This window comes from Moschus berezovskii, chromosome 8, assembly GCF_049115385.1.
Source record: "Moschus berezovskii isolate FMDL1 chromosome 8, NW_MosBer_1.0, whole genome shotgun sequence".
Classification (NCBI taxonomy): Eukaryota; Metazoa; Chordata; class Mammalia; order Artiodactyla; family Moschidae; genus Moschus; species Moschus berezovskii.
Window position 1 is genome coordinate 45671341 of NC_142467.1, and position 288358 is coordinate 45959698.

General features: G+C 45.7%; 1 protein-coding gene across 1 annotated transcript; it reads right to left on the reverse strand.

The window, feature by feature from the left end:
- Nucleotides 1-10099: 10099 nt before the first annotated feature.
- Nucleotides 10100-239998, reverse strand: GALNT10 (polypeptide N-acetylgalactosaminyltransferase 10). The gene is made up of 12 exons (XM_055428979.2): nucleotides 239832-239998; nucleotides 135769-135871; nucleotides 132596-132734; nucleotides 107769-107935; nucleotides 54707-54892; nucleotides 49497-49680; nucleotides 43332-43449; nucleotides 28643-28750; nucleotides 22546-22767; nucleotides 19378-19494; nucleotides 14619-14768; nucleotides 10100-14113 (listed from the first exon to the last, which is right to left on the reverse strand). The coding sequence occupies exons 1-12, from the start codon at nucleotides 239988-239990 to the stop codon at nucleotides 13955-13957; spliced, it is 1812 nt and encodes a 603-aa protein (XP_055284954.1). The 5' UTR covers nucleotides 239991-239998; the 3' UTR covers nucleotides 10100-13954.
- Nucleotides 239999-288358: the final 48360 nt, after the last annotated feature.

The window sequence follows — 288358 nt, forward strand, 5'->3', positions numbered from 1 at the left end:
ATAAATCTATAACTCCAGAAAAGAGATAGGAATAAATAGTCATATTGCAGGAATGAATACAGGAGAGAGAGAAGATTCTGTGATCTTGTCCTGCTTTGTGTAGGATTTAAGATTCTTGAAATGGCCCCGAGAGTCTGACTTACAAGTCTAGGTAATTAATTTACAACATTTGCTTAAGTGCTTAGAAATATCTGGCTTTTTATATTTGTAAGTCTACCCTGTTGGGCATTTCAAATATTTGAGAAAATCAGGCATATTAAATTAGTAATTGTAGTTGGAAATGTCTAAGGAAATTTGATTAATTAAGGCTGTAAGTCTGTTCAATGTTTAAGGAGGACTGAATCTACTAAACTTAAGAATTAATAGTAATCACAGAACAAGTGAAAATGATTGTTCTTATCTTTATACAAAAAATTTACTAGATTTATAATAGAATAACAAGGTTCATAAGTTGAACTTAAAGTCTTTAAGAAAAGCTAGGTTTTTGAATGGGCAATAACATTCTTTCCCATACCCAAGCCTACCCCCAGGTATTTAAAATAGCAGATCAGTAACACCACCCTTATGGCAGAAAGTGAAGAGGAACTCAAAGGCCTTTTGATGAAAGTGAAAGAGGAGAGTGAAAAGTTTGGCTTGAAGCTCAACATTCAGAAAACGAAGATCATGGCATCTGGTCCCATCACTTCATGGGAAATAGATGGGGAAACAGTGGAAACAGTGTCAGACTTTATTTTTTGGGGCTCCAAAATCACTGCAGATGCTGATTGCAGCCAGGAAATTAAAAGACGCTTACTCCTTGGAAGGAAAGTTATGACCAACCTAGATAACATATTAAAAAGCAGAGACATTACTTTGCCAACAAAGGTCCGTCTAGTCAAGCCTATGGTTTTTCCCATGGTCATGTATGGATGTGAGTGTTGGACTGTGAAGAAAGCTGATCGCCAAAGAATTGAAGTTTTTGAACTGTGGTGCTGGAGAAGACTCTTGAGAGTCCCTTGGACTGCAAGGAGATCCAACCAGTCCATTCTAAAGGAGATCAATCCTGAGTGTTCATTGGAAGGACTGATGCTAAAGCTGAAACTCCAATACTCTGGCCACCTCTTGCGACGAGTTGACTCACTGGAAAAGAGTCTGATGCTGGGAGGGATTGGGGGTGGGAGGAGACGGGGACGACAGAGAATGAGATGGCTGGATGGCATCACCGACTCGATGGACATGAGTTTGAGTGAACTCTGGGAGCTGGTGATGGATAGGGAGGCCTGGCGTGCTGTGATTAATGGGGTTGCAAAGAGTCAGACATGACTGAGTGACTGAACTGAACTGAACTGAACCCCCAATTTTATAGTTCTAGCTGAGACCTCTCTTCTGAACTCCAGATAACAACATTCAGCTCTTTGCTCGGAAATGCTTTAGAGGCATTGCAGACCACACTGTTCAAGTTAACTTTTTCTGACACCCAAATCCATAAACTCCAACTGGCATCATCCTTGACTCTCCCTCCCTCTCCCTCTACTTCAAGCCAACTCATCATTAAGGCATTTTTCTTCTATTTTCAATAGATATTCAGAATTTCTCCCCTTCGTTTTCTACAGCCAGCAGCTCAGCTCAGCCCAGCCCAGCATGATCTTTTGCCTGGACTGTTTCATTGTCCTGTACCTAAATCACTCATTCTCTAGGGAGCAAACCTAGACCATGCCACACCCTCCTTAAGGCCCCTCACCAGCTTCCCAGTGCATCCTGGGAAGCTGCCATCTCTTTGCCCTGCTCCTCATCCCTCAGCTCTGTTATTCTTCTTTAAGCTCCTCAAATAAGCCAAGCTCCTTCCTACCTTGAGGGCTTTGAATTGGCAGTTCCCTCTGCCTGAAATGCTGTTCCGCCTGCTCCTCTATTTGAAGGCTCCATCCTTCAAATTTTAATTTAAATGTCATCTTTCTAGAGAGTCTATCCTGATTAAGAGCAGTTGGTTTCCCCCTGCCCATCACTACTCTTTATTCAGTGTCTTCTTATAGCATTCATCACATGTAATTAATCTCTTTTATTATATTTGTTGTGTAACTGTCTCTCCTCATACAGTATAAACTCCATGAAGGCAGGAACAATTCCTGGATTATTTGTTGCTGTTGCTTCCCTGCCTGCAACACTAATTCTCCAATTCTGGTGGCTACCAGAGTAGAGAATCAGTCAATATTTTTTCAGTGTTCAACTATACCAAGATATTTATCAAGTGAAAAAAATACAAACAGTATATAGAGTAGAAGTTCCATTTGTATTTGAAGAAAATTTTACACATACATATACACACATATATATGAAGGATACACAAGAAACTAGTAATTGTGGTTGCTTCTGTGGAGATTGCAGGTCAAGGGAGGAAAGGCAGAAAGAAGTTGAAGTTAATAACCATTTTCCCTAGTTGAATATTTTAGCATGTGACTATATTTCTTATATAATAATAGTAGGAAAAATACCTCTTTTGGTACTATTAGTAGGCAATATAGAATACCAAAAAAGTAAGAAGAATCTCAAAGGCCAGTCATCTAAATGGAATTGTGCTCCTGTTCAGTTGTGTCTGACTCTTTGCAACCCTATGGACTATAACCCACCAGGCTCGTCTGTCCATGGGATTTCCCAGGCAAGAGTATGGGAGTGGATTGCCATTTCCATCTCCAAGGGATCTTCCTGACCCAGGGACTGAACTTGAGTCTCCTATGGCTTATGCATTGGCAGGTGGATTCTTTACCACTGAGCCATCACCGAAGCCCCTGAAATGGTATAAATTTAGCCTCATTTTCCTCATTCCACGATCTTCCTGTGACTCTGGCTGTGGTCTGGCACTTGAGTGCAGCTCTTGGTATTGTGGATAACAGCAAGGACTCCTTACTCAGAAGCACTTGGTTTGAATTCCAGGTCTGCCACTTTACTCACTGTAGAACCGTTGACAGCTTAAACTATAAGAGCCTGAGTTTTCTCTATCTGTAAAATGAGATGATGGCTTAGTGGTAAAGAATCTGCCTGGAAAGCAGGAGACATAGGAGACTCAAGTTTGATCCCTGGGTCAGGAAGGTCCCCTGAAGAAGGGAATGGCAACTGACTCCAGTATTCATACCTGAAAAATCCCATGAACAGAGGAGCCTGGTGGGCTACAGTCCATGGGGTTACCAAGAGTTGGACATGACTGAGCAATTAATCTCTCTCTTACAGGACTTTGAAAGTGAAAGTGAAGTCGCTCAGTCGTGTCCGACTCGTTGCGACCCCGTGGACTGTAGCCCACCAGGCTCCTCCATCCACGGGATTTTCCAGGCAAGAACACTGGAGTACAGTGCCATTTCCTTCTCCAGGGGATCTTCCTGACCCAGGGATTGAACCCAGGTCTCCTGCACTGCAGGCAGACGCTTTCCCTTCTGAGCCACCAGGGAAGCTCAGATGTGATCAATGGAAAGCACTTAGCACAATGTCTAGAGCATAGTAAGCGTTCAATAAGCAGCAGTTGTTACTTCATATGTTACATGCTAACACCTCTAAGCTTCCTACTGAGCTCAGGTTTCTGCATGCTGGGGAAGGAGACATCATATGACAAGATGGCAGGGTGGCACTGCTTATCTGCCAACTGTTTGGCTTCTACATGGGTGGTCTCTATATCCGTCTACCCAGCAATAATTGGGAAATTTTGATTATTTTATTGCACCTTAATCTCATAAAATTCTGTGAATGGCAAAATGAAAGTACTAACAGTAGTGATGTGACTATCGCACACCAAGTGAGAGCAACAAATCCACGGAATGAGAGAAAATGTTCAAAAGTCACACATACAAGAGCTTGTAAACAGAATACATAACACAGCTCAAGAAAAAGACAAGCCAATTAAAAAGTGGACAAAGGTTTTGAATAGACATTTCTCCAAAGAGGGTATACAAATGACCAATAAGCACATGAAAAGATGCTCAGCATCGCTAATTGTTAGGGAAAAGTAAATCAAAGCCACACTAAAATATTGCTTCACACCTACTAGAATGGCTGCAGTCAATAAGATGGACCACAGCAAATACTGGTGAGGATCTGAAGAAACGGAAACGTGCATCTGTTGGTATAAATGCAAAACGGTGATGCCACTGTGGAAAACAGTTCAGCAGTTCCTCAAAATGTTAAACACACAATTACCATATGACCTAGCAATTCCACTTTTAGGTATCTACCTGAGAAGCAAATGCATATATCTACATAAAAACCTGTACATGAATGTTCACAGCAGCATTATTCACATGGCCCCAAATGTGGAAACCCAAAAAATCTATCAACTGATGAACAGATAAAGAACATGATATGAACAGATACGAACGTCTGGTCTACCCAGACGTCTATAAAAAGGAATCAAGTACTGATACACGCTACAACATGTATAAACCTTGAAAACATGGTAAGGGAAAGCCAAACACAAATGGTCTCATATTTTATGATTCCATGTACGTGAAATGTCCAGAAAAGGTAAATCCACAGAGACAGTAAGATTTAGTGGTTGCCAGCGGCTCAGGGACTTGGGGGGGGGTTGAGTGTTGGAGGGGAGTGATTGCCAATGGGTACGGGGTTTCTTTCTAGGGGGACAAGTGTTTTGGAACTAGGAAGTGGTAATGGCTTCATAACCTTGTGAATATACTAATAACATTGAGTTCTGTACTCTAAATGGGTGAAAAGCTCAATAAAGCTGTTCTAAAAAGGAAGAAAGGATACCATTAACTATAATTGATAAAGAAATAATTAGATTTGTTGAAAGGGATAAATCTTTGACCTCCACTAAATATTCTTAAGCCTGTTTTTTGATTTGTGAAGGGAAACAATCAAACTGAAGATATATTAGCCAAGACTGAATATATATCATCCAAGGTTGTGTCCAAAAATGCAGGTGTAATTGGCAGTGTTATACCACATTTTATTACCTAGGAACAGATGTGCTCTGTTGACAGAGTACATTTGTTGTTTGACTTTTGACGTTAGTCACATTTTCAGAAGTGAATTTATGTTTGGACTTAGGGGCCTGTGTATACTCTGTCATAAGGAAGGCAAATGTTCCCTTAGCCCTCTCCACTTCTTTCTTCAATGCCAGGTCACCAAGCAAGTTTCTAAGGAATAATTCAACCGAGACTAGGAGACTGCATATAATTATTTGGCTCACTGGAAAATTCTAATGCCCATAAAAAAAAGCCAACTTTTGATTTATCAATCTTCTGTGAGTGTGATCAGAAAAAAGCCCTAAAAAGCAGTTTCATTTTGGCCTTAACTAAATAGACAACTAATGTTGAAATAAATAATGAGTGTTAATAAATCTCACAAAACTAAAATTCCAGAGGGAAGTATTTGGTTCATCATGGCTCAACAATTTCCAAATTCTGAATCAGTTCTGCTAAGAGCTGGGGATAAAATGGTGACCAGTACAGAAAAAGCCCTACCCTCATGAAGTCCAGTGAAGGAGATAGACATCAAACACCCAAACAAAGAAATAAAATAACAAAATAATCCCCATTCGCTAATTTCTTGTTTGCAAATTCTTCTACTCACTAAAATATAAGTTCAAAACTGATATTTGGGGGCATGTTTTAAAGGCTACTTTAATTAATTAGTTAATTAATTTGGCTGTGCCCCAACGCATTTGGGATCTTAGTTCCCTGACCAGGGATCGAACCTGCCCCCCTGCATTGCAAGTATGGAGTCTTAACCACTGGACTGCTAGGGAAAATCCCCTTGTTGGAGTTTTGAGGTCACTTGTGGACATGTTCTTGTGTAGAGTGGTGGAAAATTGGAGTTGCCCAACATGCATGTTCCCAGCTGTGGTCAATTGAGTTCTCACACTGTAAACAAGAGTCCTTCTTGCCATTATTCTGTGCCACACTTTTTACATTTTTGTGCTTTTGTTGGTGATTTTGGTCTTTAGATGTCCTGTAAGCACAGTGCTGAGGTGCTGTCTCATGTTCCTAAGCACAGAAGGCTGGGTTGTGCCTGATGGAGAAAAGATATATGTTAGATAAGTTTCACTGCAGCTTGAGTTATAGTGTTGTTGTTGGCTGTGAGTTCAACATGAATGGATTAATGATCTATATGAAATAAGGTGTCTTTAAACCAGAGAATGAGATGGCTGGATGGCATCACCGACTCTGTGGACATGAGTTTGAGTGAACTCCAGGAGTTGGTGATGGACAGGGAGGCCTGGCGTGCTGTGATTCATAGGGTCGCGGAGAGTCGGACACAACTGAGCGACTGAACTGAACTGAACTGAAACCAAAATGTGCACAAAACAAGGTGTGATAACAGTGGGTGACCAGAGGTTGGAGGAACCTAACCCTGTGCCCCTGGGAGCGATAGTTCTGTGTTCACTCACTTGGCATCCGCAGCAACTTTATTGAACAAAACTACTGTGCATCATGGGAATGGGCTGTTTTGTTAGGATAAGAGAAGAGGAGCTACAGAGGTGCTGAGAAAGAGTGAATGATGTACATGTGTCTATTCTCGATAGAGAGGCCTCTTGAGTGAGGCCTCTGACAGCTGAGCTGAGACCCAAAGGGGGAAAAGAAGCTGCCGAGCAGGTGGAGTGTTCTCCAAGCAGAGGGACCAGTGATGTCTGGAGATGGGAAAGCCTTGGCCTGTGAGGGCACCTGAGCCCTGCTGGGAGGTGATGGAGAAGCAGCCAAGGGGCAGCTCCAAAGGAGCTATGGGACCTGGCTAAGAAGTTTGGGTTTTATTCTAAAGGCCTGTAGTAAACCATGTAAGCTGCAGAATTCAATCAACAAAGATGTACTGAAACATGTACTGTGGGCTTGTACACCTCCCAACAGGGCTCTGGTGCCCACACAGGCCAAGGCTTTTCCATCTCCAGACCCCACTGGTCCCTCTGCTGCAAGCACTTCAGCACTATGCTTGCAGGGCATCTTAAAACCAAAACCACCCACAAAAGCACAAACATGTAAGAAGTGCGGCACACAGTAGGATGGCAAGGACTCTTGTTTACAGTGTGAGAGCTGAATTGACCTCAGCTGGGAACATGCATGTTGGGCGACTCCAATCTTTCACCACTCTACACATGCACGTGTCCACAAGAGACCTCAAAAATTGCAGCAAGGGGACTTTCCCTAGTGGTCGAGTGGTTTAAGACTCCACACTTTCAATGCAGGGGGCGCAGGTTCGATTCCTGGTCAGGGAACTAAGACCCCAGTGGAAGCTGCAACATGTAGACAATGCAGTTGGAGTCAGTTTTTTTCCCTCACCTGCCTGGGTCCTTGTTTGTTTTTATCAAGAGATGTGAGAGGTTGCAGGTGGTCCCTTATTCACCGCTGTCTTTCCTGGGCCAAGGACAGTGCTGGGATTTACAACTCTCGGCACAGATCAGGGGCCACCATAAGCCCACAGAATATGCTTCAGTACATGTTTGCTGGCTGAATTCTGCAGCTGTGTAGAAACCATGGCGAGGACTTTTCTTAGAACCTGGACAAATTTGGCATTTAGGTCTTTGTCTCCCAGGCTGACTGACAGGTCAATGGTGGGGGAGCTGAGCTCCCACCTCCAGCAAAGGCACACCTGCCATCCCCTTCTCCCCATCCCCAGGCAAGAGCTGGCAGGAGATCAGACGCTGCTTCAGTTCCAAGGAGCTCATGAACAAAGGCTGTAAAAGTTGCTAAGAAACCTGCTTTTTCTGAGGGCTCACCGTGTTCCTTTGTTTCTGTGGCGTTCTGTTGTGAGAGTGGGTGTGAAGTGCGCCCAGAGCTGTCACTATGCCAGCCCCAAACCAAGTCAGACTTGAAGGCAAAGAGCTGCAGACTGCCCTGAGCATCATCCGGGAAGCCAGGTATGCTAAGCCGGGAACAAAAGAGGAGGCAGCTGCGTGAGGCCAGAGACTGGCAGAACTGTGGGCAGCTGCAGGAAGCCAGCTCTGGATGCTGACTCCTGGACCCACTCCACCAGAAGCCCAGAAACCTGAGGGTGGGAGACACCAACAGGAAAACCGGGAGGGGACCCCACTTCCTAGGTGAACTTGGAAAATAAATCCCTAACAAGATCTGGCCCATTTCAAAATATGAGATGCAAGATCTAGAGGACTAGAAGGTTCCAGGCTGAACTTTATTTAACTTGCTCCCCTTCTTCTCATGGCTGTAAGGAGAACTTGAGGCCCAGGGAGGAGAAGGGACTTGCTCAGGGACACACAGCATATAACAGACAGGAGAACTCACTCTAGGGTCTGTGGGTTGTGAGTGTAATTTGAAACTATTCATCCATTCGTCCACTTGTCAAGTACTTATTGAACCCTTACTAAGTGCCAGGCCCCAAAGCCTCAACCCCAATCACACAAGGAGAAAAAAAAGGATGTAGACTTTTGAGCAAATTGCCACATTCTCTGAATCTGTTTCCCAGCAAGCATGCAACAACACGAAGGAGCTCCCACTGTGTGTGTGGCTACGTGCTCTACTTACCTTGGATTCTCTGCTCGCGTGTAGGGCTGGGAGGACGAACAGCTGAAATGGATGAGGCACGTGAGGGCCAGCTGCCCTGGATTTATCTGTCACTCTGCACACTCCAGGTCCTAGTACGTGCCCAGAACCTTGAGCAACTCATTCCTGGCTCTAGACTTCAGTTCAAAGGCACAGTTTATGCTCTCTCTGCCCCAAACCTTTAACGGTTCTTGCTGTGTTTGTAATAAAGATCAGACGCTGTGACACAACCCACAGGGCCCCAGAGGGTCTGGTTTGGTTTGCCTTCTCCATGTCTCCTCTCTCCCACTCTACTCCAGCCTCACAGACCTTCATACCTGTCACGATCCTACTACACAGGGTGTTTGGCCAGGTTGCTCCTACACCTGGAGTGTTCTCTCCTTTTGAAAAAAAAAAAAAAGTGACGTGAAAGCGTTAGTCACTCAGTCGGGTCCGACTCTGTGATCCCATGGACTGTAGCCAACTAGGTTTCTCTGTCCGTGAAATTCTCCGGGTGAGAATACTGGAGTCAGTTGCCATCCCCTTCTCCAGGAAATCTTCCTGACCCAGGGATCGAACCTGGTTCTCGTGCATTGCAGGCAGGCGGTTTATTTACAGTCTGAGCTACCATGGAAGCCTCCACTTTATTTCCTAGTAAATTCTTTAAAGACGCCATTAAAACATTTATAATTTATGGGTGTTTATAGAAGATTTTCAAACAAACAAGAAAGGCAAGTTATGAAAGACAGTATCTACTTTCTCGCTTCAGGGCTCAAACCGGCATAGTGGCCCATAATCAGATCCTGGGTCTCGAAAGGAACCTTCGCCAAGCCACGGTCCACAGCGCCCTCTAGTGGGCTCTGAATGACAGCACCAGGGTAGCTTCTGTTCATGATCTCCTGCAGCCCCACGCCAAGACTCAACTATAGCAGAACAGGCAGAGCTGGAAGCACCACGGGAAAACTCCCTTCACTGTGTAAAACTGGGACCTAGCTAGGGGGCAGGATTTGCATAAAATCTCACCTTGTACAGCAGGGCCAGCCAGGGTTCTTTCCAGCACATGGTATTATGTAATCCAACCCTCAAAAGCTTTGATAATCCAACTCTCATAATGCTTTGGTATACAGGGACTTGTGGCTCATGGGTGAGCACAGGAAATGAATGAGCTAAGCTTGTTTCACGTTGTCACTGAAATCCTCCACTCCTGGGTGTAGTCTGTAAGATCCTTTGTGGGCTACCTGGGCTAAGTCTGTGAGCTCACCTCCTTCCCCGCCTCCAAAACAGGAACTCCTTCCTGCCTCAGATCTCTGCACTGGCCGTTCCCTTTGCCCAGAATGCTCCTCCCCAAACTGCTTTTTGGCTCATACGCCCTTCTTGTCATTCAGCTCTCACAGAGGCATTCCCTGACTACCCTGCTTCATGTTGATCCCCACCCTGGTCTCTAAAATACCTTGTTTTAGAACCTGCATGGCCCCATTCACATCTGAAATCTTTATGGTGAGCTGTCTGCGGTCTGCCTTCCTCCTTAGAATGATGGCTGTAGGAAATGTATCCAGGACCCAGCGGAGGCACTGAGTGGGTGGGTGCTCAATGAATACACAGGGAATGAAGGGCTGGAGAAAGGCGCAGACAAGGAATTAGCCAGAGACCACTTTAGAGAAAAGTCTGGAGGTTTACTCAACAACAGTCACAATCACAGTTGTACATGGTAAGTCAGGTCTTCACAAAGGCTCACTTTTCCAGGCAGGAGATGAGAGGCTGGTGGTATCGAGCTTTCTCTATGGAATCCCACATCTGACCTCTCAGATATTCCCTGCGTGTAATCCCTCTGGGATCCTCCTTCAAGTCTGAAACACAGCAGGAACCCAGCCCTGTGGGCCGGCACGGCTGAATCAAAGCCATTTTGGGAGCAAACGTTGAGGACCCTGTCACTTGGAATGTAGGTGCAACTCCCACCCCAGAGGTGACAGTGGGCTTTGGCACAAGATCCAGTTAGACCTAAAGTATTACTTGAATTTTCAAAAACAGCATCAGTTGAAAGCAGAAAAGAATTCCAGGACAGGACCCACTCCTTGCCCTTCTCCCATACTTAGAAATCCTCAGAAAATTTAATCAAATTTGCACTGCCTCCTAAGAATGACAGAAATCACCCAATCTGTGCAAACCAGGGATCTCTGAAGCAAGGTGTCTGGATTTCTCAGTTACTTCTGTAAAGTGCTTTGCCGCTCCTTTGAAACTTCAGAGATTAGAAATATAGAGATGCATACACAAAAATATGGAGCCATCTTCAAGGACATCACCTATTTCTTAAAGAGAAAAAGAAATTCAACAGGTGGTGAATATAATGTGGACTTTGGGAATCCATATTCTGCATCTCCAAAAAGAATCATTCTTTCTCCCCAGGTCCTGAGGTTGCATCCCCCATCAGATCTCTTCTGTTGATGTACTCCCTTCTGACTCTGAGTTATTTCTTCCAAAAATGGAGAACTGATAGCTCCTGGATGGTTTTAAAAGTTGAAAGCTCCAGGTGGAAGCACAAGGTGGAATGGCTTTTCTCACATATGCCCACACACTTAGCATTTCCTCCATGGCCTTGAACTTACTTGGAAGATGCTCTTTGCATTCTGAAATGTTCCTGTAGTCCCCCTTTGGAAAGGCTGCTGGGAGCTACACAGGTGTGATACTTTGTAGCCACACCCTGTTTTGTGACCTCATGCTCAGAAGAAAGGCTTTAGAGAAGGGGTCCACATTCTCACCCATCACCTGGCTGACAGCACTGCCACAGTCTCATGGATCCTTGAGACAGGTGGTTTTCCAAAATGAAGACAAAACAATGAATGGCTACTATGTGTGATTGGTTGGTCTGTTAATGAATGGACTTCTCTCCTTCCTTCCCTGATTACAGGCTATGTCAAGTCTCGGCACCCACAGATGTGGGTTCAGCAATTGCAAATGTCAGAGTGCTCAGAGGATCTGCCCATCCCTTGTTGAGGGTGCAAAACCAGCCTCAAAAGGGAAATCAAAGGATAGAAGAGAGGACACATGAAGGCTACTTGCCGCTGCGCCCGCCTTCCACATGTGTCCTGGTCTTGCCGAGAACACTGTCACCTGCTGGAGTGGGACCTATTGCAAATCTAGTCGCTGGGGGTGGGATGGGGGCTGCAGACGTGGCTTCCAAACAGGCCCCTCTCCCAGGGGTGGCCTGAGACCCTTCTTGGCCATGGATTAAAAAGAGCCATCCAGTTGCCCTTTAAATTCAGGGTGTTACTCTCATTGAATGGAATAACACCTGGCCCTCTGGCCCTTGGGGGGCATTGCTGTTTCAGATCCTGCTCTAGGCCCAACGCCTCCTGCTTGAAATCAGACATTAGGAAACACACACTCATCCAACAGGGATTGCACACATCACCAAAAATGCCCCCCCTCCCCCAACCCTGCCCCTTTACATCTAGCAAGGCACTAGGAAATGATTCAAGTTTAGGGATTGGCTGTACGTTTGCATGTTTTTCTTTTTAAAAGGCACAGTTTTCATTTTAATAACGCTGTATTACTTTCTGATGATGAATCCGACCTCAATTCTCCCAAATTACAACACTCTTGCTTTCCGAGATTCTGGAAGGGGCCTCATCTTTTGACTCCTTCCTAAAGAGGGCCACTGCTAAAAGGTATAGCACTCACTTGGAAAAGACACCAGGGACAAACAAGCAAGCTTTGTCAGCATGGGGTTTCCTCTCCTGCAGACAGGTGGCCAGAGTGGGACCTGTGCTGAGGCAGAAGGTGGAAGTGATGCTTTGCCCACTGCACGCTTCATTGGGGTGGTGGTGGCTGGGAGAGTTCACTTCCCTCCCCAGATAACTGACGAGATCAGCTAGCATCTCAAAGGCAGATCCGTGGCTCTGCTCCCAGATTTATGTCTCAGTTATTTCACTGGTAAATAACACAATCGAGAGGCTCGGCCCTAATTGGAACACCGATTTGAAGGACTTCCTGGGCTAGCTGGAGGGAGCAATGGGCTGTAGATTGCGATTTCCATTTCTGAATCAGTGGGTGGCAGGCTGGTTAGAGAAACACTTCCTATTAGTTTGGGAGCCCTCTGGGAGTCTGACACATAATTAACAAAGCAAAAGGTAAACACAGAGGGCTGTCATAGAACGGACTGCATATCTGTTTGTGGGACACTGGGGTGTTCACTTCAGCCGTGACCACAGTGGGGATGGCACAGCTTCCGGCTTGGGCTGAGGACTGTGTCACACTCAGGTCTCTGGTATGAGCAGATGGATGTGGATTCCCCCACCCGTCCCCCAACACCACCAACCTTGGACTTCACAGATTGTTTCTAGGCTAGGGGCTGCCTTGAAGGTTTTATGGTTGACTGGCTCCTTCAATCACAGCATTCCAGAAATCCATATTGGATGATAGAATACCAGAATCCTATGTGGTACTCTAGTTTGTGACCCAAGTACACAGTTCTTTAAAAATTTTAGAATTCGTTATGAGAATCAGAACCACAATGAGTCGGGGCTAGGCAACCTGCCCACGGTCCACCTCGGCGGCCTCCAGACTTTGTGAGGCCAGCTCATCACACCTCTGCTCTTCTGTTGAGACAGGCAGTTGCCCGAGGGAGGGAGAAGAAGGGAGAGAGAGAGGTGGAAGCACTGATGGGGTAAATTCAAGCAGAATTTCTACTTTGGAGGTCTTCTACTACGCCTGCGCCACAGACTCAAGGCCATCTGAAACCCAGTCCTGAAGAGCTGGTGGCCAGACTGTCCTCGAGCCTGGAGAGCACTGAAATGGGCATCTTGAGCACCCCAAGAGCCAGGGGAGACACCTGGGCTGTCCACGGTGGCAAAGGAGCACCACACTTCTGCCCCAGGCCTGACAGTTGGCCGGCGGTCAGTACTGAACATTCGGAGGGCCCCAGGCACGGCTTCTAACTGCATCTCCTTGGGTCATGACGGAGAACAGATGCCGGGGAGTAACTGCAGTTATCCCAAGCTGGGGCCAAAATGAAAAGGCTGAAACCAATGGCCCCGAGAAAGACTCTTGCCCTTCTGTTGCTTAAAGTTGGCGCCGACAGACACAACTTGCCTCTCTCTCTCGCTAAAGGACCATCATGGATGAGCCAGCTGAAGGTCAGGCAGGCTTGGAGGACTCTGTTTTGGATGACCGAGGGCTACCCTGGCATTCCTCCCATGTACTGCTCAAGGGAACGTGGTGACAGGGTGAAAAGGCTCTCCTGGGTTTCCACGCCACCGCCAGGGGTGCAGCAGGCTCTGCTCTGGAGTGGGGCCCCTTGTGGGGTCTGTTCTCTATGCTTCCACCACTTGGGGCCTGCAGGGCTGGGCAGATACCCAGGCCAACTTCAAGAGCCCCTTCTGCCTTGACCTGGCTGGCCAGCACCTTGTACAGAACAGGGGAGCCCTGGGAGCCCCACCTTCCTCTGGAGAGGGAGGCTGCAGGGAGTGCTAGAGGGGACCCCGCCAGGCTCACTGCGGGAACATGAGGGCTCAGTTGCTATTGAATTTTTCCAAGACTGTGGAGTTGGTGTGTTCAAACAGCCACTGCTGGGTGGGAGAGGAGGGGTCGCAGGTGTTCATGAAGATCCTGTGGTCGCTCTCACTGCAGTCCATGCAACTGCCGCTGACGGGGTGGTACAGGGTCTGGTCCTGTGAAACAGGCAGCTGGTCAGCCGGGCCGTGACGGGGAAATGAGCACAAGCAGCAGCGGGAACAGCAAGGGGACGGGGCTGGGGCTCGCAGGCCTGCCTGGCTCTCCTCCCCACCACACCATAGACACTGCCCATCTCCCCTGAGGCTGGCCTTGCCACGTGCCTGAGCAGAGCTCGCTGGGATGAGGACAAAACTGATGTCTGCCACTTCCGGGCTGGGACCCTAATGAGTGCCTCTCTCCAGTCGAATTTCATCTGCTCTCCAGGTGGTTTGAAAAATAGAAGGACTCAGTTGCCAACATTTAAGATTCTAAAGCTGAATTAAAAAAAATTAAAAATAATAAAAAAAAAGATACTAAAGCTGGATTTCTGATTTCTCTTGAGGACAGGAGAGTCAGGGAGGCTTGTGTAACAGATGCATGAGGGAAGGCGCGTGGAGGCACATTTTTTTCGTTTTTAATCCAGCAGGCTGCCCTGTCCACCCGCTCCACAGCCTGTCTTACCCTGCGGTGCTTCCACAGCTGGTTGCCCTTCATGCCGTGGCAGTCGTAGAGGGTGACGGGGCTGGTGCGGGAGACGGCGTCGAGGCAGAGCTTCTTGGTGTGCTGGGGGTCTCCAGGGCGGATGTCTTCTCTCCAGGTCAAGGTGAACACCTGCGCGCACAGGGACAGCGAAGCAAAGCTGGGGATTCTCTTGTTTTGCACTTACATTAAATTTTAAACACAGGGGTTCAGAAAACTGTATACTGATATAAAAATATTTATCCTCTATCTTTTTTAAACCATGTCTCCAAAATTCAGTGTTTATTTTACACTTACAGCAAGTGACAATTGCTAGATTTTCATTGGTTAAAGCAAAAGGTAGTCTCACCCCAAAAATAAAGCTGCGTTTAAAGGAAAAAATACTTTCAATTACATGTTGAAATGATAATTTTTATATTTACGGTTAAATAAAAAATATTATATATAAAAAGTATATTGATGACACCTGTCGCAACGACCCAGCTTCAATGATTACTAAATCACAGCGAATTTTATTAGAGCTCCTCCTGCACCATATCCCCCATCCCCACATTCTTTTGAAGCAAATCCTGGACATCTTATCATGTCAGGTATCATGACTTCAGTAAGTGCCCTGATAATAATGAAAAGCTACCACAAGGTTTTCAATGTCATCAAATAGCTCAAGTTCATACGTTTTCAGATTGCCTTACACATTTCTTTTCAGAGTCAGTCTGTTTGAATTAGGATCCAAACCAGGTTCACATATTATATAGGCTGATAAACTTTTTTTGTCCCCAGGAGCTTTACTGAATAATTGGCATGCAATAAACTGCACACATTTTAAGTGCACAGCTTGAAACATTTTGACATAGCTTATATGGCATAGCTGTGAAACCACCATCATCATCATTGTCATCAAGGGAGTGAACATATCCATTACCCCAAAAGTACCCTCCTACCCTCTGTGATCTTTTCCTTCTATCCTTCCCCACGCCCCTAGGCAACTCCTTTTTTTTTTTATGAAAGAGGCGCTCACAATTTCTAGAATTTTATATAAAAAGAATCAGACGTATGGATCCTTTTTTTTTTATTTCTTTCACTCAACACAATTCTGTTGAGATTTAATCACGTTACGACAACAGCATTTATCAACAGTTCATTCCTTGTTATTGCCAAGCTATATTCATTCACTGCATGGTACTGGATACACCTGATGTTGAACATGTGGGTTGTTTCTAGTTTTGGTTATTTCAAATAGTTCAGTTCAGTTGCTCAGTCGTGTCTGACTCTTTGCGACCGCATGGACTGCAGCACGCCAGGCCTCCCTGTCCATCACTTACTCCCGGAGTTTACCCAGACTCATGTCTATTGAGTTGGTGATGCCATCCAATCATCTCATCCTCCGTTGTCCCCTTCTCCTCCTGCCTTCAATCTTTCCCAGCATCAGGGTGTTTTCAAATGAGTCAGCTCTTCGCATCAGGAGTTTCAGCTTCAACATCAGTCGTTCCAATGAACACTCAGGACTGATCTCCTTTAGGATGGACTGGTTGGATCTCCTTGCAGTCCAAGGGACTCTCAAGAGTCTTAGAGCTGCTATGAACATGTGGGTTGAGGCCATTGTATGGACATGGACATAATTTCTTCTCTCTTGGATGAACTCGTTGAAGAGGGATGGCTGGATCACAAGATACATCAATGTGTATCTTTCCAAGAAACTGCCCGGCTGTTTTCCAAACTGGTTGTACCAGTGACATTCTCACCAGCAGTGTATGGTTCCAATTCACCTACATCCTTGCCAACCCTTCATATGGTTGGTCTTTCTAATTAAGGTTATAATTTTAATTTCCACTTCTCTAATAACCATGAAGTTAAGCATTTTTGATGTGCCTCTTTGCTGACCAATACGACTTCTTCACTAAAATCTCTACATATCTTTTGCCCATTTATAAATTGCATTGCTTATTTTCTTACTGAGTTTTGAGAAATTTTATACTCTAAACATTTCCCTGGTGGCTCAATTGGTAAAGAATCCTCCTGCAATATGGGAGACCTGGGTTCTAACCCTGGGTTGGGAAGATCTCCTGGAGAAGGGACCGGCTACCCACTCCAGTATTCTGGCCTGGAGAATTCCATGGACCGTATAGTCCATGGGTTCGCAAAGAGTCAGACACGACTTAGCGACTCTCACTCACAAACATTTAAAGTTGTTATCAGATATACGTTCTCTTTAGTCTGTGGCTTGTCTTCCTATTTTCTCAACGGTGTCTTTTAAGAACAGAATTTTCTCATTTCGAAGAAGTCCAATCTATCAATTTTTTTGTTGCATGAATTCTCTTTTGGTGTTGTATCTAAGAAATCATTGCTTGGGGTACCAAGGTCAAACACTTTTGCCTATGGTTTCTTCTAAAGTATTTTGGTTTCAGTTTTATGTTTAAGTCAATGACCCATTTTGAGTTAATTTTTATATGTAGTATAAAAATGTTTTTGCACATGGATATGCACTGTTTGTTGAAAATATTATACTTTTGCACTGAATTTCCCTTGAACATCTTTAAGATGCTGTCCATATATGCATGGATCTATTTTTGGAGTCTCTATTCTCTCTTTATGTCAATATGGCACTGCTTTAATCAGTGACACTAACAATACATGCTGAAATCAGTCCTTTAGTTTTGTACTTCTTTTGAAAATTTTTTTGGCTATTCTAGGTCCCGTCCATTTTTCCATATGAATCCTCTCAGGAGGTTCTCTGTCCAGCCCCAGGAGTTTCCTCACACACATCAGTACTCTGCTGAATATGCAGGGGGGCCCTCTGTAAATCTCAGACATTATCTGTGTCCGGCTCTCTCCAAGTCTCCAGGATTCCATTTTGTGAATTCTAGCCACCTTGACCTCCTGCACTCTCTGCGCTGCCTCCTCAACTCAGGGCGTGTGCCTGGCTCCCCCAGGCTTCTCCTTCCCTGACTTGTGGACTGGGAACTCTCTCAAGGAAGGAAGCCAGGACAACCATCATGCTTGTTGGCTCCCTGTCTTCCAAGGGTCACTGTCTTTCAAGGGTTGACATCGGCTCTCCTGAAAACAGTTGTTGCACATATTTTGTCCATTTCTTTGGATGCTTCCGGTAGAAGGGTAAACCCAGTCCCTTTTATTTCATCTTGGCAGAGGTGGGCACTGCAGTGGTGGTGGTGGTGGGGTTAGCCAGTTACTGCTCCCTGAACGTTGACTTCCCAGGCCTCCTCCAGGTCAGGAGCTGTAGCTTAGACTTGCATTTCTTCCTTTTTGGGCTCACTAGATTTCATCACTCAGAGTGGCTGTGGGCCCCACGGGACACAGATCAAAGTGGGGCAACTGGGCTGCCATGCTCCCCACCTCATGGTGGAAGCCGGCACATCCACACCCCAGACACATTTTGCAGTTAGTCTGAGCGAATCCTCTATCTTCATGTGGACTCTCTACCGCAAGGGGAGCTGTTCTGAAGCTGAGCTGCCTAGGCCTGTTCTATCCAGGCCCTGTATTTCTCGTGGTCTCTTTTGCAGCCCCAGGATCAAGGAGCAACCATACAGGGCTGTGGAGAATTCAGAAGAATTAATTGATGAGCATATGGGCATACTTGCTCAGTTGTGTCCGACTTGTTGCGACTCCATGGACTGTCCCGTCAGGCTCCTCTGCCCATGGAATTCTCCAGGCAAGAATACTGGAGTGGGTTGTCATGCCCTCCTCCAGGGAATCTTCCTGACCCTGAGTGTCTTGCATCTCCAGAACTGGCAGGTAGATTCTTTACCACTAGCGCCACCTGGGAAGCCCTTAAGTCAGTGACAGCCATTATCTAATAAGAATGGTTTTCAAGAAAGGATGGGGGAGGGCATCACACACTCCGGAGGCTGGCACCATGTCTGCCAGGAGGTGGTGCTGTGCATTCTCAGTGTGTACACTGTGCAGCCCTCCTGAGTTCTGTTTTTACAGAGAACCTGCCTTATAGGCTATCATCAGTGTACACTTCCCAGATGCCAGAAAATCCACAGCAGGGAGACTATAAACCTCGTGCCTTCGAACCAAGAGTCAATAGATGCTGTGTGAGCTAACAACGGGTGAACCTGGGAAGGGACCAGGGGAAGCTACGTGCAGCTTCCTGCGAGAGGCAGGTCTTACATGGTGGGCTCGCACTCCTCACTCTTTGGATTATATCCTTTGGGAGATCCCTTGGGGACCAACCCTCTCTCCTGTGTCACACCCTATCTTTCGAGTGAGGATGACCACACCCTAAGCTCCAGGAGGGGCCTGTGACCCAGGTCACTAAGAGGACTGTGTCATACCTCCATCATCGTTGGCTCAGGAAACCCAGTATGTGAGAGCCCCAGTGCTTTTCTGGAACTCTTGGAAGGGACATGCCTTTTCACTGCCTAGAGCTGCTGGTGGTCACCCCTGCCACCACTTGGGAAGACAGTCAGCCTAAGAATGAAGCCGAGAGAGGGAAGCAGAACTGGGGCCCTAGAGAGACCCTGATGACATCATCGAGACTTCAGTGACATGAGCCAGAAACTCTTTCTGTTGACAGCCATTTGGGGCCGAGTGTCTGTTACTTGTAACCAACAGTCCAGACTGATGTGCAGGATTCCTCTTTCCAAAGTGTCCAGTAGGCTCTTGTAACATGTCCTTTGGGCTGACCTGTCACTCGTCATTGCCAGGGCCTCTCCCCGCCAGCCCTGACCACACAAGCACTGCAGGGAACCTGGCGGCCAGTCCGAGGAGCAGCCCCTACCTGCATGTTGTTCCAGGCGGCCTCCCCGCGGCCCCGGATGCAGCTCTCCAGCCTCAGTGGGGAGCCCAGGGCCCCGTGCTTCGTGTCTGCGCACAGCCCTGTGCCCACATTGCGGATCTGGGTGAGAAAGAAGCAAAGAGAGGACCAGTGAGGTGCTTGGAGATATCCAGTGGGGCCCCTGCTGGGGTGGGAGGAGGGAGGCAAGGTAGATGATGTCAGTGGGCTGAGCTCTGAATTCTCCTAATGAAGTCCGTCCTGGACTGGTGGGCAGGACAGAACCTGTTAATAAGGGAACACAGAGAGCAGCTCCACTCAGCCTCGCTTTGAACTGGAGCATGTAGAGTCCTGGGGTGGGGCTGCGGCTGGAGGGGCGGGGGTGTGAACAGGAGGACTCCTGCCTCCTCTCCCAGAGAATTTGACCCAGCAGGTCCAGGGTTCAAATTTTACCCTCATTCCAGGTGATGCAGAGGCTATACCTTGAAGACCACTTTAGAAAAGGTGTAGGGTCTTTGCTCTTGGGCCTTGGGGCAGGTGAATGGGAGGCTCCAAAGAGGAACCGAGTCTCACTAAGGAAGGGGAGGATGCCCTGTGAGTGCAGGGGCCTCAGCATGCGCTGGTCAGCCAGCATGGATGGCAGGCAGGCCACTGTGCTAGGTGCCGGCATCACGTCGTGCAGCTCCAACCTCACAGACACGGCTCCTCATGTGATGGAGAGGTGGAGGGTTGGGTGGGGTACAGAGAAAAGGCCCATTCCAGTGTCCAGCTGCAGGCAGCCTCACCGCCCCGCTGCTGCGAGCTGCACCTGCCACTGTGTCCAGGGGAGGCCGCGTGCCCCTGGGCTGCCTCCAGCAGGGCCCGAGAGAGGCAGGCCTGTCCCCCAGGGAGGTGGACTCCTCTGGCAGGTGATTCACCTGAAGACTGCTCATTAACACAGCCAGACTCCCTCAAAGCCTCACTTGGGCTGGGGCTCTCCCCCCACGCCCCCACTCTCCTCCCTTTCCTCCCCTCTTGCAGAGGGCGGCATGGCCAATCGGGCAGCTCCCCTCGCCTCCCTGCTCACTTCTCTCGGGAGATGCCCCAGTAAGTCTCTTGCTCGCATAACCCCCTCTTGGTGCCTGCTTCCCCAAAGACTTGAACTAACATGGGGGAGAAAGCCAAGGAGGCGGCAAAGAAATGAAGAGCTTCACGAGGGAAATCAAGAGGCACCTCATCAGAAAACTTGCGCTGGGGTCGGGTGGGGCCAGGCAGAGGGCTTAGTGGGGAAAGGCCCCTCTAACTGGCTGAACAAGTGACACCTGGTGTGTCTGCAGCCCTACACACTTCTCTCCAGGGTGTTGTGGTTGACAACGCTCTGATTTTCCTCCGGGGCCATGGCTCCAGGCCCATCCCGTGGCCAGAGCATCCACCCCACGCTTGTTCCCTCTTCCTCCAACGGCCACAGTGATTCGTGCAGATCCAAGAGTAAGACTTCAATCCTGGACCTTTGCCGACTCTACTAGGAAAGAAGTGTTTACTTCCTGCTAGGTTGGCCAAGCTGGGGCTCTCTCAGCCTAAGGTTTCCGGGAGCCATCCTGCTACTTTCGGCATGAGGACAACACACAAGAAAGCACAGTTAAGTAGGAAAAAAAAGACTGGCGTCATTTGAATCCCCTGGATCCAGGTGTTAGCAGCTGAAGCCATAGCTACCCAAGGTTTCCATGAGACTCAATCACCCCCCCTTTCCACCTTAGAGTAGACTTCTGTCACAACAGGAGCCCTATGTATGCTCCCGTCCACAAATCCCCTTATACCCATCTCTGAGTGGGCCTCTCTGCCAGAGACCCAGGAGCCGGAATGCGGTGATGGACTGTCTGCCTCCTCCAGCGGGACCAGTTTCTTGGGTGTGTGAGAAGGGCGGTGGCACAGGATCCCTTACTCAGGGTCTGTGTTTGGTTTAAAGCTCTGCTGTCACTGTCTTAAATGTCCTAATCATTTTATCTTTGGACCTATAAGTGAAATGTCATGGGATAAGAGAGCACGCACACGGGCAGAGGTGACACAGACTCTATGAGCATCTGCTGTTCCCCTCTGCCGAGCTCAAATACAGCATCTCTGAGTCCCTGCAGCACAGAGTCCCTGGGTCCCCCACAGGCATGGGAACTCAGCAACACTCAAAGCAAGTAGGGGCTGAGGGTGTCACAGCTGTGACTAAGTGGGGGTGCTGGCCTGTCCCAGAGGCTACACCCTCCTTTCCAACCAGAACCGGCTTCAGCGTCACAAGACACAGACGGGACTGGGAAACCCTACTGTGTCCTTTCTCTCTTTCCAGCTGCACTGGGTCTTCACTGCAGTGTGCAGGCTTCTCAATGTGGCGGCTTCTCTCGTTGCGGAGCACAGGCTCTAGGGTGCCTGGGCTGCAGTAGTTGGGTCACTAGGTCTTAGGTGCCCTGCAGCATGTGGAACCTTCCCAGACCAGGGATCGAAACCAAGTCCCTGGCATTGGCAGGCAGATTCTTAACCACTGGACCACCGGGGATGTCTGTGTCCTTTCTTGCATTAATTCCCTGGATGACCCAACTACTTCAGCAGCAAATAGCACAGAAGCAAAGGGAAGGAGGGGGCAGCCTAGAGTTCCTTTTCCTTCAGCTCTTTCTCACTCATCAGTAAGATGTTGATAGGGTGTGTACATTATCAAGAAGTGAAATAAATACAGCTGAGTTAGTTCTGTGCTGTGTTTCCACGGCTCTGGTAAGAAATACGTATGCACGGGTGAGGTCTGAAATACGAACTGTGAAATTTCACCAGTTGTGCACAAATTGAAAGTTCTCTTTGCCTTTAAAACTGGCACAGCAGAACATAAAGATGAGTAGTAAAATTCATGCTAATAATTTAAAGTTTTAATTTTTTTCTACTTGTAACATTAAAAGTGAACAAACAAAAACCACCACCCCAAGGCCAAGAAGAGAGACCAGCGAAAGAAAGGAGAAAGTTTTATATGCTATGCCTCCACTGGCACTTTCTAGAAGACGCTAAGCTTTTTTTTTTTAATTTTTATTGAAATATTTACAGTGGGGACATAGGGATTTACAGTGTTGTGTTCCCGGCACTTTTTCCTCTAAACTGTGGACCCTGCACGTGCATTCGGACTCCAGATCTATTTATGTGGCGGGCCCTAGCCTTCACACTCACCTCACCCCAGGCTGCGGCCGGGGGCTCCACGGGTGGGTAGAATTGGGGCAGATCCCAGGCGATCTTGGTCATAAACCACTTGAAACTCTTGCAGTTCAGGGAGCTCCGGAGCTTTTTCTGGGCAGTCACGTCCCCAGCGGACAGGTGGCGGTACTCTGGCCGGCGCTGGTAGATGTGCTCTGCATACTCGTCCATCCACACCTCCGCCACTCGCTTCAGGTTCTGAAGGAGATGGGCAAGTGCAAGGGTCAGGCTCTCCATAGGGGCAAGGAGGGCAGAGGGTGCAAAGGGTCTGTGAGGTTGAGGTCAACCTTTCTTATTTTATGTTGTATCAAGGACCGTAGCCACACTGTGGTTTTAAACCTTCAATATTTCCATTTTTTAAATCAACATTTTAAGGGCTCTATAGCTTCAGTTCAGTTCAGTTCAGTCGCTCAGTCGTGTCCGACTCTCTGCGACCCCATGAATCACAGCACACCAGCCCTCCCTGTCCATCACCAACTCCCGGAGTACACTCAAACTCATGTCCACAGAGTTGGTGATGCCATCCAGCCATCTCATTCTCGGTCGACCCCTTCTCCTCCCGCCCCCAACCTTTCCCAGCATCAGAGTCTTTTCCAGTGAGTCAACTCGTCGCATGAGGTGGCCAAAGTATTGGAGTTTCAGCTTCAGCATCAGTCCCTCCAGTGAACACCCAGGACTGATCTCCTTTAGAATGGCCTGGTTGGATCTCCTTGCAGTACAAGAGACTCTCAAGAGTCTTCTCCAACACCACAGTTCAAAAGCATCAATTCTTCGGTGATCAGCTTTCTTCACAGTCCAACTTTCACATCCATACATGACCACAGGAAAAACCATAGCCTTGACTTACGGTTGAATAAATACACTGCTGCCGGTTTTCTTGACCATCTCCTGCCCCTTCCTTCCTAGAGATTGCCTCCCACTGAATTTGGGGACCACCCCTGCCTTTTATTTCAGATGGCTGAAGGAAAGCCCCGTGACCCAGCCTGGCCAATGGGAATATAGATAGCGGGGACACAGGGATTGGTCAGGGATCTGCATGTGACCTCCGTCAAGCCTATTAGAATCAAGAAGCATTAGTCCTGGAAGAAATTCAGGGTAAGATCCGATGGCTAAGATGCCAGGGAGAGCTGCTGGGCCATTTGAAAACCCCGTTCAAGGTTAGTTCATCCCAGAATGAGGCAGAGCTGAGGGTTAGAGCCAGGAACACATTATTCTTTTAGTTCCAGAATCCAGCCTTGTCTGAAGCCAGAACTAGCACAGAGCTTTCCATTTACATGGGTCAGTAACTTGGCTTTCTGCTTAACCCAATTTGAGTTGGGTTTTTGTCACAGTCAACTAAGAGTTCTGCCCAAGTTGGCTGGTAAAAACGAATTACAATTTGCAACCAGGAGGTAAAATTCCCTCAACAGCTAGAATTTTTAACAATCCTTTGAGGTGTTAAGGTTGCTGCCACTTTTATTAGGAAGCACAAAGATAATAAAAAAAAATGACAACCATGTTACTTGCAAGTCAAAGCAGCAAGAGGTGAGGAAATATCCTGTTTATGAGTAGACTTGGAGAGAAAGGAAAAGTGAATTCTTCTGCGTAACTGTGATGAAAATCTCTCACTCCACCCACAGTGTAGATTCCACTTGCTGACAACCTCTTACTTGCTTGGAAGAGCAAAACATCAGAGTTCAGGGGAAATTCCCCGCTCTTAAGCATCTTCCTCCAACCCCAGGCTGTTGCCAGGATACCGCTCCCCTCCCATTTTATTCTCTAGGCTTTGTCATATCATTTTCCCACTTCTGCAATCCAGATTTCCTTCTGAAGAATAAAAGTGAGTTAGCACATCAGTCGCACACACTTTGGTGTAAGTGACTGCCCTAGAAGCAGAGGGTAAGGCTGCAGTTAGCAAATGTTTTCTGTAAAGGGCCAGACAGTAAACATTTTAAGCATTGCAGACCATGCGGTCTCAGCTTTGATGTTGCTATAAAGCAGCCCTAGACACTGCATAAATGAATGGGTGTGGTTGTGTTCCGATCAAACTTTATGGACACTGAAATTTGATTTTTCATGTGTCACAAAATATTATTATTCTTTTGATTTTTTTTCCCCTAAGCTATTTAAAAATGTAAAAACTATTCTTAGCTCATAGGTCACACAAAAATACTTTGCTGACTGCTGAATAAGGAGAAGGGAAGCCTTGCTATTGAAGCTGAAACTCCTCACTTTTGCTGGCTCTGAGTTTGGGAGTAGGAAACTACAAAATTTCTTGCTGCTGCCTCATTTTTTTTTTGAGTGCTGAAGAGGTTGACAGCAGGTCAGCAATCAATTCAGGAACATTGTTATCCCTGCCAGGCCCCTGCATGACAGAGGCTGGGTTTAATTTAAAACCGTGCCCTGGGAATTCCCTGGCAGTTTGGTGGTTAGGACTCCACGCTGTCACTCCTGAGGCGCATGTTCAATCCTTGGTTGGGGAACTAAGATACCTCAAGCCATGCAGTGCAGTCCCCCCTACCTTCCATTAGAAAAACACCAAAAATAACCACAGTAAAAAGCAACTGTGTTGAGAGGAAGCTGAAGGCCTAACGGGGCCAGCACATGTGAGCTCTCCGTTTCCTGGTCTTCCACTCAGGTCCTCTGGCTCATGGTTAGCTGAAGCCACAGAGATGATGAGGGACCATCATGCTTTCCTCTCCAACCACAGGTAAGGATGGCCAAACTGACCAAGGAAAGGTGCTCAAATTCACCACTGTTCTTTCTAAAGGATCAAATCAAATAGTATTCTAATTTTAGCTGATACTTAAATTACTATTTCAATGAGTATTATATTTTCCAGATGGCTTGGTAAGTCATTTCTCTCAGATCTTGAGCTTTTGTACAGTTACTGGACCACAGTAAGGACCTTGACATTTGTGTCTATTGCTTCTCCCCTTGCTAGAGTCACAAAAAGGACTCGGAGATTTTAGTGGGCTGTGTGTTCCTCTTATCCCTACCCCTGAAAGTAAAAGTGCAAGTTGCTCAGTCGTGTCTGACTCTTTGCGACCCCATGGAGTGTAGTCCATGGAATTCTCCAGGCCAGAATACTGGAGTGGGTAGCTGTTCCCTTCTCGAGGGGATCTTCCCAGCCTAGGGATTGAGCACCTTCCTTTGATCCCTGGGTTGGGAAGATCTCCTGGAGAAGGCAATGGCAACCCACTCCAGTATTCTTGCCTGGGAAATCCCATGGACAGAGGAGCCTGGTGGGCTACAGTCCATGGAGTTGCAGGGTCGGACACAACTTAGTGACTGAACAACAACAACACCTTTCTAGTTCTGGGTTCCAGTCCTACCTGAGGCTCCCCTTGCTTTTCTTATGCTTGGATCACAGAGCTTTGCCCAGAATCTTGGAATAAGTCTCTAAACAAAAGTCAACTTTTATTTCATTGAGCTTGGATGGGTTTCTGTTACTGCCTTCCCAAAGACCCCTTGGCCAGAAGCATAGGTGAGAAGGATCTTAGCAAATTTAGTGAACAAACTGACTGGTTACTGGTTCTTGAGGCAGGCAAGCTGGTGGCCATTTTGTTCTTCCTGAATTGCTGCTCTACTGCTGCCTGGCTCTTCATCCTTCCAAGTCTGTACACCTTTAGTAAGATTTTGGTTTTCCTCTTTATCTGTCTGTCTTGGGGCTTTCAGAATATCTCTTCTCAAATCTATCATATGATGTTCTAGGAAATAATGCTCTAGAAGGATCCAGTTAATAAAACACTGAGAAAACATGTAAATTATGATCTGGAACTAAGCAAAAATAGATACTGTGATAAAAAGTCAGGAGACCTTGATTGAGGCACCTTTGGTCCTGCCAGCCTACATCGGCACCATGCAGATTGCTAACTGGTTTAAAGCCAATAGATTGACTCAGTAGTGACAGGTGAAAAAAGAAGCTGAAATGTTACAACACAGAATTCAGATAAGACATTGAAATCAACTTCCCAGTCTTGTTAACACTGATGCCAGCACATACTGGTAATAACAATAGCAGTCACTATTTAAAGGATAGTCACCGTGCCAGGCACCAGTCAGACCTAAGTGGGTTTGAATTCTGGCTCCAGTTACTTTGTGTCTTTGCATTTCACTGTCCTCATCTCTAAAATGAGGATTAAAAACAAGTGAGAACCAAGCGAGTTAAGTATGTAAGATGCCAACTTTGAACAAGGACTGGCTCACAGGAAGTTTTTGTTCATCCACGGATCAATAAACAGGGAGTGATGGTGTGTCTTTCCCAGGTGAGTTATATTGACATGACAGCTCTGGTCAGGGAAAGAAAGGATAGTTTGGGAGTGGTCCTTCTCAGGGGTCTGAGGTGTCTCCATGGTCCCACAGTCCCCAGGAACTGGAAGAGTCGCAGTCTTGGGCTTACTTAGAGACTCTGGGGTCTTTCTGTCTGGCACCTTCTTCTGGGATTGCCAACAGTATTTCAGAGGAAACGTGATTTCTGCCTCTCCTGCAGAACTAGAACTCGCACCTGCATGGGACCAGGCTGTCCCAAGCAGGGATAGCTGGTGTGGTTGTCGTTGGAATCTTCGACCACTAGAGGGCACTGCTGGCTCTCTTTTCTGTCGACACCGGTCCCTATAGTAGCCCGGCCCAGCATCCCGGAAGACTACTGCCCCTCTGACCATCTTGGTCTTCCTTGTAAGTTTTAGAACAAGGGCTCTTTCGACCTGGGCTGCAATTCTGCACATCGCTGTTTGTCAGGTGACAAGGGAGGGAGAGGCAGTGGCCTGGGCAGGAGGCTGTGTGGACTGAAGCCTAACAGGCTGGCAAGGGGGGGCTCTGTTAGCAGGGATCTTCAGGGTTAGGGTGGGGGTCTCCAAGAGGCAAAGCTATACTGTGACCCTTCCAGATCCCCCAAACCTCCTGGCTCTCTTTACCCTCTGACATCTGCCCCTCCCAACTTTCATTGTTCTTTTGCAGTCATCTTGATTTTTTCAAGACTCTTAATATTTTAAAATTTATTATCATGGCTTAGTGAAATATTAATAATACAAAACAAATAAAAATTTCTGGCTATTTCCATTTGTAGATAATGGCCATGAATTAGAGTGATGATTGATATAAACCGTTTTAAGGCAATAAAACAGTTTAACAGAATTTTTGGCATGAAAATGGAGAGGGGATGAGGAGAGGACATTTACATTTATTAACCACCATTGTGCCCAGACCTTTTAAATACCATCTCGTGAATGTGCATGCTCAGTTGCTTCAGTTGTGTCCGACTCTTTGTGACCTTGCGAACTGCGGCCCATCAGGCTCCTCTGTCCATGGGGATTCGCCAGGCAAGAATACTGGAATGGGTTGCCATGCCCTCCTCCAGGGGATCTTCCCAACCCAGGGATCGAACCCATGTCTCTTATATCTCCTGCATTGGCAGGGGGGTTCTTTACCACTAGCGCCCCCTGAGAAACCCTAAGTACCATCTCAGTCTTTCTCAAACATGCCACTCTACCTCTATTAAATTTTATCTAACATGTTTCTTTAAATCACCCCTAGTCTAACTTGGCACCAACTTTAGCTTTATCCTAAGTCACAAAGTCTGTGAAACCATGAATTTGCTACACTAATCCACATTAATTTAAACACATGGGAATAAAAATGTTCCTATGTCTACCACCTAAAATCACCTCCCTGGTCACACTGGGAAACTGAATTATCTCCTTAATTCTTCTGGCCATGCTAAGAGTTGGAAAAAAATGAGCTTCCTTGAAGCAGAGGAGTAAATAGAGCCTAAGAGCAAATCTCTCAAGGTTACAGAGCTAATAAGTGATTAAGCAGGGCTTTAAGCAAGTTTTTAAATTTTTTCACTTATTTATTTGTTTTGGCTGTGCTGTGTGGCTTGTGAGATCTTAGTTAGCCAACCAAGGCTTTAAGCTATGCCCTTAGCAGTGAAAGCTTGGAGTCTCAACCGCTGGACCGTGAGGGAATTCCTTGGAGGGTGGGTATGGCGCACATCCTCACACCTGGGGACCACTAGGCCTAGGGCATGGGGTGCCTCTGATCTGCTGATGGTCATAGGCCAACCTCTAACCCTCTAGGGAAGCTACCAGCTTACCCGGGCCAGGCTGACTCCAGCAGGCACCTTGTAGGGCACGTACTTCCTGTAGATATGGCCCACCCTGGAGCAGGGAATGTCTTCCATGCGACCTCCACACATCCACACCTGCGGGATGAGAAGTGAGAGATATTTCTGTGCCCTGTTCACAGCCTCCTCAAAGGCCACCGTTCCTTTGTGCATCCCTAGAAAGCATCAGCTTGGATTGTTCACTAAAGCCCCCACTCACAGAACCAGGGATGTAGAAAAATACAGTGGTGACAAGAGCAGCAAAAACAGCTCAGGGCATCGAGTGGTGACTCCAGGCCAGACACTCTGCTGTGAGCTTCACACGCACAGCTTCACGGAAGCCTCATCAGAAAACCCATAACATTAGGTAGTAATGGAGCTCCATTTTACAGATGAAGAAATTGAGGCTCAGAGAAGCCAAGAAACCTCTCTGAGGTCACAGGGTGAGTATGTGGTAGAGCCAGAAATTTAAACCCAGTTTGAGCTGACTCCGAAGAAAGCTGAGCACCGAAGAATTGATGCTTTTGAACTGTGGTGTTGGAGAAGACTTTTGAGAGTCCCTTGGACTGCAAGGAGATCCAACTAGTCCATCCTAAAGGAAATCTTGAGTGTTCATTGGAAGGACTGATGCTGAAGCTGAAACTTCAATACTTTGGCCATCTGATGTGAAGAACTGACTCATTGGAAAAGACCCTGATGCTGGGAAAGACTGGAGGCAGAAGGAGAAGGGGACAACAGAGGACGAGATGGTTGGATGGCATCACTGACTCAATGGACATGAGTTTGAGTAAACTCCAGGAGTTGGTGACGTACAGGGAGGCCTGGCATGCTGCAGTCCATGGGTCGCAAAGAGTCGGACACGACTAAGCAACTGAACTGAACCAAGCTGACTCCAGAGTCTGAGCTCTGGATAAGTGTCAGAATTGTAAGGGGGCATGGAGGGCTCTATGGGAAGGACTGTGATGATCACTTTGCACTTTGTGCTGGTAGGGACTAGGCTGTTTATTTGCTGACTTTGGTATTGGCTGCTGGAGTTCCCTTTTAGGCCTGTAAACCTCTTGCTGGGTCATCCTGAGAAGTCACCTTTCTCCCTGCCCTGATTCCCCTGCAGTCTGGCTCGCTAAGCTGTGCAGCTGGGCACTGCTGCCTGCAGTGTGGGAGCTGGTGCTGCTCCTGAGTCTCCTCCCTTCATAACTGGCATCACAGAGAGATCCCCTGAGAAGGAACTCTGGTCTGATGGCAAAATATGAGAATTCTTAACAAGTACAGTCAACCCTCTTAGAGACCCAGTCTAAACAGACCCCCTTCTGGCGGTCCTGGGTTCAAATCCTGACTCAATCACTATCCAGCTTTGTGACTTGGATGATGGCACCTAACTTCCCTGAGGCTCAGTTTCCTCATCGGTAAAGGATGAAAGGAGGTAGGGATGAGGTATTTTAGGTGAGGAGCTTACTACACGACCTGGCGCCCAGTCACAGCGATGTGAGACACTGAGATGATGTGTTCACACATTTGGCTAATATTTGTGGAGTGCTTGCTACATGTCAAACACTGGGCTGGGCACGTACAGCAGTGAATAAGTTGGCCAAGACCCCTGCTCTCATGGAGGTGGAGTGTGGTGGCCAGCCTTGGAGATGCCCCCCAGTGACCCCTGGGTCCCAGTATTCACACCCATAGGCAGTTCCCTTCCAAAAGAGCCAAATGAGGACTGACCTGTGTAACCAACAAGATGCTACAGAAATGATGACCATGAAGGACACTGTGGCTTCCACCTTGCTCCCTGGGATCACTTGCTTTGGGGCAGCCAGCTGCCACATTGTGAGGACCCTCAAACAGCCCCATAAAGAGGCATAGGTGAGGAGCTGAGGTCTCCTGCTAAGAGTCTTGACTTGCCCACCACGTGAATAAGCCAGGTTAGAAGTGGATCCTCCAGCCCCAGTCAAGCCTTCAGATGACTGCAGCCCTGGTTGACACAACCGCATGACAGACCCAAGCAGAACTATCTCACTTAGCCACTTGCAAATCCTTGACCCTCCAAGACTTTGAGATAATAACTGTCTACTGCTGCTTTGAGATTATTTTTTCCTGTGGCAGTAGATACCTAATACAGGGACTTTCAGATGGTGATGTGCACTCTACAGAAGCCAAACCAAGGTAACTGGAGAGACTCATTGGATAGACAGATGGGATATGCTGCATTACCCCCACCTGTCAGGGAAAGCCTCCCTAGGAAGGAAATAGTCATATCCCATGAGGGGACAGGCACATATGGGATTGCAATTAGTGGAAATGCTGCTTGGAGAAATGCAATTATATTCTGATCTTGGGGGAGAAAAAAAAAATCGAGCAAGTCAATAGAACAGAACATTGGTCTCGAGATAATGGGCTCCTGATGGTAGATTAATGTCAAGGCCAAGCCAAGAAGTTTATTTTCAAAGCAGGAGATATTGATCAGGCGCCAGCATCCTATAACAATAACTCTTCCTTTATACAGAGTGACTGATGTGGAAGCGATGCTTTTGTCTGGCAGATATTGCCTGGGTCGCTGGGCCGCCCCTGCCTTGTGGGGGGTGAAGTGGCATGGAGCAGGTGGGGCACACCTTCCCCTGTTCTATTTTGAATGTCTTCTGGGCAGTTGACTAGGCTGGCATCCAGCTCTCTCGACTCCATATTAAACTTGCATTAGCTAACAAGGCTGTGTCTCTGGCTTTGCCTGGCAAGGAGCCTTCCTTTATGCAGATGGATTTCCAGATCCTTCTCTGTGCTGTGACCTCGGGATTCTTTGGCCCTGACCACACTGGCCATCAGCCTGGAGGTTTCTGAGGGTGACCTTGATCTACTAAGAGGTCTGAGGCAGCCAAAATGCCCTCAGATTCCCAGGATGTCCGGAGCCCAGGAGGAATCCTGGTTTTGGACGATGGCTTCTCGGCCCTGGACTTGACTCACTGACAGCTGAGTCAGAATGCAAACGGCCTTCTGAGAGATGCAGACCTGTTCAGTGAAGGCTGCTGCCAACTGCCGAGTTCCCTGGGAGCACCTGAGTGCTCTGAGCAGCTCTGGGTACATCCAACCCTTCAGAACTCCCTCTGGAGCTTCCCTGGTGGTCCAGTGGTTAAGAATCTGCCTTCCAATGTAAGGGACACTGGTCTGATCTCTGGTCCAGGAAGACCCCATGTGCTGCAGAACAACTTAAGACCGTGCACTCCAGCTACTGAGCCAGCACTCCAGAGCCCAAGAGCCCCGACCACCGAGCCCGTGTGCTGCAAATACTGAAGCCCATGTGCCTGCAGCCCGTTCTCTGCAACAAGAGAAGCCACCTCAATGGCGTGGCTTCAGTTTCAGGTTCTGCCACCAGTCAGTCAGAAAAACGATATCATCTCTTTGAGCTTCACTTTCTCCATTTGGGAAATCAGGCCACAGGATATATGAAAACAAAAAACACGACGGTGTTGGGTGAAAGGGCAGATACTGGATCATTTCCAGGCGACTGCATTTCTCATCCTTTCACAAAGAGAAATGAGTAGCCCCTGCTTGCCATAATCAGAGCACTGAAAGGAAGAGTAGCCCCTGCTTGTCGTAATTAGAGAAAGGCCACACGCAGCAATGAAGACCGCCAAAAATTAAAATAAATAAATCCTAAAAAAACCCCAAACAAACCACACTCTGGCCCCTCAGAACACATCATACGCAGCAGGCACCACCCCCCTGTGGTATTCACTAGTTATCTGGCAGGATCCCGAGACTGCAGGGGACTTTCCAACTAGGGACGTGATAAAAGCTAGAGGCATCAACTTATATCCTGACTTGCTCTGGGCTGGGGAGATGGACTCCAGGTTCAGCTCCTGGCCCAGGGCACCTACCTGTGTACCTTCAGGCCCCCCCACTTCCCTCCCTTTACAGCAGAGGACAGCAGCCACCCAAGACCCACAACAACCTCAGCAAGGGCGTGGTATGAGCAGACACTCTTTTCTAATGCCAGTGCCACAAGTGCAGCCACGTGACCTGGGGGATGAGAGTCACTGCCACCTTGCAAGGCTGCCGAGACAGCCTGAGACAAGCCGTGAAGAGCACTCAGCTTGATGCCTGGCCACAGCAAACCTGATTAGAGTTACTCCTCTTTGTGAGAGGATGAGAAATACCACTGCCTTGAAATGATACACCCAACACCATCGGTTTTATTTTATTTTTTAATATTCTACGGCCCGATTTCCCAAATGGAGAAAGAAAAGCTCAAAGAGATGATGTCGATTTTCTGACTGACTTGGTGGCAGAACCTGAAAACTGACCAGGAGAATGACAGGGCCAGGCGGGTGGGGCATAGTCACTGGGCCTGGCTGCCCAAGGGGTTCTTCTCTCCCCCAGGTAACACAGCGGCAGGAGAAGAGCCCCGCTGGGGGCAGAGGAGAGAGGCGCTGCAGAGTCACCCATATTTGGCCAGAACCCTGTCATATTTGGATGGGGACAAAGATGGGCCACTGAGATGACATCTCACAGCCTTTCTCTGCGGTCAGCCTTCTTGCCTCCCTCCCTCTCCGTGCCCTCCCTAGCCTCTGCTCCTGTGCCTGCTCAGGGAGCCCAACTGCACTGTAAGGAATTTCTGAACACTCTGCCAGCATGTTTCTTGGTGCCGTTTCCTCTGCACCACAGTCTTCTCCCTGGAAGCACCATGCCACTAGACAAGTACAAATCTAATTGTAAAAGCTTGCTCCCATTCATTTTCATTGCTGCTTTGATTTATTTTATTAGCAAACTTCTTTTGTGTGATGACAGGCTTCATTACAGTGTCTATAAAAGACAATTACTTGCTCTTATCTCCTAAACTGAGGAGGAAAGAAACGAGTGGTGATGAGCATCAGAAAGACACAATGGGCCCTGGAGACCACGTGGCAGAGGGGCTGTCCTGCAGAGGGGATCCGCCAGCGAGCGGGGGTGGGAAGAAACCTCTCTCTCAAGGGAATGGCTGCCTGGAAACCAATCGGGAATGGACGGGCATCCCACCTGCCCATGGAAGGGAGAAGCCATCAGCCAGCCATGGCTCTTGCTGTTGGCAGCTTGGCTGAGGACCCCAGTGAAGTCCAAACCCTATTCACTAGTGCTTGGGAGCTGCTGCATTAATACACAATTAAAAGAATAATTGTCACCAATTATTCCACATTATCTGTGAGCTTAGGAAGAACAAAGGGTAGCAGTGATGACCGTGGTTCTGGCTCTTAAGCAAGTTTTGTGAATCTGAAAGCCTCAGTTTCCTCATCTGCAATATGGGGTGAATTACTGTGCCTCCCTCCTAGGGCTGCGATGAGCCTGGAATGAGGTAATTCTGAGGCACACAGGACTCCGAGCAAACCCAATGTTGTCACCTGAGCACATGGCTGCTGGCTCTACTGGTGGGGCACGCCATATATATGCCATGCAACTTCCCTCAGGAAAGAAGGAATGACATTGGATCCATGTCTTCCAGAAGTTCATACTATTTTGGACAAATTAGGTTGTTCTGAACAACAAGATACTCTTTTAGGAAGTCTTACCAGCAGGAAAGGATTTCACTCATGTTAGTTTTAGATGCTTATAATGGTTACCAGGTTCAGTTGGTAAAAGAGGAGGAAAAAAGCCCAACTTATAGTTTTAAAAATCCATTTAAATTTATTTCTAGGTTAATATATTATTTTACTGGAGTGGGTAGCCTTTCCCTTCTCCAGGGGATCTTCCCAACCCAGGGATCGAACCCAGGTCTCCTGCATTGCAGGTGGATTCTTTACCAACTGAGCTATGAGGGAAGCCCAATATTATTTTATACATCAAAAATATACTTTTAAGCATATATGTGTCTAAATTAATAAACTGAATATCTGATTGTTTCAGTGATATCCTGAGGTGTTTATAGTCAACTTGACTGAACTGAACTGAAACTGAACTGGCCAAAAATGGGGGGTGGCCGCCTTACATTGGAGCTTTTTTTTTTCTTAATACATGAATTAAGTTGCAGGATCTGTTAGGTTTGGGCTCACAGTTGATACATAGCCATCTCATAACCAGTGAGGGAGGTACTGCCATGCCTCTCACACATGAGGAAAGCGAGGCTGGCGAGCTCCAGCACCTTCCCCAGCGCTTCGCAGCTTGTAAGTGGCAGAGCCCAGAGTGGAATCCAGGGTGTGGGCCCCCAGAACTAGGCAGGTCTGAGACTGCACCTTTGATCTTTCTCAAGCCTAGTCCTGACCCTATCATGGTCTTCCACAAAGACCCCTCTTGGTACTCATATTGTTTGCAGGACAAAGCGGTCACCCTAGGCTTGCAGTCAAGGCCTCGGCCCCCTGTTCCAGTCACCTCTGACCCTTCCACACACCCTGGGTGCTGTGGGAGTCAGCTGCAGGGCACTCATGTTTCTCTGTTGGGCATGTGTGCTTTTCTTTCCATAAACAATGCAACCCAGTACATTCATTCATTCACACATAGGCTGGTCATTGGTCAGCCTTGCTCTAAAACCCTGCTGGAAAATATGAAACAGAAACTGGCAGCCAAGGATGGACCTAATGATATAGAGCCTCAAAAGTGGGGTGAAGGTCTTGGTACCTGTGAGCCACCCTTCCAACCAACATGGGGTCTTTTCACACCCCAGCCCGAGCCTCCGCTCTGTAAGACCTCACTGACTTATTACAACCATAATTTTCGATCCTGAGTGAGCACCAGAATCACTGGGGGAGCTTGCTAAAACACAGACTGCTGGGCTCCACTCCTTCGATGTCTGACTTGGCAGGTCTGCGTGGAGTCTGGGAATTTACATGTCTAACAAGTTCGTGGTGATGCTGGTGCTGCTGGGCTGGGGACCACACTTTGAGAACGAGCTTATGCTGGATTAGAGACAGCCCTTCTCAGGATGGTGGTAATGCCAGTTCACGCTCTGCCTTTAGACAGCGCTGTGAGTTATTAGTGTCCTTTCAGTGAGGAAATAAAGGTTCAGCCCAAAGGGCAGGTGAGCCGTCCCAGGTCTCACCGGGAGTTCACTTCAGAGTTGGGCCTGAAGCCAAGGTCTCTGGCCTCTGTCTCGCCAGCCTCAAAGCTTCTCCTACTCCTGTCTTCCTGCAACCGCAGCCCATACACGTTGACCACAATGCTGACATTAACAGCTATCATAATTGATTATTTATAACGCGCCAGGAGCTGAGCTAAGCTTTTAACACATTTTGACTACTATCATGCTCACGCCCACCCTATGAAGTAAGGGTCATTCTATTGCCACTTTACAGATGAAGAAATCCAGAGAGGTTAAGTCACTTTCCCAAGGTCACACAGCCACTAGCTGATGGAGCTTGTACCAGAACACAGGTGGTGTGACTCCAAAGCCAATGTACCTTATATCCCTGGGCTGTTCTGCCTCCTTTTTTTAACATGAAGGTTTTGATCCAAACAGTTACCACTCACTGACTGCCTTCTTTTTCTCTGTCTCTAGGCCAAACAAATGTTTTATGCCATTTAGTTTTTATAACCTCTGAAGAAGTTATTATTGCCATTTTTAGCGATAAAAGACTGAAGCAGGAAGAGATGGTTGTGTGCTGGTTAAGGAGTGATGTACCACAGGTGACCCTCGGGCCTCCGAGCCTTTTTCCTGGAGGAATGGTGGGAGGAGCAGGTGCCCACAGACAGAGACATTCATGGAATCTCAAATGGCTGCTCAAAGTCAGGGGCAGAATGCCTCTCTGTTCCCAGCAGACAGCTCTTAGGAAGTCTGGGTACACATGGCCAGGAGGAAAACGCTGCATGCAGCAGAGCAAGTTTCCAGCATCCTCAGCTAATCCAGCGAAGGAAGGAGCCAGCGTTGCGTTGCCGGCAGCGATGCTGCAACTGGTCTGAGTCAATGGTGGCTGAACGGGGCGGTGGAAGGGATGGGAGAGGTGGCGGCAGGCTGGCACTTGCGTGGGGGCCCCAAATGCCCTCCCGGGTGGCAACTTAACCTCCGTGGGGTTGGTTCTGACTTCTGGGGCCCTGCTCTAGGCTGCCCCCTCCCTCCAGGTGGAGTGAGATAAGCGCTGGGCTGAGAGTCAGGACACTTGGAGTTCGGCCCTGGCTCTGCCACCTTCCAGCACTCAGGCATCAGGTCACAGCACCACCACCCTCACCAGTTTCTGCCGTGTGTTCTGCTTTCTTTTCATACACTGTGTCTCACTTAATCCTCCTGATGACGCTGTGAGCTTTATGGAAGCAAGGTCTGGGAGTTTTCTAAATCTGCACAAGGCAGTCTGGGACTGGCTTGGCCTTTGGTAACTGTGTCAGTGTTGGACTAAGCAAACCCCACCCCTGAGGCCTCCCGCCCCTGTTCAGATGTGTGGGTTTCCCTCTGGGATCAAGGCCCTCTCTGGTCCCCTCGTATGGCTCTCTGTCACTCTCTTGTTCAGCTGATCCTGCCCCAAGAGGCCCTCAGAAGGTCTCCATCTCACTCTCCCAGAGCAGGGGGCTGCTGCCTCTGCCTCCTGGAGTGGACCCTGTACTCAGGGGGCTCCATCCTTCCCTAGGGGTTCCTCACTGTGACTCCCTTCTCTGTAGGCCTCACTTGGGGGAAACTCCTCCCTGAACTGGAAAATGGCTCTAACAAAGCACTGGGAGGTACGTATGGAGGGGTGGGCCGAGAGGGTTGAAAAAAATATCAGTTTTTCCTTATTGTTAAATCTTAATTTCTCTCCTGATTCTAGAAGTGATATGTGTGATGATGAACACATTCAGTGCCACAGAAATGCATGGGTAGGAAGGGACAGCCTCACTGCAGCCCTTCCATCCCAGATGTCCCAAGGGGATGGGAAACTGTCGAGGCACCAGGGGTCAGAGGACAGCAGGGCAGAGGCTCGGTCTGAAGTCAGAGGACAAGGCTGAAAACCCTGCTCCAACCACGTGATGTCATGAGTGCTCAGGAAACTTCAGCTGGTGCAATGATACTTTTCTCAGTTTGTTTGTTTGCATTTGTCACATTAAAAAAATATATATATATTTGTTTATTTATGGCTGCACTGGGTCTTCACTGCTGCGTGCACGCTTTCCCTAGTTGTGGCGAGGAGGGGCTCTGCTTCATGATGTTTTGCAGGCTTCTCATTGCAGTGGATTCTGTTACAAAGCACAGGCTCTAGGGGTGAGGGCTTAATCAGGGCTGAGCTGTCCCTCAGCATCTGGGATCTTCCCAGACTGAAGTCGTGTCCCCTGCATTGGCAGGCGGATTCTTTACCACTGAGCCCCCAGGGCCCTGCATGTGTCATATTTTTGATACTAAACATGAGACTATATATATATTATATATATATAAAATCACAAATTTTCACATCTTTTAAAATTTAATTTTGGGTGCATCTAACTTCTTCTATATAATATTTCACTGCTGGGATGTGCTCTAACTTACATATCCCCTAAGGACTCACACTAAACATCATTTTCAGTCTTCCCCTCTGGTAAGTAACACTTCAACAAATAGCTCCTCCCTCAATCTTTGCTCTGTCTCTCTTGGCTAAACTCCTGAGGGTAGAATTTTGGGTCAATGAATGTGCTTGCTTTGAAATGTAACAGATTTTGCCAAATTGCTGTAAAAAGATATGCCCACTTTCATTGCCCCAAAGCCCATGTCTTTCTCACACCAGCTCAGCCACGTTGTCCTGTGGACACTTCTCTTCTCCAGGAGCTCAGAGTTGAAGACATGCTAACCTCAGCCTCCTGAGGACGCTGTGCAGTCCCCTTCTCGCCCATCCCACCACCACCACCTCTAATCCAAACCACTCTCATGCTCGTGTAAGGCCAAGGGCTTTCTCTACAGCATCTTATTTGAGCCTATCTTGGGTAGGAAGGAAAACTCTTATCAGTATCATGTGGGATGGGAGGGCCAGAGAGGTCAAGTGACTGGCCCTGTCTCCTGGTGGACAGGTAGTAGAGATGAGAAGCCAGTGCCCTGCTTTCTCGTCTCACCACCAGTACCCAAAGATGGAGATGTAAGTCTGGGAAGGGCAGGATGAAGAAAGTATATCAGATAGGAATTGATGCCACTAACAGGTATTTAAAATACCTATGATGGCCAGAAACGAGGGTACAGAGATGAACAAGACTCCCTCCCTGCTTCCAGGGAGCTCAGTGTAGTTGGGGAGACAGGTCAATCTTTGGGTCATGTCAGTGGGAGGAATTCGGAGACATGCTGGGAGCGACACTGGGGTGGCCCTTAATCATCACAGGGAGCTCAGGTAAGGCTAAGAGGAGGCCTGAGATAGGCTGAGCCCAGAAGGATGAGTGTGGGTTGGCCAGGCTAAGGAAGGGCGTTTCGGGAAGAACAAACAGGGCACGCCCCTAAAGATGGCAAAGCATGAGAGCCTGGGGCTCGTGAGCATCCCATCTGGCTGGGTAAGGTGGACCTCTGTGGTTTCCCCTATCCCACCTCTATTCTGCACACAGTGCCTAGATTTTCCTTTGGGAAACCAACTCATCCCACCTTCCTGATTCTGGGATGGGCATGTGACCAATTAGATTCAGACAGCAGCTGACCAATCAGAATACTGCTCAGGGATGGGCAAGGAACCAGAATGTCAATGAGACTTGACTTGGGGACTTACTATAGGAATGATGGGAAACAGAAACTCTTCCCACTGGGCTGCTGGGCATTTCCACGAGAGAAAGCTTGCCCAAGAGGGACGCCAACTCAGATAAAAGCAGAGCTGAGGGACTAAGGGAGATGGGTTAGTCTCTGGATCCAGCTGGACCTGGAGGATCTACCCTGGAATTTCAGTTGTGTGGGCCAATCAATTCTGACCTTTTTATGGCTTAAGCCAGATTGACCAGGATATTGGTTATCTGTTACTGAGTCCAGACTAATGCACTGGGGAGTAGGGTGGAGAGAAAGCAAGGAATGGTAAGCAGCTCGTGGAGGTGGGTGCAGGCCAGGCTACAGGATTAAAGAATTATCTGACCATCAGAACTGGGAAGAGTGTAACTGCCAGTCAGAACTCTCACAATGTGACTGTGCCTTTTAGAAACAAAAGGTGTTGACTAAGAGAAAAAAGAAGAAGGAAAGAGTCAATGACTCTTCTAGAAATTTCAGAGCCTTCGGAACATCTTTTCTAGGGTTTTCCCATCAGGATAGATGGCCTGGTCTGAAATTGGAGCCAAATTATTAATCCATCAGCCCTGATGGCATGTATCAGTTTATCCTAATTTCTGAAAATACACTCATACCTTTCAGACCAAGTCTTTCTTCTCTGTCACCCAAGAAGAAAAGGGAGCCCAGCATAATCAGAGGCAATTTGGCCCTTCGTAAATGCCCTGCTCTGGCTGAAACTGAACACCTGGTATTTCAGGCAGACAACTGGGCTCCCCTGTGCCCTCAGCGCTGTGGGCAAGCCTGCCCGGGAGACAATGTGCTGGCAGAGGGGCTGCTGCCAGCTCCACAGCCTGAGAGAGAAAGCCGAGGGAGAAAGGTCTCCCTCCCAGACCTGGGGGACTCCTCATTACACAGTCTCATTTCCTCTCCAGAGTGGAGGAGATAATTGGATCAAATGGAAACAGGAGCCAGCCTCCCTCCCCCTCCCGGATGAGAGACTTCATCACCCATTACTGAGTCTTTTGTAAATAAACTGTGGCGGGGAGAATGCCATTTGTTCTGCCATAATTGCCTGATGAGCATCATCAGATGGGTCTTTGAAAGGCACAGAATGAGATCATTTTGGGCTTAGAAATTCCTTTGTGCTCCTTTCTCTACCATCTCCACTCTCCACGGACTTTCTGAAGGGGGACTTTCTGACCAGGGAGGTTGGTTCAGGCAATGACACACCTGCTCTGAGTAGTCAACCAACAATTATTTATTAAGCGCTTTCTCCCTATCAGGCAATCCTTTTGGTTCTTGGGATATGACAAACAAAGATTATTACACTGTTGAAGTTCATATTCTGAGAACTCAGAACTCTGATGTGTCCATTTGTGGGAACAAACTTCATAAGTTAAGTTTGTTTAACTGGTAAACTGAGGAACTGTGAAGTTAAAACTCTTCTGATGCCTTATGTGTGATTCTATTGTACCTGTAAGGATGTGGCATTTGGAAAACTAAACTGCATGGGCTAGAGAGACTATAAATGACAAACGTGCTGTCACCCACCAAACCTGCACCCATGGCAGACATCACTAATCAATCACCACTCCTTTTCTGAACGTAGCCTCACAATATATATTCACACAGTAAGGGGCAGCCTCTACTGATGGATCAGAGTTGGTTGGGAGAGCAAAACTGTTTTTGACTTAAGACTGTTGACTAATTCAATTCACTGAGATGCTGTAGAGTCACCTAGCAAATTAACCCCAAGAGGGGGTTAACTGCCCCCAGGAGGAGGGAAAAACTGAGAAGGAAATAAGAGATTGCAGAGAAACCTCTCAGGCTAGTTTTCCTCTCAAGTGATCTCACGTCCCTGCAGAGGCCTGTACAACACAGCAGGTCAGAGCGCGGACCCTGCAGTCAGGCAGGCCTGGGTTCATGTCCTGGTTCTGTTAGTACTAACTGTGTGGGACCTTGGTCTGAACTCCACTTGCCTCCCTGTGAAATGGGTACAATAATGATACCACCCTCCTAGGGCTGTTGTAAGGATTAAATAAGACAACACGTGTGAAGGGCTCTGCACAGGGTCCGGCCAGCTCTGACCCAGGCTGCACCTGAGTTGCTGCACACCACAGTGGATGGACGCCTTTTGACATCTGGCATTGCTCTGACTGGCTGGTGCCATCATGACTGCTAAATATTTTTTATGTTATCCCTGGATTTCAATATTAGTGTTATGTAAAGAGCTGGCTCCCTTATGGGAGATAACTTCAGAAATCTGAAGGTAAAATGGAAAAAGACTGTTTTTCAAACCAAAATAATATTTCAGGAGAATTCTAGGTTATTTTCTTGCTCAGTTCAGTTCAGTCGCTCAGTCGTGTCCGAATCTTTGCAACCCCATGGACTGCAGCATGCCAGGCTTTCCTGTCCATCACCAACTCCCACAGCTTAATCAAACTCATGTCCATTGAGTCAGTGATGCCATCCAACCATTTCATCCTCTGTCATCCCGTTCTCTTTCTGCCTTCAATCTTTCCCAGCATCAGAATCTTTTCCAATGAGTCAGTTCTTCGCATCAGGTGGCCAAAGAATTAATGTCCCCCAGTTCTGAACTGCTCACCCAGTGGCAGTGACAATGACAATAATGAAAATAATTTTTCATTATTTAGGATATTTATTGAGAAACACCTAACAAGAATGGTCTTATCTAATCCTCTCAACACAGGGAGAGGATTGTGAAGACTGAAGGTGAAAGTGAAAGTGAAGTCGCTCAGTCGTGTCCGACTCTTTGCGACCCCATGGACTGTAGCCTACCAGGCTCCTCAGTCCATTGAATTTTCCAGGCAAGAGTACTGGAGTGGGTTGCCATTTCCTTCTCCAGGGGATCTTCCCAACTCAGGCATTGAACCTGGGTCTCCTGCACTGCAGGCAGACGCTTTACTGTCTGAGCCACCAGGGATTAGAGGGTCACTACACCCATTTTATGGAAGTAGAAACTGAGGTTCAGATGGATAAGGACTCTTTGTACAAGATCACACAGTTGGTACAAAGCAGCAGAGCTACAATCTGACCTAGGCAATCTAAGCCCAGCACCAAAGCGTTAATTGGTGTGTGTGTGACAATGGTCCTTTGCCTAGGAAGTAGATGCTAGACTCGGCGGACATCAACACTGTGCATTCGCAGGACTCAGCCCAGTAATGCTGCTGGCCATTCCTCATGGGCTGGGGATATATCTTACCAAGGGTTCCAGGGGTGTCAGAAGCAGGCCCTAGCCAACCACAGGGGCGCAAGACAAGATAGTCTTCCCTACAGATGGACAAAGGCTTCATTCTTCACTTGAGATCAATACAAAAATCCAACAAAAAGGGGCAGAAGTTGGCCTCAGAAGTTTGCTTAGCTAACTAGTAACCATTATCTCCTTAACTACCATTATCAGAGATTCTACAGCCCATGGATTGGGTAATAGGATATAGTAAATATTTATTCTCCAACTCTTTAATAATTTCTACCAGTTATTAATTGGTGGCTATGTCCCCAATTAATGCTAACCATTAATTGGGTGCTAACCATTTTCTAGATATTATCTCATTTAATCTTCACAAAAGTTCTGTAAGGTAGGTAGTCTTATTATCCTCTTAGATGAGGAAAGAAAGCTCAGAGAGGTAATCTAACTCGCCCAAAGTCACACTGCTACTGAGTAGTGATGTTGGGATTGGAACCCAGGCTTTACTGATGCCACAACTTGAGCTCTTAGCCCCTGGTTTTTGTATATCAAACTCTAGCAGGGACAGGCACAAAGGGAAAACTTGAGACAGGTGGCCAGAAACCACGAAGGACAAGTTGGCCTCTGTGAGGCTGGGGGATCGTTCTCAGAGCAGAGCTTCCCACCAGCCTATGTGTCCTGTTCGACTGTCTGGCTCTCTCTTCCCCTCTGCTGGTGTGCTGGATGTCTCAATGGGAGACACACCATCTCTTCAGTGGAAGTTAGGCCTGTCCTATTCCAACACTATCATCTAAGAAGGGATGATGCAAACATTGAGCAGATGGGCTGCAGAACCTGAGGCCTCCACAGTCTCCCCAGGCTCAGACACTGCTAGGTAGGCAACCTGCCAGGACTGGGGTTTTTTCCAGGGGCTGGCTTACCTTGAATGAGATCTCGTACTGCTCCCCTCCCCAGATCTCCAAGCCTGGGTCATACCCACCCAGCTCCCAGAACCACTTCCGATCCACGGCGAACAGTCCACCAGCCATCACCGGAGACCTGTGGGAAGAAGAAGGTGGTGTAAAGAGCAGACATCCTGGCGGTGTGTATCGTGCTCTTGGATGCTGCTGTTTCCCCAGCGATGCCGTTTCCCACTGCTCCATCAACATAGCCCTCGTGTCCAGCAGGGAATCCAAAGCCCTTCTGAGTGCAGCCCCTGGCTTTCTTCCTTCTTCATAAATGCTATGTTTTAACCAGTGGACCCCAGATTCCTTCACATGGTTAACACCTAAGAATACTTGTGGAATGGAATCATAGTGTTTTCCCTCTGTGGGCCTTGTAGCTCCATCATATTTCTATATATCTCCATGTCTTTCTCTATCTCCAGTTCTCCCACTGGATAAATGGTCTGGATAAGATGATGCTGTGAAAGTGCTGCACTCAATATGCCAGCAGATTTGGAAAACTCAGCAATGGCCACAGGACTGGAAAAGGTCAATCTTCATTCCAATCCCAAAGAAAGGCAATGCCAAAGAATGCTCAAACTACCACACAATTGCACTCCCACACTAGTAAATCATGCTCAAAATTCTCCAAGCCAGGCTTCAGCAATATGTGAACTGTGAACTTCCAGATGTTCAAGCAGGTTTTAGAAAAGGCAGAGGAACCAGAGATCAAATTGCCAACATCTGCTGGATCATGGAGAGAGCAAGAGAGTTCCAGAAAAACAACTATTTCTGCTTCATTGACTATGCCAAGGCCTTTGACTGTGTGGATCACAATCAACTGTGGAAAATTCTGAAAGAGATGGGAATACCAGACCACCTGACCTGCCTCTTGAGAAACCTGTATGCAGGTCAGGAAGCAACAGTCAGAACTGGTCATGGAACAACAGACTGGTTCCAAATAGGAAAAGGAGTACGTCAAGGTTGTATATTGTCACCCTGCTTATTTAACTTATATGCAGAGTACATCATGAGGAACGCTGGGCTGGAGGAAGCACAAGCTGGAATCAAGATTGCTGGGAGAAATATCAATAACCTCAGATATGCAGATGACACCACCCTTATGGCAAAAAGTGAAGAGGAACTCAAAGGCCTCTTGATGAAAGTGAAAGAGGAGAGTGAAAAGGTTGGCTTGAAGCTCAACATTCAGAAAACTAAGATCATGGCATCTGGTCCCATCACTTCATGGGAAATAGATGGGGAAACAGTGGAAACAGTGTCAGACTTTATTTTTTTGGGCTCCAAAATCACTGCAGATGCTGACTGCAGCCAGGAAATTAAAAGACACTTACTCCTTGGAAGGAAAGTTATGACCAACCTACATAGTATACTAAAAAGCAGAGACATTACTTTGCCAACAAAGGTCTGTCTAGTCAAGGCTATGGTTTTCCCCGTGGTCATGTATGGATGTGAGAGTTGGACTGTGAAGAAAGCTGATTGCTGAAGAATTGATGCTTTTGAACTGTGGTGCTGGAGAAGACTCTTGAGAGTCCCTTGGCCTGCAAGGAGATCCAACCAGTCCATTCTAAAGAAGATCAATCCTGGGTGTTCACTGGAAGGACTGATGCTAAAGCTGAAACTCCAATACTTTGGCCATCTCATGCGACGAGTTGACTCACTGGAAAAGACTCTGATGCTGGGAGGGATTGGGGGTGGGAGGAGACGGGGACGACAGAGAATGAGATGGCTGGATGGCATCACCGACTTGATGGACATGAGTTTGAGTGAACTCCGGGGGGTGGTGATGGATAGGGAGGCCTGGCGTGCTGTGATTCATGGGGTTGCAAAGAGTCGGACAGGACTGAGCAACCGAACTGAACTGAACTGAAGGCTGCCTAGGCTATAGAATGCCTTAGAGAGATGAAAACACACACAGCTTCCTGGGTCTGACCCCAGACCTACACAACAATCTCTGGGGGATGGAGCTTAGGTTCTGTGTTTTTGGATGAGATGACTTGATGATTCTCACTTTCCAAGCCCAGCATAGGCATGGTTTTCTGCAGAGAGTTTACAAAAGAAGCCGCAGTCCTTGTTCTTGCAGTTAAACTGGGATAAGGTTCCTCCACTCATTCATTCACTCGTCAGTTTATTCATTGAGTGCTGGCTGAGGAGCAGATGCTGGAAGAATCCGGAGGTAAATCGGGGTCAGGCTGAATCTGCAGGGGATGTCAGTGTAGCAGGGTGGTACATCCCTCTCAGGATGGGAGGGTGCAGAGGCCAGGTTGGGTGTATCGAGGGCCTCTGGGAGATGCAACCAGCACTGCAGGAAAGGAAGGTGTCTCTGCCTACATATTCTGGGGGTGAGGAGAGAGGCTGGGGCAAGAGTCGAGGAAGAGTGCTCAGAGGGGTGGCATTTGAAGCGGGTATGGACAAAGCGTGAGCTGAGGGAGAGAAGGGAGGAAAAACCATGAGCCCAGGAGCTGAGAAGATCAATCATGGGGTGTGGCCTCCCCCAGTTCCCCTGGGAGGGGCCACCAGCATTTACTGCATGAAAACCTCTCTGAGTGGCTGTGCTCATGTCTGGCTCCAACTTCAAACCCTCAAAAAAAAAAAAAAAGAAAGAAAGAAAACTGGGTTTCCCAGGTGGCGCAGTGGTAAAGAATCTGCCCGCCAATGTAGGAGACATGGGTTCAATCCCTGGGTCAAGAAGATCCCCTGGAGAAGGAAATGGCAACCACCCCAGTTTTCTTGTCTGGGAAATCCGATGGACGGAGGAGCCTGGCAGGCTACAGTCCATGGGCTCACAAAGAGTCAGACATGACTGAGCGACCTGGCACGCACGCACATAAAGAAAAATCACTGCAAGGGCAGCCTCCACAACCCTCCTGGCCTTGGGAACTGCACGCTCAGGGAAGAGGACTGATTAGGAAAGCACTGAAGTGCCCACCCGCTTCACCAGGCTTCCTGCAGTGGATGGGCCTGGACAGCACAGGAGAGGACCCTCAGAAGGGATTCCCTGGATCCCTGACCTAAGGCTTGGATCTGCCCACTGCTGCACTGAACTAATTTATTACTAAAATGAATTTATTCCTCACATTGACCTCATAAGGCCCTGTTATCATTACCCCATTTTATGCACGCAGAAACCAGAGTACTGACAGGTGGCGTGCTCAAGGCCCCGCAGCTACCAAGCAGCACCTCTGGGATCTGAGTTTCCAATCTGTGCTGCAGCCACACCCATGTGGCTACAATACACTGTTTCCTCTTGGGAAGGAACAATCCAGAAGTAGGCGATAAGTGAACAGGACTTGGGATCAGAAAGAAGGAAACCCTCACTCCAACCTCAGCTCTCCCTAACCTGCGGTGGGACCTGGGACAGACAGTGTAACCCCAGAACCCTGTGCTTCCCAGTATGGGGGCCGCACGCAGCTACTGACTCTCAAAGTGTGGCCGTCTGAACTGGGAGGTTCTGGCAGTGTGAGATACACAGTGGAGTTCCCAGACTTAATATGAAAAAAAAAGAACAGAAAAGATCTCATTAATAATTTCAAAGTGTTGGTCACATGTTAAAATGAGAACATTTTAAACATACTGGGTTAAATAAAATGGAGTAGTAAAATGAATTTTATCTGCTTCTCCTTACCTTTTTTAAATGTGGCTTTGAGGACACTGAGAAGCACATATGTGAGTCGCATTGTATTTCTACAGGGCAGTACTGACTTAACCTTTCTGAGCCCATTTCCCCATCTACACAAGGACGTACAGCTACTCTCCCTAGCTCACACTGCTGCTATAGTTTTGAAAGTGTTCAGTCCTGTAGGAAAGTAAGGTGTTATTAGTGTCAGCTTTTTTCTGTTTTATGAAGGTTGTGGGGTTTGGGTTTTTCTGGCTGGAGCCGTAATGCCTGGAGGGGCAGAGTAGTGGTTCTGACTCAGTGCTTCATGGAAAATCAAACCTAAGCCTGCACAAAAATATCAGTTTGGGTGGATGCCAGCAGCAGGGGCCGTGGAAAAGGTAGGATATTAGCTGTGAGGCATTTTGGATGCTCAAGGGCTTCGCCTCCAGAGGGAGGCCTCTTCTCCAGCCTGGTCTGTTTCCTGCCGTGTTCAACAGTAATAATTACAACAGTCCTGAGTGTCCAGTGGGTGCCAGTCACTTCATCAACACTATCTCCAGCTCTCACAAAGCCCTATTACTAGCCCTCTTTTCACAAGGAGAAATTTGAAATTCAGAAATGCTCTATACGCTGCTCAAGGGCATGTAGTTTATAAGTGGATGAGCTGCCACCGAAGCCAGTGTCTTTCAAACATCATGACATGGCACTGTGCCTGTGGCGTGCCCACTTGCTGGGTACCGTAGGGAGGAGGGCAGAAAATGACCAGAACTCAGGCTTTGTCCTAGTGCAATACAGAAGAGAGACTTATGGAAGGAATCGGAGGGTACAAAGGATGGCGTGTCCCTAGGGAAGCATTCTGGGCCAGTGGTGCTCAACTCCGTCCACGTGTCAGCATCACCCAGTAGGATGGCTGGACCCCCACCCAGAGACTCTGGTGTTACTGGGCTCAGGGACCGCCCGGGTGGCGGTGGTTCTCCTTCTTCCTCTTTCTCATCTTCTTCCTCCTCACACTTCCTTCTCCTCCTCCTCCTTTTTATAAATTGGATTTTTTAAAGATTTATTTCATTTTTCCCTTCAATGTTTCCCAGCATCCAGGTGTTCTCTAGAGCAGCCTCTGGGAGCTGGAAAGGGCATGGGAATGGGTCCCTTCCTGGAGCATCTCAGGCAAACGCGGCTGTGATTTAGTCCAGTAGTCAGACTTCTGACCACCAGAACTTGAAGAGAATGAATCTGTGCTGTTTTGATGAACCAGTAAGCTGTGCTAAGTTATTACTGCAGTGAAAATTAGGAAACTGATCAGGAAACTAACCCAGCAGGAAAGGCTGGATTGCGGCTTCACGCCCGGAGATCTTCCCACACCTCTGGCAGGAGAGCTGGAGGGGCTCATGTGACAGCTGGGATGGTGAGCAGACTGACTCCCTCAGTCAGAAAGACCCTTCTGGAGCTTGGGGGACCAGAGCAGGACTGGGCTCTGTTTCAGGCTTAGGCGCTAGCCCACGGTGTGCCCAGGGAAGCCCTTCCCTGCCCTAGGGCCCGAGTCTCCTCTTCTGCAAGGGCTTGGAGCCCATGACCTGTTGGTTCCTCCAGTGCTCACATTCTAGGATGTGATGGGTCCAGTCCCATGCTCCCTGTCTTCCACTGGGGGACTAACTGTTACTTCTCTGATACTTCCAAGAGGCTGACTGATGGATGTCAAAGTTGGCTCCAGAGGCAGCCAGACCTGCACGGCATTAAGCCTTTGCCCCTTCACAGCTGTGGGACCTGGACAGGCTCCTCGTGGAGCCCTGAGGTCCCCACATGGAAAACACGGATGATAATTTTTACTGCACATGGCTGTGGGGTTAAAAGGATCAGTGTGCAGTGTGCTCAGCACTGCACCTGGCACTTAGAAAATGTGCAGTAAATGATGGTGACCTGTGGTGCTGGAGAAGACTCTCGAGAGTCCCTTGGACCAGTCAATCCTAAAGGAAATCAACCCTGAACATTCACTGGAAGGACAGCTGCTGGAGCTGAAACTCTAATATTTTGGCTACCTGATGTGAAGAGTCAATTCACTGGAATAGACTCTGATGCTGGGAAAAATTGAGGGCAGGAAGAGAAGGGGGTGACAGAGGATAAGATGGTTGGATGGCATCACTGACTCACTGAATGAGTTTGAACAAACTCCGGGAGATGGTGAATGACAGGGCAGCCTGGTATGCTGCAGTCCATGGGGTCGCAAAGAGTCAGACAGAGCTTAGCAACTGAGCAACAACAACATGGTGGTACAGTGACAATGACAGTGATGATGACGATTATGAAAACCGGGTGCTGGGCTTGCCGCCCCCACCGCCAGTCTTGGGGTGGGCAAAGAAGAAGTGACCGCTTGGTGGCCCATGAGCCAAAGCTCTGTGACAAGCTGGGAGGGGTTGTGCTTCTGGTTGGGGAGGTCTGCCCCACTCCCTTGCACTGGACTTTTGGGGGAGGTGGCAATCCTGAGTTCTGTGTGCATTAGGAAGGGTTCCTGGGGTTAGCCACTGGGACTGGCCTGGGTAACTCATACTTACTCAAATGGGTCGCTGGGGTCAGCTTTCTGCAGTTCTGGAGGGATGGGGATCCGCTTATAGTACATCTCCCAGTCAAAGGCGCCCCGCATGGCATCCCCCGCCTGTGTCTCGTACCGGAAGTCATCGTGGTCAATCACATCGATCATTGGGCAAACGATGGTCTTGCGGTTTCGAGCGATGCGGTCTGAAGAAGCCAAGAGATGCCTGTTAGGGAGGCTAGATGGGAAAGCAGCCACGTGCATGATCCTGCTATGCAACTTATTTACATTTCTAACATGTTTCCTGGGTGATTTCTCTGAATACTTGAGTTTGAGACTCCATGAGGAAGAAAGAGTGCAAGCTTTACGTTAAGATGGACCAGGGCTCCCAGCCCATCCCGCCATCCACGATGGGTTCTTGGGTCAGCAACATAAATAATATTCCGAGCCTCAGTGTGCTCCTCTGTGAAATGGGGAGAAGAGGCTCTGGTCGCAGGAGTACTGGATATAGTAACGTTTGAAGATATTTAGCACAGGTGCCCCGGAGAAGGCAATGGCAAGCCACTCCAGTACTCTTGCCTAGAAAATCCCATGGATGGAGGAGCCTGGTAGGCTGCAGTCCTTGGGGTCGCTACGAGTCAGACATGACCGAGTGACTTCACTTTCACTTTTCACTTTCACACACTGGAGAAGGAAATGGCAACCCACTCCAGTGTTCTTGCCTGGAGAATCCCAGGGACGGGGGAGCCTGGTGGGCTGCCGTCTATGGGGTCACACAGAGTCGGACACGACTGAAGTGACTTAGCAGCAGCAGCAGCAGCAGCACAGGTGCCCATCATGCTCAGCACTGTTATGGAAAGAGATTAATTTCTTTCTGGGAAGGACCCTGTTCTGGCCCTGCCAGGCTCCCCATTCTGATTCCTAACTTGACTTGTGGCCCAGCATCCAGGCACCCCAGCACTTACCCCTCATGGTAGACTGCCTGTCCCTGAAGCTCCCCAACACCTCCTGGCCGTCATCAGAGAACAAATGATCCTTGCAAGAGAGGCCAGTTCACCTCTCCCAACAGTCAGAACTACTGATGAGTGAGAGAACTATCCCATGAGCACCTCAGGGCAAGCAGGGCCTGGTGGACCTCGGCCAAGCAGGAATTCTGCCTGTAAGGTGATCCAAGGTGGCAAACTCAAAACGGCTCTATGTCCCTTTCAAGCCAGAAAGACACAGACTCTATAAAATTCACTGTCTGCCCTTCAGCGTGCCTTCTGCTAAGAAGCCCTGACTACAGCCAGTGACTGGGGCAGACGATCTGCTGAGGGGCAAGTGGGCTGTGCTGGGGTACCTTGCTGCTTAGGCCAGGGATCAAGTTCAAGGCTTGGAATGGGGAGTTTGGTAGGGCCAGGGTAGGCTGGTAGCTGCCTAGGGCCCAGGCTTCATTCATTCAGTTATACATTAGATTTTTCTTCCAGGAGAGAAAGCGGAAGTTTTGTCTTTTTCTCAACTGTAATACACAATCCATAGGTGGGTCATGAAATTGTATGTGTGCGTATTTGTAATGAAGAAAAAAGAACACTGAATCACTGAATATCAGGGTGCATTCTAGGTGATGGGGGAAAGCACTGTTTTGGAAATATTTCAGTCATACTGCATCAGTGTGTGCATCTGTGCAATGGACTGACACATCCCTAGTGTATTTCTAACTGTGGCACACGGTCATAAAAGTTTGAAAAATGGTGCTTTTAACACTGTGTCCCCATGAACAGATCTGGAACGAACAGTGTCAGAAGCACGCAGGGTGTGTTTAAGTGTTCTCCCCCAACCCCCCAGGGCTGGCCTGCCCCAGGCCCGCTGAATCAGGATCAGGGTTGGAGCTTGGATCTGCCCTGTGGAAGGCTCCCTAGGAATTTTTAAGGAAACTGAAGAATCTTCCTGGGGAAAGATCTAGAGAAGGGCCCTTTCTCCCTAACAGGGCTTCCCTGATAGCTCAGTTGGTAAAGAATCCACCTGCAATGCAGGAGACCCTGGTTCAATTCCTGGGTCTGGAAGAACCGCTGGAGAAGGGAAAGGCTACCCACTCTAGTATTCTTGTGCTTCCCTTGTGGCTCAGCTGGTTAGGAATCTGCCTACAATGAAGGAGACCTGGGTTCAATCCCTGGGTTGGGAAGATCCCCTGGAGAAGGGAAAGGCTAACCCCCTCTAGTATTCTGGCCGGCAGAATTCCATGGACTGCACAGCCCATGGGGTCACAAAGAGTTGGACATGACTGAGTGACTTTCACTTCCCTTCCTAATTCTTCATGGCTGTGCAAGGGACCTCCCTTCCAGGGAGGGTGTGGGTTGAGGACACAAGGCTCTGCTGGATGCCGGCTCATTGCGGGAGGTGTGAGGTCAAGGCGGCAGCATTCCATGGTGCCGTCTTCACCTGGAGATACGGTGCCCAGGTTCAAACCCTGGTTTTGCCACCTATGAACAGCATAACCTTGGGAAAGGTTATTTACTGCCTCTGAACCCTGGTTTCCTGGCCAACAGAATGGAGGAAGATAGCACCTACCACGTGGGGTCTCTGTGAAGACCAAGCAGGATGACGGGCAAGAGGCTTAGCCTAGCAGGTGAACCCCTCTCTGCTGACATCCTCTGTGCCCAGGAGTGCTGGGAGCAGCTCAGAAGCAGGAGCCTCATTCTTTCTGCCCTTCAGTTTTCTTATTTGCTCTATGTGGATAATAATGTCTGGCCTGTCTCCTTTACCATATAACTGTTACCTTCAAACATAGCTGTGGCCTAAAAAGATAAGGGACTTGCAGAGGCATGATGCTGCTGATGATGCTGATGATAGAAATGAAGAAAATGATGATCAAGAGTGGCTTTCCTTTGGGGAAGGGAGGGCTAAATCCTCCTCAGGCTCAGAAATGCCTACTCTCCAAAGAAGGCAGAGTGAACTGTGCATGTTTATGGCTTCAGACACAAAAGCCAAGGTGGGTTGTATCAGCTGTTCATATTAGCAGGGACAGACTTTTACAGCTACACCACTGGTTCACATTTCTATTGGAAAAAGGAAAAAAAAGAGGAAGAATATTTCTTCCATGTATGCCTGTAGATTATGAAAATTACCCTCATATATTTCCATAGAAACAGAGTTAAGGCTATTTGGACCACAAGCTCAGCATCGTGCCTACCACTTCATTCTCTTTATGAGTCACTGAATGACCCACCAAATGGGATGTTCCTTCAGGACTATAAATTAGGGTATTTAGAATGAGGCTTTTTTTTTCTTTTTTGTTCTCTTTCAGTCATGAGAGGCAGATCGAGACCTCTGGGTTTAATGAAATAAAGAGTTTACCAGAAAAATCTGTGTTATGTCTTAACCCAGTGGGATCCTGGACCCTTGGGGCCAGAAGCATATAATCTCATACTAAAGTTTCATGTTGATCTGTGTTAGGAAACAAATATGCTGGGTTATCCCATTAATCTGTGGAGGATTTGCTTTCTGTCCTCACTTCTGAATGGGGGCCTAACTACTGCTCCCTGAAGTATAGTCCCTGGACCAGCAGCACTGGCATCACCCAGGGGTTGTCAGGAATTCAGCTTCTCAGGCCCCACCCCAACCTCCCGAACCAACAACTCTGGAGCCGGGCCCAGCACTCTGTGTTTTACCAAATCCTCTAGGTGATTCTGATACATGCTCAAGCTTGCCCTAATCTTGAGTCCTCTTTGCTCTCTATGCTTTCTCTTACAGTGGGCATATCCCTCCATTTCTTTTTCTTTTCCCTTTTTAAATTGGAAGATAATTACTTTTCAATACAGTGTTGGTTTCTGCCATACATCAACATGAATCAGCCATAGTTATACATGTGTCCCCTCCTCCTTGAGCCTCCCTTCCATCTCCCACCTCATTCCTCCTGTTTAGGCTGTCACAGAGCACTGGGTTGAGCTCCCTGTGTCATAGAGTAAATTCCCACTGGCTGTCTCTTTCACCCATGGTAGGTATATGTTTCAATGCTACTCTCTCAATTCGTCCCACTCTTTCCTTCCCCTGCTGTGTCCACAAGTCTGTTCTCTATGTCTGCATCTCCTTTTCTGCCCTGTAAATTAATTTTATTTATTTATTTGGCTGCACCTGGTTTTAGTTGCTGCATGCAGGACTTGGCATGCAGGATCTTTTAATTTCAGCATGTGGGATCTAGTTCCCTGACTTGGACAGGGATCGAACCTGGGTCCATTGCATTGGGAGTGTACAGGCCTTAGCCACTGGACCACCAGGGAAGTGGTGGTCCATACTCATCTATTTTTGAGGCTTTCACTTTTCTCTCTGAACTGACAGATCTTCCTCAATCTGCCTCTATCCCTTTCCTCACGTGGCCACCAGCTCCACTAGGGGATTTCCTCTTCAGCATCTACCTGTTGGCAGCAGCTCACTGCCTTCCTCAAAGCTCAGTACCTCTGGGTTCAGACCTGGTTCTTCAACCAGCCATGAGGCACCTCACTGCCTGGCAGCCTGGCTTCAGGTCTCCCTCCGGTCCAGGTTGTGTGGACTCCTGGATCACGCTGCCCTCTGTCTGGAGCCCTTCCCTGACAGTTAGAAACTCCCCGAGAAGCAAATGAACTTAGGCAGACAGTGTGGAATCCTGAAAGAGAATACACTTTGGAGTCAGAGAGATGGGGACTTTGACACTTATTGCCCAAGGGACCTAGCGAGTCACTCAATATGTCAGAACTTCAATCTCTTCAACTATAAAAAGGGGACACTTTCGACCTAGCATGGTTTTGTGAGGACTGGAGATAAAGCTTACAGCTTTCTTGGCACACAGTAGCAACGCAGTGAACAACCACTGTTCTGAGTTGATTTGATGATGCCCCTTACATCATCAAATCAAGATGCCTACTGCTAAGATTTAGCTCTTAGCAGTAGGCAGTCTTGGCTTGCTTTCTAATAACACCTGAAGTAACCTGGGAGAAGCAGTCATATTACTAACACTAATGTGCTTTATGATTCTGGGCAAGTCATTTCCCCTCTCAAAGTCCCAGCTTCCTCCTCTGTAAAATGAAGGGGCAGGACTGCATGGATTCGTAAGGTCACTTTGAGCACCCTGAAGATGTGACACCCTCGTGGCACCTGGAGCAGTGCTGGGTGCATCTCAGGCAGGCAAGGGAAGCCCTGTAGGTGACTCCTGCAGAAGGTGGGGCCGGTGGCTACTGGCGCACTCCAGGCCGCCTACTTCACCTTGCGAGCCTCCCTTACCAAGCAAGGGGGGGAGCCAGTTGACATTGGCTTCACAGTGTGAGTCCAAGAACGTGATGACATCCCCAGTTGCAGCTGAGGCTCCCAGCATCCGGGTCCTGATCAGTCCTTCCCGTTTCTTGGTTCGGAGAATCCTCACGCTGGGGAAAAGGGCCATGTAGTCTTCAAGTGGCTTCTTCAGGTGTTCTGCAAGGCAGAGAGTAGAGAAAAGATGGACAGGTGGGTAAGAACAGCTGCTGAGTAATCATTCTTGTGACCCCTTCTTTACGTGTGCGCTGCACTTTACAGTTTAGACAGATTTCTGGTACACTGTCTTATCGGGTCTCTCAGAGGGGGCCAACAAGGGCAGGAAGCATCACCTGTGTACTGCAAAGGGGGAAACTGAAGTTTCAAGAGGTCCCGTGTTAGTGCCAGACTTGCAGCACAGAGAGAACTCCTGCATGACAGAGTTAGCAGCTGTGATTTATGTCTGGCTTGGACCCATTTCCTCATTTTTCTGGCAACAATACTTTGATTCTTTTTTTGGGGAAACTACCTTTTCCCTCCCATTCTCAGTCCTCCAGACTTGGGTGGGTTTGACCTCATCTCCTAGTTCCCAGGGGGAGGAGCGGGCAGCTTGGGCCTGGCCAATCAGGGCATTCCATTCCCTTGGCCACAGTGATTGGTTCAGGGATGGACATGTGACCTGAGTTGGTCCAAACAATGAATCCCGAGAATTATTTTTTTTCAACTGTTGAACAATGAAGCCCAGTTTTTCTTACTAGAGTTACTAGGTTGGTTGGCTCTAGGTCTGGAGCTGCGCCTGACATCTTTAGCAAAGTGAGGTGATGAGAGATGCTGGCAGGAGCTGCTGAGACTGAAGTCAACAAGTAAAAAGACAGTGAAGAGATGAAGAGGGACATCCTGATAACATTTTGATTCTCCAGATCGCCCTGTGCCTGAAGCAGATAGACTCCTAGTGGTTCTTATTACATATGACGACCAATTCCTCTTTTTGCTTATTCTAATGCAGACTGGCTTCTGGCCCATGCCTGGAAAAGCTGTTATAAATAAATCTCAAAGACATTCTCTTTCTCCTAAAAATGCCAGCCTTAACATTAGTGTCTCTTGATTTTAATCAGGGTTAGGCCCCTTTATGAAAACTAGTATGGCTACAAAAAAACCTATAGTTTATATCATATTTAATAGTGAAGTATTGAATGCTTTGCTCCTGTGATTAGGAGAAAGGCTTTCCACTTTCTTTCTACTTCAGCACTATTCTAGAATTCCTATTCAGTGCAATTGGTAAGTCAAAGAAAAGGCATAAAGATTGGAAAGACTGTAGATGAAATGATTGCTTACACAGAAAATCTTCAGAAATCTACAAAAAATCTAGAACAGGTAAACTTAGAAAGATTTCAGAATACAGATCAGCATTTAAAAATCAACTGTATTTCTATGGGCTAGCAAATAAGAAAGCAATTTGAAAATGCAATTAAAATGGTAAAAATACCACTTACAATTTAACAAAGTAAGTACAAACTGTATACTCTGAAAACTACAAAACATTGTTGAAAGAAATGAACAATCAAAATAAATGGAAAGATAGTCAATGTTCATGGATCAGATGACCTAAGGTTGTTAAGATGGCAATACCTCCTACGTTGATCTACAAATTCAATGTGATCAAAAATCACAGCTGGATTCTATGCAGAAATTGACAATTGACAAGCTGATCCAAAAATTTATGGAAATGCAAGGGATCAAGGAATCCAGCATAGCTAAAAATCTCTTGATTACTTGAACATGCACAGCAACATTGTTCACAACAGCCAAATGGTGACAATAACCCAAATTTCCATCATTTCACAGATAGATAAACAAAGATGGAATGTATCCATACAACAAGGAATGAAGTGCTGACACATGCCACAACGTGCACGAACCTAGAAATCATTATATTAAATAAAGGAGGCCAGACACAAAAGGTCACATATTATAGCATTCCACTTGTACTAAATTTCAGATTAGGTAAATCCAGACCTGGAAAGCAGATCAGTGATTACCATGAACTGGAGTGGAGGGGAATGAGGAGTGACTACTTAATAAGTATGGGGTTTCCTTTGGGGGTAACAAAAATATTTTGAAACTCGATAAAGGTGATGGTTGCACAACATTATGAATATGCTAAATGCCAATGAATCATGTACTTTAACATGAGTATTATATATTTTAACATGGTTAACCTTATGTTATGTGGATTTTACCTCAATTTTTAAAAATGGGCAAAGGATATGAATAGGTACTTCTTGAAAAAAAATTTAGGAATGGCCAAACACATGAACACATGCTTAACATCATTAGTCACCAGGGAAATATAAATCAAAATCTTAATGAGATACTATTAATACTTCACATCCATTAGGATGGCGATGATGAAAAAGTAAGGTAACAGCAAGTGTTGACAACGGTGTAGAGAAATAAGAATTCTCATATACTGTCGATGGGAGTGTAATAAAATGGTGCAGCCACTTTGGAAAACAGTCTGGCAGTTCCTCAAACAATTGAACAGGGTTACCATGTAATCCAGCAATTCTACTCCTAGGTGTATTTCCAAGAGAAATGAAAATATATATTGGACTTCCCTGGTGGCCCGATGGTTAAGAATCTGCCTGATAATGCAGGGGACATGGGTTTGATTCCCTGGTCCAAGAAGATTTCATAAACCATGGAGTAACTAAGCCCATGTGCCACAACTACCAAAGCCCGTGTGCTCTAGAGCCCATGCTCTGCTACAAGAGAAGCCACCGCAATGAGAAGCTCATGTGCTGCAACTAGAGAGTAGATCCTGCTCACCACAACCAGAGAAAGCCACGTGCAGCAACAAAGACCCAGTGCAGCCAAAATAAATAAATAAGTAAAATTTAAAAAAAGAACCAAAACATATATATCCACATGAAAAGTTGTACACTAATGTTCATAGCAGCAATATTCATAATATCCCCAAAGTGAAAATCAAATCATCCAAATACACATCAACTGAAGAACAGATAAATCAAATGTAGTATATCCATTCAGGGAAAATACTATTCAGCAATAAAAAAGAATGAGCTATGGCAATAATACGAATGAGCCCTAAAAGAGAGTATGCTGTATTAAGAAAGTCAGACAATCCTGCTCCGAATTCACTCCACCAGGGCTTAGAGCTGGACAGGTCACCCTGATTTAGGGGATGTGGCCAAATCACCTGTGAGCTGACGATAAATACAGTTATCTGGATCCTCCCTATGATCTGGGAGACTGAAGGCAGCATCAGGATCTTTGGCTTTACTTGACCCACAGATAATTCTGATGCACAGCCAGCCTAGAGAGCACTGGAGTAGTTCAGTCTCTTCACTTTATAGACAGAAATTAAGTCCAGAGAAGGGAAGGTGCCACAGTTAACAGTAGAGCCAGGGCCCCTTAACTGTTTGATCCAAAACCCTCTGAGCCTTTGATTTTTCTAACCCTTTATAAAAATGAACAGTTTTCACTGGAAGGCAGATTATGATTCGTGAAGAAGCTTCACATATTTTATCTCCCTTGATTCATAAACCTGTACTCTGCATCAGGGCTGTGAAAGTGCTGCACTCAATATGCCCGCAAATTTGGAAAACTCAGCAGTGGCCACAGGACTGGAAAAGGTCAGTCTTCATTCCAATCCCTAAGAAAGGCAATGCCAAAGAATGTTCAAACTACCGCACAATTGCACTCATCTCACATGCTAGTAAAGTAATGCTTAAAATTCTCCAAGCCAGGCTTCAGCAATACATGAACCATGCTGCTGCTGCTGCTGCTAAGTCATTTCAGTCGTGTCCGACTCTGTGTGACCCCCCAGACAGCGGCCCACCAGGCTCCCCCATTCCTGGGATTCTCCAGGCAAGAACACTGGAGTGGGTTGCCATTTCCTTCTCCAATGTGTGAAAGTGAAAAGTGAAGTCGCTCAGTCGTGTCCGACCCTTAGCGACCCCACGGACTGCAGCCTACTGGGCTCCTCCATCCATGGGATTTTCTAGGCAAGAGTACTGGAGTGGCTTGCCATTGCCTTCTTCGCATGAACCATGAACTTCCAGATATTCAAGCTGGTTTTAGGAAAGGCAGAGGAACCAGAGATCAAATTGCCAACATCCGCTGGATCATGGAAAAAGCAAGAGAGTTCCAGAAAACATCTATTTCGGCTTTATTGACTATGTCAAAGCCTTTGACTGTGTGGATCACAATAAACTGTGGAAAATTCTGAAAGAGATGGGAATACCAGACCACCTGACCTGCCTCTTGAGAAACCTGTAAGCAGGTCAGGAAGCAACAGTCAGAACTGGACATGGAACAACAGACTGGTTCCAAATAGGAAAAGGAGGACGTCAAGGCTGTATATTGTCACCCTGCTTATTTAACTTATATGCAGAGTACATCATGAGAAATGCTGGGCTGGAGGAAGCACAAGCTGGGATCAAGATTGCTGGGAGAAATATCAATAACCTCAGATATGCAGATGACACCACCCTTATGGCAGAAAGTGAAGAAGAACTAAAGAGCCTCTTGATGAAAGAGGAGAGTGAAAAAGTTGGCTTGAAGCTCAACATTCAGAAAACTAAGATCATGGCATTCAGTCCCATCACTTCATGGAAAATGGATGGGGAAACAGTGGCTGACTTTATTTTTCTGGGCTCCAAAATCACTGCAGATGCTGATTGCAGCCATGAAATTAAAAGACGCTTACTCCTTAGAAAGAAAGTTATGACCAACCTAGATAGCATATTAAAAAGCAGAGACATTACTTTGCCAACAAAGGTCCATCTAGTCAAGGCTATGGTTTTTCCCGTGGTCATGTATGGATGTGAGAGTTGGACTGTGAAGAAAGCTGATCGCCGAAGAATTGATGCTTTTGAACTGTGGTGCTGGAGAAGACTCTTGAGAGTCCCTTGGACTGCAGGGAGATCCAACCAGTCCATCCTAAAGGAGATCAGTCCTGGGTGTTCACTGGAAGTACTGACGTTGAAGCTGAAACTCCAATACTTTGGCCACCTGATGAGAAGAGCTGACTTGCTTGAAAAGACCCTGATGCTGGGAAAGATTGAGGGCAGGAGGAGAAGGGGACGACAGAGGATGAGATGGTTGGATGGCATCACTGACTTGATGGACATGAGTTTGGGTGGACTCCAGGAGTTGGTGATGGACATGGAGGCCTGGCATGCTGCGGTTCATGGGGTCGCAGAGTTGGGACACGACTGAGCGAGTGAACTGAACTGACTCTGCATCACAGGTCTCCCCATCTGGCAGATGAGAAAACTGATGCTCAGAGAAGCTTAGAAACTTGCCCCAGGTCATACAGCCAGGAAACTGCTGGGTTCGCTGTAGAAACAGGAGGCTTTCCCCCTCTCTAGCTGTGTTTTCCCAATCTCTCATCATCATATTACCGGCATGATTTTTGCCACTTCCACCTACCTTACCCCAACTTCCTTAAGATCTTCTTTTTAAAATCAACTCACTTTTTTCAAGCTAAGAATTTTATTTATTAATTTTATTTTAAAAGGAAACATTAAACACTATAAGTGGAAAATCGGTACCATTTGTGATAAAGAGCTAATGAATTAAAAAAGCCAAACTAATAAGGATAAAGTTATGTTACTAGATTTCAGCCAGATCTCACTTCCCTCTTTGTCAAGAAGGGAGATAAGAGTAACCAGCCAAGACCTTCCATCGGAGGTAATCAGAGGAAATGAAAGAGAGATCTGAAAAGAGAAAATGTATTCTCCCCATGAGTCAACATTACTTAATGCGAAGTCTCAGAGCCACCTGAGATCATCTTAGGTACCACTTAAAATCACTTTCGTGCTGGTGCACTTGGGGAAACACTGCTCCAGACACTTGATTTAAATCTTCAGAAACTTAAGGACTAGAGATGAGGTGTGTTTTGTGTTGTATTGTCTGGCACCCTGCAAGTCGGAACAATTAAAAGATACATAGAGGAAAGATTAACTCCAGATACAACCCCAGGCTGCAAGGCTGAAAAACACTCCAGGTCGCCTCTCGCTTGCTCACAAAGATTAATATGGCTCCTCCTGCCCTTTCCCACTTCTCTTTGGAACAGTGGCTCTGTAGAGAGCAGAAATCAATTCGCCCTAATTGAGGGACTAAATCTTTCCAAAAGAGACTTTCTTGGGAAGCGAGACATGATAGCAAGAGGCATGATCACGCTCCAGATAGGCTGCTGTTAGGGCAGGAACACTACCTTAAAAAAAAAAAAAAAATCCATAGTCATTGTCTTGTGACCAGCGCTTCTTCTTGGCTAGGTTCAACTGGTCGGTCATTAACATGAGGATGAGCTAATCTCCTATACCACACACCACTACTCCCATCAGAGGGAGATATATGGCCCCATCCGGCTCTAATCATGAGGGCCCCGCTCCGGCGGAGACCCAGCGCTAAATCACCCCGCACGCAGATGGCCGCAGTCATTACAGATGGACCAATTAAGGCCTTCTGACAGCTTGTGGCAAAGTCGGTGCAATTATTTAGGGGCAATTATGTTCCTCCTGTCCTTATTAGAAAGAACATTTACACAAAATCAGGACTGTTGCCTTATTTTACCATGCCGTCTTCTTGGATGAGGACATCTCATAAAGTCATAGAATTTTCGAGCTGGAAGGGACTTTAGATGAAGATGATGATAGTTATGATGATAACAATTACAGGGAACAATTACCAAGGCTCTGCTCACACATGGAGCTCTCTCTATATATAATCTCCGTTGCTTACAATACCACTACAAATGGGGGTACTATGGTCCTGTCTTGTATGAAAAGACACCGCGAGGCTCAGAATGGGTGGTGTGAGCTACCCAAAGAACACAGTTTATAAATGATGAAGCCAAGGTCTAAAACCCATCCCTGACTGTAAGAGAGCTGGCTCTTCCAGTCACATCAAAGCCCATCTCTACCGCCATTCTGTTAACTCCTCTGTTTCACCCAGAGAGGAACAGCTAGGGCAAGTTAAATGCCTTGCCCAGAATCATATAGTGAGTCTTCCACTCTCAGGCTCCCCCCCAGCTTCATAAACCCTAGGGCGAAGATGGCAAACAGGCATCACGGAAAGGCCTATACTCATAGGTTTGTAATGGGTAGCTGAAGCAGCCAGATCGTGGCTCAGTGTGAAAGTGCCAGGGCTGAGAGATGTCTGGCCTGAAGCAGCAAGGCAGCAGCCACCCTGTGCCACAGAAGCACCATGCCCATTTCAGGGGCTGCTCTGATTGGAAAGCAAAACAGAATTGCATTTGCCCTTATTATCAATCCTAAAGGAAATCAACCCTGAATAGTCATTGGAAGGATGGATGCTGAAGCTGAAGCTTCAGTACTTTGGCTACCTGATGTGAATAGCCAACTCACTGGAAAAGACCCTGATGCTGGGAAAGACTGAAGGCAAGAGAAAGGGATAACAGAGAAGGAGATGGTTGGATGGCATCACCAACTCAATGGACATGAATTTGAGCAAACTCTGGGAGATGGTGAAGGACAGGGAAGCCTGGCGTGCTGCCGTCCATGGGCTCACAAAGAGTCGGACACGACTGAGTGACTGAACAACTCCTAATACAAGGATAAGTCAGAGCTATCCAACAAGGGGCGAGGTTGATCCTGAAGGCGAGCCCCCATCAGTGCGAGGCCTTCAGCAGGTGTCTGCAGAGCACGGATCAGCGTGCTCCCAAGGGGGTTCTGTGTGCCCTGCCCATGCCTCCCACCTGCCAGCACCTGATGCTGCCTGGCGGTCTACATCCACATGGTGGACCTCAGCCAGGGACCACGGTGTGTGTGGACAACCACCCCAGCCCCTCGCCCCTCAGGTGGGATAACTCCGAGCATGTGCTCTGTGTAGGCTCCCCGTGGGGTCACCGTGGTTGCCAGTCCTGGTGCCCATCATAGGCACCCTTCCTGGCTGCCTTCCCCCTTACTCTTCTCACTTCCCCACTCTCTTGCTGGTGTTTCCTGAAAGCCTCTCTCAAATTAACTACTTGCACTCACAGCCCATCTCATGATCTGCTTTAGGAAACCCAAACCAAGACGGAGTCCAAGTGGCAGGTGTGAGCTAGAACAGGCTTCCACAAACCCCAGTACCAGTCCATGGCCTGCTAGGAACTGGGCCACACAGCGGGAGGTAAGCAGCAGGTGAGTAAGCAAAGCTTCATCATGTACTTACAGCTGGTCCCCCTCGCTCGCATTACTGCCTGAGCTCTGCCTCCTGTCAGGTCAGTGGTGGTGGCATTAGATTCTCATAGGAGCTCAAATCCTACTGTGAACCTCACATGCAAGGGATCGAGGTTGCGTGTTCCTTACGAGAATCATCCCCAAACCATCACCCTGCCACTCTGACCCTGGTCTGTGGAAAAATTGTCTTCCACAAAACTGGTCCCTGGTGCCAAAAAGTTTGGGGACCGCTCCACTGAGTTAGAGGATTTGCAAGGCTGATGGTGTGATCCCTTGAAGGTGATGACTTTGGATCAGCAACACAATGGTCTTTGGGACCATAATTTCTGTAACTAATGATCCCCACATGTTTAGTATGCACCTTGCCAGGCACCAACCCAAGCACCCTGCATGTATTTACTCATGGAATCTTCACAAACATTCCACAAGGCAGGTCATGGCTAGTGTCCCTGTTTTACTGACAAGGACTCATGGGTGCTGAGAGGTTTAGTAACTGCCCAGGTCTACACAGTAAGTGGCAGGTCTCAGATTTTAACCTGGGCAATCTGGTTCGAGAGTCTGTATGTAGGCTTCCTTGTTGAACTTCTTAAAAAATTAAGTACCATTTCAAACATATTTTAAAAAGTAGAATAGAAAAATGAAGCCCCAAGGACCCATCACTCAGCTTCTGGAACTGTCATTTCTGGCCTCTCTTGCTTCATCTCCACCCCACCCACTGGATGATATTGGTGATGATGGAGTCTGTGCTTATAACCATTGTGCTCTTAGAGGGGGAAAGGCAGTAGTTGTGGGGCGGGGGTGTTTAATAGGGAAGGATATTACAGCTTCCTCTGGACTAGCTGTCCCTTTCCTAGGAACACACTCAGTGAGTTATCTCAGTGCTGGGCACACAGTATTTTCTCACGAAATACAGGCTGGTTATTTCATCGGGCTCCCCAAAGCCATCACATGGGGATCATAGCAGGGCTGCTGCTGCTGCTGCTGCTGAGTCACTTCAGTCGTGTCCGACTCTGTGTGACCCCATAGGCAGAAGCCCACCAGGCTCCCCCGTCCCTGGGATTCTCCAGGCAAGAACACTGGAGTGGGTTGCCATTTCCTTCTCCAATGTGTGAAAGTGAAAAGTGAAAGTGAAGTTGCTCAGTCATGTCTGACCCTCAGCGACCCCACGGACTGCAGCCCACCAGGCTCCTCCATCCATGGGATTTTCTAGGCAATAGTACTGGAGTGGCTTGCCATTGCCTTCTCCGCATAGCAGGGCAGGTACCATCAATTCTGGTAACTGGAGAAGAAACCAAGGCTCAGGAAAGCGGAGGCCTTGCCTGACATCTCTCAATGGCTGAGGCCTGAGTGATGACCAGAACCCAAGGCCTGTGCTCCCTCTGTCCTCCCTGTATATCCCACCTGGAAATGCACACATTTCCCTGGGAACAGGAGTCCTCCTGGCTCCTGGGTTGAATGGAACCTCTCCCTCCTGTCTGCTCTGAAGGGTACTTATGACTCTGAGGATGCTTCTATCTGGCAAGCTGTGCACGAGAAGTTGCTGAGTGCTGACCCCCAAAAGATGTGCTGGAGTTCTAACCCCTAGTGACCTACGAACATGACCTAATAGTGTCTGTGCAGATGTAATGAAGTTGAGATGAGGTCATATAGGTTTACGGCAGGCCCTCATCCAATGGCTGGTATCCTTAGAAGAAGGAAATTTGGACACACAAGGAGCAGGCCATGGGATCACAGAGGCATAGGCTGGAGTGATGCATCTATGCCAAGAAACACCAAGGGTTGCTGGCAAGACTGGAAGCTGGGAGAGGCAGGGAGGGACCCTCTGTGAGAACCTGCCGAGAGAGCGCAGCCCCACTGACACCGCAATCTCAGACTTCTGGCCTCTAGGACTGTGAGGGATTAAGCTCGTGTTGTTTTAAGCTTCCTGGTCTGTGGTGCCTTGTTGCTACAGCCTGAGGACATGGAGACAGAAGGGTGAGGTCTTACACACTGGCATCGAAACAGTGACACACAGCAAGAACATGGCCGCAATCCAGGCCACTGCTGTTCCTTGTCTGGACCGCTGTGGCCCGTGGCCAACTGAAGCAGCCATGACTGCTGTCCACCTGTCCACCCTGTCTGTCTTGAGTCTACATGCAGCAGTCATGTGGCCTCTCGGGAAAGAGGTAGATGGCACCTTGGCACCCTTGCACGCTCTTGCTTAAAATCCTTCCGTGGCTCCCCCTAGCTCTAGGGAGAAGGTTCCTAAGGATGACAGGCTGTGTGTGGCTGATCCTGCCCCCTCTCTAACCTCATCCTCCCCTTCCTTCCTCACAGCCCCCAACATGTCACCTTCTTTCCGGCATCCAAAGACCCCATGATGACCCCTTCTGTCTGAATGTCTGTGTCCAAACCAGTTCTTCTGCCTGGATTGCTGATGTCCAAGCCTCTTCACGTATCCCCCTCGTTAAGTCCTGTTCATCCTTCAGATCTTGGGTCACACCTCCTCAATAAAGCCCTTCCTGACCTCCCAGACAAGAGCAGATCCTGAGGGCAGATGGTCCCAGAGCCCTGAACCTTGCTCTTCCCGCTGCTGAGCTCAGGTCACGGTTCCCTCCCCGTGCACTGACTGACTCTGCCTCCCTCCACTCTATGTGGCAGGGGAGTGAGCTCAGTGTGGCCTTCGTGCCTAGTGCGAGGCCAGAGGCATCTGCAAATCCCTGCTGAATCCACATGCTTTCCTCCTCCATCGTTTCATTTGATTTGATTTGATCTGATTTGATTTCCCTGTGAAGGAAGCAGGTCACGGTTCATCATCCTCATTTCAAGATGAGGTTAGTCAAGTTGAGAAGACGTCTCTGGTCCAAGGTTACACAGCCAGCCAGGTACGTGGTGAAGACAGGACTCAAATCCAGTTTCAGTTTGTTCAGGAATCTCTGCTGTACTCCTGTGTGTAATCAAATTAACTCCCAAGTAGAATCTAGAGCTCCAATCTCTGGTGCTATCAAGCCTTGCAGAGACTCCTGCTGCGGGGACCAAAAATAAAGGAGCTCGGTGTGTCCCCAGGGCTGGCAGGACACCGAGCGTGTGGACAGGGCCCTGCGGGTGGGACCCCAAAGGAAGAAGAGAAGATGGAAGAGAGAGGGGGATGAGGAGGAAGAGGAAGGGGACGGGGAAGGACAGAGCACGTCACGAATCAGACAAACCCCTGTGTCGCTGTTGGTTCTGCGGCCTCGGTGGTGCTGTCAACAGCGCAGAGGCCGCGGCGAGAGGCTGCCTTCCCTACGCTTGGCCTGGCTTCTGGGACTTGTCACGTCTCAGCTCTGCTGGGCTTCTGGCTATTCAAGTGTCATAGCTCATCTGTTTTCAAGATGGATTTATTCACTTTTAAGTCTTCGACACTGTATTTTAAAGCACTGCCAATCCATCTGGAATAGGGAAGGGCTCCCGGCAGGCAAAACCATCTCCTTGGTGTGCTGTTTGGATACTCAGGTGCTTCTAGCCAAAGGTCAACTGTTAACGTGAGTTAGGGCCTCATCTTTATCATCGCTGTCACTGTCACGGTTTCTGCTCGGTGCTCACTGTGTGCCTAGGCCCAGTGTTAAGCGCTGTTACCGATACAGACTGTCTCATTTCATTCTTATAGGCCCTGTGAGCTACAGAAGGGGAAACAGGCTCAGAAAAGTTCTGGGCCAATCTCTGTCCAGACACTAGTAGGTAACAGCCAGGAATCAGACCAGGTGTTTCTAATCCAAAAGCTGGCATTATTAACCACATGAAGCAATACCACCCTGCCAAGTCCCTGGTCGCTCCATTCTGCCAGGTGGGTTGTTGTTGTTCAGTTGCTAAGTCGTGTCTGACTCTTTGTCACCCCATGGACCGCAGCACGCCAGGCTTCCCTGTCCTTCACCATCTCCCAGAGTTTGCTCAAGCCCATGTCCATTGAGTCGGTGATGCCATCCAACCATCTCATCCTCTGTTGCCCTCTTCTCCTCCTGCCCTCAATCTTTCCCAGAATCAGGGTCTTTTCCAATGAGTCGGCACTTCACATCGGGTGGCCAGAGTACTGGAGCTTCAGCTTCAGCATCTGTCCTTCCAGTGAACATTCAGGGCTGATTTCCTTCAGGATTGGCTGGTTTGATACCAGTTTCCAATTCCACAGCCTCCACCTTATCGTCTACCCCCACACTTTCACTTACTTGGAAAACTTTCAGACAAGTAAATATAAACAGCAAGAAAATTAAAAAGAGAGGTCAGGAAGGAAAGCTATATTTGCACCAGGATAGGTTTTTGTAGGGGAAATGTACAGGCACTGAAGCATCATTTACTGTTTTTGTAGGGGAAATGTATAGGCATTGAAGCATCATTTATTGAAGGAAAAGGAAAGCAGATGAGCCCTTCATGAGAGACATACTTTTTTTCTGGCCCAGAGTCCTTGGAGGAAGTTCAGAGAGTGGCAGAGCTGAAAGGGGCCTAGAAATTCAGCTAGAAGACCTTTTTTATTCTCCTTTGACACAGGTCTTTTATAACACATTCTAAGGCATAACAGTTACTTTTAATGTATGTTTTTGAAAAAACAAAAACAGTCATTTCTTTCTTTTTCCCTTCCTCCTCTGCTTCTTGATAATAGCTTTATTGAGATATAATTCATATACCATACAATTCCACATATTTAAAAAGCTTACAATTCACTGCCAACCAGCCATCCCTGCACAGCTAAAAGTAGTGAAGCAACCCTCCCTTAGTCAAGACCTTTCTTCCAGAGAGAATTCAATTCAGTTTACTTGTTTATTTACTGGCTGCACTGCATAGCACGCAGGATCTCAGTTCCCTAACCAGGGATCGAACTCATACTCCCTGCAGTGGGGGCAAGAAGTCTTAACCACGGGACTGACAGGGAAGTCCCAAGCTCAGTTTAATCAAGAAAGCATTTACTGTACTCCTGCTGTGTGTCAGGAACTCTGCCAGGCATATTCCTTTCTGCTGATCTAACAGGGTGATTCTCAAAGTGTGATCCCCAGAGGGTTGCAGCAGCATCTGGAAACTTATTTGAAGTGCCAATTCTTAGACCTCACTCCAGACCAACTGAATCAGATGGGTGGGGCCTGTTGATCTGGAATTTAACAAGCTCTCCAAGTGATTCTGATACATGTAAACATTTGAGACAATTATCTAACTTGATGCAGATGGTGACCCCAGGGAAATAAACCTAGTGATTGTGACCATACAGTTACCCCCTGTATCTGTGGTTTCTGCATCTGGCAATGGAACCATCCATGGATTGAAAATACTCAGAAAAAAAAAAATTCAGAAAGTTCTGAAAAGCAAAACTTGAATTTGCTGTGTGCTAGCAACTCTTGCCTAGAAAATCCCATGGATGGAGCAGCCTGGTAGGCTGCAGTCCATGGGGTTGCTACGAGTCAGATATGACTGAGTGACTTCGCTTTCACTTTTCACTTTCACACATTGGAGAAGGAAATGGCAACCCACTCCAGTGTTCTTGCCTGGAGAATCCCAGGGACGGGGGAGCCTGGTGGGCTGCCGTCTATGGGGTCACACAGAGTCGGACACGACTGAAGTGCCTTAGCAGCAGCAGCAGAAGCAACTATTTACACAGCATCACCCTGTATTAGGCATTGTAAGTAACCTAGAAATGATTTAAAGCATTCGGATGTATAAAGGTTATATGCAAATACTGTGCCATTTTATACAAAAGACTTGAGCATCCGTGGGTTTCGGTATCTGAGAGGGTGGGGGTGGTGGTGATGTTGGTCCTCTAACCAATCTTCCCATGGATATCAAAGGATGATGCTTTAGGGTCTCCAAACGATTAGAAACAGAAGCCCATGTTTCCTGTTGGAATAACTGAAAAACGAAAACCCTCCAAGGGATCCAAAACTATTTCCTGGCCTGAGCAAAACTGTGGAGGGGATGGGTGTCCTCCTGTTCTCCTCCGCAGACTCACAGTGGTCCCCACCTGGCTGGGCCTCCCCTTCACCTCCTGCCCTGACCCTCCTCTCACCTTCAAGTGAGAAAGATCTGACAAACGATCGCACCTCCTGAGAGGCTCATGGCAAGGCTTCTCAAACCACAGTCCAAAGAATTTCTAGGGGAACAGTTTCTAGGGGAACAGCTGCGTGGACAGCCTCAGAAATTCTGATTCCCTATGTCAGGGAGCAGTGGCTTCAAATCTTTTGACCCATAAAGAGAAGCACATTTTATACCAAGACCTGGCACACATACACATAATTGAAACACAAGGTGTGATGTGATATGTTTTCTTCTATTCTATCCTCTTATATTTCGCCTTTGTTAAAAAGCGGGTCATGGGACTTCCCTGATGGACTAGTGGTTGGAAGTCTGCCTGCCAATGCAGGGGACACGGGTTCAATTCCTGGTCCAGGAAGATCCCACACGCTGCGGGGCAGCTCGGCCCGTGTGCCACAACTACTGAGCCCACGGCTCTGCAACCCACGAGATGCAAATACTGAGTCCACATGCTGCAGTTACGGAAACCCACACACTCCAGGGTCTGCGGGCTGCAACTACTGAGACTGCTCACCCTACAGCATGTGCTCTGCAAAAAGAGAAGCCACTGCCATGAGAAGCCCATGCACAGCAACTAGAGAGCAGTCCCCACTGTCTGCAACTAGAGAAAGCCCTCACGCAGCAATGAAGACCCAGCACAGCCAAAAAATAAATTAAAAAAAAAAAAAAAAAAAAGCTGGTCATGACCCCTCAAACTGATTTCAGGACTCTCCAATGAGTCTACCACAGTGTGAAAAACCCTGGCTCTGGGCACAGTCTGGAATCTACAGTTAGAAGAAGATGTACCACTTGACCCTGAGGTCCTTGGCCATGGCCCCTGACCCCTGAGGCTACTGCTCTTTGGAAAAGACCCCATTGATGTTATTGTTATTACACTTCTAAGAATGTACAAAAATGTACTGAGGGTCCAGTTCTATAAGCAGGACAGTTACTGCAAAGATTACTTCAGTAGGTCATTACTAGAATTCCTGTGCATTGATTTGAGATCTCTGGACCACCACACGGCTGGAGAAAGTCATTACTTTTAAATGGCCAACTTCCTTCTACCAAAAACTTCCGAGAGCATATTTTAGGTGTCTTTCCTCTTACCCTAAGAGCTGCTAGGCAGATGCATGTATAGGGGCTTTTGCATTTTATGGGCCTACTGCCTCAAGCAGCTAAAAAGATCAAGGACACAGGAGATTTATGGGAACTGGGCCCAAACTATCAAAAGCCAACACAGCGCTGACATTGGGCTGACTCACCTTCTGACTCATGGGTTTCAACCCCCTCCTACTCAGTGTCCCTTTATGTGACAGCTGTTCTGTATGCCCCCCTTTAATACCCTAAAATAAAAGTCATAAATGACACAATGTGCTCAAGACTTAAATGCGGAAAATTCTGTATGATCCCCCAACTGTGATACAGAGAAGAAATAATAAAGTAACATGTGTTTCAATGTATAAATATCTGAAATGGCTACAAGAAGACAGTGAAGTAGCCAAGTGCTTGCAGTTCCAAGTGTCATTCACTGAACACATATTGGTTCACCTTACAGACCCATGCAGGTCTATGGGCTGGCAACTTAGGCACCACAAGCTGCACTGCTGTTGATGTGATTTCCTATAACACTGGATAACTTTTGATGGAGTTCCAACCCCCAGAAGCAAATCTTCCCCTGACATACATATATTTCTGGAAAAGTCAGCACCACGGCATACCTGGGGAGGGGGGAGAGTTCACTTTGGGGAGGCATGTGTGTAAGCTATAAGTGGCAGTGAGCAAGAGAGCTAGAGAAGCTGGGTGAAAGGTGCATGGGCATGTTCCAGTAACAAAACACATTTCTTGGCAGAACCTTCAGGAGGAGGAGAAGGGAATCAGTGAGCCTGGGTGTTGTGTGGTGGGAAGAGTAGGAGCAAAGCATCCCAGTGGTATGGACCAGAGGCTGTGGGAGAAAAGGGATGCCTAATGAGAGCTGTGCGCTTCCCAGGTGGCTCAGTAGGAAAGAATCTGCCCGCAATGCAGGAGACCTGTGTTCGATCCCTGGATCAGGAAGATTCCCTGGAGAAGGAAATGGCAACCCCACTATAGTATTCTTGCCTGGGAAATCTCACAGATGGAGGAGCCGGCTGGCTACAGTCCATGGGGTTGCAAAAGTGTTTGACACGACTTAACAACAACACAATGACAAGAGCTGTATGTGGGTGGCTATGGCATCTGTGATGTAAATCTCCCTCCTCTGCCTCATCCATCAAGTGTTCAGTAAAACCTAAAGCCCTTCCTAATATTTTTGCACACATGGACACTTCTAGGGGGCTCTCCATTCAGAGTGGAAACAGAGTGAGTCCCTGAGCAGAAGCCAGAAGCCCCGGGGCAGCAGACTCAGCCTTCCACCTCCCAGGCGCCAGGCACTGTCCCAGGGACTTGGCTGGCTTCATCCTACACATATTCTTAACAGCCACCCTATGAGGGTTAATCCTATTTGACAGTTGCGGAAACTGAGACTCAAGATGGGTCTGTCACTGCCCATGATTACACAGTGAGTGTTGTGAATTCCAGCCTTAATCCGTCTCTTTTTACTATTCCTTACAATCAGTGGCCTCTTGGTCTGGGGGCTTAATTTGTTAGGTTCACAGGCAAAGCTCATTTTACTGCACTTTGCTGTACTGAGCTTCAAAGATATTGAAGGTTTGTTGGCAATTCTATGTCAAGCAAGTCTAGCATTTTCCCAACAACATTTTTTTACCTCCTGTCTCTGTGTCACTATTTGGTAATTCTTGCAATATTTCAAACTTTTTCACTTTTCATGTTTGTAATGGTGATCTGTGATCAGTGATCTTTGCTGTTACTAATATGACTCACAAGACTCAGATGATGGTTAGCATTTTTTAGTAACAAAGTATTTTTTAAATTAAGGTATATACACTGTTTTCTTTAGACATACTGCTATTTCACACTTTATAATAGACTACTGTATAGTGAAAGTGAAGTCTCTCAGTCACGTCCGACTCTTTGCGACCCTATGGACTGTAGCCCACCAGGTTCTTCCATCCATGGGATTTTCCGAGCAAGAATACTGGAGTGGGCTGCCATTTTCTTCTCCAGGGGATCTTCCTGACCCAGGGATCAAACAGGTTTCCTGCATTACAGGCAGACTCTTTACCCTCTGAGCCGCCAGGGAATCCCATAGGGCAAACATAACTATAACATGTACTGGGAAACCAAGAAAATGCGCGACTCACTTTATTGTGATATCCGCTATACTGCAGTAGTCTGGAACCAAACCTCCAGTACCTCCGAAGTCTGCTGTGTTTCTCTGGCACTTTTCTGAGAATGAATGGGGATCTGACCTCCAACCTAAAGACAAATTGTACACCTTCCCCAAACATTTGCTTTGAAACCACAAGGCCCTCTGTTTCTTGGCATCACATTACAAATTACCCCATTCCTCAGGGCACAGGTATTTGGCCTGAACATGCTTTTGGTGATTTTAAGAATGAATTACACTCCTTCCTTAAGCAATCACATCCACCAGCCAGCTTCCAGAAATAGAAAGCACTTCATCACACAAATTAACTCCTCTCTCCTATTTCACAGAAGATGAGTAATCTATTAAAAAAAGAGATGCTATTATCTAAACAGGCAGCTTATCTGCACTTTTAATTTCAACTAAATGCATTGGTCCCTTTTCACTGGGTGGGTAGGGCCATAAATCTGTTTAATAATCAGATAATGAATAAAAATACACCAGGAACTACCACTATCAAGTTAATTACAGCCTCCCCTGTTTTCTGAGAGCTACTCCCCACCAATCAGCTACACAAGAGAATAGAAGGCTGGGTCCCTTGGACTTGGCCGTCGTCACTTTTTCACCCAGTTGGAGTCCATCCAGGGGAGCAGATTCATGGGCAATTTCAGTTGTGGGTTCTTGGTAGCTCCTCTTAAATTATGTCAGGTTGTCAGGTGTCGGAGAGCAACATGTGTTTCATTTCGGATGCCGGCTTCCACGCTTATCATTTAAGGTGTTATTAAAAGAAGAAAAAAAAATTCTTCCACTTTAACCACAGTGTCAACCTGTCAGTTTCATATTTGTTAAAGGGCAAAAGCTTTCCCCTGGGGGATATTTTCCTGCTCAGTGTGCAGGAAGAGAAAGCTGAGCATATGTCAGAGCTTTCCTTACCACCCTAACTACTGCCAACCCACCCCGCCTCAAATCCCAACTCAACCTCTGGAAATCTCTGCTTTGCAGGGTCCTGAGATATCTCATCTGGGCCTCTCTCCTCCCTGCTTCCTCACTGGCTAGCCCCGGAGAAGAAACTGTGGGATGTTCAGCTGCTCACAGAGACTTCCACATCAGGGACTGACCTGGTCATCTTGGCCTCTAATCCCTTTCCTCTCCTCCCGTTTATGCTGCTGCTACCACACAGGTCTACTGAGGTCATCTGGTGACCTTTCAGGCTTCCCAGCAATGCCCAGAGCCCACCTTTCCAGATCTGTCTCCCACCTCAACCCTGCACCCGATTCTTTCTCTGCAGATACCATTTGACCAATTTTCTTGCCTTTGTTCCTTTTACTCTTGTGAATCCTGCAGCTCAGAGCATCCTTCTTTGCTTCTCTGTCCCAGGGCATCCTATTCTTTCTTCTGGGCTCAGCTCAAAGTGCTCCTGAATCAGCATCCGTGTGAATGATGCTCTCCAGATGCCCCTGAGTGTAGCACATGCTCTGCTTTCCACGCACATACGGGTTCAGGGCTCGTGTCTCTCTGCCCAGCAACAAGCTTCTTGAGGGCAGGACCAAGAGTGATTTATTTTCCTGTCCCTCACAGCACCTGCACATCAGTGTGGCATGTGCTGACGGATATCTGGTGAATGATTCTGGCTTGATGTATTTTCCTTGCCAATTGCGGCTTTTATTTTTTAAAATCCATGCCACCACGACATGACTCAACATGTCACCCAAGGGAAGACATCAAGCATGTTCAGGGGGCTCTGCCATTCACTCATGAGTCTCTAAAAATAGGACACGACATCAGGAAGCAGAAGCCATCTTCAGAGTTGGTATTTATCAGTGAACTGATAAATCAGAACCACTCACGAAACTCCTACTCAAGTATCACCTCCTGCTTAACGGAAGGGTATGTCTCTGCCCATCACATCCAAGTCTGCTTGTGAGATGGCTGTGTTTCAGATGTGACCACCCATCAGTATGACACAGACTGATTACCAGGTGCTGTAGAGGGAGCAGCAGATGCAAAGGCCTGAAGGCAGTTGGGGGCAGGACCTAAAGCAGTAGCTGATTCTTTTGGTTGATGTTTAAGGCCATTTCCTGTAGGTGGACACTTGCACAGAATTCTGTCAGTGATTCAGGTGGACCATAGGGAAAGAAACACCACAACTGATACAGGTAGACTCCATTTTTGGATGTCAAGTGCTCTGAATGTTTTATCTTTTTCTTCCTAAAATGGAAAAGTCTTCACTATTTTCTTCTGTCATTATAAATATGATGCATTCATGGTAAAAAACTTTTTTTTTTTAAGGCCATCATGGAGGAAGGTAACCTCTGAAGGACAAGTCACTCTGGTCTCATCCAAAGGAGATGGCCATTCTTAGTAGTTTGGTGTACTTCTCACCCAGTTTTCCAGCGTTTTTGTGCTTATTTACCTCTTTCTTCTGAAGTCTGTCTTTTCCCTTCATTTAACAAATATGTCATGGTTATCTCTCTATATCAGTACATGTAGATCTGTCATGACATTTTCCCCACTGTCTCGCTTGATCCGCCAATTAAGCCCAGTGAGAGGAGTAGTGCCATCTTGCCTGACAGGGAGACTGACGCTGGGAGAGATGGAGTACCATGCCCAAAGTCAACAACAGGGAGATGAGAAGACCAGGTTCTCTGCCTCTAGCTCATGTCTTGTCTCTGACCCCACGCTGTCTGCCTTCAGAAGAACAGACCTGAACCAGAAGACAACATTCGCAGAGAGTTCAGCTCAAAGTAAGGAGAGAGCTTTCTAATAAGACAGTGTCCTGTAAAGGAATGAGATAGTTCATAAGACAGTAGCTGTCCATCACTGGAAGAATTCAGAGGCTGAACTTATGCAAACCATAGAAAAGATTCAAATGCTGGAGAAAGATGACATGGCCTTGAAGGCCCCCTCCAGCCCTGGGATTGTGTGATTGATTCTATGGTTCCAAGATGATATGCCTGCTTAAACAGCTGGCCTGCCCATACAAAAGGTTCTATAAGAGTAGTGAAGGTCCACCTCTGAGGACCTGATCCTTTAACCCAGGGGCTCCTTCTGAGATGCACTTAGTAATCAGCATGGAGGGAATGAAGTTTTCTGTTCATAAGTTCTGGTCTATTTTATCTGCCCCTGTAATTTTTCTCCCTGCCCCAGATGAGCAAATTTTGCTTTCAATATTCTATTTATGTGTCAAGGGCCAGAAAACTGGAATGTTGTCTCCAAGGGAACTCCACAGCGTGGGGCTGTGTGAGGAAGGTGGGCTGAGTGTTTGTGCTTTCTGAACCCAGAGCAGCACTGGACAGACTGCTCCAGTCCTCTGGTTGTGTACGAGTTGTTCGAGCCATGTAGTCTGATTTGTTAACTGGTGTTCAAATACATATACAAACACACACACCTCTAATGCTCGCTGCTGGGCCTGACAGAAGGAACTGCTTACATCCTGGCTTCCATAAGCTCAAGACCAAAGAGAAACACTGGCCTAGGCTGGCTGTGGTGAGAGGCACTCAACACTGGTAAGGGGTTTGTTTCCACACAGAGACCCAGATGGCCGTCTGGGTTGCAGAGTCGTGGACACCTGGCACCCCCCAGAAGCCAGGTGGCATGGTCGGTGGCGTGCCAGCAATGGCTCAGGCTCTTCAATGCCTTTTCTATCTGGGTCTGTCACAGGCCTGCCTCTCCCCCACTGGTGGTCCCGTTCCTGTGGGTTACCACTGCCTTCCCCTAGGCAGGGGAAAATGTTTAAAAAAGGATACATGTCATTTTGCAAATTGTGGAAAATCAGATTTGCGAAAATAAATGAAATATCACCAATCAGCCCACTGTCTGGGTGGCCTCTTTTAATATTTTACATCTGCTGGGGCTTCCATGTCCCCTTAGTAGAAAATCCCCATGGTCCGGAACACCATTCCTCCATATTCCTCACTGCACAGTTCAGTGCAAAATAACACTTAGCAGAGCCTCCATTATCTGCCAGGGAGGGCGTGAGCAGACCAGAAGCCAAGACAGCCGAGCTGAGGCCTCAGGTCTACTGAGGAAGATATATTTCTGCTATAAGAATAATATCAACAGCTGACACATGGTGAGAGTGATTCTGCCCTGATACAGTGGCATCCTCCAAGTATTAATGTCATCTCATTTAACATTCACAATAGTCCCACAAGGTGGGGCTGTCATCACCATTTCACAGATGAGGCAACTGAGGCTTGGCGAGGTGGAGGGTCCTATACGCGGCTAGGGAGCAGCGGAGCAGGGACTTACATCCAGGTTGATGTGACTGTAGAGCATGTGCTCCTAACCAGCATGCTTTCCTTTAATAGTGCAGGCGTGTGCAAAGAGGAGCAGCAGCACCCTCGGACTGGGTTAACGTTGGGGAGGGGACCATGGAGAGTGGAGGTCTCCCAAACAGAGTCTCAATGGAATCATTAGGGTGGTGAGCTGGGGAAGGACAGACTAGGAAGAAAGAATCCGTGCAAAGGAAGCAGGGCCTTAAACCGTCAAGTATCCAGACAACTAAGTAGAGTCCATTGTGTTCTCACCAATGACAAATCTTCTTAATAAAGAGTTCTGAAGTAATGCATGATATCTTTCAATTGAAAGGGGGCATTTCTTAGTATGTATGAGTATGAAATAGAGACTGTGCTAAGAAGTGAAAATGCAGCCTGTAAAGAATTAAAACAAATCTCCTCCTCATCTTCGGTAACCCTGGAAAGGGGACATGCTAAAATCTCTAGAACTTTGCAGGAAATAAACTGCTGGGTCAAACATTTTCTTTTCTTTAAGATAGTATTATTTTTCAATTAAATGAGAGATAATACACATATTCTTTTTTTTTTTAAAAAAAAAACCACTACAAATACAAGCAAGCAAAGAAAGTTTCATTACTTTCTTTTGCTATGCCTTGATCCTGGTTCACTCCCCTGTGTCAAAAGTAACTGCTGATAGCAGTTTGGAGTATGTCCTTCCATGCCTTTTTCTATATGTTTACCCAGACATATGCATGCACATTGAAAACATAAAGTATTGCTTTTGTTTGTGTGTGTGTTTATAAATAAATGGCTCTGCTGATGGGCACTTAGGCTGTTTCTAATTTGGTGCTATTATAAAGAGTCTGCAATCAGCAACCTAATATGTTCCTCGTGACTATTTCTTTAGAATATACACTGAGAAATGGAATTCCTAGGTCACAGGATGTGCACATTAAAATTTTCTGGATACTCCCAAACTGCCCTCTGAAGTGGAATTCCCATTTTTTTTAATCCCCCTCAGCAGCTCCTGTATAGAATGGTGAGACTCTTGGGAAGCAGGGTGGGGTGGAGGTAGGAGAGGGTAGATTTTTAAATGACATATTTGATATAATAAGATAATTATTTAGAAAGATAACTACTCTTGTCATAATACAAAGTAGATAAACGTGGAGCTGGATAAAATCTTGGCTTGGGGTGATACACAAAAGGAAGACTGTCAGAGAGGGCTGGGCCTCGTCCCTCCAAGAGGCTCTAGTGAGGGAGGTGAGGAAGGAGAGGGCTTGCATGATTTTTAAAGGGAAGTAAGGTGGCTCAGAGGTTAAAGCGTCTGCCTCCAATGCGGGAGACCCGGGTTCGATCCCTGGGTCGGGAAGATCCCCTGGAGAAGGAAACGGTAACCCACTCCAGTATTCTTGCCTGGAGAATCCCATGGACGGAGAAGCCTGGTAGGCTACAGTCCACGGGGTCGCAAAGAGTCGGACACGACTGAGCGACGGGATGGACGGACAGAAATATTCAGAAAAAAGCAGAACCTTGTCAGGATTTGGAGGCGGAGGTGGTCACTAAAGGGGTAAGTCACTAAGTGCTCCTTCCCCAGGCTGCTCATGGCCTCGGGGACCACCTGTGTCTCAGGAGGGAAATCTGGTCACCATCCAAACCACAGGATTGGGCCTGAATTCCCCAGAGACAGGGCTGCTCCACCAACCTCATAAATCTCTCCTAGGGTCAGGTGACGCCACCCAGCAGGTCAGACTGAAAAAGGTGGCCTAATCTGACCAGTCTTGAATTTCAGAGGTGAAAGCTGCCTCTGTGGACTGCAGTGGTTTGGGAGGTACGTTTCCGTGGCTTTTGACGTGTTAATGGTAATATGGAGGAGACAAGCCTTCAGAACAGAGCCAGGCTCTGCCCCGAAGTGTGCACCAATTAAGATGATTACTGGTTTCCTTACAACACAAATACTAATGGCCTGTCACGCTCTGGCATATTTTTCTTCGTAACCTTCAACTCCGAATGATTAATAAGGCTCCGGTGGCACGACTCACACACACAGGCAGAAAGCAGGGGGGAAAAACCCAGCTCTGATGCACGCACGTCCAATGAGGTAGAGGCTTGTGGAAGCAAGTTCTGAAGGGCCGTGACTGCTGGGGAGAGCACAGTCACAATCAATGGGGCGCAGTGTCCTGGGGATGCTCTGAGGAACTAGGATTAGCTGTGTGGGTCGCTTTCCCTCTCTGGGCCTTGATTCCTCCCTTTCTTGTTACACGGGGATAGTAACCTCTTTCCAGCTTGCCAGGCGGGACTGTTTCTATACGAGGATGCTTAAAGATTCAGACAATGGGAACGTCACTATTACTGGCAGAGGTGAAAAATGGAAGGGGACACACAGGAGTGGGAGTGCATAGAGCACAGCGGCTGAGAGCCAGGCTCCAAATCCAGGCAGACAGGTCGAATGTCTAGCTTTCCTACAGGCCAGCGCTGCCGTGTCACTTACACTTCTCTAAGCCTCTGTTTCCTCATCTGAGAAGTGGGGATAATATAGAACCTCCTCTCTTAGGGTGTTAGGATGAAATAAGATCACGGTGTGAGTGCTCAGCAAGCCCCAGGTCTGAGACAGACCGAGTATCACTGCTGTTAGCCATAGTTATTATTACTACGGTCACACCAAATGCCAGGAAAAAGGGCTTCTACCTTTCAGCCCCCACTCCCCCAGTTTATATCTTCTAAAGACACTCCCCCATCCCTTCAGTACTTCAAATTCCATTTCTCCTACTTCATCAAGGCCAGAGGGCACCTTACTGTCCTAAATTCAACTCCGTCCCAGGGTTCTGTGAGTTTCATCTCAGGAGAAAAGTGGTAAAGATTGTTTTCCGTTTGGCCTTTTCAGAAATATGAACTGCTAGGTAGGAGTACCAACATCTCAACGATGCTTTTGGTCCACCGTTCAGTACCTCCTGAGGCTGTAGTCAGAGGAGGCTTCCCCAAACGCTGTTTTATTGCCCGCTTTCATCTTATGTAAAGCACTGTACAGAAGGGTCTCAAAACCATCTCTTCCAACCCAGTCACTGCCCCATAATCCTAAATTTTGGAGCACCCTGGGCCTCATGTAAGTCCCCACCTTGGCTCACAGTGGGAACAGACTCTACAGAAGGTTTTAAGGGCCCAGGATAGAGAGAAGATGGGGACTAGGCAGCTGAGGGATGCGTCTGAGATGGACCAGATGGAAACCTACAAACCCAGCTGGGGTCACATGGGAATGTGGGCCCAGACGTGACATCAGGAGACCAGGAATGCCAGATTTCAATGGGCATTCTCCCAACTTCTAAATAATGGTAATTCAATCAGATTAAAAAAAAATACTTTGAAGGCCAAACAAGCAGGTCTACGGGGCTGTATCCAGCACCTTGAAAGGAACATAAACTCTTCAAAGCTAGAAATTTATGACTTAGAGCAAAGGAGCAGTCATTTGCCAAATGGAGTTCTCTAACACTAAAGGAGTTTAACGGATCAGGAATAAAGAGACAATAAAAACCATGTGTAATTCCACTGCCCAGGCCACTATTAACAACTGAATCTATATACTTCTAAGCACTGGGAAAATACATATATGGTTACAGATGACTTGCTAGGGTTGCTATTTCACAGGAGCAGGCCCAGGTGTGCACAATGACTCACAGCCTTTGCCCCTGGCACTCGCCCCTGTACTGCAGTCACCTCTGCTTCCCGTCCTCCTCGGGCTGCTCTCTTACCCCAGGGCCTCATCCCTGCCAAAATATGCTCACTCGGCAGATTTTCTGGCATGAGCTGAGCCAATGCTTCTCAAATTTAAGTAATGAACAGTCCCTTTTGAAAGAAAAATATCACAGAGGCCTCTTCCATAAACATATTCGAAGATTTATCTGAGAAATACTAACCAAGGAAACCAAGGTTTCTGACTTTCAGTGTGAATTTTCATGGCATAGAGAAGTGTCTTTATAGTTGCCAAAATAATAGTTTAACTGATTAAAACTCAAAGGAAAAAGGAAATGAAAACCTGCCTAACTCTTGGATCTGAACCCCTCCTTGAGAATCACTGATCTCAAGCACAGGGGGTCCCTTGGAAACCAAGGCCCTTGTGAGTTCAGCCTCTGAAACTTCTCTTTATCTAGGATGACCCCTGCCTGCCCCTCCTCCCTACGGACCCCAGGGCTGAGAAACCACAGAGGTTTTCACTTGTGGGTCCTGGAGCTCTGGAGATGAACCCAGGTTATCCTCCTACCTTTAAGGGGGAGAATACTTTATTGTCTTTAAATTATTTTAAAAACTATTTGCAATTTTTAAATGAAAAAAAAAATCATTTTCATGTCAAGCTCTTGGGTAAAACTGCTGTTGAAAAAAGTTTTCCATGGTAACTAGATCTGTGCTGGAGTGTAAATAGATAGTGTAAAGATGCTGAACTAGGATGCTGTATACTTAAAATGTAGAATTTAAAAAAAACATGTTTTACTACTGAAGGAAGAAAAAATTTGGAAAATCATAGATATAGGCCATACTCACCTCACAGAAGGTGAAGCTGTGACCCAGGGAGGGGTCGGGCTTACTGGGTGACTAGTGAGTTGGTGACAAGACTCGCTTCCTAATAGGCTGGGCTCCCTCCCTCGGGCCCAGCCCTGGATTTCTCTCCCAGACCCTCTCCCCCCTCCACCCTGAACCCTACACTGTGCCTGCCTGCGGATCTCCCTGCTCTCCCTGAAAGAAGCATCAGGTGATTCAAGTTTCAAGGGTTCCACACCTAGTTCCTCTCACATGTAGATGGGAAGGAATAAGCTCAAGGGGCAGTCTGGACAATGTGGGAGTGTCTTCCCACCAAACCCTGGCATCAACCCAGAGATGTGTGTGGCTGTAGGCCCTTCAGCACGTGCAAGAGAAAGGGTGGGCACGCTCAGAAGGCTTTATAAATGCAGATGTCATCTTCTTAGCTGGAGACACCTTTATGATTCCTCTAGAAGATGCAATGAATTCAAGTTCAGAGTCCATTCCTACTCTGAACATCAGAACAGGGACTTCTCTGGGGGTCCACTGGCTAAGACTCTGCACTCCCTGGGTTTGATAGCTCATCAGGGAACTAGATCCCACATGCTGCAGCTAAGAGTGCACATGTTGCAACTAAAGATCCCGCCTGCTGCAACAAAGATGGAAAATTCTGCATGCCCCAACCAAGACCTGGAGCAGCCAAGTAAACAAATAAATAAAAACAACTATTAAAGAATCTCTGTTTTTAAAACATCAGAACAGAGACTGTCAGGAAATGAAGACTCCCTGAGTTCTATGGCTGGATGTCTGAGGACCGCACTGGATCTGAGACTGAAGGAAAAGAGAGGGGCTGGGAGGCAGGGTGAACCTTGGGTGGACCCAGTTCCAGGCCTGAGTGACTCAGCTTGAGGCCTTTATTTATCCTTTCTGGGCCTCCATTTCCTCGTCTCTAAAATGTAGCTACTTCTATGTAGCCAACATCACTGGATTACAATGAGAGTGGAAATGGGGGATGGTGTCTGGAGTTGGTGTGATGTGTTTGTCACTTATCCTCTGAATTTCAGGGACCTCACCTGCATGATGGGACCAAACAAGCTTATTCATGCTAGGCGGGGGGGTGAGGGGGTCAGAGAGTCTCACTTAGAAAGAAAAGTTAGATTCTGTAAATCAATTATCCTTCAATAAAAAATAAATTAATTAAAGAAAGAAAGAAAAGTCAGGATACCACCAAATCAACTCTTGGGACCAAACCAACTTACACTAGGCGGAAGAGTGAGGGGTCGGAGAGTCTTGCTTAGAATGAAAAGTCAGGATACTGCCAAATCCACTCTTGGACACACAATAACAGCTGTTGCCTCAAACGCATCGTTTTCAAGCAGGTGTTCACACAGCAGACAACGTTTCTGAGGAGGCCTACCCCCAGTGTACGTCTGCCCTTCAACTGCTCATTTTCAGGCTGGAGGGGCAGGTGCCAGGCCCAGAACAGGAGGGAGCAGACACTAAGGGTCCACGCTGCAGGCTCGGCATGCAAGCTCCAGGAGCCCCTGGGCTGGAGCATCAGAGAAGCCTCCTCAGAGGGGGGAGGACCTGATCACCTTGGACTTGGTGGGGGACAAGGGATTCAAGGAGGCAGGAAGGGCGTGATGAGGACGGCAGAGGAGGATACTGGGGGGTGTGGGATCAGGCAGGCAGGCTGGGTTCTGCGTGTTGCTCTCCGGGCCACATCAGGTCTTGCCCTGTGAGGGCAGACATGTGACCCTGACCTGCAGCTCCCAGCCCCACTCTGTCCCAACCCAGCTGTACAGAGCGCCAGACAGACAGCATGTGCTCAGTACATCTCAAAGGCGCGTCCTACATCCATCATGCACATGTCATAATTCAGCACGATATACTGACAGCATCCCAACAACTCAACAATCTGGTTAGGGAAATGAGAGTGAGATAAGTAAAAACAACGCCGGATTTATCAGATGGACTTGGAGTTGAGATGATAACACACATGACTGAGGACGTTCATGAAGTGACAGGCCCACACGCATAGACCCGGGGCTGCGCAAGAGGCCCACACCCAGAGCTCTCAGAGCTGTGATGCCGCGTTTGTCCTCCCACCTAGGAAAGTGTGGTGGCGGCAAATGTACAAGTGCCAGAGACATAATGACATACTGGCCGCCTCCCCTGCCCTCCGCGCTCTCTCTCTTCTGATCCCCACCCCACCCACATCAGGTCACAAGGAGACTTAGACGAAACACATGAATCCCAGCGGGGGATGGAATCTAGCTTTCTGAATGACTGCCAATGGGCTAGAAGTTAGTTTGAATCTGGCCCCATGGGAAACAGGAGATAACAGAGAGCCAGGCAGAAAAATTTACCCTTCTCTCTCTTGTTCATGGACTACACTAGGATGCTGTTCCTTGTAATCCTGGGAGAACACCCCCTGCCCCGCCCCCCCAACCACTACTGGGAGAGCACACGCGCCCACGCTGGAGGCCACTGTGCAGTGGCACCCACAGCCGTAACAGCCTCTCCTTTCTTGCCTCATCCCCCCTCGCAATCTCACCCTCACTGCTTTGGGCTTGCCATCCTTTAATCACAGCTCAGGTCCTGTTTTCTAGAGGACAGTGGGCTAAATAAGGCAAATGATAACCATACATTTGCTCTGACTTGTAAAATAAGAGAAAGTCATTCACAAACATGGCTGTTTTTAAGAGCTGTCAGCAACAAAACGCATGCAACACACCTTAGCACACATCCCAACCCATGGTGTCCCAGTACCAGAGAAGAGAATGAGAGCAGAGGGAGAGCCCTGGTGGGTTTTGATTCAAAAACCTGTTAATTCCAGGTTTGATTCATATGTTAATTTCACAGGCATTTCATGATGTTGCTATGCACCTGGCATTGGACAGCATCCCATGACGCAGAGGTAACTAAGATATGTAGTGAGTAGGGGAGCTGACATATAAACCTGGGGTAGGTGTGGTATGCCAGCTGAGGGATTCAGGAGCTGGGCAGAGAGGTGTGGATCCTCCCTGTCTTGTCTGAGGGCAGGACAGAGCCTGGCCGGAAGGATGAACAGTCTGCCTGGAGGACAAGCTGAGAGGGGGAAGAAGCCGCTCTCACCTCTGAACCGCTGCTACCTGCTGCCATTCTTTCCTGGGAGCACAGACTTCTGCCTTCAGACCCCAGCCCCTCAGGGTAGGGACCGTGTCTTGTGGTTCATCAGGCTAACCCTAACATCCCACGGAAACCTGGTTGGCAGCAGGGGCCCAGCACAGACTGTGGAGCCATGGAAAGGCACAGATGGCCTGGCTCAGTAGCCTCCAACTCTCCCATGCACCCAGCACTCCTGAGAGATGCTGCTCACTCCAGCCTAGGGCCTCCACGGTCCCCTGAAGCCAAGTTCCCTCTGGGAAGTGGGTGGGGGGTTGGAAGTGAGAAAAGGCCTCTCAGCAACCCTGCTCCACCCCTCTGGGTGGGATGGCAAGTGCTTCCCCAGTGAGAACCTTGGCCTGGAATTTGGCTAATGATTAAATTATATGTGGTGGGATATTTTTAAAGGGTTATTTTTATGCATTCCAATATACAGTAGGTACAAACAAATACTGTTGATTCCACTTATACAAGGTACCTAGAAGAGTCAGATTCATAAAGTCAGAAAATACAGTGGTAGGACTTCCCTGTGGTCCAGTGGTTAAGAATACACCTGCCAATGCAGGGAACATGGGTTCGGACCCTGGTTGGGGAAGCTAGATTCCACATGGGGAGGGGGAATGGGGACTTAGTGTCTAATGGGGACAGAGTTTCAGTTTAGGAAGGTGAAAAATTCAGGAGATGGAGGATGGTGAGAGTTAACACAACAATGTGAATGTACTTAGTGCCACTGAACTGCACAGTTAGATATGGTTAAAATAGTATGTTTTATAGTATGTGACTTTTACCACAGTATTACAACATTTTTTAAAAAGGGTGACTTTTCGTGGTGGTGACAGTGTCACAGTTGTCCCTTCCTTATTCTTAACTGCTGCTTCACTCTCTCTACCACCACCACCACCACTACCCCTCCCCCAAACAAAACAAAACCCCAAATACCATGGCCTCCTGCCCCTGGAGATGGAAACCATAACCAACCCCAGAAAACAAAAATAAGAACAGCAAACCCACGGTCCTGTTACAAATAATCCTTTTGGAAGGACAACTGCTAAGCGAGCATCCACAGCCCTCACCACTCCCCAGAGCTAAAATCAGGCCTGGGTTCATGGATGGGGCAGGTGGCAGAGAGGAGGTGGTAGGTCAGAGACAGTGAGGGTCCCTGGATCCAAGCATCACTTTCATAGGACACAGTGCCTATAACAAAGGAAAATTTCATTCTCTTAAAAAAGTTTACAGTTTTGCTTTCCTGAGCTGGGGGCCCTGTGAAGTTACCTCCCTGCCATATACACTATGTCCTGATATAAATCTTTGGTGTAATAAAAGAGTTCTTCAACCCAAAAATAGGAACAAAACTTCTGAAGGAGCTGCTATGGAAGTCTGCCTCCCTACCCTTTTTTTGATATGGACCATTTTTTAAAGTCTTTATTGAATTTGTTACAACATTGTTTCCGTTTTACGTTTTGGTTTTTTGGATACAAGGCATGTGGGATCTTAGCCCCTTAACCAGGGATGGAATCTGCACCCCCTGCATTGGAAGGTAAAGCCCTAACCACTAGACCACCAGGGAAGTCTGGCCCCTCGACACAGCAAGAAAATCATGAGAGCGCAGCTGTGGCTTGGTGGCGGCGGTGACCTGTTTAGGCACTTGGCAGGGCTCAGATCTCTCCATCCCTGCACCTGGTGGTCAGCCCATCGTTCACACTCTTGCTGGTGTCTCTGCCATTCAACTTGGGTTTCACCCAGTGAACACCAGCCACTGACAAGGCTTCCTAGCATTAAGTACCACTGAACAGGTACCTGCACGAACAGGTGTGTAATTGGCATGCTGAAGAAAATGGCATGGGTCAGTGACAGGTCCAAGGCCAATTCCATTCTGCTGCCTGAACAACAGACAAGGCTCTCAGGGCAGGCAATGTCATGGCAGAAAGCAGTGGTCAGGAGCAGCGGCGTGCCCCGCCCCAGGAAGCCCCCAGCCCTACGCTGACAAGCAGTTGTGATGTTGGGCAAGTCACTTCCCTTCCGCCAGCCTCAGGGTTTGCACACGAGAAATGCAGATCCTTCTAGCCCACCTCATAGTGTTGTCCTGAAAAATTATTGTGATGTGAGTGCAAACCACTTACCCTGAGTGTGGCACACAGTGAGCACTCAATCTAAAGCCAGGCTTCGCAGGTGAAAACCCCTGCAGAGGGGACGTCAGCACTCAGAGCTGTTCCCACCAGAGCTGCTGGGTGGAGTGCAGCATGCTTAACAGTGGTCTGAGGACTTTGCTGCTGGTCCAGTACTTAAGAATCCACCTGCCAACACAGGGGACATGAGTTCAATCCCTGGGTCAGGAAGATCCCACATTCCATGCGGCAACTAAACTTGCTACTCTAGAGCCTGTGCTCTGCAGCTAGAGAATCCACCACAATGAGAAGCCCGAGCACCGCAACTAGAGGGTAATCCCCACTTGCTGCAATTAGAGAAAGTCTTCAAGCAGCAGTGAAGACCCAGTGCGGCCAAAAATAAATTAGTTGATTAAAAAAAAAAAGAGTGATCTGAACCCAGGGCTGCAAAGCAAGCCTTCCCACTTGAGCTCTGCCAGGTAGGGGCGCTGGGTGCAGAGTCAGGCAAAGAATGGCTGATATTAGGTATCTGCTGAATATTACATAGTAGATGTTTTATAAATGTTCTCCAAATGAATCAATGGGCTTTGGAATCATAAAACTGCCTCTGTAACCTTGTACATGGCATTTACCCTCTCTGAGTCTGCACAGCATTCCTAAAAAGTGCTAATAACATCTTTCCAGAGTTGCTGTGAAGTTAGTGCAGTCCTGTAAGTAAAATGCCTAACATAAGTGTTCAATACATGGGAACTATTAGACTGCACTGTGAAGTGCAGGAAGTAGGAACCAGAAAATAAACAAGCCATAACTGAAGGGAAAACTATTCTGTTTAGGTATGTAACCTTGGACAAGTCACCTCACTTTAATAAGCCTCAGGTGACTCACCTATAAAATGGAAGCAGTCAGACCTTAACCCAGAGGCCTGCTGTGAGAATCAGGCCAGCTCCCCAAAGTGGGAACTTTATATAAACTCTCAAGTGGTGAACAGATGCTGACGGCTGAGCAGAGGACCATGAATCAAAGTGCCCAACTCAAAGGATGCCAAGGGCAAGGCGTACAGACCTCAAATCATGGGTACAATGGCCTTTCTTATTTATGTTTACCTAAATGGCTGGATGGCATCACCAGCTCGATGGACATGAGTCTGAGTGAACTCCGGGAGTTCGTGATGGACAGGGAGGCCTGGCGTGCTGTGATTCATGGGGTCGCAAAGAGTCGGACACGACTGAGCGACTGAACTGAACTGAACTGAAAGGAACTCAATCCTGAATATTCATTGGAGGGACTGATGCTGAAGCTGAAACTCTACTACTTTGGCCACTTGATGCGAAGAACTGACTCATTAGAAAAGACCCTGATGCCAGCATTTTATGCAAGGGCAAGATTGAAGACAGGAGGAGAAGGGGATGACAGAGGATGAGATGGTTGGATGGCATCACCGATTCAATGGACAAGAGTTTGAGCAAGCTCCAGGAGTTAGTGATAGACAGGGAAGCCTGGCGTGCTGCAATCCATGGGGTTGCAAAGAGTCGGACATGACTGAGCGACTGAGCTGAAGCAGGCTATTTTTCCTGATTACAAAAATATTTCCCTGTAGACAATTTGGAGAACACATAGAAGTACAGAGAAAAACACAGAACTCTGCTGTGATGCCTTCACCTAGAAATAACCACAGGTGTTGTGCTGTGTTTCTGTGGTGTATGGCCACAGATGAGCTAAGAGTGAAAGCACACAAGGCAGCCTACTAGAGTGGTCCAAGGGCAGGCCCCCAGGCCAGCTTCTAAGTCCAAACTCCAGTCCCACCTCTCATCAGATGTGTGACTGCAGAGATGATTCCTCACTTCTTTAAGCCTGTTTACTTATACATAAAATATGGATAATATTAACATTACTTTACTTGTAGAATAGTTAAATAAGAGGATTAAATAAGATAATGCAAGTTAAATAGCACAGTGTTTATCACATTCTAAGAACTCAATAAATGTAGTTGTTATTATTATTATACATACATGCTCACATAACTTTTATTCAAAAAATTGGATCTTTTTGGTGACAATCATGTCATCAAATTTTCTTCTATAATGGTTGTTCTCCAGGTGACTCAAGGTCAGCAGGATAAGTGTTCCATGGGAACTTGCTAGAAATACAAATTCTCAGCCAGGTCTTGACCAACTGAATCAGAAACTCTTAATGGTGGGGTCCCGTCAACGAGGTTTCAACAACCCCTCCTGGTGATTCTGATGCTCATTCCAATTTGAGAACTACTGATTTCAGTGGCTTTCCAGCATTTTCTTATATGATTTATTTAATCAGTCACCTCTTTTCAGACATGTAGGCTATTTGCCCATGGAGTGCTTGAGTGGGCTGTGCAGACTCCATGAGAGGCAACCGTGAGTGTTTTCAACTCTGTTATTTTGGTAGTTTGAAATCAGCCACAGGGGAAGTTTTACAGCACAGAAATCAGCATATGCTACAAATGAGGGCTCCCCATGTTCACCTCAGCTGGTTGTAATCTTTTTCCAGCACACTATTGGCTATTTCCATACAGTTTTGCTATATAAACAACACTGCCATGAACATACACATGACCATACATCTACTTGCACATCTTTGATTGTTTCCTGGGAAAAACTTCTAGAGATGGGACCACTATATCAAAGGGTATTTTTAAAGAGCTTTGATATATACTGTCAATGCTCCCACCAGCAGAGAGGAGTAAATTAATTTCCCTGCATGGCTCACAGAGGACTTCTGAGCTACAGACTGTGGACCAGGATCCTACACAGGCACTGGCCATGCTGAAGTGAAGAGTATTAGTCGCTCAGTCCTGTTTGACTCTTTGCAACTCCATGGACTGTAGCCCATCCTCCATCCATGGGATTCCCCAGGGAAGAATACTAGAGTGGGTAGCCATTTCCTTCTCCAGGGGATCCTCCCGATCCAGGGATCGAACCCACATCTCCTGCATTGCAGGCAGGTTCTTTACCGCCTGAGCCACCAGGGAAGTCCAAGAATAGGGCAAATCCTGACCTTGTGTACAAAGCTCTGCATCCTGCTCCCCTCTCCCCACCCCAGTCTCCTGCTCTGTGGTGGTGAATGATGACTCTCCTTTTCACTTGGCCATCTCGAGGCACCATCTGATAGAACTCTCTGCTGCTGTTCTGTGTGCTGCCGTATATAGCAGCCACTAGTCATATGGCTACTGAACACTTGAAATATGACTCGTGTGACTGAGGAACTGAATTTTTTACTTTTATTGAATTTTAATTAACTTAAATATAAATAGTTACGTGTGTCTAGTGGCTACTGTATTAGCACAGCTCTAGGGATTCAGGGGGGACTATGGCTTACAGTTCTTCTCTCATTTGATAATCAGGGTGACCTGAGATCCTGCATTATCTGCATCAGCTCTGATTTCACACACTCTGTTCCCACTGACCATAAACACTGACATATTGGAATTTTTTAAATGTCTGGAAGTTCTGATATTTCAGAATTTAAATTACAATCTTCTTATCTACTTAAAAAATAACTGGAATATATACTGGAACTATATGTAACTTTGTTCTGTATTTTCCAAGTCTCTTGTAAATGTGTTATCATACTGTCATAATTTTAAAAAATAAGGAAGAAAGAAAAAAACAAAGGATGAGTCCTCAAAAAAACAATTACAGTCTTGCAAACTGCATTTCCTCCATGGAACCCTTTGTCAGATTATGCCCCAGTGGGGACTGGGAAATACTGAGCTCCTGACTCAGCAGAGAAGCACAGAGGTTGTTCACTTAGAGGGCAATCTCCTCATAATCACTACTATCAATCTATTGCTGATAGACCATCTTGCCTCTGTGCTTTGGCTTATGCAGTTCCCTCCGACCAGGGAATCCCCTTCATTAGGCAATGACACCTCCTCTAGGAAGCCCTCCCTGATTACTCCCATTTAGAATTAAATATGAATTTAAGTGGCCCTTTCTGAGGCCACTAAACATGGCACCCATGGATCATAGCTTAGGTGAAAGCCTTGAGTCACCCCCACCTAGGACCTATTTAACTCCCATTTTAGATAAAATTCCAATAACTTTAATAACTTGATTTTTTATTCCAAAGCTGATTTGAGACAGCACATTAAAAGGGGAAAAGGCTCCTAGGGACAGACACAGTGGAGATGACAAGAAGTAAATATCATCTAAGAGTCATACAGCAATGGAGAAGACTTAGAAAAAAATGTAAATACCAAACCTGGGTTTCTGAAAACAGAGCCACAGGGTCATTTTGTGCAAGGGAAAATACTTCTCCAGACCTCAGCTGTTCTTCAGGGTAATGCTGAATCTAATAGCTGATACTCATTAAGACAACTATCATGCATCAAATCCTAACTCTAAACTCTATGGAAGGGGTAAAAAAAGTCATTCTAAAGTTCTAGGATTTAAAGCTTGCCAGGATGTGAGAAGTCATCCATACTTTATAGATGCAGACACTGAAGTCCAAAGAGATGATGTAATTTGCTCAAGGTCACAAAGCTATTTACTGGCAGGGCTGGAACCAAGGCTGTTCTATTTGTTCCATATCAATACCTGGAAAAGTCACTTGATGAACTTTTTACTCCATAATGCCACTGAAATGATGAGACATTTATAGAGGAAAAATCTTCCCCACCCACCCCCACACGAAGGTATTTTCTTTGTTACTGATGATTAACACTGGGAAAGGCCACCTCTCTATATGTAAACAGGTGTCAAAAGAAAGAATAAGATAGGAGTTGGCATTTATATCTTTATGATGAGCATGGTGTGAATAGCATGATTGGGGGTGATATAATATTTGAAAGGCATTCTCAAATTGGGGTGGTTAATATCCAAACTGGTATTATACATGGGCAACATGATCAAAGACTAATGAAAATGAAAACCCTCAAACACATGGTTGTCCATCAAGATGCAAATGACAGAAGAGAAATAAACCACTGATGATACACAAGTGGTTTTAATGTTCCGTGCATCACCAGACATTTATTTTGGGGCTTGAGACGTGGAAGAAGAATAATAGGGTTGATCTAAGGCAGTTATAAACCACCACTCTTAAATATATATCTTCTTGCTCTATGCAGGAGCAGGTATTCAGAACAAGGTGGTTCATACAGACAGACAGCTCTTTAAATGATACCTTGCAATTACATTACAGCCTTGCAGCAGATAATAAACCTTCAATGTCTTGAATAATTTAAAACTTTCCAGAGGCATGAAGGTTGAACGGAAAGAAAATCACACTTTGCTTTAGAGGGGGAAAATTCCTCAGCACATCAAATGTGGGAATTAAGGCAGAAAAATGTCCAGTTTCTCATTCATTTTCCTGATAGGTGGATATTCCATCCCAGGTCAACCTGCCCCCTGATTTTCAAAGTCAAGGAGTCAAGAGTGAATGAATCTATAAAATAGGAAAATATACAGCATGAAATCCTTCCATGTAATTCCTACCATCACAGAGGTGATAACACATAGTAATATAATACTCTGGATCCAAATGTACCTGAGTTTGGACCCTGACTCTGCCGCTTGCTTGCTGTGTGAACTGAATTTATCTAATTCTCAGTTTCATCATCTGTAATATCAGCTCAATAATGCCAGTTTCCGAGGACTCAGCGAGATCATGAATTAGCACTTTCTGGCATATATGAAATGTCAATAAACACTGGATTTATTACTGTTTTCAAACATTATTATTAATATTAATAATGACAGTTTAAGTTTTAGGGTCCTTAAGCTGCAGATACAAAGGGAGAGGAAAGAAAAGAAGGAAGAGATGAACACAGAGAATTTCATAATCAAGAAATGTTACGGCATCCACATTAATGATCACGGTATGGTTAACCCACAGTTATTCTGAGCCGTCTCTGTTCCAAGCGCTCTGTCAGCAACATCTCACTTACCACACAACTCTTTAAGAAAGTAGCCCAGTTTTACTCAGAGGCACAGAGAGGTTAAGTACTAGTTCAGTGTCACCCTACTGTCTGACTCTTAACCCAGGGTGTTAAGAACATTCAAAGCCCAAACAACTTAAAATTTTGCATCTGGTTTCTAAAAAAATATAATTTGCACATGCATAATTTTATGCTATATCTGCAGAGGAGTTGGTGGTCATAAAATCTGATTCCTGCTACTGCCAAGGTGGGCTTGTGTAATTAAGTTAGCGACAGACACTGGCGAGCATCCAAAGAAATTGTCATAACGCAAAATGCCTCTGTTAGATGACTAGAACTGTTGTTCAGCCCTGTTGAAAGAGTGCAGTATATATGCTGTGTTAGCAATTAGCAAAATGTTAAAATGGGGGTAGATGCTTGACTGCAGCCGTGGGGCTGTGTCAGGCCAGTTACAGGTGCCCCCACGCTGGGAGCAGCGCCTGGCCGTGAACTGGTCACCCGACCACAGTGTCTGCTGTGCCTCCCTTTCTCAGATCTAAAATGCACAGGCTGGGTGAAGATTCCCAAAAGCAGGGCAGGAATTCCCTGAACTCTGCAGTCATGCTGCCTGGGATCATGAGGCTCTCTTCCATCAGTGGAAAGGCTTGATTTTTTTCCAGGTTTAACAATAGACTGTGTGTGTGTGTGTGTGTGTGCGCGCACGTAACTCCAGAGCCTGAACTCAAGGTTTTACACGTGGAGAGCTCGCTGAGAGATGGGATCTGTGGAAGTGTGGAACAAATATTTTAAAATAAAGGTTGAAATGTGAATAGAACTGGAGTGTCTGTTCTTCAATTTACTCTACAGCATTTTTTAGGAATTTATTTTGCAGTGGAATGAACCTGGGGGTGGGGGTTTGCACGGGGTCTTCAGAAACCTGGAGGGACAGGGCAGAGGCAGGCCCCAGTGATGGGTGTGGTGAGGAGGATGAATGCAATTCAACATGATGAAACACTTTTGCAAGAGCTGTCTAGTTAACTGTGACACAGCAGGACAGACGTGGCACAGGTGCCCAGAGGTGCCCCTCAGAATTGCCGACCAGGCCTTAGAGGTCACCGCAGTCAACATAGGGAAGTGAGGACCCTGGGCTGAAAGAACCAAAATCCGGGTGTCTTGATTTGAGATTCTCTATATCTAAAGCCATGAAAGTGGTTATAAGCGAGCTCCTATGGAGGAAGTGCTTTTGGGGGCAAACTGTCCCAGATTTAACTGTCCCAGAGAAGGCCAAAATCTATGTGCTGGAAAGCAGGGCTTTTGCCAGGTACCCCCCAACTGGAGATGCTGGTTAGGATGTCCATGGAAAAGGCAGGGAGTTTCTGACTGAGGACCCAAGGCAGGGACACAAGCACATTCTCACATCAGAAAACATTTTATTGGACATTTCTGGAGGAATTTATTCCATGCCTGGTGAATTTAGAGTTATGGGCTTGGTTGGGGCCTCAAACAGGTGATTATGGTAATTTAAAGAGAAAGTACCAAGCCATTTCTGTCACAAAGCCATTCCAGCTTGAAAATAATAGTGCATCCTTGTATTTATAGACTGCTGAAGGCTTTCCAAAGTGCTCTCCCATCTATTATCTCATTTGGTCCTTACAACAGGCCAGAGATGTAGCTTGTGGCTCTGCTGGAGGGCTCTGAACAAGAACTGTCCCCTCTCTGGGCTTCGCTTTCCCTAGGGTGGTCCCTGGACCTCCTGATCAGAATCCCCAGAGAGCTGGATATGACACACATTCATTCCAGGCTCCACCCAGACTGGGAACCTGGACTCTCTCACTGGGGTGGGGCCCAGGAATCTGCATGCTAAACCTACTTTCCGGGTGATCCTTATGTGCACCAAAATTTGAGAACCCCTGCTCTAATATCTCCTAACTCCTCAGCAGTGAGATCCTGCCATCTGAAACACACCTACTCAGCAACTAACAAAATCCTGAAAAAGTATAAAATTCTGATGAGTGGGGAGAAAACAGTCTGGTATTGGCTGAGTGCATGTGATCATTCAGATAATAACAGCCTCTCAAGGATATAATTAGTGCCCTCGAAATTGGAATATGACTGTTTAATAATTTAAGTGAGATCATCAGGATTAATGAACAGCAGTTGAAATTAAATGTGGGACCATAAATCCCCAGAGACCTGTTACAGTGAGGCAATTATTTATGAATAGTATCCTGAAAAACAGGGGTCTGACTGAGGCTGAAGGCATTTAACTTAGCTCCTCCCATAAGGGCCATGACTTTTCTGCACTTACGGTAATCCAGGGTCTACATTCAAAGACGTCACCATCCAACTGTATCACAAATAGTATGTATTTGTGACCCACAGTCTTCTGTTCCTATATTCCAGTGTTTTCCAAATCTGAACAGCATTTCAACTCTATCAAAATAATCTGAGACGCCTGTTAAGAATGCAGGTTAGGGGACTTCCATGGTGGTCCAATGGTTAAGAGCTTGCCTTCCAAAGCAGGGGACACGAGTTCGATTCCTGGTCGGGGAACTAAGATCCCATATACTGAGTGGATCCCACATACTGAAGCCCACGCACAATGCACAACTGCTGAGCCTAAGTACTGCAACTAAGACCTAAGGCAGCCATAAACAAATAAATAAATAAGTATTTTTAAAAAGAATGCAGATTACTGGGCCCACCCCAGAACCATAGCATCAGTATCTCTTCTTGTGGGCCCTGCTAAATCGTGTTTTAACAAGGTCCTCGGTTGGTGCTGAAAGGGATAAGAGTTAAGAAGCCTTACTTGAACTTGCTGGAATCAGAGACCATGGGGGACACACTCCAGGTATGGGCTACCTTGCCTTTGAGGTCACTTTCCTCCTCGGCCACTAGACTGGAGAGTTCTCCTCAGGGTTCTTTCCTTCTGTGGCAACCAGTATCCTCCTGGAAGTCTTTATGGCACTTTTTAGCTCTTTAGGCTCTTTCACATTCTGATTTCATCTAATCTCTACAGGGAGACTCTGAGGTAGATGGGGGTAGCTGAGTGCTCATCATCCTTGTTTCAGAGAACAGTGATGGTAACTCCTACCACCACAAAGGCATCGCTACTAACAAGGACCATTACTGACCACCGACCATGTGCTGGTCCCTGCATTATCTCACTTAATCCTCACCTGACCTACGAAAGGGAGGATGGTAGTTACGGCTTTGGGGTTGGGAGTGATGGAAACCCAGGCCCAGCTAGTTCACACAAGAAGACAGTATACTGGCTCACGGGAGGGAAAAGGACAGGGGTGGAATGGGGCTCAGCTGGCACCACAGGCTGGCACCCTGGATGAATCACTGAGGCCATGGGGATGGGACAGCCCTGGCCAGGTGGATCAGAGCCCTCATCACGGATGGTTGGTGTTACTGACTGGTTGTCCCTTCAGGATCACAAGGAATGAATGGTAGGCAAGGAGCAGTCCACCAAACTGACTACACACCCGCCTTCCTTCAGCTCGAAAGGCTGGAAAGACAGGGTCTGTGTCTACAACAGAGAATACTGAGAATCAACTCTGCTCAGAAGGAAGGCCTATTTATAGGTCATCTTCATTCACTCATGAGCTAAAGTACCACTTCTTCTGTCATAAGGCAGCAGAAACATGTTTTCTGGGAAAGGTCAGGGTTGGTCTTTCCTCTCCCTAGTTAAAACAAATCCGGCTGCTGTGGAGGTTTCTGGGAAGGTAATTGAAAGTTTGAGTTTTCCATTAGCAGAGACTGGAGTGCAGTTACTATTTAGAATATTCTAGACTATATATCTGGAGAAGGCAATGGCAACCCACTCCAGTACTCTTGCCTGGAAAATCCCATGGATGGAGGAGCCTGGTGGGCTGCAGTCCACGGGGTCACTAAGCGTCGGACATGACTCAGTGACTTCACTTTCACTTTTTACTTTCAGGCATTGGAGAAGGAAATGGCAACCCACTCCAGTGTTCTTGCCTGGAGAATCCCAGGGATGGGGGAGCCTGGTGGGCTGCCGTCTATGGGGTCGCACAGAGTCGGACATGACTGAAGTGACTTAGCAGCAGCAGCAACAGCAGCAGACCATATATCATGGCATCTGGTCCCATCACTTCATGGGAAATGGATTGGGAAGCAGTGGAAACAGTGTCAGACTTTATTTTTGGGGGCTCCAAATTCACTGCAGATGCTGATTGCAGCCATGAAATTAAAAGACGCTTACTCCTTGGAAAGAAAGTTATGACCAACCTAGATAGCATATTAAAAAACAGAGACATTACTTTGCCAACAAAGGTCTGTCTAGTCAAGGCTATGGTTTTTCATAAAAAAAACCTGAGTGCCGAAGAATTGATGCTTTTGAACTGTGGTGTTGGAAAAGACTCTTGAGAGTCCCTTGGACTGCAAGGAGATCCAACCAGTCCATTCTAAAAGAGATCAGTCCTGGGTGTTCATTGGAAGGACTGATGCTGAAGCTGAAACTCCAATACTTTGGCCACCTCATGCGAAGAGTTGACTCACTGGAAAAGACCCTGATGCTGGGAGGGATTGGGGGCAGGAAGAGAAGGGGACAACAGAGGATGAGATGGCTGGATGGCAACACCGACTCGATGGACATGAGTTTGGGTGAACTCCGGGAGTTGGTGATGGACAGGGAGGCCTGGCGTGCTGCGATTCATGGGGTCGCAAAGAGTCGGACACGACTGAGCGACTGAACTGAACTGAACTGAGTCGAGACCATATATTATGACGGCACACGGGGAAAAAAAAGGTTCTGAGAAGACTGGGCAGGAAACAACCTTATAATTCCACCTGTTTTCATCCTCACTACATATTATTAGCAATGCCCAATAAATTCCATTCATTAACAGGCACAACAGAGGACTCCAATAGACAGCAGGAGTTACTAGTTGCTTCGAGATTCCTGCTGCTCATAAACAAGGTGGGCATCTCTGAAGATCTGCATTTACAAAGCAAATAAAGTTATTTCTTTTTATCATTCTGGGAGGAGCAAGCAGTCTGGTCTTTCATGGAAAGAACCTGAGTGTATACAAGGATCCCAAAGGTTGAAAAAGGCAGTCTGCATCTGTCAATACTTTACAGGAATCAACATCCCTAAATAGCACAAGAGGAAAGAATGTTACTATGGTCTTCCTCTGCCTGTTTCTTTATTCTATACAATGGTAGGAAAATTACATTTTCATGAGATTCTTCTATTTGAGATAGGAAAGCAGGAGAATAAAAAGAGAAAAATGAGAAATGAAGCCTTCAATGCCCACAAAGATGATATTGATTGACAGTGCTGCAATCATCTTTTTAATTTTTGGAATAAATAAGAGACATATAAATGTGTGGATCTGGCCTTCCTGATCTTCACAACTGTCAAGCATTGCCTATTCTGGGCTACAAAAATTGGTAACATTTTAAGCCTCCGGTGTTTACAGATCTGAAGGTGCCTCTGGATTCGAATCAAACCAAAATTGGCTTTGGAGCTGTGATTGCCTGATAAAGACGTGACTGAACCTTTCGGGGGCTGTAAGTTCCGCAAGGAAGTTGGGAAGAAATGCTTTAAGTATCTTTTGGCAATGAGTCTATTTCACTGCTGGCCACGGGTCTGGTGTTGGGCAGCAGGTTAGAGTTAATGCTAACTTTTTGGCTGATTTGCTTCATTAACCTGCTCAGTTCAGTTCAGTTGCTCAGTCGTGTCTGACTCTTTGAGACCCCATGAACTGCAGCCTGCCAGGCCTCCCTGTTCATCACCAACTCCTGGAGTCCACCCATGCCCACTGAGTCAGTGATGCCATCCAACCATCTCCTCCTCTGTTGTCCCCTTCTCTTCCTGCCCTTAATCTTTCCCAGCATCAGGGTCTTTTCAGATGAGTCAGCTCTTCGCATCAGGTGGCCAAAGTATTGGAGTTTCAGCTTCAACATCAGTCCTTCCAGTGAACACGCAGGACTGATCTCCTTTAGGATGGATTGGTTGGATATCCTTGCAGTCCAAGGGACTCTCAAGAGCCTAGAATCAATATTATTTAGAGGATCTGGCTAATATTTATGGAACCAAGCAGGACCCTATGGGGCCTTCCCAGGACAGACCCCCTACACCCCCACCATGTCTTCCACCTGCCTCTTATTCGTAGAAATGTTATAGTCTCCCACGCTTCCCCTGAGTCCCAAAAGGCTGGCTCAGGTGTTAATGATTAGGATTTACGAAGATGTAGAAAGTAAGAATACTTGCCGGGCCAAGAAACTGATAACACTTTAGACTATAAACCAACCACAGAGTCACTGAACTCCCAGTTCCCTGAAAGATAGAGATAAATGCCTGACACACATTCCAAAGTTGTTTTTACAGGAGACAGATCCCCACCAGAAAACTGCTGACTGCAAGCGCGACCAGACTGGTTGAAACCAGAAGAGGGGTGATGCTTGAAGCTTCATCTTGATGCCAATCCATCCGAGAATTGTGCATGAGCTGACCATGACTGACCGTGTACCCTGCAGTTCCCTCCCTCACACTGCCTTCAAAACTTCTATCTCCTGAACTATCAACCTGAAGGTAGTCTTAGGACATTAGTCTATCACCTTCTCAGGTTGCTGGCCTCCTGAATAAAGCAATTTTCCTTTTTCTACCATCACTTGTTTCCTGCGTACTGACCTTTTGAGTAGCAAGCAGAGGAACTTGAGCTGCCTATAAGACCTGTCCAGTTACATCTATTGTGAATGAAAAGAGCAGAACATACTTCTTAGACATATGAATGTGTATCAAATGTCATGACTGAGCACTTCATATCTTTACCAAGAAGATGTTGATTTTAGCTAAAAGTTGTTTTATTTAGGGGGTGGGATATGGAGAGGAGGTGAATTCCTTGTATTTGGATTTAAATTTTCTACTAAAGTTCAATTTTCCCATTAGGCAAATATATGTTGGCTTCTAAGAGGCTCCCAGTAAAATCAGGTATACTATGTTTAAACTGCTTACTGCAGTGTCTGGCACACCATGAGCGCTGTCCAGGTGCAAGCAGCATTGTTACTATTGATGCTGCGGCTTCTTCCCCTTCATAAGGCAGATAAAACCCTTTCAGCCCTTGACTTACTGAGCTGAAAGAAGCTGACAGGAATAGGACTTGGTTGGCTTGCACTTGATCAAGTCAGGTACTAAGGAACCTCTTTTATTTCAGCCTCAAGTCTCATCTCCCTTTAGACTCTGAGCAAATAACAATTCATGTCAGACCTAAGCTGGCGGAGAGGCCCAGAAGCTTTCTGCAGACAGGCTATGACAGAAGCGGGGCAGCTCTGTGGCTCTCTCCTTGGAGATCTTATTCCAAGGACCTCCAGTCACCTGCTTCATTGGGTTTTGCTTCTCCCTCATTACGTTTTTAAGAGAACATCAAAACAGTGGAAAAGGTTAGACGTTAATCCTCACAAGACAATCAGAAGAATATCAGCAATTTTGCACAGTTTTCCTGTGGCGAGTTTTTAAAATATAGAAGGCTTGCCCACCTCAATAGAAGCATCACCTTTCTGGAAATATAACACAGCTATTTTCCACTACAGGAACCATTATTTACCAAACATCAGAGCTTTTGATGCTTCCGAGGCAAATGGAGCTATTTTTTTTATTTTTTTTTTTGCTATCTCAGTAAATCATTTATACAGTGCTTGATTCATAAAATCCTGTGTATTTTTTTTTAAGATGCACAAAATATCCCATAAACATATCAACTCCTGCATGCTGTGTTCTTGCCAGATAGCCACCAAAAGATTTATAGATTTCCCTCATTATAAAATAATTGATATTCTCTAACAGCTTTAATCTTCTTAGCAGTTTTCTCCTTTGGAGTCTGAGAGAGAAGCATTTAAGATGTTATATGAAAAGAGAAGAGGATGAGAAACCTGTGGATTTTCTTTGTGGTAAGACACCCTAGAGACGGATACATGAGAAGTGTGATTCTAAAGGTTACAGAGCTCATTGTGGGAAAGATGGATACCTCCTAGGAAATGGGATGATTAACCAGGAGGAGAGTTCGCTAAGGGCAAGTAAGCAGTCTAGGGCACCTCCCACCAATCTCTCAAAGCCTCAGTTTTGTCATCTGTAAGACGGAACTGCTTCCCAATATTCCACTTCTAGGGTGGCCAGGAGAGGGGACATGGGGCAGGCCAAAGTACGAACTCTTATGCTGCTCACACGTCCTGTTAATTTATGCTTCCCCCCGTGGCACCAGCTGCCCTGCCAGGGAGGCCTGCAGCTCCTTGCTGCTCAGCCTGTTCCCGCATCAGTCAGCTCAGGAGGAACATGGTGGAGATGGATCCATGTGTGCCCTCTGGATCAGCTTCTCCCAACAGGACAGCTGATATTCTGGGGTTATGTGAACCGTGTCTCTATCTCACAGCTGACTCAAAGGAGGAGAGATGTGATAGTCATTTTATAATGACAAAAGGAAATGACTGTAGAAAACTGAGTGGAAGAAACCCGGATACAAAGTGAAACGTGACTGTATGTCCACTACAGAAAGCCTGATGTCAGGGAACTAAATGTAGCTTCACGTTGTGGACTATTGTCTAGCTAGTAGAAAACAGATGAGTTAGCACTATAGCTGTTGGCATGAGGGATATCTGTGATACATTAATGGGGCAAAAGGAAGAGCAATGTGTATAGTTTGATCCTATTAAAAGAGGAAGAAAAGAAACCAGTGAAGATTAGGGCAAAAGTTCTAGAATCAGAATGCATGGTTTTTAAAAAAATTTTTTTTAACTTCTTCCTTTTTATTTAGAACCTGATTTTAAAATTTTAACTTTTATTTTATATTGGAGTATAGTCACTCAACAATATGGAGACAGTTTCAGGTGGACAGCAAGGGAACTCAGCCATACACATACATGTACCCATTCTCTTCCTCCCAGGATACATGGTTTTAAAGCAAAGCTCTGCTTCATTGATCTAAGCAGACTGGCCATTTACTTAACCCCTCTGTATCTCAATTTTCTCATCTGCAAAATGGGGATAAAATATTATCTGTTTTAAGTAGAAAAAGGAGGTTTAAGATCATGGAGTCCAGTAGCTTTCTCACTGGGAATGACAGAAGCCACGCTGGTGCTGAGGTGATGACTGGGTGAATGCACTGAGCACAAATGCTCAATAAGTATTTGTTTTTGTTACGACGTGTTAATATTATGAAGCAGAGTGGTCCTTCTGCACACCACACTTATTGACACGGATTACTTCAGCTGGGCTGCAAGAAGGTGGGGTGGGGGGTGTAGGGAGGGTATGAAAAACAAAATGGAACTGAACAGAAACTGGGAACCAAAGAAGACATTCAAATGACAGATTATATGTTCAATAGCAAATGTCACAAGGAAGTGCAGATGCAAACAGTAAGAAACCATTACACACCTGTGAGAATGGCAAAAATCCAACACACTGACAAAACCAAATGGGGACAAGGGTGTGGGGCAACCAGAACTCACCCTCACTGTTGTGGGAATGCACTTTGAAGACAGTTTGGCAATTTCCTACACTAGACACATTCTCAGCATATGATCCAGCAATCACCTTCCTTGGTATTTAACTAATAAGTAAGCTGAAAACTTTATGTCCACACAAAAAACCCATACAATGTTGTTTACCTATCTGCCTCCTGAGAAACCTGAATGCAGGTCAAGAAGCAACAGTTAGAACTGGACATGGAACAACGTGCTGGCTCAAAATTGGGAAAGGAGTACGTCAAGGCTCTATATTGTCACCCTGTCCACTTAACTTGTATGCAGAGTACATCCGGCAAAACGTCAGGCTGGATGAAGCACAATCTGGAATCAAGACTGCTGGGAGAAATATCAATAACCTCAGATATGTAGATGATGGCACTCTTATGGCAGAAACTGAAGAAGAACTAAAGAGCCTCTGATGAAGGTGAAAGAGGACAGTGAAAAAGCTGGCTTAAAACTCAACATTCAAAAAATGAGGATCGTGCATCTGGCGCCATCACTTCACGGCAAATAGATGGGGAAAAAATGGAAACAATGACAGACTTTCACTTGGGCTCCAAAATCACTGAATATGGTGACTGCGGCCATGAAATTAAAAGATGCTTGCTCCTTGGAAGAAAAGCCATGGCAATCCTAAATAACATATTAAAATGCTGAGACATTACTTTGTCTACAAAGAGCTGCATGTCAAAGCTATGGTTTTTCCAGTAGTCATGTATGGATATGCGAGCTGGACCATAAAGAAGGCTGAGTGCCGAAGAATTGATGCTTTTGTGCTGTGGTGCTGGAGAAGACTCTTTAGAGTCCCTTGGACTCAAGAAGATCAAACCAGTCAATCCTAAAGGAAATCAGCCCTGAATATTCATTGGAAGGACTGATGCTGAAGCTCCAATGCTTTGGACACCTGATACCAAGAGCCGAATCATTAGAAAAGACCCTGATGCTGTGAAAGATTGAAGGCAGGAAGAAAAAGAAGGGGACGACAGAGGATGAGATGACTGGATGGCATCACCAACTCACAAGTTTGAGCAAGCTCTGGGAGATGACGAAGGACAGGAAAGCCTGGCGTCCTGCAGTTTATGGGTGCAAAGAGTTGGACATGACTGAGGGACTAAACAACAACAACAACAGAAATTCATAACTGCCCAAACTTGGAAGCTACCAGGATGCCCGTCAGCAGGTGAATGGATAAATAAATGGTGGTAAATTCAGACAATAGGCTATTATTCAGCTCTAAAAAGAAATGAGCTACAGGGTATAAAAAGGCATGGGGGGACATTAAATGCATATTACTAAGTCAAAGAAACTAATCTGAACAGACTGCATACTATATGATTCCAATTGCATTAGACATTCTAGAAAACGCAAAACTATGGAGAGAGTAAAAAGGTTAGTGAGTGCCAGGGGTTAGGAGGGAGGGAGAGATGAAAAGGCAGAGCACAGAGGATTTTTAGGGCAGTGAACTACTCTACTCTGTATGATGTCATAATGGTAGTTATACGTCATTATACATTTATCCAAACCCACAGAATACGTAACACCAAGAATGCACCTTAATTATGGGTTTGGGGTGATAATGATGTGCTGATATAGCCCATCCATCGTAACAAATCTCCCCCTCCGATGCAGGTGCAGGACACTGATGAGGGAGTGGGTGCTGGGGGTATGTGTGCAATAGGTGGAAGGGTGGATGGGAACTCTCTGTGCTTTCAGCTTAATTCTGATATGAACCTAAAGTTGCTCTAAAAAATAAGGCCTATTTAAAAATAACCACTGGGAGAAGCCTAAGTGTTAACAGTGAACTGCCTCCAGGTGAGGAGGTGACAGACGGCTCTCTCTCCACTTTTCATGTTTCCACCTTGACTTCTTGCTTGTGGTCACGCTGTTCCCTCTGCCTGGAACATTCTCCTTGCTCCCCTACCCTGAGGGGCAGTATCTACTCATCCCTTAGGATCAAGTTTAGCTGGGGTTTTCTCCAGGAATTCTTCCCTGATCTTCTCCATGTTCAACAGCACCTGGATCTCCACTAAGGGGCACATGTTCCATGATCTTACGATTGCCCCTTACCCTGTCTGTCTGCCCTGCTGGGTGTGAGCCTTAGAAGAGATGTCTATTTTATTCTCATTGTAGCCCCAGCACCTACTGCAGCAACAGGCAGAGAGTCATTTCATGAATTTTCTGGATATATGAATATGAATGAGATCAGGACAACTGTACAGAAACAACAAAATGAGCAGCAGGAAACTCAAGGTGAAAAGAACCTGAACAATACAGTGAAAATGGGGAATGGCCACCCTGACAGTTGTGGTGGTCCTGGAAACAAACCAGGGCTGCGAGAGAGATGACAAGAAATGAGGAATAGATAGATGCTCATGGGCCTGTGTCAAGAGTGAGATACTACAGTGCAAATTAGGTCGGTGCAAATGGATCTTCTTATGTGCATCACACCAGGACTGGCCCGGTGTGACAGCGCAGGTAAGAGTTAAAAAGCTCAAGGTGGAAAGAAGACCTTGGACGCTGGCCTCAATTTTGAGAGTCTCTACCACACGCACTAATGGGCCCTGCAATGTCCATATGCCCTCCAGCACCAATCACTGCCAACAATCCATCAACAGTTCCGCAAATGCTAAAGAACCTCCTCCGAGAGAACCCTGTACTGTGTATGTTTCTGTTTGCCGCTGGGGAGCTGAGCCGTGGGAAATGATGTCAATGAGACCATATCACAGACTTTTGTTTCTGCGCCTCATCATTCCAGGAGGCCCACAGTTCACCCAAAGACAATAATGCCTTCCATGACTACCTATCCTATTTTTCCTAGAAAACCAATACTGTTTGGAAATGAGAAGGGGAAAGAGAATAGAAGGGAAAAAAATGAACAAAGACCCTTTTTGTTTTTCCTAATAAAGATTTCCTATGCAGGCAGTGCAATCTGGAGGCAGGCCTGCCACCCTCCCCCCTCACCTCTCTCTCCCACTAGAGAAAAAGCACCTCTGTGTCCTAATCCTCAAGGAAGCGCCCACATTAGAGAAGCTTCTGGAGCCCCCTGTAAACTCCACAGCACTCTATTTGCAAGCAAGGCTGGGATGATTCCAGTCTGCCTTTGCTCTAGTCCCCAGTGCCGCCTGCACAAAGCTCTGGATCTTATTTCAAGAATTCATCTGCTCCAATTTTGTCTCCTACCCAAGGTCTCGACCCTCAGCTGAATTACAATTAGTTGCCCTGAGGATCCTGGAAGAGGCTCATTTCAGAGGAAAATACCTTCTGCCAGGCAGTGCCAATTGAGCCCATAGTTAGCATCTATGAATTTCAACTCTGAAGAACTGCCTCTGCTCACGTGGCCCAGAGAAATCTGTCTTTCACGATGGCCCATATTTGCCATACTTTAGACAGGCTTCTCTATAATGCTGAAATTGTTTCTCCCAAATCTCATTTTTGAAACAATCACTGCTGAGTAAGTTTTCTTCCCAAGCTGCCTTGAGAATTTCTTCTTAAAATAAGAATTATTGCTTTTCTGAAGAATGGAGGTTGCAAAATCTGACAGCTAATGTGCAGAACTGAGGGGCGGGAGGTGAGAGTTCTCTTCTGGGTTCTGTGTGCGATTCATTGAGATAAAAGGGCAACAGTCAAGGGGCCTCAGTTCTCATTCCCATCTGTGAAATGGGACAATATTCATTCTCTCTGTTACTAGGGTTTGGGAATGGTACTGCATTCAACTAATACTTTTGGTCTCTGGAGAAACAGATGCACTTGGTGAATGCCATTCTTATAAAATTTACCTTTTCTTTCCCAAGTTTGTTTCACACAAAAGGTAAGGTGAGGGGGATAAGGTTGTATGGGGAACAAAGATTCTTGTCCCTCCTCTGCAGCCAGCTGGCCGCAAGCCCTTGGTGAACTCGGTCCACTGCTCCAGGACTCAGCCTCCCATCTGTATAAGGAAGGGCTGAGTTACAGCTGTGATTTTCACACATTTTTAAGCAGTGGCACTCCTCTTAGTGAACAGCTTCTCACAAATTAAGTACAGGCCCTGCTAGGAGAGGTATGTGAAGCCCACCTGCACCTGCAAGGTTCTCCACAGCCCTCACAGTGCCCCCTGAGGCGTCCCCGGGCCCCTTCCTGCTTACAGGCACATGCTCCAAGCCAGGGCCTCCTCCCTCAGAGGTTGTCATCAAGAAAAAAATGAGATAATACATGGTTCTGGCCCATAGACGTGGTTCTTGAAACAGTGACTAGATGGGAAGACAATTTAGGCTGAAGGTGGGACAAGAGCACGTTTGTTTAGTGTTTTACAATTTGCAAAGCCCTTTCACCCATGGAAAGGGGGGAGACCGTACCTTCAGGTCTATACATTTATCCCTGACTCCACCTCTGACAAACCAGTCATAGACGATGTTAACAATAATAACGATAATACCAGGGTTAAATGTTTATTTCTGATGTTCACTTTGTGCCATGTACTATCTTAACCACCTCACATGTATTAACCCATTTAATAGTCATGACCACCTAAGAGGTAGATTCCATTTCATTGATGAGGCAACTGAAGCACAGAGAAGTTAAGTGACTAGAGAAAGGTCCCAGAGCTAGTAAGTGACAGGGCCGGCAACAAAGCTGTAACCGTTGCAAAAGAACAGTGCTACAGAGACATGGAGATACACTCGCACACGACCTCACAGACCTCACTGCAGGGACGCAAATAAATCTCATATAACAGATGCCATTGTAACCGTGGTGGAAGTGCCAAGGGACAGATAAAGGAGCTCTGATCATTAACGCATCAAACATGTATTAAGCACCTACTGTATGCCTAAGGAGCTGAGAAGGTGTGGTGAACAAGCCTGACCGGGTGGACCCAGCTCTCAGAATGTGGAGTCCAGTAGGGTAAACACACGGCAGGCCCATGTTTATACACACAATGCTCACATGTTATACTTATTGGCATTTTAATTCTGTTGTGATAAGATCAAAGAAGGAAAAGTAAAGGGTCCCCTGAGAATGAATGTATGTCAAGAGTGACGGGAGAATTAGAGGTAATAGGAACTGAACGTAAGATGTGTGCATGTTTGCGTATGCATACACGCACACACATACACTATGCCAGGTAACTAGGGGTGCAGTACTAAAATGGGGCACAAGAAACTCAAGCTTCAATTATTCTGGAATGTACTTAGGCTCCTCTTCACTACTTATTAGTGCCTCTACTAAGAGGGGAGAAAAGGAAAGGGCTTCGCTTGATTTTACGGCAAATGGTAAAAGCTCTGATGCAAAGAATAAGCTTAAGACCATTGGCTGGAGGACAAATTCTTCTTGGACTTCATTTGTGGCTCCCCCTCTGTCTCACAAACCCATGGGTGAGACTCAGCGAAGAGGCTCTACAGTGTGGCCCAGAGGTTAAGACAATGTGCTGAGGGCCAGGAAGACATGGTTTGTTCACTGTACCACCACCTAAGAGCTGTGTGACCAAGGGCAAGTCACTTAACCTCTCCGAGTCTCAGTTTTCACATCTGCAAAATGGGGTGGCAAATATTGTAGGTGGGTTGACCTGATGCCTTCTCTAATTCACTTCTCCTTTTCCTAACTCTACCATAAAGAGGCCCAAAATCAGAACATTCACCTTCCCAGCCACCCTTACAGATATGGGTGCCCAAATGTCAGAGTTCTGGCTCAGAATCACTGGGGAGACTTTGCATTCTGAATAAGAAGGCAAAATCTTCAAAGGAAGAGGTTTTGTTCTCTTTGCCCTTCCTCCATCTTCTTGCCTGAAAGGTAGACTTCCCAGAAGTACAGCAGCCATTTTATGACCATGAGGATGAGGAAGCAGGAAGATAGAATAAGTCTTGTTCTCCAATGAAAGACTTGAGCAGCTATGCCAACCCTGGACCTCTTTATGAGATGAATAAATAAATGAATTTTTTTGAGCTGTTAGCTGAAGTTCTCCGTTACTTGCAGTTTAATGCATTTTTACACTGATACAAACAGAATAAAAACAGAATCCACTTCATGGTGACTGGTAACTACATCTCAGTTAGTCCCATGAAGTCAGTCCCAGACTAATTGAGATAACGTGTGTTCAGTTTATGACCTGGCACGGAGCAAGTATGAGTACACATGGCCCATACGCTAGTGCTGCTGAAGAAGGGAAAACCTGCCATCCCTTCGGCAAGTCACTGAACAGAGCATGGAGGCAGGAAGCTGGCTGAAAGGGGCCCTACCTCGGTCACTGAAGTCGTCCACGAGCACAATCTCGGCGATCAGCTCCGGGGGCGAGCGGTTCAGCACGCTGTGGACGGTGCGCAGGAGCGAGGACCAGCCCTCATTGTGGAAGGGGATGATGATGCTGGTGTTGGGGAGTGTCTCCAGGTAGCGTTTGCCTTTGCAGCTAGAGGGAGACACAGCAGACGAAGAGGACAGGCTCAGCTCTCAGGCTGCCCAGGGAACTCAGGCACACGGTTCAGCTAACTGCAATTCCTACTTCCTCTCCAGCCCCTGGGGACTGAGTGAAAGCTGGGGACACCACGGTCACTTCAGAACTGTCTTCTACTTGGCATCCCAGCACGCATAAACACACACGTACACTCACACAGATATACACATACCCAAGACCCCCCTAGCTCTGTACATGAACAGTTACAAATCAATAGCTCCCAGTGGTGAAGGAGCACTGGGGTTTGGTGTTTACACACACTGACTTGTTCATACCTCAGCTGTGATAGGAACATGGCTGTTCATCTTCATGATCCCATGTGGAGGACAGCCCTTCCATAGCACTCGTGCCTCTTTCCCCACCCCTTGCACGTTCCTCTCCAGGGAGGAAAAACCATGTATCCACGAACTTGGAAGAATAAACTGGGTCTCCTTTGCTCTCCACCAGCCCTATGGTAAGCCTGAGGGTGGGAGGCCCTGTTCCCGTGGGCCTTTCATATCATGGTAACACTCCAAGGAATTAACATAGTTGCTTAGTATCAGAAAATATCAAGCTGATGTTCAAACTTCCCTGACTGTTCTGAATCTTTTCAAAGGTGGTTGTTAAAAGCCAGGATCAAGACAAGGCTGACTCAGTGCCTTCAGCTGATGTGTCTCCTAGTCTCTTTTCCCCTTACCATTTATTTTGTTTAGGAAACCCAGTCATCTGTCCCAGAGTACTTCCCACAGTCTGCATTTTGCTTTCTGCATTGCTGTGGTGTCTCTCAACATGTTCCTCTGTCTGCCCCACGTTGGCTCCTGTAAACTGGTAGTGACAGCTAGCGGCTTGACCTGATTTGATGAGAATGCTCTGGCAGCCTCTTCATGGGTGCTAGTGTGTAGCAAAGAAGACCCAGCAACCCAGCACAGTCAAAAACAAATAAAATAAAATTCTACTTAGTCATGGCGCATAATCCTTATATGTTGCTTATGTAATCCTTATATATTGGTTTGCTAGTATTTTGTTGAGGGTTTTGACATCTATATTTATAAGGGAAACTGGTCTGGAGTTTTCTTAGGCTTTTGTCTGGTTTTACATTTTAACTCTTTTGCTAAAAATCAGGGCTTTTAGCATCAACATTACTAGGCTATTTTTCCCTATAATATAATAATAGTTTTAGAAAAACAATACCAATATTATTGCTAACAACATGATGATAGAAAATTTAAGAATCTTTTCGTCTTTCATTTCTTTTCATTCTTGGGGTATATTACAATAGAGATATTAGAGATTTTCCCAGGGCCCAGAAAAGAGGAGCTGAAGACCAGGCAGGCCCAGAGGGAATGACAAAACTACCCACCTTGTGCCAGGTCTCTGGCACAAGGAGTGGAAGTTGGGAGCCCAGATGTAAAAGGCTTCATGCAAGGGGGTTTCACAAGGCTGCTAAGAAGTTTTTTTGGGGAAACTTGTGACATCTGGGACAATGAACATAATAAGAAAATATCTCCTTTCATATGCCACTGCAATCCACTGTCTAAATAAGCCAGGATCTCCTTGCAACTTACTAGTGGTCCAGTGGTTAAGAATCCACCTGCCAATGCAGGGGACACGGGTTCAATCCCTGGTCTGGGAAGATCTCACATGCCATGAGGCAACTAAGCCTGTGCACCACAGCTACTCAGCCTGTGTGCCTTAGAGCCCGTGCTCCACAATAAGAGAAGCCGCTGCAATGAGAGGCCTGTGCACCGCAACTACAGAATACCCCTACTCACTGCAGCTAGTAAATGCCCACAGCATTGAAAACCCAGCACAGCCAAAAATAAACAAATACAGTAAAGGGGCTGGTGGATGGAGAGAGGGATGATGTGTATGTGATAAAATCACTAGAGGAAGGTTAATCACAGAATCTAGACAGTAGAAACAAGAGTGTCTTGTGTGCAATTCTTTCAAGCTTTCCGTATGTTTGATGATTTTCAGAAAGAAGCATTGGGAGGAAAAAACAGGTCAGGGTCAACGGTCTCCTTAGCTTGAAATCTTACCTCTGCTAGAGGCATCAAGGGAAGCTGGGGGGCGGGACGGGGCAGGACTGACCTTGCGGTGTCTGGCTGTGAGCCCAGTTTCAGCTTCATGGACAGGGTGCCCCAAATTCCGGCAGTCCAGTTTTGATGAACAGGTCAGTCTCTCTTTCTGCTTGCAATCTCTGGACTTCTTTTACACGTCTTCCTGGTCATCCATCTGGCTGGACTGCTTTTATCGAGGCCCCACACAGCCTTCCTCCACCCCTTCCCCCACTGCTCTAACCCCTTTGATCATTTCAGCCAGCCTTCTGGGGGAACCTTCTTCAACTTCATTATGTTGGCCTTCACCAATAAAGGAAAGCATCTCTTCTTAAAAAGCCCTTTCCGTTAATTTGTCTGAGTCCTCTGTGGCCAAGAAAGGAGCTATCTAGTTTTCTACAAAAGTTCCTGCCTTACATCCAATTTCACAGGAGGCTCACTCGATTGAAGCAGGGTTGGAAGGGGGGTTAGCTGTAATAAACTGCCTGGAGTCCATGGAGAGAAATACAATAGAGCTATTACCCAGCAGAGAGCCCTGGCTTTCTTGAACCCCAGAGTTGGGCCCCACAGCCTATGGGTAGACACACCATCATATACTAAAGGAAGTAGACAGAGCCATAACAGACTAAATTCACTTCTAATTTAACCCAGTCTTGGCATTAAAGATTATTCAGAACCTAACAAAAGGCTCAGACTTGACCATGTGCTTTTTTGGGGGGAGGGGTGGTTTACTCTTTTTCTCCTTCTCCTATCCACCTACTCATTTATTTACTAAATAAACCCAAAACAACATTTTGGCATGGCCACTCATCATTAGGTTGATCCCAGTTTAGTAGAGTTTCTTGGTTTAAATAGAAAATTATGTGACATGTTGAAATGAATCTCTCCAGTATCCCGTAGGAAACGTGGTTCTATAGACTTGCCCACAGGCCACCGCTCTGCTGGGAGTTCATGGGAGAAGCCCCAGTTCCCCTCAGATTGCAGCAGACAAAGGGGGAATGGGGGTGGCAGGGAGGAGGAGAGAAGGCCATCCTGTGACGTCCCCATCTTAGTTGTCACCTTTAAGACCTGTCTGCATGTTGTGTCTTAGGATCTTAACACTGGATAGCAGAGTACACCCGGACCTTTTGTGTGTGATAAACAGGAAGTATCCCTTCACCTGATGGCCTTCAGAGAGTGGTCTCTGGCAAGGGGAAGCCAGGGCACTGCTCCCAATGCAAAGAGGCTGGTTTTGGCTCTGACCAGACAGTAATAATCTCTGCCTTCCCCTGGTTCATCATGACTGAGGGTTTACAGAACACCCTCCTTTCTCTCGTCTCCAAGCTGTATCAACCCCTGGGAGGGAGAAAAACTGGGCAGTGCTAACCCCATTCTTCACCTGGGGAAAATGGAGCCCTGAGAGGAAAGTGACTTGGGCCCCAAACTCAAATCTAAAGTGTGTGTGCTTAAAATAATGCTTACAATATTCTTCCTGATGACAAAAGTGGTAACTGCCCAGAATGAAAAGCTGGAAAACACAGAAGGGCTAAAAGACAACTGCTAAGGCCAGCAACATCCTGACACCAGGGGCTGACCCCATGAAACATTCAGGGCGTGTCTTCCTCGGTGCCCTTCTCTGAACACATATTTGTTTCTATGACATGGCACACAGCACACTGACTTGAGGGCTCTAGGTCCCCATGGGCTCCCAGATATAGCGTGGCCTCCTGAGATGCTGGAAAGAGGCCCCCTGGGGGCAGGAGAGGGCAGAGTGATGCCCTCATGAAGGGTCAAAGCAGGAACACGTGACACTTACGTCACAGGACATCAGTGGTGGTGCCCTCATGGCTCAGTATTTCTGGTCTCAGAAGACACCATAGAGGAAGAGGTCCCTGTGCGTTTCAAACCTGACGACTATGAGCCGAGTGCAAAATATCCCACCCCTTGCCCAAGCACTTCCTCCGTCATTTGATTCAGTCTACTGAGGTCCCAACCCTGACAGGACAAGTTTAGTTAGACATGCACAGCATGAGAACAAAGAGGCGTGGGCAGGGGTGTTCCCTAACACACTCTGAAATGGTGAAGAGAGCAGAAACAAAGTGAATGTCCACCAGTGGGGACATATTAAATAAATGATGAAAAACTCAAACTATAGAGTCCTGAGAGCAGATAAAAATACGGTAGAAGATGACAATGATGATAATGGACCTCATCTGCTAAGGGTTTTCATTATATCAGGCAAGGTTGTAAGCACTTTATATGCATTAATTATTTAATTGTCACGATGCTCTTACAAGGTAGAGCATCATTATGGGAATGACGGGAATATCATTATTCCCATTACTACGAGGAGGAAACAAGGCAGAGAGGTCAAACAGTTGGTAATGGCTGGAACCAAGATTTAAAGCCATCTACCCGGTATACATAAATATTTTTACAGGGACAGTATACTATTAATTGCACAGACAAAAAGAAGAATGAAGAGATTAAAAAACAAAAACTGAGGAAACTAAGGAGACTGAAATCCTGGCTTCTGGTTTCTGCTCAGCCATGCAACATTCCGAGTCACTTCTTGCCGATCCCAAGTTCCTCTTATGTTGATAAGGGAGTTGGACAAAGAGTAAGTCTGGCATGCGTGCTCTGTATTCCTTCTCCTTCTTTTGGTAAGAGCATCCTGATTTCCCTTGGGGAATTTCCCACCCTGTGATTCCACAGGATTTGAGAGAAGTCCTTGTCTTGCCTTGAGGGTGGGCAAGAGAGCCTGGCTCAGCCAACTGCAGCTCCCCAGCCCCGTGGTTGTTTGAGGGGTGGGCACTTGCAAGCCAGAACAAACTGCGGCTGAGACAGCTGGGAGAGAGGGAAGCTTTTTTTTTTTTTCTGTAAATGAACATGGAAGGATGGAAGTCTGGTCTGCCTGAGGTCACCATCCAGACTGTTCCCTATGTTAAAATGAAGTTCAGTTCAGTTCAGTTGCTCAGTCGTGTCCGACTCTCCGCGACCCCATGAATCACAGCACGCCAGGCCTCTCTGTCCATCACCAACTCCCGGAGTTCACTCAAACCCATGTCCACAGAGTCGGTGCAGAACAGAAAACAGAGCCAAGAGAGAGGGTCCTGCTGGCATCATTTAGGGACCTAGATTCAGCCAAGGTCTAACTACTCCTGGCCTTTTCAGTTACATGAGTCAATACACTGTTTTTTCTTCAATCAGTTTGAGTTAGGCTTCTGTCAGGTGTAACTACTGGGTTGGCCCAAAAGTTCGTTCAGTTAGGAAATACGTTGTTCAATACACTTCTTGATGATAATGAAAAAATGTATCTTTTATTTTTACTTAAAACCGAATGAATTTTTTGCCAACCCAATATAAGACTCTTGCTTATGTAGCTAAATAATCTCTAAGCCCCGTCAGCCACATGCATCTGCTGTGGACCCGAGGATGGCTTTTGAAGGACAGAAGCAGAAACCGTTGCGAGGTATCCTCGCTGACCTGAAGGGGGCAGCCTCTCTCCTGCTGCAGGAAGAGAACTTGGTTCACGCACTGACTAGGAGAAAGGAGCCTGGACAGAGGGCTGTGGTGAGGAATGGGAGGCAGTGAGAGGACTCATCGACGACTGAGCAGCCCCCAGTTTAATATTCCCTAAAGGCTTCTGAGCCCTTGGGCATGAAGATGAAGCTAATATACTGGCCCTTAAGATGCACCCTCAGGGCTTAATGCTGGAGCACTAGCATTAAAGAAAAAAAAAGAAATCAAAATCAAAGGGAAGCATTTCAAAAATTTCTTCGAGTCAACCTTGAGAAAGAACAATCCAATCATTCTGAAGGGAACTATATTAAAAATATATATATATATATATTTGCAGGGCAGCAAAGGAGACACAGAGAACAGACTTGTGCGCACAGTGGGGGAGGAGAGGGTGGGATGCTTTGAGAGCGCAGCGCTGAAACACATGCATGACCGCTGGTCAAATACAGCCAGTGGGAATTTGCTGTAGGATGCGGGGAACCCAAACTTGGGGCTCCACGACAGCCTAGAGGGGTGGTGTGGGTAAGGGGGGGAGGGAGGTTCAGGAGGGAGGGGACATACGTATACCTATGGTTGATCATGTGGATGTATCGCAGAAACCAACACATTATTGTAAGTAATTATCCTCCAATTAAAAATAAAATAAAAACATTTAACTCCCTGACACTGGACACTATCCACTGCCTACAGGCAGAAGCAGAGCCTGGACCCAAGGGCAGCTAATCCATTGACTTGTCTGTGGTTGATGGTTTGGCAAGAAATCTGTGTTTGGCTGGGGTTCACCAGGTGAATCAAATTCTCTTTCTCGGGTACACAACTTTGACATATAGAAAGGCAGTCCCAGAGATAAGGAGAGGAGCAGACACAGAGCTACATGGAGAAAAGCTAAGGCTTCTTAACAAAGGGATCCAGAAATTTCTGCTGCTGAGATCTTAAGAAAACCTGGGGCTTGGATTTGGAAAGTCCTTCCTATTTCAGGCCCTGGGAGACGCGGCAGTGCCACAGCTTCCCCTGCTCCTCCTGGAGAGCCTAGCTGGCTTTTTCCACATTCCCGCTTCCCTTCATTGCCCTTGTCTCCTTGCAGAGGATTCCCCATTAACTGAAGTAACTGTGCAGCAGGTAAAAAGTCTGTTCCCTGGAGTAGAAAACATGCACCCAGACATTGTACTAGAACTAGATGAAGTGTTCGTAATTTTTCTTTATAACTTTGAAAAGAATGGGCTCTTTAAGAATTAAGATTTCTAATTTCTCCAGAAAAATCACTAATATGGAGATTTGGACTTCAGGTCATGGACACTAAGACTGCTGGGGCACACTGTTACTGTTTCATATGATGAGCAATGCCTTATCAATACTGTGCCAACTGGGCTACCCTGACATCATGGCAATTACCTGTAGACCGCAGCATTTCACCACCACTATGCTCTGCACACTACAGACAGCAAACCGTTCTTCAATGATTACAAGGGTGAGTCTTTTATTTTTAAAGGAATGCTCATTTAGAAAATCCTGTGGAGTAACTCTATTGTTTGAAAGTTGCCAGTGCTTGTACTCTTAGAGAAACAATCTTCTTCTAGAAATGGGCAACCTTTTAGCCATTTCTCACCGCACCTAACCCAACATGCCTTCCTCCACGAAACAGATGTCTAGAAGAGGCTTGTTGAGAGCTGATCTGTATGTTTGGGGGTGGGAGAAGACAGACTCTCTCGGGACTGAGGAACAAGGCAAAGGCATTGCTCCCAGGCTATATGCACAGCTTCAATGTGAGAAGTCAACAAGAAGAACTGAATATGAAGGTTGGAAGGGCCTGAATCTCGTCCTGTTTGCACTCTTAGTCTTCAGGTGAGGAAACTGAGGCCCATAATAGGGAAGGACCCTCCCAGGGTCACAGAGTGAGACAGCAAACCCATATATCAGACAGTGGTACTTTCTAAGGGGGAAACTACAAGTGTGGTGAGGGAAGGGGCGTAAAATGAAGAGACCCTCAAATCTGGGGTCAAATCTCACCTTAGTTACTTAGCAGTGGGTCACTTTGCGAAGGTCATGGCCTCCCTGAGCCTGTTTCCACATGGGTAAAATAGGGATATAACTCCTTTCTAATTAAGGCTGTCCCAAGGAATAAAAGAGATACCATATGTGAATGCACCTGGTACAGCATCTGGCTCAGAAAACTGAATTTCCACCTCCCTGAGGCCACAGTGTAGGTCATTTTCCAGCACACGGTTTAGGTTCAAAATTCTGAAATTCTCCCTTCTCTACTTTGTATGTAGAAGACAGTCCCTTATAATACAACAGTCTCAGAAAGACTATGTCTTATGGGCTCTGGAGCCCCCAAGGAGCTTTGTGAAAGTTATAAATAGCTCCAGGCTCTGGAACAAAAGGAAGAAACTGGGTCTTAGTGGGCGGAGTGTGCAAAGCTCCTGCCCTTCATCCTCATCATCCCTCCAGACGCAGGTCTGTGGCCCCTCCCGACACACTGACAGCAAGCCTGCCCTCCGCAGCAGGGGCTTGGCTTCCCAGCCCTCCTCTCTCACTCTGCGGGAGATAAGACGGGGGTGTGTTTCTCTTTAACACAGTCTGGCTGGAACCAGAGGAGCTGGAAAATGAGTGCGACATGTGCCGAGGCTGACAACTTTATAAAGGTCCTTTCTGTTCAAGGCAGGCTTTGCTGCATCCACCTGCTCTTCCCTCTCAACACTTTAGAGAATCACAAAGGTTATTAGTATTAATTAGGCACATTTGCACCACCAGTTCATCACCAGTTTTGTGCCCGCCTAACCTGCCCCAGAGACTTCAAATACAAGCAATATTTAAAGATCTTGGTTTGTGTAGTTTTGACTTCTCCCTTTGAACTCACATTTTGGAAAACCCTTTGCTCAGATCAGATCTAGTTTCAAGATAGGTTTAAAAACAACAATAACAAAAAAAAGTTTTTTAAGTACATAGCAAAATCCAACAGTTTCTTCACTCAGTTCTCCTACATGCTAAAACTGATCCTTCTGCAAATATAACACACAGTGTGTACCAAGCGCTCAAACTTTAAACATGGGCTGACAGCATGCAGGAGGAACTCCGGTTATCAATGCGGTATGTGAGGTCAAGATGCCTGGAACTGTCAGCATGAAATAACAAACCATAAGGACCACACCTCCCCTTAGATGCCAGGTGAACATGGTTAAGGAGGAAAAGGGCTTAATGTCAAGATTCTTCACGATTCATGAAAGGAGAAAAGAAGGAACCAAACTGAAGGAAACATTTTCAAGGATGTTTCTGCCTAGGTTTCCAGAATGGAAACAACCTGTATGCCTGTCAACAGAGGAATGGCTGAATTGATGAGATTCCTGAGTAATATTATACAGCTATTAGAAGTGTCTTGGAGATGTGACCATAGTGAAAAAAGTTACGTGTAGAATAAAATACATATAGTGTAACCACATTTTTTGTGGGGGGAAAAACCCCAAACCAAAAACCCCTAAAGCTCTTGCTATGTCTATATATGTTATATAAGCAAATGAAAAATCTACAGAATGTTAAATTGTTAACATTCTCTACCAGGCAGATTTCGGGTTGGAGGTGGGTGGGTGGGTGGCAGTACTATTGAATTCATCCCCCCAAAAAGGTGTGGAGAAGGAGGCTTATAACCAGGTGGGAGTTCCATTCTAGTCTCTGTAACAGTGCTCCTAAATGAGCTGCTTTGCCTGTCTTATCATGCTGCCCTCGATAGCATCTTAATGAAGGGGGAGAATTGATAATTGCCTTTATCTTCCAGTCATTATTCTCTTTTTCCTTAAATTCCTGCGAGGCCAATACCACTTAGAAATCAAACCCATCTCTGTAACCACTTTCACTGAGGGCAATTTATCTGCTCCTGGACAAGCATCTGTTACCTTCAGAAGAGGGAGTGAACAGCAATTTGAGTAGTGTCTGGGCTGCGTCCATTTATCTAGCCAACCTTGCTCACTATACCTGGCCCAAGAACCTTCAAGCACAAAATATTTGAATTTAAAAATGTCTCCTTCCTTCCCCGTGAGGAATGGGTCTCAGTCTTAGCAGAAGGAGCACAGGTTAGGATCCAGGTTTGAGTCTCCTGTGCCTTCTGTGGGCCATGTGAACTGGCGCAGAGAACTCACCTTCCCTGAGGTTCAGTACGTGCATCTGTAAAATGGGCCAGACAGCTCCTCTAGACACCCATGATTTCAGAGAGGCCGGAATCTCAGAAAGAGTTGTGACAGAGTTTTTGTAAATGACAAGACAATGTTGAAACATAAAGGAGAGAGAAATATCATCACCCCGAACATCAAAGTGGGCACAAGTGAGCTGAGAGGCTGGTGGGGCCCTCAGCACAAGGCCTTGCACACAAGCACTGCATAAACGGCAGGTGTTGTTATTATTCATGGAGGATGCAGCATCCCATTTCAGGAAGACTTAGAAAATGCATCCGTTTGCAGAAATGATAAAAGAACACAAACCACACAGCAGCTCACGTGGATGGTGAGTGGTTTTCACCCAGCATAAATCGTAGGGGATACAGGCCCATTTGACTTTCAGTTGACAGGCAGCCATTTTTGCGTGTAAGCCATTTATCTCTGTAATTTCAACACAAGGGCTGAATTCACTGAGCTCTGTTTTAAAAATTACAGAAAAGAAGTCAATCTGAGAAATGTTATTGGCTGCCATTTCATCTTAAGATGTATGAGCACCTTTAAATCCCAATATTAGGTCTGATGGATCAATAACTGCTGTTGTGGAAGGAACACTATTGTTCAGAAGAGAGAAATTTAATTCAGAGGAGAGCCGACGGAAGTTGCCTGAAGAAAGTGATGCTACAGAGAGACCTGAACGTTTTCCTTTCCCAGCTCACAGATCATTCAGGCTAAGAGTCTCTTTCTACTCCCGCTGCTCCTCCCTACACAACTGCCTTGCTAACAACCTGGCAAACTAGGGATTCTGGGGCGCTCTCATCCTGAGCATCTCTGGGGCGCTAATCTTACATTCAAGTACTCCATTACGCAAGTGTCAAGTGAGATTTCTCCACCACACAAATCATGATAAGAACGGGAAGAACTGCTAATACGTACTAAATATATCTTCCAAGCCTGTTTGTCGTATAGAGGGCCTGACATCCCTCCTGGTGCTGTAGAGAGTGACAGAGGGGTATGAACAGACGAACTTCAGCCATTCACAACCATTGTATTTAGATAGCGGAAGGTGGGCACTGCCCTCACCACCCAAACTCTCATCCTGCACATCACACCACAGACCACAGCTGATCTTGGGTCATTTTTAGATTTACTATCTGTTATGCCTCAGGCATTTCTTGCCAGTCAAGGAAAGTGAGTTAATTAAAACCACAATGTAATATATAGTATAATCAGAAAAGGATCCCATCACCATTTTCATTTTTCACAACACAAATGGCGTCAATTTATTCAACTGCCTACTTGACATCCTCATTTGGATGTTTTAAGAACATCTTAACCTTGACTGAAATACAAATCTTGATTTTCCCCCAAGCCTGTTCTTTCCAATCTGTAAATGGCAACTCCACCTCCCCAGCTGCTCTGCCCAAAAGCCTCAGTGTTATCCTCGACTCCTTTCTTTTTCTTATATCCATACTGTCAGTAGGTAAATTCTGTCATCTCCATCTTCAACGTATATTTAGAAAGTGGCCACTGGTAATCTCTACTCCCACTGTGGTCTGAGTCACTGTCACTGTAATATACCCCAACTAATCTCCCTGTCACTATCCTTGGCCGCCTCAGTCTATTCTAACATAGCAACCAAAGAGATCCTTTGAAAATGAAAATAAGATCCCGGTGCTCTTGGCTCAAAACCTTCCAAGGCTTCCCATCTTACTCACTTCGGTAAAAGCCAAAGCCCCACCTAAAGCTGAAGCTCCAATACTCTGGCCACCTGATGCAAAGAGCCAACTCACTGGAAAAGACCCTGATGTTGGGAAAGATTGAGGGCAGGAGGAGACGGGGACGACAGAGGATGAGATGGTTGGATGGCATCATCGACTCAATGGACACCAGTTTGAGCAAACTCTGGGAGATGGTGAAGGACTGGGAAGCCTGGCGTGCTGCAGTCCATGGGGTCACAAAGAGTTGTAACAACTTAGCAACTGAAAAATAACAACAAAGCCTCACCATGACTCTGGCACTTCTCCAGCCTTGCTTTTCATCACTCTCCTCCCAGCTCACTGGGCACCACAGCCAAGCATGATGGTCTCAGGGTCTTTGTACTTGTTTCCTCTGCCTGCAGGACTCTTCCCCCAGTTAACTCCTTTACTAGGACCCTCACTTCTTCATTTCTATGTTTATATGTCACCCTGCTTATTTAACTTATATGCAGAGTACATCATGAGGAACGCTGGGCTGGAAGAAGCACAAGCGGGAATCAAGATTGCCGGGAAAATATCAATAACCTCAGATATGCAGATGACACCACCCTTATGGCAGAAAGTGAAGAGGAACTCAAAAGCCTCTTGATGAAAGTGAAAGAGGAGAGTGAAAAGGTTGGCTTGAAGCTCAACATTCAGAAAACGAAGATTATGGCATCTGGTCCCACCACTTCATGGGAAATAGATGGGGAAACAGTGGAAACCGTGTCAGACTTTATTTTTTGGGCTCCAAAATCACTGCAGATGCTGACTGCAGCCATGAAATTAAAAGACGCTTACTCCTTGGAAGGAAAGTTATGACCAACCTAGATAGTATATTAAAAGGCAGAGACATTACTTTGCCAACCAAGGTCCATCTAGTCAAGGCTATGGTTTTTCCCGTGGTCATGTATGGATGTGAGAGTTGGACTGTGAAGAAAGCTGATCGCCGAAGAATTGATGCTTTTGAACTGTGGTGCTGGAGAAGACTCTTGAGAGTCCCTTGGACTGCAAGGAGATCCAACCAGTCCATTCTAAAGGAGATCAATCCTGGGTGTTCATTGGAAGGACTGATGCTAAAGCTGAAACTCCAATACTTTGGCCACCTCATGAGACGAGTTGACTCACTGGAAAAGACTCTGATGCTGGGAAGGATTGGGGGCGGGAGGAGACAGGGACGACAGAGAATGAGATGGCTGGATGGCATCACCGACTCGATGGACATGAGTTTGAGTGAACTCTGGGAATTGGTAATGGACAGGGAGACCTGGCGTGCTGTGATTCACGGGGTCGCAAAGAGTCGGACACGACTGAGTGACTGAACTGAACTGAACTGATGTCACCTTATCAGCGAAGCATTCCCTGACAACTGAAATAAAAAACGCCTTATTCCCATCACTTTCTCTACTCCCTACCTTGCTTCTTTCTTCTCCTATATCACTGAAAAATTAGTACGTTCATTTGTTTGTTTATGACCTCCCCTGCCTAGTAGAATATAAGCTCTAGGATGGAAAGAAATTTTGCCTATTTTGTTCATTGCTGTTTTCCCCAAGGACTAGCCTACACAAGAAGCACACATGGTAGGCACACAATAAATATTTGAACTGATAATGAATGAATGACTTGCAGAGATAGTTTTAATTGGCTAGTAGCCTTGAGATCTCTTCAATGCAAGGACAGACATTTGATCATATCAGTATAAATGAATAGGAGCAGGCTGCATCTTAGGTGGGCTACAGATTGGGGATGCAGGGGTATGAAAGGAGCCCCTAGCACACATACACGGTTACCTTAAATTCCTGATTTAATTAGCTTCAGACACCTTCATGAGGCGTCTATGCAGCAGGACCCCAAGAACACAGAAGCTCTGCCAAAAGCTTCCCTTGGTCCCCAGGGTAATGCACAACTGGTGATGCCTTCTGGGCCAGGAAACCTCAACTCTTTTATATCCCTGGCCTTTCCTGCTTGGGCTCACATCACTACTCCAGAAGATTCCCTGTCTGTTTCTGGGAATATTTATAAACATCAGGCTTTCCTGGTTCTCCAGCCCCAGCAACATCAAGGCCACATGATCATGGGAGGAAGCTGGTGGTCCCTCAACAGGACCTAAGCTGCTAGCTCTCCTGGGCCCAGGGAGCCATTTCCCCTCAGTGCTCTTCCTCTTCTTGATTTCCTATCCTTTTATCTAGATGTTGTGGATGATGCAACAGTCAGCAAACCATGAAAACAAATCCATTTCCAACTAAATTCTACTATTTCTAATAGCTTTTTGGTGGAGTGTTTAGGATTTTCTATACATAAAGTCATGTCATCTGCAAACAGTGACAGTTTTACTTCTTCCTTTCCATTCTGAATGACTTTTATCTCTTTTTCTTGCCTAACTGCTCTATCTAGGGCTTCAATACAATGCTGAATAAGAATAGCAAGAGGGGGTATCTTTGCTGTGTTCCTGATTTTAGAGATAGCTTTTAAGTTTTCATTATTGAGTAGAATATTAGTTGTGCATTTGTCACATATGGCCTTTATTATGTTGAGATACATCCCTTTTATACCCACTTTTGAGTTTTTTTTTTATCATAAATGGGTGCTGAATCTTGTCAAAAGCTTTTTTTGCATCTATTGAGATGATCATACAGATTTTATTCTTCATTTTGTTAATGTGAATCACACTGATTGATTTGTGGATGTTGAACCATCTTTGCATCCCTGGAATAAATCCCACGCAATCACACTGATCCATCTGAACTATTATTGAGTTTGGTTTGTTAAATATTTCACTGAGAATTTTTACATCTATGTTCATGAGAGATATTGGTCTGTAATTTTCTTTTTTGTGTTTGTTTGGTTTTAGTATCAGGGTAATGCTGGCTCCACAATGACTTGAAATACACTTCACCTCTTTAATATTTTGGAAGAATTGTGTAGACTTTGTATTGTTTCTTAATTTCGGGGGGTGGAATTCACCGTGGAACCTATTTGGGCCCGGAGTTTACTCTGTGGGAAGGTTCTTCATATAATTCCAGTTTCTTTACCAGATATTGTCATTTAGTTGCTCAGTCATGTCCAACTCTTGGGACCCCATCGACTGTGGCCTGCCAGGCTCCCATATGCTGCTGCTGCTAAGTCACTTCAGTCGTGTCTGACTCTGTGTGACCCCATAGACGGAAGCCCACCAGGCTCCCCCGTCCCTGGGATTCTCCAGGCAAGAACACTGGAGTGGGTTGCCATTTCCTTCTCCAATGTGTGAAAGTGAAAAGTGAAAGTGAAGTCGCTCAGTCGTGTCCGACCTTTAGCGACCCCACGGACTGCAGCCTACCAGGCTCCTCCATCCATGGGATTTTCTAGGCAAGAGTACTGGAGTGGCTTGCCATTGCCTTCTCCGATATAGGGTTATTTAAATGAATTATTTCTTCCTGAGTAAGCTTGGTAGTTCATGTCTTTCAAGGAATTTGTCATTTCATCTAAAAGTTGCTGAATTTATAGGAATTAAGTTGTCCAGAACATTACTTTATTTTCTGTTAACAGTAACAGAATCTGTAGTTATGTCACCTTTCTCATTATTGATATTGTTAATTTGTGTCTTCTTTCTTTTTTTCCCTTATCAGTCTGGTTAGATGTCAATCAATTTAATTGACCATCTATCTCAAAGAACCATCTTTTAGGTTCATTGATTTTTTTTGTTGGTTTTCTATTCTCTATTTCATTGATCTCTGCTTTGATCTTTTAAAAACATTTCCTTTCTTCTGTTTATTGCAGATTAACTTACTCTTTCTAGTTTTTAAAGTAGAAGCTGATGTCATCATTTTGAGACCATTCTTCTTTTCCAATATAGGCACTTAATGCTACACATTTCCTCTTACCTGCTGCTTCAGTGCCATCTCATAAATTCAGATACAGTCAGTTTCTATTATCATTCAATTCAAAATACGCTCTAATTTTCCTTTTGATTTCTTCTTTGACCCATCTGTTATTCCTAAATTATATAGCTTCCAAACATTTAGAAATTCTAAGGGAATATTCTATTATTGGTTTCAACTTTATTTTCACTGTGGTCAGAGAACATAATTTGTGTCACTTGAACCTGTTTAAATTTATGAAGACTTGTTTTCTGGTCGTGAATATAGTCTAGCTTGGTAAATGTTCTGTACGCACTTGAAAAGATTATATATTCTGCTATTTGTGTTCCACAAATGTCAACTGGGTCACACTGGTTGATAGTGCTGTTCAAGTCTACTATATCCTTGCTGATTCTCTGTCTACTTGTTGTATCAGTTATTGAGAGAGAAGTATTGAAATTTCATAATTGTGGCTACGTCTATTTCTCCTTGCAGTTCCATGACTTTTTGCTTCATGTATTTTGAAACTCTCTTATTAGATGCTTAAACATTTAGGATTGCTATGTCCTCTTGATGAATGATTCCTTTGTTATGAAATGACCTTCTTTATCCCCAGGAATAGTCTTTGTTCTGTAGTCTATTTGACTAGTATTACTATATAGCAATTCCAGTTTTCTTTTACTAGTTTACACAGAAGATCTTATCTATCTTTTCACTTTTAATTTATTTGTATCTTTATCTTTACAGTGTTTTTCTTGCAGGCAGCATGTACTTGGATCTTGCTTTCCTATCTGACAGTTTGCTTTGCCATTGAAATAGTTAATGTGATTAATTAACATGATTATTGATATGGTTAGGTGAAAGTTCATCATCTTGGTACTTAATTTCTACTTTTCCTTTCTGATATTTGCTCTTTCTTTCCTGTTTTTCTGCCTTCTAGATTAACTGAATATTTTTCATGATTCCATTTTACCTCCTTTGCTGTCTTATTAGCTATAACTCTTTGCTTTTGCTATTTTAGTACTTACTTTAGGGTTTATAGTATAAGCTTTGAACTTATAAATTCTATTTTCAAATGATAGTATACCACATCACAAATACTATAGAGAATGTTGTAACAGTATACTGTCATCTCTCCTCTAACCTTTATTGTGGGATACATTTTTATCTATACTTTAAATACAATAATATGTTATTTTTTCACACAGTCAGATATATTTTTAAAGATTTAAACAGCAAGAAAAAATAGCATATATATATATATATAGTTACTATTTTCAGTGATCATTCTTTGAGAATGAAGGCTCCTATTTCCACCTGATATCTTCCCCTGTCAAAGAATATCCTTCAGCGTTTCGTGTAGTATAAGACTGTTGTGATGAATTCTTTCAGCTTTTTTCTAATGTTGGAAAAGTTTTTTATTTTGCCTTTATTTTTATATTTTCATCGGGTAGGGAATTTCAGGCTGTCAAGAGTTTTACCTTTCAGTACTTTAAAACAGTTGCTATGCCATGCTTTTGCTTGTGCTGTTTTCAGTGAAAATTCTGTCATTCTTATCTTTAGTCCTCTGTCTAGAACAAGTTTTATTTCTCTGGCTATTTTAAATTTTGTTCTCTTTATTGTTGAGTTTCAATAATTTTATTATGATGTCTTGGTGTTGTTTATTCATGCTTCTTGAGATTAGTTTTTACTGAGCTTCTTAGATCTACAATTTCATAGCTGTCATTCACTTTGGAGAACGTCTGGCCATTATTTCCCTCTTCTTCTTCATGGACTCCAATCACATGAATACTCAACTGTTTAATGTTATCAACATTCATCAATGCTTTTTTCATTAAAAAAATATTTTTCCTACCATTTTTATTCTGAGTAATTTCTTTTCCTCACATTCACTAATTTTTTTTGTGTGTGTGTGAACTATCTGTTCTGTCAATGAAGCAGAAATAGAAAGCAAGAGAGTTCCAGAAAAACATCTATTTCTGCTTCATTGAATATGCCAAAGCCTTTGACTATGTGGATCACAATAAACTGTGGAACATTCTGAAAGAGATGGGAATACCAGACCACCTGATCTGCCTCTTGAGAAACCTGTATGCAGGTCAGGAAGCAACAGTCAGAACTGGACATGGAACAACAGACTGGTTCCAAATAGGAAAAGGAGTACGTCAAGGTTATGTATTGTCACCCTGCTTATTTAACTTCTATGCAGAGTACATCATGAGGAACGCTGGGCTGGAAGAAGCACAAGCGGGAATCAAGATTGCCAGGAGAAATATCAATAACCTCAGATATGCAGATGACACCACCCTTATGGCAGAAAGTGAAGAGGAACTCAAAAGCCTCTTGATGAAAGTGAAAGAGGAGAGTGAAAAGGTTGGCTTGAAACTCAACATTCAGAAAACAAAGATCATGGCATCTGGTCCCATCACTTCATGGGAAATAGATGGGGAAACAGTGGAAACAGTGTCAGATTTTATTTTTTTTGGCTCCAAAATCACTGCGGATGCTGATTGCAGCCATGAAATTAAAAGACGCTTACTCCTTGGAAGGAAAGTTATGACCAACCTAGATAGCATATTAAAAAGCAGAGACATTACTTTGCCAACAAAGGTCTGTCTAGTTTTTCCCGTGGTCATGTATGGATGTGAGAGTTGGACTGTGAAGAAAGCTGATCGCCGAAGAATTGATGCTTTTGAACTGTGGTGCTGGAGAAGACTCTTGAGAGTCCCTTGGACTGCAAGGAGATCCAACCAGTCCATTCTAAAGGAGATCAATCCTGGGTGTTCACTGGAAGGACTGATGCTAAAGCTGAAACTCCAATACTTTGGCCACCTCATGAGATGAGTTGACTCACTGGAAAAGACTCTGATGCTAGGAAGGATTGGGGGCAGGAGGAGACGGGGACGACAGAGAATGAGATGGCTGGATGGCATCACTGACTCGATGGACATGAGTTTGAGTGAACTCCAGGAGTTGGTGATGGACAGGGAGTCCTGGCGTGCTGTGATTCATGGGGTCGCAAAGAGTCGGATAGGACTGAGCGACTGAACTGAACTGAACTGATCTGTTCTGTCATTCATCCCATATATTGCATTTTTCATCTCAGACACTGCCAATTTCATTTCTAGAATTTGAGTCTTTAAAAAAATTATTTATTTATTTGTTTTTGGCTGTGCTGCTGCTTTGTTGCTGCGTGAGCTTTTCTCTAGTTGCGGCAAGTGGGGGCTACTCTTTAATTGCAGTACTTGGGCTTCTCATAGTGACGGCTTCTCTTTTGTGGAGCAGAGGCTCTAGTGTGTGTAGGCTTCAGCAGTTGTGGCTCCCAGGCTCCAGAGCACAGGCTCAATAGCTGTAGCACACAGGCTTAGTTGCTCTATGGCATGTGAGATCTTCTCAGATCAGGGATCGAACCTGCGTCTCCTGCATCAGCAGAAAGATTCTTAACACTGAGCCAACAGGGAAGCCCACATTTGAGTCTTTTTACATCTTCCATGGCTCTAATGTTTTAAACACATGGAATACTGTTATAATAAGTGTTTTAGTGTCCCCTGATAATTCAAAAATCTGCGTCAACTTGGGGTCAATTTTGATAAGAATATTTTCCTCATTATGGGCCATCTTTCTCTACTTTTTGCACGTCTGATAGCCTCTGATTATATTTTACCTTAGTTGGTGCTGAATATTTTGTTATAGTTTCTCAAGCTTTGTCCTGGGAGGAAGTTACTTGGAAACAGTTTGATCCTTTTGGGGCATAATTTATGCTTTTTCAGACTGGTCCAGAGTACTGTTCAGTTGAGGGCTAATTAGTCTCCACTGATGCAAAACTCTTCTAAGTACGAGATCCAGTTCTCCATGAGTTACAGATTACAAGGTTTTCCAGTCTGAGTGGAGGAAAGAGGCACAATTTTCCGCCCAGTGTGAGAGCTAGCACTCTTTGCTCCCATCCTCCCAAGTGGCTCCTTTCCCAGTTTCCCCACACCCATCAGTACAATCTACTCAGGGGATCTGTAGATCTCTGCAGATCAGTCTCCATACAGATCTCTCCTCTCCAGTCCCTTGTCTTGTGAACTCTGGACTCTCAGCTCCATCTCTTCAACTCAGGAAGTCCTCAGGGTTCTGCCTGGGGACCTCCCTGCACCATGGCCTGGAAACTCTAGGAAACAAGTTGTGAGGTCTTTGTAGAATTCTCTCACTTATTTCCCATCTCTTAGAGATTACTATCCTTCATTGCCTGAAGTCCACAGTTTTAAAAACCATTATTTCATATATTTTACTTTTTGTTTTCTTTTGGTTGTTTCAGTCAGGCAGGTAAACTTGGTTCCTGTTCTATCTTGGCCCCTAAATACAAATTTTATGTCTACATGTACATTCATATTGGGCCATTATCACTACTGCTACTTCCACTACTACCGTAGCAGTAACTGTGATTGACTTAAATTTCCTGTGCCAGCAAGTTATCTTTTTTTTCAAAGAGTATATTTAATAAACATATGTCAAAGGTAATAGGCTACAACTCCCTCCCTTGCTGCCTTTGTAGCTTGTTGGGGATATAAAGGCACTCAATAGAATCCAGGCCTATTATAATATGAGCTTATAAATTCTTTTGAAGAAACTGAACACATACCATAAACTAACCATGTTAACTGAACAAAAAGCAAAAAGGAGCATGGAACCAGGAACCTGGTAGACTTGGGCCTTTTATTACAAAAAAGATGCCATTCAGTTCACTCATTACTGAAAGCTATACTCATGGACTTGAAAAAGCAGGTCAGGATTGTAGGCTGCTTTCATCCCCACCATGCACAGAAGAAGCTGATCACCCATCAGAAGGGTTTGTCCAGGGATCTTTAGACCTAGGACACTTCCAGCAGTTGGGACTCCATTGCCATCAGCTCTGTACCCTCGAGGGGGCTCCATGTGCAGTTGCCAAACAGGCTACCAGGGCCACCCCAGGGGAGAAGGAAAGTGGGCCAGCCCACCAGCCATCCTCTGTTCCCGCTCCCTTGGCAGGAGGTGCAGAGGGCAGTCCTGCTCAGAGCCAGCTGGCCATCTCCCCTGTGCAAACCCAGCCAGTGGGGCTGTACCACCCAGTCTCCATTCTCCGTGGCTGTACGGTCCCCCACGCAGCTTCTGGAGGAAGTGAATGCGGCTGGCACAAACAAGCAGCCCCTCAATTCTGTTCCTGACATGCTGTTGCCAAAATTCAGTCTGAAGGAGTAGAAGGCAAACATAAACCTCAGCTCCTGCCGGAGAAGCTGTTTAAGCTAAAAGAAACCAGAGAGACTGAGCAGCTCTACTGCTCTAATTTCCTCGCACATTTCTGCTGTCAAACTGCAGGAGAGATCCCCCGCCCACTCCACTTCCCCTGGAAAAAGAAAAAAAGTTCTTCAAGAAACCTGTCAACTCATTTATGAAAAATCAGCTTCCACGATAAGATTCTAAAAATGGCGGGGGGTGGGGAGCATCAGGAGCACTGGATTTAGCGACATCTTTCACCGTAACTTGGATCCTGGCTGGGTGGGTGGACTGGTGATAGGGGAGCCTTAGGTGGAAATCACACCCACCCAGAATTGCACTTCCTTCCCTTAAACCCAGACCCTGAACCCCTCTGCCAGGCTGGTGAAGCTCATGGTCATTTCTCAGAATAATGCTTACAAGGAATAAAATAAAATACATGATCTTGTAAAGGAAACCAGTTAGGCTGAAATACAGTTATCAAAATAATAAAGAAATTTGAAATAGAGTCATAAATGTGCTTCTTCACTAACACATTAGATGACAAGATCAAGTGGAAGTTCTAAAATCTACCTTCATCCCAAAGCAGTGATGAGTATCTGTGACATTTCAAGATATCTGTAAAGCGACTGGAAAGCAGATGATTTCTTTTGGCAACATCATAGGTGCTTCATTGCCTACATTCATAACTGAAGCGAGCACTAGATTTCAGTGAGAGGTTCATGAAAAGAAAAATGCAAAGTTGTTTTCACTCAAGTTTATAGACTCTCCTGAATTCTATTCACAAACCTCTCTGTGGGTCCTGGGACTTGATGAGTAGAAAGACCTTTCTTTTTCTTGGCTGCTGGGAGATAGCACTGCACTGGGAGATAAAGGGGTACATCCCCATCCTGGCTTCCTCTCTAACAGCTGAGAGACTCACCCTGTAAGTCAAAGAATGTGTATTGTCTTGCCTAGCTCTCTATTTGCAATGAACAGAGAGGTGCAGGGTGGGGGTGTCCTCTGGGGTTCCAAAGCACCCTATGCCCGCCCCATCACTGGTTCTCATCTGTGGTGTAATGACCTGCTTCTGCCATCTGCCTCCACCTCTTGCTCTAAGGCAGCAATAAGGGCTCATTTATCATTATATTCCTGGTATTAAGAACAGGGCTTGGTACACAGAAGACCATGAATATCCATTTACTAGATGAACAGATGAATGAGTGGATGAAAACTTCTCTCATTGAAAAAAAATATTCCTTATTTCACACCAGCAGTTCTCAACCCTATCTACATGTGAGAATCACATCCCGAGATTTTAGAAAATCCTGAGACCCAGGCTATACCTCCAGAAATTCAGACTCCAGTGGCTGGGGTGGGGCACCAGTTTTTGTATTTTTTAAAACCACCCCAGGTACAGAACCACAGAGCAGTGGCTGAAGTGAGAGTATAATGCTCCCATATGAACTTTCCTAGACTTAGAAAGATGAAATTAGTGCAGAAACTGAACTCTGCAAGGGGCTAAACACATAAATTTAGTTTCTGACCCTTGGAGTCAGGTCACAGTTCTGAATCCAGCAACATCTGAAATATCTGAACTACATTTTCAGACTTAGATGAAAAAAATCCCAGGCTTGATAGTGAAGACCATGAAACAAATTGCAACCCCTCGGGCAAGCCCGGCAAGGCCCCTCGCTCCCTCCCCTCACTGTAAGAAATCCTTGTGATTTCTTACAGGTCTGGGCAAGCAGCACACCTTTTTGTGAAAATTCCTTGTTGTGTGCTTTCCTCATCTATACAGTGGAGATGATAATAATAATAACGCCAACCTTAAAGTAATGTTGCAAGGACTGAAAGATGTAAGGGGCCAAAAAGCATTTTTAGGTAGCCAAACATACTACCAAGATTCTTTAACTCTACCAATTGAGCTTGTAGAGGTGGAAAGACCTAATGACTCAGATTCTGGGTCAAACTCTCTGCATGCAAATTCTGGCACCACCTTTTACCAGCTATGTCATCTAATACTAATTATTTAACTCTTTGGACCTCATTCCTCAAGTGTAAAATGGTGATAATAAAGGTACCTATCTCCCAGGGTTTTGGGAAGGTTTGGCTGAGTTAATGTACTTAAAGTACCATTGGTTCTAGGGTTGGTAGATGAAGACTATTACATTTAGAATGGATAACAACAGGTCCTAATGTATAGCACAGGGGACTATATTCAATATCCTGAGATAAACCACAATGGAAAAGGATATTAAAAAAAGAATGTGTATATAAAACTTGAGTTTTGCATCAGAATCACCTGGAGGGCTTGTTAAAACACTGATGGCTGAGCCCCTACAAAGCAGAGCTTTTGATTCAGTAAACCTGGGCTGGGATCCAGACATTTGCATGTCTAACAAGCTCTGCTGGCCTGGGAACCACACTTTGAGAACCATTGGCTTAGAACAATGCCTGGTATACAGTAAGTATTTGATAAGTGTTAGTTGTTACTATCTGTCCCTGGCCTCTAATTTTGTGGTCCCTGAGCAAAATAGTTTCTGCTCCACTGCTACTCATAACTGCCTTCATGAAAAAAAACTTAAAAATTTTTTTTTAATTTTGTAATTGGGTACAGCCGATTAACAATGTTGTGACAGTTTCAGGTGAACAGCAAAATGACTCAGCCATACATATACATGTATCAATTCTCCCCAAACTCCTCTCCCATCCAGGGTGCCACATAACATTAAGCAGAACTCCCTGTGTTATGGAGCAGGTCCTTATATGTTATCCATTTTAAATACAGCAGCGTGTACAAGTCCATCCCAAACTCCTTAACTATCCCTTCTCCCTTTCCTTCCCTCCTGGCAACCATAAGTTCATCCTCTAAGTCTGTGAGTCTCTTTTTGTTTTGGAAGTAATTTTGAAATCTGCTAGCAGTGGTTCCCAAGGTGTGGACCCCATGAACACCACATGGGAGCTTACTAGTAATGAAGTGTTTGGGCCCCCACCCAGATCTACTGGATCAGGAAGTATGGGGTTGAGGCTCAACATCTTGTGTTCCAACTAATAGCCACCCACGTGATTCTAAAGCCCAGCAACTTTAAGACATACTGCTCTATTAGAAAGTCACCATGACCACCACAATACTCCTTTCAAAAGTGAAAGGCTGCTGCTGCTGCTGCTGCTAAGTCACTTCAGTCGTGTCCGACTCTGTGTGACCCCATAGACGGAAGCCCACTAGGCTCCCCCGTCCCTGGGATTCTCCAGGCAAGAACACTGGAGTGGGTTGCCATTTCCTTCTCCAACGTGTGAAAGTGAAAAGTGAAAGTGAAGTCGCTCAGTCGTGTCTGACCCTTAGCGACCCCATGGACTACAGCCTACCAGGCTCCTCCATCCATGGGATTTTCTAGGCAAGAGTACTGGAGTGGCTTGCCATTGCCTTCTCCGAAAGTGAAAGGCAGGATGGCTTAATATCCAAAGTAGAGTTTTTGGTTGAACTGGAGCTCAAGAACTGACTCCGCTTCTTAGTCACTGTGTGGCCCTACATAAGTTGCAGTACCCCTTTAAGCTTCAGTTTCCTCATCTGTAAACATGGGCATCATCATGGGGCCTACACTGCAAGGAAGTGACATGACATAAAGTGCTTGGACACACACTACGTGTTCAAAGAAAGTTAGCGGTCACTATTATCTTTATAATCATGATGACATGTACGCTCTCAAAATGATTTGAGATAGCTTATAACCGAGACACAGAGGTACATAGGATAGCCAAAATAAAGAGTTAAAAAAAAAAGAAATAAAAATGTCACACACAGAAGGTGGAGCGAGGGAGGGTTGAGACTGTTGTTGCACTTGTCTTGTAAATTGAGGTCTGGACTTCCCTGTGGGCCAGAGTCCAGAGAGGAAATACAGAGATCCTGGTTTCCACTGCATGAATAGAGGAAGGAGACCAACTCTTTAGGGGAGACAATACCGTCCCTTGGCCATGCCAGCTCTAAATTCTAGGAGAATCTGCTCACAGGAACCTGTGCACAAAGGCCCTGGAAAACAGAGGGACTGTCCTCCAGCAGGGCTTTATGGACCTGTTTCTTTAATCCTCAATGAGAGTCAAGGGCAAAAATCCTCAGATCCCGGAAGATGAGAGAAGTTACACTCACTTTGGGTGCCGAATGTCAGGGAGAGAGCGATTCAGGGAGATTTTATCGCTGACGTAAATGTTAAATCCATTTTCTCGGTATGCCTGGTCCACTCGCTCAGCATAGGTCAACGGGAAGGGCCTCCCTTGTTCTCCGTCTCCTAGGAGCAAAGAGCAAAATCAGGGTTGCCAATTAAATGCGGTGGGAAAGGGAAGAGGAAAAACATGCTTAAATCACCAAGAAAAGACCTTACACTTGATACAGAGTGTTTCTCCAGATTCTGCAGGGCTAAAGAAGGGAAGGGAATGAGACTCAGCCACAGCTGTGTCATGCTCTGCAGCTCTGTTCTCCTGCAACCTCCACAACAGGCTGTTAGGGTGGACACGTGAGCCCTCATTCTACAGAGAGAAAAGCCGGGACTTGGGACTTCCCTGGTGGTCCAGTGGTAAGGAGTCTGCCCTCCAGCACAGGGGTCATAGGTTTGATCCCTGGTCCGGGAGGATCCCACATGCTATGGGGTGACCGGACCTGTGTGCCACGACTGCTGAAGCCAGTGTGCTCTATAGCCAGGGCTCCACAGCAGGAGAAGCCACCACAACGAGAAGCCCACTCCCTGCAACTGGAGGGTAGCCCCCACTTGCCACAGCTGGAGAGGGTCCAGTGTGGCAACAAAGACCCAGTGCAGCCAAAAATAATAAGTAAATAAAATTATACAATAAAAATGAAAAACAAGGACTCAGAAAGGTTATAAAAGTAGGTCTCTGGGCTCCAATGACCATGCTTCCCCTGCCCTCTGCCAGGAGCCCCAAACATCCCTGACCCTGAAGTCTGCCCACCTGGATGGGAGGCCAGATCACCTGCCTAGGAGCTGACCCACCTTGGGCCAGTCACACTAGCTCTATGAACTGTAGCTTGTTCCTGTCTGGTACCCACACCATCCTGAGAAAGTCAAACGAGAGACTGCACATCCAAGAGCTTTCTGTAAAGATAAACCCTATTAACTATGTGAGGAAATACTGTGATTCCTCTCCAGGCGACTCGAACTTTACGTGTAAAACAAAATTGCCACAAATGATCAAAGATGCTTTGATTTTTTTAAAGCGAGCAAACTAATGATGATCTGCCTTGCCTAGGCCTGAACTGCCTGAAAAGTGTGGCTCTTAGTAAAGGATGAGTGGATCCAGTGCCAGCTTTCCTTTCTCTGTACAAGTCATCTGGGGAAAGAGTCCCTGATGCTCCAGGAAATTACTCTCTGGGTTTCTGGGGTGCAGATGGTATGTGCTGATGTCCCCCAACCCCTGCAATAATAGACTAAGCACCTGCCATTAGCGACAGTGTGGAAGAAATGGTAATAGAATCAGCTAACTGAAAATCATCTCATCTTTTGGAGCCCATGGCCTGAGCAATACCCCGTTTACTTTGCAAAGTAAATGCTGTCAACATCAGTGTGATGAGAGGGTGCAAGGAGAGAGGTGGAGCCTGGGATAGTGCTTGCTCTGATCCAGCCCGACAATGGAGAGGACTCTGCTGCCTGTAACTTGCATGGCTCTGGGATAAGACACTGCTGGCCAGTGCCCAGCATGATCCCACAAGGGACACAAATGCCGCAAGCAGACAAAGAAGGGCAGAAGCATCTGTTTGGGCGGGGAGGGAAGCTCTGGTGGAGGGGGCAGTGCAGGGGAATGAGCTGCACAGAGTGGAGTTTGAAGCCCAGTCCTGATGCTCCTGGCTGTCATCTTGGGAGAGGCTTCAATTTTTCTGTGTCTTGGGTTTTTCCCTTAGTGTTCATTGGGATGAAAAGGTTCCGTGTGATGATTAAGGGGGGGAATGCAGGGCAAGATGCCCGGCACACAGTGAGTGTTCAACTTGGGCTGGTTACTATTATTCTTAATAATGTCACCACTGCTTACTCTTTGGCTAGTTAGCCCAATGTTCTAATAATTCTGGTATAAGTGCCTGGGAAATTATCTCTTTTCAAATGTTTCCTTTCTTAATCTAAGCAGTATTCCAACTGCTGCTGCTGCTGCTAAGTCACTTCAGTCGTGTCCGACTCTGTGTGACCCCATAGACGGAAGCCCACCAGGCTCCCCCGTCCCTGGGATTCTCCAGGCAAGAACACTGGAGTGGGTTGCCATTTCCTTCTCCAATGTGTGAAAGTGGAAAGTGAAAAGTGAAAGTGAAGTCGCTCAGTCGTGTCCGACCCTTAGCGACCCCATGGACTGCAGCCTACCAGGCTCCTCCATCCATGGGATTTTCTAGGCAAGAGTACTGGAGTGGCTTGCCATTGCCTTCTCCGACCCTTCATTCTAAATCACTGCCAGATGTGTCTTTGGATTTCCCTGACCACAAGTTACTATGTCAGCTCTACTCAGAGCTTCTTATAATCTAGTTTTGTCACAGTGTAACATTTTAAAAAAGAAAATCAATAGTGCTGGGTACCTCTGATATAAAAATGAATAAAATATAAACCCCTTATATTTCTTTCCAGTATTGTAAAGCTATACTTTATTTGTCATTTTCACAACAAGACCCTTCGGTTATCAAAGTAGGAAGCATGAGCCCTGAGGACAGAGGGGAAACCGAGGCTCCAGGAGTGTGGAATTTATCTGAGGGTCAGATGGCTGGTAGGTGGCGTCAGAGCTGCTCTCCTGGCTCCTAGGCAAGCCCTTCGGAGATGACTCTCCACATGATTTCTGTATACCTCACCCATTCCACTCTGCAGTGGAACAGGAGCTGTTCCAAAGGCTAATCGGGTGAAGAGAGCTTCAGCAGAAGCCCATTAGTTTCACTCAGCCTCGTGGCTGTGATGTTGGGGAGGGATCAACTCAGCTCTCCAGACCTGGGCTCAAGTCTCAAGCTTGCCTCTTTCTCACTGTGTGTCTGCAGGTAAATTACCCCACCTCTCGGAGCTCCAGGTTCCCTCTCATCAAATGAGCTACAAAGGCTGGTTAGGGGTTTCGGGTTTCAGGGCAAAGGCCTGAAAGCAGTGGATCTGATGATATGAATGGAGAAAGGGGTCAGCTAACAGGTGAAGGAGGGGAGAGGGCTGGCCCTGGGAACCAGGGGAAGGTAAAATGGCAAACGGACAGGGAGTCAACAGGAGGTCTAGACGCCCCCATAAAACACACACACACACACGCACATGTGCAAGCACTCTCCAGGGGACCAACAGGTAGATGCCCTGCCCTTCTTACCTACACGCTGAGCATCCCTCTTGATGGCTTCTTTGTCATGCCAGTCCTTCAGTTTCTGCCTATCTCCAAAGAAAAAGCTCTTCTTTGGTTGACTGTGTGAGCCCTTAAAAAAAAGACAAAAACTATGAAAAAGAAGAAAAGGGAAAATAAGTTTAATAACAAAGAGACCCAGCAAGTACATGGCCTACGGGATGAATGTCTGCCATCAGCGGTTCATTTATTAATTCCCTCAGAACTTGGTTACTCCTGCCCACCAGTGCCAGCTAGCTGTGCAAAGTTCAGAAAGATGACACACAGTGCCCACCCTCCTGGAACTTACAAACCCGTGGGAGAGAAAGCATATGGACAGACACTCCTTTTACAGAAGAGAGAAAACGGTAGGTATAACGCTGTCTAACAGAAATATAATGTAAGCTACCAAGATGGGCCACATATGTAACTTTATTTTTTTTAACCAGGTAAAGTGAGCTTTGATAATGTATTTCATTTAGCTCCATATACTCCATCTATTTCTGCTTTATTGAATATGCCAAAGCCTTTGACTGTGTGGATCACAATAAACTGTGGAAAATTCTGAGAGATGGGAATACCAGACCACTTGACCTGCGTCTTGAGAAACCTGTATGCAAGTCAGGAAGCAACAGTTAGAAGTGGACATGGAACAACAGACTGGTTCCAAGTAGGAAAAGGAGTACGTCAAGGATGCATATTGTCACTCTGCTTATTTAACTTAAATGCAGAGTACATCATGAGAAACAATGGGCTGGAAGAAGCATAAGCTGGAATCAAGATTGCCGGGAGAAATATCAATAACCTCAGATATGCAGATGACACTACCCTTATGGCAGAAAGTGAAAAGGAACTCAAAAGGCTCTTGATGAAAGTGAAAGAGGAGAGTGAAAAAGGTGGCTTGAAGCTCAACATTCAGAAATCTAAAATCATGGCATCTGGTCCCATCACTTCATGGGAAATAGATGGGGAAACAGTGGAAACAGTGTCAGACTTCATTTTTGGGGGCTCCAAAATCACTGCAGATGCTGATTGCAGCCGTGAAATTAAAAGACACTTACTCCTTGGAAGGAAAGTTATGACCAACCTAGATAGCATATTAAAAAGCAGAGACATAACTTTGCCAACAAAGGTCCGTCTAGTCAAGGCTATGGTTTTTCCCGTAGTCATGTATGGATGTGAAAGTTGGACTGTGAAGAAAGCTGATCGCCGAAGAATTGATGCTTTTGAACTGTGGTGTTGGAAAAGACTCTTGAGAGTCCCTTGGACTGCAAGGAGATCCAACCAGTCCATTCTAGAGGAGATCAATCCTGGGTGTTCATTGGAAGGACTGATGCTGAGGCTGAAACTCCAATACTCTGACCATTTCATGCGAAGAGTTGACTCATTGGAAAAGACTCTGATGCTGGGAGGGATTGGGGGCAGAAGGAGAAGGGGACGACAGAGAATGAGATGGCTGGATGGCATCACTGACTCAATGCACATGAGTTTGGATGAACTCCGGGAGTTGGTGATGGACAGGGAGGCCTGCCGTGCTGCGATTCATGGGGTCGCAAAGAGTCGGACACGACTGAGCGACTGAACTGAACTGAACTCCATCGAAAGCAGGGGTTCCAGAAACTGTGGCAAAGCTGTCTTCCATGAAATTGGTCCCTGGTGCCAAAAAGTTTGAGGACCGCTGATCTAAACTAAGACCGTTTCAACAGGCAGTGGAAGCAAATGTTGAGGTTAAGTCTATGTTCCTTTCTGTGTGTGCACTGAGCCTTCAAAATCCAGTGTGTATGTCACACTTGTGGGCATCTCAGTTCAGCCTCCTTCCAAGTGCTTAAGAGCCACAGCTGCCTAGTGGCTCTGCACTGGATGAGGCAGAGGAAATGAACCTGTGTTGAGAGGTTCTGAGAAAGAGCTAGAGGACTTCACTTCCACCTGGGAGAACTGGGGAAGGGTTCACAGACACGGGGGCCTTTGGGCTGGACTTCAGATAAGCTGAAATGAGAGGCAGGCAGAGCGCACACCCTGGGCGGGTGGAGCATGGCAGAGTGAGCTGGGCTCAAGGAGCACGGAGCACAGGAGGAGGAGCTGGGTCTCAGTCATCTCTGAAGTCCCAAAGAGGGCCTGGTCCCAGAGAGGGCGAGCAGCCGGCAGATGTTTGTGGAAGGTCTGAACAAGTGCTTGGACGACTGAAAGAAAACAGGAATACAAGGGAGAACAGCCCTCAGAGGCTGGAGCTGAAGACATTTATTATGTATTCCAGGAGGAGAGTCTGTCCCGGGGGGGCCTGTTAAGGAAGCAGCTTCCCAGGGGCTGCATTCCAGCGTCTGGGGTCATCAAAAGGTGCCAGATGCTTTCCCATGCCAAGAGTCAGGCCCCAGGGCTCAGTAAGTCTTTCCAAGGTGACACTGTGCCACACTGCTGTCTGTATCTTCTGTGTTCACCTCGATGAGAACAGCTTTCCCTATGACCTTGCCCTTTAAAAAACCCGCAGACCTGCTCATGCCATGGTGGCATGCAGGATCCAGTAGTTCTATTTCCTCTATAATTACCTTCGAAGGCCCTGAACGCATGGTGTGCTTGAACATTAGCCCTAACAAGAAGCCACTGGAATAAAACCATCCTCATGCCTGTTTATTAAGTCCCTGGCTGATCCTCGAGTTAGCACATTTTCCACAAGGGCTCAATATCCCTACAACAGCTCTAATGATAATAATCCTCAGCACTCCCTCTCCTGCAGACCTCTCTGACTTGCAGGAAGAAAATTCTGAAAGTGGACATGCCACATGTGGTCAGAGAGGGAAAGAAAAATGCAAAAACAAAGGTCACGTGCCTGCAAACAGTTCTCAGGGTCTCAAAAACCACAGGAGCTGAGTGGGAAGTTCCTTCAGGGGGTTTCAACTGTACCCTCAGTGCTGCCTTGAGGAGGTGGAGACTGACAGTAAGAGCTTGACCCCTGCACTTCAGTCAGACCAGCAATGTATCTGTCTGTTTTCTATACTGGGGTCCTATGTGAGATTTCATTTCTAAAAGTCCTCTGCTAAAAACAAACTGACCATCAAATCTCCACACAAGCAAACACATGAACTCAAAAACTGATCCGGGGCCACTGCCCTATTTCACAAACAGGGAAATCAAGTCTTGGAATGGAACAGGGGTATGCCCAAGTTAAGCACTCTACCTCTAGACGTCAGGATTGGTCGGTCAAGGGTTGGTTAGCAATCTTTCCTCCAGCTCTCCCTCCCAATTCCTCTTCCCTCTTCTGCTACCCAAAGACTGAGAACTTCATTGACTATGTTAGGTCACTGGTGGAACTAAAGAGGTTCTGCAAACCCAGGCTGTCTTAATAGGAGGAACCAATCTAAAGTGGTTCTTACAGTGTGAACCAGCAGGACTCACAGCAGCTGTGCACTCGTCAGAAATGAGCCCCATCCAGGAGGCAGCAGCAGAAACTGGGTGTGGGGCCCAGAGACTTGGGTTTTAACAAGTCCTCAAAGAGATTCTGATGTACACTCCCATTTGAGAACTACTGGTCTAGAATTCAGGACATCATAAGCGTGCCTGGTCTGTGCTGGTCAAACCATACCTGGGCTATTGTATCCTAGTTGAGCAGATATTCATCATTGAAATTAACAAAAAACCTTAAGGAAAGTTATGACCAACCTAGATAGTATATTAAAAAGCAGAGAAATTACTTTGCCAACAAAGGTCCGTCTAGTCAAGGCTATGGTTTTTCCCGTGGTCATGTATGGATGTGAGAGTTGGACTGTGAAGAAAGCTGATCACCGAAGAATTGATGCTTTTGAACTGTGGTGCTGGAGAAGACTCTTGAGAGTCCCTTGGACTGCAAGAAGATCCAACCAGTCCATTCGCAAGGAGATCAATCCTGGGTGTTCATTGGAAGGACTGATGCTAAAGCTGAAACTCCAATACTTTGGCCACCTCATGCGACGAGTTGACTCACTGGAAAAGATTCTGATGCTGGGAGGGATTGGGGGCAGGAGGAGAAGGGGACGACAGAGAATGAGATGGCTGGATGGCATCACCGACACGATGGACATGAGGTTGGGTGAACTCTGGGAGTTGGTGATGGACAGGGAGGCCTGGTGTGCTGTGATTCATGGGGTTGCAAAGAGTCGGACACAACTGAGCGACTGAACTGAACTGAACTGAATGATCACTGGCAAACACAATCTGGTGGTTTTTGAGGATTTTTTTTTAAACTGCCAGTGTGTGTGTCGGGGGGTGGGGGGAATAGGGCTTCCCAGGTGGCTCAGTGGTAAAGAATTCGCCTGCCAAAGTAGGAGACGTGAGTTCCATCTCTGGGTCGGGAAGATCCCCTGGAGGAAATGGCAACCCACTTCAGTATTCTTGCCTAGAAAAGTCCATGGACACAGGAGCCTGGTGGGTGGGTTACAGTTCATGCGGTCACAAAGACTCTGTGATGTGACCTGGCTCTCATCTCTCATTTGTGTTATTTTCCTGGCCGCAGTGAGTTTGCAATGGGCTGCCACATACAGATATGCATGAGGATTAGAAACTGTGTTCTATGAGAACTTGGAGATGAGAAGCCATGGGAAACACAGGAGGGTTTACCTTGTTCTATGAGGCCCTGAGGCTAGTGTGAGAGCCAAGGGCAGAAGTTTATTGAATGCCTGAGGGGTTAGCTGAAAACAGAAGGAATTCCAAAAGGTGGGCTGGTCTTAAGATGAAATAGGCCCACTTGGAAGAAGATGTTAGGGGAGGCCAGGAACAGGGTGCCTGCTTGTTCATCAGGATGTGAAGGAGGGGAGTTGAACACAATTAGGGCTCAGTTCAGTTCAGTTGCTCAGTCATGTCTGACTCTTTGTGACCCCAAGGACTGCAGCACGCCAGGCTTCCCCATCCATCACCAACTCCTGGAGCTTACTCAAACTCATGTCCATAGGTTAGATGATGCCATCTAACCATCTCATCTTCTGTTGTCCCCTTCTCCTCCTGCCTTTAATCTTTCCTAGCATCAGGGTCTTTTCCAATGAGTCAGTTATTCTCATCAGGGGGCCAAAGTATTGGAGTTACGGCTAGCGCTTCTCAAATTTTCCTGTTCTGTATAATCACCTGAGTATCTTGTTAAACATGGATTCTGATATATGAGGTCTGGGCTGGGTCTGAGACTCTGCATTTCTAACAAGCTCCTAGGTGATGCTGCTGATCCCCGAAAAACATTTTGAGTAGCAAGGGTGAGGTGACCTTTGCAAAGACATTTCAAGAGTCTAAGATTCTGGAAAGGACTCTGTCTCATCTATATGTTTGTGGACGTCTTCTCATGTTCCTGGGAACGGGGTTCGGGGCTGAATCTCACAGCTGTGACTGCACAGAGATCAACTCCCCTGAATCTCATTCTCAGAATGAACAGTGAACTGCAGAACTGACAGGATACAGAATTAAGGTTCCAAAATTCTGGGAGTTCCATGCTTAACAGCTTCTACCACCTCACTGCCTTTGCCTTAATGATGCATGCCCCTCTAGAATGATCTCCAGAGATGGCCTATTTTAGGTGGTCTCAGTTCTTAGATGACAAGTGACAGTCACTCAGTCATGTTCAACTCTTTGCAACCCCGTGGACTGTAGCCTCCAAGATTTCTCCAGGCAAGAATTCTCCAGGCAAGAATACTGGAGTGGGTTGCCATTCACTTCTCCAGGGGATCTTCCAGACTCAGGGATTGAACCCAGGTCTCCTGCATTATAGGTGGATTTTTTGCTGGCTGAGTCACCAGGGAAGCATTAGTTTTTACTTCTTCCCTAAACTAAGAAGACTTTGGAGCTTGCCGACAGAGGGACTTCGGCAAGTTAAACATGTAGTTACAAGGAGGTTCTCAAGTATCTAAGCTATGCAGCTTCTCAGAAACAGTAAGTCCACCTTTTTTTCTATCTTATAGGTGGGAAAACTGAGGTCCAAAGAGACCAAACTACCCAACCAAGGGCACAAAGTAGGCCAGAGGATAAAAGCCATGTTCTTTGATTCCCACGCTGGATTTTAGTGGAGAGAGCTTGCAGTGTGGTCTTGGACAAGTTTCATTTTCCTACCTGGAAAATAAAGACACCATCACCTGCCCAAAAAGGACTTTCAAGTGAACCAAGAAAATCACAAACCGTGTATTGGAAGCACGTTCAGAATTTACACATAGAACGTGGGTAGCCTTCGGATTTTAAGGATCTACTATAAATTGACATCTGATCAAATCACCTTGATACAGGACTCAAATTTTACTATGAAAGTGAAAGTTGCTCAGCTGTGCCTGACTCTTTGAGACTCCATGGAATTCTCCAGGCCACAATACTAGAGTGAGTAGCCTTTCACTTCTCCAGGGGATCTTCCCAACCCAGGGATCAAACCCTGGTCTCCCACATTGCAGGTGGATTTTTTACCAGCTGAGCCACCAGGAAAGCCCAAGAATACTGGAGTGGGTAGCCTATCTCTTCTCCAGCAGATCTTCCCAACCCAGGAATTGAATCAGGGTCTCCTGCATTGCAGGCAGATTCTTTACCAGCTGAGCTACCAGGGAAGCCCAATTTTTTTTTTTTCTTTTTTACTATACATGTTAAAAAGATTTCCCATAATAGGTCTAAGCTTTTGGTCAAAGGAGGAGCTGGTTTCAATCCTAAAACCACCAAGTATTCAGAGCTCAGGAGGCCCTTAGAATGCTGTCCAGAAACCTTAATGAAATTGTGATCAGAAGTCTCTGACATCCACCCACAGAAACCCCACAGATAGATCATTCCAAATATTGCTAAATATTTATTGAGATCTACTCTGTGCCAGGCACTGTGGTAAGCACTGTGAACACCTGTGTGACAACGCAGATCCTGTGCATGTGCCAATGGGTTTACAGCCAGATCAGCTGCTCTCAAAGGATGGTTCTTTGGAGACCTGAGCCCTCATTATATATAAAATTTCCTGTACCCCACCTTGAACCTATGAAATCAAAGTATCTGGGCATAGGAGGCCAAGAAGCAATGGGTCTTTAAACACATCTCCATGTAATTCACAGTAAAGGTGGAAAACCACTTGCCAAAATCCAGCTGTCTCACTCACAGTTATGAAACCTGAGTAGAACAGAGTTGCCCAAAACCCCACAGTTTGTCAGCCCCAAAGATCAAACCAGATCTGGCTGTTCTCTCCATGGGTTAGACTATGAGCTCCCTGAAGGCAGGGGCATGTCTGTGTGGATTTGTCACTGTGTTTTCCTAGGTCAATACCTAGACCCTCAGTAAGTATCAGGTGTATGACTCCTTGAATGACTGCTCATCAAGGGGTCAGGAAGTCTAGTTGGATGACTCAGAGAATTCTGACTCCAGAGTTGGAAAAACCTGGGTTTTACTCCCTGGGCAGATGGACCCCAGTTTCCTGGATTGGTTAATAGGAACACTATCAGAATAATGTGCAGGTTGTTGACAGAATGAACTGAGCTCATCCACACAACACATCAAGCTCAGTATCTGGCATAAAGTTAGGCCCCCTTGGTAAAGGAGTGCAACTATTAATAGGTTATTTCTGGAGAAAGTTTATGATCTGGTGTATGCGATGGCCATGTCTGGGGGAGAAAGGACAGGGATGGGAATCTAATAATAAAACTGTGAGCCCTGCAGAGGAAACCTATTGAACACCTGAGCCAATTCAACTGGCTACTGCTGATAACAGGATTTAGAGAATTTCCTCATTAACAGGAGGTCATGTGCCCATGTGGAAACTCACTGTACTTGAAGAAGGAAGAAAGTTCTTAGTTAACAGTGGCATTCTACAAAAGAAACAAATGCCACAGACCTTTCGCAGCCAGAAAAAAACGCTAACAGTGTTTCTTAAAAGAGAGCAATTCTTAAGCAATGCCATCACTTAATGTTATAAAAAGGTAGTCTGGATTTCAGTCCAGAGGCAATTTTAATTCTACAGACTCACAGGTTTGTCTATGAAAGGTGTGATTATTTTCCTTCAGCAACTGTCTTCTGCTACTTTCCTTCCCTGCTATTTCTAGATGTCCTTTTGCTACAGGAAGCAGAAGGGCTGGGAAGAAGCAGAGGGCAAAGATGGGGAGGGAGGGTGTGTGGAGGAGGCTGGCAGAATGATTGTGGAAATCACATTAAACAATAAATTGGAACTGGATTTTGACTGGCTGCTCTAAATAACTGCTTCTGGTAGCTGCGTGCTTTTACTTAACATTCCACTGAAAGAATCGATTAGTGTTCAAACAGTCAGTCACACACACACACACAAATGGAATTTTAATCTTTTGTTTAATTACTACTTAGTGTGCCTGGCATCCTTTGGAGGGTGGGAAGAAAGGTGGTGAAGTGAGCCAAGTGTATCTGCCCAAGGAGAAAGGTCTGTTAAAGCATATACTCTAATCCTGACCCTGCAGACTCGGCAACTGCCGCTCAGAGAGGACGCTTATGTCTCTGGCCCAGCTGGTTGGTGTCTTCAAAACAATGGAAAAAGAGCTGTGTGCTCAAAAACAGCAATGCTGAAAGGAAAACTGAGCAGGGCATCTGCTTCATCCAGGGTCTGAGGACTATAATGGCTTAGATTCTGCTGCAAATTTTAGGATGGTTTCCTTGCTTGCAACCTCCTTCTCAAACAACCCTACAAAGGCGCTGGAATGATTTTGCTTTGAGGCTTAAATGACTATATATAATTCCAAACATTTGTTTATCTGCTAAGTAGATTATTCTAATAACCTTCACACACACACACACACACACACACAGCAGAGCATTCTCTTCAAGGTTGCCTTCAAGGTTATCCTTCAAATAGGGCCAGGCAGGACTTCATTTATCCAAAAGCATAAAGTGACTCTAAGCAAGGGAGTTTGGACAACTGGATAAATGTACTTTCTTCATGAGTCTTGAGGACATAAGCTGAATTATTTTTATTTCTTCATCATCTCATAAAAGAGGATGACTCCATCGAAGAATTAAGGACCTACTACGTCCAAAGAACTGTGGGGGAAATAAAGAGAAATAGGATCATTCTTAGCCTCAACAAATAGGATGAATATAAGAAGGGAAAAAGCACACAACACTGTCATGTGAGTGCCCTCGAAGTTGTACAGATGAATTCTATAGGTATTTACAAGAGCCAAAGGTTAAATTCTATCTAAGACCATCAGGGAAAAATCCCTGCAAAAATTGAAAGCTGCCTAATAGGATGGGTAAGATTCTGACTGGTAGAGGTGGGAGGACAGAATCCAGCTGGAGGGGAAGCACGTGCAGAGATGGAGGTTAGAAAGCAAGGGGCCTGTTTCCTTAATGGCAAGGACCCTCATTTGGCTGGTGGGAGTGGGATATGAGAGTCAGGAAAAAAGAGAGTCAGAGTTAGGGTTAGTCTGGACCAGAATCTGAGGGCCTTACATTTGAGCTGTTTGGCAGATGGGAGCCACAAAAGGTTTTTGAGCAAGGAACAATAATAAAATATGCTACTACCTATCCACCTGGTAATCTTAGAATCCCTCTCGACCTGGAAGAAATGCATAGAGAAAGATGATTTTGTTTTCAGAGGAAATGTACCCTCACTGTAGGCTGAGGACCACTCTTGGACATTCCACAAGACAGACTGAAATGAGCTGACCCAGACCCAGCCCTTACCTAGTAGCCGCTGTTCTGAGAAAATCTACCTTTCACTACAACCAGGACCAGGAAGTATGAGAAAGCAATCATCCCTAAAGGGTGTTGTTTATGAATGGATGGAGACACTATAACCCAGCAACCACAAGATCAAGTTGGCCACGTCAGGCAATCCTGCTGTTCCACCCAGTAATCAGGTGTGTAAATTTTCCTGGTTCCAATAACCCTGTGGTCATAACACCAGGATGTCAGAATCTGAAATCTGGATGGGGCCCCATTCCCTAAGAGGGCAAGGTCATTCACAAACAGGAACCATGGTGTTTAAAAGGCTGATCCTGTACTTCCAAGGGCAGAAGCATTCCACCCGTCTAATTCACCCTTTTGTTTTGTACTGATGGCACCCTTTTGTTTTGTACCGATGGCTCTAGAAAAGGTCATTTGCTACAGAGGGTGTGAAAGCTCATTAAAAGACTTTTTAAATAGCAGAGAGAAAAGAGCCAAGATACTTCATAATATCTATTATCTAAAGGGCACATGGAGCCTTCAGTAACTTTTCTCTTTCATTCTTGTATCATATTCTTCAGAGGAAGTTTCCAAAGGGTTAATCGCTGGGAAAACAAATAACAACACTCTGATAATTTGATAATATTCATTTGATAATATTCTCTCACCCATTCATCCATCCATTTACTTAAATGTTTGATGAATACAAGTACATGCCAGGTTCTGTGCTACATATAAAGAATACATTTGTGAGCAAGACAGATAAGGGCCCTGCTCTCATAGAACTTACAGTAGTGTGTGGGGCTGCAGGGAATACAGACTTTAATCCACAACCACAAAAAAAATTTAAATAGCTACAGTGGCCTGTGCAGAAAAGAAGGATATATGGTGCAAAGAGAGTCCATTTCTTTCAGATCAGATAAGGAGGGTCTTATCCAGACTGCAAAGTCAGGAAAGGCTTCCCTGAGGAAACGGATGGGGTATAAGCACGATAAACTCAGCAGAGAGAAGAGAACAGAGCATTTCAGACAGTGGATGTGCAGAGATCCTGTGGCTGGGCAAATATGAAACACAGGAGGGACTAAAAGAAGAGCAGGGTGTGTGTTGCACAGAGCAAGAGTGGAAGCCTGGTGGGGATGAGAGGTGGGCAGGAAGGAGGATTCTGTCTTTCCCCAGAAGCGTTTGGAAATTAAGTATTTTACAGAAGGAGGCGGCAAGATCAGGGTGCATTTGGAAAGCCCTCTAGCAGCCAAGGCAGAGGGTGGCACTCAGGAAGGAGGCTGTCGTCACACTGGTATAGGCAGAGTACTGCCAGCTTAGGCAGGAAGGTAGAAGCAGGGACGGACATAAGTATTTTTTAAAAAAAAGAGTCATGAAGGTCCTGCAAGTCTGTAGTAAAGAAACGTAGCCTAAAGACTTGGACACTTGGGTGATGAGTTCACCTTGAAGGTCCATAGGCCCACGATACCATGAACACAGGTACGGCTGAGCTGGGGTCTTGAGACCAGAACTCCCCTCACCCAGCCTGGTGTCTGCTTCATCACATGCTATTTTCAAGTTTTAATCCTGTTCATAGACAGCAAGTCAGAAAATCAGACCTAAGGGAACTGTATCATAAATATATATATGATACAGTATATATATATATACTTAAAGCCTTGGGAATTCAGGGACACGTGGTCCAAAAGAAAGAGAAAGAAATCCTAACTGGGTAGGCTGGCCATCTTCCTGTCCCCCTGCTCAGCAAGCCTGTTCCGTGGATGGTGTCACCAGGGGTCCAGTTCTCTCTGGCCTCTGGTAATGTGAGCACAGTGGTGCTGAGCGAACCTACTCTCAGGAGATAAGAATTTTCATTACCTCAGAAGGCACCAAGATGACTTCGACCAGAGAAAAAGTCATTGGTTTTAAAACTGTAGGAGAAACTGCTTAAATAGGGCTTTTGAGAGGTGGTTTGTCTTTATATGCTACGGACAATTGTCAAGGGTACTTCTGATTTTATGTTATCTCCACCTTAAGTGATGAGTTTATTAAAACCTAACCCTTTTCTGGCTTAAAACTCAACATTCGAAAAACTAAGATCATGGCATCTGGTCCCATCACTTCATGGGAAATAGATGGGGAAACAGTGGCAGACTATTTTGGGGGGCTCCAAAATCACTGCAGATGGTGACTGCAGCCATGAAATTAAAAGACACTTGCTCCTTGGAAGAAAAACTATGATAAACCTAGACAGCACATTAAAAAGCAGAGACATTACTGACAAAGGTCCGTTTAGTCAAAGCTATGGTTTTTCCAGTAGTCAGGTATAGATATGAGAATTGGACCATAAAGAAAGCTAAGCACCGAAGAATTGATGCTTTTGAACTGTGGTGTTAGAGAAGACTCCTGAGAGTCCCTTGGACTGCAAGGAGATCAAACCAGTCAATCCTAAAGGAAATCAGTCCTGAATATTCATTGGAAGGACTGGTGCTGAAGTTGAAGCTCCAATACTTTGGCCACCTGAAGTGAAGAACTGACTCATTGGAAAAGACCCTGATGCTGGGAAAGATTGAAGACTGGAGGAGAAGCGGACAGATAAGATGGTTGGATGGCATCACTGACTCCATGGACATGAGTCTGAGCAAGCTCCAGGAATTGGTAATGGACAGGGAGGCCTGGCATGCTGCAGGCCATGGGGTCACAAAGAGTTGGACACAACTGAGTGACTAAACTGAACCCTTTCGAAAGATGAGACTTTACTGTATTATTATTGTCATTACATCCACTTTGTAGATGGCAAAACTGAGGCTTGGGAAGGAAAAACAATATGATAAGTGTTCTGCAAACTGCCAATCACTCCATGCATGTCATTATCACAGCTAATAGTTCCTACTACACACTGGCCTGCTGCTTCCCGTATCCTTGCGCTTGGAAAGATGCAGGGAGGATGGTCGGCTCTCAGGAAAGCACAATGTACACAAGTGAATCATCTTTCTGTGCCCTTTTCACCAGGGGTCTTGAACAACCACAGGCAGTCCTCTAAAAAGTGCTCTTTTCAGAGGCTCGGTGAGCAGAGCATAAGAGAGGGTCATTACATTGCTCTGCAGAGTGGATGGAGATGGGTGAGGAGAAAGGAAGGCAAAATTGGTAAACTGAACAGAAGGCAAGTTCTAACCCTTCCAGGGATTGAAAAATGGCTGCAAACACATTCCCGTTAGCCGGGGAATTGGGGCTGAGTCCCCAAGTAAAAGAATGTTGTTTAGTTGCTAAGTTGTATCCAACTCTCTGTGACTCCATGGACTGCAGCACGCCAGGCTTCCCTGTCCTTCACTATCTCCCAGAGTTTGCTCAGATTCATGTGCGTTGTTTCAATGATGCCATCCAACCGTCTCATCCTCTGTCACCCCCTTCTCCTGCCCTCAATCTTTCCCAGTAATAGAATAGCTGTTCTATTAATAGTAATATTAATCATCATCATCTCCTACATTTTAAAGACAGCAAAACAAAGTCTATAAAAGAACTTGCTTTGGAGTCAGAAACACGGAGGCTTGTGTCACGGTTCTACATTTACTAGCTGTGCGACCTTAGGCAAATTACATTGTTTTTCCAAGCTGCGGCTCCTCAACTGTAAAATGAGAGATATTAACAGCATCTATCGTAAAGGTTATTGTGAGAAGTAAAGCTCTTGGCAGTGTTTGGTATTTAGGAAGCACTAAAAATCATAGCTACCATTATTAGTTATTATTTAGATAGCACTTTTGCAATTTATAAAGCATTTTTACATATATCATCCCATTTCTTCCTCACAATTACACTAGGATGAAGGCATACTTTTCCTTATGGTTCCCATACTCCGAGAATCCTTCTCAACACAGTGCTCCAAGTGGCCCTTACGAGTCAACCAGCATTGGCCAAAGGACGGGACCCATCTACCATGCTTAGCGTAAGCTAGAAGAGTGAATTCCCAAGTATACTTGCTAGGTTGTAGTCTGATGGCTGATTTCTTCAGGCTCTCTTGCTATTTGCTGCTTGATATTTGCTTTCTTGCTGCTTGAAGCGGAGAAGCAGAAGATGACCAATGGCTGTCCTTTCCTCTGGCACTGCCCTCCTTTCACCCACAATTGCTAGGACCTTCCCCTGTGCCATTTCTCAGTCACACAGACTCTAACTGCTGAGTGGGAGGTGAGATGCTACCTCCACTGATGGTCCACTGGACCGGGTAACCCTTTCTTTGTCATGGCACATGGATCGGCCCTGAGACTGGCTTGGGTGCTTAGAGGAAGGGAAGCTTTCTTCCTCCATACAGGTGACTACAGTTATTAAAAAATTCCTTCTGGGTTCTCCAAATTCTTTGGGCTCCTTCCTGGCCCACAAGGAAAGTTTCTGACCGGACCTTGATCCTGGCCTCCTCCACCTGACTCCTGAAACCTCTGAACTCTTGGTCTTCTCCATTTTCCTTTGAGAAATCCTTTGTGGGAATTAAGCCACAAAGTACTCTGAAACTTCCTGAGCAGTAACCCCACCTCCCCTACCCCCATCCTACTCTCACTCTGGCATCCTTGTTCTTAGACAAGGATCTCTTACACAAACAGTGCCCCAGGCAGAGTACATAAGGTATAACCACAATGGCACAAAGGTTACTTTTTTCAGAACACACCACTCTGCTATGAAATTAGCCTCTCCTACAGAAAAGAAAGGCAATGCCAAAGAATGCTCAACTACCGCACAATTTCACTCATCTCACACGGTAGTAAAGTCATATTCAAAATTGTCCAAGCCAGGCTTCAGCAATACGTGAACCATGAACTTTCAGGTGTACAAGCTGGTTTTAGAAAAGGCAGAGGAACCAGAGATCAAATTGCCAATATCCACTGGATCATGGGAAAAGCAAGAGAGTTCCAGAAAAACATCTATTTCTGCTTCATTGAATATGCCAAAGCCTTTGACTGTGTGGATCACAAGAAACTGTGGAAAATTCTGAAAAAGATAGCAATACCAGACTACCTGACCTGCCTCTTGAGAAACCTGTATGCAAGTCAGGAAGCAACAGTTAGAACTGGACATGGAACAACAGATTGGTTCCAAATAGGAAAAGGAGTACATCAAGGCTGTATATTGTCACCCTGCTTATTTAACTTATATGCAGAAGTGAAGAGGAACTAAAAGACCTCTTGATGAAAGTGAAAGAGGACAGTGAAAAGGTTAGCTTGAAGCTCAACATTCAGCAAACAAAGATCATGGCATCTAGTCCCATCACTTCATGGGAAATAGATGGGGAAACAGTGGAAACAGTGTCAGACTTTATTTTTGGGGGCTCCAAAATCACTGCGGATGCTGACTGCAGCCATGAAATTAAAAGACGCTTACTCCTTGGAAGGAAAGTTATGACCAACCTAGATAGCATATTAAAAAGCAGAGACATTACTTTGCCGACCAAGGTCCAGCTAGTCAAGGCTATGGTTTTTCCCGTGGTCATGTATGGATGTGAGAGTTGGACTGTGAAGAAAGCTGATCACCGAAGAATTGATGCTTTTGAACTGTGGTGCTGGAGAAGACTCTTGAGAGTCCCTTGGACTGCAAGGAGATCCAACCAGGCCATTCTAAAGGAGATCAGTCCTGGGCGTTCATTGGAAGGACTGATGCTAAAGCTGAAACTCCAACACTTTGGCCACCTCATGCGAAGAGTTGACTCACTGGAAAAGAGTCTGATGCTGGGAGGGATTGGGGGCAGGAGGAGAAGGGGACGACAGAGAATGAGATGGCTGGATGGCATCACCGACTCGATGGACATGAGTTTGAGTGAACTCCAGGAGTTGGTGATAGACAGGGAGGCCTGGCGTGCTGTGATTCATGGGTTCGCAAAGAGTCGGACAAGACTAAGCGACTGAACTGAACTGAAGTGAACTGAACAGAAATGGACCAAAACCCTCAGGCAAACCTTCTGTGACCTCCCTGACTAGCTCCGAATTCCTGAGTGTGTTCCTATGGCATCCTTATCTCCCCTTTGTGATTTCACATTCATTCAGGTGCTTATGTCATTATTGCCTATTTTTCCTCAAACTGTGGGGTCTGTGAGCATAGGAGATAGCAATTTTTGTTGACTGAATGAATGAGAAGAACTCTTTTGCTTTACCTTTTCTAGATGAAGGAAGGTTATTCATGATTCAGTTCAGTTCAGTTCAGTTGCTCAGTCGTGTCCGACTCTTTGCGACCCCATGAATCACAGCATGCCAGGCCTCCCTGTCCATCACCAACTCCTGGAGTTCACTCAAACTCATGTCCATCAAGTCGGTGATGCTATCCAGCCATCTCATCCTCTGTTGTCCCCGTCTCCTCCCGCCCCTCCACCCCTCCCAGCATCAGAGTCTTTTCCAATGAGTCAACTCATCTCATGAGGTGGCCAAAGTATTGGAGTTTCAGCTTTAGCATCAGTCCTTCCAATGAACACCCAGGATTGATCTCCTTTAGAATGGACTGGTTGGATCTCCTTGCAGTCCAAGGGACCCTCAAGGGTCTTCTCCAGCACCACAGTTCAAAAGCATCAATTCTTCGGTGATCAGCTTTCTTCACAGTCCAACTCTCACATCCATCCATGACCACGGGAAAAACCATAGTCTTGACTAGACAGAACTTTGTTGGAAAAGTAATGTCTCTGCTTTTTAATATGCTATCTAGGTTGGTCATAACTTCCCTTTCAAGGAGTGAGTGAAGTGAAGTGGAGTGAAAGTCGATCAGTCGTGTCTGACTCTTTACGACCCCATGGACTACACAGTTCATGGGATTCTCCAGGCCAGAATAATGGAGTGAGTAGCCTTTCCCTTCTCCAGGGGATCTTCCCAACCCAGGGATCGAACCCAGGTCTCCTGCATTGCAGGCCGATTCTTTACCTGCTGTGCCATAAGGGAAGCCCAAAGCGTCTTTTAATTTCGTGGCTGCAATCAGCATCTGCAGTGATTTTGGAGCCCAAAAAAATAAAGTCTGACACTGTTTCTACTGTTTCCCCATCTATTTCCCATGATTAGACATGTCTAATATAATTGTGTATGTGCTCAAGTAGTGTCTGATTCTTTGAAACCCCTCGACTGTAGCCCACCAGACTCTTCTATTCATGGAATTTTCCAGGCAAAATTACTGGAGTGGGTTGCCACTTCCTCCTGCAGGAGCTAATATAGTTACAAAGACTTAATACCATAAGGGGTTCTGAGGGTTAAGTTTATCCTCTGACTAAATGGCTTCAGGTCAACTTAATGGGCTATAAAACTAAAGAGAGTTGGCTCACCTGATCCTAAAACAATTTGTAAAAGATGCAACCAACTTCGAACTCTTGCATCTTTTCCCTCTTCATTTTGTGAAATGAAATTCATGTTTTATAGCAAGACAAGAATTTAAACATAAAAAATCTCTGCCCTTTGGCCTCCCCTTTCTCCACACTGCACACTGTGTATCCGGATCATGCATGGACACCCCCCCTTACCCATATGCTGTCATATGAAAATCAATTATATTGCTAAGTATCAGCAATGAAAAAGAAATGGAAATTAAAATATCATTTACAAAGGCATCAAAATATTAAATATTTAAGGGATAAATTTAACAAAGCTATGCAAGACCTTGTCACTGAAAACTATAAAACAATGCTGAGAGAAATCAAGTGTTAGTTGCTCAGTCATGTTCGACTCTTTGTGACCCCATGGACTGTAGCCTGCCAGGCTCCTCTGTCCATGGGGATTCTCCGGGCAAGAATACTGAAGTAGGTAGTCATTCCCTTCTTCAGCGGATCTTCCAACCTAGTGATCAAACCTGGGTCTCCTACATTGCAGGGAGATTCTTTACTGTCTGAGCCACCAGGGAAGCCCTGAGAAATCAAAGATCTAAATAAATAGAGAGATACATCATGTTTATGAATCAGAAGACTTGATATTGTTAATGTGTCAATCATCTCAAAATTGATCTAGAGACTCAATGCAATCTTTGTAAAACTGACATGCAAAGGACAGACCTAGAAGAATAGCCAAAAACAATTTAGAAAAAAAGGAACAGGGACTTTCCTGGTGGTCCAGTGGTTCAGACTCTGAGCTGCCAGTGCAGGGGATGCAGGTTTGAAAACTGGTCGGGGAACTAAGATCCCATGTGCTACATGGCACAGCCAAAAGATTAAAAAATAAAAAAAGGAACAGTGTTGGAGAATGTAGTATGTCCTAATTGCAAGGGCTACGGTGGCCAAGAGAGTGTGATTCTGGAGTAAGGAAAGACATGATCAATGGGAATAGAGTGGAGAGTGCAGATAATCAGCTGATTACGAGCAAAAGTGCTAATGAAATTCAACAGGGAAAATATTATCTTATCAACAAAGAGTGGCAAAAATTAGATATCGATGTGCCAAAAAAATAAACCTCAACTCTTACTTCACAGTATCCACAAAAATCAACTCAAAATGGATAACAGACCTAGATATCAGAGCCAAACTGCAAGATTTGTAGATGAAAATATGTGAGCAAATTTCAGTGACCTAAGTTTAGGCACGGGAAAGCTTTCTTAAATAGGATACAAACAGTGTCAAAGATGGGTAAATTGAAATTCATTACAATTAAAAGTTTTTGTTCTTCAAAGAGCAAACCATTGCCTGGGAAAATACATTTGCAAAACAGGCATTTAATAAAGGAGTTATACTCAGAATGAATAACAGACTCTTAGAGCTCAACATCATTAGTTATTAGGGAAACGCAAATCAAAGCCACAAGGAGATATCATCTTACAACTACCAAGAGAGCTATAATTTTAAAGAACGGAAGATAAGTGTTGACAAAGAAACTGGAACCCTCCCATGTTGCTAGAGGGAACCTAAAATGGTGCAGCCTCTGTGGAAAAGTTTGGTGGCTTTCTCAAAAATGAAAACACAGAAGTTTCATATGACCTAGCAATTCCACTCCTAGGTATGTATCCAAAAGAACTCAAAGCAGGCACTCAAACAGATAATTGTTACGCCAATGTTCATAGCAGCATTGTTCATCAGTCAAAAGGTAGAAATAAGTCAAGTTTTCATCAACAGATAAAGGGACACACGTTATATGATTCCACTGACATGAGGTACCAACCAAAAATTGCTACTTGCCATCTGCCTCTACAAGGATGAAGTCAATAGCCATTGCGGCCATTGACCTTCAACACATCCTGAAAGGAGTTCAAGGTAGTGATCAGGAGATCATGAGGTGCTCTGTGCTCTAGGAAAAACTGGCAGAATGGGTCAGTTAAATAGTTAACAGAAAATAGTTAAATATTTTCAGAAGATTTTATAAGCCTAATTCTTGTATCTCTTCGAATCTAGAAAAGCACTAAAATCATTAACAGTGACATCTGTTCCTCTTCACTAGATTAGCAGAAACTTTCTGCAAAAATGTGTGCTTGATTGCACATTCTCCCCCTTCACCAAAATCACATATATACTGCCCTTTCCCCCTACCTCTTCGGAGCAGTTTCTTAGCGCTATCTGAGATGCTGTCTCCCAGTCTATAGTCCTAATTTTGCCCCAGATAAAACTTGACTCACAACTCTGATGTTGTGCATTTCTTAGAACAGGCACTTAGAATAGGCAAACTCGCAGAGGCTGAAAGCAGAATAGAAGTAATGTGCCACTTGGGGGAGGGGAGCGGGGAAGTGTTGTTCTTGTATAAACGGAGTTATTGTTGGGGATGATGAAAAGTATCGGGTGTAGCAGTAATGGTTATGCAGCACCGTGAATGTATTTAATGCCACTGAATTGTACCTTTATAAATGGTTAAAATGATAATATTTATGTATTATCACGATAAGAAAAAATTACATCTCCTTCCTCCCTGCATCCCTGTCCTGACTCCCCCACAAAAAGTAATCCTTCCAATTTCCAATCCTTACATATTCTAATGCTCTCTTGGAGATACATTAGATGCATATTAGCATATTAAAGACTCTATGAAGACTCACAAACAAGAAAGCTGTCTAACTGTTTAACCCAGCATTTCACAAAAGTATGTGATGAGAAGTCCTTCCCTCACTGCCCACCCCCAGCTAGAAAATGATCAATATCCTTGGGAACTCATGGACCTCGGTTTGAAATGCTACGCTAATAATGACAGGGTTTATGAGGGAAAACACAACAGGGTTCCTCCCCTCTGCAATCAGTTTTATGGGTTTTTCTTTAAAGCATGTAGACATGGAACAACTACAAAAGATTTCAAGTTGACATGCTTATTCAGAAGGAAGGAAATAAAAGTCTATGATAATATCAGATTCTGCTAAAAGAAAGCTCCAGTCGACTGCTGAAGCATCTGCCATCCATCTGTTTTCTCATCCATCCATTCATCTAATAATCATTTATTGTGCAACTACTATTTGTTGGCCTTGGGTTAGGTGCTTCAGGGAATATCATAAAAGACGTGGTTTTTGTCTATGTCAAAGGCCAGGTTTGAAATCATCTCATTCTAAAAATTGCTACTGCAATTTGGGAAAAGAATTGTTCTCCCAAAATAATTGTTCTGGGAGCAGTTTTGCAGAGAGCACTGGGGCTAGGCATTGAACGATGAATACAATATGGGCCGGTGAAGGTGAAAAGGTTGCCCAGAAATCTTCCTGTTTCATCTTCTATTCATACAAAGACTGCAGACTGTTTTAGAAGTCTAGCTTCTTATAACTCTGGTTAATGGACCACTTTACATTTTCCAAATGGTTTTTCATATATAAACTTCTCCAAGAGCCTTTGTTTAGCTTGAGAAACAACGGATCTGAAGTTGGGAGGGGGGCTCTTGTTGCTTTCATCTAGAAAATTTAGAAAGGCTTCTCAGGATGACTGTGGTATAGACTGAAAAAGTGGCTCCAGTTCTCCACCCCTCCCTGTGTCCACACCCTCTAGCTCCTCCATCAAGAAATGGAGTCTGTTTCCCCAACTTCTGAATGTGGGCAGGCTTGGAGACTTGCTTTGAACAAAAGAAGGAGGCAAAAATGACAGTGTGCCAGTTCTGAGTCTAAACTTCTAAGACCTGCACTCTCCGACTCTTTTGTTCTTCTGTCTCCTCCCAGGGAATGGGCCCAGGCGAGTATGCTAGAAGGAGGTGAGGGGCAGGTGGGAGAAGAAATACGTGAAGAAAATCGAGGATATACACGACTAGCTGCCAGCCAGCCAACCCTGAAAGTTATGAGAGCCCAGCCGGGGCCAGCGGAGCCACCCAGCACACCCCCCACCGCCACCATGGCTGATCAGAGCTGCAAGAGAGAGCCCAGCTGAGGCCAGAGAAACCACCGGATGACCTGTAGACCTGTAAGCAGTAACATATGATGTTGCCTGAAGTCACTGAGCTTTGGGGTAATTTGTTATGCAGTATTGTTTGTGGTCACAGAGAAGAGACAAAATTACTTTAGAGAGGATTCAGAAGATTCAGTTCAGTTCTGTGTTTGCATCCAAAGGTGCCAAAGAGAAATAGAATTGTTGGAATCCTGCCACCTTTTTTTTTTTTTTTGGCCACTCCACGTGGCATGTGGGATCTTAATTCCCTGACCAGGGATCAAACCCATGCCCCCTGAAATGGAAGCACAGAGTCTTAACCAACTGATGTCAGAGAAGTACCCACTTTACTTTTTAAATTTTTATTTGCTCTTTATTTTGGGGTGCACTGGGTCTCTGCTCATGAGGGCTTTCTCGAGTTGCCGTGTGCAGGCTTCGAACAGGATGGCTCTCTTGTTACGGCTTGTGGGCTCAGTGGTTGTGGTGCACAGGCTTAGTTGCCCCACAGCATGTGGGATCTTCCCGGACCAGGGATCGAAACTGTGTCCCCTGCACTGGAACGCAGATTCTTAACACTGGACCACCAGGGAAGTCTGCCACCCTATTTTTCAAACAGCCCAATCACACCTACCTTACAATGCTCAGTTCAGACACCACATCCTCAAGAAATTCTAATTCTGTCCCAATCCACTTACACAATAATCTTCCCTCCCACTGACCTCTGCATCCTTCTCCTTTTGGAAGTTAGCTGTTGTGGTCTCAAATTACACCTATTTGCATACATGTCCTTTCTCTCTACTGGGTTCTACACCAGTGCTTTCAAACTATCTGTGATGAAGAACCACTTTGTTTTAATTTCTAATTCATTGAAAACCAAGCCATCTGTGGTAGGCAGAATTCTAAGAATGCTTTCCAATCACCCTCATCCTCTTATACTCCCTTCCACTTTGAGTGTGGGTGGCACCTGGGAACAGGCTGAGATATTACTCTTCTGATTACATTCTGTTATATGGCAAAAGGAGATTATCCAGCACGACATACATAATCTAGCTGCACAAAAAGGAAGAGTTTTCTCCATCTGGCAGTATAAGAAGTCAAAGTGATTAAAAGAGTGAAAAGAATTCAACGTGGCATTGCTGGCTTTGAAGATCCAGGGGCCATGTGTGTGGCTTCCAGGAGGAGATAGCAACACTTGGCTTACAGCAGCAAGGAAGTAAGGACCCCAACCCTATAATCACAAGGAAAGGAATCTGCCAACAACCTGAATGACTCTGGGAGTTGATTCTTCCTAGTGCCTCCAGACAAGAGCCCAGACTAGCAACACCTTGCTTTCAGCCTTGTGAGACCCTGAGCAGAGAACCCAGTTGAATCAACTTGGACTCATGACCTATAAAACTTTGAGCTAATAAATGTGTACCACTTGAAGACACTAAGTTTGTGTTCATTAAACGAATACACCTCCACACAGTGTGGCTGATTATATTTTCCAAAGGCAGTTGCATTAAGAGGAAGGACCCAGGTTCCCTCCCTCTGAAGTTAGGCAGAACTTTGTGACTCTTTCAGCCAACAAAGTCTGACAGAAGAGATGCAACGTGACTTCTGAGACTAGATCATAACAAGGCCATGCACTTCCACCCAGTTCTCTTAGGACACGAGCCAGTGGAGTCCAGCTATGCTGCTCTGAAGAAGTGCCCCTGTGGAAAGGCAATGGCCAGCACCAGCTTGCTAGCCACGTGAGTGGGCCAGGTTGGAAATGGACCTGCTGGCCCCGGCACAGCCTATAGGCACTGTGTGGAATGGAGGTACCCTGTGCTGTCCAGCCTTCCCCAAATTGTAGATTTGTGAGCAAATAATTGACTGCTGTTGTTTTAACGTATGAAGGGTTGGAGCAGTTTGTTAAGCAGCAATAGTAACTAGAATGAGTAGGCAGCTTGCACCTCCTGTAACTCACCATGAGTCCGACAACACGTGAACTGATTTATATTCAACAAAACCCACCCACTGAGCATGCACTTGGCTGTCATGGCAAAGTCCAATTGCCATAAAAGTTTCTAAATGCTTATCTTCAATGCCTGTGTTTATCGCACTGTGCACTGACGCCATTCTGCAGTCCACCCTTGGGGTGGCCTCTCTGTAAAAGATCTCTGGGCCATACCTGTTCTTAGTCATCTCTGCATCCTCCCAAATGCCTGGTAAAATTCCTGGATATAGGAGGGATTCAGTAAATGTTTATAGACTAAAGAGAACATTCAGAGAAAGCCGAGACTGGAAGCTTAACTCACTCATTTTATAGGTGCCAACAGGTGGTCCAGGGAGATGAAGGAATATACTCAGCGTTGTGGGATGGACAAGTGGCAGAGCCATGATAAAGTCACAGAATTCCTGAAACCTTCTAGTCTAGGCTTTTCCCACTCAACTGCCAAAAGGTGAAGAGGGGTGGCCAGGTGTAAGATGACATAGAGGATGCAGTCTGGTGAAAACGCAAACCAATGCCTGCCTGTGTAAGGGGAGGCGATGGGCACCCTGGCACCAGATGACTATTACCAAGTGAGTGCCAATGAAACAGATGTTCCATTTTTAAAAGAGTCTGGATAATTCAGATTTCTGGAGACTATTTCTTGATTTTTAACATATTACCTGGATAAACAAAAATTTGCACACTAGATTTGCTCCAGCGGGCTGCTGCTGCTGCTAAGTCACTTCAGTCGTGTTCGACTCTGTGTGACCCCATAGACGGAAGCCCACCAGGTTCCCCCATCCCTGGGATTCTCCAGGCAAGAACACTGGAGTGGGTTGCCATTTCCTTCTCCAATGTGTGAAAGTGAAAAGTGAAAGTGAAGTCGCTCAGTTGTGTCCGACCCTTAGCGACCCCACGGACTGCAGCCTACCAGGCTCCTCCATCCATGGGATTTTCTAGGCAAGAGTACTGGAGTCGAGGATCTCTAATTTACAGGTAAGGAAACTGAGGTACTGAGAGGCTACAGATTTAACTAATACATGGGAAGAAACAGGAAGGCCATTTCCTGACTTGTCTAGGAACTTGGTGATGATGACGATTAGTATTACCAACACTTACTGAACACCTACTGTGTGCACAGCACCACGTCAGGCACTGAGACCTACAATTTCACGTTATCCTTTCGACAGTCTAAGAAAGGAGGCACAAGTACTTCCCCTTTTTACAGATTCAGCAAGAGACTCAGAGAAGCTAAGTAACTCGTCAAGTGCAGAGTGTAAACAAGTAGTGGGTCTACATTCCTAACCACACTTTTACAAGATGAATGAATTTTCTCCCATCTGATACCATTTCACCATCCCCTTAGCATCCTGCCTATCAAAGCCCCAGGTTCAGATTTATCTGTGAGAACTGCAAAATCCAGCTGCTAACAACATTTCTCTATCATTTCAATGCATCTAAGGGTGACCTGTCTCCTGTTCCCCAGAGTCTGAGCGACACTCAGTCTGTGCACAGCTCAGTCCCAACCCCCCAACCCCTGCCCAGGTGCAGTCTGCTCAGAGGGGCAGGGAGTGCCTGCACCCACGCAGTGAAAATAGCTAGCTGGTGGGAAGCTGCTATATAACACGGGGGGCAAAGGTGGGTGTTCTGTGATGACCTAGAGAGGTGGGGTGGGTGTGGGTATCGGGGGGAGGGCTCAAGAAGGAGAAGACATATGTATAGTTATGAATGATTTAAGTTGTTGTGTGGCAGAAACAAACACAACATTGTAAAGCAATTATCCTCCAATTAAAAAATAAATTTAAAAAATAAACAATAAAGTAAAAAAGAAAAACAAAAAACAGCAGTAGCCTATACCCAGGGCTAGGATGCCCCAGCTTCATCACTAAACAGAAGGGGAACATAGAACTGTGGAGAGGGGGCATTGAGAGAAATCATTTAGGCCTGTTATTTCCAAACTATGTTCAATGGATCCCTTAGAGATGCAGCGACTGGGAGCTGGGGGCAGGGGAGGCCTGGCAAGAAAGGCTCCAATTTCTTCTTTGTTCTACATTCATTAGGCTTCTATGTAAGCTTATATGACAAGGGTTCTACCGCTAAAAAACAACTTTGAAAACCAATGATCCAAACCAACCCTTCATTGCATTTTTTAAAGACAAACCCTATAATTTGATTTGCAGTTATAAAAATAATAAAGGCACAAAGTGAAAGATTAAAAAAGTCAAAAGGATATACAATGAAAAATAAACATCTCTTCCCACTCCTGAACCCAAGACCCACTCCCTAGAGGTAAGCATGATTAACCATATTATAAGCATTCCTCCCAGAATTTTGAATAAGGAAACTGAGCCTCTGAGGTTGTCTTGTTTGAGGTTATTCTGCCAGGGATATGCTGGACATTAAGCTCCTGGCATTCCTCTGTTTCCTTATAACTTGCATAAAAGTCTTAAATGTTTCCCAGATTGCAAACTCTCTCCCTAATCTATTTACAGCTTCTGAAACCATACATTATGCATCTTCTGGCCTCACTCACTGAACAGGAAAATTTCATGTCTTTTTCATGTGATCATATTTCCCCATGGTCTTTGTTTCACATGATGGAAAAATAACCAAAATCATGTTTTCAACTGGCCTGCATTCAAGTCAAGAACAGCATCTGTAAAAGTGTGTGTTCAGCAAGCTGTCGGGGCTGCTGGACGGGAACTCTGGCTGGAACCAAAGTACTAAAAGGAGCAATATCTCCTTATCCTTGGCCTCAAGAGATCCTCCAACAGCCTGACGCAGTGCACCCCTCGGAGGGCACTGCTGACATTTCCACTGGTCCCCTGGCCCTCAGGCAGCTGCCCCCAAACCCCAACCTTCCTGTCTGCTTCCTGCACCTCAGGGGTTCTCCTGGAAAGGCCCATCTGTGGCCCCCTTTCCTATTTGCCTCCCATTCTGGACCCATCTCTAGGCTGAGCCCATTTACTTCCTGGTAGTAAAGAGCATTAGAAGACAGAGCACCCCAAGCCTCTTTCTCTCCTAGAGAAAAACCCAAAAGGCCAACATTTAGAGGGCATCCTACAGGTCAAGCTATGCTAGGCAATTTACAGGTCTTATTCTCACACCAAGCCTGGAAGGTAGCACCATTACTGTTATTCCATTTTACAGGTGAAGAAACTGATTAGGAAGTGGCAGCTGGGATAGGAACACAGAGCTGGCTAAACCAAGGTCAAGCCAAAAGCTAGGAGCTGCCTTGACCCTAAGGCCTCTGACATTATGTCTGCCAATTACACTGCTCACATCATGTTCCTTCAGAGGACAGAACACCCACGGTAAACCCAGCAGACGATCAGCAATTCCCCTCCCCCCATTATCCAACAGCCCAGCTCCTTCTCAAGGCTCCTGAACTGGACTTTGAGCATGACAGAAGGCCATGGATGCATGAAGAAATTGATCCCACGTTACTTGCCAGCGGAGGTGCAGATTCCTGCTGTTGCTTAGGTTACCTGCCTGGAGCTTAAGCCACTGCCAATCATGCCCTTATTTACCTTCATTAGTCAGATTGGCGTGGCTCCTCTGCAGTGGAGCTCAGCCCTCCCTGTGGCCCTGGGACAGGCAAGAAGTCTGAAATGTTCTGGGGGACCCTTCTTGGTGAAATGACTGAAGTCCTGTGGGCAGACAGCCCTGGAGGCTAGTGTAGGGGTGAAGATGGCCACAGAGGGGCCACCAGGAACCAGGGCAGGAAAAGAGAGGCTGGCTGCGGATGGCATTCACTTGCCAAGAAACTATCACTCAGGAGGCAGAAACGTGCTGCCAGGCAGGCCATAATTATAAGATGCATTATTTGGATTATTCAAAAGGCAGGTGTGAGACCTGAGAAAATAGGTGTCTCAGATGGGAAGGGCCCCATTTCATCTCACAAGCCTTTAAAAATCCCATGAGAGGGAGGCAGAGCAGGCAGGGCAGTCTTCACCTGCAGAGGGCTGGTTTTCTAAGAACATACCCTGTCAGCTGACCTGAATGTGCTGAGAACTCTATCTGCAGGTGTGGCTTTCAATTCTGCATTTTAGTTTCCTAAAGGAGTCACAGATGACTGGGCATGTGGCCCTTATGCAGCCATTGTCTGAAATATTGGATTGACCAAAATGTTCATTCTGATTTCTCCATGTAATCTTATGGAAAAACCAGAACAAACGTTTTGGCCAACCCAAAATATCAGGGCTCAAAGAATGTAAAGTTTATAGACATATGAACTTGAGCTTCCTCACCAGATGGACATGGACACAAGACACATTCGTTCATGCCCTTGAACTTGGAAAGCCTGAATGCACCAAAATCATCCCCAAAAGCCCCTGACTCCATTGTTAACTCCACATGAAGCACTGTCTACTTTACATATAGCCCCACCCTCAGTTCCTGGGTTTAAATATTTGTGTAGGCTACTGTTTCTCCATCAAGTCTCTAGTTCAAGTTCATTTTTTTCCTCCCTTTTTTTAAGATGCAGACTGAGCAACACAAGCCACTCCCAGTAGCTGAATCCCAACTGGCCACCTGATGTTCCAGGAGCTGTGACATCATATGTGACCCTTGATGACCAGGCTTCAGTTTCTTCATCTGAACAGGGGGAGGATAACAGTTGCCTAGGGTACTCCATCAGCATATGGAGGCTCAAAGGAGACCATGGACATGAAAACATCACTATGAAGGGCCAGATGCAAGGAGGTAGTCCTCACCATCTTCTGAACTGGGTTACCCATGAAACCAGTGAGGAAATCGCTCCGCCCATCTGCTTCTTATCTCTAAAAAGCCTGCTGAGTCTGTGGGTCCAGGCCCTCTCCAGTCTGTTCCTGCCTTAATTCTCTGGCAGAATGATGCTGAGTTTGGGTAATTATGACTGGTGATCCAGTCTCACACCTAGATTGGAGCTAGACAGAAGTCAGGCCTGAGGAAAACATACTGTCCTACCTCAACTTCAGGATTCACCACAAGAAACAGAGGAGCGGATAAAGGCCAAAAGATGTGAAACACAAGTTTTGATAGGCAGCAGTTTCTAGGAGCTCCAGTTTTGAACCAGATAGCTGACAAGAACTCCCCAGATCAAATGTAGTCACAGGTGGATGTGTCCAGTACGTTCTGAGAGTTGGGATCACATGATCACTACTACTTGGCCTCAGCCAAGTCACCTGGATTTGGGGATCAATCTAGCCTTTGGCAGAAGAAAGGGTAGGATTCCTGGGCCCCACATCTGGGGACTTCGCATACTCAAGCTGGTCCAATACTTGGATTTTGTATACTAGTTTCAGAGTCCAGACTCTTCTTCTTCCTTCAGACAAGGGCCTACCTTTACCTGGGAGTCTCCCTTGGTCTTTTGACCCAGAGCCCAGTGCCCCCTACCCTCTGCCAATCCAGCCCTGAACTCTCTCCCAGACTCTCTAAGGCCAGTGTTCAGTTTGCTGTCACTTTGCTAGCCTCCCTCCCTGGCACCACTGTCCTCCCTGTGAGCCTGTATCAACCACTGTCGGAGGCCTGAGGCAGCCTGGCACGGGCTGTGTAAGTCTACCCAGTTCAGCCTGTAAAGTCTGTGGTCCTGGTCATGTCCACCTTGGCCCTGCTCTGGTTCTCATAGTGTCACCCTTCTGTCTTGGATGCAGGCTGCTCTTAGTGCCCTTCCAATCCCACCCAGAGGAGGAAGCATATGCTACTGGGACCATGTGGCTCTGGCATATTACAAATCCTGCTCTCAGATCACCAAATGGATCAACAATCTTGTTGGCTTTATAAAATTATGTATTCACAGGATCCTGTAAGACAGCTAACGTTGGGATGTAGGATAAAAGTTCCTGGAAAGGAACAATAATAGCCAACATTATGGAGCTTAATAGTTTTTGAGCCCCTGCTTAAAAACTTTCAATGGCATCCCAAGCCTCTTAAGATGAAAGGAAGAAAGAAAAGTCGCTCATTCGTGTCCGACTCTTTGTGACCCCATGGACTATAGCCTGCCAGGTTCCTCCATCCATGGGGTTTTCCATGTAAGAATACTGGGGTGGGTTTTCATTTCCTTCTCCAGGGGATCTTCTCGACCCAGGGATTGAACCCTGGTCTCCCCCACTGCAGGCAGACTCTTTACCGTCTGAGCCACCAGGGAAGCCCCCAGATGAAACCAAACTCCTTAACAGCCTTACAAGTTTCTACATGGCCTGGCCTCTGCCCATATCTCCTGCCCATCTTACACATGCTTCCCTGGGTCTCAGAGCTCTAGTCACTTTCCTCAGTTCCCCAGAGGCACCTCCCTCTTCCTATCACGAGACCTTCGCACAGGCTATTTCCTTGAGGACACCTGTCATGCCCCGTTCCTGCTCCACTAAATGAACTGCATGTTTCAGCTCAGATGCCATTTTCTCTAGGAATTCTTTCCTGACTTCTTAGTCTAGGTTTCTGGAAAACACAAGATAGTCCTATCCTTCAGAGCACTAGGTTAGTAAGGAGATCTTCATTTATAGTGACTATTTAATTCATGCATATCTGTGCCTGGGTTATACTCTCCAGAAGGGCAGGAGCTCACTGGAACACCTGGCTTGCTCACACCTGGCACAGCAGCAAACACAAGAGGTGCTCAGTAAATGTTAGCAGGATGAATGGAATGGGTGGATGGATGACGGGTGTATATTATGTGCTGGTCTCTGGAATAATTTCCTCTCGGTGCATCACCTCACTGTATCCTCGAAACAACCCCTGTGAGGTAGATGCAATTATGATCTCCAAGTTGCAGACAGCAGCCAGGATTTTACAAAGGTTTAGGAACTTGCCCCGGAGAAGGCAATGGCAAGCCATTCCAGTACTCTTGCCTGGAAAATCCCATGGATGGAGGAGCCTGGTAGGCTGCAGTCCGTGGGGTCGCTAAGGGTCGGGCACGACTGAGCGACTTCACTTTCACTTTTCACTTTCACACGTTGGAGAAGGAAATGGCAACCCACTCGTGTTCTTGCCTGGAGAATCCCGGGGACGGGTGAGCCTGGTGGGCTTCCGTCTATGGGGTCACACAGAGTCGGACACAACTGAAGTGACGCAGCAGCAGCAGTAACTTGCCCAAAGCCAAAGATGCAGCAAGTGGTAAACCCAGGTCTGTATGTCTCCAAGTTCTGTACCCTTTATTTTTGCAATCCGATCTCCAGCCAGGCAGTAGAGCACATCTCAAACGGTTATTTGCTCCCTTTGTTTTAGAGTACACAGTCTGCCAGTCGGGTGAACAAAAAGCAAGAGAGAGTTTCCTTCTTTCCATGCACCTGGATCTGAGCCACAAAAAGATAGAGCACCTCTGCTGCTGCTGCTGCTAAGTCACTTCAGTCGTGTCCGACTCTGTGTGACCCCATAGACGGAAGCCCACCAGGCTCCCCCGTCTCTGGGATTCTCCAGGCAAGAACACTGGAGTGGGATGCCATTTCCTTCTCCAATGTGTGAAAGTGAAAAGTGAAAGTGAAGTCGCTCAGTCGTGTCCGACCCCTAGCGACCCCACGGACTGCAGCCTACCAGGCTCCTCCATCCATGGGATTTTCTAGGCAAGAGTACTGGAGTGGCTTGCCATTGCCTTCTCCTAGAGCACCTCAGATTCTTTATAGTTTCCCAAATGAAATTTAGCCAAGTTCCTTGAAACTCTCTCAATAATTCCACTTCCCCCAACTTCCCACTCCCCTTTGAATGCTCCTGAGACCTAGGCTGGTGTGTAACTCATAAGTGCGAAACAGATTTCTGTGGGGTTACAATGCTGATGTTTCAGGGTTGATCTAATACATCACTTAACACTACCAGTTGGAATGCATGTCCAAAAATCACACATCAACATGCCTCCTTGAGTGGATTTCCCTAAATGGAACTTAATATTCTGTTGCCATCTTTATGAACTTAAGGATATCCTAAATTGCTCCTGGAATGTGCAAGCTATTTGGCCTAAAAGTGTTTGCTCTATTGTCTCTTCCCCAGAGAGGCTAACTTTTATTGAGCTTAATAGCCATCTGGTACTCCCTAATTCTAATGTGATATTTAGTCTAAGGTAAAGCCAACTCTCTTGTGAGCAGTAAAGTGCTTGGACCTTCCTTGGTGAATCTCTTCCGCCCCTCAAGGAGTGTACCCTTGTATGTAGTTTTGTAGGAGCCTGAAGCTCCAGGAGTGGAATGGCCCCGTAGCACTGTAGGGTTTGCTGGACGGCAATGTGAACAGACTGTGCTGTTCTCAACATCTGAAATGACTACATGGGCTAACTCCTCAGAAGGAGGAATGTGTTCCCTCACAAGGTACTTGGCTAACTCTGTTTTGGTGATGAGGTCTGCTAATTGCGTTACTGCACGTACCATCTGACCTTGCTAATAACTGCTCAAGCTGCAAACTTACTACAGAAGTCACCATGTTATAGGCAATTATTTGGCACTGTGCAAAATTGTTAATTTCATGCTTTGTAAACACATCTCCTATAAAAGATCAACCTGCCTATAAAAATTGCTTTTGATATCCCTAAGATAATCTTTAGGGGAAAGAAAGTAGTGGGGAGGAAAGAGGGATAGTCTCTTAATCAGTATCTACAAGCTTCTTTCTCTAGACCCTTTTTATTTTTTTAGATCCTTTTAAAAAAAATGACAAGAAAAGTGTTGACAGGAAGGTTCACCAAAGAGGCAAAGAAATACTCAAATCAATGAAGACTAACTTCTGAGGATGCTAAAATCCTTATAGGTTCAGTGTGCATTTTCAGTTAGGTGGAAGGAGTTTGGGAAGCCTGGTAAAGTCATATGCTGCAGGCTGATTGACCTTAGCATCTTAGAATTATGGGGCCCTAAGCAACCAATGGTCTGGTCTCAACAGCTCGTTCTGCAGGCGAGGAAAATGAGGCCCAGAGATGTCATGTCCTGCCAGGCTCCCACAGAGGTCAACACTGGGGTCAAGAATCCAACCCCAGGTCCCCGACTCCCTGGCAGTGTGTGTTCCAGCAAGATTTGGCCCTAGGGCAGACAGAACACCTAAATACCTTTTTTTTTCGCCTCAGTTAAGGAGAGTGACTCCAGTCATTCACTGCTCTGGTGATTTCCCACAGAGCTGTGTGTTCCCTGATAACCCCCACTGGGACAAGAAGCCAGTGGAAGAAGCAGAGGGCACAACTGAATACAAGAAGCATTTGTTCAACAGCTACTAATTGTGCTTCTCAAATGGCAACTTGACTTTGTCTTAAATATTCATCTCGAGTCTCAAAACTTACTTTCCACTCTATAATTCGGGTGTCTTATTTTAACTTTATTTTAATATAAAATTACTGCGTTTCTGTCCTCTCTGCTCCAAAGAGTCTGAGTAAACCTGTTACTTCTAGAAGGTATGCCTTGTTTCTACGATGTAAACTCACTGTATGAAAACCTATACACAGGCAAAGATCCACTTAATCACACTACTAGCAGGTGTTGAGATCTACAGTGAACTGAAAAGCCAGGCAAAGGGCTCTGTGAGTACAGAGAAAGGGGAGCAAGGTTCTTCGGAAGGATGAATACATTTTAAAAAATTAATACTCTTTAATTTTATGTTCCCCTAAAATTGTAGATTTTTCATGCATGTCTTTGTTTTCTGACTATAGATTATTTGAAGAACAGAAAAGTAGAAAAAAAAAAATGTAAACCCTTTATAGGAAACTTGGTAAAGGGAACACCAGATCTTTCTGAAATATTTTTACAACAGCATGTGAAATCTACAATTAATCTCAAAATAAAAGAAATTAATAAAAAAATCCCCCACAATCCCACTAGCCAATAAGAACCATTGTTAATAATTTTGTGGTTACCCGTTTTATCTTGTTTCAATGCACACGTCTGAAATCTGAAGACCTAATTGGAGGTCTGGAACTGGCTTTCTTCACCTATCATTGTGTCAAGAGAAATTTCCTGTTATTAAAAGTTCTTTGAAAATGTTTTCAAAGGGTGCATTATATTCTAATACATGGATGAATCATGTCCCCTGCTGCTGGACGTTTAATTGCTTCCAATTTTCCACTATTAAATTTTTTTTCATGTTACATGTATTTTACTATAATAAAAAATTATTTTCAGTTTCAATAAACATCCCATATGCCTCACATTTCTGATCACCTCCCCAGGCTGGATTCCCAAAAAGAAAATTCTCAGATCATTTTCTGAAGGCTCTTGTTGTACAATAACAAAGTTCTTTGCTGACGGGAGTAGAGGGAGGTGGGCAACTTTCCCCAACTTCCCCTCCCCTGCAGAAATAAGGTTGAAAAATGTCTCAATAGAAACAGTCCAGGAGACTGCAGAGTGCCTTACTAGTGATTTTCAAATGCAGGGCCATCTGGGAGCTGGGTATGAGGGTCTAGGAAACCCACAAACCCACCTGACTGCAAAGTGGGATGGGTGCCTCCAATAGCTGTCATACTTTCCTCACGTCTCAGTGCAAAATGGTCTTTGAAGAGAGAGGCACTAAACCAGGACATATGGGACTGTCTTTTGTAAAAGGAGGTTGTTCACTCTTCTCCTAGGAGGGTAATAACTTGGGAAATATGCATAAACCATTGCTGCTAGGATATAAACAGCATGAAATTATCCCAACTTGGAGCCATTAAAGATGCACATTGTGAATTTAGAATCAAAACACTCTATAAATTCATAGCAAATCTGCACATTGAAAAATCAGCCTGCAGACTGCAAAAGCAGTTGTTGGTTTAAAGGCTTTTTTTTTTTTTGCAAGCACTTTGGACTCTATTTCCTGGATGGGCACCAGGTGGGAGAGTGGCGGGTTTTGCTTGCGGAAGGCCTCGAAGACATCAGGCAGCTCCATGGGCCCTTGCAGGTCTGACATTCTCGATGACTGGTCTCACCATTTGTTCTAGAAGGGTTGAGTCTAAACACTGTCTGAGACCCTGCTGATTGTTTTCATACTTGGGAGAGTGGGACAAGAAACAAAAGTCTTGACAAGATTTCGTACATTCTTCCCTAAATTTAAATACTGCCAACAAGAGAAGAACATGTCAGGTTTAGAAAACTTGACTGAGAACTCCTTTTCAGAAATCATGCTTGCTGGTGATTTAGCGTTTCCCATGAAGGAGAGAGAGAGAACTCGGCTTCACTTCAGAACGAGGTCAGGAAGGGAGCTGTGAGCAGAGGCCCCCCTGGTCGCCTTTTGGGCCCACGGGAGGTCAGAAGAAAGTCTCTTCTTTGACAGTCAAAAATGTGGGCCCACAGTATTTGTCTATGGGTTTCCGGCACTCCCTAAGAACAGCCAAGTGGGGGTCTGTGCTGCTCAGAAATGTAGTTCATTCCCCCGGAAGGAAAGCTGAGACAACTGTTTGCTCAGGCTCATCCTGGACGCAGACAAAAGGTCAAGGAGGGCAGTCTGAAAGCCTTCTGGGTTACCTCAACCTCTGGGAGCTCTAACATTTCCACCAACCCTGCCTTTTAAAAATAGTATTTGCCAACCTGTAATAGTTTGAATAATTTCAACAGAAAAGTTGTAAGATATAGTAATAAGAACACCGGTATATCCCTCACTTATGCTTACTAATTCGGAGAAGGCAATGGCAAGCCACTCCAGTACTCTTGCCTAGAAAATCCCATGGACGGAGAAGCCTGGTAGGCTGCAGTCTGTGGGGTCGCTAAGGGTCGGACACGACTGAGCGACTTCACTTTTCACTTTTGTGCATTGGAGAAGGAAATGGCAACCCACTCCAGTGTTCTTGCCTGGAGAATCCCAGGGACAGGGGAGCCTGGTGGGCTGCCGTCTATGGGGTCACACAGAGTCGGACACGACTGAACTGACTTAGCAGCAGCATGCTTACTAATGATTAATCTTTGACCACATTTGCTCACCAATCTCTTACTTTTTTTTTTTTTTGCATTTGTGTCTGGCTTCTTTCGGTTAGCATGGCTCATAACCTCATTCCTTTTTATAGCAGAATAATATTCCATAGTATGGATGCACCAAATTTTGTACACCCGTTCATAATTTCACAGACAGCAGAGTTGTTTCCACCTTTTGTCTACTATGAATAAGGCTGCTATGAACATTTGTGTACAAGTTTTTGCGTGGAAGTAGGAGCCTGGTAGGCTGCAGTCCGTGGGGTCGCTAAGGGTCAGACACGACTGAGCGACTTTACTTTCACTTTTCACTTTCACACATTGGAGAAGGAAATGGCAACCCACTCCAGTGTTCTTGCCTGGAGAATCCCAGGGATGGGGGAGCCTGGTGGGCTTCCGTCTATGGGGTCACACAGAGTCGGACATGACTGAAGTGACTTAGCAGCAGCAGCAAGTTTTCCTTTCTCTTGGGTATACACACCTAGGAGTGGAACTGCCAGGTCATACGGTAACTCTACGTTTAACCTCTGAGGAACTGCACACTGTGTCCCAAAGCAGCTGTATCATTTCTGTCTCACCAGCACTGAAAAAAATTCTAATTTCTCTACCAACACTTGCCATTGGCTGTATCCAAACTGCTGGTATAGCCATCTTCTCCTCAAACCAAGATCGAATCATGAATTCTGCATTGTGTTTACTTCCTATGTCTTTTTTGATTTCATCTGGACCAATTCCCCAACCTCCTTTGGTGGTTATTGGTGTTAACAATAAAATAAAGGAATAAACACAGAGTTCAGTCCAGAGAAGGTGCTCATTCACCACTGGTTTGGGCATCCTGACGCACCCGTCTCTTGTCCGGTGCGCTGACAGCCTGGGGCGCTGAGCATTTAGCCTCTGGGAAGAAAACCACACCAGCCTGCTAGAGCCCAGCTCAGGGCCGAGCAAAATTATCTCGTGCCTCTGAACTGGGAAATGTTTTCAAACATCATAAGGCTCCTATTTGGCATCAACAGGGAGCTCAGAGGAAGGGCATCAGGTCAGGCTGAGGTGGAGGAGGACACATCTGCAGGGTGCTGGGGGATCGGGGCACCCGCCTCCAAGTGGCCTTCCGGGACACCTGCGCAGCTGGGCTGCCTCGAGTGTTGGAGTTAATTGGGGCCGCTGAACTACAACAGGGGCTGGGATCTGGAGAGGAACACCCACCAGCCCCACCACAGTAATGACCTCTGACACGTGGCACATCACAGACTAGCTAATTAAATACTCCACAGCTTCTCCAGCAGGAATGAAGACTTGGAGCACTGAGCCGAGCGGATGGAGTCAGGGAACCTGGGGCCAGGTCTCGGCTTAGCCTTGGAATCCCTGCATGAAGCTGGGAGGTAACTCAACCTATCTGCAGCACTCCCTCATCTATAAGGTAGATAAGGGGAGAAGAACACATGAGGGGTGTCTTTCAACTGGAGGAGCTAAATGCAATACAGCTATAGCCTGTGCTGTCACACGACTGCCAGTAACTCCCGTGAACTCCCTCTTCCCATTTCTGCGGCACCTCATGGCTCTTCTGCATATGTCACCTTGCTTATCCCTGCAGAGGGTAGAAGGGGGTCAAGTTATTCCCATTTTGAAGGTGTAGACTTACAGATCTGGGGTTCCTTCATTCATTCCAGGGAATGTTCCATGTCAGGCACTGGAGCACCATAACCAGCCAAGTAGGGAGGAATTCTCCTCACAAGCTTTCAGTTGTGCAGGAAAGATCAACAAATAAGCAACAACAAAATAGGAGCACTGCTAAGTTAAAGGTACTGGGGAATCCACGCACAGCCCCTATCCTGGGCTCATGATTTTCCTCAGGGAAAATCAGACAACATGACTCTGAGTCCACGGCGCTCTGGTCAACCAAGGTGGAGGAAGTCACGTGACTCAGGTATGAAGAAGAAAACTCTCACCTGGGCCCTGCTTGGCTGGTGAGAGAAGGGCAATGGGACACTTTTTCCCTTGGCGCTGAACACAAAGCTGTGGAATAATGAACTCTGATGCCTAAGGGCCTCATCTCTTGAAGAGCCCAGAAGTCAGGGATTTCAGGTTTTGAGTAAATGCCCTGAGGTCCTTGATTTCGCTAGCAGCATCTGATGCTACCGGACAGGGCCAAGAGCCGGGTCCCTCTCCTTCTTAGACTCGGTTTCCCAGGTCCCCAACCTATAAGGGGAACAGGTTGAACTAATGCTTGCTCTTTAGTGCAAATCTATTAGGAGGCTTCAAAAGTTCATCTCTTCCTTTTCTCCATCAAAAACCAGAGAGAAGGCATGAGTCGGTGTGTTTCAATGGTGCTTCATGAAATAAAATTAACAGTGTCAGGAATCTTTACTGACCTCTGAAGTCAAGTTCTTTAAGGCTGATTGGCTGGATGCAGCTGTTTAATAATGGGTCACCCCCTTCACCCTACCTCACATTCTAATGCAGTTAATAGGGCCATGCTGTAACTCATCCCATGAGACAGAGAGGGGAGAGGGCGGCTGGTGTCTACTGTCTGCAGAAGCTGGTTCATAAAGCAATATTTATACATTCCCTTTAACCTGACACTGCATAAGATCTATTACCACTTAATTAAACTGTAACCATTTTATACACTGGCTTCTGGTTGTGATCAGCATCTAAATTTACCAATCCACAAGGCCACACTGACTTGGTGAAGAAGCTAAATAATATTCACTTAAAAGAGCATTAAACTATGCAGAATCATCATGAGTAGTCAATAAAGACTTCATGTTAAACAGAATTTAAAGAGACGGCATTTGCTAGTTTCTTCCCTGGAGAAACACAGGCCTTTAAAACTTATTTCCCACCCTTGAACTGCTGGTGACTAGAGAGGTTTTGACAATTTTCAGATGTGTTGAAAAGGAATGATTAGAAAACTTCATTAAAGGCATATGAATTTGCCTAAAAGAGGGTGTGTCCTGGATCCTGCCACTGTCATGGAGGGAAAAGAGACAGGTGACTAATTAAGTAACAAAGGCTCAGCCAGAAACCTCCATTTCGGAGGCATAATCTCCCTTGCCAGGCATGGGGCAGATGACGGCTGCAGGCTTGCTCCAGCTTCCTTGGCCTAATCCTTCTTCCTCAGCAAGAAGCGTGCCGACAGTGTCTGGAATAATAACATAATTACGGACAGCTAAAACACCTCATCCATGAAGGATGGGAATTTGGAGTCTTTCAAATACGGTAAGATGAATCAAAGGACCAAATGGGCTGAGGTGTTTGGAACTGCTTTTCTTTCTCTCTCTCTCTCTTTTTCCCACTGAAGTACATACACTGCTCAGGGAGAAAGTATACTTTTGACTGAGACCTGATGGCTAGTTAGGTCAAAGCAGCCTCTGCACTCACTCAAAACACAAACCACAATCCTCAAGTATCTTTCCTCCACTTAAAAGCCGATTTTTCGTTTGTTTCCTCCTTTCACATTTCTTGCTTGAGTCTATATTATAAAGGCCCCTCTGTTCTGAAAGAAAAGATGCAGGATTACTGGGCAGGAACTGTGTTTTATGAACTTTCTACTCCCACGATGTAGCACAGAGACTGGTACACAAAGGTGCAACATAAATGCCTGCTGATCCTTCCCATGTTGAAAGAATATCGTCTTACAGAATGTTCCGAGTGCAGGGGCTTACAGCAGTATGTACACATCATAAAAACTCAAAACCCCAAACCACAGTCCAGAGCCGTGAGTTTCAAAGGGCATCCAGAGATGCTTGGGGGTTCAACAGAGGTGGCTCAGAGGCTGAGTTAGGGAGGGAGCTAGGAAGAGGCTGCTGCCCGCAACCCATGTTCCCCTCATTAAAAACAAGTCACTGCTACTTATTTTCTATGCTAGACTTTCACATAAAACATCCTTTGAAGAAAAATATCCGAACTTGGGTATTCACATAGTCTAAAGTATCTCCCTACAAGAGGTTCATTAATTCCAAAGGGGAAAATAGTAATTTAGCCTAGAAGAATCTGGTCTACAAGACCTTAATATCACTGGTAATAAGACATCCTATGCCTCCGACAGGATGTGCCGAGAAAAAGCACATGTCACTTCTGTGGTACTTTTGCTCAAATGTGTCAAACTAATCACGAGAAAACATCAGACAAACCCGAATTGGGGGACAGTTACAAAATAATTGGCTACCCTTTTCTTTTTTTTTTTTTATTTTTTTTAACATTTTATCTTTTTTTATTGGAGGCTAATTATTTTACAATATTATATTGGTTGGTTTTGCCATACATTGACATGAATCCGCCCCGGGTGTACATGAGTTCCCCTTCCTGGACCCCCCTCCCACCTCCCTCCTCTCCTTATCCTCCCTCTGGGTCATCCCCATGCACCAGCCCGGCTACCCTTTTCAAAAATGTCAAGGTCCAGGAAAACGGAAAGACTGAGGAAGCACCACAGATTGGAGGAGACAATGAACAGCTCAATGTAATGTGGGATCTGGGAACAGAAAAAAATGACAACAGTGGGGAAAAAACTGGTGAGGTTCAAATAAGGTGAACACTGTTTCATGGTCTAGATAACTCTACTATGCTTGTGAAAGATGTTACTATTAGGGGAAGCTGGGTGAAGAGTACAAAGGATTATTTTTGCAACTTTTTTTGGTAAATCTAAACTTATTTCAAAATAAAGATTAAAATAAAAGAGGTTTCTGAACTAAAGTTTAAAAATATTTATATATTTATTTGGTTGTTTCAGGTCTTGGTTGTGGCATGTGAGATCTACTTCCCCAACCAAAAATCGAATCCATGTCCCCTGCATTGGAAGGCAGATTCTTAACCACTGGACCAGGGAAGTCCCTAAATAAAGTTTACAAAACCACCATCCAAGAGAAATATAATTGAACTTTTGGACTTTTGTCATCAACTATGACGGAGACAGGCCTTGCTGGGTACCAACAGTAATTCAACTTCATGATCAAAGCTGTGAGTTTTGAATAGTCATGAATAGCCAGGCCGCTGGTGGTCAGAGTCTCAGAGACATCACCAATCTCTTCTCTGTATGAGTCTACATTGAACAAGTCCCATGTGTTAATTGCTCAGCTGTGTCCGACTCTTTATGACCCCATGGACTGTAGCCAGTCAGGCTCTTCTGTCCATGGGATTTTCCAGGCAAGAATACTAGAGCGGGTCATCATTTCCTCCTCCACAACAAGTCCCAAAGCACCTGGATTTATTTTATAGAAAAATAACAGAACTCCTGTCTTGCCAAGTCTATTAATTTAGGTATATGTGTGCATTTCAATGTTATTCATTTTTAAAAGCTTGATTTTCTGATCTCCCCTGGCAATGCTCAATTATTCCCAAGACCAAGCAGTGAGGAAGAACAGCTCAAGACAATACACACTGAAGAAGAAAAAAGCAACTCACAGATACTGGAGAAGAGGCAAAGAGCCTAAGTAGCCTCTGAACGTACTAGAGGTCTGCTTCTCCCTAAAGACTCACGGACGTAAATAAGAGAAAGGGAGACATAGGGAGAGAAGGAAGAAACCGGATAGCAATTACATCAATTCAGGTTTCCTCTGAAAAATTCCGAAGAATTTAGCCTTCTATTTCATAATGTACTCATAGGTATTTTCATATAAGTATTATTATCCCCCCGACCTCCACCACCACCAAATCACGCCCCAAAAAGAAAGGTCATGTTCCATCTGTGCTTATTCTGATACCTATTGATATATAACCTAACTTCTGGAAGCGTGGAACAAAATGGCTTAGAAAACGTTTATGTTTATTATATCAACATCTTCTGTTTTAAGAAATAGATATATATCTTTTTACAGATTTAAATCTTAAAAGCACAAACATATCAGCACAACTCACTCATCCAGAAAACCTCACTCCCTAATGATGCCAGATAAATGAAGCACTGCTCTGCTAAGAAGTTGTATTAAGACCCTAGGAAACCTATATTGTACCTATAATAGTTATGCATGAGAAAATAAAGCTTGCTTTTCTTTTTCTATTATGAAAGGTGTGGGTTTGGCAAATGTCCCAGTGGTTCTTTTATTTTTTTAAAAAAAGAATGTTTGAATTGCTCATAACAGATTACCTGTTTTGAAGTGCTATAAAAATTCTATACTCAGCCCTTCTTTCTCGGAAAGTCAGAATTCTTGTTAATAATGGTTTTTTTTTGTCCAAAAGACACTTACTGAACATTAAAATACCTGCTGCTTTAAATATAAAAGCATGAAACTGCCCTCCTTTGGTTTTCTAGAACCTACACCGAGTTTGGGGAACCAGTCTTCTCCCACTGTCTGCATGAGGTTTAGGGCGCTGGCCTCTCCCTCAGTTCCATAAGTGAAGACTTGACCCATATACCAGAGTATGGTATCCTCCAGACTACGAAGAAAGCTTTAGAGACAAGTCATAAACCACAGTGGACACAGAAGGGTGGCTCAGTGACTAACACTATGAGGATCAGGAAAGAGCCTTTCTCTTGCTGCTGGAGCTGCCCAGCTACAGGGAGGAAGCCTGGAGCTGCCAGGGGCCTCTTGCCGTCATGATGGGGAGAGCATGTTTGAGGAGAAGCAGCCCACATTAAACACAGATTACTGCAGACACGGAAGCCCCAGGATTCAGCCATGCCTGAAGGCAGTGCATCCCCAGTCTTTTCAGTTACATAATCCAATAAACTCCCTTTTACGTTTAAGCTGGTGTGAGAAAAGTTTCTGTCACTTGCAACTGAAAGAGTCCTAATGTAAGTGTGCTTTAAAAATAGAGAATATTAGGAAGGTAGAGATGAGGTGAGGTTTGCTAACCTTGAAAATTCAACTTTAAGCTAGTGCCAGGCAGCTTCACTCAGATAAAAGTACAGTCATAAGGGCAAGATAGCATAAAGAAGTCAACAGAACATTGGTTTGAAGGCAGCAGAAAGGATTCAAAAATCAGCAGACAGGATTCACTTGCAGGACTCTGTAAGTGGCCAGATAAGAGGCTTGGGCAATGGCTAAACCTCTCTGGGCCTCAGTTCCTATACAGCTAAAATGGGAGTAACAGCTTCACGGTGTTAGTATCAAAACCACAGAGGCAAGAGGTGTAAGAGCAAGGCATTGCCCAATCAAATACAGTCACTTCTTTCTTCTGCTGGGGTGCAAGATAAGACGGGAGGGGATGGTGTGAGCAGCTGGGTTTGGGAAGACAAGAGGTTGAAGCCCATACAGAAGTGCTGGCGTCAAAAACATCAGTGGCTGACTGTGAAACAAGGTGGAAACCACACCATCTCATTCAACAGTGGGATGGCGTTCCAAGACAAATATGAGAATCAGATCTAAACAAATCCTCTCTCTCTCATGGGACTATTCACTCCTAACATTTAAGAACACAGCTACACTGAACTAATGGAACTTCTAGGGGCTTATCTGGTTCTTGCCTGGCTCCTGTGACACACCAGGAGAACCTCACCCACTTGGTGATATGAAATATTAAGTAGATGAAAGACGCAAAAAATGAAAACAGATTAAATAAAATGAGACAAAGTCAAAGAAAAGAGGTCTTAAACTAAAGGCCTAAGGTCACCTCCAATCTACAAGGGATAACACACAGTGTTTTTAAAAAATAAAGCATATGTTGACAGCTACTAGAAATCCAGAAAGTTCTCTTAAAGATCCAAATGTTCAGCTTCTCTTGAGTAACCGGAACACCTGGCAACCCAGCACAGTAACTCTTGACAGCAGCTGAGCTGACAGCAGATGCACCATCAGATGGGAGAAGGGACTTCCACAATCTCCCCAACCTGCCACACTCTCTTTCATAGCCAGATATCACTCATACAAGGGGCCTGCAGAACCCCTTTGGGAATCTGTGTTTGCTCCCCATGGGAAACAGGCTCCTCCTTTGTCAACCTCCCCGTTCCAAAGACAATGTTACAAAGGTTACTGAAAAATGAAAGCTTTAGTGGTGATGGATACATCACTCTGTGACTATACTAAACCCACTGAAATGTACACTTTAACATGGCGACTGTTATGGTATGTTTATTTAAGTATTCCCTAATAAAGCTGTTCTTAAAAAAAGAAGAAGAAAGGCTTCCTGTAGGGTAAGGTCTTCACCAGACTATGATACTGACAAGGCCTAGCCTTGGTACCCTCCCAACTTTCCTTTCCTGCCTGTGAAAAAGACGATAACCAGAGTTGAATCCCCACAGAATTACTGCACAAAGCAAATAGATAACAAAACCCAGGAACAACAATTACAACCAGATTAGCTCACAAGGGATCCCCATGAACCCTAAAATACAAGTGGGTGAATGAGAACAAGTCACCAAAAAGCACTAATCTTACATGTTATTGGTGTCTGTATAGAAGGATAAACGGAAGCCATGGGAACAGTGGCTGCTAGTCCTCGAGTGGACACCAAACAACTCACAGACACCAACTGGGAAAGGACAATGCACCAGTGTGAGAACAGCAGCTAGAACTTGGAGATCTTCTGCCCAACCCAATAACAGACGAGCATAAGATGGCCACAGTATATAGGTCTGATGGGGCTGGAGCAGTCTGGCTCACTGAGGAGAAACTGCTGAGTAGAGTTCAAATTGAGCAGGACAGGAGCAATGGCAATAAAGGAAAGAGGAGTTTCAGATAAAAATGGGAGAGGGAAACAGAGCCAGGATATCTAAGAAAGCAAGCCACCATATTTTTTAATACTACAAACCAAGAGGAAGCTCTATAAAGTTAGAAAAGCTTTACTAAACCCCACATTCTGAAAGTTCAAGAAAATGAATTTCACCAAAAAATGAATAAAGTACTGATGTCAAATATTATGCTAAATTATTATCTTAAAAAAAAAAAAAGAAAGCAGGATAGCATTCCTATGGGCAATGAAAGCATGCTTGAAAAAAATGCTCACAAAATAGATCAAAACTGCAACCTAGTATTAAAAAATGAATTTAAAAGACATTAACAAAATGCTCCAAGATATGAAAGAACAACATACCAGAATTAGAAAGACGCACAAAATGAGGTAACAAAACACAAAAAGAATCCGCAATAAAAGAAGAAAGCATTTTGGAAATGAAGATTAAACTAGAAGAAACAATGAACAAATAAACAAAAAGCCCTACAGTAGTTAATGCCTTAAATAGGTAAAAAGAAGAAAAATTTTAAATCCAGAAGAAATATAAAAAAAAAACCCAAGAGAAAGTGACAGATAATGAAGATAGGCAAAGAAGATCTAACCTATAGATAAGAGTCTCTGAGGGAAAAAAAAAAAAGGTAACAGGAAAAATACTTAAAGAAAATACTCAAGAAAAATTTCCTAAAACTTAAGAAAAAAGATTTGAAAGTACATATTAAAAGAGCAAACTGCATAACTAAGAATATCAATCCAGGACAACATCACTAAGGTGTAATCCAGGAAATTTACTGAGGGGAAGGAAGGAAGGACGGGAGGAAGGGAGGGAGTGTACTTTTGGGTACTCAAGAAAGAAAAAGGGACAAGGCACTTAGATGGCAAAGGAAAGTAAACTGTTATCAAACTTTCTAAAAGTAACACTTTATGCCAGAAGAAACTGGAGTGACAAAAAGTGCTCAAGAAAATGTGAACCAACAATTTTAAACCGAGCAAAAGAGACTAGTGTAAAAGACACAAATGTTATCAATATCTGAGAATTCAAGAAATACTGTTTTTGTTCCCATGAACCCTCCCTAAGGAATCTAATAGGAAATAGGCTTCAGATAATCAATCTGACTAGAGAGGTATCAATACATAGGCTGATGGTGGTGGTGGTGGTTTAGTTGCTAAGTCGTGTCTGACTCTTGTGATCCCATGGACTATAGCCTGCTAGGCTCCTCTGTCTGTGGGATTTTCCAGGCAACAATGCTGGAGTGGTTTGCCATCTCCTTCTCCATGAACATTAAATACCAAGCTACCTAAGAACTACCACAGAACTAAGATTAAGTGTAAGTTAAGAGGGACTCACTGGAAAAGACTCTGATGCTGGGAGGGATTGGGGGCGGGAGGAGACGGGGATGACAGAGAATGAGAAGGCTGGATGGCATCACCGACTCGATGGACATGAGTTTGAGTGAACTCTGGGAGTTGGTGATGGACAGGGAGGCCTGGCGTGCTGTGATTCATGGGGTCGCGGAGAGTCGGACATGACTGAGCGACTGAACTGAACTGAACTGAAGAGGGATAGAGTAGCATAATACAGAGAGAGCACAACTATAAAAACAATGGGGAGAGAATGGGAGAGCACACGCAGAAAAGAGTTTTTAGTGTTTTGAGTAATCATATTTTAGTGGTATTAATATTACTGTTGTGTTTATGAGATGAGACAAAAAGCTTAATTTTACTAGCTCTTGTGTCACTGAAAACTTGGGTTTTTAACATGAAGAAGGAGATAACAGGTGTAACAGAAAAAAAGGAAAAAAACTCTAAAACCTTGAATTTAAACATATATAGGGATTTCCCTAGCAGGCCAGTGGTTGACTCTGCTTCCACTGCAAGTAGCATGGGTTCTATCCCTGGTTGTGGAACTAAGTTCCTGCATGCTGCATGGTGTGACTCCAAAATAAAAAAATAAAACATAAATATATATACATCATGGGGTATTTTAGCTTTAAATGTAAATAAAATATAAATGCATTTATAATCATCCAACCTTGTCCAGTGAAAAGGTAGGGAGCAAGCCCAGTGTCGAAAGGCATCTCTAGTCCTCATATTATGGTCTTAAAATATTATTCCCCACTAAAAGAAACTGAAGGGTTTCTTAGAGAAATTACTAATTCTAGGTCCAAGAGAGGAGACATGCCAGATGAATCTGGAACATCTTACATAGCAGAGAGCAAAGAAGCTACTATCAAAGATTAGAAGGGTATGCCATAGACTCAGGATCCAACTTGAGGAGCCTCCCACTGAACAAATAAAGAGACAACAGAATTAGAATACAGCAAGTCTCTTAGACACAGCCCTTCAAGTTGCAAACTTCCAAAGATGTGTGTTTCGCATGTCCAGTCACGTAAGTTAGCTGAGGTGTCTGGCATACACTGTCACATGCATGCATCCTCTACAAGTGGTTACGCTTTTGTGTGCTTTACTGCACAGTACATACAGAGTACAGTAGTACAATATCTTTATTTCAAGCCCAGGATGTCCAGAAGCAAGCATAAAAGCAGTGGTGATGTAGCTGGTACTCCTAAGTAGCACCAGGTATTGAACTATAGTATACTACTATATTTTTCAAGGTACTATACTGTAAGATTAAAAACATTTATTTTTTGTGTTTGTTTTTTATGTATTATTTGTGTGACAAGTATTATAAACCTATACTATATAGCTGATACTATATACTATATAGCCGATCATGTCAGTTGGGTACTTAGGCTAACTTTGTTGGAACCACAAACAAGTTAGACTTAACAAATGCGCTCTTGGAGCAGAACTCTTTTGTATGTAGGGGACTTACTGTACCAAGAGAAATTGTGTGCTTCCTGATGAAGAAACATAATATCACACGTATTCTTTCCAGAGGGATCAACATCAGGCTGATCGAGGCTCTGGATAGAAATGCTGACTTACAGAAAGTAAAGAAAACTGAGAAACATGGTAACGTTAACCACAAATGTGCAATCAGTCAAACCTATACTGCTGGAAACCTGACCAGCCTGGGTTCTAATAGATAAATTACAAGAAAAAGAAAGAACTGAAGGGGAAAGCTGTAGATTAAGAGAGACTTCAAAAACATCACATTTAATATGTATGGCTGAGTTCCTTCGTTATTCACCTGAAACTCACCACATCTTTAATCGGCTATACCCCAATACAAAATAAAAAGTTAACAACAACAAAAAATCTCACATTTAAAAATGGGTAATACTAAACTGCTAGACTAAACTGTTGGGTATGCACACTGGTGTGATAAATCTATTTTTTAAATGAAGGGAAGTGACTGCTGTAAAAGTAAAGTTACTATTAGGGAGTGAGAGAGAATGATGATTGAATTGGGCACAAGGGTTTCTGGAGGGACTGGCAATGTTCTATTTTCTGGCAGGTGGTCGCTGCAAGGGGATTTACAGTTATAATAATTTATTAAGTTTGCAGTTTCTTGTGTGTGGTTTTCTGTATCTTGTATTTTATTGTGCAATAAAGAGACTGCTTTTAAAAGACAGGGATGGGAAGGAAAATAGAAAGTCAATTTCTTTCTCTTTTTTTTGGCAGCTCTGCACATCTTGTGGAATCTCAGTTCCCCAACCACGGACTGAAGATGGGCCACAGCAGTGAAAGCACGGAATCCTAACCACTGGTCTCACCAGGGAAATCCCAAGGTTCTATTTCTATACCTATCCCTTGACATGTTTTGTGCTGAGAGACAGGGATCACTGACTAGGTATATTCCAGACACTGGACACAGTCTAAGCAAAGGCAAGGAGGTAGAAATGAGATGTATGGCAAATTCTGGCAATGGCACATGGTCATCCTGTTTGGCTGCCCAACGGCTCTACAAAGAGAACAACAGGAAACATAAGTTAAGGGCATACTGTGTAAGTTTCGTTATGCCAGGATAAGATGTCTGTACCTAATTAAATGCTTCTGAACCTTGTTTCTCACTCCAACCCGCTTGTCCTTCCTAACAGAACTCTGATTTTTTTTGTCCAGTTATCCATCCAGCAGTTTTTTGCATCTACAGGTGCTAGCTGGAGCTACAGCAGCCATCTTGAGACAATGAGGAATTTTAACTTCTGGAGAACATGCTAAGTATGGCAAAGCAGAAAGATGGGCAAGAATACAAATCTCAGATGATATTGCTAAGCCACTGAGTTAATTAATCTCACAGTTGCCCTTCTGCTAGGGTTCTTATTATATGAGATAATGAAACTCCATATCATTAGGTACAGCTGAAAGCAGCCAAAATTATAAATAAGGGGAAAATAATTAATTACCAAAATTATGGTAAGGGGAAATCATAAAAAAGCCCACTTTAAGACATATCTTTAAACAGTCCCCAAGCTCTTAGTGGTCCAGAAGAATCATGACCCTGAGTCTTGGTTGGTTGCCCTGAACAATCAATCTCCCAGAAACACGCAGAAGGTTCCAGCAGCCAGCTTAAGTTTACCACTTAATCACACAAGTCTAGCTGGTGTCAAGCTCTTAAAGGAGCTGATCCCAGGGAATAAGGAGAAAAATGAAAAGGAAATAAAACTGAACAGTTTCCTGCAGAGAACACCAGCTGTGCGTGATTGATTTCCATGTAATCTCCATTTGTCTCCCTGGAATTTCTTCATCAGATTCCTGGCACAGGGTCACAGAGACACGTGATGCTGCTCATGCCTGGAGTGTGGTCAGGAAAAAAAAAAGAAACATTCCCTTATATACCCTTGAAGACCAAGGGGGCCAAAATAAGTATTCTGGGGGAAAACAAGAGAGAGATTTCCTTTTCCTTGCCCCGGTGGCAAAGCTCAGGCCATAGTTCATTGTCAACCAAGGTGGAAGGTTAGCCTATTGGCTACCCTATTAGACATGAAGAGCCGACTTACTGAAAAAGACCCTGATGCTGGGAAAGACTGAAGGCAGGAAGAGAAGAAGGCAACAGAGGATGAGGTTGTTGGATGGCATCATCAACTCAATGGACATGAGTTTGAGCAAAGTCTGGGAGACAGTGAAGGACAGAGAATCCTGGCATGCTACAGTCCACGGGATTGCAAAGAGTCGGACATGACTTAGCAACTGAACAACAACCACCACTGTATTAGAAGTTTGTTCTCTCAAGCTGGTGAGCCCCTAGGATCTGGGGAGTTCATGCCCATCTTGGGTGTTTTCAATCTACCAGCTCTAGGGCAGATGTCTTAGCCCTGATGATAGCTGCTACGTAGGGTTCTTTCACTGACCCATCCATTCCTCCAAACCACAGAAGGAAACAAGTTATTTGAAGGATCTTGACTTGGGGTCACTGGTGGTGGGGAAGGGTTAAAAGAGAGTAGAAGAGGATGGAAAGGCAGGGTGTATTGTATCCTGTTGTCATTTCAAAGTACCACCCCTTTCACTGGTTTGACGCTCTGTGCTGTGGACTGAATGTTCTTTGGTATAAGCACGGGAGAGTCCATTTGCCTTGTGTGTCCCTGCCCAGGGAGATGGAGCTGTAAACTCAAGAGACAGAGACAGCTCCGAGGACAGCGGTATTAAAGTGCAGTCCCCACTCCAGCAACACGGTTAGGAACGCCAATTCTCAGGCCCTACCAGCTGTCTGACTGAATCCCAACTCTAGGAGTGGGTCCCAGAAATCTGTGTTTGAAAAAGCCCTCCAGGTGACTTTCACACACAGGAGGACCAGACCAACAACCTCATTGTGCAGGGGGCGGGCGGGGGGTGGGGGGAAGTGCAGGCCCAAGGACTTGAAGTGACTTACTTAGGGGCCTATGGATGGAAAGCAGCAGAGACTAAACTAATCTGACTCGCGGTCCAGAGCCTTTCCCACAGCACTGGAAAGAAAGCAAAGCTGTAACGCCTAAAGCCACTGCGAACTATTTCAAAACCACGCTTAGCCATTCCCAGTGTCTGCATATCTCTCAACACCTCATCTGGAGCCCTGAGCCCGAAACACTTCCATTTCTAACACAGAACAATAAGACCAGGGCACCCTCTCCCCTTCCAGCTCCTCTCTATGGCAGGCAGCAGAGGACAGTGTCCACATTCACCCAGGGACGGAAGTCTGAAACCCCAACAACTGTGGTCCAGAATAATGAAAGCAGGTGCTGAAAGCAGACTGCCTGGGTGCAAACCTCAGCCAGGAGACTGTCCTCTCACTGCAGTCAAGTCTTCACCTTTCTGAGCCCGCTTCCCAGCTGTGAAGGGAGGCCAGTGTTTTTACAGGGACGCCTGTGGTGAGCCTGAGATGAGATAACCCACGTCGGGTGCTGAGCACTGTGCCTGGCACACAGCTAAGCCCTCCATGCACATAACCGTCACTGCTCTTCTCCACATCATTTCGTCCCTCTCATGACTGAGTTGTGCCGACTCCACCTCTTTGATGCCCCCACATCTGGCCTCTTCTCTGTCTTTGCATGTCCAGCCCTACTGCCACAGTGTGCTCTGGTCCTCATCTGATGCCCTGGCACCACCACACAAGTCTTTGGATAGGTCTCCTAGCCTCCAGTCCCCCTTCCAGTCTGCTCTCTAGCCTTACAGTCCATTGAGCTCTCTAGATTGCAAAGATGAGCCACTCTCTCTGCCTCGTGAGCTTCCCAAGACCCTACTATCTGTGGGGTTGAGTTCCAGCTCCTGGGCATCAGCACCCCATCTTTATCTTACACCAGGGTTCCCCACAAGTTGACCACATGCTCTACACCTAACCACTTTGGGGACATAAAAACTGTGGGCTTTTCACACCACTATGCTCTATTCTCTCAGCCAGTGATGCCCGGCCTCCACCTGCCTGGCAAATCCACACTCAGCTTTCCACACAGAGCCCAGAGCCACAGATTCCTTGAAGTCGTAGTCCCAGGCAGAAGTGACTGCCCCTGCTTTGTGCCTGCTCTGGCTGCAGCACCCGCTTCTCTCATAGTACCTGTTCCACTTTACTGGATGTGTTTCCACATCTGCCGTCCTTGCTGTCTCCTGGATTGTCACTCTTTCCCAAGCACCCTCCCTGGCATTAGCGTCTCTAAACTCAATTATTAAATGGATAAGTGCTGGACTCCCCCAGTCTCACCAGTCCCAGCACTGCCCTCTGGGCTCACAGAACAAACCTGCTCTGGTGGTCCCCAGGAAAGCCTCTGAGAGGCTGGAATCCCATCTCTTGACGAAGCAGGTTGGAATGACTCTCAACACAAACGTGGCTGTGATCATGCAATGCGTAAAGCAGGCCATATGCAGGGTACCTAACTATGTGACCCAACCATCACCAGGCAGCCATTCAGTCCCTAGGATGGGCAAAGCCCCCATTTAGCAGAAAATGAGCCTTCTCACCCCTAGCTGGTGTGGAATGTGGCAACAGAAACTAACAGCTTGCCAGTATGGTCCTGCCCTGAGCTGGAGATGTGGCTTCTGGTTCCTGGCACAGCCACTCACTTGCTGGGCAACCACCTTCTCTGCTTGGGCCGCTGATGCTCGTCTATGAAACGAGGGCTGTGGACTAGAAGCTCCCTAAGCACCCTTTAGAGCTCAGAGCTGGAGCACTTCAGAAATTTAAATGCCACTAATTGGAAGAGCTGAAATGACTCCTGCTTCCCCCCTCACTCCCTCCTGAGCTCTCCGCAGCTCACTCAGGGGATGGACGGGAGATGCTGTGTTTGCTGAGCAAATGACTTGACTCCTCCTGTTTTCACTCAGGTGCTTGGGACTATGTGCCAGGAGGACCCAAGTACTCCTGAAGTTGGCCATGCTTTCCCCACCTAAACAACTCTCCCTCACTTTGAGATTTAACCAAAGTAGGCACTGTTGCTGCTGCTGCTGCTGCGTCACTTCAGTCGTGTCTGACTCTGTGTGACCCCATAGACAGAAGGCCACCAGGGTCCCCCGTCCCTGGGATTCTACTTATGGGTAAATAATTCACGACCCAGAATCAGACAACCTGTGGACTAGACTCCCGGTTCTAGCATTTCGGAGCTGTGTGACCTTGAGCAAAATGCTTAAACACTCTGTGTCTCAGTTTTCTCATCTGTTAAACAGGGGCGGATAATAGTCCTACCTTATGGGGTCACCATGAGGATTAAAATAGCTAATACAGCTAATTCATTAAGTAGCATCCGCCATAGAGTGAGCACTTGACAAAATGATTAAGTTATGCTTTCTCAAATGTCCTTCGGGAAAGGAGCGTTGCTGTCTAAATGCATCTCAAGAGTGGCATTCACCCATTCAAGAAAGATCCAACCTCATGACCTGACTGCCTCCCTCCTCCAAATACCATCACATTGGTTCTCTTTCTGTGTGATGATACAATGAGGTGTTGGCAGTCTGCAATGTGGGACAGGCTCCTTTCATCAGGGCCCGATCATGCTAGTACCCTGATCTCAAGACTTCCAGACTCCTGAACTGTGAGAAAAGATTTCTTTCTTGTTTTGGCAGCTCCGGGTCTCTGTCGTGGCACATGGGCTTTCTCTAGCTGTGGCTTGCTGGCTTATTTGCCCCACCGCATGTGGGATCTTACATCCCCTGACCAGGGATTGAACCTGCATCCCCTGTGCTGCAAGGTGGATTCTTAACACTGGACCAGGGAAGTCCTGAGAAAAAATTTCTGTTGTTTATAAGCCACCCAGTCGTTGGCACTTTGTTACGGCATCCTGAACTAAGACACATAACAACAACAAAAACAACATGTGAACGGACAGATACTAAAGTATAACTGTGGTGATCTCGGGACGGTCATAATCACCGGGGATTATCTTCTGTGCTTGAGCTCATCTGTGTGTTGCAGCATTCAAAATACAGGTCAGCACCCTCCCTCTCCCCCCAGACGTCTCCTTCCACCGTCCAAGAACTCTGGGCTGGCTAAGCCTGCAGCCCTGCTCCCCAGCTCAGGCCCAGCATTCCAAGGAATTGCCAAACTCCAAGCCCCAACTCCTCAGGAATGGGCTGGGGTGGGGCCTCTCCACAGGAGCCTCATCTAACATTCTTTTCATGGGCATTTCCAGAAAGAACCACAGTCATAAGTGGGAATGACATATGTCTGAAATAGACCATCCATCAGACAGAACTCTGTGGGGCTTGGATTCTTGGCAAAGAGCCCCCTGAAGTAACATCTCCAGCCATTCCCTGAGCAGTTAAGCTCTATTTTGCCCTGAAAGCTGTGTTAAATGCATTCTGAGCATTATCTTATTTGATCTCTACAGTCTCCCAAGGCAGGTATTCTTCCCCCAAATTATGAATGAGGCAGTGGAGGCTCTGCCATATCTGGCCTCGGTCATGCAGCTAGGAAGTAGCCAAAGGGACCCAACTCCAAGTCTAACTCTACTGCACACAGTGAAACAATATCTTCATGATGGTTTCATAGACCTCGGTATACCTGGCCTTGAATTTCCCTTTGCTCACCCACGAAGCTGGACTCAACACTTGAGATTACTAAATAAATACTGACAGCTACCCCTGCAGGACTTTTCACTACTTCCCAGACTCCACCCCTGAGCCACAACATAGGATTGTTTTCAGTCAATCGGTAAATATTTATTCTTTTTTTTATTTTATTTTTTATTTTTTTTAAATCAAATAATCCAATTTTATTTATTTATTTTTTCAAGTTGAACAGACTAAATTTCTTTAAACAAACTTACTTATACTCCAGAGTCCTTTAAAAACTTAATAGCATTTATACATTGAAGGTATTTGATTTTCTTGTAACTAGCACTTCAAATGCAAAAAGCATTTGAAGCGACAAGCATTTGACCCAACAAGTAAAGCTTTCTACAGTTCATAACTTTTATAAATAAAATAAATTAAATGTACAGTGAATAAGTTCTCTGAAATATTTCAATATTTCTGCAGGTTTAGTAACATCGTAAAATACATTTCAACTAAAATTCACAAATCTAAAAACCTGTTAGGCATTTTTAGGCGTTTTAAGTTGGAAATGAAGACCAATGTTACATCGTAATATGCCAATTACAAATAGTACTTCAAATAGCAAATACTACACTTTGTCCCAAACTTTAAAAACTATTCATGAACTCAACACTGAACTATTGATGGCTATGAGAATTGTTTCCTAGCCTTTTTGAAAATTTCAACCCATTTACGTTTAAGGTAATTATTGATAAGTACGATCCCGTAGCCATTTTCTTTATTGCTTTGGGTTCAAGTTTATACACTCTTTCTGTGTTTCCTGTCTATAGAAGATCCTTTAGCATTTGTTGGAGAGCTGGTTTGGTGATGCTGAATTCCCTCAGCTTTTGCTTGTCTGTAAAGCTTTTGATTTCTCCTTCATATTTGAATGAGATCCTTGCTGGGTATAGTAATCTGGGCTGTAGGGTATTTTCTTTCATCACTTTAAGTATGTCTTGCCACTCCCTTCTGGCCTGAAGAGTTTCTGTTGAAAGATCAGCTGTTATCCTTATGGGAATCCCCTTATGTGTTATTTGCTGCTTTTCCCTTGCTGCTTTTAATATTTGTTCTTTGTGTTTGATCTTTGTTAATTTGATTAATATGTGTCTTGGAGTATTTCGCCTTGGGTTTATCCTGTTGGGGACTCTCTGGGTTTCTTGGACTTGGGTGATTATTTCTTTCCCCATTTTAGGGAAGTTTTCAACTATTATCTCCTCAAGTATTCTCTCATGGTCTTTCTTTTTGTCTTCTTCTTCTGGGACTCCTATGATTCGAATGTTGGAGCGTTTAACATTGTCCCAGAGGTCTCTAATATTGTCCTCATTTCTTTTAATTCGTTTTTCTTTTTTCCTCTCTGTTTCATTTATTTCTACAATTCTATCTTCTAGTTCACTTATCCTGTCTTCTGCCTCTGTTATTCTACTGTTTGTTCCCTCCAGAGTGTTTCTGATCTCATCTATTGCATTATTCATTGTATATTGACTCTTTTTTATTTCTTCTAAGTCCTTATTAAATCTTTCTTCCATCTTCTCAATCCTTTTCTCCAGGTTATTTATCTGTAACTCCATTTTGCTTTCAAGATTTTGAATCATTTTCACCATCAAAATTTGAAATTCTTTATCAGGTAAATTCCCTATATCTTCTTCTTTTGTTTGTGTTGGTGGGCAATTATCTTGTTCCTTTACTTGCTGGGTATTTCTCTGTCTCTTCATCTTGCTTATATTGCTTTGCTTGGGGTGGCCTTTCCCTCTTCTTGCAGTTTGTGGAGTTCTCTTTATTACGTAGTTTCTTTGCTCTGTGTGGGGTTGGACGGGTGATTGTCCGGGTTCCCTGGTTAGGGAAGCATGTGTCGGTGTTCTGGGGGGTGGAGCTGGATTTCTTCTCTCTCCTTTAGAAGACAATGGGCTGCTTTTCTGGGAGCCTGATGTCCTCTGCCAGTATTCAGAAGTTGTTTTGTTTTGAACGTGGACTTTACTCCGCGTTCAAATGTTCTTTTGATGAATTTGTGGGGGGGGAAGTGGTCTTGCCATCTTATCCCTCCGCCATCTTGTTCCTTCCTCCCCAGAACACTGGATTCTTATATTCCCTTGGCCTTGGAGTATCTCCTCCCAGCTGCTCCAGCAAGGCGCAGCCGCTGTACCTTACCTTGGACGAGGGGTATCTTCTCAAGGCCGCCCCTCCTGCTTTGAATGTGGATCAGCTCCTCTCGGCCCTCCGGTGCCCAAGCAGCCACCGCCTCCTGGACGTGGTACAGCTCCTCTCGGCCACCGCCCTAACCCTGGGCGGGGGGTAGCTCATTTCAGCCACGATTCTGCACGTGGTCGGTTGTGCTGGAGCCGGGTGTCTCTCGCGCCTGCGCCTAAATATTTATTCTATGTACTGGGGAGGCTCATATTCAACCCGGGACCCAAAAAACCTATTAATATCAGAAATGGTCCATGTCCTTAAGCATCCAAACATCTCATTGCCGATACAAGACTGACAGACTGAGAGGTCCCCAAAATTATGTCTAGCTGACCCTTACTGAGTACTCGACCCTGTGATTAGAGTCTCACTGGCATCACCAACTCGATGGAGGTGGGTTTAAGTGAACTCCGGGAGTTGGTGATGGACAGGGAGGCCTGGCGTGCTGTGATTCATGGGGTCTCAGAGAGTCGGACATGACTGAGCGACTGAACTGAACTGAACACTTGCAGGAAAGCTCCCATTCATTGGCCTTAGCACGTAGTGCTTTATGTACTTTCTCTCTTCTAAACCGTATCCGAATGATGTGAGATATCACTCACCATATCACAGGTGAGGAAACGGGATACATTGAGGGACTTGCCCAAGGTCACCCAGAATTAGGGCCTGCCCTGTAGCATTTATCATACTCAAATCACACTTAAGGGTTATTTTGGGGTCTGTCACCCCCATCAGCCTGTCGGTCCAAAACAATAGGGACGCATCCTGTTCAGAATTATGTTCTTTACTGACCTGGTCCAGTACCTGATATAGGTAAGTATAAGCTTGCGCGCGCACACACACACACACCCACACACAGTACTAAAGGGGAAGCAGTCAGGGTAACTTAAAAAGGAGCTCTGGATTCAGCTAGATCTGGGTTTGGACAAAAGTTTTTCCACATCCTAAATATCTGTCTTTTAAGCAATTCAGTCTTCTCTGAGCTTCCATTTTCTCACCTGTTATATGGGAATTCCCACAAACTCACTCCTAGGGAGGATGTGAGGAATGAACAAGAGTCAAGGATGTCCATCTCTGAGCAAATCTGGCATGTAGTAACTGCCTATTAAAGCACAGACAGCTATCACTGCTGCTGCTGCTGCTAAGTCAGTTCAGTCGTGTCCGACTCTGTGTGACCCCATAGACGGCAGCCCACCAGGCTCCCCCGTCCCTGGGATTCTCCAGGCAAGAACACTGGAGTGGGTTGCCATTTCCTTCTCCAATGTGTGAAAGTGAAAAGTGAAAGTGAAGTCGCTCAGTCATGTCTGACTCTTCGCGACCCCAAGGACTGCAGCCTACCAGGCTCCTCCGTCCATGGGATTTTCTAGGCAAGAGTACTGGAGTGGCTTGCCATTGCCTTCTCCGGACAGCTATCACTACATGACCAGAAACAAGTGCCCAATTAATGAGACACCAGGAACTCCAGGCGTCCTGTGTCCCCTCCAGGAGTCCTGTGTCCCCTCCTCCCCCCACCCGCCCCCGTAGAACATGCGCTCACCGAGGGCAAGGAAGGAACATTTATATTTGTGATCCCAGCAGGGGCCAATAAATGGTGTTCCACAGGTGGCTAGTGATGACAGAGATGTAGCCTGCCCAGGATGGTGACTCTGAGCTGGTCAAGCAGAAGGGTCCTGAGCCAGGGTCATCTCTGTAATGGGGATGAAGTCAGCCCCGAACCCGCAAAGAGTTCTAAAGATGCAGAAATGAAACCCCCTTGGAAAGCCTCGCCACCTGACACCATGAGGAGAGAAGGGAAGACACGATGATGGGGGTAGAGTGATGAAAAATGGGCAGAGCGGGAGGCTCGGAAGGTCTTGAAGGATGGACCAAAGGCAGGCCTGAAGAGGGAGGGCTTGGAAGCCGTATAGTCTAGGGTTCAAGTCCTAGCTCCGACTCCACCAGCCTTGAGCCTCATCGCACTAGGCTGCTGCTGCTGCTAAGTTGCTTCAGTCGTGTCTGACTCTGTGCGACCCCATAGATGACAGCCCACCAGGCTCCCCCGTCCCTGGGATTCTCCAGGCAAGAACACTGGAGTGGGTTGCCATTTCCTTCTCCAATGTGTGAAAGTGAAAAGTGAAAGTGAAGTCGCTCAGTCATGTCCAACTCTTAGCGACCCCAAGGACTGTAGTCCACCAGGCTCCTCCGTCCATGGGATTTTCCAGGCAAGAGTACTAGAGTGGGGTGCCACTGCCTTCTCTGCTCACTAGGCTAAGTCACCTCATCTCTACAGGTAGGAAAACCACAAAGTTGCCCCCAGGAGGCTGTTGTGAATCGAATATAAGGTGTGCTGAGCTCCTGGTACACAGTAAGAGCTCAGTAAATGGTAGGTACACTATGGAGGAGTCACTTTTTTTTTTAAGGGCAAAGCATTCTCAGACAGTAACAGAGCCAAACAGGAATTGAGCTTAGTGCAACTAAAATAGAAATAGGAGAGCTGAAACCGTATCCTGAGGATGACTATTTATGAGGCCAATTTCAGTCTAATGAATCCCCCACGGCAGCCTCTGCACAGCTCTGAGTCCAGAGCACAGGGACGTGCCCTCCCCCAAGTTCTGGGAAGTGTGGCAGCCGCGTGCGGTGCCCCATCAACGTTTAATAATCACAGCAATAATCCTAATAATGATTGGGATAGAGGGCGGGGGAGGGGAGAAATGCAGGTGGGGAGGCATAACACTTAAGCTATTTTGCTTCCTCAAGACAAACTTCTGCCTGAAATAGATTAATTCAATCTGCATATTAATGTGGGTTACTAATTAATGCTTTCAACAGGGAAAGTGTGATGCAGATGCTTAAAAAAATAACATCCAGGAGTCACAGGATAAGTCTGGAAAGGAAATAAGCTGGCCTCTTTTTTTTTTTTTTAACTTAAATGTTAAAATCTTAAATGATTTTACGGTTGAAGGAGATGGAAGGCAATTTGGAAAATTCACTTAAAGTGCAGAAACATAAAATAGGAAAGCCTGGTGTGAGGGGACTTCCTTTGTATTCCTGTGGAAGCTTGTCACTGCACTTACCACAGAAGTGTGTGTGACTTCAAGTCTACTTTCTGCTTTGCCTTCTAGACTCGAAATTCCCTGAGGGTAGAGGCCCAGTCCTCTATCCTTCCCTATCTCTGGTCCCTAACACTGCACCAGGCACGTAAGGAGAAGTCAATAGCATAATGAAACAAATGAATGACCCCAAAAGAGGAAGGCAAAGGCTACACACAGTGATCTCCTTCCTGAGAGTGCTGCATAGAAAGTAGGAAAAAAGGAGTAACTTTACTGTGCAGAAATCTGACAAACCATCCCTCATCCAGGTGGTCAAGGTCAACATAAGCAGTGATAAGTCACATGGGTAGTATGTACCCTTGATATATGTGATGAAAATGGAACTTTAGGTCTCTGTGGTCTTCCTTTCAAAACCTCATAACCCCCATCTAAATATCAGAAAAACATCAGATAAATTTCAACAGGTTCTATGAAACCCCCAACCAGGACTCCTATTCGAAACTGTGAAGGTCACCAGAAACAAGGAAAGTCTGAGAAGCCATCACAGCCAAGAGGACCCTAAGAAGACACAGAGCTTTAATAATGTGATGTGGTCTCCTAGACGGATTTTACAGTGGAAGAAATTAGTCTAGGAGGAGAGACCTGTCCAAGGTCTTGGAGACTCTCCTGGTGGATAGGCTTTCACAAGTGTGCTGATGTATTACAGAAGGATGGATATGGTATTCCTCTTCATAGATAGTAAATATTTTGATTAAAAAAGATGTTTATTTATTTATTTGGCTGCCCTGGGTCTCAGCTGTGGCATGTGGATTAAACCCAGGCCTCCTGCATTGGGAGCACAAAGTCTTAGCCACTGGACCACCAGGGAAGTTCCTTGATTTTTTTTTTTTTTAATTTGCAACCAAGATGAGGTCTCCTCCCTCCTCTGAAAACTTCCTCAACTTCTATTGCCCAGAAGTCCTGTAAAATCTGGCAAGCAAGCACCTCAAGGGAACCAACTGCCTAGAAGAATGGTCCTCAGAGCTCACTAAGACCAAATCTTCCCTCTGAGCACAAGAAACACTGAGGCCCGAAGCAGGAGGCAGGGTCTTGCCTATTCCCAGTGTAGTGTGCTGGCTGGTGCCACACTTAACTCACTCTTCCTTGCCTGTAACATCCCAAACTCTCTCCACTACCTGGATGTGAAGAACTAGTTTAGGGCCATGGAGGAATTCCTGCCAAATCCCTAGCTCTGTCTTTGCCGATCTCAAGTCTGTGAAGGGCCACCACGTGGAAAACGGTTTGGTACTTAACTAGAAGTCTTTTGCCTCAGCCCCAGGTCACCGCCAAGCAGAAAGTCTGGGCCTGGCAGGCTGTGGCCTCAGACACAAAGACAGCATCCAATCAGGGTGTACAGGAAGGGCACAGTTCAGCAGGGCTGGCAGGCCACACTGCCCTGGGCAGCCCCATTCATCAGCTACCCTGGGGGATCTCATTTTCTAGCTTGGCGTAGGGTACATTTTCTAAATGTGACCCTGTTTCTGTTATGAGAATCAAAGTGCTCCAACTGCAAAATCATAAATACTCAAAAGTGACAGCTAATGGCAGTGGCAGTTTGCAAGATGCCAAATGGCAGCGAGAAGTGGACGCCATAAATTAAGGCCTGACTTCTCCATTCTCACGAAGGTGTTTTGTGGGTTTTTAGTGATGAGATATGCTTTCAAGTGGATTTACAGGGGCTCCCCATGAATTCAGGCAGAGCTTTTAAAAATACTCCTAACAGATGCTTAAAAGAAAACCAGAAGAATCTACCACTTCAAGCCTAAAATCAAATTTATTAAAAACGTGCTTAATTTATAACAGCCAAAATATGGAAAGTAAGCTCATCTGAAGATGGCTACGCTTACTGTGAAAGTGCTAATGATTATAATAATAGCAACGATGACAGCTAAGATGTACTGGGTCAGGTATTGGGCTAAGCATCTTGTGTGGATTACTTCACTGAATTCTCACAATAGCTTTGTGTGGTCTTTGGTGGTCCTTATTTTACATGTGTGATAATTCAGGTTCCAAGAGGAGCCATGTGCCTCAGCGCAGCAAGCTGGTGAGTGACAGACTGGAGCTGTGAACACGAGGGGTCTAGCTTTAGAGCCTGGGATCCAGGTAACCCTGCTAGTCCCCCTCCCAGCCAGAGCAGACCCAGGATGGAGCACAGTGAGAGTTCCTGAGCATCACTGCACTCAAGGAGGCCTGGGACAACGTAAATGTCAGACTGTGGGGCCCTGTCATCAGCACAACAGACAGAAGGACAAACTTTTGGAAAACACAAAGGATCCCTTTTTCCACGGAATTGTGAACTTCCAGGCCTGACTCTGTAGCCTCTGTGCCTTGATCAATAAAATGAGGCCATATGACCTTCTGGCTGTTAGGAAAACCCGGTGAGATCACACATGTGAAAAGCTCCTTGAAAACTTGAAGGCACTGTACAAATCGTGTTAACGAAACCACTGGATAAAATGGATCCAGTCAAGTGCTGACACGCCTCCTCTCACATCCCCTTATGGAGGTAGAGACGGGCTCAGAGAGATGAGATAACCTGCTCAGGGTCTCAGAATTGACAGGCAGGGGCTCAGCCACAAGGGCGCATCTGGAAAGCCATTTGTTCCTCCCATTCTCACTGCTACCCTCAGTCAAGCACACACGCACACGCACACACTCCCCAGGGCTCCAGAAAACAGTTGAAGAACTGGGGAAGTCACCCACAAAGGTCCCCCTTGAGTCACAGTTCAAGTCAGTGTTCCCGTCTTCAGGCGGCAGTTCCGTGAAGAGCGCAGTCCAAGGACAGGTGTCACTGTGGCGTCAGATTCAGCCCATCTGTGCTGCCCTAAGCAGTGTGCACAGCTGCGGCTGTTGCCTATGACCCGCGGGGGGACTCTGCAGGCTCATGAAGATCAAGGGGCGCCCCATTTCACGCTCATCTGGTTTATGTGCAGCTGGTTGAGGACATTTCTGATGAACGTAGGGAGAGAAGCAGGCCTGTGCTGGGCTGTAAGGGGATCGCGGCTCAGGGCCACCGCCAGCTGTCTAAGGACACATCTCCGGGTTCTGTGTCCTTCCACAAATTTCATTCCTTCGGGAACTGTCCCACTTTTCCACAAAATTCTTTGCATTAGATCATTTCCCTCAGGGCCTGTTTCCTCTATTTTCTGACTCTCATAAAGCTGTAGAAAGGAAAGTTACAGAATCATAGACTCTCAGAGCTCAGAGGAGCTTAGATGCTAAAGGCTGTCTACTTCAACCTCTCACGCCCACCCCTTCCATCTGGCACTGAGGTTCCCCTCCAAAGAATGCCTGCCAAAGGGTCGTCCAGCCTCTGCTTGAATACCTCCAAGGTGGGGAATATGCTACCTTATGAGGCACCTTGTTCAATATTCTGAATAATGCAGTGACAGTCTAAGAGCATGAACGCTGCCCATTACTAATGACACTTTGCCCAAGGCAAAATGAAAACATGGAGACCTTTGTCGAAAAATTAAGAGACTTTACTGGTGATCCAGTGGCTAAGACTCCGTGTTCCCAGCAGGGAGACTGGGTTTAATTCCTGGTCAGGGAACTAGATCCCACATGCTGCAACTAAAGACCCCACATGCCTCAACTAGTCCAGCCAATTGAATAAACAGATAAATATATTTTTAAATGAATATAGTAAAAAAAAAAAAAAAAACACCAAAAATTTCAAGGTGGCAAGAGCAGAGTAATGAACCAAGTTCAAGCCCCTTCTAAACATGGGATGTTTCTAAACACAGGGCCCTGGGCAACTGCCCTGGTCGCAACCTACGTGGCCAGATTCTGATGGCCAACTCCAAGGGTTCAGATCCCATTTACTAGCCAGGACTAGCCTCATGTGTAAAATGAGGGTAACGCTATTTCATAAACTTGTTTCGGAATGACATGAGTCACAATGTGAAGTGCTTAGGACAAAGCCAGGCACAGAGCAAACACCATCATTTTTGTGCTCAAGAAAGAAAAAGAAGTCCACGTGGCACTGTCCACGTCAGTGCTTTTGATATCTGTACACGGCACTTTTAGCCTTCCCTTTTAGCCTTCACTCGTAAGCCTTCCCTTTACCTGAAACAGGCTTTCTGGCTCTTGTCACCACTGCCAGCCACTAAGGGCCTTCAACCCTGGGGGCCACACACTGTGTTCAGAGACCAGAGCCTTCGCTATGCCGGGGCCACCAGCAGAGAGCCGGTCTCCCCTTGCAGGGACAGCACAGTGAAGCCATGTCCTTTCTGCTGAGTTTCCTCGGCACGGAAAAACTGCAGGAGCAGCCTGACTCCAGAGCCCTTCATTTATTATTCATTTACCTCCTTGTAATACCACTGCTGCAGCACTCGAAGGACACAGCCCAGGAACGGGCTTCCCACCTGCACGCTAGCACTGATTTGCCCCAACCAAGGCACATCGCCTCTGAGCTGACTGTTTTCCAAACCCCACAAGCCCGGGATACAGAGAGCCAGCCAGGCGGGAGGCAAGACTTCCTGCCTCCCATTAAAAATGCTCTTTAAACATTCCATGCTTTTTCATATTTATCATTTCCTCTAAGATATCTTATTTTCATAACACTCCTCTGAGGGATGAAGCTCAGGGTTAACTATCTTCATTTTACAGATGAGGAAATTGAGGCTTCTTGGAAAGGCTGAGTAACTTGTCCAAGGTCAGAGAGCTTCTAAATGGCAAGGCTGATGAGAACCCGAGGGGCAACTGATTCCACAGCCTGCACTCTACCACACAGTACTCTCCCTTCTGCATTGTAAAGATATTTTTAGGAATGATATTTAATATACAGAATATATCTGTAAATTAACTGTAGATCCTCCAGCCCCGTGTATGTCTTTCCAGTGTACAAGTCAGTCAGCTCTCTGTGGCTTCAGGACCCCTGTCCTTGCTGGTCCTTCTGCCTGGAACTCTTCTCCTGCCTTCTTCCCAGACTTCAGGTCACTTAACCATCACTTTTTCATAGAACTTTCCCTAACCCCTTCCCCTGACTCTCACAACAACCAGTTACTTTCCTCACCCCACCCATCACCACTGTCTTATTAATATGTTTGCTTGTTTGTCATCTGTTTTCTTCCACTAGAATGCAAGCTTCCTGAACCAGCACACCCCCATTCCATGGGACTATGCCTTGCACATAGCAGGCATTTAGTATTTATTAATAATAAGTGTGCTGAATAAATCAATAAATTTTATTGGCATTTGACCATTTTTACAATCCTCAGCACCTCATTTATAATAATCAAATTACATTCAATGGCCAAATAATCTTAAAACAATCAGATATAGGTAGAAGGACAGATAACAGCTTTCTTTTTCTATTAAGGATAAATACTGGAAGTCCAGAGAAATTAAGCAGCTTGCCTAAAGCCACACAGCAGTGAGAGATGGAGTTAGACCTTGAAGAGATCCTGGCTTTCTAACACTGTCACATTTTATAAAAATCTGTTTAAAATATTTCTCCTCCAGTTTCTTCCCACTGCCTTAAAGATTCTCATAGGTCACTGGGCTGTTTGCTGAACCCTCTGGCTCTGGCACTCCCTCCCCTGAGGGCAGAGAGCCGCCCATGCCTGCAGCATTTCTTTGAGCTGACATACTGCAAGGGAATGTGAATTAACAGGCTCTCAGGGGTGAAGCTAATCCACAACCCAAAGTATCCAGATCTTGTGCAGAAAAGCTGATAGGCACAAAAACCTGGGTTCTAGGATTCTGGAATGCAAAGGCAAGCATGCAAATGTCAGAGTACTTACCAGTATCTCAGAGACCTAAAAGGTGTACACAGGAGAGCTATGCTAGCCATAAGGCTCATACCAAAACCATGACCTAGAAAACATGTGCATGGCCTTGAGACGATGGACCAAAGTGCTGCCCCACCATGGCCTCTTTTCTCTCCAGAGAACAGGCTTAACTCTTATTCTGATATGCCCATGGTAAAAAATAAAACCCAAAATTAATCAAAACCCTAACTTTTTAGCTAATAAGAAAAAGAAAGTCATCTCTCTCCTCCTCAATACAATGGAAAAGATAAAGTTGTTCAGTCATCTAACCTGGCAATTTCTTGACTTATGATTTTGATGGACTTAAAAAGATTCCCTCACCCAATCCCAGAAAGGCGGGAAGAGACCTAGTGTTGTCAACTTTGTGTTCCATTCAATAAATGCATTCAAACCAACCAAAGAGATGACTAATCTATCATTTACTACAATAGGTTTCATAAAATAAAATAAAAGATGTGTTTATGTGCGCTAAGTTGCTTCAGTCATGTCCAACTCTTTGCAACTCTATAGACTGTAACCCACCAGGCCTCTCTGTCCATGGGATTCTCCAGGCAAGAATACTGGCGTGGGTTGCCATTTCCTTCTCCAGGGGATCTTCCTGACCCAGGGATCAAACCTGTGTCTCATGTCTCCTGCATTGGCAGGCAGGTTCTCTACCAGTAGCGCCACCACAATGAGCTTTTTGATAAAACTCACTATTCTCTCCATTTTCTTTTTCATTTTACCTTGGACTGGTGAACATTTTAACAATTGGAAGACACCAATGGACCAGTAGCTGGGACTTACAAATTCAGTCTATCTCCCTCATGTTCAAACAAGGAGAAGGCAACCTAAGGTTCACAAAGCTGGTCAGCAACAGGCTCTCAGGAAGAACAGTATGAGAGGATATAATAAGGGGCTGGTGGAGTACAGGTGTTTTAATCACACTAAAACAAACCAAAACCTCAACTCTGCTGAAATAGATGATTTAGTAAAACGGAAAGATGTGAAGCCCAGGGGGTCATTAGATGGTCTTAACACCATAGTGTACAAACCACAATATAGGAAAAATAAACCCCTTCCTTCTTTGGTTTTCTAGTGTTTACTAAAGGAAATGAAAACAAAAACTGACATCAAGGCAATTAATTCCACAGGAGAAACAACTTCTAACAACCACAACATAAAAATATCTGAGACCCAGCTTCCATTTCCAGGAGTATGGTAAACTAGATACTCTGACCAAACCACTCAGTGAAAACAACCAAAAAAGAATAAAAAAGTAACAAAAGAGACAAAATCATATATTATTAAAATGTACTGGTAAGTCTGCAAGAAAGTAAGAAATAATCAGAAACCAAAAATCAAATGACAATGGGGATACAGAGGGAAGTACAAAAGTGAAACTGGTTTTTGTTTGAGGGCATTACTGAACCAGGTTAACACCTGTGTTGATTTGCACGTCCTCTAACAACACAGGACAGAGGACAAAGTCAGAGTCCAACCAGGTCGGGAGCTGGATAGGGGTCCACTCTACCAGCAATCACATTCAGCTAGACCTCCCTACATCCTTAGCATAAAAACCAGCTGTGTCCAACTCTTTGAGACCCCATGGACTATAGCCTATCATGTTCCTCCGGCCATGGATTTTCCAGGCAAGAATACTGGAATGGGTTGCCATTTCCTTCTCCAGGTGATCTTCCCAACCCAGGGATTGAACCCGGGTCTCCCGCATTGTAGGCAGGTGCTTTACCATCTGAGCCACCAGGGAAGTCACAAAGTACCTCACAAAGAAGTGAGGCACCAGAGAAACAGTGAAAAAACACACGGCAAAATCAGACCCACCAAAAAAGTTCAAAAATCATTAGAGAATGTGTTTAACATGCTTTAGTAAATAAAAAGGATTTAAAATATGAAGAAAATAACAAAAGACTATAAAAAGGAATAAGTAGATTTGAAAAAAATCCAAATACAACTGTTAGAACTATACTAATAGGAAAAAAAAATTTTTTTAATTAAAAAAAAAAAAGGGTAGGTAAAACAATAGCCTAACTAGTTTAAATAGCTGATTAACTAGAAGAGGACTCCAAGATAATTTTTCAGAATATAGCAACGAGGGAGAAAAAAGGGGAAAAAACAGAAGACATGGAAGGAGTTACGAGACAAGGAAGGGAGATAGAGCAAAGTCTTTAAAATGTCTAAAGGTGCAGTAGAAGAGAAAAGGGAAAATGGGACAATAGAAATAATGAAGAGATGATGGTGGAGAAGTTCCCTGAACTGATAAAAGACAATAATCCAAGATTTGGAAAGACTAAGCCCAAGCAGGATTTAAAAAATAGACTAACACCAAAGCCAGAAAAAGACATTAAAAGAAAACTACACACAAATTCCTTCTTCAAAATAGATACTAAAATTCTAAATATAATTTTAGCAAATCAAATCCAACAATATACAACAAGTATAATAAACCACGTCCAGTGGAGTTTATCCTAGGAATGCTAAGTTGGCATTCAAAATCCATAAATATAATCCATATATTAACAAATTAAAAAAGAAATACCAATTAGTCATCTCAATCATCTCAGAAAAAGTTTCTGAGAAATCCAATATTACTTCTTGATTTAAAAAAAAAAAAAAACTTTTAAAAAATTAGAAGTGGAAAGGAATTTCCTAAATCTTATAAATGGCATTTACAAAAAAACTACAGTTCAAGTCATATATAATGTCACCATTAAGACTAAATACTTTCACCCAAAGATCAGAAACAAGATAAGGATATCCACTCTCACACCTTTCATTCAGCACTGTACTGGAGATTCTAGCCAGTGTAATAATACAAGAAAAAGAAATAAAATTCACCTAGATTGACAAGACTTGCAAAGGACATGACTGTGTATGTAGAAAATCTAATATAACCTACATAAGAAGCTATTAGAACTAATGAGTAAGTTTAGCAAGTTTGCAGGAGACTATATATTAAAAACAAATTGTATTTCAAAATATTGGCAATGAACAATTCACTGAAATTTAAAAAATAATATTCACGAGAATATCAAAAGTTATCAAATTCTATGGATAAATTTGAAAAAGATGTAAAGACAAACAATAAAACATTGCTAAGGGAAATAAAACTCAATTCAAAAAGTTATACATATGCAAAATAATAACTACTGATAAAATGTTCTTTTTTAAAAAACTGACCAATGAATTCAATGTAATCCCAATAAAAATCCCAGCATACTCTTATACAGTTAATTCAAAAGCTGATTTTAAAACACATCTAGAAATGCAAAGTACCTAGAATAGCAAAAAAAGAAACAACAACCACTTTAAAAAAGAACAAAGTTGGAAACTAACACCTGATTTCAAGACAAACTATAAAGTGACAGTAATCCAGACAGTGTGGTACTGGCATAAAAATAAATGCCAGGAGCCAGCGAGGGAAATCCTACCCGTGGCAAAGGTCAACTGGGGAAGAAGCCTGACGGGCAAAGGCTAATCAGGACTCGAGGAACCCCCTGGACTTACCTGAGCATCTACCCCAAAGAAAACCGGAGTCTGACTGCTTTACTATCTTACGCCTCTTACCAAGTCCTCTAATACTTACGGGGGCTTCCCCCAACCACCTTTCTCTGAAAACATTAATTCAGAGCTGTAGTTTAAAAGTTCTCCTCGGCTTAATAGGAGTGTTCCAATCCAAGCCCCTCTGATAGCTTTCTAACTTGCATGACAAGTTTGTCCGGGCTCTTACAACTACGAATGTGACTGTTTATAGCCTCCCAGCCATGCAAGGACAGAAAGCCTAATATTCTAAAATACAGGAATCTGTTGAAGTTAAAATCATTAAAATAGTACTAAAAAAGATTTCATTGTTGAATCAATGCTTGCTGCAGTTTCCTCTATCTATTGTATCCTTGGAAATATATTAATCACATATAGAGAATATAAGTAGTAGCCTTTGATTTAACCACATCAGATCTTAAGTTAATAAATTCCTTTCTTGCAGCTCACTACACCGGTGCCTTATAGGAATGTAACTTTGTTATGTGTCTAGCACCTAACTTTAGGAAAGTCACCTTAAAAGAATATAAGCCTTTTACTTGCTAACTAACCTATTGTTAGGATAGAGGGCCATAAACTGTTAGCAGGCCCCCTGGCCAGAAGATGATGTACTAGCTAACTAACCTATTGTTAGGAGAGAGGGCCATAAACCGTTAGCAGGCCCCCTGGCCAGAAGATGATGTAAACCACCTAAAACTTTTATCACGAGACACACAAAAATAAGCCCTGATCCTGATAAGAATCAAGACTGCTGACCCCACGTAATTTTGGCGTGACTCTATACCTCCCTTTCTCTGTTTTTTATGCGCATAACTTAGGGTATAAAAGCAGCACTGGAAAATAAAGTTTTGGGCCTTGCTCACTGAAGCTTGGTCTCCCCGTGTCGTTCTTTCTCTTTTTCCATCCTTTTCTCTATTCTCCTTTTTCTGGTTGAGATCCTTGGAGCGCTGGGCCCTCTGAGTTTACTTATCTGCCTGGGCTTCTAAGACCCACTCGAGGGGATGCCCTGGTGGGGTGCCTCCAGTGATTCGAGAGGGCGCCTGCGGCCTACGTAAACAGAGCAAACCCCGTGCTGGGGTTTTATTGGTTTCCAGCGTAAACCAAGGAATCATCAGCCCCTGTCTCTCTCTCTCTCTTTCTCTCTCTCTCTGACGCCGACGCCGTTCATCCCGAGGATACCCTGGGCCATATCGAGGCTGGTCCCCGATAGATAAACAAAGAAACAATGAATGAAACAGAATAGAAGGTACAGACACAGACCTACACATATATGAAAACCTGATTTTTGACAGAAGTGCAAAAGTGATTAAGTGGAGAAATGACAGTGTACTCAACTAATAACACTAGAACAACTGGACATCAATATGTAAAAGAAGAGGCAGGGGGAGGGCCATGGCAGGGTTGGAGGGGAGCATGAGGAAGACTTTGATTCATATTCACACTACATATGAAAATTAACTCAAAATAGATCACAGTTCTAAATTTAAAACTTAAAAAAAACACCAAAAACTTCCAGAAGGAAATCTAAGAAAAAAAACTTTTGTGACTTTGGGTTAGGCAAATATTTCTTAGATATGACAAAGATATGATTTACAAAGGAAAAAACTAATAAACTGGATCAAAATTTAAAACTTCTACCACTCCTTCCACAGATCGGAGTAAATACTGCAAACTATATATCTGATAAAGAACTTGTATCCAGAATATAAAGAACTCTCAAAGTTCAATAATGAGAGATCAAACAACCCATTTTTAAAAGAACATGCAAAAGATTTAAACAGACACATTACCAAAAAGATATACACAGAGCAGAAAAAAGATGCTCAACATCACTGGTTATCAGAGAAATACAAATTAAAACCACAATGAGATACTATTACTCACCTATTAGAATGGTTAAAATTGAAAAGACTGATCATAATCATTGGCAGGGATGTGGAGGTGCTGAAACTCTCAAATGCTGCTGCTGGAAACTTAAAATGGAAACACCACCATTTTTATGAAACTAAATAAAGTAGAGCATCAGGATCTGTGGGGAATTGCTTCCAGGATTCCCTAAGGATACCAAAATCCATGGATGCTCAAGTTCCTTATATAAAATAGCATAGTATCCTCCCCTATACTTTAAATTATCTCTAGATTACTTATAATACCTAATATTGAAAACAATGTAAATGTTATAGAAATATTTGCTGGCATGTGGTAAATTCAAGTTTGGCTTTTTGGAACATACTGAAATTTTTTTTAAATTGTTTTCAATCCAGTTGGTTGAATCAGATCCACAGATGTGGAACCCATGGATATGGGGAAGCCAAAAGTATATACCTGACATATAATCCAACCATTCCACTCCTACATATTTATCTAAGAGAAATGAAAGCATATGCCTACACAAAGACTTGAACATCAATGTTCACAAAAACTCTGTACTAGTCCCAAAGTGGAAATAACACCACTATCCACTAACAGACAGATGGATAAATAAACAGCAGCATATCCATGCAAAGGAATATCACAATCAATAAAAAGGGGAAAAAAAGCTATTATATATGCTACAAGGATGAATCCCAAAATAATTATACTCAGTGAGAAGTCAGCTTAAAACAAAAAACTAAAAAAGAGTATATACTGTATGACTCCATTTGTGCAAAATTCTATAAAATACAAACCAGTCTATAGTGATAGAAAGCAGATCAGTGGTTGCCTGGGGAACAGAGGAGGATGGAAAAGGACAGGATGGAGGGGTTACAAACGCAAAGGGACAGAGGAAACTTTGGGGGATGACGGATATATTCATTATCTTGATGTGGCAATGGTTTCACAAGTATATACACACGTCAAAACTTACCAAATTACACATTTTAAACATGTGCAATTTACTCTATGCCAATTATATCTTAATAAAGCTGTTTCCAAAAATCTACATCATACAGAACTGCAGAACCTCAAAAAGTGACAAAAATCTCAAAAGCAGCCAGAAAGAGATAGTTTTAATGTAAAGGAATAATCATTATATGACCCCTGACTTCTCAACAGCTGTAAAAGAATCTAGTCATCAGTATATGTTTTGAATACATGAGGGTAAACAACTATCAAACAGAATTACATACTCAGCAAGGACAGGAGCAAAATAAAGATATTCCCAAGCAAAACCTAAAATTTGCTATCAAGACACCCTCACTTAAATTTAAAAGAATATGCTTCAGGTAAAAGGAAACTGATTCCATTTTGAAGGTTTTGCATAAACAATAAGATTACAGTTTTATGGAATTAAAAATAATAATGACACCCATAGCAGGTAAGTCAGAGAAGGCAGTGATCAAAGTTGGGTTCACTAAGATCCCTGTATTGACTGGAAGTAGGGTAAGTATATCAATTAATTTTAGACTCAAAATTTCTTGGTTTACTAACCAAAGTGTAGAAACAGAACACTGAACTTTCTTAGTAAAAGAGAAGAAAAAAATAAAATGAGAAAAAAATTCAAAAGAAGACAAGACAAAACACAGGGGAAAAAAAAAAGGAAAAGTTGAGACAATTAAAAAATTCAAAAGAAGGTAAGAAAAGATGGGGGCGGTGGGTGGGAAATACATGTAAAGGTGAGGTAATAACAAAGCCCAGAAGAAGATGGCAGAAATAATTTTCCACTAAAATATGAACTTCTTGTGGACAGAGGTTGTGTTGTCCACTGTATCTTCACCACCTATCATAGCATCTGGCTTATATTAGACACTTTGATAAACATCAAATGACTGATTTCCAGGGCAGGAATAGAGACATAGACATATACGTGGACACAGTAGGGGAAGGGGAGGGTGAGACAAACTGCAAGATTAGGATTGACATATACACACTACCATGTGCAAAACAGCTAGTGCTGTGCTGTGCTTAGCTGCTCAGTAGCGTGCGACTCTTCATAACCCCACCTACAGTCTACCAGGCTTCTGTCCTTGGGGATTCTCCAGGCAAGAATACTGGAGTAGGTTGCCATGCCCTCCTCCAGGGCATCTTCCCAACCCAGTGCGTGAACCCAGGTCTCCCATATTGCAGGCAGATTCTTTACCATCTGAGCCACCAGGGAAGCCAGGTAGCTAGTGGGAACCCACTATTAAGCACAGGAAGCCCAGCTCAGTGCTCTGTGATGACCTAGAGAGGTGGGATTGACAGTGGAGGTGGGAGGGAGGCTCAGAAGGGAGGGGATATGTGTATACGTACAACTGACTCACTTCATTGTGCAGCAGAAACTAACACATTGTAAAGAAAATATACTCCAATAATAATATATATATATATATATATCTAATGACTGAGAGTTTGCTGAATGAGTAAATGTTTGGATGAATGGATGGTTGTGGTATAATAAGAAGCATATTTGGTCTTTGTTTCAGGTTCCTGTCACAAAGCTCTTAAAACCTTTGGAATTTCTCCAGAGTGATAGGATTGTCCTTCATCATTCATAAGAAGCCCTTCCGAGTACACTTGAGTTTATGCTAATAAGGTGACCCCCCCACCCTCACCCCAGATGGTTCTAGGATGGGACTGGTCATAAGGACCTCTGGGAAGAAGCGGGGGGCGCTACAGATTAATGTCTACAAAAGCTCTTAAATAAGATTTGATGAGCTTCTGGGGGTTGGCAGGCATGAGAGGAGGGTGGTTCACCCTAGTTCCTCTCAGGACCCTTCTGGACCTCACCCTATATACCTCTTCATCTGGCTATTCATCTATATCTTTTATAATATCCTTTATAATCAACTGGTAAATATAAGTAAACGTTTCTCTGAGTTCTGTGAGCTGCTCTGCTGCTGCTGCTAAGTCACTTCAGTCGTGTCCGACTCTATGCGACCCCATAGACGGCAGCCCAGCAGGCTCCCCCGTTCCTGGGATTCTCCCGGCAAGAACGCTGGAGTGGGTTGCCATTTCCTTCTCCAATGCATGAAAGTGAAAAGTGAAAGTGAAGTCACTCAGTCGTGTCTGACTCTTCGCGACCCCATGGACTGTAGCCTACCAGGCTCCTCCGTCCATGGGATTTTCCAGGCAAGAGTACTGGAGTGGGGTGCCATTGCCTTCTCCGGTGAGCTGCTCTAGCAAACTAATTGAATGAGAGAAAGGAGCTGTGGGAACCTCTGATTTATACCTAGACAGCCAGAAGCACGGATGACAACCTGGATTTGTGATTGGCATCTGAAGTGGGGTAGTCTTGTGGGACTGAGTCCTTAACCTGTGGTATCTGACATGAACTCTGGGTAGAAAAGTATCAGAATTGAGTTAAATCTGTAGGACACTCAGTCAGTGCCATGAAAAACTGGAGAACTACTTGGACCAAACACATTGGAATGGTGAATGAATGAATACGGTTAGCCGAATGAATAAAGGAACGTATGAACAACATAAAACTTCACTTTGGTCAAAAGCTTCAGCCTTCTCCAGGCACTCAGGAACCACTTCATTTATCAGATTAGCCAACAAACTACAGACAGGACAAATCGAGTTTCTCTCCTTTCCCTGGCCCCTGTCTGGGAGCAATGAAGTACGCAAGATACAGATGGACAAAGAAGAAGGAGGCAACAAGGGACCAAGTCAGATTAATCCCAGATTACAGAAAAGTTAACAGAATAAAAATCACATATGGATGGGAGGTAGCTTCCAGTTTTGAATTATGCAATTATCCCTTCCTGTCCATTTCTATGGCTAATGCTAGTTGCAGCCCTCTGTACCTACAGTAGAGACTACAAGGTCCTCAACTGCTCGCAGTCCTTCTTCTACATCCCTGTCCATCTAGACGTCATCCCATCATGATACATGGCTGCCGTGAAAAGACTACCTGCCACCCTACTGCTCAAATGATTCAATGGTCACTGCATTCCAGAATCAAATTCAAGACACCTTAGCCTGGTTTTCAAGGCCTTTTACAGACTGATGTTCATGACCCTTTCTTTCACCATTCTTCTTGAAGAATACTAGGCTTTAGTCAATGGATCCCAGAACGATTCCCACCTCTGAGTTTTGTCTTTCACTGATCCCTTCAAGTGCCACGGTAGATCTTTATTACAGGGGGTGGGGACACTATTCAAGGCCCAAATCAAATGTGAACTATTCCAAGGTGCTTTCTGGAGAAGAGCCAAAAGGAAGATTTTTCACTTCTTATTCTACAACACTCTATTTACAACCCTCCGATGACTCTTAACACATCCTATCTTATGCTCTATTTGGGAGGCAAATTAGCCTAAGGTTAGGTACATAGACTTTGGAGTCAGATAGATTTGGGACTGAATCCAGGTTTGCCACATCCTAGCTGTATGAACTAGATAAGTTACTTAACTTTTCTACGCTTCAGTTTCTTCATCTGCAAAGTGGGGGAAATCTGTATCAGAGGACTGTTCTGAAGACTTAGTGAGAGCATGCCACTAAAATGAAAGGGAAAGGAAGTGAAGTCGCTCAGTTGTCTCTGACTTTTTTGGACTGTAGCCTACCAGGCTCCTCCATCTATGGAATTTTCCAGGCAAGAGTACTGGAGAGGGTTGCCATTTCCTTCTCCAGGGTATCTTCCCAAACCAGAGATCGAACCCGGGTCTCTTAGTCTTACATACTAAGCTCTGCTCTTTTTCTTTTTCATGTTTTGGTGTTTAATTTATAGGTGTGCTTGACAAAAGACAAAACCACGCAGATGATGGACCTGATTAGTGATAAACACGAAGAAAAAAGCCATGACATTCTCGCAACTTCCTGTTGTCACTATCAGTGGCTAAGCTGTAACTTCCCTGCCAGGCTGAGCCCGAGGATCTGTGTTTAGCTAAGACTTTCACACCCACAAAAAAAACAAGCCTGAGCACTGTCAAGATCAATACCTATTTTCCATGCCCCTAAAGCACATAGCATATAGCAATAATTATTATCAGAACACATGTGTTATACCCCTCTGCCATGGATATGTCTCCTGAGAAGAGTATCCATGTTTGAAGTTTCTGCCCTTCCTTCGCTCTCTTCTAGTACCTAGTATGGTAGAGTTTTTCAAATTATGCAAAATAATTTCCAAATCAAGAAATGACATGATAGGGCTCCCTGGTGGCTCAGTGGTAAAGAATCTGCCTGCCAACACAGGAGACATGGGTTCGATCCCTGATCCGGGAAAATCCCACTTGCCACAGAGTAATTAAGTCCCCGGTGCCACAATTACGGAGCCAACACTCTAAAGCCTTGTGTTCTGTAACAAGAGAAACCACTGCAATGAGAAGCTGATGCACCTCAACTAGAAATTAGCACCCTCCTCACCACAACTAGAGGAAAGCCCGCCCAGCAACAAAGACCCAGCACAGCCAAAATAAATAAAATTATTAAAAAGAAAAGAATTGATGTGATATTAAATAAGCTTCCATTCAGGTTGGGACCGCATTAAGCTTCTACAGAATTGTTCGGATTTACTGCATTTGTTAACTATTCAATGTCTTTCTTATCCCTGCAAACTTCAGATCCTCCAGATTTTACTAGATGATAATTTCCCTTATTAGGAAAGCAAAAAGGCACAGTCAAGGACTGGGAGAATATATTCACCAAACATATATCAGATAAAAGACCTGTATTACAGAATATATATACATATTTTTAAAACTCTCCTAAAACTCAATAAGAAAACCCAATTAAAAACTGGCAAAAGATTTTAATAGACATTTCACAAAAGATACAAAATGGCCAAAAAACACATGAAGAAAAGTTCTTCATGAAAGCAAGCAAATTACATGTGAGAAAGGATATTTCATTTTTTCACAACCACAAGAAGAGCTCAAATTAAAGACCTACCATTCCAGGTGCTGTCAAGGATGCTGAGCAACTAGAACTCTCATACAGTGATGTGGGAATGGAAAGTGGGACAACTACTTTGGAAAACTATTTGGTAGTTTTTTAACAAATTAAACATACACCTGCCACACCACACAGTCCTTCCATTGCTTTTGTAGGTATTACTCAAGAAAACAAAATACATAGCCACACAAAGTAAACAAATGTTCAAAAGACCTACATTTGGGTGGGGATGGGATGAATGGGAGATTGGAATTGACATACATACATTATTGATATTTTGCATAAAATAGGAAACTAATGAGAACCTACTATACAGCTCAGGGGATGCTACTCAATCCTCTGTAGTGACCTAAATGGGAAGGAAGTCAAAAAAGAGGGGATAGATGTACACATGTAGCTGACTCACTTTGCTGTACAGTAGAGACTAATATAACACTGTAAAGCAACTATACTCTAATAAAAATTAATTTAAAAAAAACCAAGCCCCTCCCCCCAAAAAACAAAAGAGCTAGATTTATGATAGTCAAAAGTTGGAAACAACTCAGATGTCTCTCTGCAGGTGAATGGATTAAACAAATGACAATGTGCACTGGAATACTACTCAGTAATACAAAGGAACAAGCCATGGACACACACAAGAACATGGATGAATCTCCATATCATCATGCTTAGTAAAAAGGAAAGAAAAAAAAAAAAACACCAGGCAAAAGAACACAAACTGTACAAGTCCCTCTGCATAAATTTCTAGAAAAAGCAGGCTCATCTTGGGACAAAGAAAGCAGGTCAGTGATTGCGTGGAGACAGAGGGAGAGACAGGTTAGAAAGAGGCACAGAGAACCTGTTGGGGGATGATAGAAATGTTTATTATGATTGTGGTGATTGTTTCACAGATATACATGTATGTTAAACCTGATCAAGTGATACACTTTTAAAGTGGGCAGTTTACTGTACTTCATACAACAAACTTGTATGAAAAAAGCACTGATATTTAAAACACTTTACTTAAAACAAAGACGACCACCACAACAAAATAAAGCAAGCCACTCACTGGCCAAGTGAGCAAAGCCTGAAGCTGGTCTGAAAGCCGTTCCTGAAAGTGCTGTCTCAGCATAAAGAAAGGCAGGAAGTGAAGCAGACATGCCTTGGATTGCAGCGGGGAGTACCATAAATGTGGTTTGGATACGACTGGCTTTTTGAGGTTGGCTTCATGGCAAAGCTAATTTATTCGGAGCCCAAGTCCCTGGCAGTCCAATACTTGGAGCCTGAGACAGATGTCAGGTTGCATTCCTGTGGCCTTTCTTCTTTTCCTGCGTGTGTTTCGAAAGAGATATGTGGGTACCCCGATGCCTTCACCCAAAAGCAGTTACAATGGAGGTTTCAGCCCTGGTTGGTTGTCTAAAGACACAGATCCTTGGGGGAAAGGAGAAGCAGAGTTTCCATGTGGCTCCAGGCACAAATGTGCAGACTGAGCACAGCACAACCCCAGGGGGCGCCACTCACCATCAACTTAAAGCATGCGGTGCTGGTGGAGGATGCAGGATGGAGAAGGAAAGGGCCACTGGAAGGCTGGATTCCCTGCTCCAGCTCTACCCTCAGGAAGTAGTCACCTTCCCAGTACTCCCTTCATCAAATGTTATTTTAAGAGAAAAGCTTAAAAGTGAAACGTCAGAATAGGCAAGGTGGGAAACTGCACTCCTCACGGTGCCCATTCACCCTGCTTCACCCAATTCTAGTCCTCTACTTTACTACCCTGCCCTAGGTCTCTCTGGAAGCCCCTTAAATTCCAGGTGTCCTGGTTTCCACATCTGCTGTCTGGAGAGACAGTCCTTACCCTTCTCTCCTCATTCAATTCACACCCACCTGTCCCCCAAAGACTGAACTCACGTAACTCTGTGAATCCCGGAACAGAGTGGTCACACTGACAAGGCATGGCCCAGACTCAGCAGGCACAGACCCAGCAGATAGCTTTATTTGGCTCACACGATATTTAAAACTTAGGAGAGTCCATCCAAAAAATCTAGATGTCTGTCTTTTCCTGAAAAACCTGAAGATCTGGCCTCACGGGGCTCACATTCCCAAGCAATCAGCTGGAGCTGAAGAATGAACCCCCTTCTCACTTGCCCACAGCCTCCACCTAGGAACCCTTCCCTCTCTGAGTTCTCTGCGTGGATCTGTGTGCAGTGGCTCTGCCCTCGAGTCAGCAAGAAGGGGACTTGGACTTAATCTAGTCCAGACCAGCCCTCAACCAAGATACTCTGCGACAGGCCCGTAAGACGGGCCCAGCCTGGAAAATTTCTCTTGATGAGAAAACTCATTACTTATGAGGACACTAGCTGGCAGGATTTCACTACTGGAAAGTCCTTCCCGATCCTCAGTGGGAGGACTTTCCCACCCTCGGCAGGGTTTCTGCTTTCTTTCTTGCCCTCTCCCTCCGTCCCAGCCCTTCAGGCATTTACAGCCTCAGTTTCTTCTATGAAAATCTGAAAGCCCAGGTTCTTTAGCCCTTCCTTATTCCCTGGTGTCTCCAGGGCTTTCCTCTGAACACGTTCCACTTTATCTGTCCCACGTGATGCAGTCTTCCTCCCCGTTTTGTCCCAATGAGCTGGTCGAATGAATTACAAACACATGTTGCTGCTCCACAGCTTCTCTCTAGTGAGCTTTAAAGAGAGGCAGCGTCACCGGGCACTCTAAGCAACAGTAAATATGTCCTCCCAGTTCACGCTCAGCATGCCCACGTGGATAAAAACAGACGTCATGGCATCAGGCAGGATAATCTGTACTCTCTTACAAAGCACTTCTGAAAAGGAAAAATGAAACCTCAGGGATTTCCTATGTTTTAAAAAAATTACACACATCTTGGAGTGAAAGTAATTCTTTCAGATTTTTAAAATAAGTAGCCCATATTCTGAGGTAAGTACTTTTTATGGAAAGAAAATAAAAACATGCCAACTTTTCTTAGTTTAGATCTAAGGCAAGAACAGGGACAAAAGACAAAAATTTCCTCTTGTGTGCTTCCCATGGCTTTCCTGAAGATCAGCATTTTGGGAGTGAAAAACATATTGAACCTACTTCAGCTCATAGAAATTGTGTGTGTGTGAGAGAGAGAGAACCTGAGAGAGACAAGGGAGGGTTGGGGTGGGGACTGAGATCTTGTGGAAGTCACTATCTGTCTCTGGATCTCACTTTCCTGTTTAGCAAAATGCAAGGCTTGGACCAGATCACTGGGAGGACCTCAAACTTGCATCAGAAGCACCTGGGTGTGTGCTTTGTTAAACATGCAGATTTCTGGCACACCCACAGAAATCCCACATCTGGGCTGGGGTGGGTCAGGAAGATGGAGCCTGACAAGCTGCCAGGGGATCCCGTTCCTCTAGATTTCTCATCCAATGGTCACATTCTAAGTCGACACTTGACTCTATCATTTGGCATGCACTCTGTGGCAGGAGGCACACCAGGGGCCGGGGTCATGGCAGTCAACAGTCACAACTCAGGCACTGGTAGGAGGGGGTAGGCAAGGGGAAAGGAAACTGTCAAGGAAAGGGACGACTGTCCTGGGATACAGATGGGGCCACGACATCTACCAGCACAGGGTGTCTGGGAACCCAACCAGACTGAGGAAAACAGGGAGGTCAGGGAAGTCTGCTGGGAGAAGTGACATCTCAGCAAAGACATGAAACATGTGGAGGACCTGCCAGGGGAATTTCCAATCAGTAGCATGTCCAAGGCCTGATGGCTAGGTGGGGACGTGTGTCTGGGAACTGGGTGGGCTGTGCTGGATTCCAGGGAATCGGGGGAGGGAGAGCAGGAGATGGTGACTGGAGAAGCTGACAGGGCCAGGTGACGCAGGGCCTGGGCCGCCACACCAAGAGCTGGGGATTTTATCCTGAAGACTGTGGGAAGCCGTGGGAGAGCTCAGAGCAGGGTTAGGGACAGGACCAGACTTGAACATCGTCAGAAAGATCACCCTGGCTGCTGAGTGTAGAATACAGTGCAGGAAGAAGAGGCTGGAACAAACAAGGCTTTTGCTGGTGCCTGTGAAGGCTTGGTGCCAGAAGTGGCCAGGGCAGTGACTGTCAGAATGGTCAGGGACCAGGACTCTCAGGAGAATCCCACACTTTGGCTTCTTATTCCAGGTCCCACTAGTAGGATCGCTCTTCCCTGTAGGAGAAACTTAGGGCTGGGAGAGCAGGACCCTCTTTACACACCTGCCTGCCTTATTCTGCCTGGGCTGCTTGCTTCTCTCAGGATCAGAAAACTGCCAACTGAGGTTGAGGTATCAAGAAGCCAGAAAGTTCCAGAAATGGCTCAGAAGAGAATCATCCCTGATGCAAATATAAATACAATCTCAATAATCATTTATTTGTGGCCTGCACTCTATAGTTTACAAGCTTCTATTCACCACACCTTTTTGGAGGCTCCCAGTGCTCCAGGAAAAAAAGCACTCCCATTTTAGAAGGGTGTAAACCGAGACCCAGGGGGCTGGAACAACTGGTGCAAGGTCAGTGAGAAAGCTGGAAACAGAGCAGAGGCTGGGAATTCATCCCATGGCTCTTTACTGCTATTGATCCCTGAGCCCACGGGGACTGTAATTAATTAAAATGTCTCTCTTCAGCGCCGGAGACAGCGAACTGGAGAATTCAATGAAAACGATTTGCCCAGGGTGGAAGTGTTTCATCGTGAAGTCCTGGGAGGGCTTTTGAAATGAGAGAGGGACCTACAAGGTGGGGCGGGAGAAGACACCCAGAGCCTGCTAGGAAACACTGGCTGAAAACGCCTGTTCTAAGAGGGCTGAATGCGCAGCCAGGGCACAGCTGAGGATCCTTCTCTGCCTGTGGGATGTGGGATAGCCTTGCTCCTGATCAAACAGGAGGCCCAGGCCAGGACAGGGAAGGGAGGTGGCAGGAGGAGCAGAGGAGACAAAGCCCATGGCATGCTCCCCTTTCTTCCAGCGTCACCCCCAACATTTCCATCCAGAGTAAAACAGGTAAATTAAAACTGGGCAGTTTATTAGTAGGAAGGAAAACGGGCTCCAGAGGCCAACTATCACCAAAAAGTTAACAGCTGATTTTGAGCCCTTACAAAGGGCCAGGCACAGTCCTCCTGGCCATACAGTCTCACAGTGATCTTTAGCACGTCTATGATGGTGCTAACTATTTCCATTTCACAGGTGAGAAAACCGAGGCTCAAAAAGATCAAGCAACTTACCTGAGGTTTCACACAACCATAACAAGTGACAGCCAAAATTCAAACCCAGGCTCTTATGCCTGCTGAGCTATGTTTCGCTTGAGGAAGGGGTGACACTGGAGGGAGAGGCCCCCTAACCAGATCTGTTTTGATGCGGGGGCAGGGTGTGGGGAGGAAGGAGGGATGCGCTGTCTGTGGGGCGGTGGGAACTTTGACTGATTTTATTTATTTAGAAGGCAAGTTGGAACTCTCCCCATCTCCTCCCTGCTTTCCTGGGATGAGAAAGGGTAGGGGGTCAGGTATGCCATCAGACAGGGCTGGGGTGCTGAAACGTTCAAGAGCACAGATACCAACCCCAAGGGGAGAGGTGGCAGGCCCCCTAGTTCCCCCAGCCCTCAGTGCCCTCCACCCCCACAGCCCCTGCCCCTGCCCCGCACCCTGTGAGCAGGAAGGCGGGGTGACAGCCTCATTTTCCTCGGGGTCACAGACATGCAAACCGCGGGCTCCATCAGCATCATCGGGATGCTGAGCCAGTTGTTCAGAGGCTAGGAAGGAGAGGAGTGAGAGTAGGGAGGTCTGACCGGCCGATAGGTGGGGAAAGGGACCCAGTGAGAGCAGGGAGAGGGAAGGAATGGGGTTGCTCAGCCTCCAGGAGGCCTGGGCACGATCTGGTCCTCATCCACAGTGCTCCATGGTTGCTGCAGTGACTTTTAAGGGCAAACCACCCAACAGGCCTCTGAGTGCATGGGAAAGACACTGGGACAGGAGGTAAAAGGTTACATCCTTGTAACTAAAGCCTCACCACCTGGTGCTGGACCGAGGAAAGAATTTCTCATCCATGAGGACAGGAGAGGGGAATTTTTCTCTTTCAGAAGTCAACAAAATTTAGAAGGGAAAAATCTGCCAGGGTCCACTCACAAGTGAAAATGAGTAGCCTGGACATGAACATGAAAATATAAATGTAGCTGCCAATAGGCAGGTCTTCTAATGCAAGCATCATGTAGTTATCCAACCTATCTGAGACACAATTTAATAAGTAAGTGATGATGGACTAAAAGAGAACCCCAACTATACTAAGAGATGCCAGTTCTATGTTTTTTGAAAGGGTGGTGGGTTTTCAGTGAGTAAAGTCTAAGCCAGGAATTTACATTTTATTATCATAAATTTAAAATTTTCAAGTTAACAACATTTTTTTACTGTGAAGTTAACCAGTGAGGACAAATGAGGTTGTTTCAATCAATACAAATAATTTGACCTCAGGAGTTAAGAGGCAACAGCTTGCAGCTTACACCTGCCTCAAAGAACCATTTCTGTTTCACTTTAGTTGCCCATTGTTGAAAAAACTTTTCTGATGTAATGGATAGTAGATGACTTTTTTTTTAAAACACAACCTGTCCTATAATGTCAGGGTTCTCTTCGATTAAACAGATGTTAGAAGAATAAGCTGGTAACCTTGTACATGAAAAAAATGTAGTATAAAACAAAAATTAGTGGTTTTAATTTTTTTCCTTATTATTATAGCTTTAAAAAGAATCAACACAATTTGAAACAATGTTTACTGAATCCCTGAAGCACCCAGGTGGACTTCCACAGTTTGCAAAGTGCTGGCTGGAGATGAGCTCTGAGGTGGTCCCAGCTTCGGCCCCTGCATCCGCACCATTACACCCTAAACAGAAAGGTCTGAAAACACTAGTGGCAAAAGCAGGTCTGAGACCAAGGAGCTATCCACCAAGTGTTCCCTGTCTTCCTATTTCAGAGGGAAAAGTGAAGAGGGAAAGGAGAGAAGGCAACAATTACTGCCACACACTGTACTTCTCAGATAAATCCGTATCTACCTAGAGCGAGAAGAACCCCTGGCTGAAAAAAAGAAAGGAATTCAAAGCAAAGGGGGCCTTGCTCAGTCCTCCCCCTGCTGCAAGGCTTAGTCCTCATAATTTAGTAGCTTCTGGTAAAGAGAACACCAGATCCCCCCAAAGAAGCAATTCAGATGGTTTAGAGAGCAGCGACTATACCTGCAGCAGCCATGTGTGCAGACGGCAGATCTGCATAATGCATGCCACGGCACGCTCATTCATTTTTAACTGTGACATTATTCTTTTGCTGTCTATCTTAGGGAAAAGAAAAATCACTTGTCTGTCCTGTATCTGGAAGAATGAAAGCACTGGGGTGACGAAGAGAACGAAGAAAAGGGAGAGGTGGTGACCTCCACGTCCCTGGAGCTATTCAAGCAAAGACCAGATGACTACCTTTGAAGGCTGCTGCGGAGAGGACGCCTCCCCAGGGTGAGACGTCCTACTGAAAGACTCCTAAGGTTCCCTTCCAACTCAAATGCTGTTTCTACAAATAAAACCAACCCTTAAAAAATATATATTTTTAAATCACACAAGTTACACATGTACACAATCCTGTTTCAGCACCAACGAGAGTATAACGGCATTTATCACACATTTTTCCCACATACATTTTCTCTGGTAATCGTGGCCACAGCCCTGAGACACAACTGCTGTCATTATCCCCATTTCAGAGATGGGACGGGGGCTCTGAGCTTAGGTAATTGCTCTTCGGTCAGACAGCTGGGGAACAGAAATCGCTGACAGCCCCAGGCTCCTGGCTGACATTTCGCTTCCTCCTCCTCCTCCTCCTCCTCCTCCTCCTCTTCCCTCAGCCTCTCCCCCTTTCATCTCACCGACAGTACACTTTAACAAGGAGAAAATGGAGGAGAGACACCGAGCAGCCTCCAGATGCCTGGCCCATCACTTTGCGCCACCAGATGATTCAGAGGAGACTCACTCAGAGCCTCAGCGGGGTGACGGGTACACTGAGATGTGCAATAATCTTTCTAAAAATTGGTTCATGCACATCCAAGTTTTAAAAAGAAAAAAATTAGCCTCTTTTTTTAAGTTTACAAAAAAGGAAGCACTTTAGTCCAAAGTGAGAAAATGAAAGGAGGAAGGTATTTTTTCAAAGTTAGGTTTTGCTCTTCCCACAGGGCGGGGTGGGTGGGTGGGGGTGTTGCGTGAATGCACACTGCTTCTGAGATCACAGTGAATTAAATATTCGGATGAATTCCATAACGAACTGGCACAGAAGACAAACGCCAATTCATTAAAGAAGGAAAAAAAGGTTAATTCTAAAAGATAGTCCCCTAGGTTGAGTATCAGGTTTGGATTTTCAAAAAGAGATCCACCTGGTTCTTGATTTTGTTTGGAAGCTGTTTTGATCCTCAGAATTAAGACTGAAACTGATTTTTCTCCAGAATGTTTTAGCAAAGAAAGTATGGGTGGTAGGGGCAGTGACTCCCATCAAACAGCCTTTCTGTATTCCAAGTACTTAAAGTAGCCACAATTCCTCCAGACTTGTTTGGAAGAGAAGGAAGAGTCCCAAAGGCTAGCACCTGAGTTGTATGGAGGGTTTCAAAACACCCTCTCCATCTTCTTGCTGATGGAGAACCCTGGAGGGGAGAGGTTGCCAAGCTCGTCTAGTAAAAGAGGCCCTTGGAGCCCAGAAAAGTTTCAGTCAGTCAGTCAGTTCAGTCGCTCAGTCGTGTCCGACTCTTTGCGACCCCATGAATCACAGCACGCCAGGACTTCCTGTCCATCACCAACTCCCGGAGTTCACTCAAACTCATGTCCATCAAGTCAGTGATGCCATCCAGCCATCTCATTCTCTGTCGTCCCCTTCTCCTGCTGGAGAAGACTCTTGAGAGTCCCTTGGACTGCAAGGAGATCCAACCAGTCCATTCTAAAGGAGATCAATCCTGGGTGTTCATTGGAAGGACTGATGCTAAAGCTGAAACCAGAAAGGTTTAGGTTAGCCAATTATGGCTCAAGGACACATAGTATAGACTTTTATCCTGACCTAGATCCAATACAGCGCTCCTTGCTTCTCAACAGGGAAAGCACTTCCCAAGAAAGTTGCCAACTCTAGTTTAGCCTCTAACCCCAGCTTGGCCACCCCTTGGCCCTCCTCCAACACAGAGGAGTCAATGGCAGGTATCCCCCTTGAAGCATTCACTTTCTCCTGGAAATAAAACAGAAACTGGAAACAGTCACTTAAGCCCTGCTGGCATGTTCAGCCTGGACAAGTTGTTTTTCCATTCAAATTCATGGTCTCTGCACAAGATGGGGTGGCTGTAGCTACCACTTGCGGTTCTCATCTCAACCCTTTATAGCAAACTAATGGGAAGAACCTGAGGACAGCACAGCTACCTATCTGAGCTGATAATGAGGGCAGTGATAGCTAATACTGACCCTATGCCAGGCACCGAGTGGAGAACATCGAATAGTTTTATATGCATATTACACATGAGGTAACTGAGACACAGGAAGGTTAAAGTCCCTTGCTTCAGGCTCTAAAGCTATAAAGTAACGGAGCTGGAATTTAAGCCTACAGAAGTCATTTAATCTCTCTAAACTTTACCCTCGTCATCTGTAAAATGGGAATAATAACAGTAATGTAAGAATGCTCAAAGCAATAAATGAGATAACATAAATGAAGCACTCAGCATCAGGACTGCCTCATTTCACAGTTCCAAAGAATGCTATTCACAAATGGAGATGTGCTATAAGGCCGTCCTGCTTGGCCCAGTGCCCATTATGGTGAAAATACCAAATGCTACCATCAGTATTCTTTGTCATGTACAATGGTGCCGACCATCAGGGTCAAGAACCAAGGGAATTACTGTTCACCCTGAAGGCCCAGGCCTGGTGTCACCTGCTATGAAGGGCCCTCCTTTGCTATCAATTCTGACTTGGTCTGCCATGGATATCTTGGTTCTTATCACCAGTTTCAGAGCACATCTTACTTTCCTAAACAGATGAAAACATCGAGAGGATAGAATGATCCATGCCTTGGATCCCTTCAACCAACTACAATGCCAAGCACACAGTAGGGCCTTCAGGAACTCTGGGACAGTTTTCTTTCACACGCCTGCCCTCAAAAGGCGGGGACTAATTCTCCTCTCTTCGCAAGTAGGCTGAACTTGACTCACTCTCACTAAGAGAATAAAGTGTCAGAGACAATGTGTGACTTCACAGACTAAGTCGTAGAAGGTTCGTGCCTTCCGGCTTGCTATCGCTCTCTCTCAGATCACCTGCTCTGGGAAAAGCAAGCTTCCATGCAGTGAGCATACCCAAGCTTCCTCATGGAGAGGTACAGGCGTGGAGGAACTGAGGCCTCCCACCAACAGCCAGGTGAATGAGCCCTCTCAGAAGCAGACTTCTCAATCCCGGTCAAGACTGCACGGGACTGCAGCCCCAGCTATCATCTTGACTGCAACCTGGTAAGCCAGAACCACTCTGCTGAGCACAAACTCCTGAACCCCAGAGGCTGTGAGGTAATCGGTATTGGGATAATTTGTTATATGGTAATATAAAACCAAAACAGGAACCACATGGTGAGTTCAGCACAGGCAGACAGCAGGAAAGTCACAGTTTTAGGGGAGAAGGAGTAATCCTCATACTTGGATGAGAGCTCCACTGTTACTAAACTAAAAGAAAAATCAGATGGGAGACCCAGGTTTCATGCTTTCGGGCTTTTGCTCGGTAATCATCACATGGAAGTCGAGGCGGAGGTGAGGGGAGGGTGTGGACAACTCAAAGGAAGGCTCGCTGATGGGCTGAGCACTCCAGTCCCGCAGGCTGACCGGACGAGAGCTCCGGCTCCCTGCCTCCCTGGTCCTTCTTCAGCCCCAGGACACACTCCAGCTACAAATCCTCCTCAAAGTTCCCTAAAGGGATCAAGCCCCACTCCTGCCCTCTGGCCTTCACACTTGGGGGGAGGGGGTCCTCCTCCTAGCATCCCTTTGCCCTTATGTTCATTAATTTCTTTTTTTTGTTGTTCATTAATTTCTATTCACCACATTTTAAAAAACATTTTGTTGTCAAATACTTTCAAATTTATAGAGAAGAAATGCACAGGGAATCTTTCAGCCCTGTTTGCTGTCACTGTTTCCCACCTTCCTCTTACCTTTCTTTCCCCCTCTCCCCATCTATCCAAATCTATAATTTTTTTCTGAAACACCTGAGAGAAAGTTGAAGGCAAAAGAATCCTTGATTCCTAAATTCTTTGGTGTGTATTTCCTATGACTAACAACATCAAAAGCAGGAAATTTAACACTGACACAACATTATCGTCTGCTGTCAATATCCAAATTTTGCCAACTGATTCTAAATAATGCCCTTTATGCTCATTTCTTTCTAGTTCAGGATCCGATCCAAGATTGCTTGTTCGTCTTCTCACTGATCACGTATGTCACGTCAGGCACTGTGTGAGTACAGGGGATAAAACAATGAGGGCAAAGCAGACACAGCCACCGTCCTCAGGGTGCTAACGGTGCAGTCAGTTCAGTTCGGTCGCTCAGTCGTGTCCGACTCTTTGCGACCCCATGGACTGCAGTGCACCAGGCCTCCCTGTCCATCACCAACTCCCAGAGTCTACTCAAACTCATGTCCAAGACTGTAACAGCAGTAGGGAGATGGTAGATGTAGACGGTGTAGTAGGGAGAGGTATTAATTAATCACTAATCACTAACCATTATTTTCATCATCACAAACTAAGACGCTTTAAAGAAAAAAAGTCCTGAGTAGCGTGAGAGTTGGTGGGTGTGCAGGTGGTGGTGGGGGTGTTGGATCAGAAAGCTCCCCTGAGGCTGGGACCCGTGAAGCTGAGATGTCAAAGGTGGGGCAGTGTTAACCAAGCCGTCTGTGCATGTGTGTGTGTGTGGGGTGAGGTAGTTTCGCCAAAGACGTGCAGTGAGAACGATGTGTGGAAAGGCTCTATGCAGGAGAACGCGGGGCTTGTTCAAGGTCAGCAGAGTGGAGGGCGGAGGTGGCAGTGTGGAGAGGGGCCCAGAATCTGTATCTCAGAACAACAGGAAGCCACTGATGGGTCCCAGGAGAGCCAGGAGCACAATTCACATTTCCAAAAGACCACTCTGGCTGCTGTGTGGAGAAAGGTAATGAAAATAATATGGGTCAACAATCCCTTAGCCTCGATTTCGGAATCCAAAAGCTTTTTTTGTAACTCATTTAATGACAAAACCTGACCTGAGTGGACACGAGGCTACTTAATAATCTTCATTTATTCACTTAGTGTGAATATTCTTACATTTTTGCCTCGGTGGGGGATGGGGTTGGGGGCGGGGGGGGATACGTCATGATTATAAGGAGCAACCAGAGACCCTGCTGGGGCTATTATAGAATCCAATGTGTGCACTGTATTAACTGTCTCAATTCAGAAAGATTCTTGTGCCACTGGTCAATTTATTGCCTCTCGACTTCAAATCTACCTTCTTTGACAGCTGTGCGAAAAAGGATCTGGGCCCTTAAAAAAACATTTTTCCCTTGCAGATAACATGTTGTTAACAGCGATCAGTAGATGCTAGAGAGACATTGCAAGAGGAAGGCTTTTTTGTTTTTGTTTTCATCCTGGTTTTGGTGTATTTGCGAGGCAGGCCACTGGACAGATGACCTCTGTCCAGGCTCCGGTAGCAAGCACACGTTCTCTGTCATCCAACTTCAGTGACCAGCAGCTTCCCCTTAACACCTGCTCCCTTGGGCAGTTTGGTAGCTGAATGTGTTCCATGAGACACCTCACCAAGAACAGCTTACCCCACCATGAACTGCTTACCCCAACACCAAGAGCCTCCTCCAGCACGATTCACTGGTGTGGCACCAGAACTTCTCTGCCATTCGGTAAGCACACCTGTTCCCTCCCAAGCAAAGTCAAGATCTCAGCAAGGGGGCCAGCTGGGTGAGGGACGGGAGGATCTTCTTTGAGTGCTCTGTCTCAGCCCAGGAGGGAGCTCTTCCTTAGGAATTCTCTCTCTGCCAAGGCTAGAGAATGCTCTATACCTGCTACTCCCACATTCTTCAGAACATATTTAGAGCTCTCTTTACTTCGCAATAGCCTATCCTCCACCACTCTAATCTCCTGCCTCAGTGAACAGTTCTTTATACTAAAGTTCTGTGTGCAGATCACCAGGTGGTTTCTCTCTCCTCTCATTGAAACTTGGCCAAATAATTGTGAATCCTAAAATTCGCCTCATTTAGAGGGGTTAGGCTAAGAAATTCTGGACCTGACATAATAACAACATCTATGTACCACTTTTTATATGCCAGGCACTGTTTCAAGTGCTTTGTGTATATGAATTAATTCAATCCTGATTTACATAAAAATTTTAACAGAGGAAAAACAAAGAGACTCAATAACTTTTCCAAAGTCTCACAAGTAGTAAAAGGCAGAGCTGGGATTCAAACCCAGGTAAACCTGTGACCTCATAATTCTGCGGGTGGAGTGGGGAGGGAGTGAGGGAGAGGGGACAGCACATAGATCAGCTCAAAGGCTACTGTGCATTCTCTCCCCACCCAGCCCCGCAACCACCTGCCCAGAGGCCCAACAGGTCCTTAAGGGCACAGAGCAGAGGCCCTGACCCTTCCTCCTGGAATGTCAAGTGCTTAGTACAGAGTCAGCCTGGGCATATTCCAGGATTCAGTCAGAATCTGCTGGATCATGACATGTTGGATGAAGTAGAGCTACAGGCCCCAAAGCCAGCTGAACCACAGACTGAGCCTTCTGGGTCTCATCCCGTGCTCAGAGCGCTCTGGCCAGCAGTGCTATCCTGGGAGCTCCCTGTCCCACATGGCCTTACATGCAGACATCTGACAATGGCTGACATAAATGACTTCTAGGTCTTTTTCAACTCTAGATCTCCGGGACTCATCAAAGAGCAAATCTGGTTACCTGATTTCTCTGCCTAACACCTTTCACATCTCTGGGAACCACTGTTTGGAATCCAGACTATGGAGCTGGCCCCACCAGCATCCCAGCCTCTCCCAGGCCCATTCCTGGCTTTATTTTTAAGGGTCAACAACACTGAACTCGGGAGATCTGGTACACACCACGTGGTTTTCCCCACTCCAGACTTCTGGCTGTATTTCCCCTCTGCTGGGAACTCCCGTGCTCCTCACCCCTCCCCAGCCCTGCTATGCCTTCAGAGATTTAGGTCATGAGTCCCTCCTGCAGGAAGTCTTCCCTGTTCCACCTCCCTGCCCATCCGGGTTAACTGGCTCTCCTGTGTGCTCACATAGAACCCTGCACCTGCACTACCAGAGGGAGATCCCACTGGATCCTGAGTGATGCAGCGGGTATAGTGGTGAAAGTTCAGGACCCTGCAGGCCAACCACAGCTCCGTTAGTGACCAGCTGTATGACTGGGGTGCAACATTTCGTGTCCTCGGTGCTAAGTGTCCTCATCTATAAAATGGGGATGTTATAGTGTGTTGGCCATTGAGTTGCTGTGAAGATTAAGAACAATCATGTATGCAAAATGCTTAGGAACGTGTCTTACCAAAGCAGCCTGCAGAGGAGTGATCATCATGAGTGTCTGAAGCTCGGCGGCTGTGAGTCATGCATCTTGGTGGTATCACTTGCTGGTACAGTGGCTGGCCCACAGCAGGGCGTAGTGGATGAATGAATGGACTCATTCTCCCTCCACTCCCATAGACTTCCACCTGCTGCTCTGGGCTCCTGAGCCTTCTGCATTGCCACATTGACCTTTCTGAGGCACACCTCGGATCCGGTCAAGGTGATCTGTGCAAACTCTGTCCCCAGCTTCCCCGCGTCCTGAGGTCCTGCTTTCCAGTCAGAGCCCCTGGGACCCAGCTGTCACTCCCTGCAGTTACTCTCTGCTGGGCATCCAAAGGTTCAGTGACTCTGCCACCTGACAGACTTCAATTCCAACACGGGTGCTTTCACCAAATTCCTAACCTTTCTCAGGGCCACCCTAAAAGTCACCTCCCCTCCTGGCACCACACAAGGCCTGGCTGAGCCCTCCCGCCCACCGCACTTAGGCTGCTCTGCCATGTGTACTACGCCACCATGAACCTGACTGTGCTCCCCACAGACCAGGAGCTCTCTGAAGGCAGGGGCTGTTTTCTGTACCTATCACATAGTAAAAACTGACCCCCACTCCCCCCCAAATCAACAGAATGGGGGCCCAGAAACAGAAGTAAATTGTTGAAACTAGGGTAGTTGGAACTCAAAAACAAAGAAAGACAAAACAGTTAAGTAAAAGGCAGAATATAACACATGTTTACTTATTGGTATTCAAGGCTAATGGCTAAGTGGTTTTTTTTTCCTTAAAAAAAAAAAAAAAAGGGTGATCTCTTGACAAGGAGAATGGCTTTAGCTAAAGAATACATATGTACAGGGTAATAAGCTAATCCTCCATAGGAAGTAAGGATTTCCCCACAAACTAAAGAGGAGTTGAAGTAGTTGGAAGAGATTAGGATAATCATCTCTGCCTTCGCTGAGTGTTTTGTCCATCTTCACACAAATACACTCATGACACATAAAACAATCTGATGAGAAAATGGTCATCCCAGCGCTGCCATAAAGAATTCCCTCAAACTATGTGGCTTAAAAAAGAAACTGTCTCATACAGTCAGTATGAGGCTACAAATTCAAAAGTAAGGTGTTGGCAAGGCCACGCTCCCTCAAAAGCCTCCAGGGAGGGTGCACCTCTGCCTCATCTGCTGCTGGCAGCCGCAGGCCTCCTCGGTTTAGGGCAGCACAGCTCCCATCTCTGCCCCCGACTCCATATGGCCGTCTTCCCTCTCTGTGTCTCTCCTCACAGCAGGACACCAATCAATTACACAAGATAGTCATGCTAGACCATGCTGCTCCAGCATGTCCTCATCTTAATCAAATACCTGCAATGACCCTATTTCCAAGCAGGTCACATACTGAGGGTCTGGGGGTTGGAGTTTCAACATGTCTTTTGTGGAGGACACGATTCAACCCACAGGAGTCCATTCATCCATTTAATGGGAGATGGGGGTCCTTGGAAAAAGACCTGCCCAAGGTCACACAGCAATTGAAGGCATTTCCTCCACTAGGAAAAGAACAGAACAAGGGTTAACAAACGAGGGCCTGCCAACCACTCTGCTGTCTGATTTTGCAAATAAAGTTTTACTGGTATGTCCATTCATTTATATATTGTCTTCAGCTGCTTTCACACTAAAATGACAGGGCTGGGGAGATGTGGCAGAGACCGTATGGCCTGTAAAGTCTAAAATATTCTCTGGACGGCAAGAATACATAAAATACGTCAGTCACGTTTGGGGGTGGAATTGCTCGAGATGGGAGGAGGCCTAGGCCCACATGGCAGCTCTCTGGGACATGTTCTTTCCAGTGGAAGCCCTATCAGCTGTCCTGCTGGGGAAGCTCCTTCAGTATAACTTCCCTCTGCCTAGAGAAATGGCAAAACAGCACGACAACATCCGTGCCGCTAAAGTTGTATAAATTAAATTCTATACGCATTTCTGAGAGACAGAGATTAATTCTAACAGGAAGGTCAGAGAAGACTTTCTGGGAAAGGAAGGATTTGAGAGAAGCTTGCAAAGATGGGTAGTGGACACTCGAGAAATCCTCTAGGCCACCCTGAGCAGCAACAGATTACCTAGGACTCTCCTCAGCTAAAGGAAGGAGCTCCCATCACTGGAGGTGTTCAAGCCAATGATGGCTAGCCATTTGGCAGGAATGCAGTTGAGGGAGACGAAGTAAGATGAAAAACAGTCCCCCTTACGATCGTGGATTCCACAGTGGTAGGCAGATGGCTTCTGCAGTCTCATCTCTCATCATATTTGCTCAGAGAGCCACACACAGCAGAGGGGGGATAGCTGGGGAGGGAGCAGGGGAACAGAGAGAGAGACACACAGAGAGAAGAGAGGGCTGAGAATCAGCGGGGGCTGAAAGAGGTGTATCACACCCAAAGGCAAAGAGAGCCCCCATCAACCACACATACCCGGGTTTGTGGTCCCCTTATCTGCTACAGAGAAAAAAGAGAGAGAGAGCAAAAGCCCGACAATTAGGGTGAAAACAATCAAATGTCTCTTTAATATCTCTCTTGGCACCTGCCAGCCTTCTTAATGTGCCCTAGTGTTTCCTGGCAGGGCTCCACCACCTCTCCCACTGCCAGGGGAGGGGAAGAGCAGTGGCCCAGCCAGAATCCAGGCTGGGGACAGCGAGGTCAGGGGAGGCACACCCCAGATGTGTGGGGCTGACTCTGGCCTTCCCAGCAGGAAAACTAACCCAGCAGATGGCAAGATCTGGCAAAGGCCCAAAGAGAAGGGCACAGGAAGAGTTCCAGGTATGAAAGCTGACAAGGCTCTTGTACAGGTCCTCGGCTCACGTGCCAGGAAGCTATTATCCCCACTTTACAGGTGAGGAAATGGGGGCCAAGAGAGGTCAAATGACTTGCCACGGGCGTCAATAAAACAGGGTAGTTAAGAGGCAGTTAGGCAAGGTTTGAGAGTCAGAAGTCTGAGTCTGGGTCCCACCACGTGTTTCCTTTGCAGACTTGCGAGATTACTTATGCTTCCTGAGCCCCTGTTTTGCCATCTGCAAAATGACCACAGTAAGAGCACTGAGTGGCTTCCCAGGTGGCACAGTGGTAAAGCATCCACCTGACTGAACAACAAGAAGAAGAGCACCCAGTCCAGTGAAGAGATAAGATGGGCACAGGGCACAGCAGGCAGCGGGACTGTGTGATTAACGGGGGTTACCAGTACCGCTGTGGAGCCAGGGCAGACAGAGACGGAACTCTCGGGCCAGGACTGGCCACCACACAGACTGGCCCCAATCCCTGCCCTCCACCGCCCCACCAGCAGCCACCTAGAACCACTAAGGGAAGGTTCCTGAAAGGGGCCGCGGCAGGGTGGAGGGGGCGGGGAGAGGACTGGACGGAGCTGCAGCCACTCCCCCGTGGTAAAGGCCCCTTTACTCAGAGACCCGGGTGGCTACATTCAGTGAACTGCCCTCACACAGGCTCTCTTTTCCAGAAATGCCCCTGGAAGGCTTTGAGGGCCCCCTCCCAAAGGCTGTTTCTGCTGGGAAAGGCGTCTTTCCTTTCATTTCACAGACTCCTAACACAGCTCCTATAACAGGAATGTACATACGGGGGTTCCCTAACATGCCAAGAAACACAGGCAGAAAACACAGTAGACTCTGTGTTCACATTAGTTCTAATGAACCAACGGCGGCCCCTGACATAGCTGGAACGAACTATGTTAGATGAGGTGGACCTCAAATTCAGAACTGCTAGAGAGACAGAGGCAAGGCAAGTGGTCCCTGGGCTCACACAGAGCAGGAGTCATTCAGATAGAAACTTAACTGAGTCTGTTCAAGAGCCTAAGGCTTATATTTTACATTTCCAAGTAACCACATTTGCACTCCCCTGGAAAGTGCATTAGGTTTATACTCAGAAGGACCAACCTCAGCTTACTTGTTCACTTATACTCTTTGAACTGCAGTTGTCTCATCTGTCAAGTGGGTACCATAAACTCCATCCTGCCTCTACCATGAGACAGAGAACAAACTGAACACAAGTTTTATAAAGCAGGGCTCCCAAACTCAAATGTCCCCAGAGGCCAGTGCAGTTACATGAAATGCTGAAGAAGCCAGGTTTGAGATCACAAAGTGTGGTGAGGGCGGCGGTCAACTCAAGAGCTGGAGCCTGTCTAGAGGGGCAGCTGCTACCCAGATGCAGCCACTTTTTGTGATACTAGACTCTTCCGTTCTTTCCCAAGAGCACGAAAAGAAGATTTTTAAAACTGTGAAGTATTTCAATGTTTTAGGCACTGACAACTTACTAACATTTAAAAATAAAGACACCCAACCATCCATGGGCCAGCACTGGGTGAATGACACAAAACACACCTGTATGCTACATGTGGCCCACAGGCCACCAGTTTGCAATCTCCAATAAAGCACCATGTAAGGTGTTTTTTTTTTAAGTAATATAATACAAAGGTGAAATAAAGTAATAAGTTTATAATTACTTTATACTATAAGGTAATAAGTAAAAAGTTCTTTGAAGGAGACAGTCATTAAGGTTTATTACCAATAAAATAACTAGGAATTCAAACTACAGCCCCTGGTGTCCCAAAAACACAGAGTCACTAACTTTCCACTAAAGTTAGGTGCCAAATTTAGAAACTGGTTATTTCACAAATAGACGTGCGTACATGTACACATTTGAACTGTCAGCAGCGGACTCTGATCAATACTCAGGAGGAGACATGCAAAAATTACAGTTTTCAGTTGAACACATACAATGTGCTTCAGCAGCAGGAAGTAATTTTCACGCACACTCCGCCACCAAATGTTCCCAACCTGTTCCTTTTAAGAAACCCCTTCCTCCAAAGGCCCGCCAGGCCCCTCTGCTCCACAGCCATGGCCTCTCCTCCTCCAGGAGGTGGACCAGCCCAAACACACAACCCTAGTTAACTAGGTTTTTGGGGAAGCCAGCCAGAAGTGAGGCTCCCAGGTGGCTATGGGACCTGCCGCAACCCTGCACGGAGGCATCCAGCTCACGGAAGAACACTCCAGAGCCAACACAAGACCCAAGAACCAGGCTCGTGGGGCTCTCACGATAAGCTTCCTCTGCGGCTTCCTCCTGTCTGGAGAAAAGGATGGAGTCACCCAGGGTCAGAGGTCCACCGGGTGGCAAGGCAGGAAGAAGCCTCGGGCTGTGTGCTCTGCTCCGCTCAGGGGAGACACCGGGTCCGGAATCCTGTTTCCATCACTTCCCAGCTCTGTGGCCCCAGAGGCGTCACGGAACCTCTCTGCTCATCTTCTCATCTTTAACGTAATTTAATCATCACTGTGACGGGAGGAAGTGGTGCTGGTCGTGCTCATTTTAGAAGCAAGGAGAGCTGGGCCTGGGAATCAGGGAGCTGGTTCACAACTGCATGCTCTCTCCAGGTCAAGGGAGAGGCCCTAAGGGTCTCCATGATGCAACGCCTTCCCAGGAAGGCCCTGAGTTTAGTACCTGCCCCCTTTGTGAGCATCTCACCCCTAGGCCCACAGCAGGATGGCAGAGCACCCATCCTGGAAGGGCAGCAGATCACAGGCACCAATGCAAAGTGGAGCATTAGTGCCCCCAGAGAGTCCTTGCCCCTCACTGCAAAGTGATTTGCAAAGTGCATGGCTCATCCCGGATGCCAATCCCGGACTCTGAGCTGTCTGCATTTGACACTGTGCCACTATTAACAGACACCAGAGTCCCTCAGGGAGAACTGGCTGGCAACTCAGAGAAAGTGCAGATAAATGCACTCCCCAGGAATAGCTGTTCAAAGCGTTCCTGGGAGGAGAGGAGTGAGCACCTGGGAAGGAAGGCAAGGTCCGCCTTCTGGGGGTGCTGACAAGCTGGGGATGTGGGTGGAGAGATTTCCCTTCTGAACTCTCAGCAGGATCTATTGAATACAGACTCCTTGGCCCACCCCAGACAGGCTCAAGCAGGTTCCTTGGATGTGGGCCCTGGAGTCTCCACTGTTAACAGGCTCCTCAGTTCAGTTCAGTTCAGTCGCTCAGTTGTGTCCGACTCTCCGCGACCCTATGAATCACAGCACGCCAGGCCTCCCTGTCCATCACCAACTCCCGGAGTTCACTCAAACCCATGTCCACAGAGTCGGTGATGCCATCCAGCCATCTCATTCTCTGTCGTCCCCTTCTCCTCCTGCCCCCAACCTTTCCCAGCATCATACTCTTTTCCAGTGAGTCAACTCGTCGCATGAGGTGGCCAAAGTATTGCAGTTTCAGCTTTAGTATCAGTCCTTCCAATGAACACCCAGGATTGATCTCCTTTAGAATGGACTGGTTGGATCTCCTTGGGTATGCTAAAGTGCCCTGTAGTTCCAAAAGACCCATTCTCCGAGGCCAGGCTTCCTGGACCTGTCCAGCAGTCACCTAGCATGCACACATCACTCACTCACCTGCTTGCTCCTCAGTCCCTCAGCAAATACTTAGGGCAATCAAGAGAGAATGACTAGAATGGGGGTTCGCTCCTGCTTTCAGGAGCAGATGGTTTGGACAGATAAAAAACGCTAACTACGCTGCATGATACACTTCCATAAGGGGCTCAGAGGAGAGACTTGCTTCCTAAAGTTGTCCCAGCAGGGGTGAGTTGGGTTTAGGGGCCAGGTGGCAGGGAAAAAGGGTGTCAAAGGCAAGGGAGCAGGTACATGGAGGTCCAGAGGCTCATGGAACACATGGACAGGGACAGGGACGGAGAAGCAGAAAGACAGACAAGACCATGCCTTCGTGGAAGGGCCTCTGGTCTAGGTGGGCACAGAATGCCAAGGCTCAGGGAAACTAAGGCAGGGTGAGCGACTCCTGGCGGCTACAGTAACCAAAGAATGCTTCCTGGAAGTGGCTAATATTACCTAGATGGATGCAAATGAGGAAGTAGGTGGGCACAGCCAATGATTACTTCAGATTCCAAAGAGTCAGGCAGTGGGGTACACAGAGCAGCCTGTGCATGCATGACCTCCTCCCACCCCTAAATAATAATTAGAGACATATCTGGCCCTGCTCCACTGGTGAAGTCTGTGCCATGAGGCCGGCCACCTATCCACCTTCCACACAATGACAATGTAAGCATCCCTCCCTACTTCTGCCACAGGGAGGCCACGAAGAACGGACCCCGACTCTGAGCCAGGCACTGCCCACAAGGAGCAGCAGCACCACATTTACTGAGTGCTTTCTGTACCAGGCCTGGTGCTCAGGGTTCCACCTGCGGTGACTCATCCAACCCTCAGAATGCCCACCCCAGACAGTTAATATGATGCCCATTTTACAGGCCAAGAATCCCCAGCATGGACGCCCAGTGATTGCCCAAGGGTAGGGATCTGAATCAGGCAGTGTAGCTTCAAAACTAGAGCCCCACACACTGCCGTACAGAATCTCAGTCTAGGGGGACTGGGAAGTCACTTTGCCAAAGGGGCTTCAGCAGGGTAGGGTGAAGGCTCCTCTTCAAGGTCACCAAGTGACCTTGTGAGCTCATCCTCCGTCATCGAGGAAGTTCAGTCTGAGAGTCATGGTCTCTTCCCTCTGCACAGATCTCGGGGTGGAGGGGCGGCATGGAAAGCAGGGCCTTTGACTGGCCTCAGCTCTGGGTCAGAGACTCATAGGCTCAAATACCAGTTCAGCAACCACAGGCTGTGCATCCTTGGACAAATATCTGCACCTCTATGAGCCTCCATGCTTCCACTGTTCCCACCTGTTTATAATTGTGAGTACTTAACAAGATGTACAGGTAAAGGGTTTATTAGTCTAGCATCTAGCAGAATAAGTGCTAAACAAACAGTAGCTGCCATTAATCATTATCATTAACACTATTATCTTCATTATCTTCCACATCATCACCGTGTTGTCGGTGTCATTTCATACTGTGGTTTCTACCATCTGAGAAATCTGAAGACAATTTAGCATCTGAAGCTCAGAATTCTCTCAGAACCCAAGGGAAGGAAAAAATGGGCCTGCTTTTCCCCTTCTCTCTACTATCTGTACTCAGCAGAGGGCAGCAAACAGGAACCATCCAAAGATAAGAGAGAGGAAAGAGACACACGGAGAGAAGGCTACACAGTCATAAATACACACCCACCCATCACAGCAAGCGGGACTGTTTAGCTTCCTCTAGCTTTCAAAGTATGAACACTCCGCCTCCTCCAGCTAAGAAGGGCCAGGCAGGAAAAAAAGTGGAAGCTGAAGAGACAGAAGTTCTTTTTCAGCTTGAGAGAAATTTTCAATGAACTGCCTTTTAATGGGGGGCAGGGGGATGAGGGAGAGGGACAGCTCTTTGAGGGGAAAGGCAGGCGGCTGCAGAACTCATGAGATTAAATAAAGGCAGCTTTTAACTGCGCCTAGCCTTAACCCTCTCCTTACATTATGCTGGAAGCATCTGCGCCCAAGCTTTTCCCAGAAGGACACTGAGACCTGCAGAGGGAATGTCTCAGCCAGGTGGCAGGGTTGGGATGAGAACAGGGACCTCCAGACTGCAGGTTCAGTAACCAGAACTGAGTCCAAGATGGCAAAGAGGCTCTGCCTCGCGGCCCAAACCTGATGCCCCAGTAGTGACTGCCTGGGACACTGTGTCAGCAGGATTCTGGAGTTGACAATTGTTGGCTTCATCCCTAGATTTTATTTCCCCTCTTCGCCACAAGAGCATCCAGATTCTTGTCCCCAGAAACTGCTCTTTCTGTGATTGGAGTGGCTGGGCCCCACCCCTATCTCCAGAGTGGGTTAGGTCCATCAGCAGAGCCCTTCTTCCTGACAAGTGTGCATGGTTACATCCAAATTGGGCCAATAACACTTAAGGAGTCTTGCTTAGAGTGTACAGGAAACAAGTTTCTACTCTCTTATAAAGAAGCTACCAGAAGAGACAGACTCTCTCTCTCTCTTCTAGGATCTAGGTGTGGGCATGAGGTCAGAGAGAGCTACTACCATTTCTTTGCTACCTTAGGGGCTCAGTCTAGAATGTGAACCTCTAGATCACACGACAACTGAAGTCCACTGCAATGACAGGAATTAATATATTCCATTAAGTGGTGCTAGTGGTAAAGAGCCCACCCTCCTGCCAATGCAGGAGACAGTGGAGACATGGATTCCATCCTTGGGTTTGGAAGATCCCCTGGAGGAGGAAATGGCAACTCACTCCAGTATTCCTGCCTGGAGAATTCCATGGACAGAGGAGCCTGGAGGGCTACAGTCCATGGTGTTGCAAAGAGTTGAACACGACTGAGCGCAAGCAGTATCGGTCCTTACTTGGTTCAGCCCACATGACTTAATTCATTCTGTTAACTTCAGCTGACAGAACCTGACATGGCTCTTAAACACAGACTGGCTCTGTCTGCCACGGGAGCATTAATGGTGCCACATGCTACGCTACGCATCCTTTTAACTCCTCTATTGCCCTGCTGGATCCCACTGCCACCTTCAAATTTAATACATTTCGTTTACTTTAAAACTGTAAAAATTCGGGAAGAAAATTTACAAAAATAGATTTGAAAAAAAAACACAAACAAAACAAAACACTTACAAGCCAGTAAGTTCCAGCAGATAATCGGTCTCAATACGTAATGGCCTCCAAAACTGAGACTGATAATTTTGGCTCAAAAGGGATATAATCACAGGGAAGGATCAGATATTAAGAAAAAAAGTTTTTCCTTGTCAAGGGGAAAAATAAGTGTGGTGAACTAGAGAAGAACTCGGAGAAGAACTGGGCTCTGTCTGCATCCTTCCCTCTCGTAACTGACAGCCCCTCTCCCAGGCCTCAGTTTCCATACCTACAATAGGAGGGGCTTGGACTAGATAACTTCTGTAGCACGCTTCCTGCTCTGACATGCATAGATCATTTAGCAAACACGTTCTGACTGTTTTCCAAGTGCCAAGGCTTTAGCTATGTGCAAGAAGAGGATGTGGTTTCTACTCTAAGACATTTCTGGGAGGGGAGGTCATGAAGCACTCCTTAGCCACAGGAACTCAGGGACATACAGGCTACCTCCTTCCCTGGGCATGAGGAAAGAGGTTCTCTGTGAAGCAGGAAGGACTCCCAGGGGCATTGGCTCTTCCCTTGCTGACTCTGACACGTATATGGCCTGTGTGTGTCTGTGTGCTCAGTCATGTCCGACTCATTGCAACTCCATGGACTGTAGCCTGCCAGACTTTTCCATCCGTGGAATTTTCCAGGCAAGAATACTGGAGTGGGTTGCCATTTCCTTCTCCAGGGGATCTTCCTGACCCAGGGATCAAATCTGAGTCTTCTGCATCTCGCGCACTGGCAGGCAAATTCTGTACCACTGCGCCACCTGGGAAGCCCCATATATGGCATACAATCAGATATATGCAAAATTCAGAGCCCACTGCAAACACCCTCAAGAGCATTCAGCTGCCATGGGACATACTTCTGACTGCCAAGTTTGCCTCAGGGCATTTTTTCAGTGATGAGATCCTGATGCCATCTCTGTGTATGGACAAGGTACAATTAGCAAGCAAGATGGTTATCCTTCAAATGGGCCTCTGCTTTTTCATTCCTGATTTCATTAGTTGTTATCATGTCACTGGAGCCAACAGATTAAAGGTAGAACACAGTCTGAGAGAAGGCATTAAAGTATGAACATGTCCCTAAAGCAGCGGCCTCGTCACAAGTTAGATACAGCGGCCTATTTAAACACAATTCTACTAACCAGGTCTTTCCAATACAAGCTTCCAAACTCACAGATTCCCAGGATGCTAGAGTTGGGAAAGACCTAACAAAGTATCTATCCCCTCCATTGCAGATGAGATTCAACATGCCATTAACTCCACTTAAGTTGCAGCATTTAGAAACATTTGAGGCTGAAGTCTGGGCTTTGAGGAAAAGAGACTGATTAGCAATGTCTGCCCTGGCCAGGGAAGGGGAAACACTCTTCTGACACACATTTACCTTTCCCCTTCTGAATCTAAGCCCTCACTTCACAGATGGAGAATCTAAGGCCCAGAGACATTAAACCACTTTCCTGAGATCACACAGTGAGCTTAGGGCAAGAGAGTGAAGTAAAACCCAGGCCTCTGTTCCCAGACCTTCCTCCACTGGGCTCCTTGGGAACCTGAAAGCCTAAGATGATAAAGGAATGCAGGAAGTCAGATTTGCTCAGGTAAATCAACAACCCTTCCCCAGCAGCATCAGATTTCAGCTGGGCAAGCAGACTGAGAAGGGATTAGCAATCAAAAGGATCCCAGCCCCTCTGTGGAAAATAAATCATTCCCTGGTGACGTTTCTAGGGTCCTTCACTTCCTGATGGGTAAGGCTCTGCCACCAGGAAGCCAAAAAAAAAGGCGGCAGGGGGAGGAGTGAAGTTTTGATTTCTGGATGTTCTAAGAATAAAGTTCAGCTCTGACACAATAAGGAAAAACTCTTGATATTTAAGTCACTGGTATTCCAATATCCCACCTTCTTATTCCATTAGTATTCCATTATCCCAACTTCTACTGCAAGCTGCTATTATCCAATGAAGTCATTTTCATAAGAGATTAAGGCTCAGAAATAAGGAGGGACTGCATTATATATCTTTAACACAGGTCTTTAACAGCCAGCTCCGAAGGCTGGAATGTGAAACACGCCAGAGAATTAAACCAAGATGTTAAACAGATTGGGACTAGGAAGGAGAGGCACCCCCCAAATTAAAATGAAGATGGCTTCAAGACTGGCTTTTCTTGCTTGGTTTTGCAACTTTCCAAGAAGCCAGCTGTCTGACCAAAGGAATGTTCAAATCCTTGAAGTATTTTGTGTTCTTTACAAATTAGCTACCCTACCTGGCTCCAGTGATACACCCAGTATAAGCAAGTATGAGTTACGTAGACTTACATTCTAGCAGATGACAAGCCCTCTGAGTTCAAAATCCTGTATTCTTTAATCCAGTGGAGAAATCAAAGAGTTAAAGGACTAAAACAGTTGGTATGTTACTATCAGAGAAACTTCCCCCAAACCCACAAGGAATACAGTTTTCATTCGGGTAAAGTCCGTTGTCCGACTTCCCTCCAGAGCCTCTGTAGTTATTTCTACTCGAAAGATCAGTGAGGTGCTCTGGGATGATTCTCAGCAATTATAAGAGTGACAAGCTGAGCTCAGAACTGGTCAGCTCTGTCGAAAGAAGCTGTGTGTGCTCCAGATGCCAGATTCCCCAGATAGCAGCCTGATGTGGTCTGTGCAGGTTCCAGCCCTCTGGGATGTGAGATGGAACCCCAGGGCTCTGAGAAGTCAGCCTCCTCTCCCGAGGCCAGCTGACATTCAAACGGACTGGGGGCCGAGCCGAGTGCTGTGCATCTGCAGGAGAGTGAAACACAAGGGGCAGTGTGGAAACTTGGCAGAGTGTTCCTGAAAGGCAGCAGACGAATGCCGAACCCTACAGCACCTAGAAGAGCTGGTCGTTCAGGAAACAGCTCCATTCCGCTGCTCCCAGGAGACACGATATTTCCTCTAAAGCAAAGACCATCAGTTGCTACCCCATACCATCACCACCAAACCCCTTTTGCACTTATGGCTCCTCTCCCCCTTCATGATATTCTAAAGCAAAAGAAATGAACAAGAACTAGACCTTCCTAGATAAGCCTTTCTGTCCATTTCAGTTACAGGCTCCAAGCAGTGCCCAGCTGTTGCTCCCCTCTCTCTGCCCCAAAGGCTGCCTTACTCCATCAATCCCCTCTTGTGCAAGACAGTAATTTACTTTGAAAGCTCAGGCCAAACCGGCAGTTAACCTTGACCTTCTCTCTACACATCTGGGTCTATAGAAAATGAAAATCAGGACGTCTCTGGCATCCACAGCAGATGAAATACGAGGGCTTTCTCCGGGCAGAGGCAGAATGTCAGGAGCTATTTTAGAACTGGTTACAGCTATTCCAAAGGAGAGTTTGCACTTGGGCAGGACAATGCCCCCTTGATCTGGGGCTGTGTCCAGGATGGAGCCCTCACAGCTAGGGATGCTACAAAGGGCTCCTGGCTCAGGAACGGGAAACAGAAGTCCTCCACACTGACTCACTGATGGTATCACAGAGAACTGGACCAGAGACCACATTTCACAGATGGAGAAAGGGGAGCTCAGGTAGGGAGATGGGAGGTGGTCAAAGATACACACAGTAAGTTAGCAGTAAAGCTGAGGACAGAACCCTGACCTCCTGCCCCTGATGCTGCTCCAGGGTCGGAACAGATTTCATGCAGGAAAAACCCATATGGACACAGAATTTAAGAGAGAGGGGTCTAAGTCAGTTGTCAGGGTTTGAACTGGGGGTTTAGGAAGGGAGCTGGGGCTTTGGCTTCCAAACAGGAAGATCTCCCAGAAGGAATAACCAGGTCCTCCAGGATGGTTTGCAACAATTACCCGAACGACAGGCTGCCCTCAAATTGGTCAGCCCTGTCATAAAGAGCCCTCTGTACATAAGACAGCAGCCTGAACCTAGGAAGATAAGGGCAAACCATCCAAAGTCAGTCTCTTCCCCTGTCTGCCAATCATCAGTCAAGTTCAACCCTCATGCATAATTATCTAGTTGCCATGGGACAAAACAAATCCCACAAGAAAAACTGAAATGCCCCACTGTGTGAAACGGTTCATGCATATATATCCTGACTGGCACCTACTGAGCCAGGAGCTGGGAGAGTAGGAGTGATGTGACAGAGTTTTTGCTATCAGTCTATACGCACTCGTCTCTCTCTCTCACATACATACACGTACATAACTGAGTTCAGAGGAGGCAAAAATAATTAAAATCACAGTCTTGGCTACAAAAAACACCACACCTAGTCAGCCTGGACAAGTTCAGAAGGGGTCACAGGTAGCACTCTGAGAAGGGACAGGGAAAGCATCTGATGTTCCATGCTCAGGGCCCTGGGCACAAATAGCCTCTGAGGAATTTGGGGGGGTGCTCCCACCACAGCTCCCACTTCTGGACTCCCAGAAAATCAAAGGCAGCAGGTCCCTCAAAGAGTAGGAGCTCAAACACCCCCATCCTCCAGGGCCTGAAGCTCCAAGGAGATCATGATCTTTGCATCTTCCAAGGAAACCACAGGATCTGGAAAAGAAAGAAGGCTGGGAGGCTGAATACTGTGGAGGGGAAGGAGGTCCAGAGGTCTCTTCGGGCAAATGAGTAAACAAGAAAGGGGCTGACCTGAGTAGGAAACACTTGGATCAGCAGGTGGGGGGCGGGAAGCAGAAAAGACCTGGACACCAAACAGAAGGACCGGCACCTCCAGAAGAAGGTGTCATCCTGGGATACGGGGGTGCAGACAGGATCTCTCAAAAGGGAGAGATGCTGGAAGAAGTGAGAAACAGAACAGAGGATGGAACAGAAAAGAGAATGGTAACCTATGGTCATCAGGAGTCCTGGTTTGTAGTTCTGGTTCGGTTTCTGAATAGTGGGGACAATCCCTGCCCTGCTCTGAGCCTCAATTTTCCCATCTAAAACAATGGGAAGAACAGAGGAGTCTCTGGCGCTGACTCTGAGGAGACAGACAGCGGACGGCGAAGGAAGGAACCAACCGAAGGCTAGAAGGTAAATCGGGGAGAGCTTGTTCCCAACTCCATGGCAACTGGGGACTCACCTGTCCGGCGGCCGCGGCCGCCGCTGCTCCGGATCCCCCGGGGGTGCCGTCGGGCTGCCGCTCGCGGTACAGCGCCCAGAGCCCCACGTTGGGCAGAAGGACCAGGGCCGCCAGGACCAGCGCCACCGCCTGCAGGAGCCGCTTCTCCTTCCGCCTCATCGGGGCCGGTCAGCCCCGCCGCGCCCCGCCGGCCCCGCCGCGCCGCCCCCAGTTCCGCGCGTCCGCCCGTCCGCCCGGCGGCGGCAGCAGCTCCTGCGAAGAGAAGCGGCCGCGGCGCCGGCCCCGCTCCAACTCCGCGGCACTTCCGCCGCTCGCCGGCCAGGGAGCCGGGCTCCGCCACCGCGTCGCCGCCGCGGGGTGGGGGTGCTCCGCCGACACCGCAGCCCGCGAGCCCCGCCGAGCCGCGTCTCCCGTCTCGGCCTCTTCAGTGTCTGCTGCCGAAAGCCGTGAGCCCCGGGCCGCGGCTTCTCGCGGCCCTCTCCGCTCCGCCCGGGTGCGACGGGCCCAGGGCGGCCGGCTCCCCCCTTCTCGGACGCGATGGTGCGGCCCGCTCCTCGGCGGCTCCCCCGCCCGCGGGAGCTTTGCAAAAGTCCCGGAGTTGGCGAGTTGGGCGCTAACTGGTGCGCGCTGTGGGACGCGCTCCGGGGGACCCCCAAAGTCCCGCCCGGCCACCTCGGCTCCGGACTCCAGCCGAGAGTTTTCGGGCTCCCCGGGGGATATGCAAATGGTACTGGAGTCCGGACACTCCACTCCTGGGAGTGGGGCTGTGGCGTCCCACCCCGAGGCTCGGCCCGGAGGACCTGCGGACCGGTTTTGCCCCCGGGCCTCGGTATTCCCAGGCGGGAAATGGGGCCGCCGCCGCTCTGCACGCGCCTGGTTCTGTGCACCCTGGTTTTCTTCCTCCCGAGTTCCCGGCGGTAGGTATGAACGCCGTCTCCCCACCCTGCACACCACAGAGGAGGGGAGGTGACCGCAGCGTCTCTGCAGGACCTCTCCCCACACGAGATCAGCCTCCTTGGACTTGGAATGCCCTCTAGTCGCACTCTGGGCTGTCAGCTCGCCGAGCGAGCCCTTTCTCCAAACCTCTTGTGGGTTCCTACCTCCTGTTCAGCTCCTCGGCAAGCTGTGTCAGGCACAGGGATGAAATGAAAACAGATTCTCTAGCCCTGACGTCTGGGGGCTAAAACATTAAACACGTAATTTCGTGAGATGAGCGAATGTGCCCATAGCTGTGGTGAGGGCTCTGAGGAAATCGGGCCGCCTCGGCGCTGCAGCCGGCCTGCCGAGGAGCGGGACTCCGACGGTGACGCCTGTGGCTCCTACAGTGCTCTTCGTTTATTAATAAATTGCTTCCTCTCTGATGCCCAGGGACGACGCGCCCTCTTGGTTGCCTTCCTTTTTACACCCCGCCCCCGCCGCCCAGAACAGGCGTTCTCTCGATCCTCCGGGTCTCCAGCCCAGGCGCAGACCCTTGTGCCTAGCTAGTTGCTAGTAACACCCCCGCCACCGCCCCGGCCTTGGACCGGAGTCCTGACGACTCTTGCCTCTCAGTTCTTCCAACTCCAGGCTGGGCGATGGGGATTCAGTTTTCTGCAATCATAGCTCAGATCTTGACACTTGCTAAGGAAACCTTCAAAACTCCCATCACCTAGGCTCTAGAACCCACATGCCTCTCTGAACTGCTGGTGCTGCTGCTGCTGCTAAGTCACTTCAGTCGTGTCCTACTCTGCGACACCATAGACGGCAGCCCACCACGCTCCCCTGTCCCTGGGATTCTCCAGGCAAGAACACTGGAGTGGATTGCCATTTCCTTCTCCAATGCATGAAAGTGAAAAGTGAAAGTGAAATCGCTCATTCGTCTTCGAGTCTTAGCCACCCCATGGACTGCAGCCTACCAGGCTTCTCTGTCCATGGGATTTTCCAGGCAAGAGTACTGCAGTGGGTTGCCATTGCCTTCTCCTCTGAACTGCTAGAGCTCATCAAACATTCTCTTCTCTCTGAACTGCCCTGCCGGCTGCTGGCTGTTTTCCTTCATATGTTGTGGACCACGCAGTTCCTTCCACCCAGAAAGCCTGCTCCTCTTCTCCATCTATATCAGTGGAAACCTTGTCCCTCTTTCTATGTCTAGTTGCACAGTCACCTCCTCCATGAAGTCCTCCAAAACTTCTCAGGGGGATGCTGTCTTTGGTCTTGTCACAGTAGTGCTTGCCTTATACTGAAATGCTTACTCTATGGCAGTCACAGTGTTAAACCCTCAGCAAACCCTACTGCCTTTACTGCTCACAGTTACTCTGTGAGGTAAGTACTTTTCTTATCCTTGTTTGCAAGTGAGGTTCAGATTAAAGAAAGCTGCAGCCAGAATGATCCTGATTAACAAAGGTAGATAGATCAACACTGCTCAGATCCCTCTAATGGTTTCCCATCTTCCACTGGATTTCTGGAAGGAGCTATAAGGTCCTACAAGGCCATGTGAACAGCCCTCACCCTCTACTCGTCCTTGAGCCTCAGCCCATGGACCTTCTTGCTGTTCTCAGAGTGCATCAGGCACCTTTCTGCTGCTTGGCTTTTGCACTTGCTGTTCCTTCTGTCTGGAATACCCTCTCTTCCTTCCCTAGATCCTAGCCCTGTGACTTTGTGGGTTTTTTCCCACAATGATCACAATTGTAATTGTAAAATAGTAAGAAAAATGTTACAAATTACATTTATGCCAAATAAATATGAAAACTTAGATGACAATATTTTTCTCAGAAAACATACATTACCAAACACAACTCAAGAAGAAAGAGGAATTTTGAATATCACAATAAATATTAAAAAGAAAAAACTAAACAGATAATAAAAAACCATCCCCAGCCCTTCTTCCAAAGAAGGGGAAAGGCACCAAACCCAGGCATTGTCACAGGCAAGGTTTACCAATCTTTCAAGGAATTTTTTAAGGGAAGATTATATTTTAATAGTATTTATATATATTTTTAAGCTACCTGGTGATTTTTAATATTTACTGCCCTATGACTTTTTAAAAAATATTGTTTATTGTGGTAAAAATATACATAACATAAAATTTACCATTTTAACCATTCAGTGGCATTAAGTACATTCACATTGTTTTGCAGCCATCACTTCCATCCATTTCTAGAACATTTTCATCTTCCCAACCGGAAACTTTGTATCCACTGAACACTAACTCCCCAATTTCCACCCTTCACCCTGCTCCCCTCAACCCCTGGTAACCACCCACCACTCTACTTTCTGTCTTTATGAATTTGCCTGTTCTAGGTACTCCATGTAAATGGAATTATACTATATATGACCTTTTGTGTCTGGCTTATTTCACTTATCATAATGTTTTCAAGACTCATCCATGCTGTAGCATGTGTCAGAATTTCACCCTTCTTTTTAGTTTGAATAATATACTATTGTATGTATACACATATTTTGCTTATCTATTCATCCAAGGATGGGCAATGTGAACAATACTGCTCTGAATAGCCCTATGGTGTTTACACTGCAGCTGATGTTCAGTGTTTCTGTAATTGGATTTCCATCCTCTCTGTTTGACTAAAGTGGAATTTCCTAGAGGGAAATACGGTGTTGCAACACTTAAGCACCTCTACAGCACCCAGCACAGTGCTAGAAACCCATGAGGCCCTCTTTGATTTGGCCTGACTTTCAGGTTTGCCCTCCCTCTTTCCCTTCTAGTTACACTGGTCTTATCACTGTATTCCTCAAATGTACCAAGTTGATAATGGTCTCAGGGCCTTTGCAAAATTGCTGGGCCATTGCTCCTTTTCCTCTAAACCTTTGCACATGGTTTTCTCCCTCCCGTCTCTTAAGGAACAAATCAAATGTTCTTTAGAGAGAGTTTCCCTCACTAGCTGATCTAAAATATCGGAAAGTGCCTCCATCATATCCTTTTGCTTGACTTTTCTTTAGAACAGGTATCATTTTTCATTTCCCTCACTAGAATGTAAGCTTCAAGCAAGAAGGAACTTAGTAAGTTTTTGTCCTTCTATGTTATGCCCTGCCTCTACTGGCACATACTTCTCTTTTTGTGAATCAGAAAACGAGTGCTCCTGCCAAGTAGAGGAATTTGCCCAAAGGGTGCCCACCTCTGCCTGGGTCATAGCAGAGCTAGCAGAGCCAGGGCACCTGGATTTTAGCTGTCACTCCTGCTCAACCACAGGGAGCTAAGCTGTGGCTCCTTTCAGGTCTGCAACACAGTAGGTGTAAGTAATCACCAGCTGAGTGAAGTATAGCACCTGAGGTCATGGACGGGAAAATCTTCAGTGTCTCTCTCTTCCCCATCCCTTCTAGCTCCCAGAAGGAGTCTGCACAAAATTGGATTTGAGCTGTTTCCTACTTCTTATCTGAGTGACTTGTTGATCAAAGCTTCACATCAGCTGGATTAGCCCTCGCTAGAAACTCTAGCCCACAAACCCAGCTCTAATTTCAGGACTCTTTGAGCACAATGTAAGATGTGGGCCTGGGGGTGAGGGTAGTGATCCTCTCAGGGCTTTATCACACTCACCAAGACAATAATTGGAGACATGTGAGCAGCACATGAGCTAAGGCTGTTTTCCTGGGGAAACTGATCAAGTCATCAACTGAAATTAAACAAATGTTGCTTTCATAATCAGACAAAACTATAATTTGAAAAGATACATGCACCCCTATGTTCGTAGCAGCACTATTTACAATAGCCGAGACATGGAAACAAACTAAATGTCCATTGACAGATGAATGGGTAAGGAAGATGTGGTACATATATACAATGGAATATTACTCAGCCATAAAAAAGAACAAAATAATGCCATTTGCAGCAATGTGGATGGACCTAGAGATTATCATACAAAGTGAAATAAGAAAGAGACAAATACCATATGATATCACTTACGTGTGGAATCTAAAATACAGCACAAATGAACATATTTTCAAAGCAGAAACAGACTCGCAGACAAAGAGAACAGACTTGTGGTTGCTGAGGGGGAGGTGGGGTGGGAGAAGGAAGGCTTGCGAGCTTGGGATTAGCAGATGCAAACTGGTATATATAGAATGGATCAATAAAGAGATGGACAGGGAGGCCTGGCGTGCTGTGATTCATGGGGTCGCGGAGAGTCGGACACGACTGAGCGACTGAACTGAACTGAACTGAACTGAACTGTATAGCAAAGGGGACTAGTATATATTCAGTACCCTGCAATAAACCAAAATGGAAAAGAATATGAAAAAGAATATATATATGTATAACTGAGTCACTTTGCTTACAGCAGAAATTAACACATTGTAAATCAACTATACTTCAATAAAATTTTAAAAATAAAACTAAAAAATTTTTTTAACTTTTAATTTCATATTTTAGTATAATCAATTTACAGTGCTGAGATAGTTTCAGGTGGGCAGCATAGGCACTCAGCCATACATATACATGTATCCATTCTCCCTCAGACTTCCCCCTTATCCAGGCTGCCACATAACACCAAGCAGATTTTCCTGTGCTATTACGGACACTAAATAAGATAATTTGCACAAAGGGCTTACCACAGACCCTGGTCTAACGTGACTAGTAGCTGTGGTTGAAGTACAAGTTCAGCATCCAGAGGTACACTGAGGAAGGATGAACAGAATTTTGGCTACATGGCAAAAACCTCTACCTCCACACCTAGCCTCTCCCATCTCATCCATCATGCTCCTTCTCACTCACTCCAAACCAGCCACACCACCTTCCTTCTGGTCCTTGAATGCTTTATGCTCATTCCAGCCGCAAAGGCTTTGAACTAGCCCTTGCCTCTCTTTCCCTGGATCTTCCACCCATCGTTGCTCTCTCTCAGCTTTCAGATCTCAGCTTAAAGACCTCCCTCCTCACAGAGACCCTCCCTCACCATCAACCTGCACATAGTTCTCTTCTACTTCATATCTTGCTTCGTTCTCTTCAGAGTGCATATCCCTCTGAGCGATAGTTTTATGTATTTGCTTGTTGACTTGTTTATTACTGAACTTCTCCAAATAGAATGTCAGCTGCGTGGGGCTGAGATTTCAATGGCTCATTCTTGCTCTGTCCCCACATCCTGCATGCCTGGCACATAGAAAGGGTTGAATGCACACATCTGATGAATGGTTAGTGTCTCCTCTTTCCCCCTATCTTCCCATCTTAATGTCCTTATCTTTTTTTTTTCTTTTATTTTTATGATTTGTTTATTGTCTTGCTCACTCTTCAGTTCTCCACTTGCCATCAGCAACAGGCAGATTTTTAGTAGACCCAGACATCCTTCAGCAAGAAGGGTCAGTTGGAAGAGAGATGACAAGATAGGTGCAGGCCATCAGCCTTCCTTATGAGGATACAAAAACGTTTCCTTCTCGACGGCCTCACCTTGGCTTTCTTAATGTGGTTGACCCCACTTGTCAAGGGCTCCACCCTCAGGTTGGTCTGGCCTAGGCTGAGCTAAGGGTGTGTGAAAGTGGAATGGATCAGCAAGTCAGGAGGTGTTAGTATGATAACCAGTCTACCTCTAACACTGTTTAACCTTGGCCAAGTGCCTTAACTACTCTGAGCCCTCAGTTTCCTCAAAGGTGAAATGAGGATAATCGTGACTCCATAATATAATTTCCAAACTGGTGAGAGAGGGGTCTCCTTGACTCTAAGAAAAACACAGGAAATTCTGATTGTTGGACTTCTAATGTGGGCAAGCCTGAAGACTTCTGGCCCCTCCTCTTCTGCGAGATGGTCACACGCTCAGAGAAATCTGCCTAAGCTGCCCAGTTCTGTGACCTCTTAGCAATGCCTTCCTTAGCAGGCACAGTGTTTCCAGTTACAGGGTGATTGGTATCTGTCTCCTCCACTGGACTGTGAGCCGCATGAGGATGGGGAGCATCTTGTTTTTGCTTGTTTGTTTTGCTCTCCAGCTTACCCTCAATGCCTAATGCAGTACCTGACCCCAAATAGGTTCTCCACAAACATTTGGGAAATGAATCAATTCATCAATCAGACATTCACCTCTTTAAAACCTACACTCAGAAAATTTATTAACACTGGTGTCAGTAACCCATTTGCTCTCACCACCAGGCTGGTCATTTAACAAGTTCAAACTTCTAAATATAGAGCAAGAGAACCCAAGTCCTGCAGTTGAAATTTCCCCACATGGCTCTGATAAGCCTGGATCAGTCCGGATTTTGCCCTTACTTTCATTGCAGCTTCAGACCTGTCACTCAAATTCTCTGAGCATCATGTTTATCATGAATGGATCTAGGAGTGTACGTGGTAGCAGAAATTAGAGCAGTCTCAATAAATACAGAATATGATTGCATTAAATAAAGCACTTGAACCAGATGCTTGTTAAGGTGTTTTTCAATTCTAAAATTCTGGGATTCAGTCTTGCAAGATAGGATGGGAGAAGGGGAGCCAGACATGGTGCTTCAGTCCAGTGTATGCGTTTAGTGGCATTTCAGCTCCTGGTTTGAATAAAAAGAAAGAGTTTGCAGGAAGCCTATTTGAAATGACCTCTAGACAGAAAATTGCCTGTCTCTCGCTTGGAGCCTACTTTGTCATTTCCACACTGAGATGCCAATTAAACCTATTCTGCCAACTATAAAGGAATGCTATTGGATCAAGACAGTGTATGTAGAAGGTGCCTCAAGTATAACAGAATACGATTATGTGAAAGAGAAGAGAAGGCCATACATCTCAAGAGCAAATATCCTACGTCATTGAGTGGGTACATCTTACAGTATTAGTCAGAAGGGTCGGATGCAAATATCAGATGCAAAAGAAGTCATCCTCCTCCTAGCAGTGCCACTAAAATAAATATCAGGGCTTCCTCTATAGTTGTTTTTCATTTCTGCATAAAAGAAGAAAGTTGAACAAATTACAAACAGAGATGTGGTGGGGTACAGTAGGAAGGCTCTAGAAGAAGTGTCATTGTCTGTGGGTGTTTCTGTAAAATAAAAGATTGGGTATTCTATAACCCAGTGGTCTTAACTTTGGCTGCACATAAAATCATCTGGGGACGTTTGTAAACTCTGGATGCCCACCATGCACCCCAGACCAATTAAGTCAGAACCTCTGAGGGTAGGACTCAGCTGTTCCTAGGTGATTCCAATCTGTGACCAAGTTTGAGCAAACTAGTGCTCGTGACTTTTGGCTCTAAAACTCTTCTAAAGTTTCCTTTGGTCTAAGTGGCATGTCATAGAATGTTCCACTAGGTGGCACCTTCCAGCAAACTTCAGTGGGTCCGGAGAGGTCTTTAACTGCAAGAAATGAGTTCAGAAAACAAGACTTGGTGGTCTTGGACTTCCCTGGTGGCACAGTGGATAGGAATCCACCTGTGAATGCAAGAGACATGGGTTCGATCCCTGGTGCAGGAAGATTCCACATGCCATAGAACAACTAAGCCCACAGGCTGCAACTACTGAAGCCCATGCACCTAGAGCCTGTGCTCTGCAACTAGAGAAGCTACAGCAATGAGAAGCCTGTGCACCACAACTAGAGAGCAGCCCCCACTCTCTGCAACTAAAGAAAGCCCACATGCAGCAAAGAAGAGCCAGCACAGCCAAAAATAAATAAATGTAGCAGTGTGTGCATGTCAAAAAAATATCTGAAGGCTTGATGGTCTTCACCGGTGACATCTGCACTCTTGATGAGAGGCTGAACTTGTTACTTAACAACTTGCTGGTGAGCGCTGGAGCCACAGAATGTTAGCTCTTGCCCCTGCTAGGGAACTGGGGCATGGAGAGGGGCAGCTCCATCCTTACTGCCAGCCTCACTCATTCAGCAGGGCACACTGGTCTCTTCCCCTAATCTGTCCAACAGGAACACTACCGCTCTCCACATCCCACCCCCACCTCCCACCCTTGATCAGAAGTCCTCGATGAGTTCTGTTATGGGCAGTAGTGAACATCTGTCTTTTCATCAGATCAGTAAACAACACCCTGATTATTCTTGGGGGATTTGCCTTTCTGCATCTCAGCTGGGAGGTTGGATCGGAGCTGACCCCACCTTTAGCTTCTGGCTTAGCCAGTCAGAGTATATTCTCTGCTCCTACTGCAGTGATTGGTCCAGGGATGGATTCCTGACCTACCCAAGGCAAAGCAGAACAATCCCGTTTAGATTTTGTGACTTTTATCAAGAAATAGTGGTTCCTTCCTGACCCATGATGAAGAGTGGACTGGATGTCTTACCCTTGTCCCTCCCCACCCCAAGGAGGCTATATAACATACCTCAGTGGGCTTCCTTTCCCTCTATCTTCCTGTTAGGGCAACCCTTGGGGAGCCAGGGCAGGATACCTAAGGGAGGGGGAAGAGTCAGGTAAGGGTGTTTCTTTCCCCAGCTTCCTTATTGGGATTACGTCAAAGGCTGGCTGTGTGAAGCGCTGAAGGCCACAGCTCTTGTCAGGCAGGCCTCTCTGGATTCTGAGGCCTGCCCTCCCCTGCCCCTTCAGGCTTGGGGCGCGACAGCACACCGCTGCGTCTAGTCACAGAGTGCTGCGCTGTTCCCGTTGTTACCCTATGCCCTTCCCAGTGTTCTCGGAGTAAACGTGCCTCACATTTCCCAGCCCGGAATTATCATGCATTCTCTGCCGAGATTTTGCGTCAAGTGGAGAAGCTTCCTGGGAACCTGAGGACAAGGCCACCAGAGAGGAAGGTGGAGCTGAGAGATCGCCCAGTTTCCCAGGCCAACTCCTGATGTCATTCATCCCTGCCTCCACTCCAGCTCACCTCCCACATTCGAACAATTACCTAATAACACTGATTTTACTGCCTAATAAATTTTAAATGTATCCCTTCCCCTTTAGGCCTACTATATAAGACATATTTCAGGTGACTGCAAGAATCCGTGATCAGAGCTCTGCTATCTCAAATGGCCAAATTCTCTAACTTGTGCACCAGCCTCACTTATTGGCAGACCCTTGGACCATGATTTTCCTGACTTGAATCAAAAGGATGAGCATAGCCATTCAGATTTTGTCTTAGAAATTGGAACCAAGTGGCACAGAGGGAAGAAGGCAGCTTGTCGTGGTCCCTGAAGATGGAAGTTCAGGTGGCACTGGGGTGGATACTACTCTTGGGGCCACACACAAGGAGAAGTTATGGGAAAGCAGAAACCATCAGTAACACAAGAAGTGTATTAGTTTCAAAAGAGAAGACACAGGAGCAGAGATGCTGAAAGAATTAATCATGAAAGATGACCGCCTTGGCTCCTGGTTTCCTAGTTCAAGTCCAGGTTTCTGGGATGCCTGCCCAGATCCAGATCCCTGCTCTAGGGCTTCTGTGGGGTTGTCTGATGTATATATAACCTTTCCTTGGATTTGTGAGTGAGTCTCTGTCCCTTATGATCTAGAGGGCCTTGGCCTTGGACCATGGTCTTAGAGTCCAAGTTAAAGTATTTATCATCTCTCACTTGAATTGTTGCAGTAGTCACCTAACTCCTCCACCACTTCAGTCCAGCATCTCTTAAAAGTCCATACTCCCACTGTAGTGACTATACTGGTACCCAGGCTTGCCACGTTACTTCCCGCTGCTGATCTCCCCATTGTCTTCACAATGGAGCTCAAGCTGCTGGCCTTGAACTCTGTGCAAAACTGCTAGTAGTTCCTTACCTTCACTTTGTGGCCTCTCACCCCCTTGCTCATGCTGTTCCCTCTTCCAGGGCTGCTCTTTACATCTTTTTGTGTGGATGGATTTTTTCCCAGATTAGATGTTATCTGCTCCTCCCTTACCTCCTCGCTGACTCCACCCCTCCCCCCTCCCCCGACATTGCCCCCTCCTCCCTGCCCCACAGGCCATGCAGTAGAGCTAAGAGCCCATACTACTAGGGCAATTTTCCCCACTCTACCCGTGTAATTGATGCTGTGAAAGTGCTGCACTCAATATGCCAGCAAATTTGGAAAACTCAGCAGTGGCCACAGGACTGGAAAAGGTCAGTTTTCATTCCAATCCCAAAGAAAGGCAATGCCAAAGAATGCTCAAACTACCGCACAATTGCACTCATCTCACACACTAGTAAAGTCATGCTCAAAATTCTCCAAGCCAGGCTTCAGCAATATGTGAACCGTGAACTTCCAGATGTTCAAGCAGGTTTTAGAAAAGGCAGAGGCACCAGAGATCAAATTGCCAACATCTGCTGGGTCATGGAGAAAGCAGGAGAGTTCCAGAAAAACATCTATTTCTGCTTCATTGACTATGCCAAAGCCTTTGACTGTGTGGATCACAATAAACTGTGGAAAATTCTGAAAGAGATGGGAATACCAGACCACCTGACCTGCCTCTTGAGAAACCTGTATGCAGGTCAGGAAGCAACAGTTAGAACTGGACATGGAAAACAGACTGGTTCTAAATAGGAAAAGGAGTGCGTCAAGGTTGTATATTGTCACCCTGTTTATTTAACTTATATGCAGAGTACATCATGAGGAACACTGGGCTGGAAGAAGCACAAGCTGGAATTAAGATTGCCGGGAGAAATATCAATAACCTCAGATATGCAGAATACACCACCCTTATGGCAGAAAGTGAAGAGGAACTCAAAAGGCTCTTGATGAAAGTGAAAGAGGAGAGTGAAAAGGTTGGTTGAAGCTCAACATTCAGAAAACAAAGATCATGGCATCTGATCCCATCACTTCATGGGAAATAGATGGGGAAACAGTGGAAGCAATGTCAGACTTTATTTTTTTGGGCTCCAAAATCACTGCAGATGCTGATTGCAGCCATGAAATTAAAAGACGCTTACTCCTTGGAAGGAAAGTTATGACCAACCTTGATAGTATATTAAAAAGCAGAGACATTACTTTGCCAACAAATGTCTGTCTAGTCACGGCTATGGTTTTTCCCGTGGTCATGTATGGATGTGAGAGTTGGACTGTGAAGAAAGCTCATCGCTGAAGACTGATGCTTTTGAACTGTGGTGCTGGAGAAGACTCTTGAGAGTCCCTTGGACTGCAAGGAGATCCAACCAGTCCATTCTAAAGGAGATCAATCCTGGGTGTTCACTGCAAGGACTGATGCTAAAACTGAAACTCCAATACTTTGGCCACCTCATGCGACGAGTTGAGGTGGAAAAGACTCTGATGCTGGGAGGGATTGGGGTTGGGATGAGACGGGGACGACAGAGAATGAGATGGCTGCATGGCATCACCGACTCGATGGACATGAGTTTGAGTGAACTCCGGGAGTTGGTGATGGACAGGGAGGCCTGGTGTGCTGTGATTCATGGGGTCGCAAAGAGTCGGACACAACTAAGCGACTGAACTGAACCCGTGTAATTTCCATTTTAGCGTTTACATATTAATAAAGATGATGGGTATCCTGTTAGCTAACACTGATGGAGCTCTCTTGTTACATATCCAACTCTAAGTTTGCACTTTACATTCTTTCTTTTAATTCTCACCAAAACTCTCTGAGTTAGGTTCGCGTATTATTCCTATTTTCCATACCTCCACCCTGTGCTCAGTCATGTCTGACTCTTTGTGACCCCATGTAGTATAGTCCCAGGCTCCTCTTCCCATGGGATTTCCCAGGCAAGAATACTGGAGTAGATTGCCATTTCCTAGTCCAGGGGATCTTTCTGACCCAGGGATTAAACCTGTATCTTCCAAGTTTCCTGCATTGCAGGCAGGTTCTTTACCACTTTGAAGTAGAGAGTTGACATAACTTGCCCAAATAGGAAGGGGTAGACACAGATCTACTGTTCATGTTTTTCAACAACAGCTTTGCTGAGATATTATTCACATGTCATTCAATTCATTTATCCACTTCAAGTATCCAATTCAATGAATTTTAGTATATTCATAAAGCTGTGTGTAACCACCACCACAATCAGTTTTAGAATATTTTCATCACCCCAAAAGAAACTCAGACTCATTAATTACTCGTTTTTTTGCTACTACTCTTAGCAGCTGGCATGGTGCCCAGCATAGTATCTGTTCAACCAGCACATTTTAATGAATGAATGCCTGCCTACGTAAGAGGACAGCAGAAGCTGCAAAGAGAGGCTGTGCAATGCCTTTTAAAGCATCTCAACATTAATCTCGGGATTTGCCTGATTCTTCATTTATTTTGCACTGTTTCTCTCTAGTAATAATCATTTCTAATTATCTTTTATGTGCCAAAACATATCCTGAGTGATTTGCCTATGTTATCTTATTAAAACTCAAAACATCACTGTACCCATAACACAGATGAGAAAACCAACTTGGGGGTTAATCAACCTGCCTAAAGTCATACAACTTACAGGCATCACCATTCTAACATTAAGTAAGCTACCACCACCTGTAATTGAAGACAACTGTGCCTGGGCACTATGCTAAGTTCTTTATGTCCATCATCCACTTTGTTATTTAGTCATTCATTCGGTAGATATTATTGAGAACCTACTACATGCCAGGCACTATGACAAGCGGGCAAACAGATCATTCATGGTCTCCCAGGACTCATGGTCTATTGGTAGAAGTTCAGTTTAGTTCAGTCACTCACCCCATGGACTGCAGCACGCCAGGCCTCCCTGTCCATCACCAACTCCCAAAGTTTACGCAAACTTTTGTCCACTGAGTCGGTGATGCCATCCAACCATCTCATCCTCTGTCGTCCCCTTCTTCTCCTGCCTTCAATCTTTACCAGAATCAAGGTCTTTTCCAGTGAGTCAGTTCTTCGCATCTGGTGGCCAAAGTATTGGAGTTTCAGTTTCAACATCAGTCCTTCCAATGAATATTTAGGACTGATTTCCTAGGATGGACTGGTTGGATCTCCTTGCAGTCCAAGGGACTCTCAAGAGTCTTCTCCAACACCACAGTTCAAAAGCATCAATTCTTCAGCGCTCAGCTTTCTTTATGGTCCAAATCTCACATCCATACATGACTACTGGAAAAACCATAGCCTTGACTAGATGGACCTTTGTTGGCAAAGTAATGTCTCTGCTTTTTAATATGCTGTCTAGGTTGGACATAACTTTTCTCCCAAGGAGCAAATATCTTTTAATTTCATGGCTGCAGTCACCATTTACAGTGATTTTGGAGACCCCCGAAATAAAGTCTGTCACTGTTTCCCCATCTATTTGCCATGAAGTGATGGGACCAGATGCCATCATCTTAGTTTTCTGAATGTTGAGTTTAAGCCAACTTTTTCACTCTCCTCTTTCACTTTCATCAAGAGGCTCTTTAGTTCTTCTCTTTCTGCCATAAGGGTGGTGTCATCTGCATATCTGAGGTTATTGATATTTCTCCCAGCAATCTTGATTCCAGCTTGTGCTTCTTCCAGCCCAGCGTTTCTCATGATGTACTCTGCATATAAGTTAAATAAACAGGGTGACAATATACAGCCTTGACGTACTCTTTTCCTGATTTGGAACCAGTCTGTTTTTCCATGTCCAGTTCTAACTGTTGCTTCCTGACCTGACTACAGATTTCTCAAGAGGCAGGTTAGGTGGTCTGGTATTCCCATCTCTTTCAGAATTTTCCACAGTTTGTGGTGATCCACATAGTCAAAGGCTTTGGCATAGTCAATGAAGCAGAAATAGATGTTTTTCTGGAACTCTCCTGCTTTTTCCATGATCCAGCGGATGTTGGCAATTTGATCTCTGGTTCCTCTGCCTTTTCCAAATCCAGCTTAAACCTCTGGAAGTTCATAGTTCATGTACTGTTGAAGCCTGGCTTGGAGAACTTTGAGCATTACTTTACTAGCGTGTGAGATGAGTGCCATTGTGTGGTAGTTTGAGCATTCTTTGGCACTGCCTTTCTTAGGTATTGGAATGAAAACCGACCTTTTCCAGTCCTGTGGCCACTGCTGAGTTTTCCAAATTTGCTGGGATGTTGAGTGCAGCACTTTCACAACATCACCTTTTAGGATTTGAAATAACTCAACTGGAATTTCATCACCTCCACTAGCTTTGTTCATAGTGATGCTTCCTAATGCCCACTTGACTTCGCATTCCAGGATGTCTGGCTCTAGGTGAGTGATCGTGGTTATCTGGGTCATGAAGATCTTTTTTGTATACTTCTTCTATGTATTCTTGCCACCTCTTCTTAATATCTTCTGCTTCAGCTAGGTCCATACCATTTCTGTCCTTTATTTTGCCCATCTTTGCATGAAAAGTTCCCTTGGTATACCTGATTTTCTTGACAAGATCTCTTGTCTTTCCCATTCTACTGTTTTCCTCTATTTCTTTGCATTGATCACTGAGGAAGGCTTTCTTATCTCTCCTTGCTATTCTTTGTAACTCTGCTTTCAAATGGGTATATCTTTCCTTTTCTCCTTTGCTTTTCACTTCTCTTCTTTTCTCAGCTATTTGTAAGGCCTCGTCAGACAACCATTTTGCCTTTTTGCATTTCTTTTTCTTGGGGATGGTCTTGAACACTGCCTCCTATACTATGTCACAAACTTCTGTCCATAGTTCTTTAGGCACTCTATCAGATCTAATCCCTTGAATTTATTTGTCACTTCCACTGTATATGTAAGGGATCTGATTTAGGTCACACCTGAATGGTCTAGTGGTTTTCCCTACTTTCTTCAATTTAAGTTTGAATTTGGCAATAAGGAGTTCATGATCTGAGCTACAGTCAGCTCCCAGTCTTGTTTTTGCTGACAGCATAGAGCTTTTCCATCATTGGATGCAAAGAATATAATCAATCTGATTTTGGTATTGACTATCTGGTAATGTCCATGTGTAGAGTCTTCTCTTGTGATGTTGGAAGAGGGTATTTGCTATGACCAGTGCATTCTCTTGGCAAAACTCTATTAGCCTTTGCCCTGCTTCATTCCATGATCCAAGGCCAAATTTGCCTGTTACTTCAGGTGTTTCTTGACTTCCTGCTTTTGCATTCCAGTCCCCTATAATGAAAAGGACATCTTTTTTGGGTGTTAGTTCTAGAAAGTCTTGTCGGTCTTCATAGAACCGTTCAACTTCTTCAGCATCAATGGTCAGGGCATAGACTTGGGTTACCGTCATATCGAATGGTTTGCCTGGGAAATGAACAGAGATCATTCTGTCATTTTTGAGATTACATCCAAGTACTGCATTTCGAACTCTTTTGTTGACCATGATGGCTACTCCATTTCTTCTAAGGGATTCTTTCCCACAGTAGTAGATATAATGGTCATCTGAGTTAAATCCACCCATTCAAGTCCATTTTAGTTCACTGATTCCTAAAATGTCAATTTTCAATCTTGCCATCTCCTGTTTGACCACTTCCAATTTGCCTTGATTCATGGACCTAACATTCCAGGTTCCTATGCAATATTGCTTTTTACAGCAATATTACAGACTTTGCTTCTATTACCAATCACCTCCACAACTGGATGTTGTTTTTGCTTTGGCTCTGTCTCTTCATTCTTTCTGGAGTTATTTCTCCACTGATCTCCAGTAACATTTTGGGCACCTACCAACGTGGGAAGTTCATCTTTCAGTGTTCTATCTTTTTGCCTTTTCATACTGTTCATGGGGTTCTCAAAGCATGTGGTAGAAAGGGCATTATAAAAATGAACATACAAATAGCAATTGAACTGAAGGAAGGAGAAAGGTTTTCATGGCAGTTGGAAGCAGAATTGGTATTAGAACTTGCTGCTGCTGCTAAGTCACTTCAGTCATGTCCGACTCTGTGTGACCCCATAGATGGAAGCCTACCAGGCTCCCCCGTCCCTGGGATTCTCCAGGCAAGAACACTGGAGTGGGTTGCCATTTCCTTCTCCAAATGACTCCTCTAGGCTGCTCTAATGTAACACTGGTCTGGCCAATGGCCCTCTGCTTGTCACTGTAGAAGATCTGCGGTAAACAGGTCCAGCCACTTACCATGGGGGCACATCAAGCACAGAAACACACACACACAGCCCATACCCCCAGGTGCAGGGAGAGCTAGAAGAGAATCAGTACAGTGGGCTTTACAAAAACTCTGTGTCCTCAGCTGGGGATTTGAGTTTGAAGGGCACTTTTCTATACAGGGTGCTACACTTTGCTTTTATCATGTAAACGATCCTGGAGATCTAGCCATATAGAGACAGAGAGAGATTCCATTCTTTTTTTCCAGTTGTAAAGTACTTCACAGTGTGTGTGAATAAGCCAAAGTTCAACAGTTCCCCAAATCTCAAAAAGAGATTTGAAGCTGTTTTCAATTTGGGGCTATTAAAATAATGTCATAATAAGTAACCATGTGTCTACCTTGTTCTGCAGTGTGGAGGTGACTCTTCAGAGGAAATCCTTAGAATTAGGATTTGCTGGGTCAAAGGGTAAATGCAACTGTAGTTTTCAAAGATATTGCCAAATTCCTCACCATAGGGGTCAAATCTTTTTGCACTCCCAACAGCAATGTTTGAGAGTACCTGAATCTTCATAGCCTATGTCTTCATAATATTTTTAAGGCACTCATTTTCTATAAAAACGTTAGACTCCCAACTTCTCTTAAAAATTGTAAGATCTGGCATCCCTGGGCCTGTCTTTCTACATGGCCGTAACAAACTGGAGCTGAGTGGGCACTGAGGCCAAGTCGACACTGCAGTTCTTGTGAGTCTTGGAAGTTTCAAGTCCTGATTTAGTCCAGCCCCTTCAGGGTGAAGATGAGCTCCACACATTCCTGGAGAAAACTGGGCACAAGAGCTCAGCTCTCCAACCTCCAAGTCTACTACACAGTGCGGCCTCCAGAATAAGTACAAGACACATGAGTTACAAGCGGAGTGGGTGGGTAAGTGTATAAAAGCACTGACAATTCAGCATTAAAATTGGAATTGTTGTTTTTTCTTTTTTCAAACATTTACTTAACTCAGTAAATATATCACGCCACTCTGTAGTTGATTGAACTGTGACTAATCCGTGTACAGCAGAGTGACAAATTGGTTTCTATTTCTTCTGAGCAACCAAAATGAGGGCTGATGTCACAGCAGAAGGATTCAGGTTACATACTCATTCATTCCCTCATTCATGAAATGCAAACTGTGTGCCATCCTTGGATCCAGGCACTGAGGGTTCAAAGACAAACAAGCATTTAAACAGAGGGATCTGAATAACTATGCAAAAACTTGATGTAAATTGGTGCTTTATTGGAGGAATGTACATGCTGCCATGAGAGTGCAAAGGAGGGAAACTCATTTTTCTTGGTGGCCATAGAAGAGGTCATAGGGAGGAGATTTTTGAGTGGATCTTGAAGGCTGTGTACAAAAAAGATCTTCACAACAAAGATAATCATGATGGTGTGATCACTTACCTAGAGCCAGACATCTTGGAATGTGAAGTCAAGTGGGCCTTAGAAAACAACTCTATGAACAAAGCTAGTGGAGGTGATGGGATTCCAGTTGAGCTATTTCAAATCCTGAAAGATGATGCTGTGAAACTGCTGCACTCAATATGCCAGCAAATTTGGAAAACTCAGCAAGGGCCACAGGACTGGAAAAGGTCAGTCTTCATCCCAATCCCAAAGAAACGCAATGCCAAAGAATGCTCAAACTACCGCACAATTGCACTCATCTCACCCGATAGTAAAGTCATGCTCAAAATTCTCCAAGCCAGGCTTCAGCAATACGTGAACCGTGAACTTCCAGATGTTCAAGCTGGTTTTAGAAAAGGCAGCGGAACCAGAGATCAAATTGTCAACATCTGCTGAATCATGGAGAAAGCAAGAGAGTTCCAGAAAAACATCTATTTCTGCTTCATAGACTATGCCAAAGCCTTTGACTGTGTGGATCACAATAAACTGTGGAAAATTCTGAAAGAGATGGGAATACCAGACCACCTGACCTGCCTCTTGAGAAACCTGTATGCAGGTCAGGAAGCAACAGTCAGAACTGGACATGGAACAACAGACTGGTTCCAAATAGGAAAACAAGTACATCAAGGTTGTATATTGTCACCGTGCTTATTTAACTTATATGGAGAGTACATCATGAAGAACGCTGGGCTGGAAGAAGCACAAGCTGGAATCAAGATTGCCAGGAGAAATATCAATAACCTCAGATATGCAGATGACACCACCCTTATGGCAGAAAGTGAAGAGGAACTCAAAAGGCTCTTGATGAAAGTGAAAGAGGAGAGTGAAAAGGTTGGCTTGAAGCTCAACATTCAGAAAACAAAGATCATGGCATCTGGTCCCATCACCTCATGGGAAATAGATGGGGAAACAGTAGAAACAGTGTCAGACTTTATTTTTTTGGGCTCCAAAATCACTGCAGATGCTGGTTGCAGCCATGAAATTAAAAGACGCTTACTCCTTGGGAGGAAAGCTATGACCAACCTAGATAGCATATTAAAAAGCAGAGACATTACGTTGCCAACCAAGGTCTGTCTAGTCAAGGCTATGGTTTTTCCAGTGGTCATGTATGGATGTGAGAGTTGGACTGTGAAGAAAGCTGAGCGCCGAAGAATTGATGCTTTTGAACTGTGGTGCTGGGGAGGATTTTTGAGAGTCCCTTGGACTGCAAGGAGATCCAACCAGTCCATTCTAAAGGAGATCAATCCTGGGTGTTCATTGGAAGGACTGATGCTAAAACTGAAACTTCAATACTTTGGCTACCTCATGCGAAGAGTTGACTCACTGGAAAGGACTCTGAAGCTGGGAGGGATTGGGGGCAGAAGGAGAAGGGGACGACAGAGAATGAGATGGCTGGATGGCATCACCGACTCAATGGACATGAGGTTGGGTGAACTCCGGGAGTTGGTGATGGACAGGGAGGCCTGGTGTGCTGTGATTCATGGGGTCGCAAAGAGTCGGACACGACTGAGTGACTGAACTGAACTGAACTGAAGGCTGTGTAAGAGTTTGATAAGAAAAATAAAGAACATGGGAAAGATTTTCTTGAAGGTAAACAATGTTTAAAGACAAGATTCTTCCTCAGAAAGTGGCAAAAAATCAGTTCAAAAAAGATATGGGCAATAAACAAATAAATAACAAGATAAAGAAGGAAAGACTATATATCCATAAAAGATGAAAACTCTAATTTGAAAATATACATGCACCCTAAAGTTCATTGCAACACTACCTATAATAGCCAAAACATGGAAACAACCTAAATATCCATTGACAGATGAATGGATAAAGACGGTGTGGAATATTGTTTCCACTCAGTTGCTCAGTAATGTCTGACTCATTGTGACCCCATAGACTGCAGTTCACCAGGCTACTCTGTCCATGGAATTCTCCAGGCAAGAATACTGGAGTGGGTTGCCATTTCCTACTTCAGGGGATCTTCCCAAGGCCGGAATCGAACCCTCATCCCCTGAGTCTCCTGCATTGGCAGGCAGATTCTTTACCACTGAGCCACTTGGGATGCCCATAATGGAATATTATGACCATAATATGGTGGTCATATTATTATGGAATAGTATAGCCATAAAAAAGAAGGATATTATGCCATTTGCAGCAACACGGATGGACCTAGAGATTGTCATACTGAATGAAGTAAGTTAGACAAAGACAAATGTCATATCACTTATATGTGGAATCCCCCAAAATGATATAAATGAACTTATTTATGAAAGAGAAAAAGACTCACAGACATAGAAATCAAACTTTTGGTTTCTAAAGGGGAAGGGGGAGGGAGAGGGAGGGATAAATTGGGAGTTTGGGATTAACATATACATGCTACTATATATCGGACTTTCCTGGTGGCTCACATGGCAAAGTGTCTGCCTACAATGTGGGAAGATCCTCTGGAGAAGGGAATGGCAACCCACTCCAGTACTCTTGCCTGGAAAATCCCATGGACAGAGGAGCCTGGTAGGCTATAGTCCATGGGGGCACAAAGAGTCGGACACAACTGAGCAACTAAACTTTCACTTTTCACTACTATATACAAAAATTTAAATAAAATAGATAAACAGCAAGGAACTACTGTATAGCACAGAGAACTCTACTCAGTATCTTTTAATAACTGATAATGAAAAACAATCTGAAAAAATGTGTGTGTGTATTTATATATGTATATAAACTGAATCACTTTACTATAATCCTGAAACTAACACAGCACTGTAAATCAACTATGCTTCAACACGGCTTCCCGGGGGCAAACCCACCTACCAATGCAGTAGTTATAAGAGACTCAGGTTCGACCACTGGGTTGGGAAGAGCCTTTGGAGGAGGGCGTGGCAACCCACTCCGTATTCTTGCCTGGAGAATCCTATGAACAGAAGAGCCTGGGGGGCTACTTTTTGTCCATAGGGTTGCAAAAGATCAGACATGACTGAAGTGATTTAGCACACACACATGCATACTTCAATAAAAACATTTTTTAAAAAAGAAGGAAAGAAATTTGCTGCCTTATTTAGTTTCAAAGTCAGGGGTAGTTTGCCTTCAGGTACAGCAAGATCCAGGTGTCTAAAGGGTGTCATGAAGCCACAGAAACTTTCTCAGATCCACTTCTTTATAGGTTCTTTGACCTCAGGCAACTCACTCTCTCCAGGTGACTGGGTGCCTGCTGGGAGCTCCAAGTTTATATTATCCCTACAACTAGCAATGCCAGGAGAAGCTGACTTCTTTTTTTCAATAACTTCATTAAAAATCCCAGGACTGAGACTCATTGGTGGGGTCTGGGTCACTCACTCACCCATCCCCCAGAGGAAAACCAGAGGAACGACAGACAGAGGCAGGCTGGGTGCAACCTCCAAATCTTGCAGCAGTGAGGGGTTGGGAGGATGCCTGTCTCACCAAGAGCAGAGGAGTCTCTCAGTAGTGGAGCTGGACACACACCGCTGTCTCAGAGACCAGAAGACAAGTGCTCAAGCTCCCTAGACTGTGAAGACTGAGGAAGGAGGAGCACAGGTTAGAGTTCGCGTTTTTTAGGACGAACGACTTCTTCATTTTCTTGAGGAGAGAATTCAGGCTCAGATAAGGGAAGACTGTGACTTGTCCACAGTCACACAGCAGTAGTGAAAGAGTCTAGGAGGAGTCCTGGTGCCCTGAGTCCTAGGACCTTCATATCATGAGCGGTCACACATCTGAACAGGTGTGAAGGGCTTGGAGAGGGATGTGGACATTTCTAGGAATCCCTGGGATTGCTCACCTTGTGGTAGATGCCACAGCCTGCAAGCCCAGGTGGTTCTGTCTATCCCAGACATATACCTAATATTTGGCTCTGGGCCTCATAATATCATTGCAACAGGTTCCTGGCTCCCAGGGGCCCAAAGAGCTCGAGGACATTGTTATGGGCTGAATTGCACGCTCCCCAAATTCACATGTGGAAGCCCTAACTCCCCAGTACTTCAGAATCTGTATTTGGAGACAGGGCCTTTCAAGAGGTAATTAAGTTAAAATGAGGCCATTAGAGTCTGAGTCCAGATCCAGTGTGATGGGTATCCTTCTCAGAAGAGAAAATATGGACACACAGAGAGACGCCCAGGATATGTGCACGAGGCATGACTATGTGAGGACACAGTGAGAAGCAAGCCAAGGAGTGAGGCCTCAGTGGAAACCGAACCTACTGGCACCTTGATCTTGGATTTTCAGCCTCTAGAAATATGAGAAAAGAACTATTTGTGTTTAAACTACCCATTCTGTGGTATTTTGTTATGGCAGCTGCAACAAGCAAATATGGACACCAGGTGCTATAGAGAGCAACCCCTGCCTATGTCCTATTCCCTACAGAGCAACGCTTTTGAAACTCTCTGCTTTTAGCCTTGGCTAACATTTATTGAACTCCAGGAGTTGGTGATGGACAGGGAGGCCTGGCGTGCTGTGATTCATGGGGTCACGGAGAGTCGGACACGACTGAGCGACTGAACTGAACATTTATTGAGTGCTTGCCAAGTACCAAGCCCCTGTGCTAAACCTTTTATATACATTGTTTCCCTAAGTGCTTACCACAGGCCAGTGAGGTAAGTACCAACCTTATGCCCATTTTACAAGTGGGAAAATTAAGGTGTAGAGAAGTCATCTGTCCAAGGTCACACAGTTGGGAAGCAATAGAAATGGAATTTCATCTCTGGATGTTGGGCTCCAGACATCTGAAGGCTCTTACTCATCATCCCCTAATGTTTCCTGTCAAAGCTTTATTACCTGCACTCCTTGATTTATCACTTCTAGACAGTATCTATTGATTTGTTAATGTGATTAAAGAGAATTTAGCTCACTTATTTCTTCTGTCTACAAATCTTGGATAGAACATGTTGCCATATTCAGTCCTGTTGTGGGTAAATTTGGGGTTTTGAATAATATTCATTAACCTCAATCCCCTGTTCCTACTCTACAAACGTTTGTTGATGGGCTGTGTGGGGTCACCTATGAGTTGGGCGATGGAAAGACCATCCCAGATTTTCTTCTGATTTAGTCTCATCCACTGTGGCACCCAGCAGGTGCTTGATAAGTATCTGTGCAATGAATAAACACAGAGAGACTCAGTACCAAAGGTGGGAAGTGACCAGACAATCTCAGCCAGGGGAAGGGCATGATAATGACAGCTGGCAATGTCAGCCTGACTTCTTTTGAGACACAGCCTCCAGCCACCAAGGGATCAAGGAGCCATAAAATGGAAATTGAGGGAAAAAGACTTCAGAGCAGCTGTCAGGAAGCACCCCTCCCCTACCTCAGCTGAGACAGGGATGACCTCACTGCAACTTTGTCTGGGCTGACACACCTGGGTCTGTCCTACTGGCTTGCTGGAGACCACCATGGCACTCACTTAGGCCTCTGCCCATCCTCCCCTCTTGTGGGAAACATGGAGTTTTATGCTAGCACCGGTTCCATAGTGGACTTTCCAAAAGGGGTGTTAGGGGCTACATCCTGGGGAGCCTTCTCACGCAGACTGGAGAATCTGGGCCTGCATACCTGTGAAGAGTCCAACAGGTGAAGCCAAAGACCACCTGTCATAGGGCCTTTGGTGCTGTCCTTCTGCCTGTAACACCCCCTCCCCATTGGCCTAGCTGCTAAGTCACTTCAGTCGTGTCCGCCTCTGTGTGGCCCCATAGACGGAAGCCCACCAGTTCTTTTATTTATCGGGCTGCGCCAGGTCTCAGTTGTGGCACTCGAGACCTTTAATCTTACTTGTGGCAGGTAGGATGGAGCGCCATGGCCAGGGACGAGCCCAGGCCCCCTGCACCAGGAGCATGGACTCTTAGTCCCTGGACTACCAGGGAAGTTTTGGCCTGGCTAATTAACAAATAGCCAGCATCTGCTGGATCATGGAGAAAGCAAGAGAGTTCCAGAAAAACATCTATTTCTGCTTCATTGACTATGCCAAAGCCTTTGACTGTGTCGATCACAATAAACTGTGGAACATTCTGAAAGAGATGGGAATCCCAGACCACCTGACCTGCCTCTTGAGAAACCTGTATGCAGGACAGGAAGCAACAGTCATAACTGTATATAGAACAACAAACTGGTTCCAAATAGGAAAAGGAGTGCGTCAAGGTTGTATATTGTCACCCTGCTTATTTAACTTATATGCAGAGTACATCATGAGGAACGCTGGGCTGGAAGAAGCACAAGCTGGAATCAAGATTGCCAGGAGAAATATCAATAACCTCAGATATTCAGATGACACCACCCTTATGGCAGAAAGTGAAGAGGAACTCAAAAGGCTCTTGATGAAAGTGAAAGAGGAGAGTGAAAATGTTGGCTTGAAGCTCAACATTCAGAAAACAAAGATCATGGCATCTGGTCCCATCACCTCATGGGAAATAGATGGGGAAACAGTAGAAACAGTGTCAGGCTTTATTTTTTTGGGCTCCAAAATCACTGCAGATGCTGGTTGCAGCCATGAAATTAAAAGACGCTTACTCCTTGGAAGGAAAGTTATGACCAACCTTGATAGTATATTAAAAAGCAGAGACATTACTTTGCCAACAAAGGTCTGTCTAGTCAAGGCTATGGTTTTTCCCATGGTCATGTATGGATGTGAGAGTTGGACTGTGAAGAAAGCTGATCGCTGAAGAATTGATGTTTTTGAACTGTGGTGCTGGAAAAGACTCTTGAGAGTCCCTTGGACTGCAAGGAGATCCAACCAGTCCATTCTAAAGGAGATTAGTCCTGGGTGTAAGTAGTCCATGCCTCCCACCTCAGTGATTCTCAGCCCTGGCTGCAGCTAACCGACCACATACCTGTAAACATACAGATACCTGAATTTCTGATTCAAGAACAGTAACTCCTCACCGGTCTCTCAGGGCTCCAGACTTGGGGTCCCCAAACCACGAAGCAGCTGCCGGAAACATCTCTCTAGAATGAAAGGCTAATCTTGCCACGCTTCTGGGTGTAACGTCCCCTTGCCTCCCACTGCCTTCAGGACACACCAAAGTCTCGGAGAGCTGTCCAAGGTCCTGCTTCCGTTCCGGGGTCACCTCCTTGTTGGTCCTTGGTCTCCTCGCTCACACTCTGCTCTAACACGATGGCATCCTAAGGGCCTGAACTGGGTCATGTTCTTTCCTTCCTCTGAGTCTCTGCTGCCCTGTTCAAGGTCAAAGAAAAATTTATTCTGACACTTGTTAAACTAATAAGGAAGACTTTATTCAGGACTGTTGCAATAGGAGAGAGAACTGAGGTTCAACTCACGATACAACAGACAGCTGGAAATTTATAGACAATCAGCAGAGCAAAGGGATCAATAGATGGAAAATTACTAAGAGGAGATCAAGGGTAAGGGCTAAACTGGCCTAACCAGATTCTTGCTAAAGTCAGGCTGAGGGCTTAGACATCAAGGGTGAAGGATAAGGAATTTGATCAGATTTCAAGGGTGTGAGGATGACTTAGCAGGATCCTTTGCTAAGATTGAGCTGTGTGGCCCAAAGACAGGTGTAGGGGGAGGCGCAAGGTCATGGCCTAGTCAAGAAGAGGGCTAAGAGGAGCCTGATGAAAGTTTTGTCAAGGAGAGCACCTTTGTTGCCAACAACCCTTCAGTGTGCTCTGCTCTGCCTCTGACAGTACCTGATTCTCCAAGTTTCCACAGAGGTGCCTCTGAGAAGTCTTAACTGACCCTCCTCTAGGAACAACCCTCCATCTGTCCTAGGTTGGCACTTATTACATCCAAGTGTATCTATCTGTTTACTAGCTTGCTCCTGAGTTTGACTGTGAGCAATTGGAGGGCAGAGACTGTATTTTGAATCCCCAGTGCCTAACACTGTTTGAACCTCAATAAATGTTTGTTGAATGAATACAGCTTGATGAACAGGATCTCATGGATCACTGTTCTGCTCAGAAACAATTACTGACTCTGCTTGGCCTGCATCAGTGGTTTTCAGCCTTCAGTGAGCATCAGAATTATCAGGAGGCTTTGTTAAGCACAGAGTGCTGGGTCCGCCTCCAGAGTTTCTGATTCAGTAGGTCGGACTGGCATGTCTAACGACAGGTGAAGCTGCTGCTGGGCACTTTGGTAATCATTGACCTATAGGAGTGGAGCTGATATCATCCCCAAGTGAGATGCACACACTCTTTAAAATCCAAAGATAAGAGGATGGAACAAGCAAATTTCAGGTGAGGCGTGAAGCAGATATGATCTCATGATCTAGGTGACCTCCTTTTCTGCCTAAAGTGTAAGATTCTCTTTTTCTCTCTCCCTCTCCCTCTCTCTCCTTTGCAGGCTGGAGTGACAGCTCAAGGCTTCATTTCCTTGCCCTGGGCTTCATTTGTTGTGGGAGGGGCTGCCTTCTAACCCCCTCTTCCAGGCCTGGTGCCAGGCTGAGAGCGAGGACTGTAGCCCCCAGGTGGCTGACTGGCACACCAATGCAGGGGACCCCTCCCATCTCACCCACCATGATTGGCTCCTACTGCAGATAGATTCAGGGAGCAGAGACAGTCAATAGGGGCTGGGACCAGAACAGGCTGCCCACAATGACTCTACCCAGCCCAAAGTGGGTCAAGGTGCAGCTGTTTGCAGGGCACATGGACAGAACTGGGATGTGCAGGCTATGGTTTTCATACATGTATATGAGGCCTTTGGGTTGTGGGGCAGAATCAAGTGTGGAAGAGAAAGGAGACTGTTCCAGGAGGCAGGGCTGAGGTCTAGTTCCAGGGAGGATCTCCTTCAAATGCTAAGTCTGAACCTGGCCTTCTAGGCCACAATGAAAGAATATTCGTCAAGACAGGAAGTTAGAACATGTCTTTTAAAAAAAAGTTTGTTGCCTTAATTTCTAACTTCTAACTATTCAGACATGTGCTATGAGGGCCTCCATCTATACCCTTGCTCAGGCCCTGCAAATGTTTGGGGTGCGCCTAACTGGGTAAAGTGAGCTCCCCAGGACTCAGGACTGCTCCTGAGGGTCTGTGCTGTTTCCCAGGTTCAGCATCAACACTTGGAAGTCACAGGTAGTCCTGCCTTCCTGAGGACTGGCCAGTAACCCTCAAAAGCACCTAGAGAGATTTTTCTCCTCCTAGCGGGTGAGAGTGAAAATAGGTTCCACAGTTAAAGGACAACAACTTTGTCTGCTCACTGAGATCAAGGAAGAGGCCTGGACCTGGGAGGTTTAGATCTGGTGTTCCCAATCAAGCTGTCAGATGGTCAGCAGGACTGCAGAATCAGACAAACCTCAATGCTGCCACTTCCCAGATGTGTTTCCTTGGGCAAGTCGCCTCTCTAAACCTCAGCTTTCTTACTTGTTAAATGGAGGTAACTGGAATGCCTGCACACAGAGGGATTACGCCAAAGCCTTTAGTACAGGTGGGTGCTCAGTGTTAGCTGCTGTTTCTGATTTCCTGGGTTAGCTCGTCCCCATTTGGTGTGACTTCCTCCCCAGTCGACCCCACCTTTGGCAGAGAGTAACAAGTTGAAGAAGTTTATCCTCTGGGTTCCCGGCTTGCCCTTTGGACATCCTTTGCATGTGGGTACCCTTCCAACTCATTTCAGGGGCCCATGATGCTCATCTTACAGCTCAGGCATTCTTATCAATGCAGGTTCCTAGGTTCCTGCCTCAGAGATTCTGATTCACTAGGTCAGGGGTTGGCCAAGGTTTCTGCATTTTAATGAGCTCCCCAGATGAGTCTCCAAAAAGAGGTAACTCTTGGAGAAACACCGTGATTGAGAAAGTAGACAGAAAGCCCAAAGCAAGAGCAGCCTCTGGGAGACAGGTTCATCTTTAAACGTAAGCACTTTTCTAAGAGCCAAGTTGCCCAAGAATGGAATCAGCTACCCTAAGACATAGTGAGCCCCCATCAAGGAAGATGTGCAAGAAAAAGCAGGATGAATACCTGACAGATAAAAGCAAGGACTCAAACCTTAGCATGGGAGTTGGGGGTCTGTGACCAGGAAAATCGCTGAGATTCCATCTTCTTTTTCAGATCAGGAAGTGCTCTGTTAGTCCTTCATACTGTATCCCCATGCTCTCTTTCCCAGGGTGATCTGGGTTTGATTATTCTGCTTGAGAATGGCAGGAATCTGTTTGTGTCCTCAGACAGAAAGCTGGTGAGGAAGATCATTCTAGGCTGCCCCACTCAACTGAGACAACAGAGGGAAACCCCATGGAATTTTCTGGGAAGAAGAGCCCTGTCTCAGGCTTCTTGTACCCCTGACTCCAGCCTCTCCCCCTTCTCCATCCCCACACGTGGTTTAGAAGAGGAGTCAGAAGTCAAGTAGGTTGTGGAGGCAGTTTGAGACTGTGCTCAGGAGAGGACTTGGAGCCGCCGTGCTGCAGTGACTTGTGGCTAATGCCGTGTGTAATCACTGCCATGTGTCTCTGTCAAGAACGCGTGTGCGCTTCAGCATGGCCCATGGAAATTCCCCCATCAGGACCCTTTGAGTGGAAAACAAATGGACAAGTTAGGACAGTGATAAATTCTTTTGTCCCTCTGTTTTCAGATGCCCCCAGCAGCAGAGCAGCTAAGCTGGGAACAAGGGCAGAAGTTACCCTCGGCAGCCAGGTTCTGGGGGCCTGGGGCATGTGGTCACTCCCCAAGTACATCCTCTCAAAGTGGGGCCCAGGCAGTCCTTTGTTTGAGCAGATGGGTTGACGTGTCAGTGGTGAAGGAGCTGAAAGAGGAGTCGGGGAGAACAGGAGGGTGGCAGGTTTCTTTATCTGCTCATCTGACAATTCACCATGAGAGCCCCCACCCCAGCTGTGTCATCTGGGCCTAGACTTGCTCTCCAGGTGTCTAAACGTGGCTAGCTGTCTTCTCACCTGTTTCCCAGAAGCCAGCAGAAAGCATTCCTCCTACCTGAGCTCCGCAGGTGTCCATGGAGACACAACACCTCTGAGCCAAACGGGAGTGTTTCCTGCTAGGACAGGACCCCTCCCCCAATTTGAGGGCACTGAATCTGTCTCTTTAGGCCCTTACATCTTTCCATCTTAAAAAACAGTTTTTAGGAATGATGACCACACATTGGGCACCTACCATGTGCCATAAATATTGCAGAGGGTTCCGCGTGCATAGCCTCAGCTGTTCCTAAACATAAAACTATTAGCCCCAGAAGCTCCTGTACAGAACAGGGAGCTCTGCTCAATGCTCTGTGATGACCTAGAGGGGTGGGATGGGGAAGGAAGGAATAGGGGGGCTCAAGAGGGAAGGGATTTATGTATGTATGTATAAGAGATAATTATGCATATGGAGTATAAGAGGTAATTATGCACATGGACTATAAGAGGTAACTATGCACATGGAGTATAAGAGGTAACTGTGACAGTGATTGAGTTCAGTTCAGTCGCTTAGTTGTGTCCAACTCTTTGTGACCCCATGGACAGCAGCATGACAGGCCTCCCTGTCCATTGCCAACTCCTGGAGTTTACTCAAACTCATGTCCATTGAGTCAGTGATGCCATCCAACCATCTCATCCTCTGTCGTCCCCTTCTCCTCCTGCTTTCAATCTTTCCCAGCATCAGGGTCTTTTCAAATGAGTTAGCTCTTTGCATCAGATGGCCAAAGTATTGGAGTTTCGGCTTCAGCATCAGTCCACAGTGATTGAAGTGGTCCCAGATTTCACTCTAGTTAAGGTATTGATGGCTTTGGTTAAGATTCTGATGGCTCTCTGCATAGAGTGATACAGAAAATAATTAGCAGTCTTAACCAAGGATTTTGGGCTTCCTAGGTAGCTCAGTGGTAAAGAATCTGCTTGCCAAGCAGGAGATGCGAACTTGATCCCTGGATTGGGAAGATCCCCTGGAGAAGGAAATGGCAACCCACTCTAATATTCTTGCCTGGGAAATCCATTGAAAGAGGAACCTGGTGGAATGTAGTCCATGGGGTCACAAGTGTCAGACACAACTTAGAGACTAAACAACCACCACCACCAAGGATTTTACCAGGTATACCTTGATGCAGAGAAGAGTGCAGCTCCAGACTCATGTTCTATAGGAAGTCTTCCATTCTTACTTCCATCCTTCCTTCCTTACTGCATTATGATCGGTGTTCATTAGAACTCTTGGTTACAGACGGTAGGAATCCAAGTCAAATGTACCTGAGAAATAAATTCAACAGCCAAAAAATTAAAAACCAAGCATAACCTAAATATATTGGCTAGCATAACTGAAAAACTCTAGAAGTAGGTACTGTTAGATATAGGCATGCAAATGATGTCATCAGGATTTGTTCTCACTACCTTCCAGCTTTGCTATCCTTTGCGTTGCATTCATTTTCAGGTGGAGAAGGCGATGGCAACCCACTCCAGTACTCTTGCCTGGAAAATCCCATGGATGGAAGAGCCTGGTAGGCTGCAGTCCATGGGGTTGCTAAGAGTCACACCTGACTGAATGACTTCACTTTCACTTTTCTCTTTCATGCGTTGGAGAAGGAAATGGCAACCCACTCCAGTGTTCTTGCCTGGAGAATCCCAGGGATGGGGGAGCCTGGTGGGCTGCCATCTATTGGGTCGCACAGAGTCGGACATGACTGAAGAGACTTAACAGCAGCAGCAGCAGCATTTTCAGGTGCTGTGCCCCTGTGGAGACTCCAGACACCCAGGCTTGCATGCTACCAGCTTAGCAACCTCCAGGGAAAGACTAGCAGAAGTCTTGAGATGGATTCAGATTGCTCCAAATTGAATACGATGCCCATTCTGAGCTAATTACTATAGCCAAGGAGGAACCGGAACACTCCATGGTTAGACTTGGGTCATGTGCTGACCATGGAGATGAGACAATCTCACTGCAGTCCAGTCTCACTTAGTCCATGGACTAAGAGTACGGGAGGCATGGTCCCCAAAGGGAAGAGGAGGCACTGCGACCAGAGAATGGGAGTGGATGCTAGGCAGGTACAAACTGCAGAACTTTTTTCCCCCAAGATCATGGAGAGAATAGGAGGCAGGAATAGTACTAAAATTCAGCCTTTTGAATCTCAAAGGAATCTGTTTTTTCTTTTTTGGTCAAACTGCATAATATGAAGAACTTTCCCTTCCCTGCCCAGGGACTGCAGTGGAAGTGCAGAGTCTTAAACACTGGACCACCAGAGAAGTCTGAAACCTGGTTCTTAAGTCAAATAGACTAAAGTGTGAGGTCTGGATCTGCAAATAAAACTCTCAAGCCTCCTGGGATTTCCCAGAAAAATAATGAGGAGTATGGCGGTGGAGAACTGGCAGAAATAGACACTTCCCCTTCTGATGAGACTCTCAGACTCTCAGACTTGGAAAACCACCAACTCTAACTTCTCCATTCTCTTTACAACATCCTCTCCAGGTGGCTGGGCCGCCTCTGCCTGGGTGCCACCAGGGACAGGAAACACACTCCTTTTTTGAGGCAGTCATTGTTTTTTTCAAGATACTCTGACCATTAAAAATAAATATCCCTATTTTGAGTCCAAGTTGTCTTCCTGTAGCTTCCACCTCCTTGTCCTGAGAGTCACAGAGAACAAGTTGGAGTGGCCCAGAATAAAAGAACACAGAGACTGAAGGTCAGAAGAATACGGTTTTCCTGTCTGTTCTCTACATCTGTATCTCTATTCCTGCTCTTAAAATAAGTCCATCTGTTCTATTTTTCTAGATTCCACATATATATGTTGCTGCTGCTGCTGCTGCTGCTGCTAAGTCACTTCAGTCGTGTCCGACTCTGTGTGACCCCATAGACGGAAGCCCACCAGGCTCCCCCGTCCCTGGGATTCTCCAGGCAAGAACACTGGAGTGGGTTGCCATTTCCTTCTCTAATGTGTGAAAATGAAAAGTGAAAGTGAAGTCGCTCAGTTGCGTCCGACCCTTTGCGACCCCACAGACTGCAGCCTACCAGGCTCCTCCATCCATGGGATTTTCTAGGCAACAGTACTGGAGTGGCTTGCCATTGCCTTCTCCGCATATATATGTTGCTATACAATATTTGTTTTTCCCTTTCTGACTTACCTCACTCTGTATGGTAGGAGGAAGGGGAGAGTGGGGAGAATTGGGTGACACCCCAATCGGGTGACTTGGGATTGACATCTATACACTACAGTGGATAAAACAGATAGCTAGTGGGAAGCTGCTATACATTATGGGGAGTTCAGCTTAGTGCTCTGCAATGACCTGAGCGGTGGAATGGGGGTGGGGGCGGTGGGACGGAGATCCCAGAGGGAGGGGATATACATATACATGTAGTTGATTCATTTCATTGTATAGCAGAAATGAACACAACATTGTAAAGCAATTATATTCTAATTTATAAAAAAGGAGAAGAACATGGTTTTGATGAAGGTCCTCTACTAGGAGAGCCAGAAAAATGTAATCAAGTGCAAGCATGAATGTGAAAGTACTTTGCATGTCACAGATCTCCATCATTTCTGTCAGATAATTATTGTAGGCACTAAAGGTATTATCTGATTTTATTCTTATATAAGCATTTGAGAGAAATATGATTTTTATTCCAGTTCTACAAATGAGGAAACTGATGCCACCAGAGCTCAAGTCCTGGGTAACTTAAGTGGCAGAGTGGGGATGTGTATTCTAGTTCTGACTCTGCCACTTAAATTGCTGTGGGTCCCACATGTGTGTCCTCATCCAACACTTCACCAACAAGAAATATGTGACAGCGGACATTGCTTTAATTGATTCAGGCTAAAGAGTCTTGATGCTTCCCCAGTGGCTCAGATGGTAAAGAAACTGCCTGCAATGCAGGGGACGTGCGTTTGATCCCTGGGTGGGGAAAATCCCCTGGAGTAGGAAATGGCAACCCACTCCAGTATTCTTGCCTGGAAAATTCCATGGACAGAGGAGTTTGGCCAGCTGCAGGCCATGGGGTCCCAAAGAATTAGATACGACTGAGCATGTGCACATATGTGCAAAGACCCTTGAGTTGGTGGGTATGTTTGGTTCTTCACTGTTTCGTAAGGTTGCTGAGCAGTTCTTGGCTTCCGCATCCTCTCTGTGGGATAGAGAGAGCTGCTGAAGGTGGGAGCATCAGCCAAGAACACCACCACCCCCGCCCCGGCCAAAGGCTCCTTCAGAGCCAAATGTCCTGCAAAGATGTTTTCCCAAATAAATCCTTCCCTTTTCCCTGGTCCAGAGATTAAATAACCCACAGGCGGCACTCCAGACAGAGAGAAAAATGAAGAACAAGGCAATGCATATTACAAGAGCATAAAAAGGACCAGGCACTGTTTACTCAGACTGGGAAACAGATTCCAGGGACAATGTGTCTGCTCCAGTGTAATTATCCTGAAAGTGGTCAGCATTTTACTCAGCTCCAAAACTCATAAAGAGGCTTCAAAGAGATGAATATTCTGGGGGCTGTTTTATCAAAAGGGACTTAAGAAGTAAGGTTTCTACATCAAACTCAGCTCTTAATTGAATCATCCAAAAACTGAAAAAATAATAAAAAGGGAGTTTTATGAAATAGGAGGATATATTTTGGATATGCAGATTGAAAGGAAAGGGTAGAAACTGACCCACACATCTGGCAAAATATCTCCACACTGCTGGCTGGTATTAGTGAGAGTAGAAAGAAATGAAGTTGTTGGAATTATAAACCTCTAGCTTGGGAGAAATATGGAGCATCCCTCTGTTGTATCTTTTTCACGTAATTCATTACATTTGATTCAACTTGTTTTTTCAATAAATAATGATTAGGACATGTGTTAAGCTCCAGGGATACAATGCAGAAAATAAGGCAGCCCTTCCTTCGAGGAGCTTACCATCCACAAGTACATCCTAGGGTCAGAGGCTCAAGCCCCAACCTGTCCATCTTAGCAGAAAGAGTGCATTCCCTACAGTTTTCCCACCCTCATACTCCTCTATACTTTTCCGGGAAGTCCCATGGGGTTTAAGAATTTAGTAACAGAGTTAACTTTCACATTCCAACCTATTTGACCTCAGAACTGATTAGCTTGAGATTCAGGAGGCCGGATTCTAGTCCTTTCTCTGCTTCCTGCTATCTATGTGATCTTGGGAAAGAAGATTCTAATCCTCTACAGAGGGAAACTGAGCCAGGGAAGGCTTTCCTCCTCTTGCTCCCCAGTCCCCATGTTATGTTTGAATGGGCACACATCCTCATGTGTTTAAGCAAGCTGTTTAAGCTTCCTGTTCTCAGTCTGATTAGATGTAAAGTAGGACTATGTTTTTGTTAAGATAAATGTATGTGAAGTGTTTACAATAGTGGCAGTTTCATAATAAACATTCGATAGAATGAGCTACTATTAAAACACTGCCGACTATTTTTTCAAAGTATTGATCACCATTTAGTATAAATTATTTATATGTTTAAATGGCTATTCGATTTATGTCTGCCTCTCCCATTAGACTGTAAATTCCATAGGGCTGTTTTTGTTGTTCAGTCGCTAAGTCATATCCGATTGTTTGCAACCCCATGAACTGTAGCACTCCAGGGCTATTTTACCTGCTGTTATATTCCCAGTGTCTGCCTCAGTGAGCTGGCGTAGAATAGGAGCTCAATAAATGTTTGATTAATGGGTTAATGAATGAATGAGTGAGTTTCTTTCCCAGTCCATCTCAGATTGCAGAAGAAAGAGGAATCTGAAGGACTGCCAGAGCATCTGTTCCAGGAGGTATTCTCAAACAATCTCCAACAGCTGCTTGAGCTAGAAGCCACCATAAAAAACCATTCTTAAAAGCAAGAGGGAGAGAACAGCAGTAACGGAGAGATCTATGGCCCAGCTGGGCTCCTGGATCTATGACTGCAGCTAGACTTGGGGGACAGAAGGGGGAAGGGCAAAAAGGTGGAGGCAGGAGCTCAAGAAAGGAAGCACAGGCATAATTTTGGATCAGAAACAGAGGAAGACACTAGAGAGGCAGAGACATTCATCCAGAAAGGCCCTCCGTTGTTGACAGAGACAAAGATAGAGTAGGCGAAGGAAAGGAGGGAAGACAAGTGTTTGAACTGGCAGCTAATTCTGCAAATCCTTGAGGGTTTTCGAGAGATAGAGAGCAATGCAGGTTTCAGCCTTGGCTGTTTGATTTATGACCAGCAAGAGCTGGACCACACTGGAGCTGAGCATGTGAGGTGGCTGTGTGACCTGGAACTTCTCAAAGCCATGCCTGGGACTTCCTGGGAGAATAGGATGATGATCAGCTTAAAGGATGGAGGAGGGGCCAGCTCTAATGGGACATGAACTGTTCTCGGGGGCCAGGCAACCACGGTATAGAGGACTTAGAATGCCTCTTCAATTACCCTCACATCTAACTGGGAGCCACACAGGAGGTTTTGACTCAAGAGTCTGACCCACCCTTCTTTCCTCCCTCCCTCCCTCCCTCTCCCTCCATTCCCTCCTTCCTTCCCTCTTTCCTTTCTGATTTACTGAGCCTCTACAATGTAAAAGGCCATAGGGATGCAGAAATTAAGTAAGACATACTCTTAACTTTTAAAGAGCTCTCAGTGGTATAGCAGAAAGAGAAGGAAAACAGGGAGCAGAATAAAGGTGCAGTATAAGACCATCTATATACTCTATTTTTAATTTGCTTATGATACACGGACTTAACACATATTGCAGCTAAAAATGTTAAGTAGATTTGGCAGGAACAATCCAAATTTCTGGTAGGATGAAGTGGGGAGGAAATGAAATTGTCTTTAGATGAGCAACAAATAGCTTATGTTATTTTTAAGAAATTTGACAAATATTTTTTTGAATTTGTCACTTTTAGATGGCGGATATTTGGCTATTTGGTATATGATATTCTTTTAAAATTTCTTAGAGTTAAAAAAAAAAGTTCAAGAAATTGGATAGTCGATTTTAATCCAGTGATACAAGCCACTTTTCTATTTTTATTCTTCCACGTTAGTCCCAGAAGATGGAAACACCAGGGGTGATTTCAGGTAAAACTTAATCAATCTCTTTCCAGTCCATGTTTTCTGGAACAAATTATCCAGGGTTGAATCAAACAAGCTACTTCATGCTAAGTAAGAGAAAATAATGCTTGTTCCATGAAATATCTGCACCTTCCCAAGACCTCCAGAAATTAAGGAACATGGGTAGCTCAGACAGGAAGGGTATGAGAATTGAGAACCAAAGTAAGCAGGATCCTGAGCACCTGTGGGTAAGAGGCATGGACTACTTACGGTCTCTTTCTCCCAGGGCATCCTATAAAGTAGGATGCCCCACTTTGTAAGCAAGCAATATGACAAAAAGAGCACAGGCTTTGTAGCCCAGCAGAGCGGGGACATGGGCCCCTTGGTAGCTGTCCGACCTTTGGAAAATGACTAAGTCTTTCTGAACTTTAGGTCCCTTCTGTGTAAAATGGGGACAGTGATACTTCCCAAGGTTGTTGTGAGATTTAAATGACCCCATGGAAGTTAAGTGTCCTGTAAGCCCAATTGAAACCATTAGATTCTTGGCATATGTCAGCTCCTTCTCTCTGAGAGGTAGGATTTCCTCCAAGGGACATATGAAATATGGCTCCAAGAGCCAACTCACTAAATGGCCATAGTTCCCAGAACTTCCTCTGTCTTAAGAAATCTCCCCTTGTGGAGAAAATAGCAACGCAAGTGGCAGGGGCAATGTAGACGCTGGGCCTAAACATGTCAAGGCCTTAGGAGAAGGCAGGAGTCTGAACATCAGACAACAGAGCTGAAAGGGACATAGTTGGCCCTCAGGAACTATTTCCCAAACCTCTCTGTGCATCACGTGGGAAGGGTGTAAGTCCCACAGATTCTTGACCCTCAGATCAGGATTCCCAAGAATGGGACTCAGGAATCTTTTTCTGAGAAAATTCCTCCCAAAATGCAAATCAAAACAAAGACTTATTTTTTAATCGACAGAGGAGCCTGGTAGGCTGCAGTCCATGGGGTCGCTAAGGGTCGGACACGGCTGAGTGACTTCACTTTCACTTTTCTTTTTCACACATTGGAGAAGGAAATGGCAACCCACAACAGTGTTCTTGCCTGGAGAATCCCAGGGACGGGGGAGCCTGGTGGGCTGCCGTCATGGGGTCGCACAGAGTCGGACACGACTGAAGCAACTTAGCAGCAGCAGCAGCAGCAGTAGATGGCAAAAAAATTTTTTGATTATGTCAAATGTGGGTGAGTGTATGGGGAAATGTGTGCTCTAACCACGGCTGGTAGGTGCAGCCACTTTGGAAGGCAATTCAGATTGTATAAAGCTGGTTGCCCTGGGATCCATGTCATGGGACTCTGCATAAAGAGTAGGGTCAAAGGATGCTTGTTGCAGGATTGTTTCAAATAGTGAAAAGTTGAGAACTAACTAAAGTCCATCAAAGAGGTATGTCTGAATAATCTATGATAGACTTGGATCTTGCAAGTTAAAAAGAATGAAGTGAATCTCTAAATACTGATTGAGAAAGACCTCCAAGAAATATTGTGTCAAAAAAAAAAAAAAAAGACAACTAAGCTGCAATATTTAAAATAGATCACCAACAAGGTCATACTGTACAGCACAGGGAACTCTGCTCAATGTTGTGTGGCAGCCTTGATGGGAGGGGAGTTTGGGGGAAAATGGACACATATAAATGTATGGCTGAGTCCCTTTGCTGTATGTCCATAAGTATCACAAGACTCTTGAGAGTTCCTTGGACTTCAAGGAGATCAAACCAGTTAAATCTATAGGAAATTAACCCTGAATATTCATTGGAAGGACAGATGCTGAAGCTGAAGCGCCAATACTTTGGCCACATGATGCAAAGAACTGACTCACTGGAAAAGACCCTGATGCTGGGAAAGATTGAGGGCAAGAGAAGGGGGCAACAGAGGATGAGATGGTTGGATGTCATCACCAACTCATGGATGGACATGAATCTGTGCAAACTCCAGGAGACAGTGAAGGATAGGGGAGCCCAGTGTACTGCAGTCCATGGGATCTCAGAGAGTTGGACATGACTTAGTGACTGAACAACAACAGTACTTCCAACATAAAGTAAAAGTTTAAAAAAAGGACAAGCTGCAACATTCTTATACAATGTGACTTTTGTGTAAAAACAGTAACAACAAAAAAGTAGGCAAGACTATACAGATTTAATCGATATCATTATGTTTATAAATACAAAGAAAAAGATCTGGGAAGATACATACTTATCTGATACCTAGAAGGACTGGGGGATAGTGAAAAAGGATATTTTGGCTTTATATGTTATGTTTTAACATTTTACCAATAGAAACTAAGTCTTAATTCAGGCTGCTATAACAAAATAGGATAGAATGGGTGTCTTATAAATAACAAAATTTATTTCTCACAGCTCTGGAGGCTCAAAGTGTGAGATCAGGTTGCCAGCATGTTTGAATTCTGGTGAGAGCTCTCTTCCAGGTTGCAGTCTGCCCATTTCTCGTTGCAGTTTCACTTGGCAGAAGGAGCTAGCTGCCTCTCTGGCCTCTTCTTACAAAGGCACTAATTCCATTCATGAGGGTTCCACCCTCATGCTGACTTAACTATTTCTCAAATATCTCACATCTAAATACCATCACATTAAAATTAGGATTTCAACATATAAACTGTGGGGGGATACAAACATTCAGTTCATTGCAGTATAGATTCATTAGTTAAGTAGATAGTTTTGAAATAACTATGTGTGTTAGTCACTCAGTCATGTCTGACTCTTTGTGATTCCATGGATTGTAGCCTGCCAAGCTCCTATGGCCATTGAATTATCCAGGCAAGAATACTGGAGTGGATTGCCATTCCCTTTTCCAGGGAATCTTCCCAACCCAGGGATCGAACACCAGTCTCCTGCATTGCAGGCAGGTTCTTTACCATCTGAGCCACCAAGGAAGCCCTGAAATAGTTGCTCTGAGGCATAATTGCCATATGATAAATTGCTTATAGTTAATTTGATAATTTTGGTACATGTGCAAGTGTGTGAAGGCATCATTATAATCCAAATTATGAGCGTGTTAGTCACACCAAAGATTCCTCATGTGACAAAATTCTGTCCAATGACACAAAGAGACATATAGGAATAAAAGACCTCTACTTTGTTGGATGTCGTTACTACCAGTGATGCCTGGAATAGTGTCAGCCAACATGTGACCTAGGGGAAAACGTAGTTCCCTCTGGAACAAAACCAAAATACATAAGGATAGCAGATGGGAAGAGGGGGAAGAAGCTGGGACCTTGATAATATTGCTGGGCCACCAAATTAACTCACCCTGGAACTACCCTACTTTGGAACTTCTGGTTATAAAACCGATAAAAAGTGTTCTTTATTGTTTAAGCCTATTTGAGTCGGGTGTTCTGTTATTTATAGCCATAAAAGCATCCAAAGAGATGTGCTTTGAAAATTAATGGAGGGATGGCGTCCTTACTTTAGAAATAAGAAAATAAAAAAACCAAAGCAAAGGTTATGAGCAGTCAGAGATATCTAGAAGACGAAAGAACTCAAGGTAGGATGTGACATGGGATAGCCAGGAGCGGTGGCTAGAACATTTAAGCATTCTTCCTGGGTATCTGCAATATCACCTGGGAAGACATGCTGTGGACTTACTGAAGGCAAGGTAGAAGGGGGCTTGGACTGTGGTTACTGCATCAAAGGGAAATGGGACCTCTGACTTTTAGGGAGCTGGAGGCACCTGGATTATATTCAAACACTCTGATTCCCAGTTTCCCCACCTGTAAAAAGCATACAATAGTTTCTCCCATGACCACTTACCAGGTTATTGTGGAGGATGATCTGAGACAAGGCAGGAAAGGCTGCAAAAATCAAACGCACAACACAAAAGTTCACCTCCACTTTTGCTTTCGACCTGTCAGAGCAAATATATTGAACCAGGTCATCTGGGTATCTCTGAGAAACTGTTGTACACAATTTACAAGCCTTGGCTTCAAACAAGCCAGAAATTTTTCAAAAGGACAGATCCTTCCTTAGACCCACTGGCAACATGTCAGTGAACTTTCTTTCCATTTCTGGGTGTGTGGGTAGGAATGTAATCAGAAAGTACATGGACATGTTTGCAGTATACATCTATGTGTGTGTGTGTGTGTGTTTGCATGTATGCTGCTGCTAAGTCACTTCAGTCGTGTCCGACTCTGTGTGACCCCATAGACGGCAGCCCACCAGGCTCCCCCGTCCCTGGGATTCTCCAGGCAAGAACACTGGAGTGGGTTGCCATTTCCTTCTCCAATGTGTGAAAGTGAAAAGTGAAAGTGAAGTCACTCAGTCGTGTCCGACCCTTAGCGACCCCACAGTCTGCAGCCCACCAGGCTCCTCCATCCATGGGATTTTCTAGCAAGAGTACTGGAGTGGCTTGCCATTGCCTTCTCCGTTGCATGTATGGGGATAGCAGAATGCAGAGGAAGCACAATCAGAGTCAGGCAGACTTGAATGCGAGTCCAGACTCTGTTATTTCCAGCTCCATGACCTCAAAAATGTTTTTCAACCTCTCTGAGCCTCAAGTTCTTCACCAATAAAATGGAGCTACTATGACTTGCAGAGTAAATGAACTTGACAGCTGAACTTTAAAGTGCTCTGCAGGCCTAATAATATGTCTGAGATGTGTATGAATGAACCTGCATATGTTATGTGTATTTCAGTTTGTGTGTGTGTATGGGGGGGTGGATATGAATAATGTGTGTATAGGAGGTGGACGTGTGGGTGTGTGTATTTACACACATGGGTGGTGTGTCTGCGCGTTTAGGTAATGTGTGAGAGGGAGGGAAGAAGGATGGAAGAGTAAGCCATCAGTAAGAATGGAAAGGCTGGAAGAAGGAAATTAGGAAGGAAAGAGGGAAACCAAACAGTGTGAGACCAGATCTTGCGGTTCTTTCTGGAAGCCTCCGCCAGCTCCAGGAACGCAGACTGGAATTGGTTCAGAAACCTCAGGGACTCTCTCTGGAGCCAGTCCATCTTCTGGCTTCTTTATCCCAGAATCACCTCTTTGCACTTAGAGACATTTTCCAGGAGGTTGGGACTGAGCGGGGATGTGTTCTGAGTGGCAGGGTGCATCTCCTTGCCTTTGCGTGGAAGGCTATGCATGACTCTGGGCATGACTGCTCCCTCTGATTATTCAAGCTAGGCTCAAATATCCCCTCTTCAGGGAGGCATGTTCTGACCTGCCAGTCTACAGCAACACTCTCCTCCCCAAGTTACCCACAGAAAAAATTCTACAGCACTTCAAGTGGTGAAAAATAACACACCCACAGCAAAGTATAAGAGCATAGGTTACAAAGTATAAGGACACGACTGGTTATAAACCAAACACCATGTCACTGTCAACCCTATTAAGAAATAAAATATCGTGTTCATCACGATAGAAAGACATTCTATAGAAAGACGCTCTCCTCCATCCCTAAATAGTTCATCCAAGGCACACCCCATCTCCCTTCTGTAAGGTAACCCCTACTTTGATCTTTTGGTAATCCCATCTGTGCTGCTTATTAAGCTGTTGTCTCAATGGTTTAAACCCAACCTCTAATCTCAAAGGCTGGGGTCCTGCAAGCTATTTTCCTCTCCATCACCTCCATCCCTCTTAGAAGCTACCAGGAAAGGGCACTAGAAGGAGACCAGCAGGCCTGGAGGAGGGAGAAAGGACTTGCTTTTTCCTTTTGGCTTTCTGTACCTGTCAGCATCACTGCAGCAAGGCAGTTTAAATACAAAAGCAGGCTTCTGCCTTCCTGGTCTTCATCCTTTTGCTTTTCTAGAAACTACACCCTAATCTTGGTGAACCAGACTTATTTGATAGGTGAAGACTTGGGAACATTGGGAAGTTTTAAGTTAATGTCAGCCATAGAGAGACATGAAGTGTCCTTTTTCTTTGTGTTGTGTGACATGAGCAGAGTTTGAGACCTTTTTTTAAAAAAAAAAAAATTATTTATTTGGCCATGCCATGCAGCATGTGGGCTCTTAGTTCACTGACCAGGGATCGAACCTGTGTCCCCTGAATTGGAAGTGAGGAGTTTTAACAGGTGGACCCACCAGGGGAGTCCTGAGACCTCTTTTGAAAGCCCAGTTTCCTGAACTATAAAAGAGGAATGAGTTGTTTCTTTGATTGTTGTGTGAAGTGAGATCACAAGCAAAGGGTCAAGCACAATGCATATGCTAAGTGGCTGTAAAATGAGAACTTCTGTTAAGACTGTTATTGTGGTTGCTGGTGGGCCCTGTCCCAGTTGGAGGACTCCTGCAGCAAGTTCAGTCCTTAGGAGGAAGGATATAGTCACTTGGATCCACAGCACTTGGGCCGTGAACTTTGGGTGGGTGGGTGGGAACAAGGACCAACTTGGATATCATCAGAGGTAGGTGAGGAAGTTGAGACTCAGGAAGAGAGAGAAAAACCACACAGAAAAGCGAGAGTGAGGGAAGAGGCCCCAACAACCTTCACTGCCCGGGACCTCTGACCACTCACTGTGTCCCCAGTCTCAGCCAAAAACACCTCTAAGAAAGTCCCTCTACCCTTTCCCTGGGGACCTGCAACGTGCTTCCAGGTGTCTCCATGGAGTACCTGAGCTAATTTTCAAGACCTAGTTACCTTCACTTTACTGAAAATTTATCAGGTACCAGCCAGCCGTGTTCCTGATAAGCCACTCTGAAATCAAGCAGAGGCCAGGGAGATCCCACCTGGTGATGCCGTCTCGCCCTCTATTAGTGACTCCGCAAGTGACCCTGGGAAGTCTGATAACCCCACAGAGCCGCACCTGAGCCTATGGAGTTCAGTCCAACTGGGGAGACTGGCCAGAGCATCGTGAGAATGGTGGTAGCCTGAGTAAGGAAAATGCCTGTGCTCTCTGCTTTTTAATTCTCAGAAGTCTCTGCTGCTGAGACCAGGAGAAGCAGCAGTCAATGCCCAGGCAGAACTGTGCCTTCTGGGAGTCCACTTTCAGAGGCTGACCTGAGCAGGCCTGCAAGCTGAGGCTGTGTGGCAGAGTCCTGCTGTGGCAGTAACTGAGGGCCAGTTTGGTCCAAAGACCAGCCCACTGTAGCCAGTGGCATCCTGTGTATCTTCGGAGTGATTATGGATCAATAAAGCCATGATTGCTCCCTTGCTTGAGTGCTGCACTGCATTTATCAGGTAAAGGAAATGGTCCATCAATAACAATTTGCACTCAGCAAACAGTTATTTAACCACATGTTGATTTCATTAAGTCTGGATCACAGTTATCATCATAATAACAGTGTTTGCTTCCCACTCTCCCGCCTAAGAGTGAAAGGTTTGAGAGCTCAGCCCTTGTCTGGGGCACTGACCTTGAATTTTGAGCTATTAGCTCCTTACTAGGAGGAAGGGCTTCCCAGATGATGCTAGTGGTAAAGAACCTGCCTGTCAATGCTGGAGACAGTAACAGACTTGTGTTCGATCCCTGGGTTGGAAAGATCCCCTAGAGGAGGAGATGGCAAGCCACTCCAGTATTCTTGCCTGGAGAATCCCATGGACAGAGGAGTCTGGCAGTCTACAGTCCATGGGGTCGCAAAGAGTTGGACGTGACTTGGCACACACACAGAAGGAAGAAAGGATTGGGCAAATGTTGGATTCAAGGGACTTAAAGTCATTATTCTGATTAATTAATTACTTAGTCAAATATTTATAAGTTTTCCCTAGTGGCTCAGACAGTAAAGAATCTGCCTGCAATGCAGGAGACCTGGGTTTCATCCCTGGGTTGGGAAGATCTCCTGGAGGAAGTCATGGCAACCCACTCCAGTATTCTTGCCCAGAGAATCCCATGGACAGAGGAGCCTGGCAGGCTACAGTCCGTGGGGTCGCAAAGAGTGGGACACGACTGAGTGACTAAGCACAGCAAGATGCATCAACTGCTGTGCTAGATGCCAAGGGTATAGTATTGAATAGTTGGACAACTAGGCTCAGTATCTACATTATCTACTACCATGTAACAATAATACCACCAACTTCAGTTCAGTTCAGTTGCTCAGTCTTGTCTGACTCTTTGCAGCATGCCATGGATTTGTAGCATGGATTGCAGCATGCCAGGCCTCCCTGTCCATCACCAACTCCTGGAGTTTACTCAGACTCATGTCCATTGAGTTGGTGATGCCAACCATCTCACCCTCTGTCGTCCCCTTCTCCTCCTGCCTTCAATCTTTCCCAGCATCAGGGTCTTTTCAAATGAGTCAGCTCCTCCCATCAGGTGGCCAAAGTATTGGAGTTTCAGCTTCAGCATTAGTCCTTCCAATGAATATTCAGGACTGATTTCCTTTAGGATGGACTGGTTGGATCTCCTTGCTGTCCAAGGGACCCTTAAAAGTCTTCTTCAACACCACAGTTCAAAAGCATCAATTCTTCGGTGCTCAGCTTTCTTTATAGTCCAACTCTCACATCCATACATGACCACTGGAAAAACCATAGCTATGACTAGATGGACCTTTGTTGGCAAAGCAACATCTCTGCTTTTAATAAGCTGTTTAGGTTGGTCATAACTTTTCTTCCAAGGAGCACGTGTCTTTTAATTTCATGGCTGCAATCACCATCTGCAGTGATTTTGGAGCCCCCCAAAATAAAGTCTGTCACTGTTTCCACTGTTTCCCCATCTTAGCAGCTTAAAATAACACACATTTGGGACTTCCTTGGTGGTCCAGTGGTTCTGCCTTCCAATGAAGGGGGTATAAGTTCGATTCCCGATCAGGGAACTAAGATCCCACATGTCACAGGGCAGCTAAGCCTGCATGCCACAACTGCTCTACAGCCTGTGCTCCACTACAAGAGAAGACTGTGTGCCTCAGTCAAGACCCGGAGTGGCCACAAATTTTAACAATTAAAAAAAAAAAAGCAAAAACCACATTCGTGATCTCAAGAGTTTCTGGAGGTCAGCAATCTGGGTACAGGTTAGCTGGATCATCTGTAAGGTTACAATAAAGATGTCAGTCAGGATTGGGATCTCATCTGAAGGTTTGACTAGGCGAGAATCCATCTCCAAGCTCATGTAGCTGCTGGCAGGGCTCAGGTCCCTGTAGGCTAAGACTAAGAGCTATAGTTCCCGGCAAGTTGTTGGCCTCCCCAACATAGCCACTTGCTTCATCAGAGCCAGCAAGAGAGGCAGTTTCCCAGCATGTCAGACTTGACCGTTTTCTGTAACTTCATGTGATAGAATTGATAGCCAATCACCTTTGCCATATTGTCTGTCACAGGTAGTCTTCGTCACAGGTTCTGACCAGACTCAAGGGGGTGGTGTGGGTTTAGGAGATGAGGATAATTAGGGACCATCTTAAGGTCTGTACACTATACAGATTCTGACATGGCTCAGCTCATGGCAAAGATAGCCACAAAATGTAATTACTATGAAGCACAGTTCAGACTATAAGAGGGGGAGAACCCAGGTAATGTCTTCCTCACCTGTCTAACGAAGGCATATTGAAGCTGTCCCCTGAAGTCTAAGAAGGAATTGCTCAAATCAGATGTGGGGTAGATATGTGGGGAGGGCATGGGAGCGTGTGATGCCCAGAGGATTTCAGGCTGAGGAATTCTAAACATATAAAAATGTTAGAGCTAAAGAGAGACTTAGTGATTATCTAGTCTACTGGTTCTTAGTTCTGGACACACTTTGGAATCACTGGAAGAGTTTAATAAACCACTTGTGTCCAAGTCCCACACCAGAGGCTCTGATGAATTAGTCTCAGGTGAACTAGGAACTGAGATTTTTAAAGACTCCCTAGGTGATTCTAATGTGCAGTCAGGGTTGAAACCATTGCTATTCCAATCCCTTCAGTTTTATACATAAGGAACTTGAAGCTCAGAAGGAAATGGAGATGATCAAGGTTGCAGAGCTACCAGTTGGCCAAGCCTGAGTCATGATGAGTGGGGAGGGCATGGAGCTGGGAGGTTGGTTTCCTGCTACAAACAGGACTCTGTTCTTTCCTTTCTCTAGGATGAGGCTTCCGCATCTATAGAATGAGAAGGGCTGGATGGATGATCCCCAGAGTCCCTTCAAAGGAGCAAGAATGAGCTTGCAGTGGGGAGGGAATGGGGTGTGGGGGGTGTTCGAGCGAGACCACAGCCTGGCTAGCCCCCTGGACTGGCAGTCCCGCGGTTACCATTCCTGGGCCTGACCTTTGTCTTTTCTTACAACAGAAACACAGAGCTTGTGAGTGCATGTCAGCAGTTAACAAGTGGTTTTTAGGACTTTCTTGGCTTTGCTGTATCTACCTAGTGCCTGTTTTAGGCTTTCTTTTTTTCCCCTGCCACTCCTTTCCCCTTTTCCTTCTGTCCTTTTCCCTTCTCGCTCCTTCTTTCCTTCCAGGACACGAGTTTCTCTAGAAGGACAGAGGCGGCCTCTGTGCGGGAGTTCCCTGGGTTGAAGTGCTGCTTCATTTCTCTCCACTGCTTTTACTTTCCTTTTTCCTCTCCTTTTACTTCAGCCACACTGGCCTTTTCCTTTGCATTTTCTCAGTGCTTCTCTTCTGACCTGCTTGTCGAGTTCTGTATTGTTGTGGCTTCCAAGGAAGAAAGCAAGTCCCACGTTGGATAGCCCCTTGTTTTTAGTCAGCTGTGATCAACAGACAGCGTTTGGGACACCTTGCTTTCAAAATAAGGATAAAGTATCTGTTGATCTCTGCAGATTCCTTCCTACAACTGTTTATAGGTAGTCCTGCCCCAACTACCCGCTTCCCAGATGGGCTGTTCTTGCAGAACCTGAGGGAATGGTGTGGACTGTTGGGGGGGAGCGCAAGTAGGAGACAGACTGAGTGCCCTGCTGTGCTCATGCGTTTCTATCACTCTTCCAGCACTGTGTCCAAGCTGGTTTCCCTCGGTCACCAGCCGTGTTAGAGCCCCTCTGTGGCTGGATGTAGTGAACAGCCATCTGGCTTCCTTTCCGCTGGGCACAGAGGTGCTTTGGGGACCGCAGCGCGTGGCACTGTGCTGGGCTCAGCTCTCGGTGGACGGCTTCCTCGCAGACCCCCACTGTGTATCCTGCCTCACTCTCTGTGCTTAGCTGTCCCCCACTGTAAAGTCACAATGAGATACTGTGCTTCCCACCATCCCTTAATTTTGGAATGAAAATGGGCCTAGAATCTGGCACTTTACTCTCTCACTTGATGAACTGAGAATTTGACTATGCAGAGCTGTCAGGTAACAGGTCCAAGGTGGCCCAAGGTCACCAGGTCTCAGCTTCAGGACGTCCCACATAGAGTGTTCAGCTCTCACCCAGGGCCGAGCAGCTAGGCAGCAGCTTTTGAGCTCAGACACCTATGTGTGAACAAATTTTTCAGCACCCAAGTCCCAGTTCTTCCCACTGGGGGCAGTTTGGGCTCGGCTAGAGCCCCGGAAAAGAGAGACCCTCACCAGAAAGACTGGAGGGCCGGGAGCAGCGTGGCCTATGCAGTGTGCTTAGGAATTAGCTCCTCATTAGCTGGCATCCTCGGCTTCTCTGTCTTTGTCCCCAGGTCTCAGCAATTTACAGAACTCTGCCTCCTGTCCTTCCTTCCACCTGTCATCTTTGCTTCTGAGATAAGAACCGTTTGTGTAACACCAATACTTACCTAAAGAAAAACATGCATTATGTGGTTGTAATCAAACCTGATGCTTTCAGATGACCTACTTACATCTTCAATGTGGAAAACATTAAGAACAAAACAAATTCATCTAAACTTCTGGGCAGTCCAGTTGACTTTTAAATGTAAGAATGGAGTTCCAAAGACTTAACACATTCAGCTATATGACAGAAAATAAATCTATGGATATGGTATTTTGTGAATGATCTTTTAAAAAAAGAAAACCATACGTAATAAAATTGATTCTACTTGACTGAGCATCAGCTGAGCATCAGCTCTCCATCAGCAGCTGATCTGGGACTGGCATCTGGCTGGCTCCACTCCGGGCTGTGTTTTTGGAAGCCTGGAGTCAGTGATGCTGAGGACTGAGGCCAAGACCCTTCTCTGAGTGAAGCTGCCTGATGGACTGGATGTTCCCAGACAAGCCGTCTTAGTGGAGACAAGTTTGTCTACTGAAGCGTGAGATGTTCACCCAGCAGTAAGCTGCTCTGGCTGGGTTTAATCTATGGTGTGTTTATTAGGATTGGAGTTTTAATTAAAATTGACATTTCAAAGACTACCTGTGACGGAGCCCAACTTTAATGAAAAGCACATCACAGTGACATAGATAATCTCCTACTCCATCAGGCAGTGTCTGTGGGATTCAGGCAGGAGCACTCAGGTCTCTCCTTCTCTGTCTAAATTAGCTCACTATCGGTGGGTGTCAGTGGACCCGTCCACACTGAGTCATCAGACCCGTCCACATGGAGTCATCAGTGTTGGGGGACCCACAGTGCTGGTCTGGCCCTCTTGGGACTCCCCTCCAGATCGAGATGAGTGTGTTAACCCTTTGAGGTTCAGTTTCCCCACATGTAAAATGGGCTAGTTGACCATCCACTTTTTCAGAGAATGCTTGTCAAGCACCTATTCTGGGCTAGATCTCCTAGTCTTTCTCCTC

Bases quoted from the DNA above. Each gene is read 5' to 3' on its own strand.
- GALNT10 (XM_055428979.2), bottom strand. From the start codon at position 239,990: ATGAGGCGGAAGGAGAAGCGGCTCCTGCAGGCGGTGGCGCTGGTCCTG. The intron at 132,735-135,768 runs GTAAGAAGGGCA...CTTTGCTCCTAG, and splicing joins GAGGGATGCTCAGCGTGTAG to GAGACGGAGAACAAGGGAGG. The intron at 14,769-19,377 runs GTAGGGGCTGCT...CTGTGCGCGCAG, and splicing joins CCGCCTGGAACAACATGCAG to GTGTTCACCTTGACCTGGAG.